Raw genomic sequence first — 288,358 nt, 5'->3', positions numbered from 1 at the left:
ACAACAGCTTGATATTTTGCAGCCCACTCCGAGGAATGTAAAACTACTGAAAATGTTTAAAACTGTACATATTCCCCTGATGCAGGAAGACATCCACAGTAGAACTGTGTAAAGCAGGATGATGTTAATTTATTAGAGCACTAAAAATACTAAAAAGATGATGATCCTTCCTTACAGCTAAAGACTTTTTAAGAAGAGATTTAAACGACACAAGCAATTTGAATTTTTGCATCACATAGCAAGAACCCCATTGGAACCAGAATATTGTAATGCAAGGACATGCATGCATAAGATCAAATCTAAAAAGCAGTCTGTTCCATTTCAGGGGAAATTGTGAAACCTAAGATCATATTCACTTTTTTCTTTAAACAGTCCTGAAAACAGAAGTAAAAATGAGAGAGAAATGTCAGAGCTCCTCACTTACCCAGTCAATCCCTTCTTTATTTAAAAAAAAAAAAAAAAAAAAAAAAAAAAAAAAAAAAAAAAAAAAAAAGCAGTGAGAACATACCCAGAGAAATAAAGAGGGTGTTGTGAATGATGGTGTCCGGTGTTTACATGTTAAGGAGTAGGCAGCTGGCATACAGAACAGCAGAACACTTGGACAAGGATCCTACATACAAGACTGTGGATTTGTTTATGATAGATAGTCTAAGGGGTGATAAACCCAGGAATGTGTAGCCATCTAGCAAAGATAGCTGAGTGTTCATGTTCTAACAGCAGCAGAAAGAAGATGCTTGCAGGAGATAAGAAGAAAGAGAATAAGGGAAGGAAGGCTCTTAATAGCTCTCTAGTTTGTATGACATCTGGAAGAGCATCTGTAGTCCCAGTGAAGAGAATATTTAGAAATAAGTGCAAAGAGGTTAGAAAATCAGAGACCCAAGTGTCAGCACTGAGTTTTGTGATGCCTACTTATGCCTGCTTGGAATGGTGTCAACCAAGTCCTATAATGAACCACACAATTGGCATATCATGATTTTTTCATTCACTGAGTTTGCTAACTGAAAAGCGCTACAAGCCAAAGATGACCTGTGGTTTACCTGGGCGTGGACTTATATGCTTTCTTCAGATAAAAATTGAGTCAATTTAACCGCTTAACAATAGGACTCAATGGAGCAACTAAACTCTCTTTAGGTGATAGACAGATACTGCTATTGGGATTGATAACTGGGCAGGAAAATTCCTTTTAACCACTCAGTGGGAACTCTTTTCTCCAGGGATTCACTATGGAAGAATATCCATCCTGTTATTCTAAAAATATTTGGGTGGGTATTTACTAACCCATCCTGTTATTCAGAAATGTCAAGCGGGGACTGAGACAGTGACTTATCCTTCTCATTTAGGAAGAAAGATAAGGATTAAATAATCCTATCTTAGAAAGTCTAACTAATTTCCTGTGTTTGGCTCTCTTTGTAGAGTGAAGAAGTCCCCTAAGGCAAGTAAGAAATAAAGGAAAATTGTTTGGGTTCGCACTGGAAATGTGAGCGCTTCACAGGCAAAATTCCCCAGACATAGATCAGAAAACGTGGTTTGTTTGTTTTTTTTCCTATCTATATGAAGGAAGTGGGTTTTTATGCCTCAGTGCTTTGTTGTGGGTTGTTATGCTCCTGAGCTGTACTACAGGCACAGCTGTTGCCAGTAAACAGCCTGAGCCTCAGTCTCACAGCTAGATGAGTATCATTAAACTCTTACCTTCCACATAGTTTGCAAACTCCTTGTATTTCATGTTCATGAAAATAACAGGTATTTGTAGGTACCTGGCTCTTCTAAAGGTTCTTTGAATTTAAAATATGTGCTGTCCAATTTACAAAGAGGAGTTAGATGGACAAATATGCTTTCAGTTCTAAAATTTACCTCTGAATATTATCTATATTGGATATATAAAAGATGATAAAGGTTTGTATTTGGCACAAGTAATGCATGGCAGGGTGTGAACTTTAATGGCTTCAAGAGCATGCAGGCCTCAGATGCACCAATGAGTGGAATGCTGCGAGTTCGCTTGCACTGGAGAAGAGAATCTAACTCACTGTCGTGCTTTAACCCCAGGCAGCAGCCAAGCCCCACACAGCCATTTGCTCACTACCCCACCAGCGGGATGAGGGAGAGAATCAGAAGGATAGAAGATAAAAAATTAATGTGTGGCGTTAAAGACAGTTTAATAGGGAAAGCAAAAGCCATGCAGGCAAGCAAATCAAAACAAGGAATGCCTATGGGCAGGCAGGTGTTCAGCCATCTCCAGGGGAGCAGAGCCCCATGACACATAATGGTTACTTGTGAACACTAACACCATCACTCCAAACAACCTTCTACCTCCTCCTTCCCCTAAATTTCTGTACTGAGCATGATGTCATATGGTCTTAATGACCCTTTGGTCAGCTGGGGTCACCTTTCCTGGCTGTGTATCCTCCCAACCCCCCATGCACCCCCTTCTTCCTTGCCAGCATGGCCGTACAAAAAGGCCTTGGCTCTGAGCAAGCCATATTCAGCAGTAGCAAAACCATCCCTGTATTATCAACACTGCGTTCAGCACAAATCCCAAACACAGCCCCATACCAGCCATTGTGAAGGCAATCAACTCTACCCCAGGCCAAATAAGCACATTTATTAGCACCACAGACACATGCACTGTGACTGCTTACAGAGACACACTATTTCCACTGCATTGACCCTTTCAAGAAGCGTAGGCTTAACATCTCATCTGCTGGTTCCTAAAATGTTAAGACCTTGTTGGAAAATATGTCATAGAGAAAATCCATCGATATTGCTTTCCCTGAAAGTATCACTCTGCCTGGAACTAATAGCCACTTTAAACTCAGCAGCTCTGAGCCTGGGAGAGCCTGGCTGAGTCAGCACATGGCCCCAGGGGCCTCAGTAGCACACATTAGGGCAGGGAGCAATCCAGAAGAATAACTTTGAATCACAAGAGGAGCTAACACTGTCTATGCAATATAGTCCTGTCTGCAAGAACCTCAGGGGCCATTGACACCAATTCTGTGGGCTCTGATATTCTTTCACAGACAAGAACAGATGAGCAGCAGCTCACATCACAGTTCCTGAATATAACAGAAAGCAAGCAATACAAGTCTATTATCTTATCCCATTTATAGTGAATCTAGAAGAGGGACATTTTCAGCTTCCTAACAAAGCAAGTGAGTATCTGAACAATATGCAATATTGTTTACTGTAGAAAACATTGTTATGTAATCATCAGTCATGAAGTTTGCAAAACAAATAATTGGTCTGTTGCAATCAACTGCCTACTTCTTTGAGGCCTAGCCCATATTACTGCTAGTGGAAAGTTGAACAAATTAAGCTATTCAGCTGACAACATTGCGCTTGGCCAGGTCATCTCCCGAAAATCTTTGGTACTCAAAGGAGAGACAAACACTTTTCCTAGTAACAAGAGAGTACCAAAATCTCTTTTCTTCACTGAGTTGCCTCTGGGAGACACCCATATTAAATCTAGTTGCTCAAATTTGGTGGCCTTGGTCACTGAATCACAGCATCATTAGAGTTGGAAAAATCTCCAAGGTGATCAACTCTGCACTTTGACCAAATACCATCATGCCCACTAGACCATACCACAGAGTGTCACAACTATTTTTCTAAATTTCATTCACTTCCATGGATGAACATTCACTTCCATGGATGGTGAATCCACCATTTCCCTGGGGACCCCATTCCAATTCTCAACCTCTCTTTCAGTAATTAAATTTATCTGACAATGGTGCAATTTGAGTCCATTTACCCTTGTCCTATTGCTAGTTGCCTGGGAAAATAGGCTGACCCTTTATGACCTCTTATTTCCGTATATTACATTACACTTAAAATTGGACATATCTCAGTGACTGCCCCCTGGTATGTTTGTCACATGTTTTAGATTAACTCCCTTCCGAAAGAGTGGGATCAATGATGTGCACTGAGTTAGGGCCTGATGCTAGAATCCTGGCCGTCGATTCCATGTTCACAAAAATGGGGAGAATGGAATTCCATGATTGCAGTCTAAGCAAGGAAGTCTTTTCAGCAGTCCCCAGCTGTCAGAATGCCAGTCACCAAAGGAATACAGTAGGACATGCTGAAATTATGTCCCCTAAACTGGTGGATACTCACTTCAAATTTGAACATATTCTACTGTCAATCACACTATTTAATTTATTTTTTTTAATCATAGTGCTACTAACTCACCTTTACTGCAAGGTCACTTTCTATAAATTGTTAAATATTTCAAGAATGCTACATTTTAGATTGAGGAAAAAAAAGTAAATGTTTACCATTTGTTTTGTGTGGAACACAGAAATACTGCTTGATTCAAAGTCTTAGCTGGATTTAAACTCATGAGTCACACATGTCAAGGCTTTGCTAAATTTCTCCAGGGGCTGACTAGGAGTTTTTCTGAGCTGCAGATATTCTGGACCATGAGTAGAAATAGCTAGGGACCGATGAGAACTACTAAGCTTGAAGACTGCAGACAGAGGGCAAGTCAGCACAGAATTACTGTTTCTTTTGTATAGGGTTTGAAATAGTCTGCTTTATCCCCAGTGCCTCTAGTCCCTGGCTATACATGTAGCCTGTGTACAGGGCTGAAGCTAACAAAGCATTTAAGCATGCTGTCAGAGGAGGTTGAGATTGCACATAATTCACAGCTGATGACAGCATAAAACAGAAGTTACTTGCAGACTCAACCTGCAATGCTGACAGTCTGAGCCAAGAGGGTCAGAGAGGGGATTACTTTAATCAGACTCAAGTTATTCACCTTTTCTCCTCTGCTGTTACTAAGCAGTGAAGTTGGTAGTCAGATGAATTTCAAGGAATATAAATGAGTCAGCAGTTCCATGTTAGGACTGCATTCAAATGAATCTTCTTTCTTACTAGCCTTACCATTTTCCCAGACCTTTCTGTGGGATGTTATTGCAATTTATAAAATACTCCAGGGAAGGGAAGGGGAAGGGGAAGGGGAAGGGGAAGGGGAAGGGGAAGGGGAAGGGGAAGGGGAAGGGGAAGGGGAAGGGGAAGGGGAAGGGGAAGGGGAAGGGGAAGGGGAAGGGGAAGGGGAAGGGGAAGGGGAAGGGGAAGGGGAAGGGGAAGGGGAAGGGGAAGGGGAAGGGGAAGGGGAAGGGGAAGGGGAAGGGGAAGGGGAAGGGGAGGGGAGAAGAGAAGAGAAGAGAAGAGAAGAGAAGAGAAGAGAAGAGAAGAGAAGAGAAGAGAAGAGAAGAGAAGAGAAGAGAAGAGAAGAGAAGAGAAGAGAAGAGAAGAGAAGAGAAGAGAAGAGAAGAGAGAGAAGAGAAGAGAAGAAGAGAAGAGAAGAGAAGAGAAGAGAAGAGAAGAGAAGAGAAGAGAAGAGAAGAGAAGAGAAGAGAAGAGAAGAGAAGAGAAGAGAAGAGAAGAGAAGAGAAGAGAAGAGAAGAGAAGAGAAGAGAAGAGAAGAGAAGAGAAGAGAAGAGAAGAGAAGAGAAGAGAAGAGAAGAGAAGAGAAGAGAAACTAAGGGCTGTTTGCTCTGTCACAGATGAGGTGAATGGAGGAAAGTATCCCACACTAAGAGGCTGTGCTTGTTGTCCAGCTGCAAGGAGGAAAAAAAAAAAAAACAACAAAAAAAACCCAAAGTTCCCCTCCAAACAATAAAAATTAAGATTGAAAATATCCCAACAGTACTATATTTATATCCCCTGCTCTATCCAGATTTTCAAACTAATCTCAGCAAGTCACTGAGCCTAGATACTTTAAAGTGTTCATAGCTTTCCAATTCCTACAAGTTTCAGCAGGAGTAGTCTTTCACTGCTTTGCAGTTCTGGGGTTTAGCTTCTCTATACCTCATATCTTCATTTGTGAAATGGAATAAAGAGAATTGAGTAGCCATCTTTTCCTAGAATGGCATTATGAGGCAGAACAGTGCAGAACTGGTTAGCTGCTCCACTGCAGCAGAGAAAACGTCCTGGCCTAAATCCCATCCCTGCCTATCCTACCCTTCCATCAAAACATTTTAAGAACATCTCCAAGTGCTTTTCTAAATCATAGCCTCTGATAGAAATTAGGAGGAGCAGCTGTCATTACCTTCTTCAGACGTCTGAAAAAAATGAGAGGCAATAAGAGATGAAGTGATTCAAATGAGGAGATAAGTAATCAATACCACACAGTCCCAGACTCCTCCCATCTGGAATTAATACTCATGGCAATCATTTGAAAGCAGAAAAGCTGGAGGTTGAAGCAGTGGAGGAGAAGGAGGAGACAGTATACTTCTATCTTTGAGATCATGGAATGCAGCAACACAGAAGATGCAGAAGCTTAAATTGCAAACAAAAAATAATGATGTGTCTGCAAGTAAACTGCACATTTATCAGCACTGTGCTGCTCTGTAGCAGAACTTTGTGACTTTATTCCCTGAAATTTTTTCCTACATTTGACAATGATATACAACTACTGGGTAAAACCCTTAAGTACTGTTTTCTAAATCTATATTTATATTGGAAGAGATAATTTATCTTTTTGACAATATTAATCACCCAAAATATAATCTGTAAATTAAAAATTGTATAATATTGTTACCCAGAAATACTCCATCCAGCTGAGACCATTTTTCTGTGTTGCTTTCCTAATACAAAAAAAGTTATTATCTTAATCACTTAATTTGTATTAATTATGTCATAATTTTGCTGTAGTTTTCTCAGGCTTCTGTAAATTAAATGAAAGAGTTGACTTCTCAAGAACCTCTTCAGATTCTGTGTTGTGATGAGTAATGTATATTCCAAAGTGTTAGAATATACAGATATTTTAAAGTTTAAAAGTCTTTACTAAGCTGAACAAGACAATCTAATATAAAGAACGTAGCTTAAAACTTCTGAGTAGTTCTGCTAATTTACATTGTCTTGGGCCACTTGCACACCAAGGGCCTAGTATAAACTGTTTCAATAATGCATCATAGATGTTGTTATTTTGCACATATTCTCCATTTTCTCCATTTCTGCAACCAAATAAAATAATCTGTAGTTGGATCCACTGAAATGACCACCTGTTGCCCTAGAGCACTCAGACACTGCAGGCTCCTTCCTAGGCTTCTGTAGTTCAACTGCATCAAAACCCATGAAAATATAAATAGGAAAGGAAAAGAAATATTTAAATTTTCAAGCTCCTATCTTTTCTCCAGGATCACCTGCTAGAAACCTTGAAAGATTTTCCTTTAAGGCTTAAAAAAAATTAAAAATACAAGAGACAAAAAGAAAACACACCCCCTAAAAACTCCACTGTATTAACACTCTCCAAATCCATTAGAATTTTATATCTAGCTGCATTGTATAATTTGAACACTTTGTAAACCTAATTGCAAATTAGATTACAGAGAGAAAGTATGATTCATTGTAATCCTCAGGCCTATTGAACTAGATAAATCCTGATTACTTTAAATTATATTATTTTTTTTTCATTTTAATAGGGGTTTTTTTTTTTTTTTTTTGGTTGACAGATACCAAAGCCCCCTGAAAATTTTGCAAAATATTATTTATTTCTAGGCAAGTATAATATGATATGCCTATAGGCCAGAAATTGTTATCAAGTGCCGTAGAAGGTGACACATTATATTTTTTTGTACTTTTAAAGTACCAGCCTCCCTTTTCAGATAATTTACTATCAATATGGCCATATTCATTCTCTAGCATAAGGAAATGGTTAGCACTGAAAAATATTTTTCACTAAGTCAGTTCTGCTCAATTTTTAACTCATTAGGGCCATCATTTGTAGTGCTGCTGTACAATAAAATAGCTTCTTTGCCTTTCAGTTCCAGTTCAAAGACCAAGTAGGGAGCAAATCAATAGAAGCCAGGTTTCATTTGTTTTTCTACTGAGAAAGTGAGGTGGTGCTTTTCAGATATATTTACATATATCACATATGTTCACATGTATATACATCATATATATATATAAAATCTCATATATATATATATATATATATTACATCTCTATAACACATAGATGTAGTCACACATTCAGCTCCATCTGAAGCTTTTTCAAAGTTCAGTAACTGATTTTAAAAGGTATTTTGGCTTTGTTCCTGGTGTTTTGGAACAACTGATAAATGCATGATCTTCATCTTCTGCAAGTTTTCCCTACGTTCATAGAAGTTAATGGAATTTTTTCAGCCATTAAGGCTGTGTCAGATTTCAGAGTTTGGTAAAATAACTTCTCTAAAAGACTTAGCTCTCTTTTTCTATTCAGGGTTTTGTCCTTCTGTAAAAGAAGGTCCTGCTGCAAAAGAAAATATTTTCCATTGAAGGCCTAAATAGACCAATATTTAAATCCTTAGCAGGCCATAAAACATGAAAGTGCTAATACTGTTCCATCACTACCTTTGTGCATTTTTGGCAGAGCCTGCTGAATGAAGGCCCTCTACCCACTTATCCCAATGCAATATTTTCATAGTATGCTCTGCTGACAAGAAATTAAGCTCAGTAGTCTCTCTGAAGTTCACAGGATGTGTTTCAAAGAACTGAAAGCATATCTCAACCAGGTTGTTGAGAAACAATTTCAAAGCTACCCGTAGCTGTGAACTTTTTCCCCTTTTAAAATCACTTCTTTTTTCATTTTGTATGACAGACAAATAGTAAATGTCTATTTCATTAATTACCTACCTTAGGCTTGATGAAATTAGTAATCATTTTACTCTGGTTCTTCTGCCTCCTTTGGTTTGTCTTTGTCCAACCTAAATTTCATTTCTTTCTCACTGTACCTCTTTGGTCTGTACTCAAGAATTTTATTTTGATGTGTGAATCCAGGTGATTCAATTATATCAAATCATTATTTTATTATATTTGCTCTCAATGAGAGACTGCAATATTACTTACATGACTAGTTCTGCAATCAGTAGTTCTCAAAACTTAAGACCTTGTGAGATCTGAAGTACTTTATATATATTTCATTTTATAAAGTACAGTCACGAACTCTTTTTGTTACACTAGGCTAGTTTTTAGCATGTATGTGTGAGACAATTGAGTTTTGAACAGGGGTCAATCAAAAGTCTTCCCCAAAAATCTCCCAGTAAATTCAATATCAGTCTTACATAGAGACATCATACTTACATAGAACACAAAACAATCTAAACAACATTATAAGATGTGACTTCATCATTTTTCCTAAGATGTTAAAGAATTCCTATATAACTTGTACCAATAGAAAAAGAAATCTAACCACTGTGATAAAAATCAGTACCTGCACATGTATTTGTACCCATATTTTGTTAATATTTATAAGTGAGAAAGATTTTTGCATATATACATATATATATGTACACATTTAAAAATGAGATGTCTAGTACACTGTGTTTCATTCCACAGCTCTGCTAAACTGCAGTAAAGAAAATTTCCTCCTTCAAGTACTTAGTCAGTGTGAAAAGCTTTTAGTTACCCTTGTAGTTACAGAAGATTGTACTAGAAGAGGTTCTTCTTGAATGCTCCAAAGACATGTGTCCATAATTCAATATATTCACAGAACTGTGAAATTATTGTGTAGGGAACATTCATATAGAGGCAATCTATGGCAAATTTAGTCAAAACTGCCTTAAACGTGAAATGTCAGGAAATATCAGGAAAAAGAGACAGAATAAGCACTTGTGCTCTTCAAAATCTCACGTCTGTATTTTCAGAAAACTGTGTTTCATTTGGTTTGTTATTGTCAGAGTACGGTGTCAATAGTCACAGTCATGAGAAAAATACAGTTTTACAGAACCTTTCAAAATCAGAACTTATTGGAAAGAATTTTCCTTTTTTCCAAGATTTTAATGTAGAGAAGGATAATAGCAAAGCACAGAAAAAGGAAATCTGTCTGCAGCTATCAGTTGGCAGCTCAACATAGTTTTGTGAAAGAAGGGCATAGACCTGCATTGGCCTTTGTGGATATAAAAGGGAGTAAAGGTCCACTAAAAGACAGCTATATGGAATAAAATTCCAACAACAGTCCTTACTTCCTACTGACTCTTTGTGTGGTAGGGAGTAAGACACTTTGGGAAAAGAAGATTGTATGAAATCACCAGTTCTCCCTGTAAATCAAGAGTCAGGGAGAATGAGTAAACATGTTCTCTAGTCTGCTGCTTCAGATGGATTTCAAAGTCTTACAACAGACCTTAAAGCTTGAATAAATGTGACAAGGTAGCCCCACCTGAGGGCAGGAATGTCTTAAAAAAATGTGAGGTAAATACAGTGGTTATTTGGATTCTGAGAAGCTCGTGTTTCTTAATTGGACACTTGGGAACTCATCCACAGACTGTTCAGCCACCTAACATAAAGAAATTAAGCTCCTAAGTATCTTTGCTGCTGTATTCACAGAGCAGGTATTAATAAATCAGTGGCATATTAATAAATGCAGTGTCACTGCTTACAAGGAGTGGCTCCTGTTTAAATTAAATGGGATGTGCTTGATCAGAGGGAAGTAAATGAAAGAGCAAGGTCTAGGGCACATGAAAATTAGTTAGAGAGATGAGAAGGGGACATGAATCTGAGATAACTATGTCTCCTTGATTACATGGAATATGGATCAGAGAAAAGAACAGACAATTAGATAGATTTGCTAATTTGGGATTGATTTTAATAATGTGCAAGCTTACTCTTTCGTGTGAAGTTTCTGACCTGTGTAGGGTGTGTAAAAAATTGTTATTTGTTAACTGTATATTGTATAGAAAGATGTATTTAAGATAAATAAAACATTTGTAACTTTTGATATAGTGAAGCAGTGGACTAGATTTTCCTGAGCTTCATAGTTAAACTTGCTCTTAAATTCCCAGCTGCCAGCAAAAGCTTGTAGCCTAGCTATTATGAAAAGTCTGGAGAAAAAGGCAGGTGTTTGCTCTGAGTTGAATTCCACTCTGAATTATAGATTTTTTTAATGCCAGCTGATTAAATTGGACTGATTTCCACTGCTGGGGTCTGCATAATACTACCAATTTACCTTTCCAATGAAGCCACACTTTTTTTTTTTTTTTGTTGGACTGAACTAAACATTCTGAAGACCTGTCAAAATAATCAGTGTCATCAGCAGATGGCAGAAAATTAGTCCAGGCTTTTCTTTATGCTGGTCATCTGGAGACCAAGTGACACCTCTGACAATTTACATAGATTTACACTGTGGAGGAAGCATTTAATCCACTATATTTGTTTTTGTGGATACTACTTAAAAACTGTACAGTTTGGCAGGTACACCTTTCTTTTACCCTTTCCTTCTGTTGGACCTAACTTAGGACAACAAATTTTATCAAGGTATCAGTTGATAGCAGACCTGATTTTTACCCCTGTAAATATTTTAGTCACCAAAATTCCATTTTGATTCCAAGCTCTTCCATTCACACATTTGATAGAACATAATTTGAAATCCGATTGGACAAAGTGAGGACGAAAACCTCTTTATTCCAATTGTTTCAAGTCAAAAGCCTAAATTATGGGAGACACTGCAATGCTGGGGAAATCCCTTCCTGTACTGAAAATCTCTTGAAACCCAGGTCTGGTTTCAGCTACAGAGCTGAGCAGGTAATAAGACATCATGGGAAATATCTAACACAAATGGAAATATGTCAAACGCCTCTACCTCCTAATAAATCCTTTGCTCTTTGAATTGTCTTTTCTCATGAGAGTCATTTTTCCAGTATGCTGAGTTGACTAGTAGGGCAGGAGGTCAGAGATATACTCTGTGTTGTTTTGCTGATGCTGTCTTATATTTCAAATATATTAAAAAAATAAATATTTGCTCAAGGTGATAGTCAGTGAAGTCAGGCTAAGGAGAGAAATCTTTCTTAATTCACTCTGTTCTCACAGATTTTCCTTTGCTATATTTCTTGCTTTGTAATGTTAACCAAGTTTTAAAAATATGTTTAATTTATTTGGTATTTTAATACCTAATATTTTAAATTAATTGTATAATAACAAAGGTATTTTTTCCATAGAGATTTTGTCAAAAGTAACTCAAATTGGCATGAAAAATGTGTTGAAAGGCATACCAAAGTTTCTCAGTGCTGAACCAGTGTTCAGCTTCTCAGAGTCTGAGAAGCATAATACAAAACACAAGATATCCACAACAGTCACATTTTGTTATATTTAATTATATGGTCTGGTCACACACTGAGGAGCAAGGATGTATAGTACTGGTAGGCAAGTACAAGACAGTGCACAGATATCCCAGCTCCTGGACAGAAATATAGGAAAGGAATTTTTCTTATGTGATAGGAGAACACAAATGTCAGTCATGTAACCACAGACCCATTTGCCAAATCCACAAGAGCCGACAGATCTGCACTCATCTCCTTGTCACTGCTTTAAAATCATGGGGTTTTTCAGCTGCAGCATGAGTGTGTGATTTGTCAAGGTGTATTTTTAAAGCATGTCTGAAGGTCAGTCTCCACAAATCCATTATCACATCAAAATGACTGGTTGCTGTCAAGTTGGCTTGATTCAAGAGTCAGCAATGAGCTACATTTATCATGACAAGGTGTGTGTGTGTGTAAGATGTGAGGCACCAATAACATGGAATGTAAACTCAAAAATGTGTATGGACTTCAAACTGTTGACAAACCTTTTTTTTGCCAGTTGAGAAAATACACTTACCTCTCTACAGGCTAATGATTTGATAATTCAATCAATCATGGAGACATTCAAAAGGGTCTTTAGTAATTGCAGAAAGAGATAATCTATCATAGCCAGAAAACAGGAATATCCAATTACTTTCTGCATCTCTTGAGGAGCAAGCCCTCTTAAGAAAAGGGAGGAGAGACCTGCTGGTTTAGATCTTGACACAACTAGATGTAATACCCCTCCTCTGTATGTTCCATCTAAGAATTTTGTAACTATAATGTCCATATTTGGAACTTTTATTGTCTACTAACCTTAATCCAACTTGTGCTGCAAATGATTCAAGGTCCCAGCAACATGCCAGTGCCCATTTTTGGCAGGTCACTGATCCTAGTATCAGGACACTGGACAGGATGGCAGTGCTGTAGAGCACTCCAACAGACCCAACAGGCAGCTCCTCCATGTCCCTGGTGGATCAGGGAGATAGTAAACATGGAGTTATATGTGGTAGAGGTGACCTGTGGCACTTCTGGAGTCAGCCTGGTGAACGTAGAATTAGCAACAGGACAGTAGTCCAAGTGTCCTTGAATCGCAGCTACCCTAATGAGTTTATTTCACTAGGAAAGTATGTGAAACAGCTGCTTTATAAATTAAAGCAGCAGAAGGTTTTTTAAAGTTATAATAATTCTAACTTCTACCATTTTAGAGTTAGATGTCCTTTCAGGAAGTGTTTTAAGAGTATGCTGGACAATTTCTCCTTGAACTCCTCTCCTTTGAGATTAATATTAATCCAGGTACTTTAAAACAATACACCCATTATTACCCATCACTTATGAAAGTCCAAAATACAGAGATGAATCTTCAGCAACTGCCTATAAGCAAATGGATTAAGATAGAGGTTGGTAGGTAAGGATTGTGCTGCATACAAAGGGGCTGAAATACCAGTTAAGAACTGCTATGAGACACAGCATAATCACACAACTGATCCCTTTGCTGCAGAAAGACATGTGATGTAATAAATCCTTGAGACCCACCCATACTTTTAAATACAGATTGAAAGTATGTTTTTTTATTTTCTTATTTTGAACCTCCCATCGTCTTAGTTGCTTCACACACAACAACTTCAGAGATTATAACCTAGGAATTGTCATAGGAAAAAAAAAGTCATGCAGCAGACAAGTTGTGTGCTTGTATTACAAACCTGATTCTCATCAATTACTATTTATATATGTATGCATATGTGCATATGTATGTGTATGTAAAGGACAAGGGGTATTAAAATTATATATGTACTATAGTTTTAAGTACCATACTTTAAAATCCCATCCTTTAAAATACTTAACATAATATAATACAGAAGTATGCATATATATGTTTTATTCTGTTCCTCTGGTTAGTATTATTGAATTATGCAATCTGAAATTAAAGGGTTGAGTCTTTTGAGAGATCAGAGGGTGAAAACATAGTTGCTTATTTACTGTCTACATCAAATAGAGATTTGTTTTTCTAAAAACAAGCTACAGGAATTTCAGTTATTTATTCTCCCTGTGAAAGCTGCTAACCACTTCTTTTTCTGCTTAAGCAGGAACTGCTTACCATTTTCATTTACTCTCATCAGTAATGATAGCAAACTCTCTATTCAGTACAATAGCCTCATTTCATTAGCCTGCCTTCTATTTCATATGGTTCTGCTCTTTCTAGTATTTGTGTATTAAAAGGAATTTTCTTTTCACCTGAACTTCCTACAAATGCCATTTTTTGTTTGTGGTATCATAACTATCCTCACAAGGAGAAAGTTTTCACAAAGGGTTAAGGTCTTCACAGTAAAAAAACCTAGATTTAGGTACACACAAGGAAAGAGCACCCATTTTCAATCACTCATCTTCACTAATTAGCCACTTAAAGACCCTTAAATAAATTATGGATCCAAATGTTTCTGATTCTTGAATGAGCCCACAAATTTACTTCTAAAATATTAATCCTGATGTTAAAATGGTAATGATACCAAGAAATTGTTTTCAGTATCTATACCACAGATATTGTATTTTCTTTCTTTCTTTCTTTCTTTCTTTCTTTCTTTCTTTCTTTCTTTCTTTCTTTCTTTCTTTCTTTCTTTCTTTCTTTCTTTCTTTCTTTCTTTCTTTCTTTCTTTCTTTTCTTTTTCAAGAATAGGCAGAGAATTTGAATTTTGGATGGTTACAGATCATTAGCAGGACAACACCTGCATTCAGAAGATTACATAAGTGAAGTTATTTTATTATGCAAATAAATGTAGGGATAGGACTTTTATTAAGTTCCTGTGACAAAAGTTGTAGCAATAAAGATTGATTGAAGACACTGATGATATTGGAACAGGACTTCAGATAGAATACATCAAAGCAGCTGAACTGAGCATCTAATCCATTATTTCAAAAAGCCTTTGTTCATTTTCTGTACCTTTGGTCTATTGCCAAATGCACTTAAGATTGCACAGATAACTATTTCAGTTCAGCTGAACAGCAACACAATACCAAAGCACAACAGGTGATATAGAAGAGGCAAACAAAAATATCATGTCTGGGTGTCTGCCAAGTATGAATTTACCTATAAAATATCAGGTGTAGTTGCTATCAGGATGTTGCAAGTAAGCATGTGATGATGTGTGTTCTCAATCACAGTGTGTAGAAACATGGAAGAAGCAGTTTTCTTAAAACACACCTCCAGTTGCTTTAATAAGGAGGAGCTTACAGAATTACCAGTGAGGAATGTGAACAACAGTATATAATACGTTGCATTGTAGATGTGGTGTTATGGATGCTTTGTTTCCCCTTTGGTCTGTGCACATCCTTATCTGGCAACCACAACATATTGATGATAACACAAACATTTTACATGCAGTGATGTTGTAAATAGAAGTCATTGTTTTGCTAAGTTGAAAATGCTTAGAAACCATAGAGAGTCTACAAATTGAAGAGAGTTTCATATCACTGAAATGAATAGAGCCTGCATAGCCAAAGTTTTTCTAAAAGCTTCAGCCTTTTTTCAAATAAGTGTGTACAACCTATACATTTACTAGGCCTAATATTTATTCTTTAAGTATTAATGCAAGTGTTAATATATATTATTCTTTGATTATTACATTTTCATATATAGAGGCTAACAAATAATAATAAATTCTCTGGAAAATATAGCTCAGATATTCTACACATATTCATGATATTACATTGAATTGATTGAATATTTTTGGCTCAAAAAAGATATTTCATCATAGAAAATGGGCTGAGAAGGAAATGCGTGAAAACTTCAGAAAGTCCTGGTGATTGTGTTCAGTGGGGGACAAACAGAGAGGGATGCAGACATAATTGAATGCCAGAATTTGGCAGGCTCAGTTCAGACTTATTCTATGAAGCTTGCTACGTTTTTCCAACAAGGCCATAAAATACATCACAGAAGCATGTGATTAGTATAAGCAATTAAACCTTATTATAAGAGCAAGCATTTCTGAGTACCCAGAGAGAAGTGTGCTCCAGTGCACATTTAAATGCTGCTATTAAGCTCTGCAACATCAAGACAGGGAAAGAGAATGCAGGGGGTTCAGCAGAACAAAATGCTGCAATGGTTTTTTCTTGTTCCCCATGCTCCAGTGTATGTGTGCCAAGACTACTTCTCTGTTCACTTTTCCTTCCTTGTTGCCTCCAACAAGAAAATATTTGAGAATACTTGTTTTACCAACTGGTTAAGAAGAGCAGATTGGCTGTCCTTTATAAACTGCCTTGAAGATCAATCAATAATACATGCAGTCAGCATCCCAGTAACTAAAAGGGAGTAATCATCTTTGCTTCAGTGACAATTAGAGGCAAAAGCACCATATCTGCAGCAATGAAATATTTATTAGTAAGTAACCATGCTCATATAAGTCCATTTTTCAGATTAAATACTTGTTCATTGTGCATACATACAGACATCAATACATACAATGTAGGATGAAATAACTGCCCTAAATCCTGTCGGTGTTCTTATAGCAGCACATGACATATTTATGAAGCAATTTCAGCAAGTGTAAACTACAGAATGACCACTCCAACTATTATTTTATTATGATTACAAAGTCATTATTGCAAACAATGGGCCCAACCCTTCTGTTACACCAAGACTATCAAACATTTCCATGATAGCTGCTCCAGGCTAACAGTGATGTACCTGTCAGACAAATGAGAGCCTCTTTTTCTCTGACAAGTTCCTGTACTACACCAAGGTATGCCAAAGCCCAGTAACTGCTATGAGCTCAGAGCAGCAGCAGCAGTGATGCAAACTGGGAGGTGCACAGCTCTGCAGCCTCTGATGTATGACAGCTTAAAATCATATTGACTGCTCTAGGGTAGTAGAATTTGAAAGCATAGCTCTATTCCCCTCTACCCCTCTTGCTGTATATCTTTCCCTGGATTTTAAAAGCTAAAACTGGCTCTTTATAAGACCTGATTCTTATTGAGGCATTGAATTCAACTGGAATATAAATATCTAGTAAAAGTAATTTAAAAACCTCTTTGAGAAGAACTTACAGTAGGTACAAAACACATTTAACTAAATCCTTCATATAATTCTCTAGTCAGTGAAGAATTTTACTGGCACTCAAATTAAAGTCTTATGAAGAGACATAGTTCAGCTTCGTCTTGGCCTTTCATACCTGTGAGATTTCAAGCAAACTGCAGACTATCAGCAGCAGAATCATGAAGCTCGTTAATCAAGGTATTAGCATATTCCAACAGATTGTTAACAAAGCAGAGACTGAAATATGCAAACCGTCACTAGAAAGGAGAGGTTCCAGCATACTTATGTTCTGCAAATGCTAAATAGCACTCAGAAAGTAATTGCAGATCTCTGACATAATCCACACATCTTGTTGTAGTATTAGAAGTAAATCGTGGTAGTCTTCATCTCAGGAACAGGCTGATTAGGATTTTCTTGCTAGAAATCATCACCTGTTGCAGTTGTCTTATGCTTATTTGGCAGCTGCTAATCCTTTATATAAATTTCAAGTGAAAGGAATTTAGCAGCCAGACAGAGTCTGTGCAGCTGAGCCTGGTGGAAATGTTTGTTAAAGACACTCCAGAAGGTTTCCAGCTGTTTCTTCCACCTGCTTTTTCTAAAGCCTGGTGCAGAAAAATGGAAACAGCTGAGTCCAGATGCCCATTCTGGAATTCATTTCACTGTGGATCAGCACAAAAGCTTCTTGGACACAGGAAAACTATGTGCCCATTGTAAGGTGGCTGCCAGTAACTCATTTGTGTCCCTCAGATGGCACGTTCTGATGTTCATGCAGGGACGAGTGAACGGAAATCTTAGCTGCTGGTACCAAAATCTTTACTACATTGGCCAACTTCAACATGGTCTCGGTATTGCAGATTAATATCCTGCCTGGAGGGTAAATTTTGTTTCCCAATGTGATGAGAACAAGAATGTCAATGGCATATAATCTTTTAAAGGACATAAGCAAATAAATGCTCCTAATGAATACACAACCTGCAGAATAGAGAAAGGGCCAAAGAGTGTATGCAGCTCCTTAGAGTTCGTTACAAAGCCATGAGTTCAGAATGAGGTTCTTGCTAACAAAAACTGTTGAGAGTAGCCAAATTTAAAGGGCTTTCCTGGGTACAGAGATCTTTTGGAACTAAACTACCTGAAAGTGACTCCCATTCATTATAAGGAAAAGTGGCAGCATCCTTAGTTCAGCAGTCTAGATTGTATGACTCCTCTCTCTACAAAATCAAGTCAATTAGTGAAACTTTTAATTAGAATGGCTATTGGTATGGGCTAGATCATAATGAAGTTGCCACAGAAAGCAATCACAATTGCTTAATCTAAGTGGAATTATTAAATAGAAGTGTAATATCATGAGCTTCTTGGAAGGAAAATATTAACCTAAAATACAGGAGATTAGAAATTTCGAAAAGAGAGTGAAACAAAGGTTATCACCTGATAGAAATTACTTTTTTGTCATTTGTCATGAGTTTTTCATTACTTCATCACAGGCATATATCATATTAAGGAAAAAAAGGAAAAAACAATCTTTGCACTCATGTTATGGCTTAACCCCAGCTGCCAACTACCATGCAGTCACTCTCATTTCCCCACCAGCAGCCTAACCAGCCTAAATCACAACAACTTATCTTTCCTATCAGCAGGAAAGATACCTCACTGCTACCACCAGTAGAGCATGGCAAAAGTTGTCTTTTTCCCTGGGAATGGAGAGACTCCCTCAGATCTACTCTCTCCTGCTTGACAATTTCTTTCTCTGGGTTTGCTATTTTCCTTCTAACTTTGCTTTTCACTCTCCATTATTAGCTGTTTGCTGAAGTTTCCTTTTTCTATCATCAGTCTTCTGTTTCACTGCCCATTATTTTCACACTCTCCTGTTGACTCAGCATCTTTCTCTTTGATCTTACAGTTTTATTTATTTTTTCTCATCTCAGTCTTCTCTCTGGTGCAAAGTAATCCTTTCTGTACATAATGAAAGAGGGCTTTAAACTAAAATTGCTGGAGGGGCATCTCATTCTATCCCACTTTTACCAGTTTGATGCCATTGTCAGAAAGGGATGCCCAGAGTATGGAGAGGGATCACATGTCGGGGGAGAGCACCTGAGGAGCAACAGAAAGGAATTCCAGCTCCTAGGTCAGCCTCCTGGGAGGTCCAACTCAAATACCTTTATGCAAACTCATGCAGAATGGGGAGCAAACAAGCAGTTTAGGGGCATGCACACACCTGCAGGGCTATCATCTCATTGACATTGGGAAGATGTGGTGGGAGGGCTCCTATGACTTGAGTGTTGGAATGGAAGGATGCAGGCTCTTTAGGAAGGACAGGCTGGGCAGACAAGGAAAGGACATCAATGATCAAGTGGAGTGCATAGGGATGGATGAGGAGCTGATTGAGAACTTAGGTGTCAGGGACAGGTGATGTTATACTGGGAGTCTGCTACAGGTCATCCAAACAGGAAAACTGAGCAGATGACGGATATAGACAGGAGAAGCTTCACATTCACAAGTCCTGATTCTCATGGGGGACTTCAAGCACCCCAAAAGCTGTTGAAAGAACAATCTAGGAGGTTCCTGGAATTTCCTGGTGTTAACTTTCTTCTGCAAGTGAGAGGAGTCAATGAGAAGAGGTGCTGTGCTGGGCCGCCTTCTCACCAACAGGGAGGGTCTGGTGAAAAATGCGAAGCTCAAGGGCAGCCTGGAATGCAGTGGTCATGACATGATGGAGTTCAAGATCCTAAGAGCAGCAAGGATGGCACTCAGCAAGCTCCCTGTCCTGGACTTCAGAGGAGCAGACTCTTCAGAGATCTGCCTGGTGGACTACCTAGGAATATAGCCTCCATTCCTATGGAGGAAAGAGAAGTCCAAGAAAACAGGTTAATATTCAAGGATCATCTCCAAGTTCAGAAGCAATGATAACAAAGAGGAAGTCAGGCAAAAATGCCAGAAGGCCTGTGTGAATGAACAAGGAGGTCCTGGACAAACTCAAACATGAAAAAGAATCCTACAGAGGGCAGAAGCGAGGACAGCTAAGAACACAGATAAATTGTCCAAGAAGTCAGTGATGAGGTTAGGAAAGCTAAAGCCCAGATAGAATTGAGTACAGCCAGGCATGCCAAGGGCAACAAGAAAAGATTCTATAGATACATTGCTGATAAAAGAAAGGCTGGAAAAAATGTGGGTCCCCTCTGGAAGGGAGCAGGAGACCTGGTAACCCAGAATATAGAGAAGGCTGAGGTACTCAATGACATTTTTGTCTGTCTTTGGGAAGTGTTCCAGTCACACCATCAAACATGCAGAAGGCAAAGGCAGGGACTGGAAGAATGAAGAACTGCCTGCTGTAAGAAAAGATCAGTTCCAAGTCTATTTAGGGAACCTGAAGGTGCACAGGTCCATGGGATCTGATGAGATGCATCTGTGAGTCCTGAGGGAAATGGTGGATGAAGTGGCAAAACCACTGTCCATTACATTTGAGAAGTTGTGGCAATCTGGTGAAGTTCCCAATGATTGGAAAAAGGGAAAAACAACTCCCATTTTTTAAGAAGGGGGGAAAAAAGAGAAAAAAACTAGGAAACTATAAGCTGGTTCATCTCACCTCAGTGCCCATCCAGGTCATGAAGCAGATGCTACTCTAAACTACTTTAAGGGGTATGGAAAATAAGGAGATTTGTGACAGCCAAGAGTGGTTTCATTAGGTTCCAATAAAGACAGGCTGAGAGTTGGGACTGTTCAGCCTGGAAAAGGGCAGGCTCTGGGGAGTCCTTATTGCAGCCTTACAGTAACTCTAAAGGGGGCCTACATGAGGGCTGGAGAGGACTGCAAAGGCCTGTAGTGATAGGACAGGGAAGAATGGCTTTTAACTGCAAGAGGATGGGTTCAGATTAGGTATTAGAAAGACATTCTTTACTGTAAGGGTGATGAGACACTGGAACAGGTTGTCCAGGGAAGTTGTGGATGCCCCATTTCTGGGGGTGTTCAAGGCCAGATTGGATGAGTCCCTGGTCTAGTGGAAGGTATCCCTACCCTGGAGAAGAAGATGAGCTGTAAGGTCTCTTCCAACCCAAATCATTCTGTGAGTCTATGACAACTACTCCCCAGCTTATACATCTTGTTTCCTATTCCCCCTCATTTCCTTCTGTCTCATAAATTATTTTTAATGTTTTCTTCTCATTGTAAAATACTCTTTCCCTATCGTCCTCCACACTACTCAGAGCTCTTTCTATCTAGGGCATTTACTTTAACCTTAGCAGGGAAAAAGGTTGTCCAAAACTTACTAATTTTTACTTGCAAGTAAAACTTTGTTAATAGCTTGTTTTATTTAAGAACAAGGTGCAACAAGACTGCAGATGTAAAGAAAATGCAGATATTATAGTAAGCATAGCAATTTTATTAAATAATATGCTGTCTTGCCATGCCTTTAAATATTTAAAATAATTTTGCAACTCTTTCCACATAGTACACAAGCAGAAAGCAATTGGGCAAAAATAGCAGTCATTAACTTTGTAGATGCACTAAGCACAGCAGGTAGCATATAGGATTCAAATTCAAACCACCACTTTTCAGAAGCAAAGTCTGGAGGGGTTCTTTCTGCAGTAGACAGAGGGAGTATCATCTGAATGCTCATTAAAATAAAACATAAGGATGGATCCTTATATCTTTATTGCTATGAGTAGACAACATTTATTTGGAACTCAGGATAATTATGCATAATAAGAGAAAAATCCTTAAACAAAACCTATGAAAACAATTCTAGATTAATGAAACAAACAAAATATTACTTAATTGTATTACAGACTCTAGAGGATGGAAACCTGACTTTTGCAAATGTGTGATTATGGTAGGTAGAAGTCCATAAAAGTTATCTGGTACTTTTCAGTATGCAGAAGTGCAGTATGTAGTAATCCAATATTGCCTTTAACATGTTGATATCTCTTGGGGAAAAGGTACATAGGTCATATTTGTAACAGAACATAAAGAAAAGTATGCTATCGATTGGTCTAACTGGCTGTGTACTCTGCTTTTGCTATGATAATTACAACCACCTTCCTTTTCCACCTTCTCCTTGAAGATCAAAAGTTAAATTCCTGTCCAACAGTTGCAAACTGCAAATAGACCCCACTGGCAACCAAGAAATAATTTTCTGCGAAGGCTAAGTTCAAGACCCTTGTACCAGCAGGTGTGACCACAGTGCAGATCATCCAAGCTGCTCCCAGAAACCACAGTATTTTTGGCAGGAATAGAGTGACTCCACATAGTTGCAGATTCAGTGGGGCCATTCTTAACCTCTCTGCGACATCCAGGACACAGAACCTCCCAAGTTTTCCAGGTTTGTTTTTTTTACAGAATGAGAAAACCAAGCAGGTTTTACTCCATTTCATATCCCTTAATCTCATGTAATTTCTATATTAGTAATTTTAAAAGCAACCACAACTGAAAATTTGCATCCACTGCGAAAGTAATCATGGCAACATTAATGAGACAGTACAGACTTGTCCACAGACACAGGTTGATGCTTTACAGAAGTGTACATGCCATTCAGAAGAGATTTTCGCAAAGCATTTAGAGACATCTCCTTTGGGTCTGTGAGTCCCTCCTGTCCCCAGACACAGGAAGAATGCTGTTTTTTGCAGTGCTACTTCAACTGGTCAAAAGATAATCTATTACCCTGGACTGAAATAGATTGTGAGAAAGGGCACGTTATCTTAAAGCTGTCTTGCTATCCAAGGAGTTAAAAAATTGTGTTGACTATCAACCTTTGGAAACCTTCCTGCTAATAAGCCCTTTGTAGTATCCTCTGTTATATAGGAAGAGTTGCTGATTTCAATCTCCAGCTTTGTAGACAGCTTTCACAAGGAAAAAACAACACAAAACTACTTCACTTGGTTGCAGCCTCAATAAAAGGGCAAGGATTAAAGATGGAAAAACCAGAACTAACCTTCTTGTTGCAAAGATGCCATGGCTACATATGGGCAAAAAGATGGTAGAGAGGCAGTGGGAGAAAGTTCACTCATCCTTATCCCATATCTGCAGAAATAACCATCTCAAGGAAACGGCTGAAGGACTTCCATGTGCAAGGACTTCAAGCATTCCCCTTTCATGAGCACTTCATTTTCCTTAGTGAGTTTTATAATTAAGTAGCAACATGCCATTAGCTATGGCATCATACGTGGCCTTCAACAAGGCAGTTCTTTCCATCTATATCAAGCAGGATAATATATTTCAAAGTCAAAAGGAAAAATGCATTATGTAAAATGATGGCAAGAGTAACCCTTCTGGATATATTGCAGCATAAATACTAGGAACCACTACAGTAGAGCTTTTATCAAATCCTGGACCTGAACGTAAGAGACTGAGGCTTCCTCAAATCAGAAAAATGATAAAACAGATCAATCTTCCTGATGTCATATTATTGCAAGCTGCCATCCCTAAAGGACACAAAATAGTCAGTAGTTGGTGTGACAAATGGACCGGTCACTGCTGCAGCTTTGAGACATACAGTCATCTCAGGTTAATCAATGTAAAGGGAATAAAATACCCAATTCTTTGATCCTGTTATTCAAAGCTTCTGTTTGGCAGAGTACTAAAATATATATGGCTATTTTGGAATTCAGATTGGCTTCACCAGCAGCCCTTCTATGCTTAAAAGTAGGCATGTATTTAAATGCCTTACAGAAATGGAACTTAAAAGGGGAAATGGGCTAATAAAGGTTTAGGAATCTGAGCTGAAAACCCAGCCAATTTTAAGTTCACTCAGGGATGGTGCTTTTCAAGTTATAAGAAGGAAAACACCTGTTTCTGTTTGCCACTTTGTAAACAATCATACTTGCTCTGTTGGCACTGGCATCCCATAATTATTTCCCTTATCTAATTAATGCTGCAGCTGAAATTCCCCTCATAAATCTTTCTTCCCCAAACAATTCAATTCGTTTTACTTACCTCCACTACGATTAGCTGAGTGTGCATTTTCAAATCCTGTTTCTTCCCCCCATCTAAATGTGGAGTCATGTGCTGACTTCAAAATTTATTTTCAAGGAAAATGTTCTTTACTGGGCACCTCAGCTTCCATCAACAGGTGGGACAGGATATGAACCTGTGTGGCAAAGGCTGTAACCAAGGACACAGAATGGTAGTGATATGACTAAAAGAAGCAAAAGGGAGAGCTAACGACTCCTCCTATATGAGAATTCTGTGGCTATAACTGGCTACCTCCTCCATGACCAGAGAAGAAGTTACTATCAAAGAAGGCTTAGAAATGGGTGTTGTATCACATGTATGTTGCTTGAAACAGAATTGCCTCTGCATATGTGCAGGCTATGAAAAATAAATAAATAAAATTTTGGCCTAGAAGCTGAGAACCATCATCTTCATCTAACCATATCTAAATTCACAGCAGCTGTTGTACCACATCAGACCTACCACTCTTCAAATTGCTGGCATAATACCAAAATGTGGTCCAAAGCACACTGAACCTTTTGCCAGCAAAACTGGGAAAAAACTACAACTTTTTCATAAACATCACTTAGCATAAATTCCAAAGACAATGCATTTGGGAATGTGAAGTGAAGTTTTGTTTAACATAAAGCAAAATTTGAAATTGCAGGAATATATGGAAAAGTAAAAACCATTCTGTTTTAGACAGATAGAACTGGGAGGGAGGAAGAAATAACATTTGTAATTTTATATGTAGAACAAAGCTGCTTTTATAGAGTAAAAAATATGCATGAGGTAAGATGGTATTGATTTAAGTGCTTTTTAAAGCCGACCCCAGCTCAAGGGACAGATTAGGTAAAGGGATATGTGCTGCAGCACCAAAATTTTATACGTGTTGTTCTACCAAGTGTAGTATCACTGGCTGATTTTTCTGAATTTAATAATAAAGTAAGAACATGGCTGCTTGAAAGAGTCTCAGCTCAGCAAGGAAAATGAAGGGGTGCTGAGACAAAACACCAAATTCTGTGTTTCACTGACAGCTCCTCCTGGTTTCAGGCACCACCACAGCTGTGCTGATACTAACCCTTACACATTGGAAGACTTTGATTTTTTTCAACCTGTTTCAAGTAGGGAAAGTTAGATAGACAAGGGAGGGTCTTATCACAACTTAAAAAATTAAAGAGAGGGATATATTTCAACTTAATTTCAAAACATGAGGCAAACTAAAGAGTTTTTTAAAAGAACAGTACTAATTCTAAAAAAAAGCTTTCCAAAATATGTTCTTTTTCAAATCACAGCTGGAAAAATAGCTGTTGCTAGCAGTAATTCCCACTTCATTATGTTACCACTGATGTTGAGTCATCTTTACCTGGAGTGAGGTAATGCTCTCATTGAAGAATCAGGAAGGATTGATTAGAGAGTAGTGTGCTTTGTGTTGGGCTACAGCATACCTTCTGATCTTCAATTCTTTCAGCATTTTGCTCCAATGGCTATACTTTCTTGCTCTTTATGTGTGCTTCATTCCTATTTTCAATTGGCCAGTCTTTAGCTTACTTTTTTCCATTTATTCATTCATTAAAAAGAAAAAACTAGGTCAAATGGTTCTGTCTTTGAAAAGTTCGTGTTTTGTGAACCTGTTGTTCTTCAATTAATTGTTTTATTGATAAGGGGTGCCATGCTGTTTGAATAGTTCAAGCAATTACATAAATTTTGTAAACATAGGCATTTATTTGTATTTTAATCATTGACCACTCTTTTTTAAAATTACTTTAAAAGCTAGTTACTTATTTTATGGTGTAATGCCAAAGTATTTTTCCTCTGACAAAAGCAATTTTGTCAACATTGAGATGCCTAGGGACTTTTCAAATCTGATGCAACCAAGCCTTTACGTATTCATTGAGGTGAATGTTCTAATAGAGAAAAGAAGTGAATGTATTCCTTGAAAGATCACAGAAGCACAGAACAGGAGAGTAAAAGGTTACACTAGCAAGTATAAAAGATTTCATTGTGGCTGTGGCAGAGATCTTGTATCTGGTTTTGGAGTCCACAGCTCAAGAAAGAATTTTAAGGAAAAAGAAATAAACAAACATAACATGAAAATATTGTATGAGTTGGTAAATTGATTCATAATAATGGTCAAATATCAGATGCATGTTGGAAAGCTTAGGTAGTGAAACAAGCAGAGTCCAAAAAGGGAACATAAAAGTGGTAGCTCAAGGGGTTCTTTTTACAAATTTAACAATATATAGAAGCAAGACTCAATAAACATACAGGTTATAATAATTAATCTTAAATAAAATATTAATGAGATTGTAGTGAATCCTTTGATTGGCAGGTTTTTCCACCAAGACTGTAAGTGCTTGCTATAACTTCTTTTCTGCTTCATGCAGTGTCCTCTGGCTCTTTGTCATATCTGTTGTTTCAAATAGTGTTCCTTAAACACATGTTAATGTCAAAAAGGCTGAACTGGAAGCATTTAAGGTGAATTGGTTTTTAGTAATTTTTTTTCAAGAAATCTCTGTGTTCTTGACTTGAGTTCTTTGTATTTACAAAGAAAAATTGCTGAAAATTTTAAACTTCCTGTGAAAATAGTGTTGGTTTCCCTGGTTTTGATAAGGCCTTTGAAGGAAATATCCATTAAAAGCTGTATACTGAAGACATTTTCAAATGCAGATTTTTAGAACTAACGTGAAGCAGTCATCCATTACATATTCAAATAATGTATCCTCTCTGCACTTGTATTTATTGGTGCTCTAACACTTGCAAGAGTAATTTCAAGTATGTTTGCACTATACCTACAGCTTTATGATGCTGGATCTGTTGGTCTTAAAAGCTATTCTTCTAATTTATTTGTGATATAACCTCTTCCATATTTATTATACTTGCAAGGATTAATAGAGGGAAGCCTATTTGAAGGATTAGGATTTTCAGTCCCCAAAACATTCAAATATTTTCCTGCTGAATACATAGTCTCAGCCTATAATTATTGTGAGGAATTTCCTTTCTTGGGGGTTCTCTCTTACTTCACCATAGAAATCTTGGCACTTTCCCTTTTGCTTATTTTAGAAATTTCTATCATGTCATCAGATTCTGTGATTTTTCAAAAAAAATTAGTTGATCATATGCTTTCTGTTAACCTTATCCCTTTATTTGCTCCCTAGTTTCTGTACTGGAGTTCAAAGGCTTACTCCATACTTGTTGTCTATCCAACCACTACATCCTACCAGTCTGTGCTGTTTCTTGTTGAAATAGTTTTTCTTTTCCACAGCAAAGTAAACACCCACAGTAACACCAGCCCAGATTCAGCTGAATTCTTGATTTTCATCAGATTCCCAGATGCAGATGCTCTTTGGAGAAAATTTAGGTTAGGTTCTGCTCAGTTGAGCTTGGCTATATTTAGGTTTCAAGTTCAATTTATAAAAGCAATTTATATTCCAAATAGTATTTGAGTCTTGTTATATTTACACTGATTTTCCTGCTACTTCCTTTCCAGTCATTCAGGTGCAAATATCTGTGGGTTTAGGGCAGAATCTAACAGAAGGGGCACAACAGCTGTTCCCTGTCAATTACTTGCTATCCAAGTGGAAGCTTATTCCTCTTCTGTTTGAAAGTCTTTGAATGAGCTTCTAGAGAAGCCTTCTGGAAAAGAGATCTGCACCTTCTCTGAGATGTACAGAAATACTCTCTTAGCTTTATGTGAGTTTTGATTTAAGCACTCACAGCTATGGAGGTTCCTGGGGCTTTGTGAGTGAGCTAGGGGCTGCAACTTTCTCAGCAAAGCAGCAGTGCTGAATATCGAAATACGTGTACAAGAGGAAAATGGAATTAAATGAAAGGGGCTCAGAGAAACCTTAGCTGATTTTTCTGGAGCAATTGGTCCTACTGTTATAATATGGAGTAATATGCTGTCTTTAACTTTGGATCAGGACATTATGCAACATAAAACAGGACACAAAAAGGGCAGAAAACTCATCACTCAGTTTTAAAAAAATGGCAGAAAACTCATTTCCCAGTTTTAAAGATGAGCAACAATGCCACACTGTGATGTTCCAGTAACTGAATAGGCTTCTTTGCCATCGATGCAGACCATCAAGGCAAGAACTGGATCTGGTTACAATACTGCTAGCTCCAAACCTTCAGTAATGAGACACAGGCTGTTGTTTGTGTATTGACTGGAATTCTAGAAAAACTATAAATATGAGAAGAGATTCCTTACTTTTGAGTAGGATTTTAAAGTTATGAAATTAATTTCAATCCAATTAAATTTTAAATTCTGAAATGCAGAAAAAAAAATTAAAAAGAAAGGTATACAACAATGAGAAATTGGGAGGGGGGCTGCTTTTTCCTTAATTATACCTTTGGCATCATCAGGGACTTTAAATACACCAAGATAATTAAGCAGTGCTGTTGTAATGCATTGATGGACAGCACTTTAATTTGACAATTAATATTTTTCTTAGTATGTCTTTTCTGTGATGTATATTATGTGCAGTAAGTCCATTGAGTGGGTGAAACTATAGCTACAGTCTGGCTTGGTTCAAACTACCACTGTAATTACAGATTTTGCTTTCAGGTTGCAGGATCAGCCCCCATTCTCTGGCAAGTGTTCAAATTATGCCTTTAAAAGATCAGAGTCTGTAAATGGAAACAACAATACCACATATCTTTAGGACTTTTCCTTTTTCATTTAGTTTTGTTCAGAATTTCTATTCTTTTTTCAAAATATTTATGCCCTAGTAAGCTGATAATCTGAAGAGGGTTAAAAACATCAAGAAAGGGCAAATTATTTCAGTAAATATAAACATCTTTTTTTTTCCTCCTGCCTCAGTGTCATTGTATTCAGAAATTCTCCTGATGATTTATTACAAAATAACATTTGATATTCTATAAGCTGCCAGAAAAAATAAGCCAGTCTAAACAAATTAGATATTTCAAAGATATCATTTTGCAAGCAAAGTAGAAAGGTTTTCCTGGAACTTGTGATACTAACAACAAATGCAGTTTCTTGAACAGCAATTAAGTATTTTCCCAGTGAATTAATGCAACTACTCAGAGCTGTTGCAGATTATTTTTAGTTTTCTCAGACCTCTGTAGATATTTCTAACACCAAAAGGCAGTCAAGCAGTGACACCCAGTGGTTCCAGAATTCTGTTTTTAATCTCTATTGCAAAGAAATAGTTTGTTTGTCTCTTGTTTTCAAATCCAGTGTTACTCAAAATGGGCAAATAATTTCCTGTTAAATAGGTAGTCAGAATCCAGTAGAGATCCATGGTAATCCAGACTTCTCCACCTCACTAGGCAACTCTAGATCAATTTAACTACCACCAGTATGGATATAAATCCGGTCTGTGTATTTAATGAGTAACTCAAGAAAAGCATAGAAATAATCTCCGAAAATAAGCAATTAAGTTAGCCTTTGAACAATCAAGGGTGAAAAATTCTATGCTTAAAATCCTTTAACTGTCAGAAAGAAAGAGCATTTTTAACCATTTTTAAAGCCTTTGAAATTAATGAATGGAAAACTATGTTGTATTGAAAAATTCTATTAATATTTATGATATTAGGAAAAATAAATAAGAGCTGTTGTTAGTACTGGATTTGGCATGACAGCTTGATATTCTCAAAGTTGCCTGGAATTTAAACTGCAAAGTAAATCAAAATTCTGCCAAAACAAGTTTTCCTATCAAACATGACTGAACTACAATTTCCTCAGAGGCATATCTTGAAAAGAAATCGTCTGCCCAACATGAGTGAATGCAAGCAGTCTAATTTTCTAACTGCTGTCTCAGAGATAAACAAATATGACATTTTTTGAGTTTTAAATCAATAACTTTGCTTTATCAAAACATCTTAGTCACAGAGTAGTGATGACCATAAAAATAAATCAAATCACCCAGCCTTTTAAAATGTTTCAACAACTGTTCTCAGGGTATGTCTCTGCCTATCTTGCAGATGCTGCAGAAGAAGAACCCTAGAAGAATTCCTTGTTTTACTTCTCTACCATTTCAGTGTAACCAGTTTGGTGTATGGGAATAAAGAGAGCATAGAAATGCATTATAGCTATTTCAGCATAAAGGCTCTATGATTTAGCACAAGTTTTATTAACTGACCTCAGGAAGAAGATATGGAAGTCCATGTCCATCACTCTCATACATCTCAGCATTCCCTCAGCTTGTGGTTGACTGGCCACTGCAGAAGATGATGCAAGACAGGCATGAATCACATCACTCCTGAAAACAGCGATACATGTCTATTTCAGTGGAAATTTTGTAAGCAGCAGTTATGATCAATAGTCTGTGCTCCCACAGAAATGGGAGGGTGTGGTGGCATCTACCTCAAAATTCATAACAACTCCCAAGCCAAGGTGTCACTGAAGAAACAGCCAGACCCTACATGGTAGTTCATGAGAAAAAACAACAGATGAAGGAAGGAAGTCAGAGAGAGCTGTTCCTCTGGAAAAGGAGGAGACTGCAGTTCTGACAAGAAGAGCTGACCTTCAGCACCAAGGTCCCCCCCTGTAACTGCTTCATTTGGAGTTCTTTTCAAAATTGGGCAGTAAACACTCTTAAGTACAATAAAACAAGGAAAGACAGCAGTAGCGCTCAGGGGCTTGTTAGATAACAGCCCCAAAGTCAGAGATGTTTCAGGCTAAAGAAACCATTTGCTGACTGCGCTCTTCTTCTTTCTCCTTTTCTCTTCTCATAGCTAAAGGCCAAGGGAGCTGGGCCTGTTTAGCATGGAGAAGACTGAGGGAGGACCTTATCAATGTATCTAAGTATCTGAAGGGAGGGAGTCTGGAGGATGGAGCCAGGCTCTGCTCAGTGGTGACAAGCTGTAAGATGAAAATCAATGGACAGAAACTGATGGATAGGAGATTCCACCTGAATATGAGGGAGAACTTCTTTACTGTACAGGTAACCGAGCAATGGAGCAGATTGCCAAGGAAGGTTGTGGAGTTGCTATCTCTGGAGATGTTTCAAAAAGCTTTTTGGACACAATCCTGCATAATGAGCTCTAAGATACCCTGCTTGACCAGGTGTGTTACATAGTTGATCTTCAGTGGTCCCTTCCAATCTTACCCATTTTTTGATTCTGTGAAATGGCAGAGGAGACTGAATTGTGTTTCTGTAGCAAGATTTTGGTACCTGGGGAGCTGCAGGTGAGAATACACCTAAAGCTTGTCCCCATGTTGGACAGACCCAGGACCAACTGGCTCCAAGACAGATCCACCACTGGCCAAAGCTGAGTCCAGAAACAACTTTGGTGGCACCTGGATAGCAATGGGAGGGAGTAATTACATCTACTCATAAATTCGCAACAAGTCCCAAGATGGAGGTCTGAATAAAAGAGACATTGTTGAGGTTTTTCCCAGGATATTTCACCCTTTTCTAATTTTTCTTCTTTAAAATATACAGTGAAGTATTTCCTTTGGACAACAGATGCTGCTATGGCTTGTTTTATACTGAGGTGACAGCTGTCCCTTATGTTCCAAAACTAATGCCAAACCTTCTGGCACAGGACTTACTATACTGTCTTTTATACAATGTTAAGTTGTTCCAAATGGGCAATTCTTTCTGTTAAAGTTTTCCCTCTTCTTAATAGATCCTAGTTTTAATGCTGGAGGTTGCTGCTGTTATCATTAGCTGTAGTGACTGGATATTTGGAGTAATAAGCCATATGGGAGAACTACAAATGATGACCAAACAGAGCATGGAGCAAAGAGGGAAGTAGGTATTTCCATAATTGTAGCTATATTTACAACTGTATTAATTCTACAGAGGTGGGGATGTTGTGCAAACAGTGCTTTTAGGGAAAATATGTTTGGCTTAGTGGAAGTGAAAGCTTTTCCCCTTGTTCAGGAGTGCTCTTCCACCTGAGTAGTAAGACAGAACTTATGACCTTGTAAGCAAAGCATCAGTGCCTTCTGCCTAAATCTTCATGAACAAGCATCTTGGAGAAAAGCTTCACAGAGACATATGATTGTTCCCATCTATCACTGCTAACCCACCCCTGCCCCAATATCATTTATCCAACACAACCATTTGTGTGAGCTCAGTTATCTATCAGCAAGAGCTTGGGGTCCTTCACAATATCTATACTAGCACGATCCACAGCAAGTGACAAGTACCTGGAACTCTCAAATGGTTATTCACAGTCCGGTCACTCCATGAGTATGTATCTCAAAAGCCAGGTTCTTATCTAGAGGTAGGTAAAAATTTATTTCAGCAAAACACAGTCCAGCAAATATATGATCCTGATCTGCACAGCTCTCTAATGGAAATTACTTGGAAATAGTGCTGTGAAAAAGACTATAAATAGTTAGCAAAGTGTAAAACCAGCTATAATCAACAGAATTTCTCCTGCTCAAGCCCAGGCTGCACTTTACCAATTTCATTTGATGCTGTCACTGAAAAGCCTCAACTAGCTAAAGATACAGTTAAGATTGTTTATCTGAGTTTTCATGAGAAACCTTAGATATGACCTAATTGCAGCCTTCCAGTACCTGAAGGGAGCCTACAGAAAAGACAGAAAGGGACTTTTTACAAGAGCATGTAGGGACAGGACAAGGGGGAATAGATTCAAACTGAGAGTAGGTTTAGATAAGTTATATGGAAGAAATTCTTCACTGTGAGGGTGGTGAGATACTGGAACAGGCTTCCCAGAGAAACCTGCCCTACCCCTGGAAATATTCAAAGCCAGGTTAGATGGAGCTCTGAGCAACCTGGTCTAGTGGAAGGTGTCCCTGTTCAGAGGGAGGGGGTTGGAATGAGATGATTTTTAAGGTTCCTTACAGACTATTCATGATTCACAACCAATAAAATATTCTCCATATTTTCTTCAATATAATTTCTCCTTTCTTTAAATGTGAATATTTGAAAACTGCCATATCATTTTAGAATATAACACATATATAATTAGGATGATCACTAGCAGTATCTGCTTTCAAGTTACTATTCATTATTCATACACTTTAGTTCTGTGAGACAACTGCACTGACATTCAATTCTTACCTTATTGTATGCTTGCAAGAAAATTGATCAAAACAGAATACAAGTGCATGTTCTGGAAAGAGATCAACCCCGTTATTGTCAGGCAATTCACCATCACTTTTTTACAACTTCACCTACTTTCCAGTGCTATTGTAAATTTTACAAACCCCACATTTCTCTGGACAGCAAAAGACTTCAGGAGTTTTAGGGTCTGTATACAAACACACACCAATCCTTACCCGAACAATCTCTTCTAGCAACACAGTATATATATAACAAAAACCATCAGCTTTAACATATAAATAGAAATACCTTACATGTGACTTTTTATTTACAATATATTAACAACATAGCATTTGGTGACGGGGAAAATATTTTTAAGGCCATGTTCCCTCCTCAAACAGTAAGGTTTTGTGTCTCCTGCAAAATGGGAAAGCAGCACAGTAGTATATGGTTTACTGAGTGGCATCTACAACATGAATAAGGGAATTTTTGCAGTTAAAATGATATTGCTTCAAATCTGTTGGTGTTCTCCGATGGCTGGAGCAGGCAGCAATCAATCTTTGTTTAAACACACCCCTAAAGTTAATGCTATTAATTAGGACAATTGGCTCTGGCTGAGATGACCAAGATCCTAAGCTCTTTTTGAGCAGCAAACACCAGTCAATATGAATTATGAATCACTGAAGCAAGTTTATTTGCTGGTAGATTGTTTAACAAATGAGTCAATAGCTCATGCATTTAAAATCATGTTTTCTTTGTCATAATAAGTCACAGCCTCAAATACAGTGCACCGCAGCAGCATAAGCTGAAAGCGCATAAATGTGGCCAAGTGTCAGAAAAGAAAATGGTACAATGGAGAAGAGAAAGTTTCACTGGACATTCAGGGTGTCCACAATTGTCTTTACAAATTCTAGTAGAAGGATTCTACACTGGTAGGAAAATAAAGAGGTAGGTAAATGAAATTATGCATGAAATCTTTTCCAGTTTCTCCAGGCAAATGGTACCGTTGCCTCTGACAAAGCAAGTTATGTTTTCTTAATATAATGTAAGCTCCACCTTCAAGTCTAAAGTGGAATTTCTATGTTTAAGTCATGTTCGTGTATCGCTTGTGTGTCCTAAGAACAACGCTGCTGAATGTTTTCAGCTGTGTATTGTGCACAAACTTATTAAATTAATTAGTGGCTTTAATTCATCCAGTTTCTTCCAAAATTTTATAAAAATGCTTACAGGAACCCTGTAAATGCTGGAATCCTGTTGCCTCTAGTTATAAGGAGCTTTCAGATGAAAACCCTAATTCTTGGTGTGACAAGTCTCTCAAACATGTCTGTAATCCACTGTGCTGGATGTGAGTCAAAGAGGAACTTTGTTATCATGGAGCTTCTAATACCAAATGCAGAGTTTGGAAAAAGACCATGCAAATGCAAGTAGATTACAAAGGAAAATACAGAGTCATATAAGATGCTCAGCACCTGATAATGAGACCTTTTCATCTCAGTATACGGGTTTCTGGAGTTTATACATCACAGCACACAGTGGAAGCTCCACTAATTATCTGGAAAATTATGAGCTGCATTTGAAAAATGTCTTAGCAATCGGATATTCTAGAGAAACTTTTTTTTTCTTTATCACAGTGATTTAAAAGGCCATCATCATTCAGAGATAAGAAAATCTCAATCTTTTATGTAAAAAAAAAAGAATATTACTTAAAAGATAAGATGTTCTCTTCTTTTTTTTTTTTTTTTTTTTAATTTTATTTTGGTTAAAAAATATATCAAATAGAAGACCTCCTTGTTCCATCTGAATAGAAAAGAGGAAAAAAGTCTAATTGGAAAAAAAAAAGAGAAAAGGGTATTTCAGGGAAACCAGTTTAGAGGAAGTGCTGAATCCTTGTTCTCAAGTACTTTGTAGGCCAGAATATCAGGTGCCTGTTTCCTAATATTAGCTAGAAAATATTATATAATAAAACCTAACAACAGTGCCATTTACTTGCATGGTCTCCCTTGTGGGTAGCATATAGACTTCTTTTTATCTCTCCATTTTTGCTTAGTCAAACCCTAAAATCTCTTAGATTAAGTACATCACACAGACAGTGATTGTTTATAGTATTGCTATTGCTATTTTTTAAATTGCCTTTGCTCTCTATAGTGAAAAAATGGTCATGTTTATCTGAGCTCACTTACTTACCTCTTCATTCTTTTCACTTCTAGCACTTCTAATTGTTCTTGAAATTTCTAATGTTGATTATTCTGAAGCATAACCTCCTGTACCTATTTAAAAACAACAGTTTCTGATGCCTTGTGTTCTTTTATTGACTGTGTTATGAAATCGTGGGGATTAAAAAAAAAAAAGATAAAAATCAGTTTATATAAACAGCTTGATATTTTTAGATCATGGGGTCAAGCAGATCAGCTTTTAATTAGAAACAGATTAAACTTTGATCACTCCTGCAGGGCTCTTCAGCATTGACTGAAGGTAATCCCCACAAGCTTTGGAGTGAGTGTAGTTGAGATATCTTGCCAGTGACTTTGCATTTAAAAACTGAAGGTCAGAAAGTCAAAGGAGCATGCTAAAGCTGGGAAGATTCTAAATCCTACTGGAGCAGTGACACAAGTGATGTGCTGCTGGGGAACGCAAAAGGAGAGCAGTGCAAACTACAAATCAAGTGCTAAAGTACTCCTAAGTTCTCAAGTTCGTTGATTTATGGTAATGTATGAACATCTCTTTTTCAGCAAAACTTTTATAAAAATAGATAGTATTGTAGCTCATATCTGAGAAAGAGAAATAATAGTTTTTGTTTCTGAAGCTTTTGGCCACAGAAGCTAATGGTAGCTTCAAAATGCAATGGAAAGGCTCATGGGATTTGAGTAACAGTGTATAACCATGGAGCTGTTTATGTCATTTCTATTATGACGAACTTATTTAGATTGCTACATCCCAAATGTTTAAACATTCTCTGTGCTAATGTAGATATGCATCTCTTAATATTGTTGACTAGTGTGAAATCTCACCAAATTTCTCTTCAAAGCAGTGCAGCCTCACAAGCAAGTCAGCAGACATAGATTCTCTATCCAGCTCTGGCAAACTCATTTGAAAACTCTTTTTGTCTCATTTTACTCACACTTTTAGAGGAGTATTTGCCCTGTAAGAGTACCATAGGTATTTATCTTATTGGAATAATCTTATTCCTTGCCTGTATATGTTACAGGGCCTTATTTGGCTCTAAATTTGATTGGACATAATGATTGGACAGATCAAATGGGCAGAGGCACTGGTGGCTGCTGAAACTCTCTGGACATCTGCAGGAGAGGCAGTCAGAAACACAGTCAGGGAAGCTCTAACTTTATGGGAAGCTTTTCATTTACCTCTTCAGACTGCCCTGCATTCAAGTATTTGAGATTAAAAGAAATTACTTTTGGAAGCAGCCTCCTTTTATTAACTGAAGGTGTGTATTGGCCAGGTACCATGAGATTCAGTAAGGGTGCCTGACAAACTCTTCGTGTGTGCTACAAGAACATCCTAAGAAGTCTAATTTGGTTTTCAAGTTTTTTCAATTTAGTGTTGATCTTTTATGTATAATTTTTTCCATGCTAAATTGGAGTAAATTTATTTTTTTTTTTTTAATTGTGGGGTTGTTTTCCTATTTTGTTTTGTTTTTTCCTCTCAGGGTATCAATCTGGGAATGCATAATATATGAGTTAGTGTATTTCTGTGGGGAAGGCTTTTCTGTGAAAAATGTGAAAATGAAGACATATTGATTTCTATGAAATTTTTTTTCTGGAGGAACGAATAAATATAAGTTTTATAGTTTAAATTTTAAGCATAATGTTTATATTTTCCTAAGTGATTTGATTGAATGCAGTGAAAATTCATATTGAACCGAATTGAAACTAAAAAATCTTGGACTTCAAGAAAGCCAGATGACCTTATTAATGAGAATTTTATTTTCTAGGATTCCTTAAACCTAATTTTTCAGGAAAAGTTGAGGAAGCCGAAGCAGAGTAAATGCACTGTGTTCCACTTTAGTTTTTCAGTACACGTTATACAAAAACTTTGGATGGGTAGACGGATGAGCTGGATTTGTTTCACTGTTTTGCAGCTCTCGTTTGTCTCTGGTCTCTTGCTGAAGCTGGTGTGCAATGACTGGCTCTTTGTGCTTCACTTTTAACAGGCTTTCCTGGCCCTAAGGCTTTGCCCCACGGCAGCACCAAGCCTTGAGCAAGCCAAGTGTGGCGGCAGGTGACTGTCACTAGAGGGCGATGCACAGCCAGAGTTGTAGGAATTTTTGTCCCTCCGAAGGAGCCGACACGTAGCACTGCCGGTTGCGGTCGGTCCAACACAACTTGCTGCTGTTGTAGCTCTGAACTTTCTGATTAGTTGTTAGATATGTATGATAACACTGATAAGAAAATATAAGAATTTGGGAAATGGCTAGAAGATCTCTGCCTGGAGTTTTACTGAAGATGCTGTGTCATTTTTATGAGTGCTTTTCTTGTTGAGCTTTGCTTAAATATTTCTTTTCCTGTGGCACCTCCCGGCTTTTTGTTGGTGGTGGTGTTTTTTTTCCCTCAAGGAGTGCATGGTTCTTTTATTTTTTAAGTACTTTTACTTTAAGTTATTGAAACATAGATGGGTTGATATTTTTAATTACTTAAGTTCATACTTTCTTCCTGTGAACTCAGTAAAAAACTTTTGCACATGTCTGACCCAGCTGGTAATGTGCAGTGGGTGGGCAAGGCAACAGTTCATGCTAATTGTAGCCATCTGTACACGTAACTATTGTTTCTTAATTGCTATGAAGACCTACTGGCACTTTACAGCAAGAGTTGTTGTATCAGAATAACCTGAAGTACAGTGCTGTGAAACAAAACAAGCACACTCTTAGAAAACCAGTCCTTTTATGTCACCATTTGAAGTGAATATTAACTCTTTCAAGCAGACCCCAGCAGCAGCATGAACATGCCCTGTGCAGCCCCATGTTACAAGAACACACAAGCCAACTGTGAAAGGAGCTGGGCTGGACAAGATAGGAGCTCCTGACAAGCCATTTTTGGAAAATTTAATGTAATTTCCTATGACTGGAATGAACTTGGCTTCTAGTAAGGTTTGTCACCAGTCTAGAATTGGTTTCATTTTGAGAAAAAAATTGTCATACTGGAAAGGTAGAAATGTTGGTACTCAGATTTCCACAGCAGCAGTCTTTTTTTTTCATTTTTAGGTTAAACTCCTTGGAAGTTAGGGAGGTATCTGGGTTGGAAATGGTACCCAACTATCTCAGAGCTTTTGTCACCATTTGAGAATTAAGAGTATGCTGTTATCACAGGATCCATCAGGAAGTCAGTCAATGGTTTTATTTCTTGTGTTGCCCATTATCCTAACCTAGGAACTGAAGGGATAGGCCTGCCCAATGCTCACTTGAGAAGATATACCTTTTCTACCCTCCAGTTCCCCTAAATGGAATGGAGAATCTGTTCCTTTCTAATCTTTAGGGCTTTTCAAGAAATTTTGTTTTGATGTCAATATTAAGAGTCATTGTTGAAACCTTCTAAATCAGAAAAATAGCAGTGACAAGTTCACAGTTGTTAGCTAAGAAAGATGAGGTTGGTTATGTGGGTTTGCTGGGATTTTCTCCCTAAGATACCATACTGCATCACTAGCCGAGAGACTTGGTTACTTTGTGCTGACTGGTGCAGTGGGATTCCCAAAGCTCAGATCTTGGTATTCCGCCTGACACTGGTGCACCAGGCTGCACCAGCACTGTGGGGTGTTAGAGAGAAAATACTGGGTTTTTCTCTACCGTTTTTCTTTTAGAATATGTTATTTTATAAAAAGTCAGCTTGGCTAGAGAGACATGTTTGGGAAAAGACTACTTCCAGTATAGTCAGAAGAGATATTTTTCCTTTCGGTATATACATGAAATGGGCATTTATCCAGTGAACTTCATGCACAATTATTTCATTGGCAAGGCACAACCATGTAAGATGCATCACGGGTTTGTGTCCCTGCTCATCAGTTACTTCTTCCTGGTTCCCCCAACAGGAGTGTTTGAAATGAGAGAAAGTTCCCCTGGAAAAATGCTTTTAAGTTAATTAGCTCTAATACAAAATGAACAGCACTTCTTTTTGGTAGGGCCCAGATTCTTCCTCCTTCCGAGTGCTTAACATTTTGCATGTCTGTTGTGCACCCACACACAAGCTGTGAGATGTCAGGCCTCTTCCTTTCCACATAAATAATGATAAAAGCCAGAAGATGTTTGCTTTCTTTCTTTTCTTCAACCCTCTCAATAGGGAGTCCCTGCTTTCCAGCAATTGTTGCATCCCGTTTCCATGAAGTCTGTGGTACAGAAAGCAGTCAGGTAATGACCTTGAATCAGAGCAGATGTCATAGCACCATGTATTTGTTTCCAGTGCTATTTAACATTTGCTGTTTGCCCTAAGATAGCAAGCTGGCTTTTCTTATGGTAGTTTTCTTTTATAAGCTGGTCTGTAAGAAGTTCCAATTTAAACCTGATCTGATGCAAAGAAGTAAGCTAAACCACAGAGAGATTGCAGATGAAGTGAATTAATTTTTGGTGCCAAGAGGAGCTTTGATAAGATGCACATACCAAATCTTGTTGTACCCTCATGCCTTGAAGGGAGGGAAAATAGGTTTTTGGTGTTTGACTAAGATTTGTCTTTGAAGAACCACCTCAGAGAACAGAGTCACCTTGATTTGCTCTTGCAATGTGAATTCTGAGGAGATTATCATCTAATGGTGTAGTCTCTGAACACCTGGGCAAAACTCAATCAAGGAGGAGAAAAAGTAGGAACTACTCATGGTGTGCACTGTTTTGGTTCTTGGCTTTGAGCATCCTGTTCTGGGCTAAAGTTCAAGACCTGAATTCTCAGATGTGTTTTTTCCCCCTGTCAGGAGTGCATGCATGACATAGCTAATTACATTTTCTCCTGAACCTGGATTTAGGATGGAAAGGTATATGCTGACTATTTCCACAGCTTGTGGTGATATTCATATTGGCAACAGAGAAATAAACTGAGGCTGGAAAAAATAACTATTGAGGCAAATCTCTGATTTGTACAGCTGAAACTGTGGCAGAAAGTCTTGCTTAAGGTTAGGGATTTTGAAAATTATTGATCCTCACTCCTTAAATTTTTCCTCAAATGCTTGAGGATCTTGGTGATTCTGTCAATTAAGTTTTAGCTGTCTTGGTTATTAGTTGATTTTTGTTACCCTCAGCATAACAATCTTTGTCTATTTAAGATCCTCTCAAACAGAGGCTTTTAAGTCCTAGTTCTCAGATCTTATTCAACTGTATTTGACTTGAACTGATTTCCTATCAAGTCCTCTTCTGCTAAGAAAATAAAATTCTGAGAAAGTGACTTTCCTCAATACCCTCTATAATGTTACAATTGTCATTAGTCTGTAAACATCATAACAAACCCACATCACTGTGGCTAAAACATTACAACTGAAACAGTGGCATGTCTTGATTAGAAACATGAGCTCCTACAGTGTAGGGCAGGTCAGTCTGCTCTTCAGTTTCAGTTTCCTTACCCAAAAATAGTTAATTCTTCTGGTCATGAGGGTACTTGCAGAAATGCAGAAGGAATGGTTATAAATTCCTCTACAATGGACATAGTTAAGTGTCAAACCTATCTTTGCATTTCCCAGACAGGTATCTTTGGGGCTTTGAATTGAAACCTACTAAGAAAGAGTGTCACATTCATGTCTAGAATTACAAATCCTTACCAAAAAAATTCTTCATAAAGAAACATTTAATTATCTGACATAAGGGAAAAAAAGAAATTGACCAAATGTTCTTGGGAGTACTGTAAGCTGAAGCACCTATTTTCTTCCACAAGTTTCAATGCATTTAAACAATCCCTATCCATTTTTCTTACTGCTCTGGTACATGAACAAAAAACAATTTTTGGGAAGTATTTATTGGTGTCTTTGTCAGGAATTCAGATTAGAGGTACATGTTTCAAGAGCTACCTTTATTTCTTGAGTTCTTTGAGTAGTTGGCATTTTCACAATGCCTTATGACAGCGTATTACCTTACTGACCTCTTTTGGCACCACACACTGCCATTCCTTAATTACTTTTAATCTCTTTTTAATGTCATTAGTGCAACTAGCACATTTTCTACTGCCAGTGGAAATGACTAGTGATAATCTTAAAATAGGGTGGCCTGACTGTGCCTGCTGCTTTCTTTTATCATCCATTCTTTTTTTTGTGGAGCTCTAAAAATTGGGGCAGGTAAGTGTCACAAGACCTGTCTGTCAGCTGGCGACTCTGAGAAGAATTGAGTTGCTCATCACAACTACAAAGAGTGAAATTAGCCATGCCTTGAGAAATGTCACCTGCTCTGTATGTGGTTCATTTTGTAGCTGCACTCTCCAGAGACAGGGAGTAGTCTAATGTGCACAAGGCAGATGAAGATTTTTTTGTTTCACTGTATAAGTGCTTTAATTTCTTTTAATTTAAAGTTAAGACATAATAAGTTTTGCCAATGTCTAGGGGAAATAAAAAAGCAGTTGGTACTTTTCTGTCATTCAAACTTGCCACTTCAGATATTTATTATGTATGAGAGCAGGCTCATTTTGACAAAACCCATATAATTTCTTTTAAAGAATATTCTTGTACACCTCAGTGAAAGGTCCTTTCTTGTATTTTTTTTTTTTTTTTTTTAATAGCAGCAGCTGCTTTCTTTTGGTTTTGGGTTGGCATATGTTTTGTTTCTCTCTTTAAACTGCATCTTTACAAGAGTGACAGAACGGAGACAGTTTGGAGCACCACCAAATCACATCATCAGAAAACCTCAGGATCAATGTTCTAATTATCACCTCTCAAGAGGAGGTGGCCAAAACACACTCTGCTATCACCTTTATTGGTCTGGTGATTGAAGATTGATGATACAGCAATTTTGCATCATTAGATCAAAAATAACAAAGGGAAACAATCATCTCAGAGCAATTTACTTTTGAACAGAAAGACCTCTATCTCTTCTGAGATGCCTCCTGCATCTCTAAACTTTAAGATACTTCTATTTCTTTCCTCATGGTAAGATTGCCTTATAGGGAGGGACTGGGTCAAATTAGACTCTGCTGTATCCATGTGTCTCCGTCTTTTTCAGTGTGATAGGCTTTGATTCAAAGTGATCCTAAATAAAGGGTAACATAAACTGAAGAAGAGAAAATGTGGAAATGTCTCAGCAGGAGACCTTGTACTGGGGAAGGACTTGCTTTGCCTGCTTCAGTTCTGTGGACTTCTCTGAAAGGGAAGAATCAAAAATCTGCTGTTCCAGCTTTGGTATCTGAAGCACTGGCAAGGATATCGCCCCGCCTCTTCCCTCTGCTACCCCCCTTACCCCAGTTTACATGAGCATTCATTTATGACGGCACATAACAGCAAGAAAGAAAGCTGTGAAAATGAGATCCTTTTATAAAAGGAAACTTGTAAATTCATCTCCTCTAGAAATCCAAAGCATGATGTAATGCTGATCACTTTGTTGTCCTGTGAAAAGATGTCTTTGTTCTTCATAGCACTCTGGAAGCCAAAGGTTAAAGGCTGAATTCTTGGTATTTTTCTTCTCAGGCTGAATCTTTCCCAAGAGATAAACTAGATCCAGGCGTTGTGTCAGAAGCCCTTGCAATACAGGACGAGCTCAACTTGGGAATATGTGAGAAGCCATGAGCTAAATGATTTGTAGGAGAAGTATGAGAGAGAAAGTTTTTTTTTAGCATCTATTATATGTTGTCCCACTTCTTGCCAAATGTGCCCAGTGTACAATATAAGTCCTGCATCTTTGATGTTCTTTGTGCATTACCTTTTTTGTTAGACCAAGCAGCCTTTTTTTTTGTTTGGTTTTTGGTTTTTAGTTTTTGGTTTTGTTTTGTTTGTTTGTTGTTTTTTGTTGTTGTTGTTGTTGCTGTTTCTGACAGGAATGGCACCTGTGCCACTGAAATATGTTAGAAATTGCTGCTTTACTATTCACTGACCTGTGCCACTGAAATATGTTAGAAATTGCTGCTTTACTATTCACTGAAAGGAAGATATCATGATGGAAGTTAGTCACCATCACTTGATTTCTGCTATCTTTGGGCTTCACTGTCACACTCAGCCTTTCTAGAAGACACTGTATTTGTGCCTAGGTAAATGATCTGCAAGTAATTAGAAATCCAAGATTTAAATTTAGAACTCAGCTCATATTTTAATTTCGATAATCTGCCTGTACTATGTATGTCTTCAAAAACAATCTTTATTTCAGGTAATAGCAAGTGAAATTTGAATGTGAAACTTTGCATCATAGCATTTATTAGTATTTGTTCTTGTATTAAGTGCATCTTTATTTGTATTGTTGTAGAGTCTCAGCCTTGGACCAAAATAATAAATCTGCCCCATCCTTTGAAAACATTTTAGTGTATTTGATTAGATGATGTTTAAAGCCCTTTCCAACCCTAATTGTTCTGCTATTTCTGGAAGTGGTCCTTGGGGTAACCCTGTAATGAAGGCACTCTAATTTTCTGCCCATATGGCTTTCTGTCGTGAAATAAAAATAAAAGCTCTTCTAGAATGTTCAAAATGCATTTAGGGAAAGGCCTTTCACTATCACAGAAATAGGACATTTGCCAACTGCATCCACCAGAAGCTGCTCTGAACTTTTTATACAGCATTTTCTGAAAATGGTTATGTATTAGGTTATGTAGGACTATGCATTCTTATCTAAATTCTGATTTTCAGAGCCAAAGTAAATGGTGAGATTCAGAGTACTATTAGCAAATAGAGTAGTATTCCATTAGCTAGTTATGCAGCCCCTTTGTATTAAGCCTAGAGCTGGAATCCAATGAAGAATTGTAATTAAAAGGACAGTTTGGAAGAGGTAATGGTTTTATATTTGAAGATTTTCCTTTGGCTTATGAAACTGTACATTATGAGCAGCTTACCTGCATTGAAGCAGCTGCCCATATTGGAAAAAAACTGTGAAATGGTGTTTCTTGCTGGAGTCGGGCTCTTTCCAGGGAAAAGTGAGTTTGTGCATTTATTTTAAAGAAATGTTTGTACATTATATTTATAAGCTTCAGCTTCCATTTCACTCCCAAATGTCTAATTGTGAAAAGTTTAGCTGAATTGAATCTGTCTGGAAATTCATTGTTCAGCAAGTCCAGGTGCTATTGTCATCTGTACCTGAATCAAATGCTTAGATGCTTGAACCTCATGAGTTTTTGAAAACTGAATCTCTAGCAAAGTTCATAGTCTCACTTTCTCTTAATGAGAGCAAGAGAATACAAAGCACTCTGAGAACCAAAGGCATTCAGTGCATTTTCTGGAGTGTTCAAATAACAGATAATTTTTCATGGCAGTGGTAAGGCAAGGGCTTTTAGTTAGCACTTAGAACAGAACTGTACAATGGTTTGAGTAGGAAGAGACTCTACAGATCATCTCCTAACACCCCCATGTCATGGGCAGGGACACCTCCCATTAGAAAAGGTTGCTCAAAGGCCAACTTAACCATGAATATTTGCAGGGATTGGGTAGCCATAATTTTTCTGGGAAACATTTTCCAGTGCCTCACTACCCTCACAGTACTCGCGTTAAAGAACTGCTTACTATTATATAATCTAAATCTGCCCTCTTTCCATTTAAAGCCTTCTCCCCTTGTCCTACCACTACATGCCTTTGTGAAGTCCCTTTCCAGCTTTCTTGTCCTCCCTTTAAGTACTAGAAGGTGCTCTGATAAGATCTTCCTGGACCCTTCTTTTTTCTAGGCTGAACAGCCTATCTACATATGTCAGAGGTTCTCCAGCCCTCTGACCATTTTTGTGGCCCTCCTCTGGACTAGCTCCAGCAGATCCATGTCCTTCTTAAGTTGGTATAAATAATAAGGATGATCACAACACAAGTAAAGGCACTTTGTGTGCTTCCCTCCAACATTTAAGCTCATTGGTTCAAATCTATTAAAAAGATATGGCTTCATTTTCTTTCTTTTGAAGTCTTTTGGCAGGAAATACATTTGATAAGTGTGATAATCTTAAAAGCCTCTGTAGTAGCAAGACATGATTATTGAAGTCAGGGAAATAGAAACAGAAACTACACTAAGTCTTAGGAGAAGTCAAAATAGCCTTTGTGTGAGTTTTAGGGTAGAATGGCTTATGATATTAAGCTTCTCAGGCTTGACTTGTTGGGGTGAACTTTCCATCAGAGTCTTGTGCTGTGTATAGAGCACAGTAAACAAGGTAGCTTGAGGCCTGATAGCAGCCTGATGTTTCATCTTGGCTGACTAGATCTGCAACTCTTATAGCGCTTCTAATGCTGTGAGCACAGTGTCATGGCTTCTGGTACCTATATGCCTGTGCTAGTTTAGGAATTAAGCTATTTCACCATTTCTATACACATAACTGTACAGAAGACACAGCATGAAAGACATTCTGAGAGTATCTCTGGTTTTTTATTACTTCTTTTCTATGAAACAGCTCTTTTACATAGATAGCCTCTCAGGCTATCAAATGGACCTAGTTTTGAATTACTGTTTCTTAATATTTTCTGGGTTTTTTTTTAATCTAATGGATTAAATATGTAATGGAAAATCAAGCAGAGTTTTCTTCCTTAATCCAGAAAAACATTGTAAGGTTACAAGAGTGCTGGCTAGGCAATTGATAAATAATATATTGGGCAGGTGTTTGTCAACAAAATTTATTAGCAGTCATGAGTTTCCTCGTAAGTCGTAAGTTGCTCTGGTTCTGTAATTTGTTGCTGTTGTATCTTTGTAAGCCTTGTGGCAATGTATTGTGTCTAGAACAAATACTGCTTTATGCCCTTGCTGATGTCTGTCATTTGATCATCTTACAGTGCTTAATCAATCTTGGCTTGAAGGACAGGTTCTGGTCAGGTGATGTGTTCAAACACACAGGCAGAGAGTCCCCTGGAAAGAAGGAGGAAGAGAATTCCAGGCTCTTCATTGTATCTCTCCTACCAACAGATAGAGGAAAAATACAGAGAAAAAAACACATGTGAAAGTCATGAGCTTGTTCTCTGTCACCATTGCTCCACAGATGTTTAAACAAGTCCTTTACTCCCTAAGCATTTCTGCTAGATGCTTTCTTTCCTTTGAAAGCAGGACTTCAGTTATCTTCCATCCTCAGAAGAGACCAGAGATTTGTTTTCAATATCTTTGCCAAAGCATGCTGGCTGCCAGTTAGTCTTCAGGTACCTCATATAAGCAGAAAAGACAAAAGATTATGTGAGCTCATACACTACTTCATGTTGGCTGCAAAGTGTAAAAGGAACCAGGGAAAAGATTCAGAAACAAGTTGTGGAAAAATGTATTCAAGTAAAACAGCAAATATACCTGTAATAGACAAATATTCTTTAAAAACAAGCAAACAACAACAAAAAAATGCTGCTTTGGGGAATCACTATGGTCTAGTTATCTTGATATATGTTTCAGAACTTCAGAGCTGTGATAAAAATGGACTCCTCACTTTTTCAGTCAGGAGCTGAGAGCACCTGCAAAGGGGGGTGTCCCCCTTGGGTCGCTGCCTGCTCCTGTATCCTGCCAGCAGTGCTGAACAGCAGTGTTGGCAGACTGGTACTCATCTGCCAGGGGCCAACACTGAGAAAGTGAATTAACAGTTCTTGTCAACAAATTAGATAATATCGCCATTGAAATTTAGGAAAGACCACCACACACCTGCACGGGCTGTCAAAAAGTTTCGTGTTGAGAGCTCCAGAGTCTTGAAGCAATGACACCAAGAGTAAATGCTCTGGGCAAACTCCCAGTTTTCTGCCTAAAGGGACTTTCATCTTTTACTCTGGTGTCCCTTATTTTTCCCTCACTATTTAACCAATTTCTGTACTGACAATGCTTAAATAATCAACTATTGAATAATAAGTACAGACTGTCATTTTAACAAGTCTTGTTACTTAGAACAGCTATGTCTAGAGCCTAAAGGTAAGCGCCCACTGAAATAGTAAGGTAATATCATATTTCATTAAAATGTACACATTTAAAAGAAAATCAACAAAACCTTTCTTTGAGGTTGTACTAGTATGGGTAACTTCTATGAAGGTGACTTCTAAGAAGTGGAAGCTGACAAATGAAATGGAAAAAGCTGTCAAAATTTAAAAGGGTAACCTTCTATTTGAAGAACCTTGGTTTTGATCCCTGACTGAGACAGTCTTAGGAAAATTGTACTATGAGGAATTTAAACTGTCTGCATCCAAATGTTTAAAGGAATATGAAAATTCAACAAATCACTAGTTCTTGAAATATCTATGCATGTAGTGCATGGACAGGATTTGGAATAAACTGGAGAGTTGGTTGTTTGCACAGTAGTAGGGAAGAAGTGATCCAGATCAGAATAAAAGCAAAACTGAGACATGCATGAAATTTTTAGACACGACAAGATCAAAATACTATGCAAATTAAACAAAATATCTTGTTTACTTATAGCTCAGAGTTATGCAGATGCTAAATTAGTTGGACTAATTTATGCAAGGTTAGTTGGTTCATTTATGCAAGATACCACCAAATAACCCATCTTTGGTGGTGCTATTGTACCTGTGAGGGATTGTCAAACCTTGTCTTCATGGGACATGTGAAAATCACAGTACATTTCTATGGATACCAGTCAGTATTTCTGAAGGGAGATAAGAGGTCGTTCAATATAGTAGGAATTTTTATTTCACAAATATTGATTTTATTTTTTTAAGTTTGTGGGGTTTTTTTAAACTTCTGGTTTATTGTGTGCTTTTGTATAAACCAGTAGTCATCCATATGGAATCAGGGAAATGGGGACATATGCTTCTCTGTGGAAGAACCCTCTTCCCCATAAACTCTCTTGCCCTGAATTTGTTTGTTTTTTTCTTGGCACAAAATCTTCAGAAGAAATATAATAATGTACATAGGTGAGGCACTAACAGTAACAAGCTTGCCTCTTGGATTTAAAATGCACAATCTCTTTGACAGCTCTCCAAGGCTTACGCTATCAGCCAAATTAGTAATGTTCTGATTAAATCCTCTTCAGGAAGAATTTCTTCACTGAGAGTGTGGCCAGGCATTGGAATGCATTGCCCAGGGAGATGATGCAGTTGCCATCCCTGGAACTGTTCAAAAAGCCAAGAAGATGTGTCACTCTGGGATATGGTCTAGTGAGAGAGATGGTGTTTAGTCAAAGGTTGGACTCAATGACCTTGGAGGTCTTTTCCAACCCTAATGATTCTATGAAAGCAAAAAGCTACATAGCCTAGCACATTTCACATTTTTGAGACCCTACCCCACTACTTAAAAGTTTCCCCACAGCTTCCAGTGCTCTGTGGCCTGAACATGTCAGTATGCTGCAGACAATGAGGGGAAATGGAGACGCCTCCATCCCTTGACACTGACCCTGTTTTCCCTGTCCAAAAAATTGACCTTCCCCCCTAGGGCCAAGAAAAGTTCTCTAGTTCAGGGCTTCTGGGGGTGTTTTCTTCTGGACTTTTTGTGCTTTGGGATTCTTTCTTTCTTTCTTTCTTTCTTTCTTTCTTTCTTTCTTTCTTTCTTTCTTTCTTTCTTTCTTTCTTTCTTTCTTTCTTTCTTTCTTTCTTTCTTTCTTTCTTTCTTTCTTTCTTTCTTTCTTTCTTTCTTTCTTTCTTTCTTTCTTTCTTTCTTTCTTTCTTCCTTTCTTTCTTCCTTTCTTTCTTCCTTTCTTTCTTCCTTTCTTTCTTCCTTTCTTTCTTCCTTTCTTTCTTTCTTCCTTTCTTTCTTTCTTTCTTTCTTTCTTTCTTTCTTTCTTTCTTTCTTTCTTTCTTTCTTTCTTTCTTTCTTTCTTTCTTTCTTTCTTTCTTTCTTTCTTTCTTTCTTTCTTTCTTTCTTTCTTTCTTTCTTTCTTTCTTTCTTTCTTTCTTTCTTTCTTTCTTTCTTTCTTTCTTTCTTTCTTTCTTTCTTTCTTTCTTTCTTTCTTTCTTCCTTTCTTTCTTCCTTTCTTCCTTTCTTCTTTTCTTCCTTTCTTCCTTTCTTCCTTTCTTTCTTCCTTTCTTTCTTGCTTTCTTTCTTCCTTCCTTTCTTTCCTTCCTTTCTTTCCTTCCTTTCTTTCCTTTCTTTCCTTTCTTTCCTTTCTTTCCTTTCTTTCCTTTCTTTCCTTTCTTTCATTCTTCTCTTCCAGCAGAGATGATGCCCTGTAATTTCTGCAGTTTAACATTTGAAGGCAGGGACACAGTTCTGAATGTCCAGGCAGAAGGGAAGTGCTGCCTTTGGACACCTGAACTTCACTGTGTTGATGCAGAAGCACATCTTCCTTAAGCCTTATGATGTGACTTACTGTTCTTGATTGTAGGTCACACAGCATGAAACAAAACTTTCCACAAACACTCTTCTAAATGCCTATGGGCTTTGTGCTTGAGTTCTGTTTGTCTTTCCTTACAGCAAGCACTCAAGCTAGCAGTATTACTTGGAAGACTTAATTTTAAAGCAGTGATTGGAAAGAGTTTGAAGAAAGCAAGACTTGAGCTCAGAAATTTAGCATTTATAAAGTTTAAAAAAAAAAATTAATCAACTTGTGCTTGTGTGCATTTTCAAAATACTTGGTATTTTATGTATGGTTCCTGAAATAATGGCTGGACAATTATTATACATTATTTTAGTTTTAAAATTACTTAACATGTAAAAAACCTACAAAGAAGAAATTGACAAGAAAATATTGTTCTTAAATTATCCTTATAGTTATGAAATCCACAGTTTAATAAGTGGATATCTTGAAATATCAATGCCATTTTCCCCATGTGAGAAAAGCTACCTCTGCATATGCTAAATACCTGTTCTCAGACATTAGTAGCAGTTTTATATATCTGTAATTATCATTCCAATATGTCAGTTATACAAAAGCCATGAGAGGGCAACACTTTTGCATAGCTTGTACATGGAGCTGGGCTTTGGATGATTCCTTGCTCAGTATCCATTCCAAAAACTACAGGGCAGTGCATGTTTCTTCAGGATGAGAAGAAACACTAGCAATGCACCTAAAAAGAGTATTTTTTCAGTCTGCCCACCTACACTTCAGAACCATTTACAGTTCCAGTAGCAACCACTGAAACTACTGACAAAAGTGTGTAATTGCAGAAATATTCAATTATGCTTTAATTTTCAAGTGGAAAATTAGTAAAATGAGTTCAAATGAACAGTGTATTCTATTCACACTCCCAGCATGGGAGCAGCCTTGGCACAAAAATGAGCACATAATTAAAGGTGGGTTCACCCTCTAGATTGGTCCAGATTTCAGTTAATTTTCTTCCTTAAACCCTGCTTTAGATCTCTTACTTTTTTATCTTTTCTTAAGTATGTGGATTCCAAATCACTGTATTTGCTGAAAGGATGTATTCTTTTCAAAGATTTCAGAAGCTAGTCTTATTTTCTGTCTGCATATAAATTTGTTGAATTATTTTGAACTGAAACTGTCAGAAAGTACCCTCAGATCTCAAAAGAATTTTTGAACTTCCATGTATATCACAGGTTTTAATAATTTTTTACTTTTTCTGTAAATCTGTAGATGAGGATCCTGGTTCCCAGAAAGAATCTAGCTAAGCTTTCTCTTAATGAAAACAATTCAGTTGATTTTTTTTTTTATTAGATTTGATTTTTCCTACTCTAGTCATAAGGCTTTTTAAAAAATAGCAGTTAAAACTATAGGCCTTCCCATGTTGAGAAGCATTTTTTTTTCTGAGTTCTTTGCATTAAAAAAAAAAAAAGTGTAGATTAATTGAAACTTATCTCTGGAATATTTTGTAGGGAGGGGAGGAAACAGTGATAGCTTTTTTTTTTTGTTCTTGGGAAGAAGAGGCTGGGATTTTTCACCGGAATCTCTATCATGTTGGTCAATGTGATGGGGGATACAGTGGTGTAACAAATGTTGATCTTTGTGAAATTGTATCAATTTAGAAATCCTAGTAATGGAATTAATTAAATGCAGCAAAAGAAGTAATTGCTAACTGTAAGAAGTAAAATGGGGTGGGGGAGGATTGGGGGGGAGCAATAGAAAACAAAGACTCTTTGTGGGATCTACAAGAGCCAAACACAGTTTCTTTAAACCAGTTGGGCAGGTTAAATGTAGAGATGTCTTGTTTTTCAAAAAGAAATCCCCTGGAATTGTCAATTACTCTTCAACCTAGACAGTGTTTCATTGTCCATTGAATAAACAAAGTAAAAAAGCAGTTGTGAACATCATGATAAAAACACCTTTGAGAAAGGTCCAGAGCCTTGAGGGCTGAGATCTCAGTGACAAATTGTGATCCACCTCCAGCCTTAGCTTTAGAGTAGCTCCCAGTTTGTTCCCAAAAGGGTGCAGGAGTCCTCTTCACTAAGGACCATATTTTAACATTGACTAGCACTGAGTCAATATGCCTTAGGGGAAAAAAAAGTGACTGGGGAGAATACTTTTTAAATTGAATTGAAGGCTTTACAATTATTCCAGCTCTCTGTTCACTAGCTAGGTTCCTGATGTTGACTCAGTGAAAACAACGTGTATTGTATATTAACACAATGGTTCTGGGTGGAAAAAAAAAACATCTCCAAATGAAATTTCCATCTCAAAGTAGCCTACTCTTATCTGAACTTAGCTGTTTCCTATCAGTTGATTAGTATTTAAATCTGGTGATAAAAATGAGATTGAAAGAATGTGCTGAGCCTTATAGCTCCTGTTAGGTGTTCTAACTGGATGAACACAGAGTACATTAACAAATCACCTTAAAACTTCTGCCACCTCTCAGATAGAGACCATTTCTTGGCAAAAGGAAAAAATGTTCTTACTCTGGGGCTGGGTTTATTAAGGGCACTTAATAGATTAGAAATATAAAGGTTATTTGTAGTCCAAATTACACCATCTCTTTGTAATCTATACTGATGTATCTAAAAGAAATGAAAGCATCTTTCAAAAGAGCTGTTATACTGGAAAAATAGTAATATGTACATATATTTCCCTGTAAACTTTTCAAAGAGTTCTTTTTATTACTTCAATAGAGAGAGTAAAAAAAACACCAAAGCAAAAAAAAAAAAAAAATCCAATAATCAAAAAACCTTCTTACTGGACCTGATGCCAGCACAGCCTGTGAATTCACCCCTACCTTGAGAAGAAATAGTCTTCTAGTACATAGAGCTCCTGCCAGTGTTTGAAGGCATCTGTTGAAAACAAATGCTGCAGTAATCCAGTGGACAGGCTCTGTGCACATAGTCTGACCAAATTCTCTAACAGACACCTTCTAGGCAGGACCCATTATCAATGAGGTGATCTTATTCTCGCAAAACTATCAGATGTTGAAAATTGTGACAGGACTGGCAAAGATCAAATTGTCTCCTCTTATGACAACAGTAAATTATAATGTGCATGGGAGCGCAAATATTGTTGACCAAAATTTCTTAACAAAAAGAATGGTGAAAAAATAATGAAGCTGGTAAAATAAGGGAAAATAAGAATTGATTAAATACTCCAAAGTTGTGTTGGGAAATATGACTATTATCTCTTAATTTCTGATTCATCAGTCACCTTGAGATGAAGAGCTCAGAAACATTTGACCTGTATATTTATTTTTACTTTAACATTTATAATAAATCCAACCCTGAAGAGAAAGTTGGAGCAGAAGTTTGGGCAACTTCTATAGTGAGATTTTGCTCAAAGTATTTGATTGGGTTAATAGAACACTACTTCAATAAATCCTGCCAATGAATAACAGAATAATGGCAATAAAAACTCAGTATGAAAAGTTGCTTGAGCCTCCAGACATGACAGTGTTTTGATGAAATAAACTCCTTCTCTCCCCTACCCAAATTGTATAGTGCTATTAATAATTTATCTCTTGTTATGACTAGGCTTTAAATTATAAAGAGAAGGCTGGAAGGTACTATACACAGACTGAAGTGACTGTTTCAGTGTATTGTTTGGGCACTGCTTACCAGCTGATTTACTTACGCCTTGTGCCAAATTATGTAAGAGTATGTTGAAGAGACAAGAATGTTTTTTTCTTGGCACTTGTGACTGGTTACAAATACACTCAAAAACGTTTCTTAAGACCCAAAACTGTATTAGTTTCTCTTTGGTATTTCTTCTTTGCAGCTGAGGTCAAGAGCTTCTATTTTTAAGGGTGAAATAGCAACAGTAAACTGTTTGAGGGGATGCAACTTTTTGTTTGGTGGATGCAAAACACACTTAATGCTTTTAGTAGTTTTCTCCTTGCTTACAGAGTAGCTAACAGAAGCCCATACAATACTGATCTTTTTAAAAATCATCACATTCAGTAGGTGATATTTTCTTCATCCTTGAAAAAAAAAAAATTAATATGTGCATACCGGAGGGGGCCCCCCCTTACCCCACAAAAACCCAAAACCTGAAACAAAATCCCAAACTAAAACCACAAAAAACCTTTCTGAATTTTTTTTTCCAACTCGCATGAGAACCTCAGTTCTCCTCTGCTGGTAGCGTTGGTAACTATAGCAATTAAAGCAGTACAAAAAAGTAAGTTACTGTTTTCAGATGCTGATGCTGGGTAAGACCACAGAACACTCAATCAGATGTTTCCAGGGGCAAGTCTTTCAGATCAATACTTGAAAGCTTACAAGCCTCCCAGGGGTTTAGATGCCAGACTCAGTTAAACCCTAATTTAATATCATTTGCCTTCATTGGAGCCTGCTGGCTCAGAAAATCCTAACCAGAGACTGCTTTTCAGAGGTAGTTAAGTAAGGAGGTTGTATGCAGTCAGCACTGGTTCAGTGCAAGCCATCTCTGGGCAATACATAGGAGAAGCATAACTGGAGTCACAAGATTGATTACTAAAAGGGCAGAACAGCGGCATGTTTGGGTTTTTTCCTCCTGTCTTTGTGTTGCTTGAAGTCCATACACTCTTTCCATAGTTTTATTTCAATTACAAGAAACAAGATATTTACTCCTAGTACCACACTCCTTAAATTGCAATTTTTTCCATTCTTCTGCCAGTTCTGTTTGGGAAAGGTACTAATTGCCTGTCCTAAGAGAAACAGCTAAGAACTCATGTTGCTTGATCCCATTTTTAACTGGTATTTCTTGTGGCCTGGGGTGATTAAACTATTTCTGCTGGGTCCCTCTCCACTTCTGTAAAATGGGCATAATTCTCAATACCTGCATTATTCCATAAGGATGTTCTAAAACTTAGGTAAAGGGTTAATTGAGGTGACTTGTAAAGCATATTTAAAGATTTACCAGTGAGAAGAGCTATATTAATGCTAACATTTTGAGGACTACCTGTGCTTATTAAGCCAGTGAATTGAAGATTAAAAACTAGGAACAGAGTTCCCACTGACATGTGTTTTTCTATAAATGAGTAGGAAAGAACAGAACAACTAAAGAAAACAGACAAAATGGGATTTATCATTCCCTACTGTTTCATTAGATATCAACATCTACTTACAGCTTCTATTAGGGTAACTTTTCAGCAAAAATTGTAACATTTTCAAAATTTGTAGGAAGAATTAAGTTGCCATGAGATGAGATGGATCTTTGCCTCTAAAACTGTATTTCTGTGTGGGTGAATAGTAGTTCCCTTCTTGCTGCTTTACCAGGAAATAAGTGCTTGCATTTCTGGCAGCTTTAAACTGTTTCTGTTTGTGACCCAAGTTTCCATCCAAAACTTTATCTGAGTGTTATTATCCCAATACAGAACTGCAAGTTAACGTTTTTTCCAGAGTCTTCTACAGTATTTTATTTTTGCTCTCTTTTTTGTCACCACTTAAAATCCAATAGCTGGTTCAAAACAGTCACTCTTCCAGCTGAACAGATGTGACCATTGCATGAAAGCTATGAGGAATGTTCCATGGCAGCATCTGCTGCTTCACTTTAAAGTTTATTTTTAACATGAAATAGTTGTGAGGGTTCATTTGTAGCTGAAATGCTGTCTTCTCAGAGCAATGCAATTAGGTCTGACCCTTCAGCAGAAGGGGAAAAAGGTATGATGACATGCTAAGGTAGAGCTGCTGCAGGCAAGCCAGTGACTTTGCTTTGTTATTCATCACATTTGTGCAGATCTATGTATTCTATATGCTAAAATTTCCTTTGAAGTCAGGTTGTGTCATGGGAACTGCATCTTCAGAACCAAATCTTACAAAAAGCTTTGGCAAACTGTTCTTGGCGGTTTTGAAAGTGTTTCTTATTCTAGTTTACAGTCTCCTTATTGAAGAATTTTTTTTTTGTTTTAATATGAAATTTTCTCCTTAATTTCATGTAGCATCACAGTTTCATTTGAATAATTTCTGTTATTTCTGTGCCTAAGACTGGTGTCACAATGGTAGGTATGATGGCATAAGGTGAGTTTTGAGCTTCTGGGAGGCAGAGGGAGGTAATAGCAAAGGCTTTGCAGTAGTTTATGGCCCCTGGGGAGTCAGCATGGCTGGAGCACTGGGGTAATGAACTCCTGAGGCTGCCAGGGTAGCACAGAGATGCTCCCTGCCATGCTCACTCAGGATTGTTAGAGAGAGAGGGTCACTTTACTGCCCGGAGCCAAGTGGCAGATCACATAACTGAAAGGGGAATCCCAGATTCTGGCTTACAGCAGTTTTCCACTCATTTGTTGCCAGGACTGGTGGAGTAGGAGAGAATCTCTAGTCCATTATTTCCAGCCATGCAAAAGGACTGGCAGGAAACATATTGAAGCAGATGTCTTGTGTTTGAACAGAATTTCAGTGAGTCATCTGCATGCCCTTAGGTATTCAATGCACCAGACAGCTTTATAATGGCTGTGGCATCTTGCTCACAATCTAATATTATGCACATGTTCCACATAATAAAATCCCACGTCCTCAGTTAGGGAAGGTCCATGATACTTTGCTAACTGTGGTAAATTTGCTGTGCAGTTGAGGACCTGGCACAGGAATGCAATGCCCAACACAACCTTAATCTGATTTGGTGTTAAGAGCCGGAACCTGACCCTGACCCTAGCCTGAAGTGGCATTGCTGTAGCAATCTTTTGGGACACAAGCATTTGTCATCTCCAGACAGCCCATGCTGACAAAAGGGGTTTTGTGAGTTGGCTGGCAGCCTGTGAGGTAAGTACAGAGCTGTGTGCTACCTTAATTTTCCCCTTCTTTGTCCCAACATGCCTCTCAGGGACTGACTCAAAGTGAATTAAAAGAAAATAAAGATATTTCAGCTTGTAACAGCAGCAAGCTCTTTTCCTTCTATGAGTGTAAAAATTAATGTCTTATACCAGGTAAATCATGATCTTGTCACACGTGACAATATGACATAGCAGCTACTAAGGGCAGCAGGGAAGTTTCTCTTTTCCATCTATCCTTTTGATACTCACCTGCATGTTCCTTCTCCCCCTAGCAAAAGAAACAAAGCCCCATGTGCTGTAATCCTCAATTAATACTATCTTATTGATCCATTTCATTGTTGGATTGAAGCAGCAGAGGAGGACATGCATCCAGGTAATGATTTACTTACTGCAAGGTCAAGGAAAATACTTGTGCACAACCATGGCCTACACAGCTGATAATGAACAGCCCTGTCTACTTGGTCCCACACTTCTGGCCTGCTACTAAGCCTGGATGTGAAGCAGTGATTTTTGATATCAGCAATAGCAAAGCAGAGCCTTATCTTCATCACTTTCTTGGATGATTGCAAAATATTTGCACATATGCTATGTGTTAACATATACCTGATTACTTGATGTCATGAATTGACATGAAACCATCCCTGGGAACAAGACCTAGGTAAATCAAAATATGTTGCAGAACTACAAAGAAATTACTTAACTCTGACAACTAGTTTGGGAAATAAAGAAAATTATGGCAATATGAAAACTAAACTGAATCTTACACTGTTGCAAAGCTGACCTTGGATTAGTATAATTTGGAGTTTCTTACAAGGTTGGTTTTTCTGTTTCACACAAACAATACAATCATTTTTTTTTTTTTTTTTAAGAAAAAACCTGATTTTTTTTTCCACTCAGTCTCTTCACTTTTTCTGTAAAAATAGTTCTCATAAAATGTTATTTTTACTTATGATTATCATACCAGGTTGTCTAAAGACACTGTTAAGTATGCTGTGCTGGAGGGGGAGGGATAACTTTAGAGACTGCTTTGTAAGTACTGCTGTTTGATTTTGCTCCTTATGCGATCTCAAACAATGTATATTGCCTTTCTGAATAAGGTGCATCCTTTTTATCAGCGTACTCTATGTACCATGTATATAGTTGGTTCAGCAGCCCCAAATCTGGGAGTTATTTCAGGTGAATCAAACAGCAGAAGTGTTTCTTCTCCTGAGGAAAAAAGGACTTTTAGTTTTACTGTTTGATTAAATTCAGACTAATTTTAGTAGATCTTGAGCTTTGAATATACTCATCTTTGAACTGTGTGAAAACACTGCACTGACTTAGGGTTGCTGAATTTCTGGCATTTGATTTCTCATATTCTCTAATGTCCTGCAGAGAATTCACATTGAATCCTAAATTGATTAAGAAGTGATCTCACTTTCACCTATGGTGGTATCAGACCTTTTCTCTTTGAAGTCTCAACCTACTGCAGCCTGTTCTGAATGGCTTTGACTTGCAAATTCTGTTCCTGTATTGCAAACTGAAATCTTCCCATGCAAGAGGATGGCTTGTCCTGCTATGCATACTTTAACTAGCATTGATATCATGGAGAGGCTGAAAAGCACAAAATCAGTGTAAAGAACCTGGCTTCTGGAAATCTAGTTTATTGCTGTTTAATGAAACTGAAGAGAAATCATGTCATGCACACCTGATTTTGCAAAGTTTAATACAACATAACATCTGAGGTTACCTGTAAGAATGCCTCATGCCAGTGTCCTGTACCAACAGTAATGGGAAATTAATTAGTGTGACTCTATTAATAACAACATTGTTAGAAAATGAAGCCTTCATTGCTGTTGAATTGATTTGCTATGGAAGTGGGAACAACATTCTTTCCTGCCTCTTGTTTGTGAGTTGTTTTCTGGCTATGAGAAAGAGCATGTGTTCATGTTGTAATTAGTAAATAGTGAAACTTCTGTGCAATGTATTCCTTCAGCTTTCTTCTTTGGTATGAAACCAAAGGAAATACCGAAGTTCCTATAGAGTGCAGTAAGCAAATGTAACAGACACAGTGATGTACCTGATTATTCAAAAGATGAACCTGAATGCACTGGAATGTGACATTCTTCATTGTAGCTGATCAAAAGCTTCGTTGCGTCCTATGCCAGAATTTTAGATACCTTAGCTTACCATAGGCATTTACAGCAATCCATATAAAATTTTTATTCTAACTCTGAAGATAATCAGGAAACTTGTTTTTGCAGGTTTTTGGCTAGGACTTACCTTCTGTTCATTCAAGACATAAATTGCATTTTCTCTGAATAGAAGCCTGCTCAGTGAGGTTCTTGAGGACACCGTAGTTATTCATCGAGTAGGGTGACACTTGAAATCTTTTTCACATCAAATGTGGGTAAAGAGAGTTTGGCATCTAGCCTGCTAACATCCTTAACCACTGAGCTCCTGCTAAAGAAAACTACAGCTGATGGAAACAGGGTCTTTGTTTTGAAAAGAGAACAAAGTGGCCACACAACCACACATGCAAACAAATGCTGGACTAGTTCAGCATGTAAAATATGTATTTGAAACCTGAGGTATCAACAAAAGGGATATGAATGAGGAGAAACTTCCTAAGGCATCTGTAAACTCCTTCTTGCTTAGCAGTATATATAAAGTTCACACAAATAACATAGCAGTAAGTACCTCTACCATTTAGGGGACATTCCTCAAAGAAAACTCTTTAAGTAAGTGGCATGAAAAGATCAATAGGAAAACTGGTGTGCTTTAGGAATGCAAAGAGAACAATGGAAATAGTGCCAAGTTTCAGGAAAATATGGATTACATAAAGACATTAGTAAATTATGTCCTGTGTTTGGGTTCAAATGTTTTGTGTTCACACGTTTAGTGGAAAATAACTAATACAAGATGCACCATACTGATTTTATCTATTACATAAATTACATTACCTATGGAATCTGTTAACAGCATTGCTATTGTTACACATAGCATATGTGCAACTAACAGTGAAGAGTGATATTATCCAGAACATTTTTTCTTGAACTGTTAGGAAATTAGCTACTGCTGGAAAATGTTGACTAGGAAAGAAATTTTGTACTGGTTTTGATATTTGATGCATGAGAATGAAATAGCATCGTGATTGTAGAATGAACTATATAAACTAAACTTACCATGAAAGGCTGAAGAAACCAATGCCAGACAGAATGTAAAAAAAAAAAACAAAACCCAAATTTAGTTATTTGGGAGAGAACAAGTAGATTTGATTTGAGTAGATTTGAGCTTACAGTCAAGGTTTCCTACCTTACTGTGCTGCCTTAAGTAATAAGCTGGTTAATTGTATGGTGTAATATGTTCCTCTGTGAAGTTTTTCCTCCAAAGTTGGAAAGGATTAAGTTCCTAAGTAATGTACAACATGAACACCTTTGATACATGAATATGAATAAGATAGAAATATCTAATGTCCAACACTGCATTGAGGACCAAAGACTTGTGTGCTAAGCTCTTGCAAATGTCCAAACAATCTGAAGCTTTGTGCATTGAAACTAAGTCTAATTTGATTCTAGCAGGACTTGAGTGATATTTCTGCACAAATATCATCAGCTTTTAAATACTCTTTAGCTTTTGATCTGAAATGTCACAGTTTAGCAGAAAGACATGCAACTGGGAGCATCCATATCATCTAATACACACAGCAGTAAAATTTGAATGGCATTACCATGTAGCATACACATTACATGTCCCTAGAACCAAAGATACCAGATATATTAGACAGATGTCTATCTCCTATATAATGTGTTATCACAGCAGGCTGGAAATTAATCTACTTCCATTGTGTAAGTAATAATAACACCTATGTATGTATTTAATACACAAACTTTGTAAAGATTGGTTTGAGAATAGTGGAAAGTTTTGGGGGTTGAACTCATTTCCTGAAATATGTATCTGGGATATATAGTGAACATAGTGAATATTAGCAAAGTCCAAGTGCCATGTCCTACACTTCTGCCACAACAACCCCATGCAGGCCTACAGGCTGGGGGCAAAGTGGCTGGAAAGCTGCCCATCAAAAAAGGATCTGGGGGTGCTGTGATATCCAGCTGAACGTGAGCCAGCATGTGCTCAGGTGGCCAAGAAGTCCAATGGCACTGTGGCTTGTATCAGAAATAGTGTGGCCAGGGAAGTGATTGTTCCACTGTCCTCAACATGGGTGCGGCCACACTTCAAATCCTGTGTTCAGTTTTGGACCCCTCACTACAAGAAGGGCATTGAGGTGCCAGAGCATGTCCAGAGAAGGGCAACAGAGCTGGTGAAGGGTCCAAAGGATAAGTCCTATGACGAGCAGCTGAGGAAGCTGGAGTTGTTTCACCTGGAGAAAAGGAGGCCCAGAGGAGACCTCATTGCTCTCTACAACTCCCTAAAACCTCTATCAAAGTACAGGTTGGTCTCTTCCAGGAAAATAGTGACAGAACAAGAGGAAATGGCCTCCAGTTGTACCAGGGGAGGTTCAGACTGGACATCAGGAGGAATTCCTTCACTGAATGACTGTTAAACATTAGAATGCACTGTCCAAGAAGGTGCTGGAGTCACCATCCTTGGAGGTGTTCAAGAAACAACTGGATGTGGCACACAGTGCCATGGTCTAGTTGACAAGGTGGTGGACAGTCAAAGGTTGGACTTGATCTCAGGGATCTTTTCCAATCTAAATAATTCTTTGATTCTGGGACAAGGTGTCTAGATACCCTGCCTGTGTGAATTAGTATTAGAAAACTCTCTTTTGTTTCTCTTTTTTTTTTCCTGCTTGTGTATGTTCAACAACTGCTGTACAGACATATTTCTTCTTTTGTATCGTTTGAACAGGTACCCAATGGGATAGGGCTGATGTTCTGCAGATCCTAAAACTCAAGAATAACCAGTTAACTTTGTGGAGAGGCAGAAATATATATTTTGGTATTCCCTGTTTTTACAGCAGAACTTCTGATGGTCATCCTTGAATTAGCACTTGTTGGATTCATTAGGGAACATTGACATTTCCTAAACAGCAGATTTGGTTAATAATTCCATTTTTTCAAGTGTTTTAAAATATGATTCTCACATTTATAAGTGTGATTAATTTGCAAATCAAGCCAACTGATGAAGAGTGTCTTTTGTCTAAAAAACCCACAATCAAAAAACAGCAAGGAATGGAATTAGTTGAAAGATGAGAAATTGAGGTAAAAGACTGCAACATTCCGGTTATAGACTTGAAGGAACTTGCATCTCTTTGTAATGGCCTAAAAATTTTTTTTTCTCTTCATTTATCTTGCATTATTTGGATTATCTTCCTTTCCATTTGATATGACTGCAATTCCAAGGACATTCGAAACTGCTGCATTTTTGCAAGTGACTTGCCAAGAACTTTTCTCTGCTCTTCACACTCCATATCACTATTATGTAGACTAAATTTTATTCGTCAACTACAAAGAGGTCTTGGTGGTCAGGTTTTCACCTTGTCTGACTTTCTCAGCTATCAGAATAATATTTCCCTTTATACTTAAAGGAGAAGGAAAGAGGGATTCATATTTCTCTACAAATCAAGAAACTGGAGTGCTCTGAACTCAGCTCTCCTGGAGGCAATGTCTAAAGTAAGAGCAGATGAACTTAAATGTTAAGTTCAAGTTAAATGCCTGAAGGTAACAATCCCAGTTGAGAGTGTTAATTAGCACCAAAGAAGCATTCAGGTTTTGAGAGCTCCATCTGCTATTGCATAACCAAGATAACTAGCAACTAACTACCCTACAGCAAACAAAGCAAACAGGACTCACTTTCAGAGCACTTGTGCTTTACAGATATGTTCTTTTCCTGTGGGAAGCACAACTTATTTCATAAGAACAGCATGAGCTAGATTTATTGCAAAGGCCAAGGCAACCAAGTATCAGCTCTGCAGTCACTGTCAAGCCACCAGTACTGTTAGAGGGCAAGGTAACCGAGGGCATTGCTTCTCTCTGGTTTTCCTTCTCTCTCATGCAGTAACTGTGGAAAGATTTCTTGCAAGGAGGTTATACAGCCTATTGAATTTTTAATGGGGTACAGACCAGACTTCACTGTTTAAAGCTGTTCTTAATGTCCACCATAAATTTTACTTTACACATCACTTTCTACAGGATTTTTTTCTGTTCATAGGAGGAACAGGAGTAAAATGGGATTATATGCAAAGCTGAGCCTTGCAGACTGCCTGAAAGAGTAGCAGCAAGCAAAGGAAAATGAAAAACAGTATTTTATAGCTGTTATAAAAATTATTCCTGTGAGCAAAACATTTTCTTTAAAAAAATAAATAGGTCTTTGAAAGAGGTCTTCCCTGAAAGTGACATATTGGGCTTCATTCTGTTATTGGATACTTATTAAAAATCCTTATCTGGTATTGCTTTTTTGGGTTATGGGGTTTAGGTTACAAGAGAGATGAAGAGGGACTTTTCACAATAGCATGTAGTGATGGGACAAGGAGGAATGGCTTCAAACTGAGAGTAAGTTTAGAATTGCTATAGGAAGAAATTATTTACTGTGAGGGTGATAAGGCACTGGAATAGGTTGCTCAGAGAATTTGTGGATATCCCATTCCTGAAAGTGTGCAAAGCAGGCTGGATGGGACTTTCAGTAACCTGGTCTAATGGAAAGTGCCCCTGCCCGTGGCAGAGGGGTTGGATTATAGACGATCTTTTAGGCCCTTTCCAACCCAAATCATTCTGTGAATCTATAATTAATCATTGATAACGAGGTTCATGGTGATAATGCAAATGATCCCATGCTAGTGTCTGAGAGCTGATCAACAGTTTACCTGTACATTTGACTTCTACATTCAGTAAGTGGTCATATGCCTAGAGGCACACAAGTGATCATTGTTTCTGTGAGCGTGTTACAGAGAGATTACTGGATTTTTTTATGTTATTTGACTGGTTTCCCAAGTATGGGTTTCCCCAATGGAAGAAAAAAGACAACTGTCTTATTATCTATGAGCACAGGAAGCTGGTTCTCCTTGACAGGCAGCAGCTGCCTGCACAGAGATGGCAGTGCTGGGTTTGAGTTGTAGAGCTCAAAGTAATTCTGTCCTGACAGTGTGGGCAGCCTCCCTGCTCAGCAGGGCAGTGCCCTACTGATGTTCTTGAGTTCAGACTTAAGGGTTTGCCTGTGCAGAGAAGAAGTGAAGGAGAAAAGGCAGAGACAAGAGAGCGTAACTCTTGGACTCAGCTAACATGCCTGGGAACCCAAGGATGAATAATTTCAGGAACAATATGAGTACTTCAGAGCTAAACACACAGACATGAGCAGAGTGTGATGTGACGTGATGTCTGCACATGATCTTATCTCAATGCTCTTGGAAAGAAAGGGGGATTTTTTTCAGTTGATGGGAATTTGATACCCAAGTCTCGTGATATTTGTTGGAAATCTTACTGTGAGGCTTATCTGTTTAGGCAAGCATTCTGCAAAATTATTTTTGTTTGGGGGGTTTTGGGATGGATATTATCTGAATAAGGATAGGAGAGGGCTAGGTTCCAAGTTTTAAATAGATTTTTTTTAATGTTTTAACAGATTCATTCTACTTACTAGAAAATGTAAAAAAATGCATTTTAATGTACTTTAAATTAACAGCTGCCTCTCTGAAGAATTCTGATGCCAATTATAAAAGAAAGTTACTTATCTCTTCAACCTAAGACATGGGGAAATCCTGTGTCATGGCCATAGCACCTTTTATTTTCTCATAACAGACAATGGTTTATTTTGCCAGGGCGCAAAACATATAACCTGTTTGCATAAGTCAAACAATGGAAATGAAAGTATATCCACTGGACATATAAAATATATACACTCTGTCAAATATACAGGCCATATTCAAGTAACAAAACAATAGAGATTGGTACTAAATATTTTGTATTATCTTTGCTTTTTCCCCCTTTTTGCTTCTGGTCCTCTCTTTCTTGTTCAAAGCATAACTCACTGAAGTGAGTGTATGTCTTTTTCTACTATGTAGAGAATGAAGAGGTAAAGACCCTTGATCCCTATCCAGCAAATAGCTTTAAGATCCTGAAACTGAAATAAGGAATTTTTTCTAGCCATCTCAGCAGCTTTTGAATGAGGCAAAAGGACTAAAAAGTGCATAGTAAAAGGCAAGCATCTCACTCTTTCAGGTGCATTGGTTGCCCAGACACCAGACAAGACTGGTGTATGCGAGACTATTATGACAAGGCTCCAGTTTAAATTTTGTGTGAGTTTTTTTCAGAATATTCCTGGTGATTGACAGGACATTTTTCCTCAAAATTTAAATCTCCTAGCTAAATGGGTCCCATTTATCTTTAAATGCCATGAAACATATGCTGAGAATGTTATCAGTCACAGGAGATTATATTTTTAATTGAATTTAATATTTTCAGGATGCTTGAGTATTCTGTGATGCTCTCAAGCGCTAATGTTTGTGTAAAGATACCATATTAACACATATGCAATGCTCTCCAACCCATCCATCATACCATCAAGGCATCCATCTGCCTGGTAACCCTTCTCAAAGGGGGCAGCTGAGCAGCATCTAAATTGAGATCTCATTTCTGCCTGAAAACACACAAGTACAAGATGGTCATGTGCAGGGGTTTTAAAAACAAAATCCCCTTTGGATCAGATTTGCCACCTTTGTGGAGATTTACCTCCTTGCAGAAAATAGTGAGCAGCAGCATGAACTCTTGTCTGCAAAATGGAAATATCAAGCTGATCAACATTTCCGCATTGCTTGCAAGATAATCCTTCATTTGAGCTGCTTATCTGAAATCTGTCTCATGAATCTGATGGGAGGATTTGCCCTAAGTAGTTAATTATGGTACTGCTAAATTTTCTCCTCTCTACTTATTCCTTCACTTTAAGAAAAATCATGCAGCTATAAAGACTGTAAACTTCAATTAAAAACAAATGAAACATTATCTAGCTGAAAACATATTAAGGCACCTGAAATTATCTTTTTACCTTTCATTCTGATCTTACTTTTCCAGATTCTCACTATAGGTAGATTTTTAGTTGGAGCTAATCCGGCTGTTCTGACAAAATTGTTTGGGGTTTGTTTGGTTCATTGGTTGTTTTTTAGTATGTTTGAAGGTTTTTTTGTTTGCTTGGACCTTTAGGTTGTTGTTGTTCTGACTTAGAGCATTTAAATGGAGAATTCTTCTATGTCAGGCTAAGCTCTGTCTGTTGTCCCGGTCTGAACCTGGTTGTGAAGGAATTGCAAAGACAGAATGAAGACATTGCCAGATTAATTATTTCTAGGGCATGTGAGATTCCTACAGTCTTCTAGACTAACTTATACTGCAGAGAGGAACCATGGTTTTAGTTTTTAAAGTATTTTGTACCTAACTGAGATTTATGAGAAAGATGTAATATGTTTTGCAATTTAAGTGCCGCTTCTGACCCCTGATGTGAGGGTGATAAGGGATTGTAAAAACATTTTAATATGGATGATGAAAAATTACCATGGTAATATGGGAAATTGTTGGGTCATGTCCCAAACACACAATACATTTTATCTAGGAGGAATCATTTTGTTGGTTATTCAGATTTCTCAACCAAACTCTTTAGGAAGGTCCTATTCAGGTTCTGTTTGCACACAAACTTTCTTTTCCCTCTGGACGAGGCCAGTATATTTTTCCTGGTGCAGACACTGAATGGACCTGGATGTTCCCTGCACAAGTAGGTCTGCCTTAGGGTGAGATTTCTTATGTGGTTCAGTAAAACATGTATCTTGTGAGACATGTGAGAAAAGGACCTGAATTCAAGTAATAAAAGGTATATTCCTATCAGAGATACCTGTAAGAGTTAAATTTTACTCAAAAAGTTATAAAAGTTCTCATTCTCCTTTTACTGAGTTGCTAAACAGGACAGCCCTGGATTTCACGTGGTGCCGCCTCATGGGAAGCTGCTGGGCACAGCCTTTGTCCTGGAGAGCTCTCCCGCCCAGGGCTGGGTGTGTTGCTTTCTGCAACAACCCAGTCCCTAGAGAAAATGGAGCAAAATGTACTTAATTGTTCTTGCCATGAAAAATGGCCATCTTGGAGGGAGAAATGGCTCCCATCCAACCTCTTTTATGAGTTCCTAAAAGAAGCTAAACTTTCTCCCTGGAAGGTTTAAGATTTTGGGGATGTTGTCAGATTGCCTTTCATTAGATTTCCATTGCTTAATTCTGGATGTATCTCAGAAGTTCCCACTTAATCCTCAGGAAGTTTTGGTCTCTAGTATTTCAACAGCAGAGGCATAAGTGTCTTATGAAGATACCTGCTTAAGCATTTATATTCCCTTCACACACTGACCAGAACAGGTGTTACCTTTTTCTCATGTTTGTGGCTGTTGAAAAAAATTTTGGAGCCTTTTGGCATGTGGTATATAAAAGCTTGCCAAATGTGAACTTATTTGAACAAATAAATGCTTTCTGATAATTACTCTAACCAGGAATTCTCCAGGACATGCTGAAGTGTTACAAGACTTGTGCTTAAACCATGGTCATAAGCTCTTTTCTTCTCCTACATGGATTTTAGTTTTTTTTCTTGCACAGCATGCAAAGTAACTGTGTGCGGGTCCTGCCCATTTATATCATTATGTACACATGACCAAGTACTCAATTATGACAGATTTAGTATGAGACACAGCTTCAAATTTTGTTTTGCACTTAGTTTCTGCTGAGACCTCTGTTCAGAGGCTCTACCAGCCCTGAGGCAGCAGGATTCTCTACATGTGCCCAGTATTTTGATGCCTGAAGAAACTCATTGGCTGATGGAAGCCTGTGTAGGAATTGCTTGAAGATCCAGTTTTGGGGTTCTTTTTTTTTACTTCTTTAGGCCCTTGCTACACAGGGTTGATTTTTATTATTAAATTTCATAGGAATTCCATACCTTGAGCAACAGTGCTTGCAAAAAGAATGTGAGGAAATAAAATTACTTTTCTCCTGCTTTCTTGTATTAAGAAGCTATTTCCTAAGGCTATCTACTTAACTGCAGCTGCTGTCTGTGCCTGGAGATATTAGAAAAAATGGCATTATAGCTCAGAACAGTTCTGATTTCTCCTGTGTTTACTTACAGACTCATTGGGACCCTTACACTACCGAGATTGAGTAGATTGTTAAAACCCAGGTGGTGGATGGCTTGTTTCCCCTTAACTGTTTTCATGGTTGGTGGCAGGAAAGTTTCTTGCCACTCCCTTATCTGAGGTTTATGTAATGAATTGATCATAGGCAGCGCTCGCTTTGAACTTGTTCCAGTTTGGCAGAGCTCGGCTGTTCCTGAGTCACTGTGACTCTCAAAGGAATTCTTCCTGACTTTGGATGTAGGTAGGTGATTTATCCCTACCATGGGCATTTTGAAAAATGTCACAATGAGAAATCAGGCTCTTAATTGGATACTGAAATGGCACCATTGTATAGGCACACTCTGATTTAAAGTCTAAAAATACAGATCAGCTCTGACTCCAGGACACATGCTGAATTCCCTGTTCTCTGTGCTGTCCTTCACTGAATGAGATACTCCAAGTGCATATTCTAGATACTTCTGCCTACTAGGGTCAGTTTGAATCTCCTTACATGAGAGCTTTAACATGTGTTGTCATTGCTGCACTCTGTGTGTATGTGTGCTTTCTCATGGTCACTGACTTGTTTTCCCACAGACAAGATCTGAGTGTATCCCCATTTTCCCAGGAAATTAAAAATTAGACCTTTCACCAAGAGGTAATGATACCAGGTGTAATGCTTCCTAACAGATAACTACTTTCGCTGAAAGCCTCTAGATAGGGAAAAGAGCAACCCAGGATTACACTGACAAACAGCCAAAGACAGCAAATTAGAAGTTTTTCTTACTGGTTACAACATCAGTTAAGCAAAGAGCAGAACATACCATAAAATAGCAAGCAGTAAGTTATTGCAGCTGCTAGAGGATGTTGTACTCTATTGACAGGCTGATGGGCTCACTTCACAACTAATGGGTTTTATAATGGCAGCAGTGAAACCCTGGAACAGGATGCCCATCCCTGGAAATATTCAAGGCCAGGCTGGATGGGGCTCTGTGCAACCTGGTCTAGTTAAAGTGTCCCTGCTTATTGTAGGTAGGTTGGAACAGACAAACTTTAAAGGTTACTTTCAACCCAAACTACTTTATGATTCTATGAAAACACTGTAAAGTAACATCATTTGATTAAACTGCAAAATGACCCCCACCCCAAAAAAGACTCCATCCAAAATCTCTGTGTATAGTGTGTACAGCGAGGTGCATTTGTTCAGCCATCTCTCCCAAGCTGTCACTGTAGGCCAGGCAGAATTGCCTGCTGACAAGCAGGTAAATCCTCTTTTTTTTTTTTTTTTCTTCTTGAGTCCCTTTTGGAGTTTCTGATTCACTTCCTTATCCTCTAAGACACAGGGAAAACCCTGTGAAACTGTGACTATTGCTGCAGACTCCCTGGCAAACAGGGGTTTTGTGTTCTCTCTGTTCTCTTTGCAGAATTTTTCTTTTTCTTCTCCACCAACAGGTGGAGCAGAGACGTCTCACCGTTGCCATTATCCACAGGAACCTTTCAGTAAAAATAGTGCACTTACTTGTTTGTCTCCCCAAAAATTATTCCAAATCTTGACATTTTTTCCCCAGCCTTTTTTGCCAACTCACTTTTACCACTTGTGTGCCTGTTCTCTTCCACTCTCAGAATGCAAATATACCAGGTGGGACCAACTGTCAAGGTCTTTTTTGCTCTCCTTTCAAATATTCACTGTAAAACAAACCTCAGGGCTCTTTTACTAAATAAATAAAAACCCAGTAAAAATTACTTACTCATTAAGGTATTTATTCCTATGTTTTGTGTAGGAAACTCTCCCAAACCTATGCTTTGCTCCTAAATTACTGAAAGTTGGCCTTTCAAATTGCTAACAGAGTCAAATAGCATGTGTAAATGTTGCACAACATACACATAAGAATTAATGTTTAACAATACAGTGCCGCTGCTGAGAAGGTATCTCTAAACAGTGCTTGTTTATATGAGAACCCTTGGCATATCTGCCAGTGAAGAGCAGATCTCAAAAACATTTGCACCCGAGTGATTGACTCACAGTCGTTCAACTCCTCTAATGAAGGAAAAAGCCAGCTTCCTGCAAAATGAGCACATGACCTCAGAAATTATCCCACAGAACCTTTTGTTCACTGCTCCCCTATTTGCATTTGAGTTGTATTTTGTCTTGTGCAATTACCTTTAAACAAGCGTAGCTGTTCAGCCGTGGCATTGAGGTAGCACTTCAGGAAAACTAGAATCAGGTGTACACATGCAAGCACATACTGTGGCTACATTTGCTACATTCAGCTTGGGCTCCCTGACATAGGATTAACTCCAAAGCATTAATTGATGCAAACATCTCATTATAGTATTCAAAGACAAGTAGGTAGAGAAGGGTGTTGATATCTTAACAGGACAAATAATTTTAAAAAAATATGGAAAAGGAGCCTTTCTTTCCTCCGTGGCTAGAATAAACAGTGTTTTACTTGCCTATATTTACTTGGACAAGTCACCAGTGTATCAGGGCTGATGGGCTGTGACCTCTAGAAGTTAATATGTTACACAGCAATAATATAAAACAGTTTTAAAGTAGCAAGTTCAGGAATTAGTTAGTGCCTGCTCCAGGAATTTCAAGTCCACATATCTTGACTATTGCCCTGTTTCACAGTACTCGAGGTATGTCACTGTACTGTCATCGCAGCTTGAAACATCACTGCACCACCCTCCCACCCTACCCCAAACCAGGAAACCTATCTGGCTTAGCAAAACTTTCCCTGTCATTCATGGAGTATTTCCCACTTGTAGTCAGGATGGCTGTAACTTGGACGGGGGAATGGGAAGGCTCAAAGTGTGTTTGGGAGCAGCAGGGCTGTCCCTCTGGGCAAGCTGCTTGCCCCACTCCATGCCACACAGAGACAAATGAAGCTGCTCTGTGTGTGAAGGGGTAAAAAGAGGGAATAGCTTTGCCAGAGACAGACAGGCAGGCGAGATTCCTCCTTTCATAATCTGTGCCAATTTAGATTAGCTTGAAGTGACTGTGAAACTGCAGTCTAAATTAAGTTTCATCCCAAGTACCCAGCTTTATTCATAATTGCTCAGAGACAAGGAGTCTGTTGAGTCTGGGGTGGTATGTAGTTATTTTAATATACTGTCCTTTTTTCTTGCTAGAATCTCTTTGTTCACTTCATTTCCAAACTAATGAAATAGACTACACTGCCTTAGTATATCCTCAGACTTCACATCCTCCATCCTACATACCGGTGGTAGCAGGGATCCTCTGGAAAAAGAAAAGTTTAGTCATTTCATTGAAACACTGCTGCTGTTGTTCCAAAGTAACCCTCCTGCCAGGATGTGACTGGCAGCAAAAAGGTCTGGGTTCAAATGGAAGGGAGTTGCTCCAAATGTGGTGACTTGAGGCCGCACCTGGACAACTGGAAAAATTATACTGAACTCTACTATTTCAAAAGTAGAGGCATAAGTTAGAGACAAACATGAATCAAGCAGTTCAAGAAGATGTCTTTGGTTTTTTTTTTGTTTGTTTGTTTTTTTGTGGTTTTTTTTGTTTGTTTGTTTTTTGTTGTTGGTTTTTTTGTTGTTGTTGTTTTGTTTTGTTTTGTTTTTGTTTTGGGTTTTGTTTTGTTTTTTTTTTTTTTGATAAAAGAGAACAAAAATCTGACCAGGTAGATAAACAGTGATAGTAACTGACTATTACAGTTATTCTTTAACTATAACAGTTCACAGTCTTTTTTTCTTCAAGGAAATAATTTCCAGGGTAGAATTTTTCCCATCATCTCAGTGTAAGTAAGTGAAAGATAAGATTTTTGGGCAATAAACTGCCGTGTGAAGCAATGCTCTGGTAGCTGCTTGGCTCCCTGATGGTTGGGCCTCTGGCTGCTCCGTTTTCATTCATGGGCCTTGGCAGCTCTGCTGAGAGCCCTTTGCTCTTGGCTGGCTGGTCCCAACCTGGCACAGCCACCTGTGTGACTTCTGCAGCTGCTGGACTTCAGTGCTTTAATGCTCAGAGCTACCCACAGACAGCTGGCTGAACTGAACTGAATGAGGAGCTGGACACAGATCTTCAAGGAGGCAAGGAAATATGGTTTTTTCCTCCCTCATATGCATATACAGTCTGCAGCATGAAATCTTGTGAACACCCTGCCCAGCTGTCTAAGCATGACCACTAACCTTCCACTCAAAGCACAATATAAGCTGTTGCCTTAGGCTGGGACAGCCATTTGCCCAGATGCATTTCACAAAGCTTCAAATAAATTTGAAGACTATAAATATTGTTGTTATAGCTGCAAACCTTTCCCCAGTTTTTAAACTCCATTTCTCAGCAATACCTCTCAAGAGCAGTAACACAATGTACAAAAGTAATGTTTAGGGCACATCTATTTGAGTGTTCTGCTTACCTCCCTCTCACCTCTCTGGAGGGAAAAAGAATATACCCTGGTGGGGTCCGGAGGTGTCTAGGGGGAAGGTTGTTCTTAAGTTTTTGGGGCAAGTCATCAGGTTTTAGGACTCAAAGAGACTGAGTTAAAGATCATTCTGCTGCCTAAGTGTCTTTCCTTTTTTTTTTTCTTTTTTTTTTCTTTTTCTTTTTTTTTTTTTTTTTTTTTATCATAGAATACCTGGGAATACAAGAGACAAAAATACAAGTCTTTCACAAGTGGCTGAAATCATTGTCCCACTGATGGTAGGTTCAATCTGACTTCTTCAGCTCTTCAGAGCAGCCATGAGATCAGAAACTCAAAATCCTTTGTCTTATTTTTGTACGTCTCTCTCATCAAAACTAGAAGATCTGATAACAAATCTACCCAGGGTGTCCTTTCAGGTTCCTACTGCAGCTTTGCTTTTATGATGATGTTAGCACGATATTTCATCATCCACATGCTAAGAGCACCCCCTTCATGCCCACGCATTTCATTCCCATTTTAAGAAAAAAGTAAAAGCTGTTTGGCTTTGCTTAGAGCATAGAGGGATTACAAAAGCAGATTTCACTATTAAAATAAAGCTATACTGTTCTCTTTTCCAGGAGGTAGTAACACCCTATTTCATCATTTTAGGAAAGGAGTTGACCCCTCCTCCCAGAGATGCATATTGGGACTCTCAATCTCAAGTCCCCAGAGGGAAGTGACAGATGCCTCCCAGTAGAGACGTGCTGGATACAAACATTTAAAAGCCTAATTTGGCAATAAGACCTTGGGGAATTTTTGTTGGTTTGTTTTGGGTTTGTTTTCCTGCTGATTGCTCTCTCCCCTTTCTTAATCATTAGTCTTTTCCAAGTTTTAATCCAATAATTGAAATGTTATTAAGACTTTCATTGGTCATTTTATTGTAACAGATTGTCACAAGACTGTTGAAGAAATCATGCTCATTAAAATTTCCTGCCCCAAGCTTTCCACAGCATGTTTTCTGATCATACTGTTGGACCACTATGGAACCACTGATTTAATTTTGAGCTTCTACAGTAAAAATTAAACTAGGAATTAGTTCTGTCTGTTTTGTTGGCTTAGCTGCTGGATTCTGTTTCCCTTCAAAAAACACTCCATGTAGGGTTCTGAATCCTGGAGAGAATGAATTCTCAGTTGACCTCAAATATCCTTATCTTGCCAGTGATGAATTCTATACTGTCACTTGAGTCCACTAACACAGGTCCTTGAATCCTCACTTGGGCACTCAAGAATCAAAGAGTAGTTTGGGTTAGGAAGGGCCTTTAAAGATCATCTATAGTCCGACCCCCACAGCATTGGCAAGGACATCTTTAACTAAACCAGATTACTCTTCCCCCCATCCAATCTAACCTTGAACATTCCTGCGGCATCTACCTGCCACAACCTCAAGCAGTCGAGATGTGCCGGCTAGCACTGCCCATGTGAGGCCGGGTGGCCGCCACGTGAGAGGACACCCCAGGGGAGCGGTGTCTGCCAGCCTGGTAGTGCTGAGTGCTGCGGCGTGGGTAACGCAGCTTTGGTAGCTTCACACGCTGAGAGGAGGTGAAGGGACGAGAGAAGGACACTTGTTTGCTGGCCCAAAGAATTTTATTCCCTCAGGCGTGGTCGGAACAAAATGCTCTTTGAGCAGAATGCAGTGACAAAATGCTGGAGATCAAAGAACGGCAACAGGTTAAGTAGGGGGTGGGCGGACAGGGGTGGAAACCTGGCTCACCCAATGGGGACAAACAATGCAGAAATTACATCAATCATAACAACCAATGGTAGCATAACAGAGGTGCAGCGTTCTGGGACAAATAGAAAGGCTAAGGTGGGGTGATTGATACAGAACTTTCTTGAAGAAGCTGGGGGTGGTTTCAAGATTGACACTTGACAGGGAGTGAACAAACCTTGACTGATGGAACTAAATAAGGAGAAAACAAGGAGAGGTGAAAAGATTGACAGGTAACTGTGGATCCGAGCAGCAGGAACTTTCTGGGTAAACAACTTGGAACAAACCATTGTGAGGGGAAAAATAGGGGATACAAGGAACAAACCTAACTAACATTGATAAAACATCTGACTAAATAAAACCAACCCACAACACATTCCCAGTGATGAAGCATCCACTATTCCTCTGGGCAACCTGTTCCAGCCTCTCACCACTGTCATTGTAAAGAGCTTTTTCCTTACGTCCGATCTAAATCTAAACCAATCTAAACCTGTAGTTAAAACTGCTACCCCTTTCTTTTATCACTACATTGCCTGGTAAAAAGTCCATCCACATATTTTGTATATGCCCCTTTTAAGTATTGAAAGACTGCAGAAACTTTCACTTCTCCAGGCTGAACAACACAAATTCCCTCACCCTTTCTTCATAAGGGAGGTTTTGCAGCCCTCTGATGATTTTTTGTGGCTCTCCCCTGGAACCATCCCAACAGTTCCATGGCTTTCTTCTAGTGAGGGCCCCAGAGTTGGATACCATTCTTCAGGTGGGGTCTCAGAGGAAGCCACAGGCATCTGGAGCTTCCAAGGAAGTCAGTATGCAGAAATAAAACCCCAAAACATAAAACCCTACCACAAAGGAAACAAAACTCTAGAATCATACAATCATATATCTGTGGATAAATATATGTATTTTACAGTCTATGTTACATCGATCTGAAAATTCCAGGTTTAGCCATTCTTAATGCTCATCCATCAGGATGATGGATGTTACCCAATCCAGTAGGGTAACACATGTAATTATCAAGATCTCTATTAGACAGCAGTTTGGAAATGCAATTGTTATGTGTAAATGAACCATATTTTGTAATTGTGTAGGAAATCACCTTAAAAATTAAGACATGGTAGCAAAGTACTGTTGATTTTCAGTGTCACTCTTGCCCACACCACGCTTTTCCAAAGGGTTAAAAATGCCACCCCTCAAGCTGCATATTCTCTTATGTTATGACATGGAAATCTCTGTGAAGGGGAAGGCTATACCAGCACAGGAGTGACGGTGCAGGGGAGCTGCACCTGTTGTTTAAAATGTGCAGTGAGCTTGGTAATAGTTCAGCTGGGACTGGGCAACCTGACAGAGGTGGTTTCAGTAGCCATGAGCCCAGGCTGTGTGGGGGAGGGCATGGAAACTTCTGTCTGTGGCGTGCCCAAGTGTCTGCAGGTGGGAGCCAGTTCCCACACTGGAGTAGGACAAAAAGGTATCTCCTTTACATGCAAGGACAAGAATAAGCAGGGGCAGCTCACACCAAGCACCCTGAGAAGCCTTCATGTAAGCAATGATTTAGGCTGCAGAGGTTGCTGAAAGACTCCCAGCTGGTTACTCTTGTGTGCACACACAGTCTGACTCAAGCACACACTTCCTTCAAGTTAAAGTGTTTGGACAATGCTCTCAGACACATGATGTGATTGTGCATGTTCAGAGCCAGGAGTTTGACTTGATGGTCATTGTGGGTCCCTTCCAATTCAGTGTATTCTGTGATTCTATGAACCACTGGGGTGATTTGTCACATCAAATACAAAGTATACATGAACAATTAAAATGTCACTCTCGGTCTTTTAGTTTCGCCATGTAAGCTGTACACAGGTTTCAAAATTCATTATTAGTGAAAGTTTGCAAATATTTCCGTGTGCATTTTGGTTCAGTACTGATCAAAAAAGTTAATGTGGCTTTTGTGACAGACTTAAAACACAGGCCAGTGCTGTGAAAGCACCTCCACAGTTATCACAGGTGTTAGTCTAATGCATTTTAAGAGCATTTAAACCTTCATTTGTCACCTTCTAGTAAAAGAAAAAATTGCAGGTAAATCTGTGGCTTCCTTTGATATTGCATCAGATTATGAACAAGTATAAAATCAATCTATACCTTCAAATCTCTATAGACACTTGCCTATTTACTGAAGAGTTTGTGGTCTTTATCCTAGACCCTTCATGGCCACTAAGGTCTTTCTGTGATAGAGAAAAGATGACTCTCTGTGGGATTATTGTTTTCCTCCTTTGTCATCCACCTCTGCTGAGAGAGTAGAAGGTGGAGAAAAGGTGGGGCTCTGGCTTGCCGCCCACTCTGCTGGAAAGGTAAACTGTGCCAACAGGCTGGGCAGAAAGCAAGTGCTGATCCAGACACCAGCTGCTGCCAGCAGAGTTCTTGCCATGCGAGCAGAGGAGGAACCAAGCACAGATCTTGTCATCACAGTTTGTTTTCTGGGTGGTCCCTGAAGCCACACAACTCTGTAGTAGCACAACTCTGAGTAGCAAAATTCACAGGAAGTCTTGAAATTTTCCTAGTTTGCAACTGTGAACATCAAGAAAGTATTCTCTCTATTTTTAAGTTAGAGGTGCTCCATATTTATTTTTCCTAAAGACATTTAATGAGCTACTTTTGTATTCTTAATGCCTTGAATCCGAGGTAATTCTCATGCTGTACGTTTTCTGGATACCTGCAGATGACTCACCTGAAAAAATGGAGTGTCGGTTCATTTTAATGATGTAATCATTTATACCACACCCCTAGACTGAGACTGCAGTGTAAGGAGAGCTGCCAAGCCAAGAGAAGACAGAGACATAAAAAGGTTCCAAAGGTTCATCAACCACACCATGTCAGGTATAGGGTGTTTAAAGGGTGTTTTAAGAACGTGGCAGACTTTTTACCTTCATGTTGTCTTTTAGGGGACAGTAAACAGCAGACTCTTGGGAAGATTCACAAACCATTAGTACAACTGGCCACAGGTAGAATTACAACATGATTAACTTCCCATTCAAAAGAAAGAGGGAAACAAATGAGAGAAGAAAAGTTCTGTAGAACAGACAGTCATTACTGCCTGTGTTTGCAAGTGATATGAAAGATTTGGTAAATGCAGTTGGAATCAGTAGAAAACATCTTAATGTCAGTCGGCTTTGGATCATTATGGTGATGTTGTCCGGATAATCCATACTTCCTCCACCCCTCTTTGACTCTCCAATCCCTTCCTTGATAATTCAAGGACAGTTTTTCTGGTTTCTAATTCTGCGTATTGCTCACAGGAGCAGGGTGAGGAAGGTGACCGCAGCCCTTCATAAAAAGAGAAGCTCTACCCTGTCTTGTCACTGCGTAACCACATCAGTTCAGTGATACTGTGGTGAAACAACTGTGTACTTCATCTCAGACCAAGATCTCCTGGATTTGTACCACCAGATGTCTTTGGAAGACACCCCTTCCTCTTCTTTAGCCATATCTAGCTAACCCAAATCTTCTGGAAAAAGACATAAGCAGCAGGATTGGTCTCAAGGTATGTTAGCAAAAAGAAAAGTATTGTTGCTTTGTCACATATTGATATTAAGGTGTAAAGTTTATTGAATCTACAATGGGAGAATTAAGAAGCCTTTGCTGGTCTCAGAGGGTCAGGTGATGGAAAATGCCCCATAGCACCACTGATCATAACATGACATGATGGTGACTAGAAAAATTGTATTGTACGTGATGCCAATCTAAATAAGCTCACAGTGAGTTCCTTAAGATAAGGAGGTAAGCTACTTTTTTCATTTACCCCCTTGTACTTGTAACCTGAGTCTGAATAAAGCTTTATATATGTCAGAGTTCATCTGCCTTCTTCAGATGCTTTCCTGACAATAGCATCTGTTAAGGTCCATCATTCTTTCAGGGCTATGAGTCTCATATTAATGCAATTTAGTGATTTCAGAAGGTTCATGAGGTTTGTATTTGGTAGGAATGAGTAAAAGGTAGGCCTTTGGGAGTGCATGTAGTAATTTAACAGGATGCAGCTATTCAAGCTCTGTTCAATTTATGAAGAATTGTAGAGATTATATGATACAACAAAGGTCTTTTTTTCCTAAAGAATTAAGGAATATGGTGATATGTTGTAGATGTTGTAGATATAATATTGGTGAGCTTTCTTTTTAAATCTTTGTATGCTTTGAATTGTTGAACTAAGGCAATCACAAATTAGGTAACTCATTAGAAACAGCAGTTTCTAACAGTAGCACCAAGGCTGCTTCTTTTGTGTCTTTGCATGAGTATGTATGTATTTGTCTTTATCTGTAGTGTATTAGTTGTGACTTAAACACAGAACCAAAACCTGTTTTCATTTATGTTGCTATCAGGATTAACTGAAAGGTGCATCAGAGGATGCAGGTGTGAAATGAGAATTATGTATGTAACTATGATATTCTATAATCTATGTTGTAATTTATCCATTCTGAAACTTGAAAATGAAATCTTGAGATACCATTACCCCCTAACCATGGAAAATTTCTAAATTTCAGTGAATTACTTTCCTGCAAAAAAAAATTAAATGCAGTAGAAGTTTAACCCAGTCTGTGAGCTAAAAGATAGTTGTAGACAATGTTAATAAAGCTTCTCCCATACAGTGTTAAATATTTATATAGAGGACTGTGAGTGTATATAAATCTTCTGATTATAGCATTACTATATTTTTTTATATCAAAATGGTTATGGCCTTCTTGAACTAGAAATCCTGGTACTGAGTATTCACTACAGACATGGTTCATGAGAATTGTCTTCTAAGGGCATTTGGGACTCCAGGAGTTAGTAGCTGAAGCCTCAGCTGACAGTCAGGGTTTCAAAGGCAGCAGGTGCTCCTCACTGCCATCACTCCCAGCTCCAACTGTGCTGCGGGCTGGAGAGCTGGGTGTGATGCATGGGAGGGGTGCAGGCTGCTTGCAGTGGAGAACACGTGATGTTGTGTATGCAGTGTTCTGCACAGGAAACACTAGGAATGTGCCACATCCACAGCTTACACAGAGGAGTTTTCTGTTTTATTGTGTCACTAGACCATGCACAGAGTCTGCAGTCTTCTTCTCAATCCTGCCCGACTCCACAAAAGCTTGGCCTGTCTGTACCCCACTAACTGGAAAAGCATCAGTCAAGTGATGTGCTACAACTTCACACCACTTCCAAATGAACTGTTTCAGATCAGTTATTTATGCAGGAGGCCTTTCTGATAGTTCTGCTCAGCTGGGTGGCGCAAGACCTTTACTTCTGTTTCACAAAATTTCTGAAAGAAGGTAATTCTAAGAGTGCAAATTACTTGCATGACAGGAAGAGGAGAAGATGAAGTGAATTTTAGTGGCACGAGCATCTGTGAGGCAGTGAGTCACATCTCTGAAATGCTACTTTCATAACTTCAGACTCTCTCTGGCATGGCAAACAAAGAGCAAAAAACCTCCCAGACAGGAATGGCTGTAGGTGGGTCACTCTGACCAGCAAGACAAGCAGGATTACCCAGCTCAGTACAATGAAGATAATTTTACATAAATTAGCTAGTGTTTTGATTCAAATTTGCTTTATTAGGTAGCCAAGATTTCACAAAGGCTTTTTTCAATCATACAATATAACACGGTGTTGAAAATTGATTTTGGATTTTCTCTAGATAGTACTATTGCCTTCTCTGACACTGTTTGAAGAAGTATGTTCTCACTGCACACATGAGTATGGGTCATGCAACTATTAATTTTAGGAAGCCTCTTATATTATCGTGTTGCCTAGGAAGGTTCTCACCCCAGCTGGGCCCAAGAACATGAGCTTTGGCCCACTGAGACTGTCCCAGTAAATATATTTTCATTAATGTCAGTTCATTTGTAGACTAGGCCTTGGGTTTCAAATCTTGAAAAAAGTTCATGTAAGAGGAATAGTAGAAAAGAGAGGAAATGGAAGGCTACTTGCCCAAAACATATAGAATAAAATGGTAGGGAAAACAAATGTTGGGGGAAAAAAAGAATACATGGAAGAATGAGCGTTAAATCAATACCAGATCTTTAAAACAAAATCCCCAAAGTTCTATGGTTCTTATACTCAAGACTATGTCAGTGTCTTATAGTGAACAGCTTCAGTCCAGGTTATGTGGTTGTCTGGTTGTCTGCTGTGTCCACTTTTAGCCACATTTAAAATAACCCAGTTTTTATGTCCTGATGGCTGTTTAATGTCCTTTAATGCATTGTTCACAGAAATTTCACTTGCTCTATTCACATCATGGGTTTAAACCGGTTCCCCATCTCTTTTAACGTACATCACGTTCCCACCCTGCATATGTGTTCTGAAATACTCTCTTAGAGAAAAGGACCCTCCCTTTCCAGAGTATTTTTACATGGCATGATGGTGCTCAATCTGCCCTGTGGCTCCTGATTGTTGGTGCTGGGCCAGGACTGCATCACGCACCCTCTCGTCTCCATGGGTGCTACTTCATGCCTCTCTCCACCACTTTCCAGATCCCACCACAGTTTTAAGGCACAAGTGAATGGTCAAACAGGCCATTCTTCAGCAGCCTTCTCCATGGAGGGGGTGGGCAAGAGCCTCTAATTTTCTTCATCACACTCACAATACTTTTTTCTAGGTCTTAATGCCAAAAACCCACTAAACTCTTCACTGACAGTAAGTTTTGGGAGGTAAAAGGAAAAAAAAATCTCTGAAGGGATCTGTCTTTCAAAACAGAATGGGCTGAGAGATGGCAAGACAAAGGACAAGCTTCAGTATTTCTACCAGCACAGAAGACAATTACCCAATAATTCAGAAATAGCATAAACTACCTCAGCAAAAGCTACAAAAACCCTTATCTGTATCTATATCCATGTGCTCTTTCAGATGGCTTGTCATGTTTTCGTATGATTAGTATCTTTTTCAGTTCTTTTTTTGAGATCCTCAATTGACATCACAGACATTTTATACATAAGTTTCTAAAAGATGAAGAAAACAAAAATCACTGTTCCAAAATCCCCAGGTTGTCCAGGGCAGGAACTGTCTTTGCTCTCTTGCAGATGCCATGCAAGTGCAGTTTGGCACTGAGTCTCAAAAGAGGCTTCTCAGCACCACACAAGACAAGTAAGAAAAGCAAAAGATGAAGCAGAAACTTGTTGGCAATTTGCTGTGTGACTAAGGGCAGATCTAAGCACACTTGTTTCTTGTTTCCCCTTGAGTACCCCACTCATGGTGCCTTTCTGAAGCAAATTCAGCCTCTTCAGGGGTATTTGATAATGTGTTAGGCTGTTATGGATCAATGATACGATATTTGGTCAAAACTAGTAAATGTTTTTATTTGTTATTTTGACTCATTCCTCAAAAATGCATATCATTTGCTCTCAGCTATTTCAGGTTCCTAACAAAAACAACAGGACATGTAGGACAAACTCCTAAAACAAATTTCTGAAGAATGGGTGCTCTGGGACTTTAGGAAAAGGCCTAGCAAGCCCTGAAAATTTAAATTCCTGTATCTTTTTTTCCTTTTCACTATGGATAGCAAAATAAAAGTTTTGTGAGCTTGATGCTACGCAACTCCAATTGCTATAATTACATAGCCAGGAATTTTACAATTGTACAGTAAGTCAACTCTCTTACAGGGGCTAATGCTTAAATTGCAACTTCTAGATTGCTTAAAATGGGAAAAAGACTTATGTGGTTTAAAAAGTTTGCTATTAACTGAACCTAACCACAATAACTAACTTCTAATCACAATTTCTTCCTGCTATAAATTTGGGATTGTTATTTTTTGCTTTGGTTTTTAGGCTCAAACCTGGTTTCTGATTCTATGATGGTACTCAAACAGCTGAATCATAAAAAGAGATTATGTGTTGGACTAGAGAAAAGGCTTGGTTAACTGCTGCATACTAGGTAATGTTGATCTAATTTTAAGCTCTTTTTGCTATATAAACAAATTCTCTGGTATTAGACTTGTCTTACTAGATTCCTTACGTGTTCAGTTACGTTTATACTACAAACTCAAATTCCTGAAATATTGCAGGCTAGTTTTAGTAGAAGAAAAATGTAGCCTTAAAGGGTTGATTCAGTAATACTACTAGCAGTGAAGGTAGAGAAAAATAGGAATAAGATTTTGAAAACTCTAAAAAGGCATAAATGTGAAATTGCACTGGTGAGTAATTGATTTTTATTTTTTATTTGTAAAGGCCTAAACTATTTTACTACAAGGATTTTGTCATCCAAGTGAATTGATTTGCTAAGGAAATATATTGAAGAGGCCCATTGAAACAGAGATGAAGCTCTACAAACAGGAAAGGGTTAAAAAAACTGGGAGCACTGAACATGCCAATGTCACAATTTTATGACATTGGCAAATATTCATATAGCCCCTCTCCAAACTAATGCCCTTTGCCTAAACAAAGGAGCACAGCACCCCAATTGTGGGGATTACAATGCACACTAGAAATAGCCCCTTTGCCCTTTTTAAGAGGGACACACAGTGCCAAGCAGTCTAGAGAAAAACAGATTCCCATGTTGCATCACACAGTGTACTCCTCATATTTCACTCAGCTTTTCCATCAGATATATGTGACTAAAGAATGGGGGATATGGACACTTGGCCCCACTGGTGCTCTGGAGACACAAGATCATGAGTTTGGTAATTAATAGGCTCTCTTTTGATATGCTGTACAAAAAGAAGGGAACATAGAAAGCAAGTACTAGTTTGAGTGTTTTGTACTTTACACCTCTGCTCAGGTATGTAAGGTTAGAAGTTACAGCTGAGGCAAGGGAAGTTCTTTTGGTGTAGTTTGCTAATGATGGGGAAACCATCTGCAGAGGTTTTTGTGCCTGTGCAGCTTTGGCAACTGTTCTAGAATAGGGAAAAGTTCATTAAGATTTAGGAGTAAAAACAGGAGATGAAAAATGACTGAACAGATGATGAACAGAGCTGTGAAATCAAGCTCCCGTGATTTAATAGATGACCATTCGTTCCTGGAGCTATGGAAACTGACAGCGTGCAGCGGCTGAACCAATCCATATGCAAAATAAAGTATGTAGCCTAGCCTATTTATTTTCATAAAGGTGCAAATTAAGATCATGCATGTGGCTCATTACTGCAGCATGTGGCTCAGATGACTGGGGTAATTACTGAACTGTGGTGACTCAGTCAACTTCTACCCATGGTAACAGGGAAATTAGAGATCAATGTTTTGCTTCTGCAAATTTGTGGTTTTGTTTCTTTACATACAGCTAGGACAGGCTGCTGCCTCCCACAGGTACCTGCACATGTGGGCTTGGAGAGAAGGGAATGGAAGCCAGCACTCTTAAATATCTGCTGAGGAGATGGGAATTAAGGGGAGACTTGAGGTTGTCAAAGTGAGAGAAGATAAAGTTAAGGATGACTTTAGCACGAGAAGTGTTATGTTATACACTGGGGCAAATACATAAAAACTGGTATTTTGGTCATAATGCAAAAGCCTTGGTAGACAAAGGTGGGCATTTACAGTGATCTTCCAGTCATGTAGTACAGAAAAGATGAACATGTCTTTCACTCCTCTGTTACTTGCAAATTAATCCAATATCTGAATGTTTCAAAGCATTTTCAATCTGCCTGGGATGGGGTTTTCTTGCATATGGCAATGCCATCAGCCACATGCACCCGTATTTGCCAAGTCCTGCTTGCTGAGGAAGCAACTCTCACTTTTGGAGCCAGAGAAGCTGCTTGCGTCTACCCTGTGTGGTTACTGAGCTGGTCAAGACACTTTCTGATGAACACAGTAGGCAGAAATATGAGCTCAAGACTGAAGGGATGGAAGGGTTGGGGAAAGGGGTGACCATTAAGCAGAACCTGTGTGACTATCACTAAGGCAGCCAGGTGAAAAGCCAGGTAAGGCAGCAGCTCAGATCCTCATTCGGGTTTCTTAGTAATTTCACTCAGCCTGCTTGCTCCTGTCTCCTAGTCCCGGTGTTGGCTGCTGGTCTGACCTGCCTCTGCCATCCTCCCACCATGGCCGGGAAAGCAAGATGACACAAATGGAGAGGAGCAGAGAAACTCCTGAATTGCCTGGAGAAGCCAGGCTGCCCAACGCCGGGCGCGCTGGGCTGAGGACACGCACACACAACAGTAGTGTCAGCCAGACTTCCCGCCTCCAGTCTGGTTTTGCTTTTGCACACAGGTGTAGCAGTCGATATTCTGGGAAAATGGCGTAAGGGGGGATATTCCTGAAACAACATACACAGATTTTAACGCGATGCCCACGTTTCCACGAACTGTGCCATTGTGCGCACCGCACCGCACGGGAAGCGGGGCTGTCTTTCCCGTGCTGGGCTCGTTCCGCAGGAGGAAAAGCCGGAGAGAAGCCTGCCTTGCCGTGCCGCGGCCCTCCAGCCCCTCTCCCTGACTACAGATGCCGCTAATTTTAAAAGTTGTTTGTGCCGCCTCCGAGAGAAGAAAAACATGTGTCTGTATGAACAGAGGTGACGAGAAACAGGCCTTAGGTGGCAGAGCCAGGACTGGGCAGGGTGTGAGGCTCAGGAAAAGCCTCCGCTCCCGGCAAGACTCAGTCTCGGACACACTCGCCTGACAAGCACTGGGTTTGCCGAGTTCGTGGCAAAAGAGACGGAGGACGGTCCTGGGAGCTAGCGCTGGCGGGGGGTTTGTCGGTTTGTCGCTCCTCTCCCCCTCCTGTTACCCCATACTCTCCTCTCCCACGCCGTGCCGTGGGCGGCGTGGGCGGCCGCCCTGGCAGTGCCCGCGGGGGCGACCGCCGTGTTTGCGTTTGTGCCGGGCAGTCTCATGGAAACCGGCTCGCAGCGCCCCCGCACTCCCGCGCTGCCCGGGCAGCGGCCGGCCGAGCCCCGCCGCGCCGGGAGCTCCGCCGCCTGACTCCCGCCCCGCCGTGCCCTGCTGCGGTCTGCCCGGGCAGCCCGGGTGTCAGGGCCCGCGGCGCGGCGTGGCTTCCCTGCCGGCCGGGTAAGGCGGGCAGGGGCCGCCCCGGCAGCGCATCCCCGCCCGCAGCCCGCGGCCGGGCTGGGCAGCCGTGGGCGGCGGCGGCCCGGGCAGTGCCGCCTGGCAGCGGGGCGGGGAGCGGGGGAGGTGGGGGCGAGGGAGGGGGCGAGGGCGGCTCTCACTTCTGTACTCTCTTCTCTTCCCTCCCTCTCGATACCCCCGCCTCCGACCTTCGCCGCTGCCGGGATCGCGGCTTGCACCGGCCCGTCCTCTGAGAAGTGGAGAGGGGGGCCCGGCCATGGAGACCCTCGTGCGCCCCGGGGCCAGCAAACCCCCCACCGGGTAAGCTCCCTCCGGGACCCGCGCCGGACCGGCCACCGCTCCTCTCCACGGGCGGGAGTGGCTCCGGACGGCGACAGCGGCCGTGCTGGCCGGCGGGCCGCGGTGCCTTCCCTCCGTCCCGCCTGTCTCTCTCCCCTGTGGGCGCCGAGCTCGGAGCGGCGCGCAGGTGTCGGCGTCCGGCCCGCTCGGAGCACAGCCCTGGGACGGAGGGGGCAGGGCGGGGAGCAGGGGGTGGCAGGGCGGTGAGCTCGGGTGCAAAAAGGTCAGGAGCAGGAGAAAGTGCCTGTTTCGCCTTTGCCCTGCGGGAGGGGCGCCCCGGCCCGGCTGCCGGCGCTGCCCCTCTGGCTGCGAGACCGGAGAGCCGGTTCGATTCGGGGCTTGTCCCCTTGAGGAGGTGGTTCGGGGCGGCGCTGCGGGACGAAGGGCAGCCAGCCGCTGCTTATAGCTCCCGACCCGGGCCACCGGGGCTGGAAGGGACACCGGCAGGGAGGGAGCCGGGGCCGCGGCGGGGCTCGGGGCAGACCGGTCCGGCGGAGGGTCCGGGGAGCCCCCGCGGCTGCAGAAGTTCTCACCCATACGCCCGTCTGGCCCAGCGCTAGGACGCTGCCAAAAGCCTTTGAAAGGTTTATTCAGCCGTCCCAGACATGGGTCTCAGCCCCACCGCACGGCCGCGGCAGAGGACGGAAGAACACTGCCAACCGCGAATTAAAAGTGCCCAAAATTGTCCGAGGTTGGTGGGAGACGGCGGTGACTACTCCGAGTGCCTCCTACCTTGGGTGACAGGCACCGCTCTCTCAGTACTATTGCTAAGTAGCGGTCAGCCCGAGTGCAAGCCGCGGGAGGGTTAGGGGTTTTTCAAGAGAACAGACAAGTAGAAGATATGCCAGCAGTGGAATTTATTAGTCCGTTAATTAAACGACGAGAGCAGCAGCACGATGAGGTCCTAAGCGATCTCTTTTGTCAGAGCAAAAGCTGGGCAAGTTTTAAGAGCTGTGCTGTCTGCTCGCTGCAATTTACTGCTCTACTTCACACTGCACAGACTGAAAAAGACTGAGAGTGCTTCAGCAGCGTTTTTTATTTTTAGTTCTAATGTTTATATAATAAATTTATTTTCAACAAAGTAGGAAATAGCTCTAAAGTACGTGCTAGTGGGCTACAGTAGTTTTGTTCAGTTTCATTTCCTTAGTTTGTGTTTAATAGGGAACCTTGCAGTGTACACAGAAAGTAGTATAGGGAGCAATTAGTAAAGAAAAGATGCCATTGCTAATGCTGTGGTAATGAAACAGTGTGTGCCATGTTTCTTTGACGTGTAGAGTATGACATAGCTTTCTGCTCTTTTTGTAAATAAAATGCTTAATTCCATCTGAAATTGAGCCTGTTTGATCATGACCTTTTAGGCTAATCTTCCAGGAAGAGTGGTAGATGTGCTTCCCCTCTCTGTATTTAGTTGATGTAACAGTATAGCTGCTTTCTAAAATCCTGATGAAGAGGAGATCTATGGTGCCAATTTACATGTGTGCTTTGAAGCGTAATTCAGATGCAGTGCTGACTAAAAATTTGTCTTGATTGCTAGGTATCCAAAGACTCATTAAAAAAAATTAATTTGCAATGGGAATGCATGCCATTGATGCATCTCAGAGAGGACCACTGGGGCCTGCAGGCATATCTGAATAAAACTCCAGAATCATTTTGTAACCAGTTTCATCTGTGTAAACTTGTCCACAGCCAGACTCAGAAATCACATGCATGAACAGAAGTTACAGTAACTTCATTAACTTCAGTCATATTGCTCCTGACATGGCTCAAGAAGATGAATCCAATGGTAGGGTGCAGATGCACTTGTGATATTGTATAACAAAGTGTGTGGGTGCTAATCTGCTCATGTGGAAGCTGATGGCAACACTGTCATGTGCACCAAGAGGTGACTGCCTGTTTTATCTGAGCTCATTTCAGCCTTGAATTACTTTGTGTTGCCTTTTCTTGCAAGTCAGACCTTCCCAGCCTGGATGTGTCTGTGCTGTTAACAGGGGACTTTGCTGAATGGTTCATAATTCCCTCAGTTGCTATCATCTGTATTGGACACTGGTGGATGTTTGATCCCTAATCAGATTTTACTCACACATTGATGAAATCTCTTAGGGTCACGAAAGTGCAGCAAGAGCACAGCTTTGTCCTTTTTGGTTTCCATATGAATCCAGACATGAACTGCATCTGTGGAGTGTGGCTGAGGACCTCTGGCTGTGAAGGCCGTTGTGACAGAAATACCTTCCTTTCATGGCTGAAGACATGCTATACATGTTTCCAGCTTATTGATTGGCTTAGCTTGCAGTTATGAAAGGAAGGTTAAAATAGCTTCAAATTTTTTTACAAAATTTAGACAGAGCTGTTTTGTCCCTATGTAATCATTAACAGCAACATTGTGACCCTCCCTTGTTAAACAGTGAACGAATTTAATGTATCATTTTGTGCAGGGTAGAGCAGCTCTGCTGTGTGCTTACACAGATAAATTGATTATGTGTGTTCCACGGCACAGTTCCTTGAGAGGTGCACATTTAAATGAAGGATACTGCTGGGTTTTTGTTTTTTGGGTTTTGTTTTTTGATTTTTTTTTGTTTGTTTGATTTTAAATGGCAAAGGAAAAAATGCAATTTGTGCTGGTGTTGCAGGGATTTTCCAAATTTTCAATTTCAAAAAATTTTGCAGATTTCAGAACCAATAATTTTATTATTACTGATTTCTAGGCATAAGTTTTTTAGAAGCTTTAGCAAGTTCACAATGTTTTATTTAATGAACATTTATTTTGGTTTACAGAAGTGAATTTAAGACAATCAGTAGCAACAGTAGAAATGAAGATTTACTCTGTGATTATGCAATGGATATTAAAAGACAAATACACTTCTTTAGTATCTTTCTGTTAGTATCTGCCCTTGTTTCATTAGGGAGAGCAGAGAGAATCTTCTCTGGGTGTTTCAGTTGGTTTCTTGTTTGACCATAATTTGGCGTAACAGACATACACTGGTCATAAATGGCACTGCAAACTCAAAGATCAGTTCTGTTCTGCTCTGTTAGGAGCCCTGCAAAAAGCAGAGCATCTTCCCTGGCCACTGAAGGCATCTCCATCTCCCACAGAAGCCAGCAGTTTATGGATCTATCTTCTTGCCTGTGTCTGAGCACAGAAAAGCTTCCTCTGGAGTCTGGCAAATGTGGGGAAAGCCTCTGTATATTAAACTGGAAGTATGAGTGCTTTTTTTAAGTAGGACCTTTATTTTCCATGCTTCAACTTCCTTCCCTATCTCACAGGGCCTTATGGTACTAGCAAATACAGGTACATCTTAGTACATCCACTTTAGAGTGACTTCCCTGCTGGATTAAAGTGTTCCTGGAAGTCAGATATGGATGTGAAGCATCAGCAATGTTTACATGCAGAACCGGGGAAAGCAAACCCCCAGCTACAGAGCGAGTTGCACATCTCAGCTTGTTGAAACCTTTTCTTACTATTTTACAACTACTACAAATAGTTAAGTGGGCTACATTGTGAAACTGCACAACCAGCTTTAAAAAAATATTAATATTGTATTTATGGTTTTATTTTCTTGTCTAAGAAAGCCTGGAGAGCATGGTTTTGCACAGAACATCTCTTAGTCTGTGTAACACTAGTTATATCATACTCTAGCTCACCTCCAGGTGTTGCACAATTTAGGGTAAAAAGAAATAACATTTAATTAGTTTTTAATTGGAAAGCTGAGCAATTTGTATATGTTTTCTATGTTTTGTATTTATATGAAATTTCTGTGTAATGTGTAAAGTGGTGGATGGCAAAGGGCAATGATTGCAACCAGACATGTAGAGTAGCAGTGTGGTAAAATCGCAGAGTGGTTTGGGTTGAAAGGGACCATAAAGATCATCTCATTCCACTCTCCTGCCATAGGCAGGGACACCTTCTATTAGACCAAGTTGCTCAAAGTCCCATCCAGTTTGGCCTTGAGCACTGACAGGGATGGGATATAGACAGCTTCTTTGGGCAACCTGTTCCATTGTCTCACCACATGGTAAAAAATTTCTTCCTAATACTTCATTTAAACCTCCTCACCTTTAGCTCAAAGCCATTCCCCCTTCTTCTATCCTGGATGGTAGCAACTTTCAAGATTGCTGCCTTGACCAGTTGCAAAACTGACACTTGTGCTTTTGGCATTAGCTTTCACATTGTTTCATTATTTGTATCTGTATCACTCCTGCAGAATTCAGTCGATTCACTTCAATGCACTTCTTATGTGTCCCCCTGAGACAGGGAGCTTCCCTGTGATGCATTTTCCTGGCAGCACAGTCACCATTAACCCTGTCTTCCTCTCAGTCTGGGCCCAAAGTATTTCTTTCTGTGTCAGTGGAGATACATCACGTTAAATAAAACTCTGGTACTAATGACATAAAAATTGTGCTTGCTATTGCATAGAATGAAACAGGGTAATTTTTTCTGTGTTTGGCACTTCCATATGAATGTAACTCTTGAGCTAATATACTGTAACAGATTTGTATTTTCAGTCATGACTAATATCTCAGGATCGCTGAAGATAAAGATACTAATTGCAAGAGTAAGTCAAATGGCAAGATAAATGCAACACAATCCAGTCCTGACAGCTGTTTTTTCTGAAGTCCAAATTCCTATTTCTCATATGTTATTTTTCCTTTTTTTCCCCTTTTCCTTACTTTCAGAATCTGCCAGAGTAGAGAATGAAGGCGTTATAAAATCTCTTTCATTTCTGTACTGTCTAGAATAGTCAGGATTTGTTTTGATTTTCCCCATCTCCCAGCTGTCTCTCAATATTTTGTTCCTATGGAATCTTTTATATTTTTTCATCTTGTTATTTTATGCTGCTCCTGCCACTGTTAGATGAAACTGAACCTTCTCTTTCTTACTGTCACCTGTCTTATTTGGTGTTCATGTTCTTTCCCTTGTAATTTCATATTCATTTTTCTTCAGGTTTTGCTCCTGTAAATTACATCTTGGTCAAATTGCTAGTCTTTGTGGAATAATTACAGTGCTCTGCAGGAACATTTTGATAGGACAGATTTTACTTACCACCCCATCTGGGCTGGCTGCACCAGTAATAATCAGTTTCAGGAGGCTGCACTGGAGAAGGGGGCGTTAATGACAGTTCAAGAGCTCTCATGGGTACACTTAACGAGGATGCTGACCCTTAAACAAAAACAACTTCCTAAATATTTATATTGAAATCAGTTCAATAAATACATGGCTTCTCTGTGTGTAGTTAATCTTGCTGGAGAAGTAGTATATTTCTTTTTGCCAAGTAATTCAGATCCCAATGCATGCTTATGGCCAGAATGAAAGAAATTTTTTTTTCTCTTTAAAGGAATGAGAGCTCTCTTGACTATGTGTATTTATTCTTAATCATGTGTCCTCATATAGACTTCTGTTGTCACAGACTTGAATTATCTCACAAGCATTTCTGAAGACTTCCTAACAATATTCATTTGACTTAAAGAAATACATGTAGAAGACTCCATATTATTTATATAGGCAGAAGTGTGAACACATTTACATGACCAGCTCCAAAAGCAGCCAGGAGGCCTGTGACAGAGTTAGGGAAGTACCTCACTTCTCCTGAATTGCAATTCAGTGCCTTAACAAGTGTTCCCCTGTGTCTGGGTTTTAGCTACTCTGTTAGCATCAGCAAACACTTGATTTTCTGGCAACAACTGTGTTCTGTATACTGCAGCTTTTTGTGTTGCTCTGGCATTGTGATTTCCATGAAAATTGTCAGTGTTCACACTTTAATGCTGCTTCTAAGAGAATGACAGGCCTTTAGAAATTGTTTTTTTCCATAGTGGGTTAAGCCAGTTTATGCATGAGAAACTGGGAATTGGAAAAAACTTACAATCCATGTTTCCAGCTAAAATTATGATTTAAGGATCATTTAGAAATGGTTGTATTTCCAGGTCATGGAAATTACAACCCTTTTTAAGGTATGAATCCACTTAATATAGTGAGTGTTTCCAGAGCTGTTAGTTGCCCAGTGAGCCAGGCTGCTTATCATTAAATAACTGATGCTGGGAATAGTGTATTGTTGTCATAGTTTCAGCATGAGAGTGTCAGCGATCAGGCAGGGACTGGACCCATGCTAAGGAGCAAGTGGCAAAGCTGTGTGGCATGGCTGTGCTCTGAGGGCACTGATGCACAGCATCTCATACCCACTTTAGTCTCCTCATACCAGAAACCATGTCTTTTCAGTTTTATTAATCCCTCAGCTAATAAGCTTGCCTCAGGTGCTGTGCATTTGTGCAGAAGAGTTGTAATAACCAGAGAAAGGGGAAAAATGGATTTGGGATGGTTTTTCTATTTTCTTTTGTTCTTACTATAGCTTCCAGATTCAGAGTGTCTATGGGAATATAAAATTAATTTCTTATTCCTGTAAATTCAACATGATATTTGTATGTTAAGCTGTGTTTTGTGTGTTCCTTAGCATGTGTTGTATGGAAGAGAGTTGTCAGTCTCCTTTACAGTTTCAGTGATGAAACGTGAGTTACTGCTAGCTTTCTCTAGCAGTCAAAAAATGATGCAACCTGGGTGCACTATTTTTTGGACATGCTGAGCATCACTGAAGCCAGTAGAAAAGGTGGAAATGAAGTGGTGCAGTCTGGCCTGAGGTACTTGCAGATGTGCAGTAGACAGACTGCATTTTCGGCTTTGGTTCTGTGTTCTCTATTGTCTTGTTTTTATTAAATGTGGTTGACCTGTGCATAAGTATTTAAAGCTGGTCTGTGAGCTCCTCTGCCTCTTTCTCTCTCAATGTTGGTGTGATGTATAAAAAGTGGAACAGCTCAGTAAAGTGTGATGGAGAATCCCTCACCTAAGTAATCATCAACCAGGTAGTTAGGGAACCCTCTTACAGAAAACCCACGTTCAAGGATCTACTTGACAAAGTAGAGCTGTAGAATTAAACTTGCAGTAGCTTTTACTACACCAAATTGCTAGGACCACTCTGCAGCCTGGAGTCCTTCTTTTTCCTTTGAGTGAGAAGCCAGACAGATGTGAGCCTCAGTACTCCTGAAGCCATTGTGGAGTAGCTGGTGTTTGTGTAGCAAGCTCTTACTAGTGACTCAAAGGCTACAGAAAATATGGTCTTCCTCAGCTGCACTGGTGTTGTGGTGCTAGCAGTGAAAACTTCCTTTGTTCAAAAAAATAAACAGGTAACATGTAAAATCATCCTTCTGACATGGAACTTGAGCAAGAAAATTACATTTTATATTATCAGTGTTCTAAATATAGCCATACTGCAAAGTTCCAACAGCAAGTACCAATCCAAAAGTACTTAATCAGATAAGTGCTACTTTACGTTTTCACCAAGAGTGACTAACAATCAGTGTGATTCTCTGTTTGCCATGCCTACTTTCCTTTCCTGTGTGTTAGGCTCTATTTAAATAAATGCATGCTGATCTCATTGACTGTTACTGGGGAGTTATTGTGAAGTGGAGCAAAAACTGTTCGTTTTCAGTAATCAGGGGTTAATGACATTGGTGTTTTTGAAGACCACACAAACAGAGATTTAAAATGGGTAACATTAATGGTTATGAGATGTCTTCTGAACTTTCAAATGTTGTTTCAATAAACATTCTTGTTACCATTCATAATAAGATGATATAAAACCTCTTTATATTACTGCTTTTTGGTAATATTTCAGTGTCTTGGTTAGACTAAAGAACAGAAAAATTCAAGGGCCTGACTACAAACGCAAAACTGACAATCAGTTGTTGCCATCTCCAAAGTCTGACGGTCATTCCTGTTAGTCTGATGGTCCCTTTTTCTCTGAAAAGGCATGGCCCTTGTTTTTTTTTTTTTTTTTTTTTTTGGTGGGAAGGGGGAAATGTTTCTCCCTTTCTATTTGTGTTATGTGATGCTAGGAGATGGTGTGGTGGTGGCTTGAGCAGAAGTTTGTCCTCTGAGGTTGTGTGGCGGTCCCCATGCTGTAGTATATGTAAATCCACCAGTTACAGAATCATCTCAGTCAAGGCCAACATCTCCAGGGACACAAGAGAAATGCTCTGTTTTAGATTATCTAGATGACTTGTTTTAAAAGCTCATTTCTTCCTTCTTGCCCCCTGCATCCCACAGCGGGCATTCTTCAGTGCTCACCCTGGAGATTTGTTGGGTGCTTACATCTTCTGATGTAAGAAAAAATTAACTGGTAAATTCTGCTCAAACCCTTTAAAACATTCATCTTTTGTTGTGTAGAGTTATTTTGTTTATGATAACAACTTTTTCCCTGCATTAGTAGGTTCCAAAAGATAAATAAAACTCCAGGTTACTTTACAAAAAAAACCATATTATTTCTTTTTTTTTTTTTCTTACTTCTGTGCTTAGATTATTTTCTTTTCTGTACTTTTTATGTTTGAGGTCATTATCTTGCATAGGCAGCAAAAATACCTCCTAGATAAATACATCAAGCCTGGCATGTCTGCTCTTACTGTGCACAGAATGTGTATTTTCCCCCCTGTTTTTGTCTGAGTTTGCCAGGAGGGGAGTCTCCAAAATCAATAAACAGTTTCAGACAAATGGGAAGAAAAAACATTTTCTGTGCTTTCCTTCAATATCTGCTCCCATGGCAGTGCTTTATTTCTCAACATCTCAGCAGTGGTTCAAGGTGTTGAGGAGGCAATATCTTGGTATAAATCCAGATTCCTTCTGTTTTTTTGTGGTATTGAGTTTGGTTTACTTTTTCTTTTTTTTTTTTTTTTTTTTTTTTCCTTTTGAATAACTTTTCATGGTACTTTTGGAACCAAGCCTACTCTTTTTATGGATAATAAATAAATTACTGCTGGTTTCCCTGGGGGAACAGCTCACGTTTCAGTGTCAACACAGCTTCCTCTGCTCTAAGGGGACTGGTCGTGTTGCTTGTGGTTGTTCTGAGGAACGCTTACTGCTAGGACAGGGCTTTCTTCTTGGGAAGGAGGCCAGCTTTTGCCTTCAGCTGTGATTAAAATCTTGGTACTGTGACACCTTCAGGTGCTCCTAAGACTGACTCTCCCAATTCATTAAATACAGCTACAATTAGGTCAGATCACATTGCTAAACTGATGGTGTTGTAATTAACACAGTTATTTATTTTTGTTGCTTTTAATTACCTGTTTCTTTTCCTCTGCTGAGCTGGAGAGTCACTTGGTCATGTCACAGCAACACAGAGCAACACCATATGCTAAAATAATGTTACATTGCCAGATGTGCATAACCTTGTGCTTTCTGAGACATGCAGTCTTTTTGCTGTCTTATTTTATGGTTTAAGGTCTGTTGTGCAGCTTCATTCCCTGCGTAGTGACTTGTTCTGAGGGGGATAAACTGGGACCATTGTCCACTTAGTGAGTCCTCAGCCCTTCATTTATCCAGGGGAGATGCAAATTGTCCGACACTGGGCTGTGTATGGAGGCAGACTTGCCTGAGCCCAGACTGACATAGGGATGATAGGGAGCAACCAGAGTGTGGCAGGAAATTGTTCTCCAACTCCATCATGTCTTTTGTAAACCAGAAGATATTTTTATTCCTGCTCTTACACTAGCAAGTCAATGATTGCTATCTTCTGATCAAGTCTGTTGTTCCTAAATATAATGCATTAGTGAAGAATTGCTTCTTATTATTAAACCTACCTTTTCTGTTCTGAGACAAACACAAACATGATTAACAGCGGGTCCAGGATCAAACTTAAAATTGAAAGAAATAACCTTTTACATGAGTCATTACCTAACAGAATTGTGTCTTAAGTTCAGAGATTTGTGGATTTTCCAAATTACTTGTGTAGGGAGGAGAAGGATAAAAATTCACACTGCAGTTTTAAATAAACATTTAATTTGCTGTTTTTTTCCCTTCACCTCAAGTCCTATAGATTGTACCAACTTTGGAAAACAGTTCAGAAAAAACTACCTAAGCACAGCCCTGTTGGTGATTAAACAATGTCATGATGGCAGTAAAGTTGCTTTTCTTCCTAACTTCCTAACAAATACTTGAATTCCTCTTCCAACTTTTACATGGATTTGTAAGAAACAAGAGAATACCTTCCTGAAAGAGCAATTAGTTATTCTGCAACAAATATTTACTCAGTTTTCAACTTCGCAGGTATCAGGAAACATTATTCTCCTAGAGAACATTGATTATAGTTGTGGTGTAGAATTCTTTCTGAAGAAGACAAATCATGAATTTTGAACTATTTGCTATCAGTGGGTGCAAGCTGTTCTTTGATTTCTTTGCTTTTAGTAGTTCTATTTCACAAATAATAATGTCTCAGGTGATTTTAGCATTTGATACCAGGATCAAAATACAGGGCCTTCCCTCTCCTGGCTCAGATGTAGTATTTCTTTCTATTTTTTGTAACATTTACTATCTTCCAGCCCCATATAAGACAAACCAGGAATGCAATTTTTTCCTAGAAGCACTTTTGTTTTTTCATTTTTCCCACTTAAATTTTTGTTAAGGATGTTAGCGTACTATTGTACAAAGTGGCTACTAAGGACTGAGCAGACTCAGAGTCTGTCTGTCCCCACGGTCTACTGTTCTCTGCTGGGACAGACGGAGAGTCTGCTTGTACTTGCCAGAGAATGAAGAGCAGCAAAAGCACTGGCTAATTGTTTAATGCAAAATTGGAAATGGCACTTCGATCAGCTGCTCTGAAGCAGCAGGAATTTATTTGATCTGTTCAGCATGGAGGAGACTGGGCATGGCTATGCTCCCATTGCCTTAATATTCATGTTTTGAGCCAAAGAGCCCTTTGGGTTTGGTCTTGCTTTGCTTCATTTGCCAGGCTGAGATGTGCAAATCCCAAGCAGCTTATCTGAAATGTCTGGGTCTGCTCCTGCATCAGACAGGTATGAGAGGGACCAACATGGTCTTCAGTTGGGCAGATGAGGGAAATACTTGTAGGTGCACACTGATCTTAGTGCTTTACAGGGGTTCAGGTTTATGTTTTATATTACAAAATTTGGTATCTTATTATAAAAGGAGGAGGTTGTTTAGCTAAAGATGGGTGAGTGCAGTCTGAACATTCCTCTGTGTGTTCCTTCTGTAGTTGATTTTCTTTGCATGATGGTAAACTTCAAACTGCCATCTTTTCACCAGTATGCTACAGCTAAAGCCCATGGACACTAAGTTGTTCAGTATATTGTTCATACTGGTTAAGGATACAGAGGCCACTTGTTTCTGTTCTCACTTGTTCTTTTTGCAAGACCAGCTATTGCTTATATTTTTAAATAAAGCCTACAGATTGTCTTGCCATTGCACCAGTCTTATTTACGAGTTCTACTCAAGTATATAGTTTGTTGTTTATTATTGAGTATTCTCAAATTAGCTATAGTTATTTTGGAATGAAATCTCTTTGCACTCAAGTGGTTAAATACCACACTTTCTCCTATTAAAAATGAGATCCAGGTCTACTGAAAAATATTTTACACATATAAAACTGCCTGAAGTATAAAACCTGTTTATACAGATACCATGGATTTCTTGCCATAAAAAGCACCGTAAATTCCCCGTGCTGCTTAATTTTCATAAGGAGTTACTTGAAAAGAAATATTGCTTGCGGTGAGTTGCCAATTATTTATATACTAATTTGCTACCTAAGAATAATTTCATCTTTTTTAAATTCAGTTTGGTATTGAAGTGATAGAGAGAAAAAAATGTCTGAAACTACTTCATGCTTTACAGTTTAGCTTAAATTTACTTGGAAAGAAACTGACTATTGATTTATTATTTTTAAATTTTTATTTAATTTCTTTTTTAAGGGCATGAGTTTATCTTTTAATTAAAGTGGTGTATCTGTGAAGAGTTTTGAGTCTTTTTTTTTTAATGTAAATTACCACTCACCTGTATTGTACAGGACAAACAACTCAGTGCTGTATATAGAATATTAAGCTGTTGTCATGTAAGCAGTATCTGTGTGCAAAACTTTGGTGGCAGATTTGAATAGGAGGCTACATACAATGGCTGGGAGCAGAGAGCTCTGTTCTGCCATCATTTGAGAGGACATGCACGTCAGCCTGCAGTAGAGATCAACCCTTCAAGAAAATGATCCAGACAGTTGATGAGGGGGAAATATATTCCCTTGCTTCTCTTTTAAAGGATACCATTGCTATGTATAGGAAAAAAAAAAAATTCTGTGGCATTTGGCTGTACTATAGGGATGCAGTTAAGAGACTAAAAATAGTATTGCTTTATCTTCCAGCAATGAGATAATTTTTCTTACAAAATTTGGGGAACTAAGTGAATTGCAGACTTCATGTTACTTTCGTGCCTGCTGAGGTCCTGTGATTTATTCCATAATGCTTATCAGAAAAGACCTCAATTTTTCAGAATTAAATTGTGTGGGTGTAGAGAGGTCCACAAGGAAGCTGTTTGGGAGGCTTCTTTGTGTGACGTTTGTGAATAGTACCTGTAGAACTGCTTGGGAGCGATGTGAGGAAGGATTAGGCTGCAGATGCTCCTGCACAGCTCTAGTCTTGCACACATGCAGGTGGTCTGGGCAGCAAGCCTTCTTATCGATCCGTAGCACAAGGGACAGCAAGCACGTGCCTTACTGCTTGTAGAAAGAAACAGATTTTTCTTTTATCCTGCTGGTTTGGTAGGCTCTCTTGGCATTTAAAAGGAAATGTGTGATTATTTTAGGAATCTTTGAAAATGGCAGCGTATCTCTGAATTAATATGTTCATATTTCTCACTGAGTTGCAGATGAGAAACTGTGATTTGGGCAACATATGTTGATTAATACTGGAAATAAATGCTACCCTGTGGGACCTTGCTTCTGGAGACACGATGTCCACTGAGTCGTACAGCTGTGCCGGTCTTTCCAGAATTGTTCTGCAATCTATTTACTTCAAACAAATGTTGCAGTCATGGATGGATTTATGAGGATAATGATCTGACAGACCATGCAAGCTTAGAGATTATAAAATTTTCCGTACACAGGAAACCACGTGTTCACCAATTAAACTCTCCTTATATAGAGAGGAGTGGTACTGCTGTGTTCCTCAAAATACATATGGAAGATAAGAGGTGAGGAAAATCATTTTTATTGCTGCACAGTAGGGTGCAGGCGTGTTGGCACCTGATGCAGATTCAAAATTGCCCAAAATTCTCTATTGGCTTGTATAGCACAGTCAGCGTGTTTCAGTGGTTTGGCAGTGTTGCCCACAGATTTCACAAGTGGTGGAGTTCGATCTTCATGGGATTTTTTTTTTTTTTTTAATTGTCAGAAAGTACATGTATGTTCCTTGGAGTTCAGGGAAAACACTTGGAAAAAATGAAACTGTCCCTTGTTAGTGAAATCTATTCTTCCTGGCCTTTTTTATTAATTCTTTCTAGCAAGTTCCTAATTTTGTGGCATGACAGAAAAGGAGAACTGTGTCCTTGAATTTGTATCTGTGATAAGGTTATCATTGCTTGGGGGCTGCATTATACAAGTATTAGAAGGAGTTTTCTTTGCCATGGCTTGTCATCTGACAGCCACATTCTGCTTGGTCTTGTGCTCCTTGGTCCTTTCAGGTCTCATCTGCAAGCCTGTATTTCTCAGCAAAGCTCTGATTCCCCACACTTGAAGCAGCACTTTGGTCTTCTAAAATTGTCCTTACAATAACAGTGGGTCAGAAAGTCACAAACTGAGCAGACCCAGGGCACAGCAGGGCGTATATAAAGGAAATTTTTTGAAGGAAGTTTTCAAAGTCCACAGCTACATAAATTGCTTTCCTTAAGCTGCTGTTTTTTTTTTTTTTTTTTTCCCTGACAGCTTTCAGTTCTCTCTGTTGTCTTCTTTCACCAAGCATTACTGTCCTGCAGAAGAAAAAAGGGGAAAAAATGTTATTCATGAAATAGCAAGTTAAATTGTGTAGACATAGTAATAATCATAAAGTTTTACATGTTTAGATATAAATTTTACAACCAGTATGTTATAAGAAACAGCTACACCCTATTGATTTATGCTTATACGTAGGATATAGGCAGGAATAGAATTAGTATTTCTTCTCACTTAATCTAATTCCAGTTATTTTCAAGCTCAGACAATACCAGTGTATTTTCTACTGCATAGCTTTGTAATTACATAAAACTGATAACAAGCCATATGATCTCTGCAAACATATCTAAATATTACCATCAATTCATTTATTATGTCTGAATATGTCTCTGTGCTTAGATCAGTCTGTAATTCATAATGTGCCAACTTTATTACTTTTACATAAAGAAATGTATTGTAATAGAATAGTACATCAATGAACACTTAAATGAGAGAACTTAGTATGTGATAATGTACTTATTTTTTACAGTGAAAATGTTTTCCCTTCTTAATAGCATTTAATACTTCATTCCATTATTTTTTTCTATCCCAAAGTGAAATTTGCATGTATATTGTCAAAATGTGACAAAATATGTATGTACAGATTGAATAGACAGAGTTTTATTGCTTTAGTACTTCAGCATATTACCTTTTTCAGCCCATCTCAAGACTTCCTAATAATGAAAACAAGTGAATGTTGTGTAACTTTATGATATGGTTATATAAGTCAGGAAGTTCAGTTTGAATAATGAAATTAAATGTAATATGCAAACAGCAGGGACCTTTTTATCTACAAAACCAACTTAGTCTCGAGTGGAAGTTCAGAACTTTACTGCTGGTAGTTTGCTTTCAGCTTTGCTGGAAAATTAATGTTTTAATGACTGAATCCAGTTTTGAAAAAAGTACCCTTGTGAAAATATGAGATTTTTCATTTTATACCACAAAAATACCTGTCATATCTATAAAGTTTTTGCTTCTTAGTGAAAAAATTCTAGTTTAAATAAACTGGGCAAGTTGTCTTTTAGGGAAGGGAGAGGATAATTTATCTTTTTTCTTCTTACAGATAAAGGTTAATAGCTTTTTTCCCTCTTTCAGATTTTCCCTGAAATGACCAAATCAAAAAGACTTTTGTTTTATGAAACCTGCTGTTGATTAAGTTGATTGGGTTTTATTTACCTACTTAATCTGAACCATGCTTCTTCCTTATCGTGTAAAGTCGCTTACTGTTGCTAAATATACCCGTGTATTTTAAAGAAGCAAAGCTGTGCGTGAGTATGACCCATTCAGAGCGGGGTTGTAGGGTAGGGAGGGACCTGCTGGTAACCCGAGAGCAAGAGCAGATGCTAAATTAGCAGCTGGATCGTTAGTAATGAGTCCACAAGTGTCTGCTGGGAAATGATCTTCTTTGGGCGCATGTAGCGTGGGTGTGTGGGGCTATTCAGAGTTTCTAGCATCTAGTTGCTCTTTACCCGTGACTCAAAGGAAAGTCATGGAGCCAGAGGATTTTTATTTTTGAAGTGACTGGCAACTTGTTTTTATTGAAAGTACAGGCTGCATCTATAAATTGTCATTATTGTGCACCGTTTTCTACTAGGACATGCAATTTGAAAATGATTGGAAGGGCAAGGGGATCGCTGGCAGTATTTAGTTACAAAGTGAAAGCCACAAAAGATCTGTGGAAAAGCAAATAACATTATAAGGGCATCATTAATAAACCCAGGGTCACATTCATTTTCACCTTTAATATAAACAGGTATCAACCATTGACTGTAGTCAGAAGTAGTTGAGATTACAACTGGATGAGATTCTAGAATGTGACCAAGGACTACCAGATGATGTGATTTAAATGGTAGCCAAGCAGGAAAATCCAAATAAAAGATCATGAGGTAAAAAGAGCTGTAAGAAAAGTGCTGAGGAATCTAGCTTTACTTCATATTGAAAATCAATTAATTTCTTTATATCTTAAGCTAATGATAATGTAAATATGTGCTTTGCAGGTCACTGTTTCTCCATATTGAAGAGGAGGTTTAGGTTAGGTTTTTTTAAGCTTATCATTTTGGTGAGGATGATTCAATTTTGTAGTATAAACAGATACAAAAATGATACAGATATGTAGAAACATGATATATGCATATCATGGTCCTAATGTCACCAAAAGGTTTTGTGATATTTTTTTTTGCTGTTGTTGATCGGAGGGCAAAAGCCTTATTATGGAAGGGAAAGAAGCCTTCCAAATGAGAAGTGTGATTCTGCTTACTAGTGACAGCCTTATCATAGGCACAAAGTGAGTTTGTGGTGTTTTGAGGCAGTGACTATGATCTAATCCTCCAATAAAAACCAAACAAAAAATCCTCAGATGGACCCCTTCCAGACTCATGTCTGGACACCCACGCAGCAGTGATTTAACGTATGAAGGTGCTGTATCCTACTCAGTTATCCTTCTCTGGTAATTCCATTCCAGTATCAGGTCTAACTGAAGGTCAGTCAAAAGTTAAGGCTTTGGGGCTGGTAATGAGGTTTTCAGTTAGGTGTTAGGAAGGGTCAGTAAGACGAGTCTAATAGAAGGCCCTCTCTAAACACAAAATTCTTGGCTATTTTGGTGTGGGATGCACAGGACAGGACTACAGGTCTGACTTTCTTTTTCTGGGAAAAGATGAAGAAGAAATATTCAAACAGTTGTTTTCATTTAAAAATCATTTTCTGCTTAACAGCTCAGCAACTAGACTACATTTTTCCTCCTTTTTCTTCTGAAGAGTTAAGCATCTGTGTGAAAGACAGGGAACAAGTAACAGTCAGTACAGTTTTGTGTGAGTACAGAAATGCCCTCCCCCAATCCCCAAAATGCACAGCCAGTTTTGGATTGTGTTGTGGCTGTCTATATTAGCCTAAATATGGAAAAATGTTGCATTCATGTAACTTGTCAGAAAAAGACAGATACATTGCTTATATTTGCATGTGTATATGTATACAGACATTACATTATCAAGTTGTAGTTGACATGTTAATGCCTTGGTAGAATAGTGCATATGTGTGAAGACCATATAATGTTACCCAGTTCCAAGTACAAGCATGGGGGTGGGTTTATTTTGGGAAAAGGAAAAACAGAGGTTACCCTCTGGTAGCTTTTTTTCAGGGAAATTAAGGAGTGTGATTCTTTAGTTGCCTTTTGGCAAGGAATTGCTCTTCCATCTTTGTACAAAACTGTAATTTAGCATTAATGGAAAAACAGAGTAGTTTGGTGTAAATCCTCCAGACAGTACATCCCATTCTAGTAGGGATTTAAAAATGTTCTGCTGCATAGCTGATGTATTGGTTTAGACTGCTGTTGCGTAGCAGCTGGGATGGAAAAGGAAGAGAGTTAGACAGTTCTTTGTGATCACCAGGCAAAGAGCAGCTACAGGTTTGGTGTTTGGAATATTTTTTAATTTTTAAAAAATCTGTTACGTAACATAACACATTCTTAAAAGAAATTAGTGTCCCAGTACAGCAGTTTACTGTGAGCCTTTGTCACTAGCAAAGTCACTAACTTGTCTAACAATTATGTTCTCTTTATAAACAGGACTTAGATATTCAGGACCTGTTTGGTCTAGTTCTCCTCAACGGTGTGCCTCATTTTCTAGTGCTTCCTGATAGCCTGGGTGATGTGTGGTAATGACAACATGAATGATCTGCAAAGCTTCAGATAACTCTCTGTAATTTTGTGGCAGAATCCTGCCCATAAGCATGTACAGGGAAGAAATCAACCATAAGCTTCACTCTTTGCTAATTTATGTAATTGTAAATCAGGGGTGTTTCAGTCTAAACTGGTGATTTTCAAGACAAGTAGCCCCCTTTTTTTTTTTTTTTTGTGAGGTGTAAACCTTTAATAAATAAATTTTAACATAAATTGTATAGTAATTTTAAAAAAGGCCTATTAACATAGAGAAAATATTTATAATTTATGATAACTTAGTATCTGTGGGAATTGTGGGAACTAGTCTGGAAGGGATAACCTGTCTGAGGCTTTGGTCTCCAACCCTGAGCTGGCGTTGTGTACAAGAGCCAGTGAGGACAGTTAAGGAGTCTGCAGAACAAACTTTTTTAACATCATGACCTAAGGCATGACCTTAAACAGCATTTGGGATTAAATTGTTTACTTAGGAGTATGCATATTCTGTCAAATTTTATGTCCTTTGAAACTGTGGTTAAAACATACTCCACCTCTAAAGTGAGTGATTGAAGTAAAGTGTCTCCTTCAATTTCTAATTAAAGACCTGGAGGCTGCTTCAGTGCAGCATCTTCTGTGAGAGAGACAGCCCAGAAATCATTGCAAATGTGTGGTTTGATGTCTCCTATGTCCTTAAGACTAAGTTCTAGTTCCTTTGCCACTGCAGAATCTAAAATACCTCAGGTACAAGTTAGAGGAGCCCCTTGAAAAGCTTTATTTGTACATCCAAACTCTCTATATATATCAATCTTCTTTTTTTATTTTTTTCAGCAAACCATTTGTCTTGGATTTGCAGTGAGAATTATCTTCCCTTAGTGTATGGCCTAACATATCTTTATAAAACTTCCTTGCAGATCAGAATTACAAGATTCAGAAGTGCAGACAGTTCATGTTCCTGTAACAGGTAAATTCTGCAAATGAAGGTGTAACTGCAGGTGTCCCAGCTGTGTGAAGTCAGGTGCTGTACAGAGAATACCTTCCTGTGTCTGTGTTGCATCTTGCTGGTTGTGGACAGGGCATGAGTGATGCAGTCACTCAGTTCTGTGACTGCAACGCTAAATTAAAATACAACAGTACCAAGCAAAATTCAGTCCAGTCCAGCCCTCCCACAAAAAAAAGGAGAAACAGTCTCTCACTGCATGTCTTCTGGTTTATATATCCCTTTTATTATGGTATTGTCCTGGACCCTGACCACACAGTAGGCACTGGTAACAGATGAGCAAAGTTGATGTTTTTTGACATTGACAGCAGATTTTTCCAACAGATCCAGCTGTTGGGAAATATGGTTTAAGCATTCAGACAAAATCCTTTTGTTTTTTTAACTCATGTGAACGGAGGTATTGACAACTGAAGTAAAAAAACTGGAGGGTTTATGCTATCTCTGAGTTCAAGTTCTGTTTGGGCTTTCATGGCATAGGACAAAAAGCCTTGGTGAGGAGAAAGGATATAAAGAAATGTTTGTTAAAAGGTGTTGTATTCTTTCAATCTGTAAGGGAGGCCCTGCAGATAGCCCCTCCTTAATGGTGGTCCACTGCATGTTTTAACACAGGTCATATAGCCTTTCTCCTTCTTGCCTGCTCCTGTCAATATGTGTCATACCCTGTCAAGTCTGCTTTCCACTGTGTTTCTCCTGCTGCCTACACCTACCTGTCACAGCCTCTGTCCTGCTTGTGCCAAGTTCTGTCTGTCAGGCTGCACCCTGCCAAGTCACTGCTTTGACTCGGCTGCCCTATAGGAAAGCCCATTGCTGCTGGCTCCTGACCACTCGGCCAGGTTACACGAGTGTCTGTGCTGAGCAGGCAGGTGTAAAAAGAGTCTGATTCTGCGTGCTGGATTATTCTTGGCCGAAGTGTTTCAAAGATAACACAGGTGTTCCCACTTATAAACCCACTTCAGAGGGGAGGGCGTGAGCAGTTTTAAAAGAAACAGGGCATAAGCAAGGCAAATCCTGTGCATTTCTGTGGCATTGGGATCCCATGAAACCTGACCAAAAGAGATGCATTGATTCATGTTATGTAAGCTGAGGTTTGGCTCTGAGAGAGAATTCCTTTTTCCTTTTTTACTTTTTTTTTTTTCTGGGGGTGAGGGAAGGTAGCAGTGGGGGCATTTTCCTTTCATATCCTTGCTGACTTAATACAGAGGAGCTGTTGTAATTTAGCTGCCAGGACTCACTGATGATCAGCTGCAAATATAAATCCAAGATCAAGAAAAGCAAAACAGGGGCTCTGGTCCCTCTACGGAAATAGTTTCTCCTTCATTGCCCTGGGAGGATAAATGAAGGAGGCGAGACACTTAGCAGTTTGAATTAAGCTACTGTTTAGAGTGATTTTACACAAAAGTCTCCCTAGGCAGATCACATGTTGTGCTATATCTATCTGAAAATGAAAATACTATTACAGAGTGAATGTCATAAATATACAACTTCATATAGGTTGTTTTAGAAAAAAAAGTGGCACACATGTCTGGGTTTTATATTTGAAGAAACATGTAGTGATACGCCCAAGGTAACATGAGAAGAAAATCTGTCTTTCTACTTTTTCACTCACAGTTCAGTTGTGATTTTCAGCTTTCAGATTCCTACTGCTTTTTGTGCTAGTTTCTGTGGCAGATAGGTGGGTACAGATGCTGACTTGCAGGTTTGTGTTGAAATAAAGTGGTGAAGGCATGAAGGGAGGGGTTCTAAAGCAGGCTGCTGCTTGTAACAACGCATGTGCCTTGAACACCTTAGATCCTCGAAGTATGTGGAGTTTTGATTTGATCCTCTGACTGGGAAGGATAGTTAAAAGCAGAGATTTTACAGCTGGTGTCACTTGACAGTTTTGATTTGATGGGATGTGAAAGGAGATGGATAGTTAGCACTAGAGACCATATGCTACCACGAAACAGAGAGGTAATTTTTGCCCAGTGTCTCTTGGTGACACTGCTATGAAAAGCTAGGAATATTATTTTTTGGTGTTGAATCTTTTTATGAGGAAATACAAATACCTTTTCTTTATTTTTTTTAGATATTAATTGTTTTCACTTTGAAAAAAACAAAGTAAATGTTCTGTGTGTTTAGTAATGTATGATATTGAGTTGACTGTCCTTAATGCCAAATTTTCATCATGAAATACCAAAGTACAGATTATCTTTGAGATTGTGACAGCTGGGGACCATAAACTTTATATAGAAACACAAATTTTGGGAGCATTTCTAAAGTGGCAGTTTTCTCTATTTAGTCTTGAGGCCAAACTGATAATGGGATGGAATGTGGAGCTCATTTCCAAGGATTAAATCAGACTAATAGGAGCAAGGTTACTTTGCCCATAGCAGAGTATCAGTGTCTATTCTGTTGCAAATTTATAATGATATAACGTATATTAAAAACATACTTCAGTGGGATTCCTTTTTGGCTCTCAGCAATAGCTCATTCGTTACCTCATTATGATCTGGGAATCCTCCTTTTAGCATATGGTGTCCTTAGGTGCTTGCATGTGATTCACATGCTATGTGTTTTCTTGGTGAATTCACAATCCAACAGCTGTTACTGTGAGAAAACAATTACTGCCTTTTATTTTTAATGAATACTGCAACACGCCAACAAGGTTCTTGAGTTTTCAAGAACATTGTCTCATGCTGGACAGATGTCAGACTCCTTCCATTAGCCAATATTTCAGCCCCTCTGCTAGTGTAATGCCTAATGTTTCTTAAATGCAAGATATAGCAATAGAATAGGAAAGAGAAATTTGTTTGAGGATATTCCTGAGTGCAGAAAGTGTTAATGTGCGTGCTTTTTCCCCCTTCTTTGAAGCTCCTATTCAAACTTGAGTATTCACTTAGTTTTTTGTCATTGTAGTTGGCATCAGATAGAAAGATTGTGAGAAATCATGGAATATGATACTGATTGACTTCAGGTCAACCACTGGCAATGCCAGGATGTTCTGCTCATCTAGAACAGAACAGAAAAGGAGTTCAGGATATCTAGTCAAGAATTAAACAGAGATGAGTAAATTGATATGACAAAAAAAAATTCTTTTCTAAAACAACCTATACGAAGTTGTATATTTATGACATTTATCCCATAAAAGTATTTTTATTTTCAGATAGATATAGCATACCATGTGATCTACCTAGGGAAGGGTTTTTGTGAAATAACTCCAAACTGCAGCTTAATTCAAATTGATGTGAGAAAAACTGGTGTGAGGAGAACAGCCACTGCTCTGGGATCTCTTGATCAAACTGTAGAATGACTGATGTAATAGTAAGCATTTTTCTGTCAGGAAGTTGAATATGCCTAAGGCATCTGGTTTTATTCCATCAGTTTATTATTTTCTGCAACATGATGCATAATCCCTCTATAGTGACTGTAAAAACCCTGCTTCCACTTTTCTTTCTTGCTCCAAAATGGGATACTGTGGAATATTTATGGTATATGCAACAGGAGTAGACACAGTGGTCTTTTTTTTTTTTTTCTTTGCAGACAATGCCTTACTTGTGATACTGAAGATTAGCTTTCAATGAAGATTAGCTTTCAACAGATTACTGAAAAAAAGAACAGATACACTGTGTATCTGGCAGTACTTGATTTCCCTGCAGACCCTTTTCAGCTGGAAAGCATGGCCCTTTAGACAGCCTTTGGATAAGTCTGGATAGAGTGTTAATGCCATTCTTAAAAAATAATTAAAAACATTAGTGAGTTGTTTTAAACTGAAGGCTGAGTTGCAGAATGACAAATTTCTCAGTATTAATTAATGAAGATATCTGTAGGTTGGGTTCAGAAAACCCCAACTCTGAATCCCTCTGCATGCACTGAGCAGCAAATATAGTAGTTCATACTTCTAATTCTTCCAGCAACTCTGCTGTTGCTTTTTGGAGAGAGTAGGCATTTGCTCCCCGCTCTTCTCAGGTTCTAAATTCTCAATTTCAACTTCCTTAGGTGTTGTTAATGGTCATGAATTTTGCTGAAAATGTAAAATGTGACTCCTTATTATGACACAGGTAATTAATAGAAGTAAAATGTGATGAGAGTAGTTCAGGAGCAATGGATAGTGTAAAATAATGCCTTTTTCAGAAGAAGGGGAGTATATCCTCTTTCTTGCTTCCCAACTGGATTTAGGCTTTTTCATCCTTTTATTACTGTTTTAGCTGTATAGTACTCCAGCTTTTAAGCATACCTTCTTACCAACAGTTGCCAAGATAGGTTCAATCTGGCAGGCCATGTCTTTCTCCTTTTGTTTATGTCTTTATTTTATTTTTATTTTCTTTGTTTCTGCAAGTTAATTTTTTTCTCTTTTTTATTTTTTTCCCAGTTTGTACAAATATGGCTTTCACATTATTTTTTTTTTCTCCTGATGCCTTCCACCCTGAAGATGTGATTAATGCGCTACTATTCTGTCCCAGGCTAGATTTTACAAGAGTAACACTACTGCTGTTGTTTCTTGGATTTACTGTAAAATCAGGAAATGATCATGAGAAATCATCTACTTCTTTCCATTTTCTAAGTTAAAATAAAACACTATAAATACTTGTAAAACATATTTGCTTACATTTTTAAATTACAGACGCTTTTAGCTCTATTGGTGTAATGGTAAGTGGAAACAGTTCAAAATCTCCATGCCTTGTCCATGGTTTTCTTTCATAAATTTTGTGTGCATGTTTTTTTTTTTTTAATAGAAAAATACAAAACTTCTCAGTTTCACTAGCAGTTTGCCAAACAGACGTTGCTCAGAAATAAACTTTGGTAACAGGATATGTATGTTAAAGACATACATATGGAAGCAGGTTGTTTCACTGGTTAAGGAAGGGTTATCCCCTTAATGTAATGGACAACGCTGATTTGCACACTGAGGGAATCAAACATTTATCAGTATTATTTCTCTAAGGATTGTTACAAAATCAGCCAGACAGTTGTTCCCCCAGGCTCACAGCCCAGACGCCTTTTGTGATTCGATTAAGTTTATTCTCTAATGATGGCGTAATTAGCGCAGTTTTGCCAGAGGAAAGGGGATTTCTCTTTTGGCTCCTGTATTTGTTTTCCACCGTGAACAATAAGAAGGCAAGAGCTAAAAATAGTGTTTAAAAGCACTACTTTAAAAAGGTAGTGGGAGCGTCCCCTCTGACACGCCGGAATAGCGCGGGGCGCAGGCAGCTGCGGCCGGGCTGGGCTCAGATTGAGGGAAGGGAGGAGGAGGAGGAGGAGGAGGAGGAGGAGGAGGGAGGCTCCGGCAGCCGCGGGCAGCGCAGCTCCCCCAGGCGGCGTCTGGGCCTCTCCGCCCCGCTCTGCTCGCTCGCTGAGCGCTGCGGGCAAACGCCCGACCTTGCTCATTCCTTAAAAATACCGGCATCAGCAAACAGACGTTTGGTATCGAGATGAAAAAGGACCTTTTTTTTTTTCCCTCCCAAGAGAAACATAACAGGTTTTAAAGATTCGAAAACAGAAGCGATGGTGTAAAGTGAGCATTAAAGTCTGGAGCGCCTCCCCTGGGAAGATCGGGCAGAGACGAGTTAGGGTTGTTTAGCCTAGGGAAGAGATGGCTCCAGGGAGACCTTATAGCACCTTCAGTACCTAAAGAGGGTTTACAGGACATCTGGAGAAGGACTTTTTACAAGGTCATGTAGTCATAGTACAAGGAGGAATAGATTCAAACTGAAAAAGAGTAGGTTTAGATTGGATATTAGGAAAAATTCTTTGCTGTGGGGGTGGTGAAGCACTGGAACAGGTTGCCCAAAGAAGTTACGAATGCCCCATCCCAGAAAGTGTTCAAGGCAAGGCTGGATAGAGCTCTGAGCAACATGGTTTAGTGGAAGGTGTCCTTGCCCATAGCAGGAGCATTGGAAGAATCATAGAATCATCAGGTTTGGAAGAGACCTTCAAGCTCAGTCAATCCAGCTGTCCACCCAGTCCTGTCACTGTACCCCTAAACCACATCACCCAGCACCAGGTCCAGACACCTCTTGAAGATCTGCAGGGATGAGGATTCCACCACCTCCCTGGGCAACCTATTCCAATGCCTGACCACCCTAACAGTGAATCTTTAATTTTAATCTCTCCTGTCTCATTTTAAGGCCATTTCCTCTTTTCATTTTTCTGTAGTCATGGTAGAAGACATGAAGACTATCTTTAAGGTCCCTTCCAACTCTAAATCATTCTATGTTTCTACATGTGAATAATTTAAATAGATACATATTTCTTGATGATATTTTACATGCCCATTTTACCAACAGGTGGCCACAGCAAATGACCAGGAAGCTCTTGAACTCAAAGTTGTGTTCACACCACTGTAGTTCTCAAAAAAGGGTGTCAAGGTGTGAGCAGAAGTCTTCAACTGTTCAGATGCCTTACTAACAGTGACAGGTATCTCTATGACATGAGTTGCTTTTTTTGCTTTTTTTGAAAGTGTTATGTTTTTGAAAATCCTATATTTACTAGGACTATTAGAATTTGGCTAATTTGTCTCTTTGTTTTTAAGACCATTGCTGCTAATGTAATCTGTGTGAAAAGTTAGTATTTTAATGATTGCAATCCTTGGCTTACTGGCATGTATTGAGTAACAAGGCGATTGAAAACCTGAAGTAAAAATGCAGGGATGGGGTTTTGTGTTTCAGACAGTACACAAAGCTTGTCTGCTACCATCCATATGTGTTGCTGCATCCCTGTGTGGTGATACTGTAAAAGGAAGCTGCAGTTGCTTTGTTTCAGCACTTGACATTGAAGGAGCATTCCCTGAGCGGATTTAAGAAACTACTGTTTATTTCTTTAAATATTTTATTTTATGGGGTGCTCGTGTGGTTTATTTTATCTTTGTATTTAATGGAATTTTTGTGAGTTCATTTTAATTAAAGAGGTCTAGCTGGTTAAATGGTAGACTTTCAAAGTGTGATTGAAGTTTCTTCTGGTGTACTGCCAGCCAAAGCTGCAGGACAAAGGTAAGACTGAAGCCCTCTTGCCAAAACCTGAGGCAGCACATGATCTCGTGTTGCTGGCCTTACGACAAGGAATTCTGCTGTCTCTGTGTTGCAGGTGAACTTTCTCATTGGCCTTCATAGTTTTCTTGTGTAGTTTCATAAGGCACATGCTGTGTTTGACATAGGTTGAAGGTGGCCTGGGTGGCTCAGGGTGGGGAGAGGTGAATTGGCCTGAGAATTTTGCATCGTTTTTACTGCGTAGCCTTTCTGGGTCTGGCACAAACCTGGAGTTTAGTGGGATCTGCCAGTGCTGGTTTCCACACGCTGTTGGTTGGTGTTCTTCTGTAGTAGAGTCTATATTTTCTCACATAAGACTTCTTGCACTCAGCCTGATGATTAAGACACTTTTGGACCTTGGACAGACCCAGGTCAATGGACATGTTGTCAGGACATTTCTCCTCTTCCATGGTGTCTGAGCACTTTGCTGTAGTATGCATGTTTCCAGAGAAGGACAAACTGGATGAGCTTGAAGAGGTAGAGGGATCTGTCTGGGTTGTAGAGAGATCTGCCTGCAGCAGAGGAATGAATGGAATCTTCCTGTCCAGCAGCCTCTGCTTGTGCCTCAGCTGTGGATTCCCAGGCAGTGTTCCTGAACTGGAGAAGTCAAACGTGAAGTTACATTTCTTCTCAGCATCTTCACTTCTGCTGGTGTTATTGATTTTTAACTGTATTGTGCATCACTGTCAGGGTGGTAAGGCAGCCCCAGTGAGGAGTGACACAGCCTTTCCAGTTGGCTCCACAGCAGGGAATGACAGCCCCTGTGCAGGACCGGGATGAACCCAGCTGGCAGCTGCCAGTTGGGCACTGGGAGGAACATCCACCTTTCTTGTTAGATGTTCTGCAAACCTGTATACCTGTCCTTTAAACAGTCTTTCTCTTGCCTCATCCCCCTCTCCCCTTCCCCAGTTTATATCAAGAGACTGTCTAGGAAAATACTTGGAGGTACATAGCTGTGTTTGAGCTCTGTATGTCTGTGTCTTTTCTTCAATCTACCTGAAGAAGAGACTGCAAGGTGATAAAAATAATCATTTGTAAAAGTTTCTTGTTAATACAAATGAAATCAGAATAAGACTTCTTTGAATATCACTAGTTTCTTCTTTAACAATGAAGATGTTTAGGGATTGACAGAAATTTGCTTTTGTATATACACATAATGAAATGCAACAAACCACACTGCTTGTCTACTTGACAGCAGTTCTTTGTGGGTATAAGTTTGCTGATTCAACGGAGAATCTGCTTAGTGAGGTTAGGGTTAGGCTATTTAATTTTTATTATGTGTTTTTTCTATTCATGCTACCACTAAGTCTTCAATATTAATATCATATGTAGAGGGTTTTCTATCCTAAGGCTGTTTCATCCTACTCTACAGCAGAAATGAAAAACAATGTTAAGCTACATTCTATTTTCTCATTAGTATCACTAGTATAGAAAGTTTTTCCTTTTTTTCTTTGACTTTTTTTTCCTTTCAAATTTCTTCTGAATCTTCAGATTTCTTTTCATCATTTCATGCCACCTTCTTCTATCAGCTATGCAGACTGAGTGCACGAAAAAAAGGGTGTGTGGAATTCATAAGCCCAACCCAGATATTTTCAATTGTTCAGACTCTTCCAAGTTTAAAAATAAGCAGTTAAACTTGTTATGTGACACCATTCATATATGTTTAATTTAGCTGTCATTTGCCAAGACTATCAACATGCCAGGTATTCATTCAGTCAGAGATTAAACTTTTAAGTCATTATTTGCTTTGAGAGAAGAAGCAGTAGTGAAATGAAATTCTTACTCTTCCTGCGCTATCTGCACTTAATCGTATGGTCAAGGACATGTATGATAAAGCATAGCTTTCTTTTAACAACAGCATGGTCAGGATAATTTGAATAAGGTTGATGCATTAATAAGTCTTTAGATATTAACAGGGAAGTGCGGCTGGGTGCAAATAATACTTTGGCTAATGCCTGTATACATGGCTTGAGTACATGGAAGTGTTTGATTCACTCAAGGTGGACGTTTTGCTGCTGATGTTAAGCATTTGTCAGGAGGCATCTGCTTCTGGGCATTCATTTGCTGCTTCATAGTAAGCACAAAGGATATGTGATTTTTGATATCAGTGAGCATGGTTTTTGACACTTGCATGCCAGGCAAAACCTTCAGTGTACTCTGTTACTGTGCTTCTGGATTTAACAGACCAACTGCTCTGTCAAATCTAGTGCATCCTCTTGTTAGGATGTAATATTTACATTATAGCCAACAAACGACAGCATCAGAATGACAGAATGAGCTAGGCTGGAAAAGACTGTAGAGATCATCAAGTCCAACCTAAGGCCTGATACCACCTTATCAACTAAACCATGAGTGCCACATCCAGTCTTTTTTTTAAATACCTCCAGGGATGATGACTCCACCACCTCCTTGGGCAGCCCATTCCAATGCTCAGCCATTGGAATGGGCTTCTCATTCTGTGAAGAATTTTTTTCTAATGTGTAGCCTGAACTTCCCCTGGTGCAGCTTAAGATCATGGTGCACAAATGCCTCCATGTCTGTTTCTCTGGCTCTGAACATGGGTAGTGACGATTTACAAGTGGTTACAATCTCTCATGTCTTCTATTATTGCATGCTAATATTTCTGTCATATAATTTTGTCACCCCCTACTCAGGGTGGGGAAAAAAACGTTTGGTCAAGCAGTTTCCTAAACACATTCATCTTTTGCTGGCTGATCTGTTCCCAGGTGCTGTGAGATTGAATTTAGCTTGCTAGGAGGCCTGGGGCAACTGCAATCTGAGTTGGAAATGTACTTGCTTTGAAGTCAGCATTTGGTGGCATCCTTTTGTAGAGCAACAAGGAGTGATCAACAGGATCTGATTGTGCCTGTGTTAGTAGATGTCCATAATAATTTCTTTATTCATATTGTTGTAGAAGAAGTTGATAGAAGATAAAGCAATGCTGTACAGAAGCAGCTAAATCTAAACAGTGAATATAATTTGTACATTGTTTAGTCCTTCTTTTCATATATTACTGACTCAGAAGCAGAAATGATGGCATATAGCCTGATAGCATTCTCTCTACATCAGCTATATATGGATGATAATGCATATATATACATTCTGTATGTCATGTGAAGGTGTGAAGCAGGCCTGTGCTTTTGTCAATTATGATGTGCAGCAGCTGTGGCTGTGGAAATGCTTTTGTATTCCTGGCAGCAGAGTGCACCCTTCCTTTCCACACCGTTTTGAGTAGCCCATGCTAATTCAGCAGCATTTATCCTGAAGTACAGGGTCAGTTGAGCTTGCAGGAATAACTTGGATTGCACCACTGTTGTTTCTTCAGGGCTAGAAATAGAACACAAGGGAGACAAGCCCCTTCACTTTTGTTTTGGTAGATGTAACTCTGGGTTTCTCCTGTCTCGTTGCTTTGCTTGTTGCTTTGCAGTTTATGTTGGGCTCAGAAGAGATTTATTTGGAGGAACATGGCTCTGTAAGCTGCATTCAGGATTTTCCTGTCTGGGAAGTCAAACAAGCAAGAGAGGGAGTGCTAGGTCTCCTTGCTAGCAGTTGAGTGTTCTCATCTCTCTTTGGGAAGCAGAGTGCCAGCATGTGTCAAGTGAGGAACTGTTAGGTGCTGGCTCAGGGAGTGCTCTCTCTATGCTGGTAATTTCACCAATTATCACTATGCCACTGGCCTTCCTATTTCAGAGGAGGTGGCCAGAGAAATTGTGGTGTGGCAGGTCTGACTTTATCTGGTGTCCTCAGATTTCCTTGACCTCTCTGACTCATTTTAGAATCGGAAATGGTAAAAAGTCAGGGTGGCAACACATGAAGATAGCCTTGCTTGCTTTTTTAATGGATTTTCTTTCCTCTCTCCCCTTTTATTTTTTTAACGCCCTAGTTGTATTCTTCTGGTTTTCTGTACAATGTAGTAAGAGCATCTAAGAGAACTGTGCCTTTGCATAGCTAAAAGGCAGCTGGTTGGATGCCCAGGGCAGTACCATGTAGTTGCTCTCCACTTCCCACAGCTTCTCTAGGTGCCATGCTGCTGATGCTCCATGTTCTCCTGGTACCTGGAAGTTGCATTCTCACTGGGGGAGCCAGCAAGTGGGGCTGTCAGCACAGAGGTGAAACTGAGCTCTGCTGAGGTTTTGCCAGAATGCAAACTTGGCTTTCTGCTACATCAGTGGCAAAAGTCCTACTGACTTAACTGAGTCCAGGATATCTTTGTTCTGGTTTTTATCAGTTGTGAGGAGGAAACTCTGTAGTCAAACACTTCCAAACTCGTATTTTCATTCACTGTTTCCAGGTAGGGACTTTCAGATGAGACAGACACCCTTATTTCAGCAAAGTCTGCCAACAGCTTGTGTGGCCATGCAGTGGTAAATATAAGATGAACTTTATTTCAGGATGCTTTTTGCCTATATTTTTTTTTAATAATTGTTTTTTTTTCACTGGTTAGTTTGATTTCAGTTTAATTGACAAGAGATAAAGAAAAGCTAATGTACTAGCTTTTCGTAAGTGTCTGGAAAGTTGGTGGCTGGTAGAGAGAAGAGACCTTGTAACCAGTGAGGTGACAGCTTCAGGATAAGGTCCAGAGTTGAAGACAGTCATTAAGTGCTCCAGCAGTGAAAAGAGCTTGTGAGACTTGTCACCCTTTTTGATATGAAAAGCAGTTCAGACAAGATAAGGAACCTGGAGGAAATTGGATGTCATTAATGCTGCTGTTTCTTTGGTTTTGACAAGGAAATGGAAGTCTCTTGGTTAAAAGTCCAGCTCTAAATCACCATTTCTTGTTGCTTGCATTTGAAATATTTGTGCTTCTTGCCACTTCTAGTATAACTGTGGCAGTTCATGTTATAAGGTAGTCTAATATATCCTGTTTCTTCCTGTGTGGGTGTTGTAGGCTCTGCTGAGTATGCAGCTGGCTCAGACATGTCTACAAAATCTTGCAATCACTGCTGTGATGCCCCATCAGTAGTTAGGGAGCAGCCTCAAGCATGTTTGCATTGAGTTATCTCTTGAGCAGCATTTAAAGCTCCTCAGCAGCAGATGCCTTCAGTTTCTTGGTGATGTTTTCTCATGGATAACATGTAATGCCATTCCTGTGGATTCCAGTCTGCTGACAGGAAAGTCTTGGTTTTACTCTGTAAAGTCCATAATGGTCCTGACTCCTGCCTGTTTCCTGTGTCCGGAGCCAGTGCCACACATCAGTAAAATGCCCACAATAATCATCCCTGATTTGAATGTGTGTGATAAAGAGGGAGGGTACTTGGCTCCTTCCTCTCTCATTTGATACTGTCTGGGTGTGTTAACATGCCTGATTTATCAAGATTTTCTTCATAATGTGTTCCAGTTTGCACTGCATGAGGCCTATATAATTTTTTGTTTTGAGAGATTTAAAATCCATTAAGTAATGCGTATGCCTACAGGATACATTAAACAGAATTTTAAATGGAAATTAACTAAAAAAATGAGTTTACTGGCATATAAAAATCATTAAAACACTTATTTTCTTACTTAATAAATTAGGATCACACTTCAGAGTTCTCCTGTTTGGTGTTGTAAGTGTGCTAACATCTGCAGTATTCTTTTTGGTCAGACTTTCTGGTTTCTATATTAATGTAGGTCTCTCCCCTGCATAGTAGAATTGGAGTGGGGTTTCTTACTTAAATTTATTATTTGCTCTAAATAAACCAAAATACTTGAATTTTAGTTTAAACCTGGAATTCCTTGATTCCTGTGTCATTTTGAAAGAAGAGAATATCATAAAAATGAAACTAAAATACTTGTGGTTCTAATAAGAAATTTAATTAAGCAAATCAGCACCAGAAAAGTACACAGAAAGTCAGCTGAAGCTGTGAGATTTCCTGATAAAAGCACATGTGGCATCTGAGAAGTACAGGGCCTGACAGCAGTTTAGACTGTTGTGTCAAAGTTGGATATTTCTTTATCTCATTGACACTGCATTTTTGTTTCATTAACCTTCATGTCATGTACTGCTGCATGTGATTCCTTGCTGTGTGATGGAGCATGTATTAAGACCAAATTATAAATGCTAATTAAGATGATTAGGGAGGGTAAGGAATGTCCTGGCACCTCTGATTCTTTTTCTCTGTGAGTGAATGTAAACTATATCTCACAAAAAAAACACATTGTTAGGTCTTTTAGGGGATTTTTTTTCTAGCTCCAAAGAGAAGCTTATCAGCCCTGTAGTTCAGGTGCTGGCTTCTTGTATGTCATATAGTTTTCGACAGTTAGAATTTACAGAATAACTGTAGATGAAAAACAAAATGGGGTAGATCAATGCCTTTTGTCTTCTAGATCAGGAAATCCAAAGTAAGTTGTCGTCTTGCTTATCTTCCAATATGTCAGCAGATGTGGACTTTCAAATATATGGGAACAGTGGGCACTGGACTTGAGTACAGCTTTCCCTTCTCTGCCCCAGGAGATTTGATGTAAGCCAAGAACATCACAAGTGCTTCTCCAAGGACAAGTGAACTTGAGAGGAAGCACAGAGGCGCTTCCCCTTTTAGGAGAGTGCAGTGCAGCTGGAAAGTAAATGGCTTTTGTAGTCCTGCCTGCTGTGTTTTGTGTATCTCTTGCCTGGATCCTTATAGCTGAAGAAACTTACCAGGTTTCAGAAGCAGAGATACCTTCTAGACTGCAGCCTGTAAAGACATTGGGGTAGTTGCTCTTTATTAATTTAATTCCTGCCTAGAAGTATATGTTTCTAATGTTATGAGAAGCCTTTTGGGTCCAAGGGGTGCTTTGGAACTGTGTCAGGATGTTCTTTACTCTGGTCAGAGCCTTTAACTTTTGTCTGTGTCCTTTTCTTTGGTATGTCAAGGTTTTCTGAAGTATCTGTGATCTTGTCATCATTTGCAGACAGCTGAGTGGAGGTAGGTGGAATAACATAGGTGTAATTCTGAAAAGTCTCCCTTAATGACCATTACCTGCCTGTTTTGTGGGATCTGTTTGTGTCAGGGTGAATAGATGAGCTTCAGTGGTGTATTCCTAGAGCGTTGTTGCTGAATGAGGAATGATGATCTGTCAGCTCACAGTAACAGGTGGTAGCGTTCACCAGCATGTACCTATTTAAGCAGGTAATCATACTGAACAATTCTTCCCCACCTGCACCTCAGAGGGACACTGTTTTAAGGCTGTTTCTAGTTGAAACAGGTATTGGTAGGAATAATATTTTGTAGTGGTTTTCCACTGAATTGCTCACTGGCTTCTAAGCATATTATAAAACTTAAGAATTAGCCAGCACAGTAAATCGCATCAGAATTTCATTAACAATATATATTGTTTTTCCTTGATTCTTTCAAAACTATTCCATCTTCTGTGGGAATAAGGCAAGCACCTTACTGCAAGGAGCACTAATCTGTGGTCTTCAGGCCTCTAGAGAGCAATTCTCAGTAAGTGGTAGTGAGGTTAAAAGTCTGTGGGTACAAAAATAGAGCACAATCTGGGATACCTTTGCTCAACAATGCAGTGTAAATGCACCTTGAATTTACAAGTTAGTTGACAGTGCAAGTCACTACAGGAGAGTTTATAAATCAGTGTTGCTAAGCAATAAACTTTTATTGAAGGTGATTGTTGATAAGAGATTAAGAAAGGACAGCCACACTGAAATCTGAACAGCACCTATCATTTCAGGGATAACATGCAGTACAAGTGTTTCTGAGATAGCCTCAGGTTTGAGAAACCATACATTTAGTCATTGACCCCCTCTAGAAACAAATCATCTGTTCATTGCTGACATGATTCACTGTCAATAAACATGATAAAGATTATTGTGTGTTAGTAAAGCCTATTAGAACTGGCAAGGTACCTTTCTAAACCTAGAGAGCTCATCATGGGGTTGTGGCATCCTCACAAAACCACAGGTGACAGGTAGCAGAGTGGGTGCATCTGAAGGATGCTCATTTGCCCACAACATGCAGAAGGTCAGCAGAGCTTCCAGCCTGCTTGGAAATACTCTTGTTTTCCACAGGTGAGCATGGTTAATAAGAGTCCAGTTAACCAAAATGAACCTGACTATAACCTCATGAATAATGCTGAGAAATCTCCTTAGTTGTCTTGACAGAGATTTTAACCTTGTGTTTTTTGCACTTCAGCCATAGTATTTGGCCTCTGCAGAGAATTCAGTGTGTAAGTGGTTTGTCTGCACGGTTGTAGCCTGCTATCTGCTTAACTGTGCATCTTTAACAGCTCAGTGATGATTTGAGAGCACAGAGAATAGAACGGAGTGCCCTGGTAACAGGGCTTGGGCATTTTACAGTGTAAGCATCAGTATTCTGATTTTCTCTCTTAAGTACATTTGGGATGTTAGCATGGGATGGCTTTGGCATTTTGTTTGTTTGGTTTTTTAACTAAACAATGCCATTATGCTTATGTATCAATAACATAAAAATAGTAGACTCCTCATTTCCCATTGAAGCATACCATGCAAAACAGTCTGATTTAGTCACAGATGAAGGAACTGGATGATATTTCAGCTGAGCACAATCAATGTGATGTTTTCCTTAAGTGTTTTCTTTATTTTGATATTATTGTTACTTGGAATGAGAATGAGACTAATTGATCAATACTTGATAAATGGGGAAAAAACATTATGAGTTTGTGGATAATGAAGGAAGAAGTAAATACTGATAGGGATACTGTTCACTGAATGTTTTGCACTACTGCACTACTGTTTTCTCTGAAAGTCAGTTTAACAGCAATCTTTTGATTTTGGTCAGTGGCAGAGAGTTTTAGCTGAAGTGGTGATGGTTAAACGTATTTGAGTCCTAAAGCCTAAATGTTTATTGCCTGTATTCATGTTTTGGTTCATCTGCAGCTTCTCTTCTGGCAAATGTCATTGTGAAAGGAGCGAGGCTTCACCATCCCTATCTAGAGTGTCATTTTTCTACTTTGCTTTTGACCACATTCTTTTGAAGGTGAAGCTTCTTATCCATCCTCCAGCATGAACTGTTGGTGGCATTTTGTTTGGATCACATCTCCCAAGCTAAAGAGTTAAAATTATTTGTGTATCTCTGACTGAGAGATGTGATATCACTGCATTTTAGATTGCAGAATTTTACCTTTCCAAAATAGAACTTAGCTTTCTTGCCTTTAACCACCAGAGACTTCTGTTTTTCTTCAGCATGTGATTCAGCAGATTAGGTAAATAATTAAATAATGTTAACTGCTCTCCCATTTCATTCCTCTTTACTGATGTGCAACCCAGTGGAGTTATACAGAATGGCACCAGCTTGTAGTGTGGTCTTTGCCACACACTGAACGTGTGGGTGTTATCTTAAAAGTCCTATGATACAGCTACTAGTGATACAGACCTTACAGTGCTTATCCAGGCAGTATTTTCATTACTGCAATGGGCATGTACCCAAATCTGGGGATTTGGCTGCTTTTTAAAATATTTTCTTTAGGGCTTGTCTTCTACTTTGTTTTGGGAACTGATACAGGTAGATCTATTAGGCTCCCTGGCGTGGCTGTGGTTGCTAAGTGTAAAAGCATTGGTAGGCTCCAGTGTTATGCTTAGATCAGTTAAAGCTCACCCCATGTACAGGTCCCTTCCTGCTTTCACTCTGAAAAGGTCTTTCTGAAGTAGTAGTGGGGAGCACTGCATGGCCCATGCACTACAGGAGGTCAGGTTAGAGTGCTTCTGGCTTCTTCTGGCCCTAAAAATGAATCTGTTGTGAAATTGGTATGTCAGGTGCTCTGTCCCAGATCTTGAGGGAATGCCTTAGTGACTGGAAGGAGAATTAGGCTTCTGTTGGAAGATAGTACACTATGATTCTTAAGCAAAAGTGTGGGTGATATATAAAAACATTATTATTTGAGGACACCAGCCACAGGCTAACAGATCATTTAGCCTTCCTGTCAGAGAGTGAGCCCTCAGTAGTTCAGCTACTTTGTGTCAGTGCAGGAGTCTGAGTTCTGGCTGGGCAGAAGCCTGTTTCCACCTCTTTGGCAGCTCTGCAATGTTTCACAAGGACCAGAGTGTCTAGGTCTCTGCTGTGTGTTGGGACAGATTTCAGCCTCTCAGGAAATGGGTCATATATGGGGAGATGCCTCTGGTAGCAAATTTTATAACAGTTATTCACTAGCACATCCAAGACCGAGATACTGCAGCCCAACGTTTTAAATTATTGATTGATTAAATTGGTGAAAAGTTTGAAATTAGAGAGATAGTATTAGGAACTACTTCCATTAAACTGTATCATCTCACCTTGACTTCTGTTTATTTTGCTTTAACTTCACCCTTGGGCAACCATGATTGTATACTTCCATCCCTGCTTCCTCTTCTACAGATGTGCTCATTCTATTTGCTTCTGGTCTTTATTTCTTTTTCTTTTCTTCTGGCATAGAAACTTTATTTTTAAAATACATAAAGCTGTAGGGTTTCTCATCAGTAGAATCAAATGGAAGATCAAAAATATAATTAAATTACTTTCATTTCTTTGCCAGAAACAAATTATTTTTTCTTGTCTATTTTGGGTGACTTTATCATGCCCACAAGGAAATAATTTTCATTGTGCCTGTCAGTGTGATCCTACTTTAAAAATGGAATGGTCTTTTACAAGTAATATGAAATTCCAATAAATGTTTGAAAAGAGAAAAGCATGAAATAATTACATACTATATTAGCCATGGAATTCAGACTAAAAACTGCTAAAACAAAGCAGCAACTTATTTTAAAAAATTAAGTAGAGAGTCCCAATTGTTGCCTGAGCCATATCCACTAGTAATCTAATTCATTCCATCTTAGAGTCTGCTGAAGATTTCAGCTCTTTAGAAAGTGTAATATAATTAATTTTATCAAAATATTTTAAAACAATATTAGAAACAAGTTACTTTCAATAGTAAGACATTATAGACCTGTAACCTGTATGAGACATTTAAATGTTTAAATTATCTGTGTTGCACATAATTGTAATGAATTGATATATTTAGCCTGTGATAGACAAAATAAACTTGAGAAGGTTCTTTGGGTTTTTTTGGGTTTTTTTTGTTTGTTTGTTTTTAATTTAATTTGTTAATTTAAATGTTATAGATGGCAAAGTGGAATGGAGTTCTACATTACGCTGTAAGGGTGTCTAGATGAATTTGTGCCTCTTTAGTAGTTACAGACATTATCATGCTCTCCTGGTGTCTGTTCTCAATCTCTCTGAGATTTGTTTGACTTTTGGTTTCCATTTTCAGAATTCTTGAGGTGTCTATCTTGCTGCTGATCTGTTTGTATTTCCTTTACATTTGTGTTGTGTACGTTACAATTTTTCTGAGCTGCTGCATCAGAAGCTGAAATAATTTTACTTACAAAGAGGAAACTTAGCTTGCTGTTTATTCTGATAAAGTGGTTGTCCCTTTCCTAGCCAGTGATCTGTGTTTTCTTTGCTTTGCCATAAGCAACAAACAAAGAATGAAAAAATAATGTTCTCTGAAAGATATCTCCTTCACAAGTTAGATCACTGAGCATGAATGACTTCTACCTGCTGCATCTTGGTGGAGTATGAGGTGTGTGCCTCAGGGCCAGGCTTCTGACTTTTCTGTGCAAGTTGCCAGGGGAAAGGGAGCAAGTGAACGTACTCATCTGTATTTTTTTCTTGCCTATGTACACAGATTTCCCCTCAAAAGACTGTAGGAGTCCAATCACTTGAAAATCAAGAACATTTATTCCCATGTTTCCTGGTTTTCACCCAAGAGATGCTGTGTCTGTATTTTCTCATCACTGAGCACTTCCATGCTGAGTTTGTTTCTCCTGATTATGAGATGAGGTATACATAACTGTCACATAAAAACCCTTTGCACCTGTTTGAGCCTTTTGACAGACTGCAAATTGACTTGACCAGACTGTGCTAGTTGGTCATGACATAAAAAATGAATGTTTCCCATAGTTCTGCTATGATAAGGTTTTGTTTTGTTTTGGGAATGGTAGAAATGGGTAGCATTTCACTGTTTCACTTTCAGGTTTTTTGGGTTTTTTTTGGGGGGGGTTTTTTGTGTGTGTGTTTTTGTTTTGTTTTGTTTTTGGTTTTTTTTGGGTTTTTTTTTGGTTTTTTTTTGGTTGGTTGGTTGGTTGGTTGTTGTTTTTTTTTTTTTTTGTGTGTGTGTGTGTGTTAGACCTTATCTGAAGAAAGGCAATCTCTGCATAGCTTTGCCCTGGGCGTGGAAGTCCCAGGACCACTGCTGCTCAAAAGATAGATCACATTTTTCTGGGATAGGATTGTAAAGTCAAGGTTACATCCTGTTACTTGGTAGTTATATATTAATAAGTTGTAGGTCCAAAGGGCTTGTGTTACCTTGTCTTGAAGTTCATAATCTGATGAAACTTCTTTTCATTTCTCTTGCGTTTCTTCTGTGCTGAACTACAGAAACATTGATCTTATTAGTCAGTAGTAGCTGCGACCATAACAGGTCAGTTTCCTTGTTTTTCCTTTTCCATCTTGAGAAACCTGGTGCTTTTACTGAGAACAGTGCTGGTAGTTGATTTATATATTCTGTCCAGTTATTTCATGATTATATGTATTTTTTTCCATTTACAGTTAAGTAAGAATAAATAGTCCAAGCCTCAGTAAAAGCCACTGTACATTTGTGTATTAGAATCAGCTGCTTGTTTTCACTGTCTCTGTCTCAAGGACTGGATGGAAGCATTTGTGTAACCATGAATTAAACCTGATCATAGATCTGAAGTGTTCCCACTTGTAACTTCTCCTGCAGACTAGGACCTGGTACAGGGTCTTAACAGGTATCTCAGTAGTGAGTACAGTGAAAGATGTTTGTGGACAGAAGATAGCTGTTGAACTAAATTTAGGCTGAATTTATCTCACACTGAAGAATGGTATGCAACTTTTTTATAGTATGTTGTGGTTATAGCATGGAAAGTACCCTTGCTTCCCATGCTTTTAAATCACTCACTTTCTTTGTGCTTTATTTTAGTGGGGTAACAATAAGGCTTTTATTGCAGAGTGATTTGTATTGTCCTCTATAACCATTGTTGCTCTGACAAAGAAAGATTAATTCTTTTTCTCACTCACATTCAGTAGTATTAACAGGCTACTAGGCACCTTCTGACTGCAGTTGCTGGAGCCTGTCAGAAAAAGCAGCTGCTCATGTCAGATCTAAGGTAGAGCTAAATCTGTGGCTTTCAGTCTGCGATTCATAGAGCTACATTCTACTACAGAGATGTTTCAGAAAGTTGGCTATAAAACGCAAATCTGTGTGACATATCACTCCACAAATGTGAACTGCAGAGGGATCTGCTTTTACTGAAATAGTTTGAGATCTGTCATTTGGAAAATGTTGAAAAACAGGAATTTCAAGTAGTCACAGTGAAAATATGTATAAGTCACTATTGTGGAAAAGTTCATATGAGGTCACCTGAACTGTTGCTAGGTTAGAGAGACTGCAGTGGGAATGTTTTCCCTTTTCCTTTCTCTGATGTCTCTGAAGGAAACAGACCTGCCCTGTCCTTTCTGCACAAAAGAAAAGGAGGATTGTAGTATCTAAAAGGCCCTGTCTGCATAATGTCAAAAAGAATACTCATTGTTAGATGTTATATGGAGTTAAAGTGAACATCACTGGTCAATGTATGGCTGATGCTTTTGTTTATGTGATGCCCGATTTGCTGACACACTGTGCACACTGCCCCCCTCTCACCCCTGGCCTCAAGGAGTTTTATACAAGGTCTGCAACTGCAGAATTGGCTGACAAGTACTTAAAAAGTTTTTTAAAATGTATTAAAAAGATAAAAATCATACTCTCATTAAGGTGTCTGACCTTGTTTGTCTGTTCCCATGGAAAACCTCAGGCAGGTTTATGTTATCACCAGGGAACAGACAGACACCTTGTGTAGTATAGTCCCAATTTAATTCCAGCTCCTTCACTAACTTCAAAACTCTTTCTTCATTTCTTCCCTGAAGTTTCAAGTGTCTATGGCTTCAGCTATTTCAGTTTCATGGTTATTTTATTACCATTGCTTTATTTCTTCTACCTTTTTTCATTGTGAGATCTGTAATTTATAAGCTAAAGCATAATTGCAACTAGTTCTGCCAGGCTCAGAACACTTGCCTGCTTCTTTTCTTTCTACCCTCTTTGGTACTTTGTCAGATGCAATGTGTTGGAATGAGCTCCCACATTATAGAACAAGCTGCAGAAACAAAAAATAAAAGCTTCTTTTAATAAACAACTTATCATTTATAGTAGCTCTATAGATACTTCTGTTGATGTAGTTGATATTATGAAGGGCAAGAATTACATGATTTGTAAATTGATGTGAAGTTCTTAAACTGCATGATTGTAAGGCTGTGTTGCCATGAATCTGAATGTATGTAAAATTCCCATGTCTCTCACCACCTGCTTATGAATAACAACTGTAGCTAAATACAAAGCGATCTGAGAAGATGAATCCAAATTTCTTTTTTTTTCTGCAATAGACAAATAAATTAAGAGTTTAGTTCATGGAGAGTCAAGGTAGTTACTTACTTGTTAATGCTCTGAACTTATCATCACCTCGTTGTGGAGGAGCATAGGAGCTGCCAGTTAGTGACTGATGACTTCATACCTCACTCAGTGTATATAGGATAAAAACTGAATGTTCAAGGAAATTTCTGATAAAAGAGAAATTTCTCTATACTAGTAAATAAGGCAATACCTGGCCCTGCATATCTGTAGAGAATGCTATTTGTTATACACACAGGGAAGGAAAGGCATTATCTTCATCACTGCTAATTTAACACCGCCTTGCTAAGGTCTCACTGAAATGAGCATTTTCAAGGAAGTGTAAAGAATTTTTGCAAGTTGAGACATGTGACAGAGATTATTGGTCAAATGCAAATACTGATTACAAAGTATGGAGGGTTTGAATTGCCTCTGAACACTTTTTTTTTTTTTTGTTGTTGAGTTGGTTTGGTTTGGATATTTTTGTTAATGTGATAAAGCTATTACTTTTTTCTTCTGCCAGGAGCTTACAGTGATAATCCAAACTCTGTTTAGCCTTTTTATCTGTGAGAATAGAGGTTATCTCTTATTAAAGAAGAGTTTGATTTGGTATTTCAGTTCAGGGTTTTTTTTTTTCCTCCTAAACACAGTTTTGTCCTTGGCTGATTTGACCACTAAGCTTTTCCGGCTTTTAAGGGTTAGAGTGCTTTTTCTGTACTCTTCCTTTCTGGACCTCAGTTCATGTTGTTTGCAAGGCGAAAATTGTGTGAAGAATCATAATCTCTTCCTGCACTCTGAAAACAGGCAGATTAAGAAAATACAGGCTGTAGGCCTCTACGGTAATTTCTGAATAAATATTTTACTGCTTTTTCCATCTGTTACACTAAAATCTGACTTAAACTAAGCTTAAATCTAGTCAGAAGAGGTCACTGGAGTATTAATCATCCGAGTTAATCCTCTTAGACATGTGTTTGGTATGAGGCCAGCTATTCAGAAGTTTAACAGCACACATATGTTGCTTATCTGTCTGGCAGCTTGCCAGTGGTGGGTTTATATCTCTGTGAAGTATGCTTCTTGTTTGGTGCAAGCTGATGCAGCTTTTCTGTATATCACACATGGTGCATAGCCTGCTACTGAAGAATGAGTTCCTTTCAGGGTGCTTTTCAAAGAGCTGTAGTGTTGGTGTTGCATGGTAAGAAATGATATCATTCACAGTTGACCTTTTCATGGTGCTTCCCTATGAAGTACCATGAGCCAGATTTATTACTACTAACTTAGAGCAGAGGAAGAGACAATGTTTCAAGTAGAGTAATACTGAGGAACCCAAATATAGCTGAATGAAACCTCACCCTGCTTCCACTGCTGCCATTCTGACTTGGAGGAAACATTCATGTACGTAAATACAACTCTTTCTTGAGTCAGGTCTGGACTGGACCCAGCATTTCTGTTTCTCACTTCATAGGAGTATGCTTCATACTCGACAGAAAAACGATTATATCATATCCTAATTATGGAACTGATTCATCCCCTGGGGCATGGAAAGCAAACAGTAGGAGTGAGTGCACCATTAAAAAATTAGCGTATTTTTAGAGAGGAGGTAAAAATAAAAGTGCGACTCCATTGAAAAGGTTAATGATGAAGAAAAAAATAACTTTTGTTAAAGGAACTTCTTTAAAACAGTCTGAGATTATAGCCAAAATAACATATTTCTTAGTAACGTGTTTGGATTTTCTTGGAAGAAATTATTAATTTTCTTCTTGCCTTTCTTTCTCAAGGAAAAGAATGAAAGCTCGTGCTCCCCCTCCACCAAATCAACCTTCTGCAGCAAGTAGACTTCACAGTGAGGCCAAGTCACCTTCAGAGACAGCTGTAATTTCTGATCAGAACCTTGTGAGCATGAAGGAGAACATGATAAACAGACTGGTGGACTTCACAGTCATTTTACCCAGTGGGGTAGAGCAGAAGTGCACAGTGCAAGGAAGGTAAGGCTTTGATTAGCTCCCACTTTTTGAAACCTTTTTTTCCCCATGGGATGCTTGGTGATGCTGTCATTCTGAGTTTATGGGGCTTCTCTGTCTGCATTTTAAGCAGCTTTTGCACCAGAGTCCTGAGAGCCAAGTATAAAGGACCCTTTCTTCTGGGTCAAGAAGGATATAGCAGCTCTTGTGTCACTGTTTTCCCCATGGATCAGCACATGTATGGATCTATCCCTTTCATGTAGTGTCACTGCGCTTAGGTTATATCACATCTTATAATCCAGAGTGGGCTCGCTGCAGTGGAAGTAGGTGCTGCTGGCAAACAGTCCTGACAGTATGAGTGCCTGGAGGCATGCCAGGAAGCAGGCTTAGAAGATGGATGATTCATCACATTCAGAGATCCCGCCTTCACAATTAGAGTGCAGTTGTGTAGACAGCAAAGCCTCTGCTCATATTTAGGAAACCCTTTATATATAAAAGCGTATTTTTTTTTCCCCATGGAAAGAGACAGGGATTTTCCATGTTACTTTACTGGGTACAATCAAGAGCAAATTGTATTGGAAAGGTAATTTTGAGATAATTCTCTTCACTGTGGTAGCTCTTCTTTATCCTCATTCTTTCTGTGTAAATTGTTTTGAAAGAGGGAGACATTACTTTAGGAAATAATACAGAAAAGTTTCAAAAATATAAACAATACTATGATGAAACCATAGCAAACAGCATTGAGGTCAGGAGTAGTCAAGAAACTGTAGAAAGTGTAACACCATATTCAAAAGGCACATAGGTGTAGGCACACCGTTTGGGGTAACTGGGAGTGGGACTGCGGGGGTGCCTCATCCCCAGTGGGCTACAGCTGTGCAGGACAGGTGACCAGCATTGAAGGCGGTGAGATATGGAGTGCTGAATGCTGACCAATCACCAAAGGGAGCAGAGGGTGTAAGACATGTAAGAGGAAGGGTATAAAAGGTTGGACTGAAGAGCAATAAGGGGCAGCTGCTTGAAGCTTTCTGAAGGGATGTTGCTCTGTATGGGCTGATGCTTTCTAATATTGGGTGGTGATACTCTATGTATTGCAGCTGTCTCAACTGTGACGTGTAGGTGCCTGTTGATAAATCAGATTCTGTGTTTATTTTACAATTATTTTTTTCAGTAGTTAGTCTGCATTCTAGCAGAACTCCTTTCTGGTCTTGTATATTAGTCTGTGTTGACTGTTTCCCTCATAGCCCATTTTGATGGCTGAGGAGGCTGTGTAAACTGGTGTTTGGTGTCTGGGACTTCTTTCTTCCCCCTACTTTTCTCATGGAAACTAACATTCACTTATCCACTCTTGGGAGACAAGTGCATCTTGTGGGTGTCCACCTCAAAGCCAGAGTGATGTGAAAGGTTTGAAAGGAAAGCAGTACTTATTAGAGCTCTCAGATAAGATGTGTAGTGATAGAATTTTTATAGGGAGATTTGGACTTAATCAGAGAAAGCAGAGAGCAGGTCTGGTAAGTGGAACAGAACATGAAACTCGCTGGCCATTGGATCCCAAAGAAGGGTGGCATTTCATTGGCAAATGCAAGCCACCTGGGAGGTTAATATTCATGCAGCATTTAGTCTTGAGACAGATACTTGCCATAAGGTTAGAAAATTTTTTTTCCCGCCAAAGCAAGCAGTCCAAGAGCACTATAAGAGTGGTATTTTAATGTGACTTTTTGAAGAACGTAAAAGCTACAGGAGCAAAGAACAAGTAGAAAGTCCCTGTATAGTAAATATTCTGTGTCTCAGACAGGTGTTTATCATTATGTATCCCATACACTGAGGCTGAATGTTTTGTGTCTTAGAGTCTTTAGACAAAAACCTGAAAAAAATGGCAAATATGAAACTTCATGCATTTCTGTGAGGTTATTTAGATCATCTTCATTAAGCATTCCAAGCAACCAAAATGTTCTCTTTGTTTTCTGTGAAGGTGCTCATTTCTCTCCAGGATCTGCATGACAGGTGTAGGCCTCTGATTTAGGTGGCAATTAAATTTCTACTTGTGTTAATGTGCTAATCTGCACATCACTGGGGCCTAACCTAGGCAGTGGCTGTTCTCCCCTCAGTGCTGTCTTGAAGACTTGGAGTGGAGAAGTTAGTGACACTGAGAGCCAGCTGTGGGAAGTGGAAGATGATAGAAACTGAGAAAGGGGAACTAATCATCCTAACAATCTATGAAATGAGAAAAGAATATTCTGTAATAAGCACTGTCTTACAGTGCAATCAGTCTGTGAACAGACCTCGTGTGTGCTGCTGTTCTTTCTAATGAGTGGAAGATGCAATTTTCTGTATGTTAGCCCTGGTTTTCCTTTTAGGTATGTGGAATAGTGAAAAATAAAGTCAAGATTATCTGAAACTTTTAGGGGGTGAACTGTCCTAAGTCTCCAGGCTTGTAGGAAAGCCCAGGTTTTTTCAACATTTTGCATTGTTTTGATATTGGGATCTAAACAGCTATGGAATACAATTGTACTCAGGGTAAACATTAAATGATGAAGTTACTGGATTTTTAAAAATGTGGTGGATTTTTGTGGGGGTTTTTTTTTGTGGTTTTTTTTTTTTTTTTTTTTTTTTTGGTTTTTTTTTTTTTTTTTTTAGTTTGAGGCAAGCATAAGAGCCAGTGCAGGTAATGAATTACTTTCCCTGCTCACTCTTTTTATCTGTGATGATATCATGGAAGGTCATTTCAGAAAAATCTGCTGCTGTTTATACTGGTATAAATCTTCATTATTTTTGTTGCCATCATTAAAACTGTATTCTGCAAAATCTCCTTTTGGCTACCCTGGGGAAATAACTTCTCTGTTTCAAAAAAAATTTGCAAATCTTTGCCCTGGGCATATTCATAATGAAAAAATGATTCTGTAATTTCAGGAAAGCAGTTCACAGAACAATGAAGTACACTAGATTATATTTGAAAATATAAATACTGTAGATAATTAGTATCACTTAAGATTATTATAAGTGAACTAAAAGTAAAAATTACATATTTCAATTTGTTCATTGTATGTAGGCAAAGAAACATGTTGTAATTTAACTTTGTTCTCTATGTAAAAAGTTCCTGCAAATATCAGCAAGTGGGCAGAAAGTTCTCATTAAATTTTCTTGAAGACACTTTAAGAAAAAAAAGTTTGTACTGTTTAAAGATATTTTATTGGAATCTGGGACCTTGAAATTGTTTTATTTATAAAAGTTAACTCAAGCTAACAGTTTATTGCCATCTTGTAACACACAATTTGTTTGAGAATTTGAAAATGTGTAGCACAGATTTTAGTACAAAGATGGGTCATTAAGGAGTGTGTACAGTGGTAGAGTAGCATTAACAAAGTTTTCTTTTTGAAAGAATTGATCCCTGGCAACTCTGCTGTAAAACATATAGAAGTATTCATGAAAAACTGTTAGCCTACTTCCCCTTGAAAAGGAGGGAAACTCTATTCTGTGTTTGTACTTGTGTGTGAGCACTAAGTGATGTGCTGAAATGATAGGTTTGGCCACTGAAATGGTAACATTGGCCACTTACACATTTCATGCTTGTAGATCTGTAGCACATCCACACAAACGGTTAATAGGTCTGAGAGAGGTGATGGTGGGTAGACATTTAGATGGAAAACAAATGGAAAAGCTCCCAAGTTATGAGTTTTCTGTTCATGATTCTCAGAGGTAATACTTTCAGTGGGTAACCTGTAAGTAAAGGGATCACGCATCTGTCTCTGTTCACACTTGGTGACGCTGAGGAGGACTTACTGATTAACACAGATACAGACATTAACACAGCAACTTGGAACTCAGTAGTATTTGAATGCACTGTAGAAAAATGGGGATGTTTGAAATTAAGTGAGGTTTGTTTTGGAGCTGTCAACACTTGGATGACCAATATGCAGAAAAGTAAACTGGACCGTTGTTGCTCCTGCTGTTATCTTACATGTTACACAAATACTCTCATACATCTGATGCACATAGAGCAGGACACTAGATGTAGTAATAAACTAGCCAAAGCTGTAGTCTGATTCTGCAAATATTAGAGGACAGAGTTCAGTACAGGGTAATGCCAGAATATTCAGAAAGAATATTTTCACATATTCTCAGTAATATACTCTTTGGTGTGGGCTTATAGCTTAACATACAGAACAGTGTCTCAGGAAAGATTGAAGGTGTGAAATCAGCCCAGGTTGGTAAAATATTAAAGAGGTGTTGTCAGAAGAAGATAAACAGGGCACATGGCTAAAGGATTGAAAATTAGTTTAATTAAATACTGAATAAGAGTCAGGTCAATACTACAGCAGTTCAGTATAGGCTAAGGGGAAAAAAAAAGTTGTACTAGAATTTGTTGGAAGGAACACACAGTCTCTAGGCAAGTTTGAATACCTTCAGGGAAAAGGTTTCTCTGCACCTCTTTTCCAGGGCTGGAACCATCTCTATGGAGATGATATGTTTACTTGTACCTAAATGGAATTTCCTATTCAGCACTTGTCTCTTGCCACTTGTCCTCTTGCTGTTCACTGTCAAGAAGAGTCTGTCTCTGTAACCCTACAGTTCATAATCACAGACAATACCAAGATCTCTCTTCACCCTTCTTGTTCTAAGGCTCAAAAAGCACAGTCCTCTGTCTCATGTGTCATCTTGATGGTCCTTCTGTGGACTTACTCAGTTGTGGAAAATAAGAGCCAAATGTACAGGAGCGAGCTAAGAAAAGAAATAGAAAACATAAGTGTCTTATTTATCACATCTCCTGAACTTTTTTGGATACAGCTTGCTACTTAGTGTGTACATTTTTTTTGTGTAGAAAAAGTTGTAATCTTTTCATGAAGTGCCTGCTGTACTTTGAAGCATGCAAAAATAAAGACTAATGTTATTTTCTAGTTTAAATGCAAATAGTGAAAGAATTAGAGCCTTTGGGTCATCCACCCCTATAGCAATTGACTGGAAAACAAACATAATACTCTAATGTAGATTTTTAATGTTTATTTGACATTGACCTAAATAAAGAAGATTCTGTCTTCCAGTTTAAGATTATTTTTCAATTTGTTCTTTAAGTTATGGAATCACAGAATACTTTGGGTTAGAAAGACTCCCCCTGCCATGCACCAAGGACTTGCTCAGAGCCCCATCCAACCTGGTCTCTCATGCTTCCAGGGATGGGGCATCTGCAGCTTCTCTGGACCAGTTCCTGTGCTTCACCACTCTCACAGTGAAGAATTTCTTCTTAATAGCTAATCTAAGCCTACTCTCAGTTTGGAACTATTACCCCTTGTTCTATCACCACATGCTCTTATGACAAGTCCCTCTCCAGCTTTCTTCTAGGCCTGTTTAGGTACTGGAAGGCATTTGTAGTATGAAAGTAGAAGATTAAAAAAAACTTTGTTTTGTTTGATAGAATACAATTTTTACCGTGCACATTTATTTTTAGAAGTCCTTTAAAATGGATTTTAAAATGGTTTTCTCTGTGTGATCCAAGGCTGTTAAGCAAAACCACACCCAAAACATCTCAGTTGTTTTATACTTCCTAAAAACCATAGGCCCCTGCTGCATTTTACTGGAGAACAGCAGGAAACAAGCAGTCTGGTCAAACTGGATCAGAACTTCAGCCTGATAGGTATTGCAGACAAAGTACTTATTCTTTACTGTCCAGAATTGGCATTAAATGTCAAATGGCTTAGTAATAAAATATCAAAACAGAGCTAAAGTGCTCTCCTTTGCTAAGAATAGTCATATGGACCTTCTTGTCTGAGTCTTAAATTGTCTTCTCTTTCCAATTTTGTTTCTGTGCTCTAGTATTTGCTTGTCAGTCATTAACCTTTGGTGTCTATTATGTAGTGTTTGGTCACTCCACCAAAAATTTCAGCAATATCATACTAAAATGAAAAAGTAAGGTGTTTCTTAATTGAGTAGTTAGAAAGGCAGGACATATTTAACTTCATTTCAGCTTTAGATTTAAGACCTGCTTGAATTTCAAAACAGAGTGTGTTTTCTACCAGATGTCCAAGCAGGTTAATAGACAGTGGAGATCTGTGTGGAACAAGATGGAAGCAAAGGAAGGATTGACACTTTGCGTCTTCCAAGAGCCATATTCAGCCCAAGGTTAGAAATAAAAGTTGGTCTAGATTAGTAGATTACTATTCTCTTGCTGTTTAGCGACTCTCTTCTCTGTGTAGAATATACATGGAGTTACTTGAAATAAAACTGCCATTTAAAATGAAGCTGTACTGTATTATGGTTTGGAAAGAAATTTTTTCAAGTTGGTGCCATGGAAATCTGATATAAGAATAACTTCACTACAAGGGTTTCCCAGCTCTCTTCTATTGATTGAAATACAAGATTTTTTTCGGGTTTTTTGTTTTTTTTTTTTACACTTCAGAAGTTTTGTGAAAATTTTTCCCTGAATTTACATTTTTTTAAAGAGCATACAATTTGCTTTGAAGCTTTTTCAAAAGATTCAGCTGTACTTTCAAATGGTACAGATGAAGGCTGGGGATGCTTTTCATGGAACAATTGTGTATTCTGAGCAGCGTGGCACAGGTTGGGATGTTGCAGGCTTCCTTAAGTGTTATATTTAATGCATGCCTGTTTGTAATCAGCAATAAGGTGAAACCTCGGATTTGGCTGGATTTTTGGATTGTCCATTGTCCAGACAAATTTGTTCAAGTTGTATAATTGTCTGTAACTTATCTCTGATGCCTGGTGTGGATTTTGATTTTGTTATAGTTGTGGTACTGTTGCTCTGACTATATTTTATAATTTCAGTGGTGTATGTGTGGAATCATAAATTGTTATTTTGATGAACTGTCTTCTCTTTACAAATACTTCTTCAAGAGGCAAGATAACTGTCCAAATTTGAATGAATTGTCACAGTATTATGCACTACAGAAATATATTACTGTTCCACTTTAAATATAAATGTCAAGCACATAGGACACCATGTATTATGATTCTGCCAGATTATTTAGTTTTCTCTGAAACAATAGTAAGAATGCTGAGGGATAGCAAACACATGCAAATTTTAGTTTAAAAGAAATATGTTTGTAAACAGACAAGTTGAGATCTGTATCAGAAGAACTGATAAGCACTTCAAAAACGTGTGCACTGCACAGCTTAATGAGTATTCATGTAAATACTGGAGTAGGTGGGAATCTCCTGTAGTTTGGACTTAGTACGTGTAAATGTCTGTTGGTCTGTAGCATATGAATTGAACATGGTTGTGAAACAGATATTTTCAACTTGGAGACAGTGTCAGAATGAGTCATCATGAAATGAGCTGATACAGTTTTGATTTGGATGCTACACATTTGTATTTGTGCTATGTTAGCAGTTGCCACAATGCACTCTGTTCTGAAGTGTTGTATACATATTAATGACATCTGTTTTCCTTATTTGATCTTCAGTCATCATCATCTGAGTTCTTCCTTTTTCAATGAGGTCATGTTATTTAAATTTTCCATGCTTGCCACTTTTCCAGCTCACACTGTGTAACTCAGTTAAATTTGATAAAGGTTACTGTAAAGAAGGTCCTTCCTCTTCTCTTTCATGAGAAGAGCTGTGACCTACCAGGTAATAAGGAATTGGTCTAGTTTTCCATTTTTGTTGTCTTTGCCATTAGCCCACCGGGGTTCTTCACCAACTTCTTGAGCAGCTGTAGGCCAACAACATACCTATAGAAAGAAGATTGTTGGCCCTCCACACAGTAGTTTCCCAGATGCCAACAGCTTGCAGCTTAAGGGTAATTCTTGAGCTACAGATGTAATGGTGATGGCTAATAACCTGTGGAAGATTTTATTTTTTTTTTTTTTGAATTTGCTTGAATTTTGAATTTGTATCAATTTTCCTAATTAAAACATTAAAAGAAGTGCCAGTTCTTTTGGCATATTTGCTGTCTGTGCGTTAATTTTCTTACTTCTGCTAGAAGTTAGATATCCCACTGTACAGTACAGGTTCCAGCTACAGCTGGTAAGTTTTTCTTTAGCTTACGTTGTTTTACTGGTGACAGACTGGTTTATGAAACCAAAACATTTTAGAAAAATTACCCATTTTTATAAACCTGTTTTCTCTGATCCTTTACAGAATTTTTGAGGAGAAGGTGGGAAAATAAAATAATCCTTCATTACCACTGTAGATAATTTCTGGAGTGTGGGGGAGCACAATTCATATCTGCTGTATTAGGCAGTATCAAGCTCCAGTGAATATTGAGTTCTTGACACAGAATGGAGTACTTCTGTGCAGAGGCACGAAAAGAGAGGGACCGTTGCTGTCTCTTTTGAAACCTTATGTTTTAAGAATCATACTGCAGTAAGACTTGCTGATAATGGGGACACTCAAAATGGTTTTGTACAGGGTTAATATCTTCACCAAAATAAATATGGTCAGGATCTCTTGTAATTGCTGGTGTCAAATGGATGTGGAGAGCTCAAAGCTGTAAACTGGAAAAATGAGCCCTATCTACCATTGGTTCCAGATTTAAGTACTCCATTTTAGATTACATGATTGTTCAAATCTAGGTGGAGTTTACCAGACTGTGAGTTCATAATTTACTCATATCTTGTCTTCACATTAATAAACAGAATTTGAACTGGAGCATTTAATGTATCGATTTAGTACATTATGACCACCAGTCAGAGCATGGTGCTAATAACACCAAGGTTGTGGGTTCAGTCCCCATATGGACCATTCACTTAAGCATTGGACTTGTTGGATCCTTGAGAGTCACTTCCAACTCAGAATATTCTGTCATCTGTGGTCTGGAAGTAAATAAGATGCTTTTTCTGCTCTTGGCTGATGTTTGTTAGTGCTATGATTGGCACTGCTGTCTGCTTGATACTGAATAGTTGTGAGCTCATAAACAGACACTGAAGTGTGAATATATTTAATTCCTATCATTTTATCTGATCTGTTTAACATTTCAAAGTACTAGCACTGTTCCCTCCCAAAGATGGTAAACTAGTGGCGCATCCACAGCTTGTGTTGTCTTTTATCCCCCCATCTTAAAACTGAGGTAAATTTTCTAGCAATGTTTTTTCCTCATGCTAACACTGAATTCTTCTTCCTTGTAGTAAAGCTGTGATGGATGTATTGGTTGATTTATGCAGCCAGTATCACTTAAATCCATCTCAACATAGTCTTGAACTGAAGTCTTCAGGAACTCAACAAGTTCTGAGCTACAAGCCAAACACTTTGATAGGAGCACTGGATGTACAGACAGTACTTCTGAAAGAGAAGATTCCAGAAGAGAAGGCAAAGCGCCCTCTGCCAAGGGTCCCTGAGGTCAGTACTCTAGAGGGCTAAAATGATGCCTTGAAACATCATTCCATTCCTATGATTTCAGTTCTTCCAATCTTTCCATCTTTAAACCAGATGGGAAAGACTTGGGATTGATTATAACCTGCTTTACTAGCTTAACTAATAATGTTTTGCACGTAGATTAGTAGAGGCTAGTCTAGACATTTAAACAAAATGGTATGTTGCATGTGGTTGGATAGATGAAAATCTGAAGATTAGGGCAATTGAAAATTGCAGTAATGGCTGAAATGAGAGTGGGGTTTTGTGGAGATAGTATTTTGGTGATATTTTGTGCACCATCTTCATTGAAGATATGGGAGAAGGCTGATCATTAATAAATGTATTTCACAATACAGTGAAGATTAAGAAGTAGTCATTTTCCAAATGTTTGCTAAAATTTTTTATTATTCTAATAACTATATCTAATTATACTCTCTCACATTTCAGAGTGAGACTTGTAAACCTTTACATTATGAATGCCTCTGACTCCTTTTCCTTCTTCGCGTGTTCTTGTGAATGTCTCGTTAGTGGAAAGCGAGGTCTGAGATTTTATTCTTTAAAATATTACTTTTTGCAATGTGGGGTAAGTTTGCCTAGGAATAGTCAAGACAACATGGAAATCCCCAGTGCTTTTCTCATTGTGGGATGGTCTATCCACCACAGAAGGGGGACTGAGAGTTTGTGTTTGCTTCTGCAGAAATCTGTGAGGCTGGTAGTGAACTACCTGAAGACACAGAAGGCTGTGGTTCGAGTTAGTCCAGAGGTGCCTCTCCACAACATCATCCCAGCTATTTGTGAGAAGTGTGAAGTCAGTCAAGAGCACATTGTTCTTCTGCGGGACGGCATAACTGGGGAAGAGCTGGAGCTTACCAAGTCCTTGGAGGAGCTAGGGATAAAGGAGCTGTATGCCTGGGACAGAAAAAAAGGTGAGCCAAGACTGAGCAGTCACTGCAGGGTTGTGATGTGACAACTATATTGTGGGCAATTAAAAGCATTCATGCTGCCATTCTTTTTGGGTCCAGCTGAAACAGCAGAGTGAGATCTCAGACCGGAGAGCAGCACAGGTTTGTTCAGTGTGCTGTGCCCAGAGCAGCAGCCAGGTCAGCAATGTGCCCAGCCGTCCTTGGATGCTCTTGGGCCTTGCGCCAGGCTGGGCTGGACTTTGGCAGGGTGCAGGCTGGCCTAGGGCAGGGCAAAAGGAGGAGCTTTGCTGTGTCCCAGAGCTGCTGTTGGTAGAGGTGCACGTAATACAAGGGGCCTCATCCAGGCAGTCTCTGTCACCTACCTGTGCTGTGGGCTGGAGAGAAGGAAAGAAGAGACATGCCATAGTCATGGCATCTGTGAAAGCTGAGAGGCAGAGGCGACAGACCAGGGCTTATGAGAAACAGACTGGACAGGATCAGAGACACTTTCTCCAAAGAGCACAGTTACTGATGGTTTAGTGAAGAGGAGCTAAGAGGTATTTGTATTTAAAATTTTGTTCTCGTGTTTACCTATCCTCACTTTCTGTTCTCATAGACAAAATTATAATAGTAGCTTCTGGGAGTTGAGTTTTATCAGCCTGACTATGTATTCAAATAACATAATTCTGTGATATACTTTAAAATATACCTGCTTTAAAAATACACATAATAAATAATAAATAAAAAATACACATAATAAATAAAAAAAAAGGAAGCACTACTTCCTTTGAGGTCAGATAGTGATATTCATTAAAATTGTCTCCTGCAGTTTTTCTCAATTGCTACCACTTCCAGCACAGTATATGTCCTTATTTATTGTTTAGATAATGTCATTCTTGTAGGTGCTGAGCTGTAGGCTTATTTTTTATTTATAAAATTATTTATTTATGTTGACATTCTGTCTCTTCTTTCCAACTCTTTGATAAGTGGCAGTTCTACCTCTGTGCAGGTCAAGTTTCAGTGAGTTTAGACTTCTAAGTAAACTAAATATCTCCTTTTCTTTTGAATTGCTGGGATGTTCCCAAAAGAGGCTGACAGCATGTCATAACTCAATTGCATATTTGTTTTTTTCAAGACATGTTTACTGTAATTAAGCTAACTATTTTGGAGCAACATATTGAATGTGGAGTATATTCAACAGGATTCATTCAACATACTTCAGGGACAACTTAGAGAGTAATTATCATAGGCCTTCAGTAAAGTCTTTCCTTTCAAATGAAAATGGTGGTATGTATGCTGGTACAGTATTGGTCCTCAAATTTGGTTGTAGCCTATACAGTCAGAACCAAGACTTTACTACAGGGCTGGGATTATAGTAGCAAATTATCACAGAATCACAGAATATATTGAGTTGAAAGAACCCACAAAGATCTACACATCATAATGTGCTGCTCTCTACATCAGCTTTTCTTTTTTATATTCTATTCTTTTTTAACCTTTCGGTATTCCTCTCCTTTCATTATGATAAAACCCCCCTGATCCTGAGTATAACTCAATCTTTTGTGCTTTCCTCTTACCACCACTTTGTCTGACAAAAACAGTAAATGCATGTAAAATTTACAAGAATTTTTTCTTTATTTCAGCAAATTTCTTCTGCAATGTTCTCATTTGTAATATCCAAGAGGAATAAACCCACTGGTTTCAGTAGCAGTTGGTCTGTGACTTGTGCATTGAGTGGGTATCTAGCCTATTTCCTTAACAGAAAATAGATTTTTAAAACACATTCTCACTAACAAGTTAGGTCTCACAGGTGCTGAAAGCCATAGGCTGTGCTTGTAAGAGCAGATTCTAGAAAAACTCCACACTCTTCCCTTGCCTGAAACAGAAAACACCAAGAGCTGAAGGATTATTAAAAGAAAAGCTCTGCTGCCACCTGCTTACTTAATTCTATTTAGCAGTTGAAGCAGCTTCATGACTGAATCAGGAATTAATACAAATGCAGCTAAACTGCTTCAGTAGCAGCTCTGCATGTGTGTTGTTGGTCAACATTTTTTTTCTGTAATGCTTAGGAAAAGAGGTCCTAGGACTAATTAATGAATATTGTGCTTTACAGGGCAATATTAGAACTTTAATGTGTTTTCTCTTATCCTTTCATTGCCTGACTTTTCCAGTTCCTCCATCAAAAACTCAGTCTGAACCTTCTCTGAACTATAGAGGTACTGTACAATGCTGCTGCGGGGAAGCTTCACTCTGTCTTTAACCCTTTCACTTCAGTCTATGTGTAATGTGGGTTTGGTAGGTAGATCTTTAAGAGTGTTGAGTGAAATGCCATAGAGAAACAAGCTATTTTTATCTGTTTTGTCTTTTCAAAGTGTTGCTTACATGTCTTGTGCTTCTGCTAAGAACAAATACATTCTGTCTCTTCAGCAATAGCCATTAAAACACCAGCAAGTAATAAATTCTGCTCTTTAACTGTTTTGTGGTGTGGTGTATCTCTGTAGAGTCCAAGCCTGTTCAGTTTACCTCAATCAATATTAAGTAAATTTCACAGTTCCTAACATTTCCGAGGTCTCTTGGGTTCAAAATTTATTTTGTAGCAAAGGCAGAAAACTTTGATGTCTGTGAGATCTTCCACTGTTTTCAATATACATGCAGCAAAGCACTTTAATATCAAATGTATACATACACATTGGGTAACTGAACTGATACTGACTTCTGAATTGTTACAGTACTTGGGGTTGGATTAGATTATGTTAGTGCTTCTGCTTCCAGTCAAATAGAAAATGTGTGTATTTAGTATGTCCTTTTCCCTATGGAGTCTGTTTTAATACATTGCTTAAATTAATTATCCTCAAGAAAGGTATGGTCGATTTCTAATGAGCTTTACTTCTTTGCATTACTAGTAGACACAACACAACCAAAGTAAAACTGGATAACTTATTTAAATTTTTATAAAGAAAGTCCACCTACAGTAGGTGGCAGCCATCGAGCAAATCTTAGCTCATGGCCTCTTGGCTTCACTAATGGCAGCACTATTCCCCCAGCCGTTCATTTTTACTTGCTGTGGCTTCGTCTTACGTGGAGATCATTTCATCACTAGATGAAATATATACTTCATATTTATTTAAGGAAAAAGTAACACAGATTAATAAAGACTAATTATTTTGAAATTATATGCATTACTTAAATCCTAGTTTATTGGTGTTACACAATGTTCAATGACAGTGTTGGTGATCAGCTGCTATGTTAGCATTGTTTGTAGTTGAAGACTATGCAAGAAAAGGAATCATAATCCATATCTAGTTGCAGCCCAGCCCCAAGCAAGAGATCAGCGTACGTAGTGCCTAGTATTTAAGAAAAGCATTCATTCACTACTGTATTTCTTTGCAGTGCAGTTGCAGCCTTTCTTAAGGATAGTTTCTCCCTGTTGTCCTTTGTGTTCATTGTATATGTTTAACACCTTCTGACACATGAGATTGTTTATATGCAAAAGTGATCTGTGTGAAAATCACTTTGTATTTTATGCAAATAAGTTTACAAGAGTTCTGGGATGAGGTTTTTGGGGTGAAGTAAAACTTTATTTTGTGTCAACAAGTAAGTAATTTTGAATTTGAGTTTTAATTGTTATTAAGCAAATATTTACAAGAGAAAGTGTTTTTTTCCCCTGTGAATTAAACTTTTTGAATGCTAGTGGAATAATCCAATGTGCTTGGAATCAGGAGGAAATATTTATAACATTATGCAGAGGCCATTTTAAAAAGTGGGAGCGCTTCATTATCTGTGTGTTAAATGGGCAATGTTGTTTCCTGTAATGCATGAGTGTCTCATTTTGTTCATCCAGCTTGTGGATGAGAAACTGAAGGGGGAAACTGTAGGGATACTAAATGGTATGAGAACTCATACAATTTCTTAAGCACATTCAAGAGACACATATGAGTTCTTATAGCCTGAAATACCTATAAACTCCCCTCTTTTCCCACCTGAAGTAAAGGCATCAAGATAAGAAAGATGACCACAACCAGCTAATTCACATTTTAAAGAGTGCCCTGTTTCCAAGAGGAGGGTCTTTTTCCTTCCCCTTGAAAACAGGGGGAAGAGCTTTATCCAAATCACACATTTAGAATCTCTTGTTTAAGTTCACAATATTAGGTCAGACCTATGAATAGTTAAAGATACTCACCAGTATATCTTTTTTAAGGTGTTTGGGGTTTTTTAGTATTATGGTACTCTATGAGATTTAAGGGATGTATCTAACAAGCATTTCTGAAGTCATAAGCAATTTGCTCATATTTTGCCTTTTGATTAGGGTTACTGGATTGTGATTGAAAATCTCGTGCACTATATTAAATTATTCCATTAGATTTTGGAATATACTCAGAACACATGAAAGTTTGATGACAAAGTAAGTGTAGGATCTGGCTGTTACTTAGATAACCCAGTCCATAACATCTTTGATTGATAAAAATCCAGCACTAACCCACTTTAAAGTACTCATCTTGTGAATCTTTATTTCAAAAATGTAACAGCTGTTCCATTAAAATTGTTTCAGAACCAAATCGAAAGGCTTCAGTAAGCAGTGATGCAATAGAGAAAGAAAAGGCAAGACTTTTGGGATTGTTTAATGCTGATAGAAGAAGCAGCAAGGTAAGTGCCCAGCAGTGTACTGCTCACTAAAGAGAATTTATTTCTTTCCAGATCTGCTATGTCTGTGAGTGGTAGCGTTTGTTTGGCCTGCCTTCCTTTTCCTTTCAGAGACCAATCTGTTAACAGGGGCATAAACTATATGCAATCAGTGCAGCCTGATGGAGAGATCACCTGCTTATTGAAGGAGTCAAGCATGTTGACCGTTTACTTTTTTCTTTATTTTTTTTCAATGCTGTGAGTTCAGTAGGTGTTAAAAAAAGGCAGTAGTTTCAAGCAATCTGTGTCTGCTTTTTAGTAGTACTTACATTATAAAATGCATTTATGAAAGGACTGATGTAATACAGAACAATTTAATTACAAAGTAGATGTGTCTTATGACCTCTTCTGTGCATGGGTGATAATCTCTTTTAAAGCATTTTTACCTCTCAGAAGCCCTGTGCAGTCACCCCATTGCCTTCTCCAAGTCTTTAAAGCTGATGAATCAGGTATAGAAGAAATAACACTGAATTGAACGATCAGTGTCTGCTGGGATACGTGTTATCCATTTTTAACTTTGTATTCTTGAACTGAAAAATTTAGGAAAGAAATTTTGTATTAAATAATTCTGTTGAGATGCATTTATGAAGAATATTTTGTTTATCACAGAAGAACTTTCTGACTTAACATAGAAAAAATAGTGGGCTTTTAACTCCATAGTTTTTGTAGTCTTTACTAAAAATATTGGTGTTAAATTATTTTGGATGTAAAGTGTTTAATACTCTAGGATGTCAGAGGAAAAAGGGAGCTTTCTTTTTTCTAGTTTAAACCCTCCAAGGCTTTTGGAGTGCTGCGTATCTGATTAACTGGCAGAAAGAGACATTTGCTTGTTAATGGACTGGTGTTTTTCTTATCCAGTCATCTCAGTCACATTTGCAAAACTGTGAAGGCTTTTCAAAATCTCTCACAATTGTCTGCCTTTTATTCATTATTAAATTTGTAGTGCTTTTGCTAGGGAATAGAATCCTTTATGGACATTTTGAATTACCATGTTGGAAAACCTTATTTCTGTCATAGATACTAAACTATTCTTAATATCTTATAAAGGACACATGAGAACTATTTTATGAGATAAGAAGTCGGTCACTTTCAGAGTGTTTTTCCACTGTAAGAAAATACTTCCTATATAGAAGGGAAAAAATCATAACTGGGGCGATAATACTGTATCTCCTCAGAAGAATCAAGGACAAACAAGGGATGTCAGCCTGAGCCTCTAGAGCATGCTGTGGGGCTGTAATTCCTCTGGAAGAAGCAAACACATTACAGCATCCAATTTCTGCATCATACCTTGTCCTCTCATTCCATTTTACTGAACTTGGGTGTGAAATCTGTGTCCTTGCAGTTCTAACTCCTGAAGCAGATCAGTTTTAACTTTTAAAGTATTAATGCTTACAATCTTAGCAAAAGTTTCTACAAAGCGTCCTAATTCAATGGTTACTGCAGTGGGTTTCTCGCAGCTGAGTTGGAAATGTGTTCAAAGATTTCAAGCTCCTCTCTTTTTTTTTTTTGTTCTCTTTCTCTGCTTATAAAAGCAAAAGATCCTCTGAGTTTTTCAAAATAAAAATTTGAAAAAATGCTAAGGACATTGAGGGTGAATTAAATTCAAAATTGTATTTGACCTAGGAAAAAGTAGGAGCTGTACAAATAAGTATGAGAAACAGCTTCTAAATCTGAGGAAAAGTCTTTCTTGCTGATAGTCCTGACAAGTTAATTGATTTTCCTTGGTCATTCCTTTATTGGGCACTTAATTTCAAATGGCAGTTACTCTGTAGGAAAAACTAAATCAGCCATTTTGTTTAGTCAAGCAAGAGGTCACTGTTGCCTTCACAAACCTCTGGGAATTTAAAACACCATAGGTGGAAGAATTACTTAAAACTGAAGAAGAGCAGAGCACACAGGAGCAAGCAGGTGTTAATTAGGCATAATATATCTGGCTTGCTAATGTGAAAGCTTTCTAACCAAAACAGCAGTGAAACTGCTGAACAGACTTAGCAGGATGGGGGCAAATTAATAAAGTTCTTTTAATGAAAGATTTGGTAGGTTTTTGAAGGGATTAGATGATGGGATGCCTTATGATTTCAGGGACCTGGAATCAAAACCCCAGGGTGCCTAAACTCTGCTCTTTATGGGTTTTTTACATTTTTACTCCCCCGCAAGGCTTAAGTTGGGTCTGTCTATTTTTTGTTTGTTTGTTTGCATTATCATTTGCAGTGGTGAGGAGTGTATGTGGTCATGCACAGTCTCTATATTAGAACTATTTGATAGGAAGAATGTTCAAAGTTCTGCACAGTAGTAGGACTGCAGACTTGCAGGCATTTGCAAGGGGAAGGCAATTTCTTCTGCAAGAGAAGAAGAGTGTTAGCCTGTGTTGCAAATTGTCCTGGATCAGATGTCACTGCACACTACAGGCCTATGCTCAGATTTCCATGCCCATGCACATGCTTTCTTTCTCAGCTGGCTCACTGAGAGCAGTAATTGTGGTAGGACAATACACCAGATCTAACTTTTCTAAAAAAAGCCTTTCCATTATATTGAAAACACTGTGATATAGAATGAAAGAAAAGTCCTACTCCCATGGCTAGTACAAATTTGATAAAAGTATTTCTTTGGTTGACTTTGTACTGGCAGGCTTAATGCCAGATCAGGTATCATCTTGTTCTCTTCCATTCTAATTTTATGCTGGATCAGTTACCCTCTGTTCTCCTGCAGCTGGCATAAAAACACCTAAAGGTGGCATGAATGCCATTTCTTTTCGATGTTAAGTGTAATCATTTGCCTGAGGCTAAGTCCAGATCAAATTGACACTGCTAAACAATCAGTAGAGTAGAGGTGCTATGCAGACAATCATGGGATCTAGGCTTAAGTAAGGTACATGCTAGCACACAGAAACAGTTCCTTCATGGAGAAATGGCAAGGAAGGAGCTCCCTGCTGGTTTCATTGTGTCTGTGGGTATAGCAGAGACTAGCAGTCTGGTCCCTGATATTATAGGAATTAGTTACTCCCTATTTTTATCCTTGCCTAAGAATTTTTTCTTGTATTCTTAAATATTTTTGCTGATGGCTTTCTTAGCTCCTTGCCTACATCAGAGAATTTTGTAGACTACTTCAGAGTTTCTCAGCAATCAGGTCCAGCACTACTGAGACAGTTTGTCTTGGTTCTGTGATGGGGTTTGGTATTTTGCTCTGGCATGTTTTTGCAGTTTGGTTTCCTTTGCTGCTGCTGTGTAGGACACTTGTTTGTGTTGCAGACAGAAGAATGCTTGAGGATGAACAGAGATTGTGGTGAGGAGGATGTTTTTAGTTCTGCATCTACAAGTGAAGGAAGCTTGGATGTAAGTACTAACACAGCTTATAGATGCTATTGCATTCCTATTAGCTCCTGCAGTTTGAATTAACCAGAAACCACTGCTGTTCCTGATGCATAGCCAAGTAGAAGTAGCTTATGCTTTAGCAGGCTTTGTTACATGAGTGCACAGTTTGCATATCTTCATGAAGTTAAAATATAATGCATTGTCTTCAAATAAAACTTTTTAGCTTCACTATGAATAAATTTTCTTTCAGTGTTAAATTCCTAGCAGTTGTGAGAGAGAAGAGCTTGGGTATTGAGACATGGGCAGTGACAGTCCTGCATGATGCAAGACAATGTTTGCCTTACCAAAGCTATTTAAAGGGGGCTTTTCTTATAAAACCACACCTTTCCTTTTCATCCCTGTATCTGACTTCTGCAGCATGGCAGCATTCTATTTGTTTCATAAGGAGCTTGGGGTTGAAGAGTTTACACTGGAAAAAAACAGATAGGATTTTTGTTAAGTATCTCAGTAGGGTTTGGGGTATTAAAATCCTGTAAACCACATTTAGAAACATTAAGTGACAGTCTATCAATTTATGACGATCCAAATAGGAAGGTATCAGATTAGGAAGTGTGAATCCTAAATATTTTCTAAGATGGTTCTGGTGGTATAGTAACTATAATAAATGGCACATCTTTTTATTACTTTTTTAAATAATTTGACTTTTTGTTATCATATTTTCAAAACCTAGAGAAAACTGATGATGTGATAGAAGTTTGAAATGTGAGGTTCAGCTCTGAATCCCCCTTTCATAAACAGAACTTTGTAAAAGGAGTGTGGATCTGCAAAATATAGAACTCACTAGCCACATAGAAGGGTGCCAGGGAACTGTGGAAAAAATGAAGGAATAAGAGAACAAATCCCAGATGAAAAGAGTAATATGAGAGGAATCCAAAAGGAGAAATAGAAAATTGATTGGCTATGGAGTGTAAAACCGCCAAACTCTGCAAATCTGTGAAGACTTCATAATAAAAGATTACTGAAATGGAAAAGTTTCTTGTGATACTAAAAATTTGGGCAACTCCATAAAGTTTAATAGATAAATAGACCTCTCTTACTAAAGGAAAGTTCTAGAAGAGGGTGATCATGTGTAATTGAAATAGACTAAGTAAAAGCATAGAAAAAGCATCACAAGCTCTGCCAAAATAAAATAATTTTGTGGTTTCTATTCACTGCCATTAAAAATTAATCTCAATATCTTGATACGCAAGTACTAGAAAAAAATGAGGAGGAAGAGTAGGAATCACAAGTGACAATATGATGGTAAAGGTGTTTGGTGCTTTCCCCAGAGGAGAGACATCACCTTATATTTCTCGGGATTTTTATAGGGCAAATTGTTAATTTTTTTTTTCCCTCTGACATTGACGAAAAAAGATTTGAAAACCATTTTGACCATGTAAATATCTTCTAAAGGTGCCAGTTTATAGGGAGGAAAGGGTTCTTGACGAGGTAAAAATGTTTTATTTTTATTCAGTTAAATGAGCAAGTTGGAGATTTAACTTTTTCCCACTTTCTTCATAAGAGGAATTAATCTTGAAGAACAATGTAGCCCTTGTTCAGTGTTTGTCTTTCACTTCTGATTTGACACCTGTATTTGTATGAGCACCAATCCCGCTAAAACATGAGCACATGAAGAATGTGTTGACCTTGTGTTGCATTGAATTTGGTAGTATTGTGTTCAAGCTTGTAGAAGGTGTATTAAATAAGTCTAACAGATTCACTCAGCAGCGCAGAAAGTCCATCTCTTCAAGAGGCTAGATGGGCTTCAAGAAAAAGTTCAACAATTGTGATGCCTTAGGAGAAAAATTCAAAAATGTTGCAAACTTGGTACAGATAGTTGACGTAGATAATTTTTTATTAAGATAAATTCAAATGGAAACACCAGCAAAAACACTTCATAATTTTAAAAGCTCAGCAATTCCTCGTGGACTAGATTTGAGACCCTCAATCATTCTGAATAATTTGTTATACTGCTTGTTCAAAAGATACCTCATTTACTTCAGTGGAACTAAGTATTGCTGTTCCAACTAAGTGGTATCTTACATGCCCATATATGTGAATTATGTATTTAGAGATCATCATATAGAAGCTCCATTGCTGAGATAGGATTATTGGCAAAATGTCATCCACTAGAGGCTTCCTCTTTTGTGGTTACCTCAGGTCTGCTCTCTAGTACTGTTTTGGGTCATCTGAAACTGTTTTGGTTTTACTGTGTTGGACCTCAAGGCAGTTTCAGTTTTATTTCTGAAAGAAAAATATCTTGCTTTTGGTACACTACCAGGAGTTACACTGGCTGGATCAAGAAAATCTTTCTTGCCTATAAAGAAATAGTTAACTTGTGAAGTACTTCGAAGGTAAAGGCATGAACTTTCATATGACTAGTTTAAACCCTTTTCTCACTATTATGTGGTGGGGGTGTACACTGAATTGTAGGAAAGAAAATATAATGATTATATTCTGGGTATTGATTTTGACTTTGTTTGTTTCTTTGTTTAAACTGGGCAATATGAAATAATGGAATAAAAGTATAAGAAATAATAGACCCTTAGGTGTTTATTCAAGCACAACTTAAATTAATTTTTAACCACCAAACCATTCTCAGTGGCATATTTATCTAATTAGTATTGGAATTATTAATGCCTCTAAAAATACTTTGAATTGTTGATGAAGAAGCAGATTTTCAAAGTGAAGATGGCAAAGTCAACACTTATGCTTGAGGTGAAGGGACACTTTTTCACAGTATCAGCAAAAATAAAGGTGAAAAGAATTTGTTAGCTTAGGGAGAGGGTGTAACAATGCAGGAAAAGACTTCTCCATGAAAATCCTCAAAGTGCAGCAATTCATTACACCACACACCAGTAAAGGACACAAAATCCAACAGTGTATTGTAAATGAAGCAGAAATCCTTTCCCTTAATCTGAGAACAGTTTTGTGCTGAGCAGATGAGGTTTATATCCAGGTTAACTTTTCACAAAACAAATGCTACTGAAATATAGAACATACAGGTAAAGCAGTTGGAAGTTGCAGCACAGTTAGCTGTATGCAGCTTTTTCTGTGCCAAAGGCAGACTGTCAGAGCTCGAGCTCACAACAGCTGGGAACAAAAAAGGAACTTGAGTTCTCTCTGCCACTTGGTGTCACTGTCCTCATATAAACAGTTGATCAAGATAAAACACGGTACTGGAACACAGTACTAAAATTAGCCGGTTTTATTTTTGGGGCCTTCGTGTTTTCATAAATCAAGAGTGAAAAAACACATCCCAAGTGCTGAAAGATGTGTAGATCTGATGTGGACTTTGTTTATGTAATATATCAGCTTGAGAACAAATATTTAGAAGTACAGCCAGGAACACTTATCTGAGGTTTCGAAACTTCAGCACAAAGTCTTATCATACAGGGTTTCTCTGGTTCAAACAGGGCTGCAGCAGTGCAATGTTGGAGGATCTTCATCAGCACTTCATCAGCACCATTTTAAAAATAACTTGTCTTTAGTGTATGTCAGAATGTAAGTTTTGCCCGTAATAGAATCAATTAATTAAATGAAGCAAATAGTCCAGTAGTTCTCTGCTTAAAGAGTCTGTCATGCTATGGTTATGTATGTTCATATGTAAAACTACAAGAAGAAAAGAAACATGTCATTTAAAATACCAAACAGTTATCAGATACTTTGAGGATATGTGTGGGAGATTTGGGTTTTTTTTTATTTCATAATGCAAACGTACCTGAATAATTGCAAGATTTTTCTCCAGAAGAAAAGTTCTGTTCTCCAGAAGAAAATCATCAAGAATTCTGATGCATTAGTAATCCTGGTGATCGCTTCTTAAGTGATGGCAACTACTCTTTTCAATATAAGGGCTTTAAAAACATATATGATTTACCTTTTAAGAGCCTTGTACTCTAGCTGTAACTTCTCTGCCCTCTTTGATGGCAGGAGTTACACTATTCATAGTATGCTTTGTCAGTTCAGAATGGGTGGAAAGAAGAATCAGGTACAGTTAAGTGAATATTATTTCTCTTCAACCATGTCAGGTCCCAGGTAATCAGGTAATATCCTTTCCTCCCAAGGATTTCATGTCACATAAACAGGTACTGTTCAGGGCAATAGGAATGAGAATTCTGCCCATGTCATCTACATGGAAGTTGAGTTAACAGCCATCCACTTTTAATATTTTCTTGTGTTTGACAATCATGTTTGCTTTAAATTCCTGGTTTCATGTTCTCCCTTCCTGGTCTCCTGACAACACATCAAGTGTTTTTATTTCTTTATTAGCTGGGACAAATCCTGGGGTAGTTATGTTGCACTTTGTAGAGTTAAAGCTATCTATGCACTGTCCAAGATATAGGTTGTGATCTGGCCTTGAAACAATGTTTCCTAGTGTAATTTTGTTTACAAAATATGAAACTCAACAGAGTATGGAAAGTTGTCTAAAGGCTGCAGCAGACAGGGCTGTTCACCCCAGTCTTTCATTAAAGTGTACCTGTAAGCCGGTAGTTAGATGCCAGAAGATGACACTAAGGAAGGTAGATTTTCATTTGTGCAGCTGTTGACATGATTAGAAGAAAAAGAGATCTAATAAATACCATATATCTCAGCATAATGTTCACCATCACAGTAGAGTTAGGTGGTTTTTTTTTGATAGCCTGTGATGCAATGTGGGGGAAAAAAAATGAAAAAAATCATTACTATTAACTTGCCTTGGTAAGACAAAAGATTTGCCCAGGGCTTAAGCTGGCATTGAGAGAATTTCAATAGTAAAGATGCCAATGATCAACTTTATTTCTCCTTATCTACTGAGGGACAGGAAGCAATATGCTTTATATATAGCAATAGAAATTTAACTGGGATACAAGAGGGAGAAAAATTTGACTGAATGGAAATTTCACTGGGGAGCATGCTATTAAATTGACTTGAAATCCTTATAATCCCCTAATCTGCAAATCATCCAAAAATGGCTAGAGGATGAGCTACATGTACTTTATTCTGTCTCAGAGCAGAGTTATAGATTAAGCAGACCATGAAGGTGTTTTTCAGCCAGAATATGGCTGCTGGAGAGCTGTACCCACCTCCTTTTGTGGTGTGCACTTACAAGATATTAACTGTCTTCACTCATGTGAATCATAGATGGTTTTGCATATTATAGTATCCTTAAATTTTTCTTACAGTATGTGATAGCAGAAGGCAAGAGCTTGAAACAGTGGCTGTCTGCCACCACCAGACTGCAAGTTTTTGCTCCACAATGTGGTGTTACTAGACCTCTTCAAAGAAAAGGTCCTTGGAGTTAGTGCAAAAAAAAAAAAAAAAAAAAAAAAAAAAAATCATCTCAGAACCAGCCAAACTACTCTGGCTAAAAAACTTAAAAAAAAAAAAAAATAGCCCAAGGCAGACACCTGGAATGGAAAGTCTCAGCATCCATGGTTAAAGCATGGTGAAGTTACAAGCTATTAAAAACAGTATCTGGTGAAGAGACATGTCAGCTGACCCCTGTTCTGTCTGTGCTGCTTAGCTTGTACTTGCCAGCTTCATGCATTCAAAAATCACTTGTCAGCTCTTGCCCTTACCACACAAAAGTGGCTTAAGGTAATGAGATTTGAAAAGAAATCATTAAGGGTGGACTTCCTTCCATTTGACTTCTGAGTGTTAAGTTTGTAGAAGTTGCATTTAAGCTTCTTTTTAGTGACCATGATGGTTTTTATTTTATAAATAAAGTATTATCAAGTAGTCAGTGGTTACCAGAACCTGTATCTTTATTTAGAACTGCATGGTTCAGAGTTAAATCATCACAGCTCATGGTATTCATGTTGCTGTTTTTAAAAAGATAGGTCATCATCTTCAGGTTCTGTGGTGGTTTTAGCAGGGCATTTTGAAGGAAGTATTGTCAAGAAATGTTCTGAGATGAACACAGAGAAATTGAGTCAAATCAAAAGGGCTTGAGTTGGGTCATATCTACAAAAGGAATTGGGAGCAACTATACCTGGCAGTGCCTGTTTTAAATACCTGACAGTGTGGGTGTCTGGAGTCGGAATATAAGCAGCCGAGAGTCAGATTTCCCAAGTTTTGAATCCACTGAAATCTTCACAGCAGCAGTTGCTTGTTAAACTCTGCCCATCTGTGTCTGTTACCTGCCTCTGCTCAAGATTCAAATCTCAAATCAGCTGTTAGATTCAGGTATTTAAAGCTTTTACTCTAGAGAATTACCACCTACCACTGTTGTCCAAAATGTGAGTGAACTAAGTTCTCTTTTTTGCTTTTAGAGATATCAGCATCAGAGAATTATTTCCTCCTTTGTAAAAAAGAAAACCAAAATATTTACTGGGCTGGAGACTGCCTGGAACAAAGCTGTGAGGTATTCTTGATGTGGGAAGCACCCTTTTGTAAAAATACCAAAATATTCAGTGACTCAGAGAGCAAGAGCAAGCTTAACTATTCAGACCAGTAATGAAGTAACTTAAGTGCGGTGGCAGCTCTGGCTTCCAGTGCCAGAGATGTTTTTCTGTGTTTTATGCTAAGCAGATGTTACATCCAGCAAGTAAGTAGTCACTAAAGTTAGAACTGGAGGAGCCAAATGGCTTCCTGCCCAGATGAATGCCCTAATCTCAGTCTCTTTTTAGCTAAATTCATGGTCATATCCTTGAACAGAGAATAGTCTTGCTCTCCTCACAAGAGGGAAAAGTTTGTTATTTCTCAACTAGACAATGGTTTTGGACCTGGATTTACCATACTCTTACTGAATCATCAAACTTGTAGCAGGGGTTTGGACAGGACAAGAGGCAAATACTATAGCTGCCTTTTCAGGCAGTTGCATTTTTGTGAAGCTTAGTTGTGCTTTAAATATACCTATTGGATCAAGCCCCTTGGCTGACAAAGAAGGAGATTTGCACATTTTATGGATCCTGTCAGAATTTAGGCAGGAGGTTAGAAGCATGGTTTCTCCACACTTCTACGTTCAGCATGCCCAGAAGCAGAATTCAGGCACCAAATGGAAGTGAGCACATCAGAGGGATGGATATGTGTCAGACTTATTGACGGGAAAGCACAAACCATTGTGATTTAGGGAGGCATAACCTAACAGGAGCACGCTAAGTTAGGCTTGTGTGTGGCAATTCCAGACCTGGGCTGTATGGCATCATTCTCTGCACGGTGATGTACCCAGCCAGTCTGGTGTAAGTTGGCTCAGATATCTCCCTCGGATGTTTAATTAAGACCTGGTGACACGCCCTTAACCACCCAAATCCTTTTATGTCTGATTCATCTTTTGTTACTGATTTCACTGAAAAGTTCTGAAGTTAACACACTGAAAAAAAAAATAGAATAAAGAAGCAGCAGCTAATGAGACCAATGGCTTTTAATTTGCATTAATAAAAGCACATTAAAAAATACCCAAAGACAAACTCAAAATTCCATTTGAGTTTTTTCTAGTGACATGTCAACCGCTCAGGCTTTGCTTTCTTGGTAATTAATATTACCAGAACCCCTTAATAGTCTGTAATAGCCTTGTAATTCACATTTGGTCATAACACATTCAGCATATAGTTCTTAGTGGTAAGCATGCAGTGGTCTGGAAAATGCCACCTTTAAACAAAAGTTTATACCAGGATTGGGCCTTTCACAATTGGAATTTCTTGTCAGGCTTTCCAGTGGTAACTGCTGTAGTGAAAGGATTAGATGTATTTATGGCAGTGCCCTTTACTAGATGAAATCAGAATTGAATAATAGTATGTCATTGATTCCCTATTTCTAATATACAATGGAAATTTTTTTAGGCAGTAAAACTTGTTTTGTAGTGGCATAATCTGAATCCCATGTAGCCATAGATTCATTATATTAGTCTAAAATATCCCATTAGCATATGTAGATTTTTAGATACAGCAAAAATTTTCAGCACCAGTTAAGGTATAATTTCTTTTCTTTTGCAAACAATTTCTGAGGCATGAGCGCTAATAGGACCTGGTTTCTTTCCAGCCTCTTCTGTGGACAGTGAAGACTCAATTTCATTAAAAGTAGTGGCATACAATAACATTTCTTTTAATTAGATGATCTCATGATTTCCACACATATTTGTTCTGTGCATTATTGTTAGTTGGCAAAACTGAGCTGCTTGGTAGCGTGTGAAACCATATGTCTCAATAACATCTTATGGCAGGTAAGGGAGGATTTGCAAAACACTTGCTGACAGGACACAATGCATTTTACTTTGATGGGGAAGTTTTCCTAAGTGAACTTCATAGCTTAGTTCTCTCATGCAAAGTCAGACCTACATGAGACTTAATGGCTCTTACAGGTCTTCCTTTAACTCAAAGATTGTCTGCATGAAGCAAAGACTGTGTAGCACTGGATGCACTTCTTAGTGTGTGCTTCTCAGTTCTTCATCACTACAAAAAGAGACCATCTAACACCTGTAGTCTGTGTAGCTATTTTGTGTTCTTTCTTTTTTTTTTTTTTTTCAATAGACAACTGTTGAATTAGGTTTTGTAAGTCTTTTACATGCAGCTGCAATACTGTTCCTCCCCTTGGAGCTTAGCAGAAAGGACTATGAATAATTTCAGCCATTGCTTTTTCTCTTACTCTGTTTCAGGTGTATAATCCTTCATTTGAATTCTAAGAAACATTTTGGGATGCGAACCGAAGCAGAGAGTGTGGCAAATAGTGGTCAGTCTTTTGAAAGGCTTTTCAACAGCATGAAGTAGTCAGTTCCACTTTCTTAAATTATTTTTTTCAATGTCATTTGCACTTTTAAGCAGATTTAAAAACACCCGGGCAAACTAAGGAAAATATTTCTGGTTTTGTAAGTGGTCAGCTGCAAGGGCAGAAGAGAAAGCAGATCAAGGCAAGTAGCAAGATGTAGCCCTACAGAGGTCTTAAATAGGAAAGTAGCCGTAGGCATTGGCCCCACAGACTTTTTCAGTGCCATCCCAAGCACCTGTTTAGGTGTTTTGCTGGGTCAGTACCTCAGTGACCTGCTGTGAGCCAGGTGTGACCAGTGGGTAGGTTATGAATTGTGCAGGCAGTCTCTGAAGTGCACTGACATAGTGAGATGGAGAGATTGCCAGTAGATTTATGTTGTTAGTGTGAAATTCCCCACAATCCCCCCTTCTCTGATGGTAACATTTTCTTCTTTCCATCCCATCAAATGCTCAGGTATGCATCTTGACTTCAGTCTCTCCCAGTTTCAGCACAGAGATGGTGTGATTTCATTGACTCTAAATGGAGCTTGTTCTGATTTACAGTTGTTTGCACAGGACAAAAGTCAGGCCAGTAAAGTGCACTGTGGAGGTTTGCCTTATAAAAACCTAATGGCAATGGATTTGACAGAAGGGGGGAGGGAAGAAGAAACATTTAAAACTATTTATTAATCAAGAATTCCAGCAGGAAGGCTTTTCTTGCCTTGATTCTGGCAAATGTACAGATGAGAGATATTGTGCAGAGACTGTTTCTGCACAAACAGAAAGCCCTTCAGATGTAAACATTTGAGCAGCTGGCATGGGAGATTAGTGCAGCAGCAGTGCGAGGGGGGTAATAGTGGATAGTGGTGCTGTCTAAATTTAACAAATGTTAAACAAGGTCCTTGTTCTAGTTTAAGGGCTACAGGTCAGAAAGACAATATCAACTAAAAATACTGGCAGTTGTACAAGTCAGACAAAGTTATTAACTAGTATTTAATTAAAAGCAACTTGCCTATCCAAAGTTCTGACACTTTTTCCCCCCTCATCCAACAGGGGAAAAAAAGGAAGCTGGGAAAATATATCCTATGTAACTTCTTTGAGTTAGGGAAACAAAAAAAAAAAAAAAAAAAACAAAAAAACACTTTATCCACTTTATCCTTTATCTATGGAAAGGTATGGAAAGGCAATACTTAGGGACTTCTTAATGTTTTTTGTTTTGATTGTGAACTTAGTGTATTGTTCTACTTTTAATTTCCTGTGGCTGAAACTTACATCAATGAAAGAATCATGCTAAGCAGTGGTCTTTTAGCTTTTAATATGTGTTCATATGCTATTTAATATGTGTTTTGGTTTTTTAAACCCTTGCCAATTAGTTAGACAACTAATTATATATCAGTATAGGGTTCTATGCATTGGGTTCTATGGATTTTTGTTTTTAATCTGTTTTGATCATGCTTTTAAAACCTTGCTATTTTTTGGGATCCTTGCTATTTGTTGGGATCCAGTTCACATGTGTTTTGTTAGAGGTCCTTTACTTTCTCATTTCTTTAACAGAAGGGATTGAAGTATGGATATCTAGAACCAAATTTTTTGTTTAAAAAATCAGAGCTATGCTTTCTTAGCTGGCATTGTTATGATTTTCATTGAGCTTGAAAGTATACTGAAGAAAAAGATTTTCTGGAGAAATTACAATGGCAGCATAATTTAGAGTATTGCTTTCTTTCGGCATCATACAGTTAGATTGACCATTGGAGACTCGATGCAGAACTCACTAGAGCCAATGGAAAAATTCCTATTGGTTTTAACTGGCTTTGGACTATGTCCTTTATGAGTTGCTAGCCTTTATCTACATTTTAGAATCATTCCTTCTTGTCCTACTTCAGGTTCTCAAAAGTCTTCTGACACTTTCACTGTAGTCTCTTAAAACGTAAGACCTTCATTCCTTTTTGATGGACAGTTGGCACAGATAAACCCCTTGAAGTTGCTTAATTTATAGAGCATTTTCTCACTGGGGAAGGAGAAAACCCCAAAGTAAACATGTTAAGTCTTGTAGAAGATTAATTGCAAACAGTGGCAAAGGAAGGGAGTGGCTTTCACCAACCAATAATTTGTTGCAAAAGCAGGTTTTTCTTTGTTATCTGAAGCAGTGCATACCCACAAGTGAGCAGAATTCCCAGCACTGGTTGTCCTATTTAGGCTGTAATTGTGCCAGTTGAAGTCCAAGCGTTGGTATATGTTGTATCTATTTCCACAGGTTTTTAACTTCTGTGTCTGTTAAATTTGGGACTGTGCTTGAAGAGTTTCTGCCAAAACTGAGCAGTGGGCAGTTCCCTCCAGTGAACTGAAGTACACCAGTCTTTGGAAATAAATAGCTTGGAGAGATGTGATTTCTTAGTATTTCACACTAAATTCACAAAGAAACAAGGCTATTCACAGTAGGAAAATTAGTTTCCTGGGAATAGTAAATATTGACAAATTAAGCTCTGGTTTCCTAAGGATATATCACTTATTTTTTTGAGAAACCTCACAGGCTACAGTACACTGCAAAGGAAAATAAAATTATGAATTTATATGTATGTATATACAAAGTGGGAAAAGGCTGAAGTAGCCTGGTCTCCAGCATATCTGTACTTCCAGTCCCTTTGTGGTATCCTATATTATCACTTCATGTTTATTTCGAAGATGGTGTGGTCTAGACAAAGTTAGAGTTGAAAGAATAGCAAAAAAATGTTCACAATAGGAGGAGACTTTAATGCCAAGGATATTAAAATAGTGTTCAAACATTATTTCAAAGAAAATTCAAAGAAAGGTTCTGCTTCTTTATTCTTAGCCCGTTCCTCTGAACCCAGTTAATGAACTTGCATGATTTTTGCCATCATGATCAGGGTATTGATTTTTCTCCAAGGAGGATAGTCTTTGGAGTATTCTTCAGGCTGGAGAGGAAGCTTGGATTTGAATTTCATTGTCCTGGAAGATTCAGATCCTGAAATTTATTCACTTGACTTCTTCCAAGTATAAGCATATGTATTTTTCAATCCAAATCAATCACCTCCTTTGATAAGACAAGCTTAATTTCTGGTATCAGTCTGTAGGTGTTATGAAACAGAAGGTGGCTGTGTACCACACCTGGATATGCTCTATCCATTGTCCAGCAAGAGAGTGTTGTTTTTAAACCTTCTCCTCACCCATGTACTCTCACATGATGTCCTCTTGACTCCTTCTCTTCACTTCTGACCACTGATGCTGATCTGGGACTAAATATTCAGCTGATAAAATTCAAAGTGGTTTGTTGGCATCAGTTCCCAATCATCAAGCTTTAAGCATGATGTGAGTTTGTCTTTTGATTTCGTCTTCTGCAGAAAGCTGTCATATCTCGTTAAAGGGTTGGTCTGCTCCAGTGCTGTAGCTTGCAGTCAGAAGTTGGCATGAAACTCCTGAAAGCATGAAAGATGCAGAGAGCTAGGGAGCTTGCTTAGGCCAGCCCTTAGGGCTTCAGACTCAGTAGATTATACTCAGGGTGCAGTAATTGTATGTGCATTGAGGCACAAACATGCGTGCAGATGTCAGGAAGAGCTAACCAAAGAGATAAGCTGTGTGTGCATACATCCTTGTGTTTGCATTAGATCCATGTATGTGTGCACACAGGTTATGTACAGGCACACCTGCACATCCAGACATCTGAAAGAGCTAACTGAAACTGTAAAATTCCTGGCTGCAGACTTCTGATTCATGTTGCTAGAATTGTCTTGGTGACTCTGTAATTAGGATTTGTTTTAAGATTTGCACTAATTTTAGAGTTCAAAAGCTTATTTGTTCTTCTAATTTAAGTTTTAAAGTCTTCAGAGGTTATTTTGTTTTTCAGTAATATCTTTGGCAGTGTTTTATCATTACAAAGTGTAAAGTTTCCTTTTTGAAAATTTGCTTTGACATTTGGATTATTGTATTTGTCTCTCTCTAGCTAACCACCTACAGTCACCACATACTTCAAAGGGAAAAGTTGTTGCAGGAATGCATTCTAAGTTAATAAAGTATTTATGTCAGAATTGGATTATAAGAACTGAAGCTGGAAGCCAGATCCCTGAGCTTGAATAGATCAGAGCAACACCTTTGACTTCAGAGAAGTTTTGCAGATCGTACTGAAAATTTGCCTTTGAATCTCAGTAGATTTTCTTCATTTATCAACAGCTATAATAAGTAGAGATTTTCAGAGGCCAATAGTCATATGTGTCAGAATTTAAGCAGATACAGAAAGTTTTTGAGGATTGATCATTCATATTTTTTGCCTCCAGAAAACTTGCATAAGGACAACACTTATATTAAGATGTGGAGAAAACACTTTCTAATTCAAATGGAATAAACATATTTTCAGTAAAACCCAGAAATTATTTCTCCAAAACCAAACAGATCCACACCCAAAATCCTCATGCCAGGAACTATTCCATTCATAATTCTGGTCACCATAAAATTTGACTATGCAGACATTAAAGCAGATATTTCTAAAATTGTATGTTTTATGTAAAGTTTCCATCTCCTCCTCCAGCATAAATTGGCATATCTACAACGAAAATATATTGAAGATGATCAAGTCCAGTGGTTTAATAGTTTCTATATGTTAAAAGAATTTGCAGATAATAACTTCTGCAATAGTTTTTAAAATATTTTGAATTTCAGGAAGACATATATTGCAGATTTAACAACTCCTATCTTCCATGAACTAAAAACATTGGCTGATTGATTTAAAAGAATTAGTAATTCTAGAGAAAATCAATTCATATTGAAATGATTAATTAATTTTGCTCAAGACTTTTGATTCATTTTTTGGTTATTTATGATTGATAACTACTTAACACCAGTGGAAAAATGTCTCTTTTTTTTCTGTTGTCAGTCTTTGACCTTTTGAACTCCCTGTTTCCTGTAGAGTGTTGCCAGACCATTAGTAAAGGCTCATTTTGATTTTTGGCTTGGTTGTGCCACACTATTGGATTGAGCTAATCTATTTTCATGTAGTGCAAAAGTATACGTGAAAGGAGACACCAACTTTTTCAAGCTTACAAAAATATGGATTTTTCCATCTTCAGTCTTCCAAGATTGCTCTCACTCTATCTGCTAATGCCCTTCCAAGACAAAGTGTAAATAGCCTCTTTTCTAAGACTCTTCCCTTGTTTTGCTTCCAGCTTAATATTTTCCTGTCTTCTTTCTATACTGGGATTGAATTGAAGTTTGGAGTCCATGTGAATTTTCCTCTCTAATTCTTTCTTCAGATTTCTTTTAAAATGTGTTTTTCTATTTCAGTCTGTTGTTGACTTTTGGACCTTTGTTCGTAGGTTTCAAAATGTTTCTTTTTGTTATTTTCTTCCATTCTGCTTCCCTGTCTTACTATGTATTAAATACCTACCATAGAAATATTTATCATACATTCACAAATCTGTATATATCAATCCCTTTCTCCTTCAGTGCTAAATCTTTTCTGGTGTCAGTTTTGTTCATTTGACTTTTCCTGCACTGCCTTCATGACAAGCGAACATGAACATCACCATCTTTCTAGGCCAGTACATGGACAATCATGGAGTTTTCTTACAAAATATGATTTCTGTCCTACACAGCCTCCTTAGTTCGTTGTTCCTTTCCCAGGATGGAAGGAACATCCTTCCTTTTAGCATCACATTCACTGAACTCTTCTGCTTTCTGCAATGCTCCTCTCCTTTTCCAGACTTTCTTCTCTGAATTTCTTCAAGGACTTAGTTTCTTGTCAAATCTCATGAACATGTTCACTTCATTTTTTGCCACAATTATTGTTTTTGTTCCCATCCTCACTTCATGTGTTCTTTTCTACTTTCACGTCTGCTTTTATTCCACTTGGACAAATACCCAAAAAGAGACTTGTAATGTTTTCCACAGTTTTTTCTTATTTCCTTTTATGATTCACCAGTTATTTTATAATTCTGACAAGAAAGATTATTTTTTTGCTAATTCTCTTGGGATACTACATTTTTTAAAAAATATGAGTTTGTTTGAAACACACTGTCACTTACAGAAGAGGTGAGACAGAGGAAAGGCAACAATGTAAATAAAGTTAGCTTGTCTTCCTTTTTTGCATCTATTGCTGCAATGGAAAAAATTATTGCATCCATTTCTCTTGATACTGATTGACTTCAGATTGACATGAATGAATTTGGGTAGCAGTAATACACAAAGGTTTTATTAAGCATGAAGGGTATTCTGACTTGAGAAAATCTGAAAAGTAAAACAGGAAACAGGACAATTTATTTGGAGGAAATACATTGAATTTTAAATCACAAGAAGTGATTTTAAAGCTTCAATTCTCAAAGCATTGAGGAATTCTCAAAGCATTGGTCATAAAATTCAGAAAAAATGTAAATGACTTGACAATCTCTGAGCTGCTTGATTAATACACATTGTTGAATTCCTAGACTTCTATTCCACTGCTTCATAATGTGCCATGGTAGTTCCTTTACTTTTGGGGAACTCAGATTAGATTTGTGATCTTAGACTGGCAGAATACTGAGGGAGGTGGCAGTAGTGGGTGATACTGCATCTGCTTCTTTATACTTGCAAGAGTTTAGAGACGTGTTTACGTTTAGCTGGAATTCATGTATTCCCAATCCATGTTTTCTGACCTCCTAATGATTTTAGTAAAATGTTTATATTTCTCAACTTCAAAATATAATATTTGACAGCTCATTATAAACAGCAAGCAGCTTACATGCGGATTCCTACCTGTGGGCTTTGCCATATTCATTCAGTATCCATGTGATTTTCAAATGGAAACTGAGTTCTGAGTATTGCTTCACTTCTTTTATATATATGAGGCACAAGAAGTATAACAAAATCTAAAGAAGTTTCTTGGAAGCGCTTTCTGGGTGGTCACCCCTGTTGACCTCAGTGTAGTAGAAGGGGCCAAGTTAATACCCTACTGAGAGTTCTCCGTACTGAGAAATTCACAGTGGATCTAAGCCCTTGGTGTGTTTTTGGAAAATGTTTTTCCTGGAGTCTTCCATTTTTCTAGTTCCTTTCATTGGGTGGTGGTTTTTTCATCTTTTCTACTGGAAAACAAGTTGGACACAAAAGGAGTCGTGAACATAAGTCAGTTGGAGCTGGAAACCAAGGTTGTACTCTCCGCTGTGGAGACACTTTCCATCACATGAGCTTACCTAAGTGAAGACAAGAAGTAATCAGATAAGCTTCTAGGAAGGGAAGGTTAAGGTACAAGGAAAACAATAATGATAAAGACAATTAAGAAGAAAAACAGCATAACTGCAGATGCTGTAGACCTGTGTCATAGGAAAATTTCATTAACCTCCACAGTGACATATAGGTAGATTGGTCACTTTAGCACTGGGAGATAAAATGGATGATTTTGTATGGGAGGTGACTGCATTGCACCTGGCACTGCTAGGATTTCTGATCAAAAAACTCTGTATTAAAACAAGAGGAATGTGGTCAGCCACGCTGAGGGAGAGCTGGCAGGGGCACAGGAGACAGAATGTTCTCAGACTTCTCTGGTTCTGATTGTCTAAGTTCTGGTGTCTACCAAATGGGCCCTGACCACAAGATCTGGAACTGCCATCTAGATGCTGTGGTAGACTCATACAAGTGTAAGGTAGCACTAGTTGTACAGACTTCAAAGTATAATCAAAAATTTTATAGTAAGAACTTGAGGGCTTCCTTGCCAGGCATATAAAATCAACACAGTGCAGCCTCTGTAAAAAAACTGTTGTGGGAATGAAATAGTTGCTTCTCTTTTATTATTGTGGTGTGTGACCAGATAATTTCCTACCAATAGCAAAATGCAGTGAGATAATAAAGCAGCATAAAGTAAATTGCATAAAAATGGGTTGTTTTTTTTTTTCAGTTCAGAACAGGAAAAGGTTAACTTTTTTTCCTTCTGATTGCAGACTGTTAGCACAAGTGCTTCAGGGAGCACAAAAAAACAAACTGTATTCAGTGTGCCTGGTTAAAAAGGAAAATCTGAGTAGTCATAATTTTTTTGTTTTGTTTTGTTGGGTTTTTTAAATTGTGTCTCCCGGCAATGTCATGACTACAGCATAATGCTTTAGTTTTGAAGCAGGATCTTGGATTAATTCAGTTTCTGTGTTGTTAATTTTAGTGCAAATTTAGCGTAATATCAGTGTCACGTCAGGGAAAGCAGCTTCTAAGTTCACTTTGTGCAGTAGGTCTGTCTGGCATTTTATATGGCCAGTTGTAATCAGTTGTGGTATCATTCAGCTAATCAATAAAAGTTTGTATTAATAGAGTTTAAATGTCTAACAGGCATAAATATTCTTGCTGTCACTAAATAGATGGATTTGTTTGCCTGCTGTAAATCTTACCTTTCGTATTTACCCATAATATACTTGCAAAAAAAAAAAAAAAAACCAACTATATCCTTTATGATACTTTTATTTTTTGTCTCTATTTTGGAAAAAATAAAACCTTTACTTTTTGCTAATACATCTGGTACTTTGAGTGCATTAAAACAGCTCCATTGATTACTTCTGATTTAAAAACTTCTGAGAAGGAAATTGCATAACAAGCCTGGGAGCTCAAATATGTGAGTTTTGGCGAAGAGCTGCGGAAGAAAGGCTTGTCTGTAACAACCTTGCAAGAAAAGAGCTTGACATTTTGAAAAATTTTTATTGACCGGTGTGAACAGGGAACAGGAAGTCAAATCACTCTCACAGGCAATCTGCAACCTCTTCCTTGCTGACCTTTAAATGCCACTTAGTGTCATCAGAAAGTCAAGGAAATGCTAATAACAGGGCTTTGGGTAAGAAAGTTATATATAAGGAACATATTTTAAAAACAATCATAAGGTGATTTCCATTTTTAAACACATCTGTTTTTGTAAAACTGAATTCTCACAGCAGTACAGTTATATTTTTAATAGATTACTCTTACCTTTATTTATATATGACTTTAAAATTTTCCAAGTATCCATAAGATACCAGAACTTCTGTTTATCTTGAAAAGGAGGTAGTTTGAAAAAGATAGTTTACAATTGCATTCTAGGTTGATGACCTTGGAACAGAGACTGGCCTCAGTTTTATTTAGGCTCTTAATCTATCTTGTGTTGAGTTCAGCAGGTATGGGACTTTAGAAGTCTTGTAGAAAGCTGCCTGCTTGGTATCTTCTGAAAATGAGAGTGGTATGCATACCTCAGCAGGTTACTCTTAGCCTTCATACTTCTATGTTTTTAGCAGTCCTTATTTGCCCTGCAAAAATGTCTTTGATAGCTAAATTTCAATTAGAAGAACTAGTAGGAAAAAAAATTAAAATTAAAATTAAATTGCTGAACCAAAAGAAAACACCTCGTACATTAGGAAAAAAACAGGAAGTTCCTTGGGTTTCAGAAGTTTAATGAGAGGGGAAAAAAACTAGCTGGCAAGTTTAACATAAAATAGTGATGAGATATATTGGCACCATAGGTTGGTACAGCAGTTGTTTTTTGCCTCCTTCTGATATCTACTTCATGGTATTGAAATGGATTCTAATCCACCTATGCTCAGCTAGTGTCTAATCTGACTGCTGACCTATGCTGGTCTATCTGATTTTGTATTGGGTTTGCTTTAATTCAGGGGGAAAAAACAATCCCAAACCAAACTGTTTCTTCTTCTTTCTAGTTCACATTAATTAATTGTTGCTTGAACTGGTAGCAAAGTGCTCCAACACCAGTGGCTTAACAAAGACTGTGATTTTGCAAGTTGAGAGACATTTTTGAAAGCTCTTTATATAATTAGTTTCCATTACTTTTCTTTTATTAATTGATTTTTTTTCTTTTTTTTTTTTTTTTTCCTATGAAGCACATGGATTCTGTGAACTGATTTGGAATCTAAGCAGAGTATTCATGCAAACCTGTTTGTCAAATGAAATGGAGGATAAGGGCTGACTTTTTTTAGCCAGTAACATTGGCTTCAATTCCTGAGCTTGGCTTTCCTCACTTATACTGCTGTAATTTGAGTAATTCAATCGGTTCTTTGATAACAAATTAGAAAAACAAGAAATGAGAGATGGTTAGAGTATTTGGCATGTAGATATCATATCCCTGCAATTTTACTTGATTAATGTTATATGTTCTTAATAGTTGCCTTGCTAAACTGCCTGAAAAACAAACCTCCAAAATCCTGTGATTTGGAAAGAAACTGTATTGCATCTAACCCAACATAAAATATAAAAGCTGAGTTATGTGTTGTCTCTCGGCATTAGTTTCAAAGAAAAAGACAAGTCATGCCATAATCATTTGTGTCAGTGTTTTGTGTCCAGGGTTGGTTTTTTTTTTTTCTCTTAAAGCTAATGAAAATGACTACACACACAAGAGAATTTGAAGATCTGACTCCAGTTAGGCAAAGCTCTTGTTGCTGCATGAGAGGGCTTTCAAAACTAGTTCAAAACTGTCTTCACTCCATTCCCCTGGAAGCTGTAGCAAGTTTTTGTTTTAGGGCAAGTGTATTTACATGAGCATTCTTGAAATGCTCAGTAATGGAATAACGGGCTGGATATGAAGGTTGGACTTGGAAAAGAAAACACAGATGAATTTGCAAGGTTCAGGTTTTTTCCTATCATTCAAGTCTTTTTATTAAAAACTACTTACAGTGTCATGGAAGTATTACCTTTTTATTCCCCCCTGTATCTTCTGTTAGGAAATCCAAGCTTAAAAACAGGATAAAGCAGCTTTAAACTGTTTAATTGTTCATCACCATATCCCTTCCCAATGACCTGTAGCTTGGAAAAGGAGTCTGGTAGCTCTTCAGCCACAAGATCTTGAGATAAAATTGAATATTCATTTTAAACTGGTTATGGCCTATCGTCTTACCAGTACTCTGCATTTGTAGTGCTAGGAGGGGAGTTTTAGGGATTTTTTTATTATTTTCATACAGCTTTGTCTAAAATTTCTCCACCCTTTTATCTAGAAGGCTAAAGAATTAATAGAGTCAAGGCATACCTGCAGAACCCACTTTGAAATTGTTTTGTTCAGTTGTTTTGTAAATGTGTGAAAAGAGGAAACTATATTTCACTCTGTGAACCCATAATTTCTGTAGGAATAAACAAACTTTATTTGATAGGACCTTGTACAGTATGCACTGATAAAGACTTAAAACTTTTAGCTTACAGATGAGATAATTATTTTTTCCACTGCCCAAGATACAGGGCCAAGACAAGACTACTTCTCTGTAAGATTATACCTAATCTTTTAAACAAAGTAAGGTAAGGTAAGATGCTATTAGGGTAATAGAAGGGTAAAGATGCTATTGATGCCATTCAATTCAGAGAAATTGGTGATGAAAAAGATGCAGCAAACACTGATTTCAGTCAGAGAAGACTGGTATCATACTCCACTTGTGCTAAATACATTATTCCAAGATGAAGTGTGCTTTGCAGTGTGCAACATAAAAGTTAACACAGGCATCTAGGTCAGCAATTGCCATCACACACACAGTAAATTCAGGACAAGGCACAAATCTGTTTGCATCTCAGTTGCTTTCACAGGAATCTACAGAACATGGAAATTTCCCAGGCAGTAAAGGAGCCTGTATTATATATGTTTTTGCATTGCTCTTTTTTTTAGCTCTTTATGCTTTATCAGTGCTTCCTCAATGGTCCTAAAACTAAATTAATTGTGTATTTAATCTTGCTGTCCTGTGTTCTTAATTTTTACCTAAGCTTGCACTTGGCACGCATGGAAAGAAATTATCTTTCTTTTTTTGAAAGTAATGGCATTTGGGGTGGCCTTTAAGTTTCCTACCAGTATGTATTCTGTGGTTTTGGACAAAATTCCACCAGAGAGCTGTATGTCCTTGACAGGAGAGTTTTGCAATTGTGGTAGCATATTCTGTTGTGATAAGAACAGCATTATCAACCATGCACATCAGCCTATGTTTCCAGAAAAGCTATTCAGCTCCAGGTCATAGTGAAGTGGTATCAGTGGTGATTCCACAGAAGATATTTCTGGGAAGAAGTTACAGTCAAATAACTTAATTAAAAAGTAAAATCTTCAGTTTAATATGGAAGATTCTCTTAATTAAAAAAAGGAGAAGGTGACTCAGATTTTGAGGGAAGAGTTTTTGCAAGATTTTTATTAGTAGTGTAAAGAAAAGGTATTGAATTTAAGAGTAAAAACTAAAGTTAAAATGCACATTTTCAAGGAATCCTGGTTATAATCTTTTGTATTTGTAATTTGCTATTATGTGAGTGGATATGTTTCTATTTGTACATTAATATAAAAATGTATCAAGATTCTGAAATCCATTAAACTTTTTCCAGTGATTTTATTAAGTTTTCAATGAGAACTAAAGTAATTTTTAACAGTAAGGAATTATTGAAGTAATTTTCTGTTTCTCCTTTCATCCGGGCCTGTTAAAATCCAGAGTGGTGCCTGTCAGTAGGACTTCTTTTTACCAAGTTAAATGGTTGTTTTCAGTAAGTTGTAAGTGATTATGTGTGATTGTGCATGTAAATTGGAAATCGTTTAATGGTAGCAGAATTTCTCTTATGGAAATCTGCAGAGAAGACTCAGGTGAATCAGGCAGATTGATAACAAAATAGACCAGCCTGAGACACTGACAGCATTTTATTAATACAGTGTTCTCATTTAAGAGTAAATCTTGCTTCCAGAAATGTGTAACACTTGTAATTTAAATGCAACTGCAAATGCATTTGGATAACTATAATTATGAGTCTTAATGTGAACTTCATATTTTAAATAGCAAGCAGCAGCAGTGTTCCCATCAATAGTACTATTAAACCACAGTAGGTGCTTATCGTGCCTCCTGTCTTATTAATACTGCCTGTAAGCTTTGTTCCACTTGACCTTTGGAAGTTTCCAAAAGTTAGAGTTTGCAATTCAGCAGGTTTGGCAGAGGAACATACATGATTATTCATATCATTGTTTAAACGGTAACCAGATGTGTCTTGTTTTTCTTCTTTCTTTCCCATTGTTTTCAAAGAGTGATGTTAATCCAAGATGTTAATCCATTTACAGGGTTTTTCCACAGCACCAAATTCCCCTTCGGTGAATTCTCGTTCCAGCAGCCTGGGTTCATCACTGTCCCTTGGTAACATCTCTGGAATGACAGCAAACCCAGAAGTGAAAAAGCGCAGAGCACCTCCTCCACCAGTTGCAACACCAGTATTGCCGAACACGAATGCGGAGGTGAGGGGACAAGAGAGGACAGCAGCACAGGTAACAGTGACACTGCTGAATGGGCCCCTTTGTTTGCTGTGCTGGGTACCATCCATTCATTCAGCAGTCCTAAAGCCATTTACAGGTATTTTAGTTAGCCATTAGCTACAGGTGACCAAAACTCCTATCTTACAAGATAAAATTATCAAAAAATCGTACTGTTTTGTACACATTTACTGAGCTCTCTTGAGACTGTCCTGAGCTTTCTACCCTGTCAAAAATCATTCTAAATCAGAAAGTTTTGTGAAGCAATGCTAAGTAAAGGAGGGTAAAGAAAAAGTAATGCAGAAAAGCTGGAAACTGTATAAGGCGTTCTTACTGACCAGGGCAGTCCTGGAGAACGGGTGAAAGTTCTAATGAGACAAAAACCTTCAGCATACTGTTTTGTCCAGACACTTGTCAAGCTATCACCTGTATCCCTGTTTCCAGTGCTGCCATGGGATACCAGAATATCTACTCTGTTTTCTGAGTGACTAGGTGACCTTTTAAAGCAGTGCTCTGGTTTTGTTTTTATAAAAGGTCACTGTTCCGCAGTACATTATTGAGAATTAAACAGAAATGGGGGGAAACCTTTCTGAGGACCTAAGTCTTTGAAAAGAATAGAGTTAAGGGAAGCAGAAATTGCTCTTGCTTTTATAGTGACACTCAGGCGTGTGTTACTAAACCTGCACAAGCACATTAAGTCTTCTGGTTCCACCAGCAACTAATAGTACTGTAGTCTAAATGCAAACTGTAGAAACCAGCATGTAAAGTTATATATGAATGCCAAAGAAGAGTGCAAGAAATGAATATCACCAAAGCTGTGTAATGTGAACTGACTTAGGGCTTGTCACCTCTACAGCAGACTGATCTTTGGAAAGCAAACTGTCCTAGTGCAAAATGGAGTCAGAAAGGAATCTTTGAGTTCAGGGGAAGAGGAGAGGAGCCTGGTGCTCACTCTCACTCCCTGTCACTCCCTTATTTATCTGCATTAAAACATATGTTAAACATCTTTTCAAGTGAAGCATTCTGTATGAAAAGTTGATGCACACTCTTGGTAAAGGATTGCAGATTTTTATATTCCCATTCTTAGGTTATCTAAGTGTGATTGCTGGAATGCAGTAGTGTTTCATCTTTCAAAACTGGAATAGATGCCTTTGAAATAGAACTCATTTATAGACACAGCTGAGGAGAAATAACAGAATTTTTCTAGCAACACTTGTGCAATTTTTTCCTTGAAATTTCCTTTTGAAATTCCTATGTAAATATTTTTATAAGGTTTCTTGTGTCCCCCAGAGTTGCTGAGATTAAGGTAAATAGATCTTTTCATACAAAAATACTATGGCATTTTGACTCATAAGTTTATACAAGTATGGTAATCACAGACTACATTATTCTGCCATTCTCTTTGGCTGATCTCCCTGCAGTATGGCATTGAGATTCTAAACAATAACACTGCAAATCTAAACTCTCCTTAAACATACTAACATTTCTATTTTCAGTATTGTTGCAAATAGGTTAAAATGCTGGTTTTCTGAAGCCATTGGTAGAAAAGTCTGTATTTTATCTTTTGCAAGTAGTATGCAGTACAGTATCAACTTTGAATTCTCTTAGTCTGAAAGAAAATTATGGTGAAGAAGGGAAGCAGATGAAGATTGTGTCAGAGGATTTTCCATAACAAAGTTCATTTTGGGGAAAAGAAATGTCCTTTGTAGCTGACAAAGTCAGTGAAGACCACAGTAGAGGTGCTAGAATATATTTGGCTGCATTTTTTAAGTAAAGGACATTTTTCTGGAAATAATGGCACAGGTCAAAATGTTAGAAAGTTATGGTGAGTTTTGAAAGCTCCCAAGCTGAAAGTTGCTCAAAGGCTGCCATGTACTTTTAACAGGAATGGAATAGAATTTAAATAAAGCACAAGTTCCATAAAGCAATCAAAAACTGAGGGAAGAAATTCATTATTCAGTATTATGGGGCAAAGTAGCAACGGAGGTATTGTTTATAAGAAAACCCAAATAGTTCCATTTTATCTACGTGCAGACAAGCCAGTTTGCTGTGAAAATAGAGTAAAAAATCTCAGGGTGTAAGTTTATTTCTTTAGTTTATGGGAAAGAATTAGCACTGATCTTTTTTTTCAAGGAAGGACGTCAATTCCTTATTAATGGACTTCCTTCCATAAAAAGATAAGATGTTTGTTTAGAAAACTTTATTTATGTGCAACTGTTACTAACAGGAAGATCCTGCAAAAGGGGAACATGTTTATTTCCAGTGAAGCTAGCACACTAATACAAAATGAAAAGGTGGTATTCTGAACTTTGAGAAGTTTTTTTCTTTTTTATCTGTCTGGTTCCATAAAATTGTGTAGGAAATAAAGTACTGTAGATGTTATGAACACCCAAAAAGCCTGTTTTTTTCCAACCCAAAAAGCCTGTTATTTTTAACTCATTGTTATGTTCCAGGTATAAATGATTCTTTAGGGTTATATATATCTCATCTCCCTGCCTAGTGGTCCCAAACAGAAATTTCCATGTGTATGAAGACTGGGGTGTTTTAGTTTATGATGTACATTTAGATTTTCTCCACTCATTTTTCTGCATAGATGACTTATTGCATTATAATTTTACTGTCTTACAGCTTTTGTTCATGTAGGGCTTCGGATAATTTATCTCCTTGTGGATAAGGCCCCTGCAGTAACTTTATTTACTTTTTAGTGCAACAACATTAGTTTTTTGTATCTATTTAAAGTTAGTGTTCCCTCTGTAATTGTTTTAAATCTACCCTAGAAAATATTCATGTGTATTCAGAGTGTGCTGAACAGTAAGTAGTTTGCAAAGGAATGCAGAGTCAAAGAAAGGAGTCTACAGATTTCTTCCCTGGAGAGTTCACCCGTTTTTCTTAAGCATCTTCCAAATGATTCTATTTAGAATAATGAGAAGTCACACAAAAAAAATAAATCTTCAAAAGGCTAGGGTATATAACAATTCCAGGACAAAATGAGGAGGTTTGATGCTTATGAAGCAAGGAGGTCATCTCCTTTAAGTTGCAACACAGGGCCCACACAATTCGAAGAGTAGAGCAAAACAATGTAGGGGTGAGTTAAAAGTGAACATTCTTTGCAGTCTCTGTTGTCTGTCATAGCACTCCAGAAGATGTGCTAGCAGAATTTCTGGCCCCCCCCACATCCCCGAAAAAGCATGCACCATATTGAGAAAATATAAGAGAAAACCTGTATGAGTATGACATTGTAGACAGAGTACGCAGAGAAAAGCCAGAAGTGAAATCTGACAGAATTACAGGCATCTCCTTGAGGCCTATTCAGTGATCTGTCCCTAAAAGAAATGTGTAAAAGAAGTGTGTTTTTCTTGGAAAAAACACCCTTTTGGAAGAACCTGAAAGAACTGTGAAACTGAGTTATTTGAGTCTCTAGGAAATCAAGAGTATTGTGCACTGGCAAATTAGTTTATGGGAAGAATTACTTTTTTTGGTTTTTAACATATATGGGAAAATAAAAGACTGGAGTGAGGGATATGGTAAAGTTGGCCTTGGGCTTTTCTTCAAGAGCTTCCTCTATAAAATGCAATGGTTTATTCAGAAGAAGTTCATAGGGTTCTTTGGAAACAGCATAGAGTTAGATGAGGACTCTTCAGTGCCTTCGTGAGTATAAAAGCTCTGGTATCAACTTCAAATGTCAGAAATCCAACTTGTAGACTGTGAGCTGTGTGTTATTTCAGCTGCTACCATTTTCAGAACAGAAGAACTGTAAATGTAACAGGAGGCATCAGGGATTTGTTTTACTAGTCAGTCAAATTCCTGTACTAATAGAACAATATACCAGATACAATATTCTACCATTTGTGTCACAGACTTTAGTTGTTATATGGCAAGACAGTACATTTAAATAAAAAAATGTATTGATGTTTTTAGTGCAGGTGAAGAACTGGACTCACACTTTTAGAAGGTTGTATTATAAACCTACAAAACCTTCAGATTTATTTACGTGTTTGTGTCATCTCCTGTATGTTGCTATAGACAAACTAATGTGTATAGCATACTGTGGGTTATTGTCCTGCTTTTTACATTCCTCTCTTCTCCATTTAGATCTCAAAGTTGGGTTGCTGAGGATGGTTGTTGACTCTGAATTATTGGTCAAGACCATATTTTAGAGTAGAATGCTTGCACCCAGTGTTTGATCAAGGCTACTATTTTCTCACCAATTATAACTTACTCATTGAAGAGTTTTATTCACCTGAACAAAATGGCAAGAGAGCCAAAAGAGGATTACTCTAATAATTTCTGGCAGTTTTCTTTCCCATTGTCCATAGTTAAAATAAACCAATTCTATGCCTAGATGAGAAGTTTGGCTTTAAAACAATTATTATAATGTAAAAAAATGTAAATGAGATTTTCATATCTTTCCTGGAGAAAATAAGATACACTAAAATTTTGCCAAATGTCTTGCTTATGTAGAAGATATTTTCAGAAAATGCTATGTTTTTGCCATCTTCATTGATGATCTCTTATACTGACTACCATGTAGGGTCCTCCCCTCCCCTTCCCAAATTCAGTCCCTGAAGTTTCAGTTCTTAAATTTCTCTTTTGTATGTGTGCATGCTACAGGTGTGGACTTGGAAGCTGCTTGGTATGTGACTCATGATCTTCCTTAGAATTAAGATTTATTTTAAAATGGTTGCCAAGATTTTTAGAAATGGTCCATAATTAGGAAGCTGATTGAGCTTGATGTTTTCTGAACTTTTAAGATGTCAGAAGCTACGTCTGGTTGCTCAGCAACTCAGTATCTGGCCACTGTGATTTTAATATCATATTATTTTCCAATGTGCCACCTTCTGTCACCAAAGGAATTTAAATTGAGGTTGTTAATATAAAAATCTGAGCAAAGCAAGAATTTCTTTCACTAATGTCCCCACAGCATGGCAGGGTTTTTTGCACAGTCATCTTTCATGCATTTTTGCATAAAGTGATAATCACTCATCCACCTTAATTCTGTATAATCTAATGCCATGGATTTGTGGTTAGCTGGCTGCGAGGACAATCTTGATTGATATGAAATCACACTGTTACTGTTGTTCTCCTCAGGTTTTCCATATGACATATTTCCCTGTGGCTGCAAATTAAACCTTAAAGCCATGAACACAAAGCATCCTGTAGAGCAGTGTAGAGTAAGTTCTTGCCATGTACATCTGTGTCAGTATGGATGTCACCAGTAGAGCTCTCTGTCTGTGTGCCCTGTGAGTCTTGAACCTGCTTTGTCCCTGCATATTTCTAATAAATCTGATATTTCAAATAATAATACTCCTGCAGTTGGCTTTCCCTCTGAGAAACAGCCAAGTCTTTATGAAGAACCTGTGTTTGTGTGGATGGCAGCTTTTTTTTCTTCACAAATTTTCTTGGACTATGAGACTTGACATTTTTTAAGAGAAGCATGATGCCAGAAGTCACTGCAGTTGTGGGAAATTGAGGGACACAAGAGTCACAGCTGAATGAGAACACCTACCACAGCTTCTTCCAGAACCGAGATATATTATAGCCAGCTGACCAAAACCCATTTAATTAACATCACTTACAGAAGCACAGTACTCATACCAGCTTCTTTCATCTACTTCTTCTTTTGTGCATCTGCTGTAATTTATTGTTGTCTAAATTTTACTCCAGTCAGAGTCCTGTGTCCCAAAAGGAAAAGTTTCAAATTAGTTTAGATTTACCTGGTTGGTAGATCCTATTTTTTATAGAAAGTATTGCAGTCATACTTGGAGGGGTTTGGTTTTTTTTTTACTGCAGCAGGATACATTTACGCTATAGGTATTTTCTTCCCTTCTACCTTGTACTTTATTTCACTTCTTCTGTATAAGGTGCAAGATAATGAACAGTTTGTGGGAGACATGTGACAGATGTATTCTGTTTTAATAAGCCCAGAATCCAACAAAAGGGTGGATGGCTTCAGATTACTTATCTCCCTTTCACAGGTTACACCTAAACCAGAAATGTCTACTAGAAGTCAACAAGATATGAATGCATGCTTTTTTTATCATCTTTTAGAGAGGAAGGGAGGTTTCTCTTGATTCAAAGGTCTTCAGGGTGAGGTCTTCTCAACCTTTTTCTTATGACACATTTCCTTTCTTCCTTAAGTGTACTGTGAATGTATTTTTGTTTGACTTTGTGGGTTTTTTTGGTTGGTTTTTTTTTTTTTTTCTTTTCTGTGGAGCATCCAGAAGTCTCCTTTGAGAATAATAGATACATTTTTTCACATTCTGAGGAAGGATGCAATGAATCAGATTTTGATGTAGGAAAAAGCTGTTTTTCAAAATGTGTATTTTATTTCTACAATCTACTGTATCTTCTAGGTCACTTCTCAGGTTTCTGTAAGTTCCCTGAAAATGTGAAAGTAGGATTTATTCAGAAGGAGGAAGAACACTTGACTGACTTTTTAATTTGTTTAAAATGTTGATTTAAAGTTAATTAATGACTGAGTTTATATGCCTTTTCAGTTGTTCTGATTTAAATTTTCTTTTTGTGCACAGAGGCCTGAAATGCAAATACTGCATGTTATTTTTAGAAGTGTCTTTGCCTTTGTTCGTTAACTGAGGATGTCATGAGTGTTAGCTGTGATCTTCTCCAGTCTTTGTGGCAGACTTGTTAGAATGCTCAGGCAGCGTGTGATATCTCTCAACAGCATTTTTCTGATGAGGGCAGGGAGGATACTGAATCTTTAATAAAGATGTGCTTTCTCTGGAACACTGTTCAAATGCCCAAGTTATGTAAGCCTTAAAGAAAGAAAATAGGTTTTTGTATTAGTGTTTGGATATTGGGTGCTGGAGTGCACTTTTTACTGCTGTATGATGCCAAATTAAGGGGCTGAGGACTTCTTAGATAATTGCCATGGGGCAATATTTTGATAAGGTCAAAGAGTAGCTGTGTCTCTCTGTTGATACAGATAAACAAATAATTATTGATAAACCAATTAAGAATGGAGATAATATTTGTTTCATTTGTTTCTGTGTTTCACATCAAATTCATGTAGCAATTGCTTATTTTGGATATACAAGGCTGTAAATACTGCATGGTAATTACAAAAATTTTACATTAGGCTTTTAGTATCTATTTTTTTTGCACTTTTCTTCCAGTCATTCTGCCTGAAATTTTAATTAGAAGCTAATATTTTTCATTGATGCATTCTATAGATGTTGAGAGTTAATGGGTATCATGGGGTCTTTTTCCTCTGTTCATAGAACCATATGGAAATAATTTATTTTGTCTTATGCTTTGGCTAGAGTCTTTGGCCTGTTAGTCTGGGATAGTAAAACAGTTAAACCTGGCTTGACATTTTTCACAGGTTAAATGGTCTGGCACAGACAGATAATGACCATCAAGCTTGTCCAATAACATAGATAAGGAGTGCACTTCAGATCTTTGTCTAAGCAGCATGTTGTAGTCCTTTGTCTGAGCAGCAGGTGGGTGAGGTATTCTTAAGATAATGCACCAGAGACTGTACTGCTATCTGAAATAGGAAAGATTGTGTAAAATAACTGTGTCTGTAGTAAATCTCTTTCTACTATGACAAGCAAAGAAATAGAGAAAAAAAAATTACTGAATAATACTGCTAAATGCTGCCAATGCCACATTCTGGCATGAAGAAATTTGGAGAAAATAGGTGAAAGATATAGTTGCTGTTTGGAAAGTGTAAGAGAAATAAAAAAGAAACCCAAGCTTCCTTAGGTGGTTTATGTACTGGCAAAACCACTGGAAATATAATAGAGAATTTAACCAGTTGACATCTTTGTAAAGATAGCGAATAGGGTAAATGAAGCTTTTGTAAAAGAGAAACCCTGCTTTACAACTCCCTTACAGTGCTCTTGATGCATTCAGCAAGCAGATGGGTGTGATCTGGTTGATACACTCTGTCTGAGTTTCCACAAAGCTTCCAAGTTCCCTCATCAAGAATTTCATAAGGAAACCAAGTCTCAGTTTCATAATAAATAAGGTCATCTTACTCTTAAATAACAGGCGCAAAAGAAAGGAAAAGAGAGATTGCAGGTTAGAACTAAATGATCAGCTCATCTAGTGATGAAATGTTGCAGAAGCCTTGGAGTATTTGACCATCCATGTTGATCATATTAAGAAATGACCTGAATAAGAAACAGCGAGAAATTTTGTTGCTCCTACTTGAGTTATCTAGATAGCAAGGACTAAGACTCAGTATGAAGAGCAACAGTTAGAAGACCTTATGAGACTGAGTGCTGGGAGCACTTGGAGATGAAAGTAGTTAAATTCAGTGTGGGGAAGGGTGAAGTGATATACATGAGAAAAGGCCACTCTTAATTTTTCCTAAGACCTTGTAAGATACTGATCTCTCTGCTGGCAGTAACTCATTAGGAAAATCTTAGGATCAGAAGACAATTCTATTTGAAAAAATAATCTCCAAGCTCAATAGCAATCAAAAAAGCAAATCCAATTCAGAGCATGTTAAGAGAGGAAAAGTGGGTAAAAAGATAGTTTTACTCACCACTACATTGTGAGCTTTTTTATGCCATCTTAAATACTACAACAGTGTTCTCCTTGCTTCAGGAAGATATTGCAGAATAGGATGAGACTCATGGAAGAACATCAAGGGTGATCAAAGGTGTGGAGTATTTTAGTAGAGGGTCAGTGGTGCAACTTAAGTAAACCATGATTCTTCATTTGAAAATGTTACTAAAGACTATGGATAAGGATTTGACTTTTCAGCCAGCCATTATAAGAGCATTTGGAGCTAATAGGAAACAGGCAAACTCCCAAAGTCAAAGCACATGGGTCTTCATTGACTTGGTCAACCAAGGTTGTTATGGACACTAAAAGTTTACATAGGCTTAAGAGGAGATTGAACAAATGCTGCAAGGATGACAAATCCATTATGAATTTTGAAAGATAAATCACATCAGGAAGTCTCTAAAATGAAGGTAGTTGGTAGCCACAGAAGTATCTGGGAGAAGGTAGTGTTGAACATATCTTTCCTCTTCTTTTGCTGTCCTGTAAGTACCTGCCACAGTCTAATAAAGAAGCCTGAGCAGAACTCTTGATCTAACACATGCAGCTATTTTTGGAGAATACTGAAGAAAGTCATACCCAAATAATTGTCTCATATAATCTGATATCACTCCAGAAAAGTCATTGGCAGCATTCACAATGACTTCACTAGGTCTTCTTATCAGTGGTAATTTGATGACCAGAAAAACATGTTTCTCATTAAAAACAGAAACAGCTGCCTCTGATTGCTGTTCCCAGTCATCAGGCTCTTTGTTTTGTGCTCCTAAGTGCAAAACTGCATTTGCAGAATGAGACTGGAAGTTTTGCCAGTAAATCATAAGGCCAATAAGAATTTTGCAACACTAAAGCAACTTGCCTGGTATGCATTTTATGACTTGGTAGTGTGACTGCAGAATCAAAGAATCCCACAGGACTCTGAGGATCATATTTGCAGGCCCCTTGGGCTGCGCCTCAAAATACTGAGATGTACTTATACAGCTCCTATTACAGGTGGCTGGGAGCTGTATGGGTGATGTCCAGTGGACTCTACAGGACACGTGCTTTTCACTGACAAAATAAAAAGCAACATGAAAGATGTGATCCCTTTGCATTTCAAATCAATATCTGATCCAGGTGCATGCCAGATATATTCTCTAGTTTGCAGGTCCTCTGAGAAAGGAACTGTTGAGACACTTCTGTCTTGTTCAGTGACGGGGCTATTGTTTCACTTAGAAAATGATGATATTTCTACCTTTCAGGAGATAGGAAGTCAATCTCTTTGGGTGTTCCCTCCGCCTATCCACTTTTGGCAAATATATTTTTAAGAGTGTATAAGGGTGGAGCTTTTCTTAATGACTTTCACTTAATGGCCTTGTCAAAAAAGCCATGTACAAACTGTTGCCCTTCACAGACATAAAATTTTGTGATGACACACATTGTTTTATAGAAACAATAGTCTCTGTAAGCAGTCATAAACCTGAAAGGCTTTATGTATTTCATATTTCCACTGGAGCTGAGCCTGTTGGAAAATAAGTTGGCTAGTGCTATCCTATTGTAGAGACCATTATCAAGGTGTACAGATAGAAACAAGAGTGAGTAGTAAAAAAACCTGTGGTCTTTTAAATGCCCTATACCATGGTAAATGACTAAGAAATTAAAACTCAACAATTAATTTCCAGTTTGAAGGTGTTTTGTTCATTTTTAAAGAGCTTTAAACATGACATTCAGTTATCTGAATGAGAAATAGCCAGACTTGTTCATGTCTTACAAAACAATAATCAAATAGCAAACATTAAGCCAGCTGACAGCACATCAGATAATGTTTGCTGTGCAGTTTGGATGCTTAATTTAGCTAACAGCTGCACTTTGGTTTGGATAAATGATGCAGGCCCAAATTAAAAGAAAAGAGTAAAGTGCAATGATGGCTGAAGGCTTATCTTGCTGTCATGTAAAGCATGAAATTTAGGAAGGCTAAAAAAAGCTGCTAGAGAAAGGGAGTAATTTGTATTTCTTTTTATGATAAAAACAGCTCCAAAAATTAATTCTGGTGTATGCGCGCTTAAACACATTAATTTGTTAAAAGTAGTTATTATAAACTACAGCTTAAATGATGCATGCAGTGTAGTGACTACTTTCTCAACATCTCCAAAGAGTATCAGTTAAAGGTATGTTGTATTTTAATAATATATTACAGAATTTTCTGCTAAAGAAATTCCGTTGTTTCGGTCCAAATTGCTACCCATCCTCCTTACTGGTCCTGATGCTCAACTTTGTGTTGCTGTGCATTTATTTACTAACAGCATGTGTCTCATTTAAAAAAAGAGTGGCAGAAAGCGTTTTTATAACTTTAAGAAACTCTTTTTTTTAGGCAGCCAACTTATTTTCCAACAGCTTTTTTGTCCCTCCTTTTCTTTCAACTCTTTTTTTCCTGTAATTTTAAATAGAGTAAGGTATCACAGTGTGATGAATTATTTAAAAGGAGTCTAAGCTTTCTCAGTCAAGAAGCGATTAACTACAATTGGTTATATTTTTTCCTGAAGCTTGGCCAGTAAGAACTAGGCACTAGTTCCAAATTTCAGTAGAGGTTTTTGTGTTAGCAAGAAGGTAGAACCTCTCAGAAGTGCAGTTGGAGATAAGACTCATTTTGCAGCACCCCTTCAAGAAAATCTTTACTCACATACTGTTCACAGTCAATTAACAGGTTTTGCACCAGAAGAATTTAAAATTTTGAGGTCTGCTTTAAAATTATGCCTTTTTACATTGTAAGAGGAATCCACTGTGTGGGTTTTTTGCAGTTTCAGAAATAGGTTTTTTGCAACTTTGTCCAGGAAATAGAAGCAATGTCAGTTCAGCTGTGATTTAAATTGTTTACCTGCTTTAGCTGAAGGCTGGACTTTGTGAAGTGATGAGTGCTTCACAATTTGACTTGGGTAGGCTGTTATTTTAGAGGGGTTGGAGAATGTATTGTAAAATTTTGTAAGATTCCTCCATGGTCTACTTTCCTGTTGTTTTTTGAAAAGTACTACAGTCCTGCACTCTAACCTGTGTAGCTATAACCTCTGAATTGACATCAAAGTTGGAGTTACCTGCATATATATGCAGGAACACAAGCAAGGTAAGCTTACAGTGTCTTTACTTTACAATTTAACGTACATAACTTAATAATCATGCAAAAATGCAAGATTTGTTTGGCAGGAGGACTCACATGTTTTTTTCAAGAAAACATATGTCTTGAGAGTTGAATCCTTGAATTATGTGCAAGAAGAATTCTTGGAATAGTCTTTTTCCAGCATCGATAGCATTCTTGATCTTTTGCAATAATCCAGTTGCTTCTGGCTGTGAGTTCATGGTTCAGTTGCCAACTGTTTCTGAACAGACTATACTACCTGCCTTAGGAATGATACCACAGCTTACCATCTGGTGAGATAATGATAGCATCACTTGACCTCCACATGTGGTCTCTGTCAAGAACTTCATTGAAAACTGGCAAGACATTAGGGCCGGAACATACTGTTCTATGCAGCCCTGAATTTTGGCAAGGTTGCAACGCTCAGTAAGTAAACTTCATCTGGCTTGCAAGTCTCAGACAAATAGAACAGGCTGATGTCATCGTAAGCTTTAGCTCTCATTAAAGAAGAAAGTATGTGTCAAGTAATTATGAGGCTTTGTTGGGCATGGTATTTAGGGGAAGTTAATAGACAAAGATTATTTTGAGCAGCAAGACTTCTGAAGAGCTGGCATTCAATGAGTGATGAAAAATGACCCTAGCACTGTGCTTAATTTAGAAACTGGGTTTGCATCACTTTTCAGACTTTGCTTTTAACTCCACCTTACATAGATCCTAAATTAAAAAGGTAAAAAATTACAGAATAGAAAAATTAACAAAGTAAATGTGTGCTGTACCAATCAGGGTTAATTCTATGGCTTAATAGCATAGTCATTGTTTAGCTATTTAAGAAAATAATGGAAAACATCACAGGTATAATAAAAAAAAAATTGTTCTCTGCTACTTCAAGCTATTTTTCACAGAATCATGGAATTCTTAGGGATGGAAGGGACATCTGGAGATCATCCAGCCCAACCCCCCTGCCAAGGCAGGGTGCCCTAGAGCAGGTTACGCAGGAACACATCCAGAGGGGTTCTGTCCCAGACAGAGTGACTCCACAACCTCCTGGACAACCTGTTTCAACGCTCTGCCACTCTCAAGGTAAAGTAGTTCTTCCTCATGTTGAGGTGCAATTTTGTGTGTTTCAGTTTATGGCCATTGCTCCTCATCCTGTCACAGGGCACCACTGAAAAGAGTCTGGCACATCCTCTTTAAAGTTGCCATAGGTCACTTGGAGAAATAGGGACCTCTTTTTTTTTGCAGCATGCCTCTCTTAATGAGAATATAATTTCTCACCTCCTGAGACCCAGTAGGCAACCCCTGAGTCCTGCTTATCTCTATGTTGCTGACACTTCCAGGTGTGGCTAACAAGCAGTGTGCCATGATGGGTTCCGCAAACAAGTCTTCATAGCAGAATCTATTTGTAATTTTGGATAATAAAATTTGACACTTGTGGGCAGTAGCTTGATGTAGAGCCATGTTATGCTACAGTCCTAGTAATATATCTAATTGACACTGTGGTACCAGTTTGTTCTTCTCCCCTCTTCATGCTTTTAGGTTGTGGAAATTGAGGGGCTTTTGGCTGGCGTTTGTAGGTACTGGAAAGAACTTGACTTGAGTGGGAATTTGAATGGGGCAGTGGGAAGGCATGGCACAAACAAGGTGATTATTAAGGGTCCCTTCTAACCCAAACCATTCTGTGGACCTACCGAATCAGAAAGGAATCAGAAACTATCACTTGACTTACTGCCTAAACCATGTTTCCCAGGCATTCTATGTGTCTGTGGAAGGAGAAGGCTGATAGAAGGGGGTAGAACACTGGAAATAATCAGATATGTTTTTCTCTAAATTGAGAAGACTGCTAAGGTGATTGCCTAGGACTTAGTGCTAAGCACTAGAAATTTAACTTGGCTATCTCTACAGAAGAAAATTTAAAGTCTAGGGAAAAACCTAAAAGATCCGGAGAAGTATGTCACTTATTGGAAGTAGAAAGGATCATGTTCTTCTTGCTCCTTGTCATATGTTTGCGTGAATTCCCTTCCACGTTCTAGCCCTAACACATTTTAGGCTACAACACATCCTATTTGCAAAAAATTGGAAGAAGATGCAAAATAACTTTTGCAAATCTTCATGGTATCTCTGAGATTTTTAAGGACAGACAAGCAGATCATCCAGTCATCCAGCCTATAATCCAGGATGTGAGACTGAGAAAGAAAAGATAATGTATAAAATTCTTAGTCTAATGCATTTCCGAAAGGCAGTCACTTAAGAAGATGACATTGATCATATCAATTTCATTTATGAAGTTGTCAGAAGAAATATGAACTGCACTGCTACTATGCATCTTACACTCTTATTAATGTTCGTTTGTTTTGTTAATAATATAGTTCTAACTAAAAAGATGTGCACAAATATGAGATTAAAATCTGGAGGTTGATTTTGCCTTTTTTTTTAAATTCTGTAGAGGAGAAATTAATATTGGTAGCAAATCAGTTTGTGGTGGCTTTAAAATGTGATTTTGAAGTGTTTGGGGGGTTCTTGTTGTTTTTTTTTCCCCCTAAATGAAGACATAAATGAGGAGAATTACATTGTATTCTGAGAAACAGAGGAAGTTCAATTCTTTGCCAAAGCAAACATCCGCAGACTTGTGTAGTCTACATGTTTCAATGCATGTGAAAATATTTGGTGTTGTAGAGCGATTTCCTTGAGTGGAAATAATACTGCAGCTAGAAATGAGATTTTGCAAAGAAGGAAATCACAGCTATCTTAGTAACTTAACATCTCAGATTTGTTTATGGATAGTTTCCTGTCTGACACATTTAACTGAACACGTTAAAGGGTTTAAAGATTAGAATGGCATTAATTTTTAACTGTCCTTGACGGTGACATTTCACAAAGGGTGTGTTCTATAAAAACAGATGGAAAAATGAGCTTGCCCCTTCACCTCGTACTGGCTTTCTTGTGTTAACTGATTTAACTTTCTGTCACCAATCAGCCAAGTATTCAAGGACATACTTGCCATTTGTCTTCTTCGTTTTGTGAATAAAATAGCACAAGAACATAGAAATTTCTATAAAATCCAGTGTACTAAGATTTTATCTGTTATTAAGACTGAGGCGTTTTTGCAGTCAGAGCTTGATTTTTAATAATCAATATTAAATTCTGTTATAAAATTCTGTTTTACACCAAAGTTATATAATTAAAAAATAATCTGAAATTAAGCATTATAGGCAAAATTATGCAAAATATTGCGATATGCGATTAAAATATTAATGGTAGGGTTATTTTCAGAAGGCAGATGCAGTTTGCACTCTAGTTCTAAGACAGATTTCCCACAGTGCCTGAGTGCTTCCAGCAGCAAAGCAGCTCGGAAGCTGAGGCAGGGAGTACAGCTTCTGGTACAGGAGTACAGCTGGGCTACAGGTGAGACAGACACCTGCAGAGCACAAGGAAGCACAGTTTCAAAGTCAGGAGGAAGCCCCCTAATAGAGAGTGGTGATATCAGGACTGAGACATGGTTGTCCTGCTCCTAGGGTTGCTTGCACTTCTTGTGGACTTAAACTCAAGTTGGCAGTAGCTTCTCCAGAGTCTCCATCTACATCTAGTAGCAGTAGAGTCTCCATCTACATCTGTTACCCAGGAGAGTGATGTATCCAGAGTTACACAAGCTGTTGGTCCAAATATCAGTCTTGCTATCCTGGCATACTTACTCATATGGCTTACTTAAAGCTAAGTGAAACACATGTTTTGATGTGAAACACAGAAACAAATGAAACAAATATTATCTCCATTCTTAATTGGTTTATCAATAATTATTTTTATTCATTTTGTTGCCAGGCTTTGAGATCCAACACATCAACATGAATGGAAATAAAATGACCAATGCAGAGAAACTCTGCTAATTTCTAAAGTGTAGTTATTCCTATGCTTTTTACCAAAATGACAAGTTTTCCAAATGATAGCCTCTTTAAAAGTCTTTCAGTGTGCTAAATTTTTTATTATCTCTGTGTCTGTTGTTTTGGTAATATGTTGTTGTATTGCATGGTATCCTAGTAAGCATTTTAAATAACCCACACAAATGCATTCTGCACAGTAAGGACATGCTTCTGGGAGACATCGGGCTGCTCTCTTTGAATGCAGTTTCTAATATACTTGTATTTTAGTGCACTTGTGTAGTTATGGATTAAACATTCATCTTTTAATCAAATGAAACAGAATACTACCTAATAAGGAAAGAAGGTAGAGAAGTTCAGTGCTGAATAGACAATTTTATTCAATGTAGCTTAAAGTGGTCAGCCTCCTTAGCTCAGTTGCCCAGTTTTGAGAGCTCACGGAATTTTCCTTTGTCAGTGTATGCCAGTGAAAAGACTATTGATGTATGACCTGTCCAAAGAATATTAGGCACATGAATAAATGTTGTATAAGACACATTAATGTTCAATTGGGACTTCTTGTGGTTTCTGGTGTTAGGCAGGTTGAAACATCTGTTGCCGTGTGAAAATGCAGAATCAGCTGGGCAGGATAGCTTTTATATCATCAAGTTTAGTGGAGAGATTAATGTCTCCGTTCTGCAGCTGAAAGATTTATTTGTCTGATTTTCCTAGAACAACTCTTCTTGGATCAAAATATTTTCTTCTTAACTGCTTTAAGTTATGTCATAGTAATATGTCTTTAAATCTAAACCCATAAATCTTACATACCAATGTATCACTTGTCTTTCATAGAATATTATAAAGGATTAGTGTAGTTATATCAAGAGTTTAAAGCCAATTAATGAAACATGTGTCTTTTTTTCTTTTAGAATTCTTGTAAAATGGCCCTTAATTATTTGAAGATTTCTTAAATTTTTTTGCAGGGGAAAGAGGTTTGAGATGGTCATACACACATAGTTTGGCATGATACTGTTGTTAGTTCAGTTACAGGTTAGCTCTGGGGTTTTTGTTCTGTTTGGGTTGCATTTAAACATTTTTGAAATTCAGTAGGCACTCTGACCCCACATGATATCATCACCAGCAGGTGTATCAGAATCTGGCTCACTTAAATCAGAGTGTCAGTGTGGGATGATGGAACCACTTTGTAATGAGGGTGTGCTGGTGTTTGAATCCATGTGTCCTTTTTCCAGTTCTTTTTCTTTACTCCTAAAAATACTTTCTGTAGTCATTCAGTGTTTCCATGAATAAGACAATTTGTATACAAATTAGCCAATTCCTCTATAAGACAATAAAAGGTCCTGATGTGTAACATTGCATAAAAAGGAGAAAGAAGTAAGACAGCATAAGAAATTTCTATATAGCATATATCATATGCTATAAAATTTTTTATTTGCATATGTGCAACAATAATCTGACATCCCTTAAAAACAATCTTTATGCCAGACATTATTCTATTGCTGATACATCTGTATCATCTGTAGCTATGTTGTTTGACCAGGAAGAACATTGTTTTGAGGAAAATTTTGTTAAATATTGAGACTGGAAAATTCTTAGGTTTTCAAGATTTTTCCCTTTCTATGGCAAAATGATAGGAATGATAGTAAAAGAGAAAAATCTGTTGCCATAAGACAAATGTTTCTTGCAATGTTTATAAAAATACTGGAAAGATTGGTTTGGATTTGGAAACACAAACTATGCTAATTAATGATGCAGTTTCTGGCTTACAAAAGGAGACTCAGTTTTAGGAGCCGTAAACCTGCAGTGAATTTGGGCCTAGTTGGGTCTGTGGATTAAAGAAAGTTGGCATTGACCAGATGACTTAGTACTTTTATAAATAAGCATTTCTGTTAGAAAGTTTAAAAGGGAAGGACTGACAAATACAAAACCAGTGTCTGGCCTGTAAATAGAGGACAAGCAAGGCCAAGGAGTGGAGCTCACACTGGAATTCTATCTGAGAACCTCCTTGTCTTTGAATGCTTGATGAATTTTCAGTAGTGGTAACTTTTGTTTCCTTGGGCCTCCTTTAATATTGTTTGTTACTTTATATTCATTGCAATCTGACCCAAAGAAAATACTGGACTTTTACACATAAGGAAACTTAAACTCAGTTTACACATGCAGTCTTACAGTGTCCACAGATTGTTTGCAAGTAGGGTGACTGTGAAATGCTACTGGTGGAAAATTTCAAGCATTGGCCTTGTAGGATTGTTTTCTACACAATTTTGACAAGTAACCTCCCCATGATGTTGTTGTTATGCTCTAAATATATTCTCAAATCTTATCTAGAGCCCTCAAATTTTGTTATGTTGAGCTTTCACAGTAGGAAAACACATTCAGCACATTGCTCAGATATGTTGTCTGCAATATTGGAAGTATTTTTCAAAGAGCATGTGAGCCCTGAATGTGATGGTTTGGTTTTGTTTTGTTTTATTTTAATTATTGTGTGTCTTATCAGTAGGGGAAAAGAACTCGCACTATTTTTCAGATGTGGGTCATTTTGACCTCTTTTATTCTAGCTCACTTCATGGTATTAATTACAGTCAGAACTTAATGAACATCATTTCAAATTATGTATTTGTTGTAACAGGAGCTGATGTAATAATTTCTTGTTCATAAATATAGGTGAAGCACAAGTGCTAAGACTAGGAAATATTCTGTTATACTCAGAGAGGGGCTCCTGTAACAAAGTTTCAATGGGAAATTACTCCAAATAATGTTGTTAAGGCTTGATTTCTTTATAAAAGAAGCAGCCAGCCATAACAAATTATTTTCGAGTTCTATTGGGTTTGTATATACAATTGAAAGAAAGAAACAGAATGTTCTTTGTGTTTTTTTCCATTTACGCTTAGCCTCATCGGTTTACCGAAATTGGAATTAAAGAAAAGATACTTTTAACAATTTTTATGACCTGTTCTTGAACTAGATACTTCTTATGTACTTTGTAGCATGACTGGCTTTAAACAGGCTTTTCATCTTCTTTATGGTGTTTGTGAAGAATACTGCACTTAGCTGACAGTATAATAAAAGCATTTTTGTGTGTGTATTTCACCAAACTTTCATTATTGTAGTCGTGCACTAGCTATTTCCTAGCCTGTTCTTTAACTGCAGCAGTGTGATCATCCATACGTCTATCTAATGTTCCTCAGAAGATTCGACTGAGTAAGAATCCTTAGAGCTGAAAAAGATAATCTGGCTTCTAACAAGGATCCTTTCTTCATAGGAAAGCAGTTATGTGTCTTTGTGGGATTTGAATATACCAAGCTAACATCCTTCACTCATCTGGTACTTGGAGAAGGATGATTAGTGATCTCTAACATTTTAAGTGGGAAGGCACATTTCCTTACTTTGTGCCTTGATTGTCAAGATTTCCTAGCTTTATCATTTAAATCACCAGTCCAACCAATTTTTGTCCTAAAATAAAATGACCTTTCATTCTGGAGAGGGAGAAGTGAAGGTGGAAGCTGCAAAATGCCATTAAACAGCTGCAAAAGTCAAGCTTGTACTTGTGAAGTGTTGTGAAAGTTCAGATGGTGCCTGTCTCCCAGGTGATTTGAGTTCTCCATAGCTACTGAATTTTGCAGTCTTTGTAGTAATCAAAATTACCACTTTAATAATTTTCTTTCTTTTTTTTTTTTCCTGTAAGATAGTATCCTGAAGAATCAAAACACAGCATTAAGTGCCTACATGTTGTTAGTTATTTAAAATGCAGGGTGGAAGAATGTTTTGTTTTTTTCAAATTGTGTATTTGACAATTTCTTCAATGGAGAAGAATGCAACATTAGGTGGCTGTTCTTGGTATAATTCCCCTCAAAACCAAAGCCTGATGAGTCTGTTTCACTAAATGGAGTTTCCCATGTTTAGCTCAATATTGGGCATTCTGTTTCAACTTCAGTTAGTTGTAGTTAGTTCCTAATCACTATAGGCAGTTTCTCTGTCAGTGGAATGTCCCATCTTAATATGGAGAAACACTATAACATTGGGCAAAAGTTTTTCAGTGGAGCTCTAAAATTTTGCTGTATCTGTTTTGAGAATTTGGTGTGATGCTCTTTTCTGGGTATAAGTCCAATGTTTTTTAAATTCTATGAAATTTGGTGACCAAAATTTAGGTCCACAAAATTGCTAATTACTTCTAACATTATTTCTCATTTACTATGCCTACCTTTGTCTAGATTCACTTCACTGGCTTTAGTCCTGAACTGTATCTGGTGGAAATTTAATATAAAATGCTGACATAATCCATGACAGTAGGAACTAGGACCAGGACACCTTTCTTTCCCACCCTTGTTTGGAGTGAAGCTGCAGCTCATCCTGGTTGCTGTGCTCTATGTCCAATGTAGTTACTACCAAGTATCTCCCATGTAGGACAAAGGTTCCCCAAGGGGTGGAAATCGTTCAATTGTCGCGTGGCGTGCTGGCTAAGGCGCAATCCTCAAAGGTGGGAACAAAAGGGCTCTTTTGTAAAAAATAAGATCCTCCTGAATGCTTTTAAAAAGGAAGGCTAAGAGACTCTTTTCATATCCTTATCTTTTAGGATAAAGTAAAATTAATTTATTCTCAGATTTTTGTACTCAACGTAGGAAAGGAAAGCTGTAAATGAGTGCTTTTCCTCTGAAGTCTGGTGGTAGATTTAAGCAGTGTGAAGCTACTATTTGTTTAATAAAATCTCCCTCAACAATTGTATTTTAAGGGTTCATTAATCCTCTGGATTAAAGGAAATATTATTAATATGATTGTTGTTATTTTTATTTTTATTAGTTAGGCCTTTGAAATAGTAGAAAACCACTCGCAGTTCTGCATATTAGGTACAGAAGTATTGGGATAGACAGAGCAGTTAAATCAAAGAACTGAAGACTCCTTTGGAGGAATACCTAGCAGCATGTTATATGTGTGCAGCCACTATTACTTTCTGCCTCAGCAAAGCCTAGTATTGACTAGTGTTGTCAGTACCTTTCAAATATAAAAATTCCACAGATCTTCCTACATGGTTTTATTATTATTATTTTTCCAGAAAAAGGAAGTAGAGCTAAGTTCCAACAAGCTACAGAAAATATTGTGCAACCCAGTGAAACCCAAGTAATTTGTAATAACATTTTTCATATTTTTAAAAGCAGCATAGACAGTAAAGAAGTCTTGGCATAGCAGCCAGCATGTTGCAATTATTGGAAGCCAAAATGTTACAGACCTTCAAAAGCAGGTCTGTGAAGTCCAGTAGGCATGAATAGAGTACAGTGTGATCTCATATCATCATGCAAGCAAACAGTCAATTCTGATTCTTCTCTCAGAAGTCCTTAGACAAGAATTTGAGAGGAAAATAAAAGAAATGAGAAAGAGTTTATTCACTATACATGCCAATTGGAGTATTTAACCATAATTTAATGTTTGAAGAAACCAATGGGAAAAGAAGATCATGTTATGGCTCGAGTTTAACAACACACATAGTGTCATACTCTGCTTTGCTGAGTGTTGGGCTCTCCAGTTCACTTTTTCCAAAACCATCAAATGCCTACCAGACTGGTATTTCTGCTGTGACACTCATCAGCTGTTCTTGTCTCTTTCCTTTTCGGAGTGTAATATTACTGTAATTCTTTAATCTCTGGTTGTCACTATAAATGCTCATTATAAATATACTGTGCTGAGAAATTAGGTATATGGCAAACACTTTTTTTTTTTTGTTATTGAAAATTTACAACATCAACAAAATATATCCTTTACTGTACTTATTTTTAACTTTGTTAGATATCACAAGGAGCATCCCTGAATGATTTAAGGAAAAAGAAGAGGCGTGCCCCTCTTCCACCAGCTGCGTCTGCTCCACCCACTCCTGCCATGCCAAACAGGACAGAAGACAGGGAAGACAAGAGGAAGAGCACAATGGGTGAGAGGCATTCTTTTCTCCTGAATAACCCTATTCATGTGCTTTAAATACTCACTGTTTGAAGTTGCCTTAATTCTGTTATGCTGTGAGTTTGGAAACTTTTGTAACTTGGGGAAAAAACTACGTTTCTCTGCAGAATGAAAGTCTGGAAATAAGTATTTCTATATTACCTCCTTTTTTTTTTTTTTTTTTTTTTTAATGGCACCATTCAGAGTACCACAGGGTAGTAAAATGTAGATAACACTCATCAGATGATTTGAGTATTTGTCACAAATTTTATATTCAAAAGCACTAGCCCTGAGCCTATTCTGCGCCTTGAAGGTCATGATTGGTTTGCTAGTAAATGGAAATACCGAAATAGTAAATGGAAATGCTAATAAATGGAGATAGACCAGGCAATACTGAATGCATCTGAAGCCATGAAGTTCTGCTAGGACCAAAATACAGTCAACTTGGTTCAGTGTTTCCTCATGTTTCTAAAGCCTGAAGACATTTGATTTTCATATAGTCCTTCAACAGTTTGATGTCAACTGCCTATATAAAGAAAAGTTAGGGTTTTTTTTTAATTTCATTCTCACTTTCATTATATATCACTATCTGATGATGCTTCAGCTAATCAGTAGAAGAAAAGAACTGATGCTCTCAAAGGAATGCCATACGTACCTAGACTCAACAAAAGAAACTGTAGCTTCAGTTGCATGTGGCACCACATTTACTCACAGAGGAAAACTGAAAAACATTCTCCCAGGTCTCTGTTCTTATCTGCCTGGTAGCATGTTCAGATTGGTGAGAGCTTTGCTTGAGTGAGGGCACCAGGATTATGCTTCTAGCAAGCAAAGTGATTTTATAATGGGTCAACTTATGAGATAATGACCCTGCATATTGAAACTCATTTTTCAGTACATTAAGAGAATCATTCTTCAAGTGCCGTAATGCACTCAGTGCACTTCAGTTCATGCCTTTGACCTCATGTTTCATAAAATGCCTAAGACATACAGATATGACATTCTGTCATACATAAATGCTTACATTACAAATGCCTCACAGTTTAGTAAGAAACCTCTTGGCTTTGTTCCAACATTTATTTTCAGTAAATGCTTCGCATTTAATGCCTCAGCATTTATGTAGCAGCAGGAATCCATTATCATGTGACATATTCAACTCCATTGACAGCTCTTATTTAAACTGTCTAAGGGCAGTGTTATTGCTGAGCCAAATAACACAGGAGTTTTCAGTAAATTGGCTTACTTTTAATCACTACAGAGGTCACACTCTACTGCTTCTCATGCTTTGCCCTACTACTGGTCACTTTTTGATGACATTTGTTGCTTTAACTTTTTATAAGTGTTCTTTTTCTTTTGTATTGGTGCTCAAATGTTGCAGATGAGATATAGCAGAGCTACTTCTACTCTGTTCAGTACTGTGTACATAAGTGCTTGTTGGAGTGCTCTGCTTATGTAGGGTTCTGTAGTATCATTTGCTTTAATGGAGCCTTATTATTTTACACTGACAAAGAACTCGTCCCACAGTAGCCCTGTCTTCAGTGTGTTTTGTTTTCTGCTACTTTCTTGAATGAATGTGTTCATTAACAAGAAAAAATGTTACAGCCAGAGAGGGTTGGTAAAACAGCCTCTCTTCAGGGTCCTTACAAGAAAACAATGAGAAAGCACAGATGGCTCTGAAAGCATGAGAGAAAAGCTGTGAAAAAAGCAAGACTCTACTGAGGGGAAAAAACATGCTGCAAGAAATAGTCAGTCACATGATGGAAAAAAAGTATTAAAGATACCTGTGTAGCTTTCAATTAGCCATGTGAGTCAAAGCAAAAGATCCTATCAAAAATATTCTCAAACTGGCAAATTCCCTGTAGTATTCAATACTGAATCAGTTATTGTGACACCGAAATATTGTGCCAAATTTCCTCAAACCAGTAAAAAAAGGGCTTGCACATTTGCCAGCATTAAATTGTGTCTCTGGAAGATACTCCTGTGGAAGCTAGTGACTCCTAAGTGAAAAATCATAATGGTTTAATCTTTTTTCTTCCCCCTTGGTGCTGCTTCCCTTCTCAGCCCCAGAGCACAAGCCAGAGAGTGTAGAACGGATCAAACCAAACATCTGTCTCTGCCAGCATCCATCTTCAACAATGACCACAGCACATGCTTGAGGCAGGATATGAAAGCAGAACAAGCAGGTAGTCATGGTTCCTCAGTGCACCTTCAACCTCTAAGGACTTTCCAAGTAACAGCAGCTCAAGTTCTATACACTACCAGCTGGCAGTGGCTTTTTTACATTGAAAGTTGTTCACAGAGTGCAGCGCAAAGACGCATGTATTTCTTTAGTTATTACACATAGTGTTGAAATAATCCCCCCCCCCCAAAGTTATGAGCATTTACTTTGATAGCTTCAAACACTATTTTGCAAAAAAAATAATTTAATCATCTGTTTCTCTACAATGTCAAAATAATGAAAACTGACTCAAAAAGAAGAGCAGAAAAGCCTGTAAGATACCTACTTCAAAACAGCGACCTAAGACTTCTTCCTCTTTCTCTCAGAAAGAGTCAGGAAAATAGTCACATAAAGTATGTGAGGTCAACAAATTCAGGAAGTTTGACACTTCAGAAGATAAAACACATTTTTCACATTTTCTTACACAGCTTTTTTCAATTTTTTTTAGTTTGCTTAACTATTTTTCTCTGTCCTTATGCCTGCCAAAACCAGAGATTTTAACTGGTAGTTGTAATGTACATGTATGTGCTGGGCTCAATTCTGGTCCCACTGCTGTTGGTTTAAGACAGACCTTTTCTTTCTCCCTTGATTATTTGGATGTAAATAAGAGCAGAACTAGATCCAGAGAGATTTGGATGTGGGTAAGGGAAAATCAGTGTGTTTTTAAAAAATAAAAATGAACAGAGTGATCATTATCTTGCAATGAAGTAACAAGTCAATTGATCCCCCTGTAGGTGATGGACGGCAGGTGCCACAAAAGCCTCCTAGGGGCACCACTCGTGGTCCCCCCCAGTTAGTGATCCCCCCACCCCCACCTTACCCTCCTCCTGGCAGTGACATTGTGGATCCAACAGTGTGTTACAGAGAAGCAGATGTTACAGCACCAACAGAGCTGGTACCTAAACGTATGTTTGAAAATATATGTATTCGCATTTCCATTCTTTTGATGATTACTCTCAGGGGTAGATTTTCCAGACTTTCCTCTCTGCTCTTTAGACATCCGTGTCTGTTTTTCCTCCTTTTTCCAGCCTGTTGTCTTTCAAAATGCCCAATGCAGTGTAACTAATTAATATAAAGTAAGCAAAACACTTGCTTGGAGAGAGTTTTGCACGCAATACCTGGTCATTGTACATTTTAAAATAACCATCAAGCTTTGTTGCTTTGTTCAACTGAAAAAAAAAAAAATCTTTTGTCTTTTATTACTTCCCCATGTTTGCTTTTCTGTACTAACAATTTTTTTGTCTCCCCAAAGATGAGTTCCTTTGAGTCAATGGGTCTATCAGTCTAGGTTGAAAACTACAGTGTCTTCCTTAAGAAAAATCAAACCATTTACAGGCACTGTATATTGTTAGAAGCCTTCCTGTCCTAATGGGTACATCTTTCTTGGCATCTCTGAGTAGTCTTTTGTGTGCTCTTCACCTTGGGGCATAATAGTTATCAGACAAAGCAGTACAATATTTTTCACATGCCCATGTACTTGTGAAAAGCATGTTTTCATGCTGCTTTTTCGTGCTTATCCATTGACTGCCTTTAAATCTTTGTACACAATCCAAGTCTTTGATCATGTATTATGTTCCCTGTGGGCTTGCCCTGCACACCCATGTAGAGCTGGTAAAAGCAGCAAAGCTCTGCACATTATGACATCTCATGGATGCACTTCCTTTGAAGACTAGGAGGCTGTCTCCTAACCATGGGATAGAGAAATGTCTCCATTAACTACTAATTTGACAGATGATCTCTTTCCAGGACCTTTTGTTTACCAAAAGTACTCTGCAGGTTGCAGTTACTCTAATACATTAGTGTGGGTGTGTTTGCTGTTGATTACCAGCTAAGTCTAAAGTACTATTTGTCAAATCTGTGCTGAGGAGATACAAATTGTTAAGTTTTATTGGAGCTAACAATGGAAATTAAGGCAATTATACTTACAGAAAACCTGAATTTTATTGAGGATTAACCGTAAGACATCTTTACCAGCTTATGCACAGAAATCATATCATACTTAAAATCTTCTTTTTGTTCTAGATACCATCAGCTTTCCTACAATGTTTTCTTTATTAAAAATCCATTGTGGTCTTCTTTGCATTAATATTTCTGCTTCATTTGAGTTTCTATCACTGTTATTTTGCAATGCTTTCCTGATCTACCTTGCTGATCAAATACCCTTTAATCAATGCAGCCCTGATGTAATCAGTGTGATCATTTGCTCTTAAACAAACACAGTATCTCAGCCAAAAGGATTTGATTAAGCTTATACATAGAAACATAACGTGAGTTTTATTGTCCTCAGTTTACTGAGAGCAAGAGCTTAGTGGGTACTTATTTTAGACATAAAGCATCAGTGTTGGAGAGGGACGAGTTTTAGCTCTGTAATTATGCTTTGTCCTACCTAGATAAAGATAAGTGTGTAGATTTACACAAGAGAAATGTGTATAGATGTACCCATGAGAGACAGCAGCACGTAGGACAGATGCTAATTACATTGCCTAATGCCATTCTGAAAGGTGCTTAGATACCCTAGGGATTGAGCCGTGTAAGAACAATGTTTTGCAACGATGTGTTTTATTGCCTGAGAACGCCTCAAGCAGTGCAAATAAGATTTGGGCGGTAGATTCAAAGAACAACAAAATTTTCAATCTTCCTAACTCTAACCTCAGTAAATGTGTTTTCTCATAGAATGAGGTGGGGAGGATGAGAAACTGCTGATATCAGGTGTTGTTAAAAGATATGGTTTTTTTCTGAAATCACTCTCAAAACAGCTTTCTCTGATAATAATTGTGGTCTTCCTTTGCTGGGTGGGTGACTGTCAACAGCAATGTGTGTTCCATGAGAAAAAATTCCCATTTATAAGTTAAAATTCTGTGATCATGTGGAGTTTAAATTCTCACTCCTTATGATCTGCCACTGTCTGTGAAGGACTGTCCTGCCTACCTGCCTTCCTGCCTGCCTCCCTCCCTCCATCCCTCCCAGCAAACACACAGTTGTCTCTTTGTGCTTTGGGAGACACAGGTTGAGGGATTTTCATTTCATAGAGAGTGGTGGCAATCATTGTTCATTGAGTTTTCCAGATTTATGTGGAGTGTAAGTAATTAATGAGTATGGCCTTTAGTAACATACTTGAGCTTTTCTGTATTAAATGGTAAGAATCTCTTCCACAAACAAGGATACAAAAGTTCCTCACAGTTTTTGCTCTTAAATATTTTTATTCTAATTACCCAACCTTTTCTCTAACATTTGGTCTGGTAGAACCTTAGCTGCATGTTGTGTGCACATTTAAATTGATGTGTTTATGGGATCCTTTCTCCTTCCTTATCTTACTAATCAGATTGTTCACGGCCTGATTCTAAGATTGACTGTACTTTGGGAATGCAGAGATGGAGATTGTTGCATGGTGTTTGGTTATGTCACATTGCTTGTGAAGTTCCAAATGTGTGAGTTGATCATAAGCTCTGTGCTACTTACCTGAGGTAAAGAATGCACATAGTGAAAGACTGCTGCCTTGAACTGTCAGCCAGCTCCTTAGAGTAAATTCAGTATTCCTATGAAACTCCACATTAGCCCTTTATTTGGCTAGTCATGAACTATCATTAATATATGCAGTAAGAAATTAAAAGCTCTATGGGAAAGAATATACTATATACTCTACCTTCCTGTAGAAGGAGATCCTGAAGTTAAGTTTTTCACTCTGGCTCTGGATAAAGTACTATGAACTCAGGGCTTACACTGGGTAAAGACTTGACAACTGATTAATTTGTAAATTTCAGAAAGTGCGCTGTCTTTGAAGAAATGAAATAATGATTTGAACCTACCCTTGCTTTTAACTGTAGATCAAAATAGTCAAATATCCCTTAATTAGAAGGTCTTTAAGGGGTGAAGGAGTGGGTACACTATTTTCTGTAGATGACATGTGTATTACTGGTTGATGAATAAAACCAGGTCAATTTTAAGGTACTACGAGAACAGAAATGAGCCTTGTCTATATATCTAATTTTTAATTTTTTTTCATTTATATCACTGATATATGAACAGGTAATACAAGCCAGTTGGCAAAGGCTATGACAGTTTCACAAACAGTTCAGTCATATTTCTTCAGTCACGTTAGATATATATGTAAATATATATCTATATCTATATCTATATATATATATAGATATAGATATAGATATATATAGTCTTTCACAGGACTAGATGCTAAGAGTTGGGTTTTGTTAGCTTGAAGCAAAAATGGGTAGAAACACAGAGGAAACTTCACTCTTTTACACGTGGCTTTACATCAGCTGAGAACTGAAGGCTGCTGTGCAGGGAGTTTTGCTGGGCTTGTCATGCTACACTGCTTCATAAGGCATGTGTCAAGTGACCCAGCCTTCTCTTTCTCAGAGGTGGTCTTTAAAGTAAGTATGCCTGAGGGTGTGGCTTAGGAGGCCTTTATTGCCATCACTATTCTTACTCATTCAGGCAATCTGAGGCTAAAGAATGAAGTTGAATCTCCAATATCATCTATCTTGCTCCTTCTGGAGAACTAAAATTCAAGCCAAGTAGAGCAGAATTCACAGACATATTGTGTATCAGTAAGTATTGTGTTTTTAGGATTGAGTTAACTTATACATGAACCCAGGCAGTTAGAGCAACTGTGGAATTCCAAATTTTAGCACGTGCCCATGCACCTACACCTCTTTTGGGCATCTGATTCTTTAATGTTACTAAGCATGCTAGCCATTCTGCTGACTGACCTACACAATACTTATAATTTTATCCTTTTTACTCTTTTCCCCCAACAGTTTACTGTTGTGCATCATTCCCTTCATACTCCAAGCGTGTCTGACAGACCTTGCCTCTTCCTATGACCTTCATACTTCTGAACTTCCTGTTGCCTCTGCTACCCTGATTCTTCTGTTGCCTTCCTTCCTCCTCTGCTGGGAAAAAAACCCTTCTTTTTTTTTTTTTTTTTTTTTTTTTTTTGATTGAGATTTTAGCTTTTCTTTTTAAACTTGCACATTCTCTTTAATTACTATTCATTATTTTTGGCTGTGGTTCATACTCATTTGTGAGATGTATGCTCCAGATCTGAATGGTGTGTTATATAAATCTATATATCAGCCTCAGAATGATTATCTGTCTTTCTTTTCTGAAAGATTCTCTTTATTTTGAGCTATGGTTTGCTTTGATTTGGTGTTGCAAAAGTGTGTGTTCTTGGGACAGGATGTCTTACTTTCCATATTTTTTAAAGTTTTAATGAAAAGTTTCTAAGAACTTTTTTTTGTTTTTTCTTTCTGTTACCCTAGGTATAAAGTTTTGTATTCCCTATTTGCTCTATTTTCCTTTCATTGCATTTATTTTGTTCCTTTGGAACAAAACTAGTACTGGGCATAGCCTAGTCAAGTTGAAGTGCAAGATTCTTTCTGTATCTTGGCTATCAATCAAGCTGTCAAGGCAAAAGAAACAGGAAGATCTGTTGCATCTATAAGGGGCTGAAAAGGAATACGGAGAACCAATACCAAATGCACTGATTCATATTCTTTACTTATGCTTTCATCCTGATGCATAATATGAGTAATTCTATCTTGATGCTGGAGACATGCTGTGGAAATCGAGGTGTGTGTTCTATTTCTGTAACAAAAGACACAAACGCTGTTTGCTCAAGATACATCTAGTTCTACAAGTCTCCTTTTTGCTCTTGTCCTAGGAATAGTCAGTGAGTTCTAATTAAAATATCATCTATAGGTCCGTACTTAGCAAAAACTTCTTTGTGCTAAAGGAAGTTCTTCATGAGAATGGTCCATAAGACATGTATTTTTAATAATCCTGAGCTACAAACATAGGCTTTATGAGTTGTAATGTAATGGTGCACACACCCAGGACTATTCTGACCTCACATGTACTTTGAATGTACTGTGCTTTAAGACATTCATGTTATTTAAATGAGTGACTTGCAATACATAACTCTAATTTAAATGATGAAAAATTATTGTTTTACCCTCAAGCAAATAATCATGTTAATCTTGACTCCTTTCCAGGTAGGCAAAATGGAGAATAAGAAAGCAAAGCATTCCTACAGATAATATGAAATATGACTAAAATGGGGTTTGACCGTTTTTAATACAAATATAACATGTAGTTAGTACATTTTAAATTATTCTTTAGAAAGTATACTTAGTACCCTAAGGGTCCTCTAATAAAAGTCAAGTGGATTTGAACTCTCTAAGCTGCCAGGTACTTTGTAATACCTTCTTAAGACAAGACAATGGTTTAATTGTAAGTCTTCTCTCAAAAAGAACCAAGAAAAACAAGTATGTGTTCACAATGTGACGATTAAGAACCTAATTTACCCATTCTCATTACTCTATTTGCATCCTATTTGTAACTCCACAGTTACATGGCTCACGGAGTTCAAACTAGTGTAAAAATAATGAAGTGGTGAAACAGTGTTTTATATTGAGTACAAAGTACTGTGTATCGTCAAAGCAGTTCTTTCCGTTTACACCATTTTCACTGAAAGGTGGCACAAGTTTTCAACAAAATCACATTTTTAATGAAAAATCTCCTTGCTTTGAAAGGATACAGTTGTGGCCCCTCTCTACATAGCTGGCATGTTTCCTACAAATAGCAGTCTCTTTCTAGGTAGCCTCCTCAGGCTCTTAAAAGTTGTAGGTGAAATCTCAAAAACTTCATTATTTACACTTAATTTACTTTTTCTTTAATTAAAATGCAAATTTTACCTCTAAAATATGTTCAGGAGAATTAACAGTTTTTGTAAAGTTCCTAGGTTCAACATTTTAAAGACCAGCTTAAGCTAATAAGCTCTGCTTTTCAGGATTTAAGAAGGATCATTGCTTATGTTCACTCATATTTACTTATTACGATTTCATAAGTTACAGATACATAGATATACTATTAAACAGAATTTGCAAAAAAAAATATAGAAGAAAGATTTCTGTGTCTTTACAAGAAATCATCCTAGTTACAAGAAATTATACTATGACATTAGCATAGTTTGAAACCCCCCAGTACTGTACACGGTGTCAGAAAAAACTTTCAGTGATACTCATGAAATCCAAATCTGTTGAGTGAAGTTGCAGAGATACTCTGTCTCAGAACTGTTAATGCATAATACCATGTGTGCCTGGAGGGGTTTAAGCAAAGCATGATTACAGGACCAGGAGCTCACTGGAAGTTTGGTTCCTGAGCACCAGCTCAGCCCTGAGGTATTGTTGGGGAATCCCTCTTTGTTCCAAGCTTCAGCTCAGGATCTGTAAGAGCTCCTCAACTCAGCTTCTGAAAGAGAATGGGTTTTTCTGTCATTTTCAGTAACAGGAAGGACTATCAGTTTAGGTCTCTTTGATGGAGTCATAGGTCAGCAGTGATATGAAAGGACATTGGCTTGGTTTTGCTCCTTTTATTTTAACCTTAGAGACATTGGAAGTGTAGTGAGAATGACATGGAAAAGTTAATAACAAATTCACCACTATAATAAATTTTTCACCAAAATGCTGTTACCAGAGTTAGTAAGAAACACATTTAATAGACTCAGGATTTATCTGCACTACCAAACAACCTTGTTGAAATACTGTCCTTCATGTTAAAATATCTGGGGTGAAAATCAAATAAGCAATCAAAAAAAAAAAGGGAAAATATCATTGAGCCCTTTCTGGAGAACAAATAAATGCCTAGATAACTTATAAATCAAAACAAATTCCTGTCTTACAACTCCAATGTCAGTGATATTCAGTGCTCTTAGGGAATAAGGACAGATGTATAATTCATGATTAAACCTATTCTGATGAATGTTCTCAACTCATACGAAATCCAGTGAATTAGAAACAGATTAAGCTTCGTGGCGCCCAAGATTTTAACTGAATTCCTTTTGTACGTTGGCCACCAGAGGGAGCCGGTGTTGTCTCAGATTCAAAGTAGGAGAGCAAGAAAAAACACTAAAAGTGAATTTTAACCTGATAGATTCCAGACTTACACAAAGTTTTTAAGTTTTTCCTTTTTGGAGTAGTTTGTTGGAGTTTTTTTTTCTGCAACTAAAAAAAAAATTGTTTCTAGATTATTTTTAAATCATTTTCATCACAAATAAAAAATGAAGATAAAATTATATTTTCAGGTGATGCCACTGTGATGGTGTCTTGGAGATGCAAGCTCAAATTTCTGTTTTAAGCTTTCTCAAAGTATGGTGGCATATTTGGTTGGCTGTTATATTGCATAGATATTGCCTCTGTATCTATAACAGCTGTGTCCAAAGTGTGATAATTAGTGCATATGGTTGGTATATGTGCTTAAAACATGCCTAAGTGCATAGGAGTCGGTCAGGTTTAGTGCCAGTACAGATAGACTGTTCTGCCAGGGGGATCTTATCAGCTTCAGTCTTAGAATTTTAAAGTCATGACCAGATCAGTTTAGTATCCATCTTCTTTCACAGACAAATTACTTAATTACCAGCAATTCAGTCACTTAGAGACTAAAATCTCTGATTTTCAAAACATCCTTAAATATCTTTTTGACATGTAATACTTTCAGGTATTTTCCTGACAGTTGGAATCTTTGAGGATCAAAATGAATGTTGTCTTTCACACTGGGGAGATGGATTTTTTTTTTCCTCTTCTATTGAGAAGGTTGTAGAATAATACGAAACTTTGAACTCATTCCATTTTTATCTTCAGAAAATGTGCAGGTAATATATGGAGAAAAATATTCTAAATATATTAATGGAAAAAGGAAATATTTTTCTTCTTGTTGTTTTTTGAACTGGAATTATTTAAACCTGTCTGTGGTATCTAGAGTGCTCCAGTAAGTGCCAAGGGGAAATGATTGGCAGAGAAATCATCCGGTTCCAACTGTATGATGAGTTGCAAAGATTTATGATGCATTTGTTTATTAAACATATGACCGTCCAATCTATCATATGCCCATCATCTGTCCCTTTGTTCTGCTTTTTTAAAGTAAACTCTGTGGTCATGATTCTCATACACTCATCATTTATGTGTACAGCCAGTTTAAACCCTCTTTATTATTCTGTCACAGTATAAAAGTGCCTCTTTTTGAAAGCTGGGCTCTGTGTGTGTATGTATGACAGCAGTTCTGTCTTCTGAGCTTGGCTCCAAGTCACTACCATGACTCTCAGTATATATTTAGTACATGAAGTAGGCACCATTTAGCGTTCCATACAAAAATACATGTTATTTTAGAAGACAGAATGGAACTTATTCCATCCCTCGAAAATTACAGCCATGTTGTTTTCTGATGTCATTGTAAAACTATGGACTCCCCCCTCAAGGACAGTGAAACAAAATTTGTCTCTGTTTTCACTTCTTGTTCATAGGTTTCTGCTATAGCAGCTCTGTGGCTAGAGAAGTCCACTGTTAAAATTCATAAGAAGTTGACAAAACAAAAAGTGACATAATTAATTCTTTGTTTATCTAGAAGAGCTTACAGGTAATAAATGCTGATTTTTGCTGAGGTGGCTATGTGGAGAGGTGATCTTGTATATTTCCCTGCAAGAATCCTCTGCTTTATTCCTTTTTATTGCATATTCTTTTGTAGTGCTCTGGCACCATTTTGTAGTGGTAAATGACTGTTGAAAGCATCAAGTCCAAAGAAAGAAAGAATGACTGTAGAAGCTGGCAACATACTGAACAGGTATCAGCTACTGAGTCCTTTATATTCCTTGAACGTACCTTGAACATGAAAGATTTTATTTTTTTTTTTCTGTTCACTTCTAATAAGAAAATAATACATTTGGGTCACCAGATCTTCTTCATTTTCTCATGCCTTGAGAAAATTCTAAGGAAGGAGACTGAGTCTTGGGTCCAAACACTGGTTGGAAAGTGGGGCTAATTTCATATTCCCTTACGTTTCCCTACACTGTGCTGCCTGCCTGTATTGGAAATAAGAGTTGTGATTTTGCAGACTTTGAGCCAGAAGTCACTCTGACTGTTAAGGGAGCACAATCACTTTGAATCAAAGAAAATATTTTCTGGTTACATTAGTATGGGACTGGACCCCCGTGCATCAAATAGTCTTTCTAGACATATTTCCTGGTATTTAGATTTTTAACTGGCTACTTACCTATTTCATGTAGTGTGGAATAAACCTGAGCTTCCCTTCTCCCATCCTGTCAAGACATTTCTCTTGTTAATTCCCTTGCAGACCAGCTTTGCAGTCCAAGTGGTCTGTGGATAAACTGTGAATGTTTCTTCCAAGTGAAACCAAATTCCCTGTTGTCCTCTTCCTTCATCAAAAGAAGAGCAGTTTTAACTACAGGAGCTCTACCTTTAATAACTGAGGGGCATCTTAGGCATACTCTGCTGCCCTAGAATGGTGGAATGTGAGGAAGTTGTCACAGCCATACACACAGAACAATTTTCACTTCATCAGTAACAAGTGGGGCTAAACATCTGTGTTCAACCAACTACGTGCATGTGGTGCAAGTGTGTGTGTGAGAACTTTGATCCTGGGTGTGAATTTGAAGTAATGCCAGGTTTACACATAGGCTATGGGCCAAATAAAACTGGAAGGGTGGTGCTTTAAGTGGCATATATAGTGCAAGTTCCTACTGATTCAAATGCAGGCAATGCTCATGGAGCTGCAGTAAACAAACTGTTGAAATTTTTTCTCTGTTCCAGGTAGGTGATGATTCTAATACCAAAGTGCTTATCCATCCTCAGAGATGCTCATACTCAGCTTTTCCTATTACCACTTCTAAGTCAGAAAACACTGACTAAAATGCCTGCCTACTTTCTTCTAAGAAATTGAGAATTCTGGCCATGCACATTTACTTCTGGGTTTTCAGGCATGAGGGAGTAAAGGCTGAGAGCAGAGACAGCTTCTCTTTTGTCAGCTCCTTTTGTGGATTCCATAATTGTGGTTCCTGGCATGGATAAAATAATTACTTTCTACTTTCTAACCTACTACTATAAGCAAAGGCTGGGTGTAATGGAGGACAAAGACATAAAACAAAAGAAGATGGAAAGACCACGAAAGGAGGACTATGATGGACAAATACAATTTTTTCTTTTAAGACTATAGTGATTAACAGGTGAAAATAAAATTGCTAAATATATGGTGCCCTCCCATAAATAGCAAAAGACTGGTAGGGGATTATCTGCTTACTTATTAGAGCAAACAAAAAAACTAATTTTTCTACTTTTCAAGCATCTAATACAAATCATTATTGTTTTCTGATTTTTGAAACATGTAGGTAAGTATTTTTCTCTTCCATGTTTTTTTTTTTTCCTCAATTTTTTCATTTGACAAGAGGTACAGTTTGTAAAAGCATAAAACTTAATGAGGAAATAGTTTCAACGTTTTTTTCTAAACTATGTGGAAACATGCAAGAGATCTATTTTTAAGGTGTATCTGTGGATGAAACAGTCAAGATTTGAATGAATATACTTCTTAAAGCATAAGAAGTATGACAAATTATATGAGAATTATAAAGACTGTAAGAAAAAATAATTAGTGGCTTTAAGTTCAAGATAAGAGCCTTGTTTACTTAACTTTTACTTGTAAGAGATGGACCATTTTGGAAGGTAAACAAACTCTTACAGCCTTGTTCTCCAGAAAGCCTTACAGTGGACTGCCAAGGACTGTAGAAGGGCCACCCTATAGAACTTCCTGGTGGTGTTGGAAGTAGATGACACTTTGGGGACTACTGGGTGAATGCATTGGTATCTTGGTTTTGTTCTGAAACCCTTTTTGGGTACTCCCAGCCTCAGACGTGCTAAATCAATGCTTAGGAGTGACACAATTATTTTTATGCTACAGTTCTCCCCAAAAATAAGAAACTTTTTTTTTTCTTCCCAGAAGAGATCATATTTCAATTAAATACAATGTGTGTGAATATTTTATTGATTACTTACAGTTTAAAACTGTATTTTTTACTTCTAAAACCCTTCTCTGCTTGCCTTCAGAGAATTAGAACAATATGCTGATTAACTGTCCAGTCAGTTACAGAAACTTAGAAGTTTAAGTGTCCAAATTTTCCAAATGAAAACATTTAGGTAAAAAAAAAAGGCATGCATATATTGTAATTTGCTTGTTTGCTCCACTCCCTTGTGGACATGCCCAGCTTCCTCTGTACCTGGCAGCTTTCCTGTTCTGTATTCATCATGCTAATCAATGGGATTCAGATGTTCCCAAAATAAAATAATTTGTCTTCAGTCTGCTCTTACAAAGGACACAGACTGTACTAGAAAGTCTTTTCTTCACTTCCAGAGTACATTAGATACATACCACTGTTCATAATACAAGGCTTTGGCAATGTATCGTTTGCTTTCTTTTACACAAAAAATCCTTGCACGGGGAAACTCTTTGTGTTTTTTTCCACAGACTTAAATTAGTGTCTGTGAGAAAATTAGCAGGATGATAGTAATTGAGACAGAAGTCTTTAAATTTTCATGCTGTAATGAGAAGAATAATAACAAACCACCAGCTTGATTCTGTGCTGGTTTGAGAGGGGCTGCTCCAAGGTGAGTGGAAAGATTTATAATACCATGCTGAAATTATGACCAACCAGGAGAATTAATGTAATGTTGGAGCATTACTGTACAAACTGTACTGTACAAAGTGCAACAGTGGCCACCTGCTAAAAAAAGTTTCAAACACACTTCTTGGGTAATGGCTTTAGGAAAAAAATTACCTGGTTCTATGGAGTTTAAAAGAGAAGGTGCCTTTTTTTTTTTAATAGTCTTTGATTTTTTTTTTTTTAAATTAGGGATAAGAACAGGAAAGAGAAAAGATAAAAATGAATAAAAAGGAGAAAAATAGATGGATTTTAAAATCCCAGGACCCTGAGGGTCTTGATTTTCAAATCCAAAAAGATTTGAGAATTTCTCCTTTCTTTTTTTCTTCTTTGTTTTCTTATTTTCTTCCCCCAGACAACATCAAGTAATTCCTTAAGCATTTCTTTTGAACTTCTGTATTAATGACTGAGTTCTCTGATATCTGAACCCCATCACACTTCAGGCTGAATTTTTGCTATTGTTCACAGCATCCTTCTCTCAGTATCTCTGGTAGATAATAGAAAATAAGCTTTTACGCATATATGAGGAAAGTTTCTGCGCTCTGTCCTTCTACCTCTTTATTAAACTTTTGTAACCAAACTTCAGGTTCTTATCCTTCCTGACTCATTCAGGAGAAGCTGGTAGCCAGTTTAAAAGTTACTGGAGGGTTTCATAGACAAGCTTAAAACCTAGAATTGCGTGACCTTCTCAGCCTAATTTGAGGATGAACTGACACTGAAAAGAAACAAACTCAAAGGCATTTCCAAATTTCCCCCTTTTATGCTGATCCTATTTAAGCCCATTAAGTCAGGTGAGAAATTCCCCAAACTAGCTTGCCTATTTTGAGCATATGATCATTGCAAACCTTCAAATTCTAGAAATGGCCCTGCTCCAGCAAAGCACTTAAGCATGCTTAATCAGGTACCCCATTATACAGCATGCACATTATTATTGAATGAACTGTGTAAATGAAAGCCTTAAAATGCTTCACATGAATAAAAATGCAGACAAATTTTCCCTGTGGGGATTCATCCCATGCAGGAGATACCTGCAGCTTTGCATTTTAATCAGTGAACGGTCTGATCCTGCTGCTGTTGAAGTCAGGGGCAGAACCTAACTTCTGCAGTGGAAGCAGGATTTGATACTAACAGCAGGTAATATGAAAGGGGAATTTTTTTTCCAAGTGGGTGTTCAGATGATGACCCATTTCTTGCATCAGGCTGTTGTTCACCAGAGATGGCACTGACATTAACATTTTACTATCCACAAATCAGTACAAAGCGTAACATCGTGTTACTGCTCTTGCATGTTTGCATTTCTTCAAGTTAATAGGGAAAGAGAGCCCCAGGGCAAAGCATGATTGATGAGATAATTGACTTCACACAAGGACTATGGAAGAGCAGGCCCAATTCAGCTCTGACTTAAGTATTTCTATCTCTGCTTATGTCTGAAATAATCTGATGTAGTCCCTCTGCTGCCAAAGAGGAATGGTGGCATGAGAGCACTGCTCTTCTGTGAGCACTTTGTTCTTTACTTGTCCAGTATTCCCCTTCTTACTAGGATCCCAGGGAGAGCTTCAGTGTGCACTGCTGGAAAAGATAACTTCATGGATAGTGTATGGAGGTCATTGTATCAAGAACCATAAAGTGGCTTGGATTGGAAGGGACCTTAAAGATCATCTATAGTCTGGCACTCCTGCATGGACAGAGGTGTTAAATGGAATGGAATGTATTCCATTAGACCAGGTTGCTCAAAGCCTCATCAAACCTGACATTGAATGCTTCCAGGAATGGGGCATCCATAACTTCTCTGGACAACCTGTTGCAACATCAAAATGAAGAGTTTCTTTGCAATGTCTAATGTAAACCTACCCTCTTCCAGTTTAAAGTCATTTCCTCTTGTCCTATCACTACATGCCCTTGTGAAAAATCTCTCTCCAGCTCTCTTGAAAGGCCCCTCTTCAAGGAGCTGAAACATGCTATGAGGTCTCCCCAGAGCCTTCTCTGCACCAGGCTGAACAAACCCAGCTCTTTCAGCCTGTCTCCACTGGAGAGGTGCTCCAGCCCTCTGATCATCTTCATGGCCCTCCCCTGGACTCACAATACTCTCCCTGCATTTGATTCTTGTTGTATGCTGTGATTGCTTGGCTATGTCTGTGTCACTGAAAAAGAAGTCTGTCTCTTGCTATAATTCCACAGAACCAATTGCCCAGGTGATCCTCAGCAGCATGTGTGTGCCTGTTTCCTGCTAGTTTAGATCCAGGGGTGCCTGGAAGTGTTTTAGGTGGAGAGTGTGATTGGCATGCACTGTCCTGGCCTCACTGCTCTTGGTTTGCCCTCATCCCAGCACAGGAGTCTGGTCTTCAAAGGGCCTAGGAAACGTCCTTTGAAAATGGTACAATGCCCTTTCGCAGGGCATCACACAAGAATTTCAGGGAGATATTATGTGTACTCCAACCCTTGGTTTTCTTCCCTGCAAGAATAATTTTTTCTTTACTGGGCAGTTCCAGAAGGCAAACTGTTTTAGTGATAAGAAGTGTTCACGTACTCAAAGTAGTGTCTCACTAGGTTTATGCTTTTACTGACATAATTAGATGTCTTACAGAAGTACGATAGCAGAGTAATCCAGTATGTATGTGCAGTAAAATGTGTTATAACTAAGAAAAGAAACATGCTCTTCTAGGTTAAAATATTTCTGGAAATAGAATTGCTGAAGTAAACCACCAGCCCAAGTTTACTGAAAAGCCTCTTGGAGGCAGAAGCACGTATTACACTGTGCAGGAGGTGCAAGGTCAGTTAATGTACATCAAAAGAGGTCAGAGTAGAGTTTTGTGTCTTTATACTATGGAGGTATATGAAAATGTTTTCATATCTAAATTTGGAGCTAGCTGTTGAAAATCTGTGTAGGTATTTACATTGTTGGCAGTTTGGCTGAAGTATGTTTTGGCCAATTAAATGGAGTAGTTTTATGCCATTTTAATTGTAAAATTTAATGGTGGTTTGTTCACAAAATTTTCTCAGGGCTCTGTCTGACTTCAGATTATAATAAAGTACTAGCCTATAAAAAGAGAAAGAGATGCAAGGGAAAATAATGGATGCACTGATGGGGGAACTGGAGGGTTCTGCAAGTGAAAAAATCCCATTTTGTTAATCATCACTCCAGCCTGTAGTTCACTATTAGCTTTTAGTATTAAGCAAAACTAGTATTTGTTGCCATTACTGCCAGTAAGTCTGTGTTGATAGGAAGGTTTTCTCTCAGCTGTGCAGCAGTTCCCAGTAGGAGTGCTTTTGTGCCCAAGACAATTATACTTTGTCCTAAAAATTAGAAGGCATCTGTTCAAAAATTTTTATTTGTATGTGTGTAATACCTAATGGTTTCAGTAATGGATTATTACAGATTGACCTGATTCTTTTTCACCCTTCCTAACTTTTAATCACTTTTAATTAGAAATAAATACACAACTGGGAGAAGAGTTCTGGAAAGAGCTCTTAAATCCCGCAAGGGTGCCTGTACATATGTGTATGTGTGCTTGGTTTAGGGTTGGGTTTTTGTGTCTCTTCTTTGCTGAAGAAGAGACTGGCAGCCAGTTGCTGGGGAAGGAAAGGATAATTACAATGTGAAAGTGTTTTATGTTTTTCTCCTGTGGATGATGCTATAAATATAAAATTGCAGCAGAGATTTTATGGAATTGTTAACAAACTAAGGAAGATAATTAATTGATGCAGAGTACACAAGGGCAAAAAGCGAAGTTTAAAAAGAAAAGTTGGGCAAATGGCCTTTTTTCTGTGGTCTTAAAAATCACCTAATAAAACGTTGTTTTATTGCATAGGTACACTAATCATTTCTGGTTTTAATCATTACACTGCATATGCTTTTCAAGCAATTTTATAGAGTGTGTTCTCTAAGGTGGCTCATGAAAATCACCTTCACAGTCCATTTGTTTAGATGCTGCAGTGTGCTTGAGTGAAAGCTGACCACCTCTGAAAAGGATGCAGATTGCCCAGATTTATCACTTAAGACTAATAATTCCCTGCAAAATGGGGAGAGTAGGTTATTTCTTCACCAGGCTCATTACACTGGGTAGTCTCTGGTTTTAGATCTAGATTTTCCTGTCCTGCAAACACCCCCAAAGAGCCCTGTTATTTAACACAGCATGTCGCCAGTGTTACACATGGTGATTTATGAAAGTGCAAGTTCAAAGTTATCTATAATTGCTCTTAAATATACTTCTGTGTTATCTTCCTCCTCTAACCTACATTGTCTGCTTGTTTGTAGTCTTTTTGAACTGCACAGATTAGGCACTCTACCCCTCTCCTCGCCTGAAGTAAGGGACCATCCAGAGCCCTGAAATCACCTTGTGAATCATTCTAGCTTGCTGTTAACCTCAAAAAATGAACACCAGGAACTGTTGTGAAACTCTCCCCATCTTACTTCATTATGTATAAAAGGAAATTAACAACTCAATCTACTGCTTCATTTTCTAAAATCTGTCCTTCCCAAAGCCAAGTGACAATGTTCTCTGGTTAATCAAGGAAAGATCTACTTTGACACACGATCCTTTTTCTGTCAAAGAGCATTTTACTCTTTGTGTTGCTTTTATGACATCTGATCCCTTTGAATAAGGAAGGCTAGTTACTGGCTATGATGTAGAGTTGTCAGAGAGTCCAAACAAGGCTTTTATAAAAGCAAGGAGCTAGTGGGTTCAAGAGGGTGCAAAAATGGAGAGGATGAAAAGCAGTTCAGCAACTGCGCCAGCATTCTAGGTCAAATGGGCTTTGCAGGGGTCAGAGAGTCTTTTTCAGTCACCGAAGAAAGGACTGTGGGAAAGAAATAGGAATAATAAAGTCCAATATGTTGATTTTCCCCTGTCTGAAAATCTGTGCTGCATTAGTTCAGAAATTTTTCTTTGCCTGTTTGGCAGGTGGTAAAAATAAGGGTCTGAAATGGGAGAGGGTAGCAGACATTTACTTGCAGAGGTAGCTTCCTCTGAGACTTTCAAGAGCCAGCAGACATTTTAGGTATTGTTGTTTTGAGAGAAAGACTTCAGGATCATTTTCAGTATATGTTTGAAAGGAAAAGCAAATATTAGTGCACAGCTCTTCACAGCTGCTTGGAAAAACAATGGAAGGACTGGAACACTCTTCACTTCTCATTCCCTGGCTTGATCCTATCTTGTATTGCCTTTGGTGTAGGAAACTCCATTGCCAAAAAAGCTTTTGTGAAAGTTACACTACTTTTCTGTTGTGTTATCAACTAACAACAGACAGTTAGACAAGTTTAACCCCAAGGGAAGTGCTTCACTACCTAAAATTCATAAGGCAGGTTAAATGAGTCCACATTGCATTTATTTTTCAACCATAGGAGAGTAGGCCTAGGTAGCTAAGTTAACTGTCATTAGTTTGGGATTGACTATGGAAATGCTGAAGATTCACAGGGTGTAACTAATGACACTCCATTTGTACCTTTCTGATGATATGTCTGGTGAGACATGTCCTTTGTGTCTTTTAATTTTTGTTATTGGCTAGCATATAAAGAATGGATTTATTTTTGTTTGCAGGGTTTGCAGTGAGAATGACTTCAATTAAAGAGCCTATTGGAAAACATGAGTATGGGGCATAAGACTAGGAAGGAGACTGAAAATATCTCATTATGTGAGACTGGAAGTCGCATGCAGGGCTGTGTGAGTCAGCAATGTGCCCTTGCAGTGATGAAGCACTAACCACAGGCTGGGTTGCACTAGCAAGAGCACAGCCAGCAGATCACAGGAAATGATTATTCCCCTTTACTTGGCTACCATGAAGCCACATGTGAGTCCATTGTCCAAAAGTGAGTCCAGTTTTGAGTTCTGTGTAACAAGATACTGACACACCAGAGTGTGTCACAAAGCATCAAGGATGCACATTAAGGTGCTGAGGCAAGAGGGCTTGTTCAGCCCTCCCCTGCAGAAGGGAAGGGTAAGGAGATTTTGAATGCTGTCTTGCATCTAAAGGAAGAGGAAAGACTGAGACAGACTCTCCTCTGAGATTCACTGCAAAGAGATAAGACCACAACAGTGACAAGTTGCAGCTAGAATTTTTTTAGGTTGACATTAAAATAATGTTCTTAAGTGGGAGAAGCATTAGATGCTGCCCAGGGAATGATTCATGATTTTTTCCAGAGAGGCTGTGGGTCTTCATGCTTGGAGATTTTCAAAGCTAAGCTGTTCAAGGCCCTGAGCTACTTTGTCAAAGCTGGAAGATAGCCTTGCTTTGAGAAGGACATTGAACTAGGTGACCTCCAGAGGTTCTTTCCAAATTAAACTGTTCTGTGATTCTGTGACCTAAATAAACTAAGCCGACATTAAGCTGCTCTACATCCTCATTTTGGAGGAGGGCTGGAGCTGCAGAGCATGGTACCTCAGCTCAATATTTCCTGGCCTCTTTTTGAGTTTCTGCAAGGCAGTTCCAGAAGCTGGGAGAGGAGTGCTTTGGAATTGATCCATTCCCACAATCCCCTAATACTATTGTTAAAGTACAACAGTGGTCATTTATTTTCTCTTTGTTTCTTTGAATCTTTTTAAAAAAGAAGAAAGTATGCATGCAGGCTCAAATATGCTAAAATTAAAATTTTAATTATGATAGAGAGAAGACCACCCATTCTGTCTACTGCTTTATCTGCTCATTGGGAGATCTTTAGCATCTATCTCTACATGCAGGTTTTTGATCCATGAAAAAAATGAGTAAAATGTAACAAGATCACATTGTACCTGTGTGAAAACCCTTAAGCTAATCCTGTGTTCTTCATTTTCATAATCTCTATAAATAATTGCCATAACAACTGTTATCTTTTCCTCTTTCTTCCATCAGCCTACTTCCAAGCATATGAAAAAAAATGCACAGTACTTTAATACTGGTCTTTTGTGATCGTCTCAACTTTTTTACTGCCAGGACAAATAATTAGAGCAGTGTCTCTTTCTCCTGATAGAAGTTTTAAGTACTGTCAGTGAAAAAATTATGTTATAATTTGGTGATCATTATAAGAATTAATATTCTTTAACATCATGAACTTTGTGGTAATTTTTTTAGAACTTCATTATAATAGACCACTTGGACTACAGCAAAGCAATTTTAGTCCATAAAAAGAAAGTTCTGTGGCAGTGGAACATATGATGAAAGAAATTGTAAAACAATTACCAACATGTTAGCAAGAGTTAGGTAAGTTAGAGAAACTCTGCATCTCTAAAATGCTTGTGAAGTTCAGGTGACTCATCATGTAAGGGTTGAATCAACTGTTACATTTTATGTGTGTCCTTATTGAATGTAATAACAAAACATCAGCAGTGCTGTAAAACCAGGTCACAGCACTTCCTGAATAGTTAGGATTTACTCTCTGTGCCCATTGGACTCAGAAGGACTGATGACTTGGGCTTTGATGACTGATTTTGTAAGTCCAGATGGGATAGGCATCTTTTGAACACTTATGTCCAATTCTAATCTAATTCAATTTTGATGGTGGTTATTTTCATAGTAGTAATCAAAGTGAGTATTTTACCCATGGAAGTCTTCATATATTGAATGAAATCTTCATTTCTGGAAGTGCTGATTCGCATTTAAACCAGGTGAGGTTTATCTGTCTCCCCATCATTGGCATTCTGGATGAGTAATGTGTATATATATGCAATATCAAACTGCACGAGTGCAGATATGACTCCTCTAAACTCAAAGTTCAGTGTTTTCCTAATTACTTACAGGCTATTGAGATTAAGGCAACAAGATCTCTTTTGTGTTAAACAAGAAGCTCACATTCCTTACTCATGAGCTACTCGCCTCTTTCCCTCTTGGTGATCACGGGCAACATTTTTGCAAACAGACGTCCCAGTCCGTCCTCCTCTGCCAGAAAGCCTTTGTAACTTGTGGCTGACCTAATTGTGCAGCGGCAGCACTGCTGCTGCGAATCTGGGGAGATCCCTGGTACAGCACTCATGTTAGCTTAGCAGTGTCTGCAGCCTGAACCAGGATATAGGTAAGCAGCAATGCAAGGCTTTGAAGGACTCTCTCCAGTTTCGTGTGGGGGTGAGATGTCCCACAGAGATTTTAGAATAGCTTGGAGACCATGAACTGACTTCTACATGCTTCTCAGTACCACACCCCACCTGATGCCAGTGAATGAGGTTACTTTACTGAAAATTGTTATACATTTGAAAACTCAGCCTTCTGTATATAAATCTTTCAGTACTATGTTATCTGTGGCAGTTGTTATTTGTGCTTTCATTTCAGAAGTACTTGCTGAATACTGTTTCTTAACCTGCATATGTCTGCATGAGGTCCTGAGGATCAAAGCCTGAATTTGTCTTAATGTTATGCAAGAGGAAAGAGAAGAAAATGTTGGGAATTTTTTCTTTATTTGACCAACAGAAAACCTCGGTAGTGCCATCCACACTGTATGAGTGTGGGGTAGAGAAAAGAAATGCAAAAATTGCAAGGCAGAATCACATCTAGTACTAAATGTTACGTTGTTCTCCTTGTAGAATTAGAAAGTTTTAAAAAGTATTTTCTGTCTCCTGAAGACAAGACCTCTCAGTAATGTTGAGGTAGGCTTTCTTCATGTCATGTGTCATTACCCAGTAATGCCCATCCCATCTTCAGTTTGCACCAGTGAAGACTTAATCAAGCATGTAGGACGAAGAATAGTTCTTACTTAATCCATCCAAGAATGGCTCAAATTTGAAACAGGGGTGTTTTAGTGCTGAAACAAGGTTGTTAACATGACACAGAACCATCACAGTCGTGTTTTATGTGTGTGCTTTCGTGTTCAGACAAGTAGTAGTGGCAATCAAAATGGTTTGTCTCAGCCAATAACTCTGTTCAGTGCCATGCATTAACTGTGTTAAAAATTTATGAATCTTCTTGGTGAAGATAAAAAATAGGGAAGCACTTTGTCAAACTGATAGGTTTGAAGAAAGGGGAACATTTTAGTTCTGCTTGAGCTTTGGGAATTTAATCATTGAGTAGAAAGATGTCTATTTGTATTTCTATGCTTCAGGATAAAATTGCTGTTGAATGAGGAGGTTCTTATTCTGGCCTGGGTGATTCAGCTGCTAAGATCCAGACGTAACAGGGATCAATTTGCCCGTGAACTCTGATAATAAGAGATTAGTTTTCCTTCTATTTGTCAATATGTGGGGACAGTGAGCTGGAGGTGGGGATCCTGCAGCAGGGCAGAGAGAGACTTGAGTGTTGTTACTACTGCAGTAGGCAAGTAGGGCTTTGTGACCAAAAGGATCTAAATCCTTGAGCAGAAAGATGCAGGAAATAGTTGCAGGCGGGCAAGACGAGGATGACGAAATGCAAGAGACAGCAAGTGAGGAAAAGGCTGTCCCCCTCATGTCAGGATATGGGAGTAGGTACTTAGCTATAAATTGCTATGCCAGCTATAGGGTGGAGGTCATTTATGGCATCCATGTGACAATAGATTTGTCATGTATTACAGAGAGGTCTCTTTTCATCAAGGTGTATATACTGCATTGTGCATTACTTCAAAATCTTCCTGTGTGCTTTCATTCTTCAACCTCCACTCTATAAATTGATTTCTTTGTTATCCTACTTTGTCCTGGTTTTAACATAGTATAACTTTTATTAATGTTTGTTACCGGGCTTTTTTTTTTCTTTGTCTAAAAGCCAAGAAGCCATATACTCATACCTGTTTGTTCACAGTGAGTTTTTGTGGGGTTTTATTATTTGATGCTCAATGTCAAACTATTCTTATTTATCCTTCCTGTTGGTGTTTTGCTAACTGTAGTTCTATGGTTAGCATACTCAAATCCATTCAGTGGCACATACTTTGTTCCTGTAATTACCATTTTAAAATGGAATAATCTCGGAGACTATATCCAGAATCTAGAACTAATGTTACAGAAAATAAGGTCAAAGAAATCAAATAACATTGCTTCCAAAGTTGCAATAGTGTCTTTGGATCATCTTCCATCATTAATATCAATGCTTGACAGCACTTAAAAGTTTAATCATGATTTGTAACCCTCTGAATTTTATTGCTTCTACTGTCAAATCAATTTCGGTACTTAATGGCATCTTGTAACCTCAGTCAAGGAGAATGTTGGCTTGATTTTTATTCTGGTTTTACTCAAAGTTTCACTGCTAAGCTATAGTCTGACAAAATTATTTCTGTGACATTATTTGACGAAGTTGTTTTCAGTTCTCTGATTTGAACAAAACACTTTTGTGTATACAACAGAATTCAGAAGTATTTTTCTCAGTTGATCATTTTTATTGAGCTATAGCTTCATGTATTCCCCAAAAAGTTGTTAATTCCAAGCCTAAAATGCAGTGAAGTATATGTTTAATCTTCGTCACACTTGCAGACCTGGGACTTCTCATGTAATTAACTTCCACCACAAGTGTCTGGAAGATCAGACCATAAACTGTTGTTTAATCTTCCTGTTGCTTACTGAGGCTCAAGAAGAGAATGGAGCACACTTGTAATTCCAAATTAAACATTTAGATTAGTCTTTATTGATTCCTTTTGATCAGGAGAAGTGTGTTTGAGCTTGATTCTCTTTCGTCACTCAGTAATTTCAGTCATGGAAATTATTGACCTGGTTGGGAGCTCTCCTTTAGTGGCATAATAGCAGGATGAAATTGAGTACATTTCTTAAGAGAAATTCGAATTGTGTTTTTTACCAGAAAACACAAAAATGGGTAGCTCACAGGAACCAAACTAAAACAGGGTACACGAAATTATACCGTGTCGAATCTCCTCTCAAAATCTGTAGCTTTTATTAGAATCAAACATGCAAAGGGCATATCCCTTGATCTCCTTTATAAATAACTAAACATTGGAAAAGTTTCTATTTTAATTATGGTACTGTCTACTTTTCTGTACACTTATCAGGAGATTTTGTATGCTTTGAAAAATAGAAAAATTGAATGGTGATAAAATCAGTGAAACCCACTGGGTCAGCAGTAGATCTAGTTTATCAATTAAGAGTCCTGACTGGGAAATGCTGCCCATTTTTACCTGTACATAGACTTCTTATTGGGAATGTTATCTGTTTGACATAGAATAGAAGAGAAATAATGAGATTATGTTGCCATAAGGAGTAACAGGAGTGATGTCTTGAAACATGCAATTTAAACTTCAGTGTAATTCCTCAAGAAACTGTCCCTGGAAAAATTGCGTCTTCAGAGAATTAAGGAAAATGATTTGCTTTGGAAGTTATAAGTCTCAAACCCCAGAGGACCAGCATAGCAAACCACATCTCTAAAGGCAAAGGACATAATTTTTGTCACTTTTCAAATCATCTTTATCTTATCTACAAATACTGAGCACCCTCCCTCACATTTCTAATGCATTTCATGTGGGTTTTTTCAATTATAAAGGGACAGCTCTCTGATTTATGTACTGATGACTTCCAGCTAACTTTCCTTGCTGTATTTCATTTAGAGAGCCTGCTGTCTACACATGATAATGTTTATGTAGTGGATGACACAGTTCTGGAGCTATCGGAGGTGGAAGAAACGGCATCAGAAAGCAGCTGCTTTGCATCAGAGGACACCACTGAGGACTCGGGTGTTGTGAGCTCCCCGTCGGACATTGTATCTCTGGATTCACAAAATGACAGTATGAAGTTGAGAGACATCAAGGTGTTCAATGGCTACATGGACCCAGCTGAGGCAGGTGCAATGTGTGGCACAGAGACGGGCCCCGTGCAGAACGCTTACTGCAGCAGCGTGGGACCTGACAGTGCTCCACTGAGGTAAACATTTACTTGCCACCAGTGCTTGTCCTCCTGGTAGGGACTCATTTAAGAAAACCAACTTATACTTTCTTCTGCTCTTTCATAAACCAGTACCAATGCCAAGTGACTCCTCCCAGTGAAAAGCTCACTGCCAAATCCCCTGGAGCAACATACTTGTAGCAACAGGCAAAGGTCACTTTTTTGTTTGAACTTGTAGTTACATTTCTTGCGAAAGACCGCTGCCCTCCAGAGTTGATTTCTTCAAGGAATATGAAATAATTATGTTACAGTTTGGTTTATTTTGTACTTCTGATAGCACCTGAAGTTTTTAAAAAATGTTACCACATATTGATCCAGAAAAATGGCATGCAGGTCATATAATGGAAAATTCAAACCACTGGAAGCCAGGTGGAAAAGGACTGTATGCAGTAAACCTCGGACATTGGTTTTGAAATGTTTGAATATATTTTTATATATATATTTATATATATATATACATATACACATATATATATTTATATGTATATATATATTTATATGTATGTATGTATATATATATATATATATGTATGTATGTATATGTATATATATATATATATGCACCTAATGCTAACCTCCACTGGTGTTATACTTTAGGGTGGGGGTCTTTTCAGCATATTTCCTTTTCTTTTCCCTTTTTTTCTTTTACCATAAACAAACATTTTTCTGCAGTTTTTGCAAGAAAATACGAGAACCTGGAGTTTAACTAGAAACTGCCTTCAAGCACAAATGACTCTGACACTGTTTGTTTGCCAAAACTCACATAGTTGGTGGCAGGGCTGCAAAGGGAGCCCAAAATTTATAGGACTTTGCAAATACAAGCTGGCCAAATAGGAAGCTGTGTCTCCAGCAAGGAGGGTGGCCTGGTAATACTGACAGGGATCCGCTCTGTGTGATGCTGCAGAGTCATGGGACAGGGGCCAGAAATTCCTCTGAATTCTCAGTTGACACAAAGTCTGTGCTTTCTGGTCGCTCTCCATTCAGCTGCTAATCTGTACCCTCTTCATAAAAGCATGTATCATGACCTAGTTATTTCCATCCACACATTTCTGAGTGAGAACTTCATCTTGGAACATGCAGTAGGTGATAACTTAGGGATAAATTAGACCAAAGTCAGTATTTAACCTACTGGAACGATCTTGGTGTTCTTCTTTATCCATCAGTATCAATGGGGACAAGGTCAAGCCTCACTTAGATACTTGCTCCAGAATACATTTTTCTTGTGATTTTTCCTTTTGCAGTGTCTTAGGTCCTGTTCAGTTTCTATTGGAAGGATTAGATAGGCTGGTATAGTAACTGCAATTAACATTCCAGACCTGATCCAAAAAAGCAACCCATTAATTTCAGTAGGCTTAGATTGGTCCTTTTGAGGTAAATAGGCTATCCCAACTTTCTTCAAAATGCATGATCTAAAGTGGTTTGAAAAACACACATGCATGTTCAGTGGGGGAGGAGGAAGTTAGCATTTTGTTGACCAAAGACATCAAAGCAAAGCTCTGTAATAACAATACTAATCAGCTACAATTTGGGGGGAACTTTTTCTGTTTTTTAATCAAATAAAGGATTAACCACAGGCCATTGTGACATGCTCTCTCTTGAAAGTCAGTAATCCCTCCATCTTTCACCTCAGCTAAAGATACGTATTCTGTCCATGACATTTAGATTTGCCCTTGCCCCACAAGCCCACATAATTTTTAATATTTGGAAAGAGTGCAGAGAGAAACTGTCCATCAGGACTTGGGTCCAGGAGTCTTGCTGAGCCAATGGAGTGGAAGCTGGAAGGATAGTGTGATGCACTGCCCATTGCAGTCAGGAAGGTGCTGAGAGGCCAGTGCTGCAGTGTCCTGTCTTGGCTCCCAGTTCAAGAGAGAGACTGGAAAACTGAAGAGGGTCCAGTGGAAAGCCACTGAGGGGGCTGAGGCACTGGAGCACACCGGGTATGAGGGGAATGGTTGTTCACAGTGGGAAAGCAATGTTGGTAAGGAGGGACCTGGTCACAGACTTCCCCTAACAAAAGGGGGACTATCAGGGTTCTCAGGCATACAGTGTGGAAGAACAAGAAGCGACTGTCACCAGCTGCTCTAAATGAAATAAAAATTAAATATGAGGGAATTCCCCAAAAGGGGAATGGTTAAGCAGTGGAAGAGGTTCCCCAGAGAAGCTGAGGAATCTCTATGTCTGGAGATTCTCAGAACTCAGGGGAAGCCTTAGGCAGCCTGTTCTGGCTTTGAAGTTAGCCCTGCTTGGAGCAGGAGATTGGGCTAGGCTCCCAGTTTTCTCTTTTTTATCATGATTTTATAATGCTAAATGTTCTGTATTTATCTAATATATCTGTAATTTAAAAACAGTTGTTTGGGACTGAAATAGCAGACAGTTGTTGTTTGGGGCATGCAGTTATTTTTCATAAATACTTTTTATTTTTTCACTTCTGGGACAGCAAAATTGCTCCAGATCCACTTAGGGATATAGCAAAAACTTAAAATTTGTGATGTGTTTTAATCTTATGTCAGCAACCACTCAGACTGAAACAACAGTGATGCTGAGAGTAATATCTTTTAAAATGTTATGCTCAGAATGTGCCAGTAATATTTGAAGGTAAATCAAATTCCACTCATAACCTATCTTTGTAAACAAAGCAGCTTTGAAAATTGTGCTCCTCTAAATCCTTTTGAGGTCAAGCTGCTAAGTTTTTAAAAGCCACTTCCTAAGTGTAGAGGAAAGGGAAAAAAGTATTTTTTAAAACTATTTGCATGAAAATCTTGTTCTAATCAGATATAAATCAATTCTTAGTACAATTTTGAGTACAGACAAATTTGGAGAATATCAATTTCCATTTTCACTGTCAGAACAACTAGTAAAATGTGTTGGGAACTCAGAAATTCTACATAGCTCTTTGATGAATGGGCTACTTTCAAGACCAAACCAGCCTCTTGAATCCCCAGACAAGTCAAAATGCACTTTGTGTGAACAACCAATACCAAGCTGTACAGAATTTTAAGTACATTTCATAAGCTACAAAATATAAAGGAAAATTTTACACGGAGTTTACTCATTCCTTTCTATCTTCTACTTTGTACGCTAGTGATATAAACTCAATTCTAAAAGGAAGATAAGAACAAAGAAATTGGAAGAATGTGTTGCTACTGTAATGTAGTAGGGGTTAGCAGCAGTGAGACTGAGTTCTCTTTGAGTCTGAGCTCTACTGAAGCCAGAAATTTATGACTAACTTGGCTAAGACTTGGGGAAAAAAGGTTAATAAGAATAATGGAAACATTTAGTTTGCCATTTTAAATTGTAAAGCTGACTAAAAATTGGGCTTTTCACCCAGTGAAATAAATTCCTAAGAATTAATAGTGCTATGTACTAAAATAGTTTTGTACTCTGTAGATTGTGAAAAGTACCCTTAAAGTGGAAGCAAATTATATTTGGAGTGTGAAGGGCTGTAAAAAAAGTCCAGACAGTATTTTGCCCATCCATTGTGAAGAGCTGCAGTGAAGAGTAGAATCAAGTTCACAGCTCTTATAAAGGTTTGCTCCAAAGAGTTAACCTGTGCTCTAGGAGATCAAGAATATTTTGCTATGTTGCTTCCTTTAATTAGTTGTATGTTTTGCTTTAAATTAATTTTTCTTAGGGTTTCTGGAGTTGTTTACTGGATGTTCTAGGTGGTCTCTGTGTGGCTGTAATGCCTGATAGCCTTAGAATATCACAGCAGGGTCTTCATCTGCTGCTGAAGTTGAGGAAACTTGTGAGCATTTAAAGGTACAGTGTCTAACATAGAATATGTTTGCACATAGCAGGGTAAGATTGTGGCCAGGTCAGAAATTACACTGACCACGGGCTTTGCACAAACAAATATGATAGCACAGCAAAGCTCTAATCTACTTCAGTTCCCAGAGCACAGAAATTTCTAAAAGAAGGTACATGGATTCCAGGGTTTCCAAGCTGGGGTCTTTCCTCTATGGTTTTAATTTTCTGCTCATGGTAGCAACTTGCAAATGCACTCTTTTCTGTTTGGTTTGCTTTGGGGATTCTTGTTCAAGCAACCGTAATCTAAATACACATACTAGCAATTAGAATATCAAAACAAATGTCAAAACACTCTAGTCCTAGTCTTAGCTCTGCCTCTAACCTGTTAAACCATCTTGGTCTCTCTGCCTGTGAGATCCCCTTCTGACACTGACTGTTTTTTTACAGCAAAAACCATAACACAGCTATCATATCTCACGATACATTTTACAGTGGCTGGTGGAGCAGATTCCAGACCTCAGCTGGAGGTGCCAAGGGCTAAACCCATATAAATAATTGACTACATGCAACGTTTGCCTGTGAATGTTTTAATATTAACTGCTGAGTCTGAACATTGTACTACATAGTTCTCTTTATTCATATCCTTTCTTACGGTTGATGTCTTTGTGTTATGTATCTGTTCACCAAATTTTAATATATAGTGTTAAATGAGTAACAAGAAAACCACAGAGAAGCTGAAATGTTGCTTATGTAGCAGTAAGTGCATCTCATGATCTCACAGTGTTGCAACCCTGTCCTCCCATACCCCCTCTTTTCCCATCCCATGTGTGGTGTCATCACGCAAGCTCCTAGGGGCAGGGATCAGACAATTTTACACGCCTATAAAGCATCATACACACCTACTGTCTGGAGCTTTATAAATAATTATACATTAAAAATTTTGTTAAAATATTATTAGGAATGCTAGGTCATGTGCTCAAAGTTAGGTAACTTCAATATTAAGGCTCTGTGTGTAATCTTAGATTCCCCCCTTTTAACGTCAATTCCCCCCCTTTTGTACAGTATGATAACATCTCTGGTTACAGGGATGGGACTCGATTTTATTTTCTTTCTAATTTTCAGTACTCAATTAAAAAGACAGATATAACACTGTTCACTCAGTTCAAATTCTCTTCTGGAATTAATTAATTACTACTTAATTTCCTTTGGTTCTTTTTATGTTACTCATTGCACTGGTATTCAATGCTATGCAGACTTTAATTAATTTCTCTGCACAGTGCTCATGTGATATGAAGAGGTGGCATTTTCCTGTTTTAGGGAAGGAGAGCTGATGGGCAGAGAGTCAAGGCAGAGTAGTGAACAGATAGCCCATGCCAGGACCACAGTTTTTTTCAGAAGGCTGAGTATTAAATAGAATTTCATGTATCAGAATGTAGCTCTCCTTTTCCTCCAAGCTCTGTTTTTGGAAGACATTTAAATATTTTGGTTGAAATAAGATAATAGTATGATTATGGGCATTATATAAATTGTCATGTGGACTCTCATCTCACAGAGGTATGTAGTTTCTCAACTTTATAAGCAACTGAAATCAGTGTTTTAAAGAGGGTCACTCCTAAGAGTGGTTCCGCTGTCCTGTCTCACAGAAGGAAAAACACTTTAAAATACCAGACTTTTTTTTTTTTAATTCTGAAAATATTTTAAATGTATTGAAATGTTTAAGAAATAAAAGTATTTTAAAATATGAAGGGAACTTTGTAGTTATAAAGATATAAATAAATACAGGCTTCTGTGTGACAAAAAGACAAAATACCTTCTAAAAGTCTGAAAGGGATTTTCCCCTCACTTGAGTGTCTGCTTCAGTAGCCATGAGAGGGGAATATTTTTTCACGTACAGCTAGTAGAGGACATAGGGTGGGGGTGGGGAAACCCTCCAGAGATCAGTTTGTGCTGTGGGTCTGGACAGAGATAATCCCATTTCCTCCCTTTCTCTTGGAAGAATTTGTTACCTTTGGCTCTGGTCAGAGTAGCTGAAGCTGCTGGGAGGACAGTCCTCTTAGTTACCAACCTGAGAAGTACTTGCTGTTTGCTACTGAACTGTTTGGGTTTTGAAGAGTTAGTTTAAAACAAAAGCTTGAAACAATAGAGGTGGGTGAACCTGTTCTGCTTAATTTTCAGTCCATTCACATTCAAATGTTACAGGGTTTTGTATTCCACTTGGGAAGGACAGGACAGAAGGAGAAGTCAGTAGCTGGACAGAATTCAGCGTGGAAGCTGGTCAGAAGAAATAAAAATAGTGAGTGGCAGAAGGCAGGAAGGAAAGAGAAAAACGGCAGTGAAAAATAACAGTGTATGTATGTATTATATATACCTCTGTGCACAAACACATTCTGTATAATTACTTGTCACTTGTAACTATCTCTGAGAAACAGGAGAAAGTTTAGTTCTGTTATTTCTCTATAGGATAGGTTTTTATTATAACTGGGTAGGCCTGTTTTACTTTTTTGAAAATAGTTTCAAGGGGTAGGAAAGTAGAGAAAGGGTTAAAGTAACAGGGAGAACCTCAGGGAAGAAAAAATATTTAATTAAGACCCAGATGTCTGACAGATTTGCACGCCTCTGCTTCTTACATAGTTTTCTTTCCTTATCTCTGGCTTTCCCTTTCCCCTTGTTCCAGAAAACTCTTCAAATTTGGAAACATTTGTGCACTTTTTTGCTGGCAGATCTTCATAGAGGAAAGATATGATGGATATTATGGTTAAGTAATAGATACTCACAGTCATTCTAGGGCAAGAATACTGATTAGCCTTTCTGTTAAACTCGTCCACTGGAAAAATACTGTATGCTTTGGAGCTGTAGAATATTTTAAATATTATAGAGCAGCTTGGGTTGCTAAAGGCCTGATGTTGGCTTACAGGAGAGGAAGACTCTGGTCCTTTTCTGTTTCTATTTTTCTGTGTAAATCAAGAGAAGTTATTTGACTGTACCATCTTTTAACTTTCAATATTGCATTACACAGGTGATGTGACTGTATTAAGATCTAAATCATGCTAGTCCCCTTTCCTGACTTTTTCTGGCAATTCTGTCTGCCTATGGGCTTTCCTGTGGAGAAGCTGTTGCCAGAGGAGGGGGAGTGGGGACGCATCCAGCATTATAGCAACCACAAGCTGCTGCTTATGCAGCAGGACCCTGGAACAGACATATGTCGGGTACTCTGGAAGCTTAAATCACCCTGGTATGTAACAAGCTTAGAGATTTCTAGCATTAGAACAGAAAATGATACTATGCAAAAGCATATTCATTTGCTTTCTATTTAAATTCTTGACCAGTAACCATGGAGGAAAATTGTAAAAGGACCATAAATCCAACTGCTGTTGAAAAATTGCTTCGTTTTCCTCCTTGCCTTTATTATCAGGTTCTTATTGTTAATTGGGTGGCAGCATATCTGAAAACATTACTAGACCTGTGTATTACAGGACTGAAAACCAGTTAAATTCAATCTCTGATAACTTCTATTCAACACAGAAATAAATGCAGTGTAAAGAGTTTTGTTTGATGTAGTCCCACAGAGCTAGAAACAGAACACAAACTAAAAATGGAAAGGAAGTGATGCCTGTACCTTGCTCTCAAAAATTTGTGCAGCCTTTTTTTTAATTGCCTATCTAAGAACATAAAAAAGAAGGTTATCTGGTATTCAACAGAATATGACCATGTGTTTTTTCCCTTTCCTAGTTGCCTGCCAATTTCAGAAATCTTACATCAAACACAAGTGATGACTTTGCTATCTAACCAGTCCTGAATTGTTCAGTCTACAACTTTTGAATTTTAACAGGCTTTGGTTAGAAATTAATTCTCAAGTTCACAAGAGGCAGTAGAAATGGAAAATATCACTGGTCAGGTCATGGCTTAGATGACTAGAAAGTCCAGCACTTATTCTGGCTGCTCTCCTGCTGCAGTTATATTACTTTCTTGAATAGAAATGAAAAAAAAAAAGTTACCTAGCCTTAGAAATGCGAAGAATGCAAAAATGGTCTCTAAGATTGTGGAAACCATTGGTTTATTCAGAAAACAGTTACCTCCACTTTTGAAGAGTACTTTGCTGCATCACTCACAAAAATGAATATATAAAAACCCTGAGTTTACTTAATGCTGTCTTTCTGGCCTGATTGAATAGCAAGTTGTTTTCAAAAAGCTTCAGCCATACTTCCTACAACTTGAAATCCTTCAGCATCAGTCTCTTCTTTAACACCCACCTTGATATATACACAAAGTAGAAGCATTTCTCTTTGCAGCATTTGTGTAAGAGGTGAATATAATGGATTCATTTTAAAGAGGACAAATTGGGATACATAAAGATGGGTTAAAGTAATTCCCCAGTACCAGACTGGGACGGCTGTCTGAGCTGGGAGGGGAGGCTGAATGTTCCAAAGCCCAGTGTTTGGAACTGGAGTAAGCATATTGGTTTTCATGTAGGTCAGTCCCTCTTAGCTGCCCAAGGCTCATGTGAGAAGCTGAATGCACTCAGTGTGCCTCACAGTTGTCACTACATCCCTGCATGTGCTACTGCACAGTATGCCTGTATGGATTTGATTCATTTGCAATGGCTCTGTCCTCCCACCCCACCTCGTAACAGGTTCACGGGAGCCGTGTTCTCAAGTCTTTCAGGATAGCAAATACTGTGCAAAATGAGTGAGATTGCTAATCACGTTCAGTTAACCTGAGAAATGTCTTCTACTAGGCTTCTTCCTACCTGCTGCCATTCAGGTAGGATGCAAGTTTCCCTGTCTTCCACATTAAGTCTAAGAGCCTCAGACAGATGTCTTGAATATCCTACAGCATTTAAAATGGCACCAAGTATCTGCATTTAGATAATTGAATGCCTTCCTCCCTCCCTTCTCTGCAGTTTACATAGCTCTGTGCTGTCTTTAAGCAGTTATGGTGGGAAGTGTGGTCTCTACTTCCGATGCCGTACATGAGGCTCACCAGAACTCCCAAGAAGTCATCAGGGAAATTTGGGTCAGATTTATCATTTATGGACCCACAGGTAAACCTGCTTTGACTATAACAAAATGGCAGACTTTCTCATTGCAAATGCCTTGTCTTACCGCCAGTCTGGGTTTGTTTTTATGCAGCATTTCCAGCTAGTTTTATCAGAGAAATTTCTCTCTTTCTTAGAATGTTAACCTTCTCATAAATTTATATCTCTCATGGCACTAATTTGGTAAAATGCTGCTGTAAGTTTCATTTTGTCTCCAACTGCGCAAATGACTGCCAAGGAGTAATTAGGCGTTGTAGCCTGAGCTCAGTGGAACATTAAATGCTGTAGTTTAGTAGTCACTTTGCTTCGTTCTGTGCTCTTGCACAAATCTCTGCTAATCTACATAAGTAATATGTGCACAGGCTTCCAGGAATCGTGCACATTTGCCATTTCGAGCATGGGCTAAATGCTCACCAGTGCTGTATTTTTAGCACCTCATGTTTTAACCAGGAAGGCAGTGTAAAGGTTATCAAGTTCTTCCCTAAGTCAAAAAAAAAAAAAAAAAAAAAAAAAAAAAAAAAAAAAGCATGTATGAGAAAATACCACTGGTAATGTTTATACAGAATGTAAAACATGGTATCGAAATAAGTCATCTTTTTCTTGGCTTCTGGCCATCTGGCCAGAACAGCTGTTAACAAAAGAAAAGTGTAGAAGGGAAGAAGGCTATGGAAAAAAAAAAAAAAAAAAATTGAGGCCTTTTGTTTTCCTTTCCCTGTGAGAAAGAATCTTCTTAGGCATATTTGTAAGTCATGTGAGCTACTGGAAACTACCAGACTTTCACCTCACAAAACACATAGCCCATTCTAAATTCCCAGTGGTAAGAACTTTAAGAAAAGCCCTTGTGATTAATGTTTACCTTCTGGCTTGCTTTGTAGGTGAGTTTGGAAATGTATCAAACAGTAGCTCTTCTAGAGATTTAGAAATACAGAAGAAAAGATCTGCTTTTTCTGAAGCTCCCTCTATAGCAGCAAATAAGAATCCTTTCATTTTCAATGCATTGTTCTCTTTCCTTCAGAAAAAATGCTTTGAATTGGATATTATCCCTATTGACTAAGTAAAGAGATTGAAGCAGAGATTGAGAGGCAAATTATGTATAGTCACTGCATAAGTGCACAGAGGATAATGAGAAAAGACCACTGCTGACTGTTGTGCCCAGCAAGGAGAGGATCATTTTGCTATGAGGAGTCATTGAAAGATTCCCACTGATAGACATGAGAAAAGAACTGGTCAGTGAAGTGCAATGGACCTATGCTCCACGTTTGAAGCCCAGAAATGCTTGTTCCCATCCCAAATATCTTTTTCTAGACAAATTCCCCATAAAATTCTCAACCCTATTTTTTCCTGTAGAAATTCCAGCATGGACAACCTTAGTAATACAGATTTTGGCTGCATTGTAGAGGATTCAGGCGACAGGAAAATATAATTAGGTACCAAAAGGGTGGTGAGCTGGAATTAGCCTTCATGAAATTAGGTCTCGTGAGTTTACAGATTTTTCTTCCAAGGTTTTGGAAACAACTTCTCCACAGTAGGTCAGAGAATGAGTCTCAGTGTGTGTCACTTACTTGCCTCCAGCTGTGTGCAACTATTCTGCAAGACCAGCTTTGTAAAGAAGAAACTGGTATTTGCTTTCCATAATGGATAGACTTGTTGCTTAGCTGGTGCACAGTTTGAATGGTTCTCCCATTGTAAATGCTGTCTCTGAGTTTGCAAATAAATTGTTTTAAAATGCACTCAGAGTAGAATATTTTTTATTAATTTTGTGAAACTTTCCACTGCAAGAACAATACGAAATTAAGTTAGTTCCTTCTTTCTGCCATCTTCATATTGAGAGTTTTGTTTGCCAGTCTTTTCTCCCAATTCAAATGCTGCAATAAGTGTAAATCTTTTTGTCAGATAGCTCAGATGAATAATCTCATTGATTTATGGAAGCTTATGTGAGTGTGTGTGCGCCTCAGGGTACAGAGGGACTGCAATCCTACAGTGCCAGGTGCCTGCACTGGAGACTTTACCTGATTTGCTCCACTATCCTCGTAATCTGTCAGGGGCAAAACTTGGTTCACCATGAATCTTGCAGTGTAGATGTTGAGCCTGAGCATCATTAGATCACACTGGCTTGTGGGGATGTTCAGGGCTTGTCAAAGCTCAGGTCAGTGGCAGATGCTGGAAGAAATTTTATTCCAGTCGCAGAGCACTCTGTCTCTTGTGTATTTAAAAAAACTAATACTGATTTCTGTCTTAGATTCCAGTTTAGGAAACCTCTTAGTCATATATCAAGCCTTGTTGTCTTGAATTAATCCCATCTGTGTATTCAGATACACAACAATGTGTGTATGACAGTTTTGGAAGGCTTCCTTGGAGGTGTATGTTGTTGTTTTCATTGATATTGCATACATGAAGTCAGCTTTGTAAGTGCAAGGCAGTTCAGGTAAAAGTAGAAGGATTAGGCTGTAGGACTACTACAAAAGATGTAAAGGAGAGGTGAATGCTAAATAAATAATTAAGTAAAATAAAATCAAATACCTGATGTTTCAACATGTCCTTTCAGTTATTCCTGGTATGAACAAGGGAAAAATCAAACAACAAAGTAGCAAAAAATGATGCTACATTGTTGGACAAAATTTACATCATATCAGGAAACACCTTTGCATTTTTATTCAGATTACTATCTTAAAGGGAAGAAGAAAAATGGCATTTTTCAGGTAGTGTTTGGTAAACTAACCAAAAAATCTGTCATGTTTTAGTGTATCTCTGCAATTAAGGGTTTGATCTTGAAAAGGGCAAATCTGCTTCTCCCAGCTAGAGTTAGTTTAAGTGTGGCTGGAATGGAAAGCGACTTTTTCAATAGATTAATCACAAGGGCAAAACTTAGATACAGTGTCACAGACTACAACATCTTAAATTTGGGTGAGGTAACTGAAAGAAATAAATTGTCCAATGTGAAATTCTAGTTTCAATGATTTGGATAAAAACGTTCTGCTGATCAAGATTCTCCTCTAATAAAAAGGAGAACTGTTGTGTACCAGGTTGCCATACAGGCGGCTTTTTGTTGTTGGTTTGTTGTTGTTTGATTTTTCTTTTTTTTTTAATTTTGGGGGGGGGGGGGGGTAGGATTTTTTTGTTTCGTTGTCTTTTTCTTCACTTCTTTTAATAAGCCAAATCAACACTTGGCACTCATTCTGATTTCAGACTTGTCTTAGGTCATTGTACAGCTTCATCAGTTTTCTGGCAAAATCAGGTCCCTTGATGTTTCATTAGAAACTGCTTTCACTCCCTCCCACATCTCAAGATGCAGAGTAATTGTCTAACAGTACTTTGAGTGTACTTATTTTTCATTACCATGCAATTTTTATTTAATTAAGGTGCACATATATTGTTACAGCGGGTGCACAGGATTGTTAGTGGTCTGCTTTAAAACTGTATGGATGTGCAAAACTTTTGTCCTGGCATATGCTGTGTTTTTGCAGTCCAGCTGAAATGCGTACTTCACTCTGAAGCCAGACCATCTATTTGCAGGCTTTATTAATTGTAATCTTTTGATTACCAGCACACTGGGTTTGCCCAAGCCCCATTGAGATCTTTCCTAGATGTGGATGTGTCAGTACGGTAGTTTGTATGTAAGGCTACACATTTTTCATACTTTGGGGAATGAGTCTGAGAACCCCAGTGGGAGCAAAGGGGCTGAAATTATAGTGTGTCTCAGAGCAACAGTGCAAAGTGAAAGAAAGGGAAGAGACTCAATGATTTTCTTCTCCTTCCTTTAGAAGGCAAGATGAAGCAACAGCTTTGGCTAAGCATGTGAATGAAGATACAATCATTGCAGCACAGCTCCAGCAGACTTTGGCTGACCTGGATGAAGATTTAGAAGGTAGGAAAGTGTGCGTTACCTCTGAAGTGCAAAAGACAGAGACGCAGCCAGTGGATGCAGAATCAAGCTGTACTGTTGACGTCCTGTATGTTTCTCACTGAGGTCACAGAGAACAGCTCATGAGCGTGAGGTAGAATGTGGTCCTCCCAAAGTGGCTCCTTTGCTTTAGGAGCAGACACCCTTTATAGGCTCCCACTGAATATTTTTCAAACTGCATGTCAGATTGTTGTTGTGTTTCAGTGTCTTCTACCAAAAAGAGATGAACAGCAGTCAATGGACACATTTTATAGACCAAATTGAGTATAATTTCTCTGACTTCAGTGAAGCTACATCAGTTGTGAATTTAGCTCTGTGTTTAATGAAGAATCCCTCTGTCTTTATTTTATCATTATGAAGTGGAAAAGGATGGAATATTTTTGTACCCAGTGTCTCCTCTGTGTTAACAGGCACATTTAAAAGTTAAATATGGAAAAACACAAAACAGTGGGAGGAGATAAAATGTCATATTGAGCTCCATTTTTTCCTACTGTGAAAAAAACCAACTTCTTTATTATTGTCAACAAATGACATTGTTTGTTTTTTTTTTTTAACTTCCCATCTTCATTTTACTACTTCTGCAATGGAATTGAGTCTGATTTGATTTCTTGTGCGTTCTCAGACACAGCCATTCCTTAGCTTGTGTTGTAACCTTTGATTTATACCAGAAAATTTGAGAGGATATATAGACCTCTTGCACAATGAGGCTTCTGGAGTCACTGGTAATAAAGGGTGAGAAGAATGGAGAAAAAATAAAAGTATTGGTTTTTTGTTTGCTTGTTCAAGGAAATCCTTCAGCTGGACTGTTATTACTAACCAGGTCTGGGAAATATAATTTGGAGTTGCTTGCTGTTTCTTAGAAATATTTCTCCTTTGGAGTCATGTGGCGAAATGTTTATCACTTAGATAAGTTAGTCAAAGATAAGGTATGAACAATAGATGAAATTCTGCTTTCAGCTGCATTTGTGTGTTTCCCACTGGCTGAAGCAGGAGAACTGAAGGAATATTTTGCTGATTCTAATCAGCAACCAGACAATAAGAAGGACCTGGATGTCTCCTTTTTTTGTAACACAGGCATAAAAAAAAGCCTATTACTTAGTGTGTAACTAAAATACATGGTTTGCTTAAACTTGTACCGGCTGTTTGTGTAATTTATAGTCATATTGCCTAAATGCTACCTATATGTAACATTATATGTGTATTTTGCTGCAGTGGATGGTGTCAGTAACTCTGACTCTGACTACACCAGTGAAGCCTTCAACCCACATATAAGAAAAGTTGAAGCCGCCCAAGATGTTTCGATTTCTGTTCCAGTAACAATCATAGATGATGCTCCAGAAGTTAGCACCTCTAACGCATATGAAAACCAAGAGATGAGGATTAAGGTTTCACAGAATATCTCAGCTGACTTTGTTAATGCAAGAAACTTCACAAATAAAAACAATAATGCAGGTTCCTTTGATAAGGGACACACAGATGGTGGAGCTGTATGCAAGGACCTAATATATCAGCAACAATCTGAAAATGAATTCATTACCTTGCCTGTGGAACAGAGGAGAGATATGTTTGAATCTCTCACATCTTCCTTTGAAAAAAGGAATGAAAAGAACTTAAGACTGGATCCCTCTCCTAAAAATGGTGTGAAGTCTGAGGAATGTAAATCCAAGCTGAGTCCATCTCGCTCCAAAGCCACGGCTGAAATCAGTACAGCAAAAGAGAAGCTAAATCCAGTTAATGAATGTAGTAGCAGGGAGAGATCTCTGAAAAAAAGTAAATCAGAGTTAGAAATCAAATGGCCACCAGCAAAAAAAACGGAAGTAGAAGTCACATCAACACCCACATGGTGTCATCGTGCCCAGAATTCAGGATCAACCTATGAACCTAAAATGGGTTTGACAACATTTAAAGTTGTCCCTCCCAAACCTGAAGTAAGACATTTTGATAGAGGAGTTTCAGTCTCCACTGGTGCCATTAGGATAGATGAACTGGGTAATCTTATAGGCCCAAACACCAGTGTTAGTAAGCATGTACAAGGTTTTTCTTCTGATGAAAGTGAGGAAATTCATATTGGGAGAGTGAAGGCATTCTGGAGGTCAAGTTCTATGGAAAAGCAAAGTGATGACTCTGCTGAGCATTTTCCTAAAAAGTCAGCAGTCACCACAAACTCGAAGCCCTTTAATATAAAACATGAACACAAACCTGTCTGTCTTTCAGCTCCAAAACCTGCAGCACCACAAACTGTTACTACCCAGGTAGCTGAAAGACAATCTGAGAATGAAAGGACCAAACCAGCTCTTTCAGTTACACAGTCCCAGGTAACACCATTAGCAGCCCCAGCCGTTTGTAAGGACAAGCTGGAACTCCCGTTCGTAAAGCCACAAAGGAGAACTTCAAGTCAGTATGTTGCCTCTGCTATTGCAAGACACATCAGTGCAACTACCTTTAAAGCTGACCCTATGGAATATAACGAGAAAGATGAAAACAAGCAAGGGACAGGAGAGGTTAAGAATGAAGCAGAAGTTTCACCAAAAAGATGTATTATTGTGGCCAAATATAGCCCTGTGGAAACAGAATCAGCAGAAACAAGAGAAAACCTTTCAAGTATTTTTGCTTGCAGTCAGAAAGCATCCCACAGGTTTACACCTGGTGATAATTCTGGCATGGAAAACAAAGTAGTTAATATCAGGGCATCAAATCAAGCAACTTCTGTGAGTTTCTATAAAAAGAATGCCAGTGTCCCACTTACTAAATCCTCTTCAAAGGGTAACAACAGTGCAGAAGATGATCATGGTTTAAACAGCAAACAAAGTGTAGCAGAGAAAAAGACTGTGTTTGACCAGAAGTGTGAGACTTTGACCCACACTAACTCAGCCTCATCCCTCAAGTCTCCTGATCTCCAAGGAGTCCCATCCTCTTTCAGCTCGCCTTTACGAGTCACTAAATGGTGTCCTGCTAATGGTGTACAAGTTAGTTCACTTAAAGCTTCTCCTGAGCTAAATGGTGCAGCAGCAAATGCAGAGTCAGAACAGGAGGAGAAACCTGATGATTCAGATGTTAATACTGTTGGAGACCTGGATGTTAATGTGCAGACCAATATTTTTGGACCAAAGAAGAAGTTCAAACCTGTCATCCAAAAGCCAGTTCCAAAAGACACATCATTGCACAGTGCCCTAATGGAAGCCATTCAAACAGGAGGGGGAAAGGAGAAACTAAGAAAGGTAAAGTGGAAAGCTTTTTTAATGTGATCAGACTGCAGAGCTCTATATTCACTCTCTCAGACACCAGAGGTTTGGTAACGTGTACAGTTGCTGGTGCGCTGGCAAACGCAAGGCATTTGAAAAATTTATAATGGCAAAATGCAGACCAAGCTGCTGCTTATTCTGCACATCCTGTATATTATGCAACATCATGGCTGCTGCACTAGCTAGAGGAGGCAGAGGGGGCATCAATACAGATAAACGAGAGGTAATTGAGGTTAGTCTAAGAGCCAAACCCTCATTTCAGTGTGTTATGTAAAAACAGGAACACACAGCATGGAGAAAACTTGTAAATACCTGCAATGAAAGAAAATTGCATTTTGTTTTACTAGGGGATAATAGTATGCCACTGACTTCATGCTAAGGGGTTATGGACTGGAGCTCTAAGTACAGCATTACTATCTACACATACCCTTACTGTTCAGTGTGAATAAGGTTTTACAAACAGGCCCAAAAAAAGACAAACTGATTAGTCTTCATAGTTTGCACTCTGGTACAAGTGCCAAAAGGTGTTTCCAAGCTATATCTAAGTAAATACCTAATAACAATGTGAGTTTTATTCCCTTCATATTCTAGGTTTCAAACGGTGCACTAAATGGCAATCACAGGAAACCTTCATACACTGAGCCAGAGAATGAGCGTTCAGCCCTACTAGCGGCAATTAGGGGCCACAGTGGCACCTCAAAGCTAAAAAAGGTAAGGACTCAAGAGGGTAAGTGATCTTTGAAGTGCAGTCTATTCCTTCTAAGTGTTTTGAACAAACCCAAATATCCCACAAATGAAACACTGTGCTGCAAAGAGAGAAGTTGAGGGGGTAACCATATGACAGAAGACCAGATCTGACTTAGGCAGACAGCACAGCAGGTTCAACCCTATTCTCTGCTATAAAACTTAAAAGTCTTTCAAATAGTCTGCTTTTAGCTTAGAAAGAAGCATGTAGAAATCCAAAAAAATTACAGGGAGTGTACATAGAAGACATCAAATGTTCATCATTTTCACATTTAGATTTTTAGAATGGTTTTGGTTGGAAAGGTCTTAAGCATTATCTAGTTCCAACCCCTCTGCCTTGGGCAGGGGCCTCTCCCATTAGACCAGGATGCTCAAGGCCCCATCCAACCAGCCCTCGAATACCAACAGGGATGGGACATCCACAGCTTCTCTGCACAGAGAAGCTGTAGTTTAGGAGTTTGCAGTTGGACTAATATATTTGCATTACCTACCACATATATCCAATCCCAGCTTCCTGAACACACTAGGACTTCTTCATACATGCTGTGTATCTATCTGCTAACATGGTGCAAATTGTATGCAAGTGATTGATATTGATGCTTCATCAACATTCACCACGGCAGGATGATTCCTTCTCTCTGAAAGATTTACCTAACCATTAAAGCATCTCTTATTCCTAATAGCCAAAACCTGCATTGTTCTAGCCTTAGTTTTCTCTCAGTTGACTAATCCGGCCAAAGATGTGTCCTTGGCAAGGAGGTTCCCATTTCCCTCATGCAATGACTCAGTTCATTAGCACATATCCAGATAGCTGGCATGAGATAGAAAAATTCTCTTGCCTGTGTTAGGGAATTACTTCACCCCTCAAATATCCTACTGCCCTTGCTGCAGGTAGGGCACAGCTTCCTCTGAGCCTGTGAGCAGGATGTGCTAAGCAGCAGCAATCTTCACACATACTTAACTGCATTTTGCATTCATTAGAAATAAATAGCAATTTGTGAAAGAGGCTCTGACAATGAAGTCATCACAGAGACTTTTTAGAATACTTTCCTCTGGCAGAGAAGTTTTTGCCATGATTTTAAAGGAAGTTGCCTGGAAACCATATTCTTTTTCACACCATATCACCTGTGCTAGTTAAATCAGTGTGTTTGTGTGTGTACAGGGCGCTATACAGATGTGGTGTCCGTTTCATGTTGTCTCAAATGTTTGCCTTTTATCTAATATGACATGATGCTCATATATATATATTGTGTGTATAGGGAAGGAATGTAATACAGGCGCTCTCTGGATTATTTTAGGGGAGATGAATCCTTTAATTTTTCACCACAAGTTGTGTTTCAGTTTGTCTGAGAAATGAATTATAATGGACCTATTTGGCCCATAGTTCTGAATTTCCTAATAAATGCTGAATCATTGTAATTACTAACAATACATCATGATTGTTACTAGTAATGGTATTAATGGAAAAAAGTATCTCTTGACACAGTTGATGAAAAAGCTGGCTTAGTCTGAAAGACTGTCTTTTGTGCCTGTATGCATTTAAAGTAGGATGAGTTTCCAAGCTGGTAATTTGTGCAAAAATTTTAGTTTCTGAAATTCCACAGAAACACAGTTGGAAGAATTATCAATTGATTTTGTCCTCAGTGCTTTCACGTAGCTGTCTTTGGTATGTTTTGTTTTGTTTTGTTTTGTTTTGGTTTGGGTTTTTTTGTTTGTTTTTAAGTATGGCTGGAAACTTTAGGTTTAATGGCTTTTTTTTTCAGTGAAGCTATGTCTGAGAGCTCAGATCTGGAAGAGCTTCCCTGTCATCTGAGATTATTTCTGTGCAGCCCAGACTGCAAAAAGTAATCATATTCCTGGGTGGCTACTGCAGCCTTAATATATCTTCCTGATTCCAAAACCCTTGTGGTTGTTTCCAAATTAATACCAAGTCCAACTTTCTCTCTTACCTTACATGCCAAGAAGAGTTACAGGATGCTGAAGCTCACAGTAAATAAAGATTGAGTTTCTGAGACAGACTCAATGCCAATTCCTCAATGCTGGTAATCAGCCCAGCTGAGTGATGTGACTGAGTAGTAACAGATGTTCAACCCCATGAGCAAACAAAAGTTCTGTGGGTTCTACATCATCCAAGAAAAGTGAAATTGGGGTACTGAAAGTGAATCAAATGTCAAATAATTACAGTTTAGCCATGCTTGATATTAACCACCTTCTTTCAACTGCATGATGAGCAGATCTCCTCATTGGCCTCCCAAGAGCTGCAGCGTTTTAGGGACGCAGAACGGTCCTTGCAGAAGGCAGAAGACCTTCAGGAAGAGCAGCTGTGTATTCCACCTGCCCCTGCCCAGCCACCACCACCACCTCCCATTCAGCTGTCAGCAGCAGCTCCTAAATCCTCTGCCACAGCCTCAGGTAATCCAATGGAGGCAAGGCAAGCCCTATTGGAGGCCATTCGCTCTGGTGCCGGAGCAGCAAAGTTAAGAAAGGTAAATGTACTTTCATATTATACTGTGGTTGAAACAACCTATGCTTGCTGTGTTTTCAGAACCATTTTTAAGCTCTTCTAGGCAAACATTTCTTTCTTCCATCAGAAGATACATGCACTGTTTCCTCTAACTGAATCAAAAATCAGGCATGTATTTGAAACCTTTGAACAGCTAATGAAACACACCCATGCATATAGGTAACCATGTGAACAGACAATGTAATTTATTAAAGAGATCATCAAGAGCATGACTATAATTTCAGAAAGCATTTTCATGACCATTTCATTCTGTATTATCTGAGATAATACTGGATGTCCTTTAGACAAGATGAGCCTAAGAAAGATCAGATATGAGGCCCTGAAGCAAATTTATAAATAAACATTCTCTCCTAACTTCCATAGTGTGTCCTAGACCTTGATTCCCAATACTTAAACCTTGTTCACATGTGCTGAGAGCTGTCAGTGAAACTGTGAGGTCAATTTAATGTCTGCCTGAACTTTATTAATTGAATTATCTGTGTTTCACTTTTGTGGTTAGATGTGAATCGGTCAACTCCCAGATGGCTAAATGCTCAGTTGCCTGTGTGTGATTTTTGGAGTAACTTTACTTATCTCTTTGATCAAAGTTTGTTCTTCCCAATCTCAAATTACACTGTGTTTCTAGGTAAAGAGAAGCAGATTAATTGTCCTGAGTGGAGGCATCCCAATATTGTACTGCAGTATCCAAGAATAGACTTTGATCCAAGGACTTAAGAGAATGTAGAAAAGCAGATGTAGCTTTCCCAACATATGAGTTAGCTGATGCCAACCATAAACGTGTAAATAGACTTTAATCTTGCTCACTTGTCCTCTTTTAAATAATTTAAAAACACATTTAAATTTTAACATTCAAAAGTTGTCAAAAAAATCTGGTTTCTGATCAACCAGAAATTCCACAAAATCGGACAAATGGCACAAAAAAATCAGTGTTTCAGGGAAATTTACATCAGCATGGTCTGATTACATCAGAAACCTGGATGTGCAGTTAATTTTTCATGTGAAAAATTACATCTATGTTATGCATATAATTATGAGGAGCAGCTGAGTTCACACTTGGTTTGTTCAACTTGGAGATGGCTGAGGAGCAACCTCATTGCAGTCAGTGCTTTCCTTGAGGAGGGCAGCTGAGCTGAGGGCACGATCTCCTCTCTCTGGTGGCCAGCAGTAGATTCCAAGGGAATGAAATGTAGCTGTGTCAGGGGAAGTTCATACAACAGTAGGAAAAGGTTCTTCCCCCAGAGAGTGGTTGGGCACTGGAACAGGCTCCCCAGGGACCTGGTCACAGCACCAGCCTGACAGAGTTCAAGGAGCAGCTGGACAATGCTCCTAGTCATATGGTTTAGTTTTAGGCATTCCTGGGAGGAGCAGGGAGTTGGACTCAATGATCCTTATGGGTCCCTTCCAATTTGAGAAATTCTGTGATTCTAAGGCTACAAATGATGAAGAAGTCAGTCCTTTATTTCCCCACTTCACCAACTGACAGAAAAAAATGGGACTTGAACATTCAAGGGTACTTCATGCAGTTGTTTTCTAGATAGTTCTTCCAACTGCATTGCTCTTGCAGAAGTCTCTGAGGGGGATCCATAGCTCTACTCATGAAAACAAGTCTTTATCATATCTTTGGGGATTTATTTCAAAACACTTGGATAACCAGTGCAGGTCATGAAAGTGCCCCAGATAGACTGATGTATTCTGCTAAATACTGTGCCTGTCTTGTCTCATTTCCAAGACAGAATAATTTTTGCTACTTTTGACATTGAAACAACAGAAGAGTACATCTCTTTATATAGGTCTCTTATGAAAATAAAAGAGAGCAGTGTTTTGTCCAAGACAGAGTATGATTTTCTTATTACTGTGCTGTCCTTCCAGATATTGGATATGCAAGCTAGTCTTATGTATGCCAAAGTCATCATGACACTTTGACATCTGAGATCTCATGCCCTTGATAACTGATTAAAGTAAAAATGTTTTCAGATTTCTGAAAAGGCTTTCTATCCAGTGTGTTTTAATATCTCTTCTAGTTTTATGCATTATATTGAGAGCCAAATTCTGATCCTTCCCTGCAGTTGGAAAACTTGTGAGAGCAAAAGTTGAATCCATAGAAGAAAGAGAATACATAATAGCTGGATATCAAGGTTTTCTTCCTTTATCCATGCCTAAGGAACACTGAGTTTTTTGTAGGCAGTGGCTGACAGTTTGCTTTGTGCCAGGGCTGAAGCAAATTTTTTCTTTGTTTTGCCTCCTCTGTCAAAGTTCTGTGATGTGATTTGGAGATCTGAGCACAGCACTGTTTTTGGCTTTGCTTTCTGGAAGATTTTGGTTGCAGCAACTAGACAGCAGAGTAGGTAGTTCAGTTCAGTAATGGCATCTGTTTCTCTTCCATTGTCTTCTCAAAGTCTTCTGGGACAAAGGCTTCTGACAGCAAAGTCATTTATTTAGCTAATATTGTGGAGAACTGGGAAAAAATCTGCGTTGCTGACAGCAAAGTCATTTATTTAGCTAATATTGTAGAGAATTTGGAAGAATCTGTGTTGCATAATTATGCGTGACTCGGTGCTTATTTATGTGGGGTTAGTTGCAATGGAAGTAGATCAAACATAGCTGTCATGGGAAGCAAATGTAAAAAGCAACCAATTACCTAGATAAGGAGCATCCCAACAAACATTTGAGCTCAAGTATTGTCTGTGAAAAGGCAGCTCCTCCACTCCTCCCCTGATTACACAGCTGTTTGCTAAAGTCATGAACTTTAAGGTTAAAAAATTTGCTGTGCAGGAAATGAGGAGAGAAGTTGCTGCAGGCTGACCTTGCTTTGCTGAGAGTCAGGGTCTGCACAGCACAGTCTCTAATTGGGTCAGCCAAAAGAAACCAGAGCAGAAATAGATGCTTGAGGGAAATGCCAAGTAGAGGTAAGATAGTATTTGTATAGCTCTCCTCTCTTGTCCTTAATCCATTTTTTGAAGTACTGTGCCTGTTTGGGCAAATAAATCACTCTTTGTTTTGAAGAAATAGCTTCTGTTTTATTGCACTGTTGCTGTCCACAGACTCCTGAAGGAAAATTTTTGCAGGTGCCAAGCCCAGTTGAACCTGCTCAGTCAAATGGTTCATCTCTAATGCAGAGCATTTCAGAGACCTGCCAGAAAGTGGTTACACTACAGATCCTACCCAAAAGAAAGGGAGACACAGATGTGTTACAGGAATGGCATGAATTTACCAACCTGGAAGAGATCTGACAATGTACAAGGAAGTAACCCTTTCTTCCAATTTTTAGAAATGGTCTGTCAAGGAACCTGATAGGTGTTCGACACATCCAAAGTGTAACAGCAAGTCAGGGGGGTGGCATCAAGTGAAGCCACCAGCCATGATGGGTTCCCTGGTGCTTTTGGTGGTTACTTACAAGGAATGAACATGTCTCACTAGCAAGAAGGTTGTCCCAGCCATGGGGTCTGCCACACGAGCAAAGGAGAATCAGTTGATCTAGGAAGTAAACAGCTCCTCTGAGACCAAATTTTGGCTAATTCTGGTGGACAGAACTCAGGTCATAGAGCTGTACCATTTAATGTTCTGATTTTAAAAGTGAACTAGTGTTTTCCTTAAATTGTGCCAAACACTATCATGTAGTTAAGATCTCTATGTGCAGTTTTTAACTTCCTATTTGCCGTCTCATAAAATGCAAGATAATGTAGCTAGATGTCTGAAATTCTCTATATCAATGGATGTGTATTTTTTGTGCTTATGTAACTTGCCTTGGGATTTACCATGACTATTTGTGGAAAAAAAAAAAACATAACTACACATGCAAATAACCCATTAGATGTCTAGCTGTAGGTATAGTTGCAGCACAAGTCCATGCAGGATTAAAAATCTTACTCAACAAAGGGAAGCTATAAAAGTTGCTTTAGTTTATATGCCATATACTCATTTTAGGTAGAGTTGTACCCAGGGATTTGGTAGAAATATTGCAGGGGAATTTGTCTGCACATGATGGGGAAAGCAAGTCTGAAGAATAGGCTATTGCTCTTGGTAAAGTGATTGCTTCAGACCACTTTTTAATGGTATGTGCAAGGGAGATTCTGCAGATTCCATGTATTTTCCAATAAAGATTGGAATTGCACCAAAGTAGTTTTTTCTGTTTGTTCACTGAGATTTTTAAAAATTAATTTGGCTCCATCACAGTTCTCACAAGCATTCGTGGTGATGTTTGGCATCAGCATTAGGTCACGTCAGCTCTTGATACGTGCAGTGTATCATTCTGTTGGCAATCAAAGGAGCCAGGTAAGATAATTACTACACCAATTGCAAGGAGTCCCTGTGTTCTCTGGGATAATTTGGAGCTGGTTGTCAACAAGTAATGTGTCGATCGGAATTATGTCATGTTGAGTATCTTCTAGGAAGCATGGCCTAGTTCCATACCTTTATGTGAAGCAGTGGACTATTCTTCTTGCATAAGCAGAGAAGTATAGTTGTGAATGAACAAATACTGCTTCTTATTATCAGTCTCTGTGGGTGCAATGAAAGAAATTACAGACTCAAAGCCACAGTCGATCTAGGCTTTGGTGTGCTGGAAATGAGGCAGGAGGCCCAACGATAAGGTTGGCCAAGCTTGATATACAGGTAGTCAAATGAGCTTATGAAGTGATTCTAGTTCCCATGCACAGTGAGAGGCAGGCATTTGCATGCTGTTACTCTGTTTGAAAAAGGAAGATAAAACATAATTTGAACTCTTCACCTTGCTAATAATTTATACCATGACCTATTTTTTTCCTCAAGAGTAAGGGTCAAAATGGAAAATTTAGACTTGATCAAATGCATTATTCCTGTTTAGCTTTTGTGGTGACCTTAATGTATATCTCTCTGATAGAATCAAAGCTCAGTAACTTTGAATTTGGAAGAGCACCTTAGCATATGTATTTAAAATTAAGCATATGCTTAGATGACCTGAGGACTGGGAAAGGAAGATAAGCATTTGTGTAAGTGTTTTCCTGAATCAAAGCCACTGGGAGTTTCCTTTATTCAATCAGAAAGCAAAGTACTCATCAATTCATTTTTATGGCCAGTGACAGCTAACCAATAACAGAACAGATTTTGGCTGAAAGATGTTGCATACTTGCAGCCTGGGCTTCATTCCACAAATGAAGGAATTTCACAGAAAAATGCATCACCTATGCTCCAGAAATAACACAATTGCAAACATAATACCTAAGGATGTCTGAGGTGTGGGTTTTTTAGGGAAGGATAGCACTTTTCATTAGACCAAGTGATATATCTAGAAAAAAAAAAAAAAAAAACAGATAAGCTTAAGTAGTCTCAAGGAGCAGATGAAGAAACCAAGCTTGAAAACAGCCCCACGGGAGAATGTTTGGTTAACAATGTCAACAGTTGGAGGTTTAAAAATATCTTGAATGATCATGTGCTTTTCTTTGTTACAGGTCCCTCTGCTCGTTTGAATCATGTAAAAAGAATAGGTAACTGGAAAATCTAACCCTGTATGCACCCATAATCATCATTCAAAGTCTGAAGTGGCAAAAAAACATCAAGAAGTTTAGTTTATTCTCTTGACTACAAGCCAAAATAAGTTGTAGTTAATTTTCTGTGTGTTCCTGCATAATGGTTCTAAGGGGAAAATATGTTGCTCTTCTGTAAAGCTTCTGTGCCAAGGAATTGTGTTTTGCCTCTGAATATTTAAGGTTGCCAATAAACTATTCTTGTTGGCAGGTTAATAAGAATATAAACACTGTGCAGTCCCGTGTTAATACTTAATTGTGTTTATGGGCAAAACTAAAAACTTTGCTAGCTATCTGAAAAGTAATTCTCATTTCCAGCTGTTAAAAATATGTAAGTGTTTCAAACTATTCACTTGCTTCTTTTTTGATTTCAAGAAGGGCTGTAAACAATTAGGGTGAAAACCAGAGTAAAGATCTATAAAAAACAATCACAAGAAAAAAGTTAGGATACCTAAATTGTCATGTGCTGGGGTCACTGGTTTTTAAAATTAAATTAACTTTGTATCTCTGCTGGAGCTCTGAGAAAGCAGGCAATCAATAATGAATGTGAGACAGTGTCTGTTGAAAAGTTACTTATGGGGTATGACGTATAGAATGCTAATGTGCAGAGATATGCTGAACCCTGGTAACAAACATGGAACTTTAAAAATATTGAGCCACCTTAAAGGATCTCTATTTGCAACAGACTGTGAAGGTTATAAATATGATTCAGAGTATAGAGGTCCAAGATGTAGAATTCATTCTGCACTGTAAAATGAAGTGGAGCTGGTTTATGTCAGTAACCAGGACTTTTGTGGTCTATTGTTCAGGGCATGCATAAGTTGGCCCTTGGTTTCTAATGTGTATGGCTGTTGTATGTTGTCTCACAAGTATTTATAGCAGCATTTTTTTCAAATGTTAACTACTTTGGTAGTTGTTGTTGTACATATTTTGAAAATATTTCGTTAAATTGATTAACTTAAAAAGGACAAATGAAAATGCTTTTTCACATTTCCTATATTGTAATGAAACTGAAGAAGAAGAACTTTGTACATTTACATTTTTATAATCACAGACTACAATGGTGGCAGATTTTTTCTTTAAGCTGGAATTTAAAATGTATAGCTATGGACTGTTGAAAGCACGAGAATATTTAGCCATCTGCATTTAATGTGACTATATATTATATATTATAAAATATTGATGTCTGTTAGTGCCACGAATAAAAACAAAATCAAAATCTGACATGACTTCAAAGGCTCTTTTTTTGTCAAATATTTTCCATTTACTGAAAGAAATTAGAACTAGAAACGGACTTCAGCAAACCAGTGTGCTGTGTTCACTGTCTCATGTCTAACATAAAATATCTCAAGCCAGGAAAGTACTGAGAACTAACAGTTTAGAAGTGCAGTAGAAATCACCAGCTTGGATCAATATGTGAGTTATATACATTTCAGCAATGATGGAGTACTGGTAATGTTCCATTTCCTCATTAGGAAGCTTATATATTCAAAATTAAGGTGCTCTGTTGCACCCTATGATAAATAAGAGCACCTCTGTTGATTGTGATTATCCTTCATTTGCCTTTAAAGTTTTTTCGGTGTGCTAGAGACAGAAGCAGTACCGTGTTGAAAATGCTATCACAGGAAAGGATTCAGTCACTCATAAGTTTAATGCTGTAGATATTCCCCAGAGCAGCAAATACTCCTTTCTTGGCTGGCTGCTGCAAGCAAATTTCAGTCCATCTCTCCTTCTGCTTGTTCTTCGTGTTGCCTGAAGGCCCTGGGTGCATAGCCCTTCTTCCTAACACCCTTTTATTGTAATAAGTTCTATGAGTACTTACTTTTCAATGGTAGGGATTCAAAACTGGATTTTTGGACAATAACATTCTCTAGGTCTCACAATGAAAAGGTTCTGGTTCTGGATGCTGGCACTATATAGAACTAAAGTTTCTAAGTTTTATTCATAGATAAACTTCTGGGTAAAAGCTATAAAAACAGCTACAAGATAAGATGTCATCTTCACTTTGACAGAAAAAAAAATTACAAAGACCCTGATGGCTCAGTCACAACTCAAACTAAAAATGGAGGGGAAGTTCAGCTACCTATAGTAGGAAGCCTAGGCTGATATTCATTCCCTTCTCATGTTAATGAGAATTGTGTCCACTCTTAAACTGTTATACAGGTGCTGTTGAACTCTTGGTAGTAGCTCAATTTAACCCCAGGTGAATTTAGATTAGATATTAGTAGATTTTACTGTAAACCCATTTATTTATAATGAAGTCTAGTTACCAGTATGACCCTTCCATATAGTAACTTTCTGTTCATGCTTTTAGTAGTAAATCATGGTTAGCTCATCCTGTAAAAGAAAAACCCTGAAATGTGTCTGGTAAAGACATGCCCTTTTCAGCACCAAGTTTTTTCATCTATATGGCTGCTCTTACTCTCCCACACTGTGTGCTAGTGCAGACACAGCCTGTGTCTAGAGATGTATGTGCTGCCCAGGTTACACCCTGACATGTCCTGTCATGGCACAGTCTGCAAGCTCCTTTCTTTTTTGAAGGACTTCAAGAAGGACAGGGAGCTCCCCTTTTCCTTAGTGTCTCTCCACCTAGATTGTCCCCACATGCTCTTGCCTCAGTTCAACCACAGGAAAGGCTTAGATATATGCCTGATTCATCCAGCCCTTTATATATTTTTTTTGGTAAGAGATTGAAATTAAGTGAAAAAATGGTATCACCACGGAAACTGAATGGATAATTTGGGTTTGATATCTTTATTTATTGTATAGGTGTAATTCAATGTTCAGAGCTTAAAGATATCCAATCTCATGTCTCAAAAATTTCTACTTCTTCCTTCCCTTTTTTTACATGTTTTTATTAATTTTTTTGAACTTGAGTTTAGAGTAATTGTCAACCATTAAGTCAGCTCTCATTAGATCTCTCTGATTAGATAATTAATTTTAAATAATACTGGTTATCTGCACAAGCTATTTGATTTAGAGGAGTTCATTACAGATTTTTTTTTTTAAAGACAGCCTGTTAACATTAGTCATGCAAAGTATTGGACCAAAGGACCTCTTGACATGCACATCAATCTACAGAGTTTCAAACATGGCAGGGTTCTACTTCCCCAGCTCATACAAGTGATTTGTACTATTTATGCTACATTTGCCACAGCCAAAAATTGGGACTTCATCAGTGTGTAGGAGAAAGAAAGAGAACAAGAGATGCATTTATGAAACAATGGAAAAAATTACCCTGAGATAGTTTTCCCTCTAACTTCTTCAGAAAAGAAAGAAGCAGTTCTATTGTTGAGTGCTGCTTAGCATTAAGCACAGGGTTTAATTTTAATCCAAAGATTTGCACAAATCTTGATTTGAATTAGTTTGTCTGAATGAAATGTTTATAAATCGGTTCTTTGTTGGTACAATATGAAAAATAGTTGTCTTCTGCAACCGTTAATTAGCAACTTTTACATATGTAAAGTATTTATTTGTGTGTATTGTTTCTCATCTCTAATCCTCTGTTGGGTTACATATGCATTATGTGTACCAACGTGCTTTGCCTGTGAGACTTCTGTTAAGATTTATTAGACTATTCCCATTGTTACTCCATTTGTTGCTGCTGAGCACACACAATAAAATACTCCATGCCCCTGCTATATAGCTTTAGCTGCCATAATGGTTGCGTTTCCCCACTTGCAGAAAACGACCTTTGCAATGATAAAGTTCTTTTTTAAACACAAAATGAAATGAATTCCTGATTTTTCAGTAATGTTTACCTGGATTTTGTGCATCACTGTTTTGATCTGCTTTACTTTTTTGTTGCTGAGTATGGTGTGGAGTTTGATTCATAGCTGATGGCTTCCTTTGCTGGAGAAAGTTTCCGTGTAGTTGCATTCTCAGGGTTGTTCATCAAAGTATGGTAAGATGGATGACCCTTTCTAAGAGCAAAAAGGTACCTTTTTGTTGTTGTTATCAAATATAATTATTTTTTAAATAAATATAATTTGCTTAAATACTAGCAGTTTACATGATGCTGCACCAGATACCAAAATCCCACTATCCTCTGTTTGTCTACCAACTTTTTTGTTCTTGTTTAAACAGCTTCTGATTTATTGCAGTATTGAAGACTTCAAAAAGAGAGAGAAAATAGAACTACTTAACAGGAATATTGTGTTTTTCACACTTAAGGAGTTTAGAAACAAGCTCTCTTCCATAGTCTGTTCCCTCCCATCACTCATTCCATATGTACAGGAGCACACGCGCACAGAGTCTCCTTCGTCATTTCAGAAGGTCAGGAATAGTTAAAAAAGCATCTTTACCACGGGATCCTTTTCCATTTTTAACAGTAGCTTTTTTTGTCCCGTAAAATAGGAACTTCCAGAAAGTCAGGGACTAAGTTTTGGCGCAGTCACAGCAGCTATACACAGTCACTGCTGGAAGTAATGTCAAATCCAGTTCCATATAATGCTATCTTCAGCCAATTTCTTTTCCTTTGGTTTGTTTTTTTCTTTTTCTTCTTTCCTTTTTTGTCTGTGAACTGATAAAAGCATGTACGTGGCATGTCTCTTTTCTGAGGTCATTGTTGTGCTTGAAGCCCTAAAAGGTTTTCCCCTGAACAAAGCATAGTGGTGTTGCATTTGGACACCGGACTGAAAGAGGACATTTATTCACACACAAACACCACTGTCCAGTTTTCAAGTCAGGAGCTTGAAAAGGAAACCTTATTGAAAGAACAAGACTGTGGAACATTATTGTCTTCTACATCAGAACCTGTGTTTACTGTAACAGGAACAAAGCAAACATAGTGCAAATAGGCGTGGGCTTCCTTTGTCTTGTTCCATGCATTCAACAGAGGCGTTTCTGTCAGAAGCACTGGCATCTGTCCACAGTAGTGCTTGGCACGGGTGAGTGGGTCACAACTTGAGGGTACTGATTTCGGTGGCACCACTGATGGATTGTGTCACTGGTTTGGGCTTTTTATGCCTTGTGATAAGCCAAAATGTGGTTGGATTTAGCCAGTACTTGAGACTGCAAACCAAGTGCCTGTGCTGCAGCAATGAGCAAAAGCTCCACACATGGACTGCAGTTGAGGTGGAGAGTGATCCATGATCCATTGTGTGCCAGCTACAGCACCCAGATGCCAGTAGCCAGTGCAATCTCATCTTCTTAAGCCAGAGGTAATGATAATGGTGAAGGAAGAGGGAAAAAGATGCATCTGCCTTCTGACAGAACCTAGGAATAAGCCACATGTAATTCAAAGAGCTGCAGCCCTCCCTGCCCCAGCAACATCTAACAGTGCAAAGGACATGCAGGAGGTGACTCAGTAAGCAGCAGGTCCATCAAAACTACTGATAGGTCTGAATTATACCGACATGATCCTGGAACTGCACCTATCTCTGCTGATACAGCTACCTGGTGGGTTAGCATGCTCAAGACCAGACTAAAACTCTCCCCAGTATAGACCCTTTGCTGATAAAATCCAGCTCTCACTCCTTCAGTCAGCTCAGGAGGTGGGTGTACTTGGCATGTTCCCAACCAGCAGCACCAAACACAGAGCAGTGGTTTGGCTGCCTGCACAGTGCATGCTTCCTCATTCATTAGCCTCGCTGCTAATGTTCCAAACTTCCCAACTTATGGAAGGAACTGTCAGAGGCAATTTGCAGGCAGCCAGTGCTGCAGAACTGCAAAGAGTTATATTTTTATGTGTTGATGAATAATTTAGCAACAATTCTGTGTTATGTAAAATTACTGCTTTGCTGCCACTGGGGCCAATGTTCGTACAAAGTGTTCTAAGCTCAGTTATACAAGTTAAAGCTTGCTAGTTTTATGCATCTGTCATTAGAGATAATTTTTCCAGGTTCAAACTGGGAAGCAGAGCAGGTCTTTCATTCCAGGAGAGGGAAGTTCCACATCCTCATTCTCCTTTATAGTCCTGATCATCCTATTTCCAAATGGTCAGTTTTGCACTAGGTTGTGCAGTAGTGCTGGTTTTCCCTACAGAGGAGGAGGCTATATAATACATTTCCATATAAATGCTATGGAAATCATCAGTTCTCCAGACCTTTGCTTTATACTACAGAGCAACCTAAGACATATTTTCATTCATTAAATGTGGGCAGGGAACACAGAATATGGGCAGATGTAGATATATCTGGTTATGGTTTCAGATTGGAAGTTGTTCCTTTGAGATTCCACCTATTCTATACTCAGAGCAGGATCAAAAGATTAGGGAAAGAAAGGAGTATTATTGCCATCCAAAAGCACGCTTGTAAGCATGCTTGTAAAGTGAGATTGAAAACCTACGGTAACTCAATATGGTCCACATCCAGAAATGGAGAAACTCAGAGACTTCCTTAGGACTCTGCATCTCAGGGACTGCTTCTGCCGTATTCGACAAGTGTTGCCAAGGGATGCTTAGTTGCAAATGCAAATATGTTCAAGGCTGAAGGATCAAAGAGCAATTAAATTAAAAACTGCTGACAGGTCAATCTTAATAGTCATTTCCATGCTGAAATAAGTCAATAAATCTTAGCATGCAATAAATCTTACCACATAAAGGTGGGCTTGCATAACAGGAAAATGTAGTAAAATATAGCAATATATTTTATGCAAATGCTTTTTAAAAGTAATGAGTAGCATGTTTTATTCATCTTGTCCTGGCATCAAAGCGGTCAAGAAGACATTGGACTTCTGGAATGGGTTAATCCTCTCCAGCAGCAGTGTGCTGAGCAGGCAGAATGCCTTCTATTTATATTACTATTTACTTATATTTGTAAATACAAGCCTTAATTGAGCTCCTGAGTCCTGCTGTGTTTGGTACTGTGCAATCACCACATAAGTGACTGTCCCTGCCCCAAAGACCTTTACAAACTAGAAAAGTCAGAAGAGGAGGATGGGAGCAAAGCAGTCGTGTGACTTGCCTGAGGTCACCCAAGTTGTTAGTGGCAGAGACAGAACTGGAGCCTGGGCTTCCTCTACCATTCTTTGGTCCTGTTTTCCAAGTCATACAGCTTCCTGGCCTATATAATAAATACAGCAAGTATGGATCATATAAGAAAAAACTCAACCTCTCTTGGTATCAACCTCTCTTAGTAACTCAACATGCCCTTGTGTTTTTATCTGTTCTCTCAAATGCATTAAGTATGAAATATTAGATAATGCTCCTAGGCAGTTGTGTCTATAATGAGACACTTCTCCAACAAACACATAATACAAGAGGGATTTGGCATCCAGCTGCTAAATCTAAAACAGATTTTCTGTGTGGTAGAAGTTCCCTGATAGTTAAATAGCCAATATGTCCATCACAGCTTCCTGCCCACCTGTAGCTGTACTGCCCGCTATCCCCAAGGGAAGATCCAAGAGGAGAAGGTTCCTGATACTGCTGCTTCAGCAGTGCCTGAGTGCCTTAACAAGGATCTTTCTATTAGCCCCAGTGTAAACACAGGATGGCAGCCCAGGCAGGCAACACCAGGTGGAGGGAGCACAGATCATTTTAAATCATTTGCACGTTCTAAATCACCGGGCATGATCTGCAAAGAGTGGATCTTGTGTTACACACTGCACTTGGGAGGCAATGGAGACTATTTTCAGCTAATAAAATTTACAACAAATGACCCTGCACAGGAGAAGTCCTGTTCTCAAGGAAAAGCCTTACACCAGCACAGGCTCACAATTTGCAGTTCTTCTCGCAGCGGAAAGACTGAAGAATTTAATCCCCATTCAAAACAAGTCAAAACGTGGTGAGTACAGTAATTGCACAGACAAAAATAAAGGGGTTGGGGACAACCTGTACTTCCCTTCATCCCCCCCCGTTTTTTTGCCTTGGTTCAGAAGAGCTGCTCTTAGGCTTATGGGGCAAGATGCAGTACCTCATTTCCAGAGTGTTTTTCCTGGCGCTAACGGACAGCATAGAGCCCAACCCAGGGAAGTAACGTGCTGCATGTTCCCAAAACTGTGAACAAAAGGTGAGGATTTCTTGTTTTCCTTGGAATGAAGGTCTCATGTTACATGTCTACAGATGCAATGTGAATGAGATTTCAAAACTAATTTCAAATAGTTCCCTTTGTATACCTTTAACCAGAAGAAAGTTTGCCACTGTTACCAACAATGGTAAATATGCCCTTTTGCTTCATATGCCCAGGACAGTAAATTGTCACCAATAATCAAAGGTAGCATTAGAAAAAATGGGTTTAACTTGCAAAGGGAGATTTTTCCCAAGAGCAGGTAACATTATTCTCCACAGCAACAAACCAGTCCAGCACTGAAGTCTGCCAGTGAAATGCCAAATGGAAGATGTAAACCTGGTTTAAAAAAAAATAGACCCCAGCTCTACCTGACCTGTGCCTAGGAGCAGATTTAATTTTTCAGTGTGTGAGGCAGAATTTTCAGAGATGAAGAATGATGAGTCAGACCCACAAAATCATGAGACCAGTATCCAGTATGATGAGGGTTGCATTTTTCTGTTTTTAAGGGAACAGGTTCTGCCATGTGGTTTGGTCTGCCTGATTTCTGAAACTCCTTTGTCTGTCTGTGGGGTGTGGGTAGAGCTGTCAGCACCGTCCTCTCCTACTTTGTCCCCCCAGCTGTGCTGTGGGATCAGGCAGGGAAACCCAAAGTGGCCCAAAGGCAATGAGCAATTCCAGGAGAAGGGATGTTGAGTCAGCACAGTGCTCAGGCAGCCCTAGTGAGCACAGCTTCTCACTCAGCCCCTGTCCACACCAGTATGTCTGCACAGGACATTAATTGCTACCTAAAAAGAATGAGAATAAGAAGGATTAAAGTACAATATTCCCTGCAAGCACTGTCATTCACACTGTCAGGCTACTGAATATTTGACCCATGTTTGCCAATGAGTACTGAAAGGTAGTTCAAGCTAGTGTTCAAAAAATATCTGGCCAGATTACTAATAATTTTTATAGTATTGAGGGGGGAAAAAAGACTGTCTTGAAAGTTTTTGTTTAGGCCTGTTGGACTCAGGTTTTGTACTGGTACAGCTATTCCCATTCAAGGTGTGATATTTTTTACTGAAACAGATAAACCAAGAGAACCACTAGCTGGGGACATTTGTACTGGCACAACGGTGCTTTATACTAGTACAGCTTATTCGCCTGCTTGTATGGAAATAGAAATTTAAGCATAAATAAGCTTCTTTATACTGGTATAACTGTTTTCACCCTAGGGAAATTAAGCCATTTTTACTATACTAGTGTAGTTACAATTTTGTGTGTAGCCAAGCCTTTGCAGTAGTACAGCTTCTGTGTAGAAAAGCCCTCATGATGGCCAGTGCCTCTCTGTGCCAAAAAGCTGAAGAAAATCAATGAGATCATTCAGATATTAGTTATTTCACTGGATGAGGCTATCAAAATCTGGTGGTGGAGGAGGAGGAGTGTTTTCATTTACTTTAGTTGTCTGCTAAAATAGTCCATGTATCTGGCATGGTTTTGTGGATATCTAGATGCAGCAGACAACAGATATAAGAGTCAATTTTTTGTAATGCATTGCAACAGGAAGAGGTACTTTTACAATGTCTTCGTAAGTTCATTTTACATGAGAGGAATAAAGCTTTGATAGCAGAAGCCTGTCACTGGGAATCTCTCTGCTTTGGAAATGAACATCCTTCCCTTGCTCACACCTGGGTATCTCCAATTTAACTCAGCACGATGTAGAAGCAGAAAGCCATTATCCTGTAAGATAATAGCCTATTCAGTTGTCATCGCTTACAGACAGTGTATGTTAAGCAAAAAAAAAAAAAAAAAAAAAAAAAAAAAAAAAAAAAAAAAGAAGAAATACAACTTTTAAGGGTAGTCAGCAATTATGTGAAGCTTTTCACCTTAGAATGCCTTGCAAACTCTAGTTATATTTAAACTCATATCGCTGGAGTATGTCTATCTGTGTGGTGCTCTGTCCTTTTTTATATTCTCTATGTAAACATACTAGGAGGATAGGCAACACTCACAGGTCACTGTATGTCACAGGAAATGCTTGAGCTGTGCATAGCAGTGGTTGGGAAATGGTCAAGATCCTGCTGTTGGGACTCCTGTGGGAAGGGAAGGGAAGGGAAGGGAAGGGAAGGGAAGGGAAGGGAAGGGAAGGGAAGGGAAGGGAAGGGAAGGGAAGGGAAGGGAAGGGAAGGGAAGGGAAGGGAAGGGAAGGGAAGGGAAGGGAAGGGAAGGGAAGGGAAGGGAAGGGAAGGGAAGGGAAGGGAAGGGAAGGGAAGGGAAGGGAAGGGAAGGGAAGGGAAGGGAAGGGAAGGGAAGGGAAGGGAAGGGAAGGGAAGGGAAGGGAAGGGAAGGGAAGGGAAGGGAAGGGAAGGGAAGGGAAGGGAAGGGAAGGGAAGGGAAGGGAAGGGAAGGGAAGGGAAGGGAAGGGAAGGGAAGGGAAGGGAAGGGAAGGGAAGGGAAGGGAAGGGAAGGGAAGGGAAGGGAAGGGAAGGGAAGGGAAGGGAAGGGAAGGGAAGGGAAGGGAAGGACTTTGTTTCTCACAGCCCCTAGTTGTGCTTAGAAATGGAGTCGGCCTCTCCATTTAGGTGATAAGAAAAGTAACTTAAAGAATGGGTTGGAAATGATTTTTAAATACCTGCTGACAGCATGATTTCTTACTGCATTATAGATGGAGTATGCAAGTTGGTGACCCAAGTCTTTTCCCTCTAAATGTGAATTCTCAGTCTTCCTCTCTTTGTCTGTAATAATTTAGAGGTCGCTTTGGCAGTGTGGAAAATGGATTAATTCACCTGCTATCCTGATGGCCATTATGAGAAAATCACAAAGTCAAGGAAGTGCCTTGATTTTTACGACTGAAGTCTTCTGCAGACATGAGTCTATTATTCAGCTGCAGAGCTCTGTGGCCCTTGAAGCTGAGTTGCAAGGGTGAAGGTCACTGCTCTGCCAGTAATCACATTGCCATTACATGAAGTTTTAATCAGCACATACTGAGCAGACACAGCTCTGGTACCATACTGTTAAATACAATGGAATTTGCCCCACAGATGACTGTAGGTCCTTGGTGTTAAATCAACTCTGCCTGTTTACCTTTCAGCTGCAGATCAAACATATGAAATGTGCCATAATCCAGCTTTCCCCCCATCAGAGGCTTGAAGAAACCACTTTCCTGTAGCATTGCATATAAAGAGGTAACATTTCTTCATTTGCCTCGCATATCAAGATTCAAGGTAATCAGTCATTCATTCTACATCATAAATAATACATGTACCCAACCAAACACAAAAGGCTGTACTTCTGTCTGTTTTCCCTCCACACTTTAATAAGATCGTCTGAATTTCAAGATGAAATGTGCAGTCTCATATTTAAATCATTAGGTCCCTGTGTGGTATTTTGTCTCATTTTTGCAAGGTCAGGGTGCCCATTGTGGTCAAAGAAAGAAAGAAAGATAATGACTTTATCAGCAGAACAAAAAACTGATTCAGGGTGAAGAGGAAATAAGAGACCCATAGAGGGTAAAGGCTTGCTGGGGACTTGCAAGGGAGCTGTAAATCAGTGGTTTCAGACTACGGTGTGATGCACCTTCCCTGTGGTACAGTGTCCTGCCGTAATGAACCCTCAGCTCCTCTGTTGGCCCTTTCCCAGGCTTGGATGTGTTTTGCTGAAAAGGTAGCAGTCCAGCTTCCAAAATACTTGTGGCAATTTTAGGGAAACTAGAACAGTCATGCAAACAAAACAGAATTTCACAATATCGATATGTGTCCAGTAGCTAAAATTTCCTGGTTTGTGTGCAGTTTCTGGCCATGATTCCCTGTTTGGAACAGAGGATGGTCCTGAGACCTAGTAAACCTGGATTGCATTTTTGCCTCCTCACAGACTTCCTCCGTGACCCTGGGCAAATCACTCCATTCTTGCATGTCCCAGTTTCCAGGCCTGTGTTCATAAAAGATATCCTCTCTGCTGGCCTCCCCTGTCCTGTCTGCCTCAAAGGAAATCTGCCAGAGGATGAAGAGGGGGCTGAATTGTTGGGCATTTGTTAAGCATTGAGGGGGTCCAAATCTTAGGCAGCAGTTGTGGTCCCCCTAACATATGACTATCATAATAATGTGATTATTTAACCCATCTAGCTTCCCTGGCTGTTGAACTATAGGTATTTATGGTGGGTGGCCCCCTCAGAAAGGTGGTGTAGGTAATGTTTGTGAGGCACTAAGCAGTGCCTCAAGTTGTCTTTACTGCCAGGTCCCAGGCAGTGCTCATATGAATGCACTGGGCACAGAAGTATCAAAACAAATGCTACAATTCTTATTAGCTTTAGCACAAGCAGAAGCAGGACCTCAAACACAATCCAAGAAAGAGTGAGACAAAAATTTGGCAGGCCAAGTACACTGTATTCTCATGTCATCTTTAAATAACCATTTAACTAAAAGAAAGGTCACTTATAAATCCAGATAGAGACAGATAATTGAACTCCAAAGCTAATTTATAAAAAAGTTTCCAAAGCCCACATGCTTATATGTTATCTTGGACCACAATAACCTGGGTAATACCGGGAACGCTCTCAGCAGAGACAATTTAGGCACAAAATAGCTACAGAAGTCCATGATTAAATGCAGAGTGTTGGATGAGTACCACTTGCAGAAGTGTCATGTCTTGCCCCTAGTTATACCCATGGTAAATTTTGTCCAGATAATTAAGTCTTCTGTGATGCTCAAAGCTGCTCCCCCTCTTCTGTGATGCCCCTTACAGGACCTTTCAGTAAGAAGTGAGGCAATCACAAAGACCTTTACAGATAATTAACTAAGCTGTGGGGGCGGTCCAGCAAGTGCAACCACACAACTTTAACACAAGTAATCTCATTCAGTCATTGTCCAGTTTGGGCTAATTGTACTCTTCTGGCAGGTTGCTTCTCCCACCAGGACAGCTGTCCCAGGCACCCACTGCAGCACTGAGCTCTGGCATAACAAGCTTTGCTCCCACCCAGGCCCAATTTCCAGCTGTGGTGCTGGGGGCAAGAACAGACCTTGGCAGCTGGTATGGAGCTCATGGCATCACTGCTTGGCAAAGAGGTCAGAGATTTTCAAAATCCAGAGTCTCCTCACAGCCAGCACAGCCAGACCATAGAGGTCAACAAATCGCTGACCACAGAGCAGTCATAGACCCAAGCTGAAGATTATTCATGAGAGGAATAGATTGTTTCCCCCTTCAATTATCTTTTTACTGCTGAAAGAGAAAAAAAAAATCCTTTAATTACATGGGGTTTCTTTTCAAGTCCAAGGGTTCAGGATAAACTAGCATGCTTAAGAAAGAAAATATCTATACAGAAAATGATGAAGAATTCTGACTATTGAAAACACATATTCTTTCCTAATGATTTTCCTCTCTTTTCTAAGATGCTGAAAGAAGATGTGCTGATAGACATGTTCCTGAGCAACCCTTTGTACATGACGTATCTAGAAATTGAAATATATACAATGAGTTATATTGACTGCCTTGTACTAAAATTAATCACAACCCAGATGGAATGTGAAAGATTTTACACACACACATACACACACATATACACACATATACACACATATGCACACAAGCAGGCGTCTTACCTCCTGAGGGGGTTAAAAAGGAAACATGTAAAGTGATGGATGAAAAAATAAAGAGTCCTCCCTATGTTTGTTTAAATATGCATCCTCTACAGTGCTTATCTAAACCCAGAGCTCTTAGAGATGCTGATAAGCATGACAGACCTATTACAGCTTCATTTGAAGATCTCCAGAACATGCACCCAGCCCCATGTTGACTGAAAGCCTGATGTCCCCAAAGCCCCCAGGCTCATGCAGAAACATTAGTTAAAAAACAAGGTGTGTTGCATCTCTGTGCCTCATCACTTCCAAGCATCACTGGTACGAGTCCACAGCTCCCCTCTCTCTTCTGTAAAAGCTGCTCAAGCATCAAGAATTATTTTGTTTTCAGGTCCTGACTCACAGCCCAACTTCATCCCTGGGTTCTGTGCCACACAATTTAAGCCAAAGACTGAGATTTTCCTTAAAAATGCCCTTCCTAGCTTCCCTTGCTCCTCCTGGCAAGCAACCAGCTCAACTGCTAGGATAACCCTAGCTCCTCCAAAAAAACAACTGAATGAGCTTGGCTTCCTTCCTCCCGGAGGGCGCAGGTCTTTCCAGCTGACAGCTCAGGCTACCTGGAGGGATTTTTCTGATGCACAAGCAAATCTTATGGAGGGAAGAAGAAGTCACAAAGAGGGCAGGGGCAGGGAGCCACCTTTCAAAAGCAGCCTGGTGCAGTGTGCCTCCCAGAGTGTGGCAGGGCCTCAGCAAATGAATTCAGTGGTGATGGCCTTAAGCCCTTTTAACACATGCAGTCCTAGACATGGGATCTGGGCCAGTTTCTGGAGTAATTATGGTCCTGTGGGGTCCTTTGACTGAAGACAGTCAAAGGTTCACCCGCTCATACTTGGTTTCATTTAAGCACAGTCCCAGCAGATGGGCATTAATGAAGGAATGACTGTAAGTGCTCTCCATGTCTTGGGGCTTCCCTTTTCCTACTCCACCACAGGCTATTGAGTTAAAACTTCACCATGACTGGTTTGTCTCACAAATCAGCTCCCCCAAGAGTGTAAATCTTGCCCTCAGATCATGAACAAAAATTTGTCACTGACACACCTCAAATTTTTCTCCATCTCTATGGCTGGTTTATGACCTGTCCCTCCCTTTTGCCAGGTCTTGTCTATGTGATTGTCATTAGCGTGTGAATTTCCTAAAGCAAATTTCCCATGGGGATATAGAGCTGAAGTGGTCTTTTTGCTCTGCTGCTGCAAGCCACACTTATCCCCTTTACAGATCATCACTTTTAGTGTTTGGAGCCTTAATAGCAGCTGAAAGGCAGTTGCAGTCCTTCTGTCCCTTATTTAAGCCTAGTCAACATGTGTTCCTGGGCAGTTTATAGTTCTTCTTCCCCTGGAAATGTTGGAGAAATGCTGTAAAACTTGTGAGTTGAAAAAAGGGGCAAAACATTGACTTTCATTGGCCTTATGTTCAACCACAGTGAGCTTTTAGGTATAGCCCTGCCTTTACTCTGCAAGTTCAAATCACATCCCCATGTCAGGCAGCTGCTGTAGAGGGATCAAAAGGGTATTTTCTCCCTTCTGCTGAGATAGGAGCTTGTTTGCAGCCATGTAGCTGAAGAGTGTATTTGCACAGCAGAATAGCTGGTACCTATTGTGGTAGAAATGGGCTCTGTAGCCTGCTCAGCCTTACAGGTAAGTACCTGCCTGCTTAACAAGCTGTTGTTTTGGGGCAGTTTTTAGGATCATGTATTACAATAGCCCAAGCTTAAAAGCTTTGATGTCTCTGTGATAGAAACTTCTGGTTTTTTCCTCTGTTATTAATTTAAAAGTGCAGGAAGTCCTAAAGTGTTTGTTTAATTTTTTTTTTACTTGTAAGGTTGCTTTCTGATAGCCTTGTTCCTGCCCATCGAGAGGACTAATGAAGTGGATTGTGAGATTTCTCTACCATTTGCTGAAGAGACAAGGTTATATGATTTTTGAGAAACTGTCTCTCTCTACTGCTGGGAGTTCAATGTGTAGAAGCAAAGAGCTGAGCACATTTGGGTTCACCTGCATGGTTGCTTTGCTAGTGGTAGTGGTACTCCACAGGCTCTCCTGCTACAAGGCACAGGTGGACGGCTTTCTCCAACTCCTCAGGCTCACATCAAGTATGACAGCAAAAGGCATGCCTAAAAGTCTGAGCTGGAAGAAGAAAAAGAGAGAGAGAAAGAGAGAGAGAGAGAACCTGAATTTCTGAGCTAAAGTTTAAAGAAAATACATAAACAGCTTTCCTATCTTTTGTGAGATGAGAGAAGCGGTCAGGCAGGTAGACGGGACTTTTTGTTATGGTTCTCTTTAAGGCCTTAAAGGAGTTGAATAAAAGGCACCATTTCATATCTTCCTTAGAAAAGGAAGGATACTGAATATAATATGTGGTTTTATCTGATTAGAGAAGCAAAATCCTGACAGAAGGGGAAAAGATGTATCATTTTCTGAGGGAATGCTTCCTGCTGGTTTTTGTAGCCCCTGGGCCAGGCTGTAAGCCTTTAGACATGATAAACTCTGTGACCTCCTCATTGGAATGAAAGGTGGTTTGATTCTTTTGCCACTTTCTTTTTTTTTTTTTTTCCCTTATTGCTCCAAGTAATATCAAGTAATATGCAGCTTGGCTGGAGACATTAAAGGACATTAAATTACTTGGTTTCCAGAGCTTACTTCCCTTCTTAGAAGGACCACTTGTCTTTTTTTTTTTTTTTTTTTTCTTTTGACTTGATAATTTGATGCTGCTGTCTGGATAAAGGTCAGGCTTGCTGTCATTGTACAGCATTTGTGGGTATTTTCTTAGATGGGAAAAGACTGGATGCTGTCACCCTCCATGCTCTACAGGTCCTGTCTTGCACTGAATATTGCAAAAACATCTCACAATTTCATTAATAGAACTGAGGTGCATTTTTAGTGAAATATTACTCTGTAGAGCATTTGCAAGGGTTATTTCTGTATCAAATAGAGGTGACATCTTAATTGCTGGTTGTGGACAAATCCTCTCTGTCTAGAGTAAAGGTAGCTCCTGCTGAGTCAGTGCTCATAGCTCTCCTGTCCTAAGACTGAACACAATAGTCTGAGCTTCTCTTTCTGATATACTCCTCAATTATACATGTGACACCAGCTAAGCTAAAGTAAGAGCTCCTTCTAGGTGCAGGGACTGGTGGGGTCCTTTACTTCCAACACTGAACAAGGAATTGTATCAGGAGAAGGAAAACTGTGACATCCTCAAACTCACTGTTTCCCTGCAGCACTCTAGGACCTGAGCTTTCCTGGATTTTCCCTGGGTATCCTTTACACTACTTTATAACTCATATCTCCAAGACAGGCCTTTTAACATATATTCAGCATGCCCCCCATCCATGGCCATGCTGGTTACAGGAAAGGACTTCTTGGAGTTTGATGGGTTTTATCCACAAGTTCTTGGGTCACCCCAGCAAAGCCCTGGCATCTCTCTCTCTCTCTCACCCAACCGGTCCATGGGGTGCAGCACTGCCCATTGCTCCATGAAGCAGCACTGCAAACAGATCTCGGCCTCCTGCAAAGCCCCAGTGTCCTCAGCCTCCTTGCTGGACCCTCTTACAGGGATATGTTGTTGGAAGCACAGCTAGCTGTGGTTTACAAAGGTGGAGAGAGAGGCTGTTTCTCAAGAGAGCTTGAGGAAGAGGCAGAAACTAGAGCCAGGTGCTCCAGTGCCCATCTCCACAGAAGTTTAGATGCACCTCAAGAGACTGTCAGGTGTTTGTTCAAGGGAGCTATAAGATGTCTGAAGGCCAGCAGATGCTGCTGACAGGCCCGAGCTGGGCAGGCCTGTCAGGATTGCTATGGTTTCTGTGCCCTTTCCTGCCTGAGCCAGCACCATGGGATGACCTATCAGTGCCACGGCTCTGGGGAGATCACCCAGTCCAATCAGGCGTTTGCCCAATGCAACACAAATTTTCAGCTTAGGAGCTGTGGCTCAGTGAGGGAAGAACTGCACAGCTCTGTGTCTTGTCTTGTCCTTGCAAACTGCCTTCAGATGCCACATCACTTCTTACAGTCATGTCACTCTTTTGTCTAGGGTATATTGACTCTTTCAGCCACTTCATTCAGACAGTGTCCCCCACTCTCCCATCCCTCCCACCTCAGCAACCTGTGTCTGCTGTTCTGTAAAACCCTGCACTGGTCCTCCCCCACCAGCCAAACCAGCAGGGATGCCTGCCCCATGTAGTAATGAAACCTCCATGTTTAGAGAAGTATATCAAAACCTTCTGGCTTTTTCCTGGAGTCTCTGTCAGTTATCTGCCATAAAAGGGGCTTTTGCCATTTTTCCTTCCTGACATACTCAAGGAAAAGTTCTTCCCCCTGTGTTTCCTCTTGCACTCAGGGGCATGTTCCCTTGTAAGGTCACAGCTCCTGCCACACACACATGCACGGGAACGTGCAGACACACATCGTGCGCGTGCACAGCCACCCTCTGCTCACTGTCCTTCCCTTTTCATATGAGTTCCAGGACCTGTCACAGAGGTCTGCCCTTGAGTCCACCCACATCTCCTGCCTGTGGCTGCCCTGGTGGCTGGGACATCTCTCATATCACCAATGTGCCTTGCCTCCTACTATCCCACTTTCACCAGGACTGCTGGAACAGGGTTTCCAGTAATGTTGGATGAATACTCATATTTCTTGCATAATTCAGTCACATCAGAAAAATACCTGAACTTCTGAAATGAGATTGAGAGGTACACATCATCTCACCAGTCCACATAAGTAAAAAGCACTTTTGGATTTTTTTCTATCAAATTAATAAGGTTAATTTAAACCCCTGTAAAATATGGACTCTAGATTCTCTGTTTCTTTTCTGGGTTTTAAAGTCCTTTCAGTGCAATTGGGAAGACTCAGAACTACTATTTCAAAAATTACTATCCGCCTTCAAATGATCCAGGCAACAGGCTGAGAACAGAAAAAAAAAAAAAAAAAAAAAAAAAAAAAAAAAAAAAAAAAAAAAACTAACATAATGCAAAACTTGTGATGAGATCCCTAGCTGTCAACACAAATTCTTCAAGATAATTAGAAGACCAGACACGACTTGCCCAAATGGATATTTGATTTACTGCATGTCCCCACAAATATATACTCATGGGTCATCTAATCCCTGCTTCTGAAGCAAGGTTGAGACACTAGCAACTGCAGGCAGAGATACTGTTGTGTTGGGGAAGGGAATGGGGTTGGGAATTCCCTCCCTTTGTTGACTTCCAAGAGAGAAACAAGCAGGGAGCACAATGCAAGTCAGGAAATCTTGTTCCCATCATCTTTCACTGGCACTTCTCAAATCTTTGGTAACCAGATAACCAAGTTTTGCAGCTAAAGAAGTTTGGGTGCATGTTAGTGTTGTTGCCTGTGCATTGGGACAAGAAATAGTGATTGCTCTGGAGTTCTGTTACATGGAGCATCTGCCCAGAGTTACTCCTCATGGCAGGACCATAAGGTTTAAAAGCAGCAATGGAAAAAGTCACCACTCAAGAAACACACTGCTCTGCGGCATCCCAGCTCTGTTCTACTGCCCCTTCTTCAAGACCACAAAAGAAGGGAGATGCTCTGGGGTAGGTGAGGCATTTCTGCATCAGGAGGAGGCAGGAGGCATAGGAGGGGCTGGGCATGCAGTGTGTGAGAGGGCTTGGGGTCAGGCACAGGGGTTAAATGAAGTAGGAAGAAAGTTTTCCACCTCCTAGGACAGTTAAAACTCCCATGTGAGATGAGGAAGAGCAGAGTGATTCTGGGATAGGGCAAGACTATGAAGTCACTGCTTGTGCCTCAGCCCTGAGTGATTCCCCACTTTCTCCCCTGGGGAAATGCAGGGAGAAGGGAGGAAATGCATTGTCAGTTTTGGCACTGGGTCTCTGTGACACCAGCCCTCTGTCCCTGACAATTGTGCCTTAGGGGGAAGCAGACAGGAGCCCTGGCCCAAGGGGGCTGCGGGACAGCCAGAGGAGGCAGTGGGAGGAGAGAGACTCCAGAAAGGGCCATGGAAGGAGGCAAGCCCCAGCAAAGCACTAATTTCAGTCCATACTGTCAAGCAGGATTTTTTCAGGGACAATATATTTCCCCATTGTGACAGCTCTGGCAGACGGTGCAAGCATTGATAGTCCGCAGCTCTGCTCAAGGGCTCACTTCCTAAACAGGAAGAGAATTTGGGAAGAGTTCCTGAATTTTTGCCGTTATTTACCAACATCCTGGTGGTCACCTTGCTCGAGCAAAGCAATTCTGCAGCCTGGAGATATTTGCTAAAACCTGCCAGAGGACAGTTGATGGAGAAAATCTTCATGGTACAAATGGTCACACAAAGGTTCTGTCTGCACAGAAAGAGATGCACAGGCTTGGAGCTGACAAAGAAGACAAATGACCAATGATTTTTGAGGATGTATTTAAAGCAGAATAATGAACCTTATAGAGCAAGTTTTCATAGTCAGAGTGCAGGAACAGGAGAGGATCAAGCAAATTAAGAGGCAAATGTAAGTAAAATACAATTCTTTTAAGGAAGGGCCTTTATACACAAGCAATAATTAACTTGTGAAACTTACTGCCCCAGCTGCTATTATTGAGGTCAGCAAAGAAATAAGATTTAAAGAGGCCCATGAATAATAAAAAACACCAAGCATTGCACTCAGTAGAATAACAAATTACAAGGGTTATAAATCACCATGCTTTAGATCTTAAATAATAATAAATTGCCCAGTGATTAGAAGGCAACTTTTGCTAGGGGCAGGTTCCTTCGTAATTGCTCATTTTAGCACTTCTTGCCCTTTTTTTTTCCTGAACGTGTAGTGCTGGCCACTGCCTCAACAAGAGAAATGAGTTTTGATGGCAAGCAGGCATTTTCTCTGCCTAGTGTATTATGGTGAAGAATTTCAGGTTCTTCTCTTAAACAAGAATTACTTAAAAGGGAATTTCCCTTATATAAACATCACAATAGCAGCAGAAAATCTGCAGTATGCCATTGTATTCTGCAGTGTTGGGAAAAAAGCTTACAACAAATAAATTATTTTAGTATTTTTAGCTTTCCCAGACTAGTTCTTAGTCATAGTTTTATTGTCTTATTTTTTTGGGCTTTTTTACAGAGGTCATAAAAAAATTCAAGATAAACATTTTGCTTAGACTATTGTATTTTTGTGGCACCTACTTTCGGTTGGTCTGCCAGACAAACTGATTTATAGATTGGATAAATGCATGTTGCTTCAGTTGACACACCAGAAAACCTAGGTTCGAGCTATTTAGACTCCAGCTCCTTCCTAATAGAGACTAATATAGTTCTCTGAGTTAACATTTAATTTCTGGGCTGCCAAAAAGAAAGTAATTTGAAGCAGCTAAGAGACAGTTGTGGAGCTGAGCTGGATACAAATTGAATCAAGGCTTTCAGAGCTCCTCACAGAGGCAATGCTCCTTGGCTTGCTTCCTAGCAGGATGCAGGGCAGTGTTACTGGCACAGGCGTTCTACAAAGCCATTTTGTGCTGCTTCCCCATCCTGAGGTTTTCCATATGTTTTCTCCTTACTCAGTAATTAAGCAGGGCTCAGATGGCACCACCTCACTGCCCTTGGGATAAGGAACATGTGCTTGGGTAAGAGGTTTTGTAGCTTAGGTCTGTCTGTACAGACCAGTGATTATTCTGGTACCACTCAGTGTGGCGTTGTGTTCTCCTCCCCGGTCCCGGGCAGCTCTGGGGAACCTGGCTAGGCTCTGCCCCTTCGGCCAGGCCAGGGCTGCCGCTGGTTCCGAGGCTCTAGTGCGAGCCTCTGCGTGGGCTGCCACGTTCTGTAACTGGTGCTGGGAGGAGATAAAGGGGCGAAGGAATGGCACACCTTGCCCTGTGTGGCTGGAGAGTTTGTTGCCGCGTGGTGGCCATGGTGGAGGGCGGCGTCTGTCCCCCAGCGCCCTCGTGGACAAGCGGGCAACGAGACAAAGGAAGCATGGGGTTTTATAGGGAGCAGGCGGACAGGGGCGGAAGCCCCCTCGCCCAATGGGGACAGGCAATGGGGGAGTGGCATGGACCACGGCAACCAAGGGGAACACAACAGGGGTGGGTACAGGGTTCCGGGACGAATAGGAATGCAGGGATGGGGTGACTGACACAGAAATCTCAGGAATGAACAGGGGGTGGCAACAAGACTGACATGGGAATACTCCAATGGTAAATGACCCGGAGCGAACCATCGCAGGGGGGGAAATGGAGGTACATAGAACCAGCTAACTAACATTATTAAAACCCTTAACTGAATCAACCAGGCATGCAACAACTCAGCTCTGCTGGGCATCTCTGTGGGCTTTCAACAGGCATAGTCCTTTATAATAATAGATTTTTTCCCTGTGACAATTCAGGAAAATTGAATCACCTTCATTTTTGAAGAAAAGGCAAATGCATTACTTTTTTGTTTCCTCTCACCACAGCACCCCCTGAAATGCAACACCTCACCCTTCTGAGTATCCCTAGCCCTTTTCTCAAGCTTAGTTTGCCACCACAGCAGGATACAGGCAGCTGAAACCAAGTTTGGTCATCTCCCCTTCTCTGGGCAGTCACACTGCTGGTAGAGTAAAACCAAACTCCTGGATGACACCAAAGCTGCTCCTAACCCATATCTGCCCCTTCTCTCCATGGGAAAGCATGATTAGTCCTGCCCCAGAGAGAGAGAGAGAGATAGACTAATAATACAGTCTCCACTGTTTTGGACCAGCTGCTTCCCTAAAATTAAATGCATTGGAGTGCCTGGCGTTTCTGCTGAGGAAGTGTTTATAAATGTTAGGCAAGGACTTTACACCACTGGTTATCACTTTGCAGGATGTGCTAATAAGGCAATGCTCGATGGAGCACAGACATCATCCATACTGTACAAGCAAAGTGGTGACAACATTCATCTCCTCAGAGGGAAACAAGGGAACAACCTGCTGGGTTTAGATTCAGAGGGCAAAGGAACTAGAAAAGATGTATTTGCACGAAAGGAAGCCTATATCTTAAGTCTGTACTGAGGACATGATTTTCAAGTTTTCCATAGGATTTTTCATACCTGCCATATTTTACATACACAAATGCACACACACACATGCACACACATATTAACTGTTTGGGAAAATGGGATAGGCACAATTCTTTAACAGCTTTTTGTGGTTCAGGCCAGTGTGGGATGGTATTCCCCTAGCATAGCCCTGGCCAAGGTCAGCAGCTGGTCCCTGTGGTCTCAGTAGGAAGGGGATACCAAGGGGAATGGCCACACTCAGCACAGTGACCTCCTGGTGCCACCTTATGAATGGACAGCCTGTGGCCACACAATATTTACCTGTGAACACAAATGTTTAGCAAGAGCCTTTGGTTTGTTTTGCGTCATATTTCTGTCTCACCATGGGGAAATTATCATCATTTACCTGATTATTTAGTGTCAAATGGTTCTGCTAACTTTATTCAGCTGGGTTCTTCTCAGGGAAGGACGGCTGTTCCCATTCACTGAGTCCTTGATGGAGCAGTTAAGTCAGCATAGTCCAGCCTATTTTCTGGGCCTCCAGACAGAGAGAAAGTAGATGAAAAATCACGGAGCCTTGAGACCAAAGGGACAAGGCAATTATTGAGGTTAATGATGTCTTGGATTGAATCGACACAATTTTGGCTGATCTTAGAAGGAATTTATGGTTGTCAGACATGAGACTCTGCACCCACATAGACAACTGGGCATTCCTCCCACAACTGTATTATCTGGCCTGCTGTGTGTTGCACATAAATCTGCTGCTGGTATTCTGTGCAAGGAATCCCAGGACCAAAACTCACAGGTCCAAAAGAGCTTGTGGTGGTCATTTTCCTGGTCAGCACCTCCTCCTCTGAGGTGCTCAGCTTTTGGTGGCATCGGTAAGGCACTTAGCACCATGGTGTGCACACAGGCCTGTGTGTGCTGGCACGCATGGGCACATGGGAGAAGGAGTGCATAGGGAGGTTCTGTCCCAATTGCTTCCTGGAGACTCTTCCCTCCTCTGCCACTGCATTTCACTTCAGCTCATGGAAATCAGCACTGTTGGCTGAATGTTATTAAGAATAATAGCATTGGCAGTTACTGTGAAAAGGAACCTTTCCTCTATGGCTCTGCAAACTAACTTAGAGAACATATAGATACAAAAAACAAATCAAGTAAAGGAGATGTTTCAGAATAATACAGTTAAGTACTTTTTTTCACCATTTTGAAATCAGTTTTTCTTCATGACAGAATTCTGCTGGAAAAAATATTCTCTTCAGCTATTGATTGCAAACAATTACCCAAAAATGCTCACTTGTTTGTTTGCTTGCAGACAGAACCTCATTTTTCACCCTAGAGAACAGGTAAAATAGCAAACTGCTCACCATGACTATAGGCTCATCCTCATTTAAGGCCTGTAATTGATACACTAAATTATGTGATATGTTTCTATTCCCTTGGTGCTGTGATTAGATGAGTGGATATCTTAAACAGAAGAATAGTGAAATAATGACTAATGAATAATAGATTTTTGTTTGCATGCTAATACTCCGTGGTATATCAGGTGTGGTAAAAAAAAGTGGCTATTCCCCAAATAATTTGCTCAAACAAAACCCTTGTTCTGAATTCAAAGACTGTTTCTGCCATATCCAGTCATCTGTAGCCAGAGGCTTTGCAGAGAAAGTGTTTCAAGGAATGATTTAAATGAAAATGGGCGGCTGCTTGGATCATAAAAGAGGGAAAGAGTTCCAAGAGTGAGAGACTGCAGAAAAAGGGCCAAAATCATAAAATGTAAATTTGTGCTTTAAGGAATTGTTCACTACTTTTCAGACAAAGGGAAATGCTTACCCTCTGCTCACTGAGAAGCTTGTCCCCAGCTCTGGGAGAGTTTATGAGTTTGATGGGAAGACGATGGATAGCGTAAAGAAGCAGCTCCAACCCCAGCATGTGCTGCCTTGTCATTGCTGAACTCCAGCTGTGCCTGAGGCCCCATGCTGCTGACGGGCCTAGGATAGGCTCCAGTGCAAGGCCAAGGACCTTTGCTTCTCGAGAAGAAGGGCAGGAATTCTGCACCAGCATGGCCTACAAGGATTTCACTGTTGGTATTATCATGGGGAACAAGGAAGAGCATGGCTTTTAAACAACATTACAGAATATGTACACATGCACAAGCACCGTGCATACAGGTGGCAGATATGATGGAATGCCCATGGAATGTGGGTGCGTGTGTGTGCACACGGGTGCATAAAGCATCAGATTGACAATTGAAGTTGGTTTCTAAGAAACAGTTTGTTTCTAACACAGTTTGGGGATGTGATAAGCCTGAGCGCTTACTGAGGCTGAAGAGTTAAAATTGTTGCATGCTGTGCAAAGGATTTTTATATTGTTATATTAATCTTAAATTAATTTTAATAGTTTTATTAGATTTACTTAGGTATCTGCTTTGTTTGCTTCATTGGATTACCCATTATGAGGGCTAGATTTCCCTCAAACGTGGCTATATGCACGTTGCTATAGCTACCCCAGTTCTGGCTATTTTTTCCATAAAGCCAGAGTTCTGAACAGCCTTCCTGTTCTAGCATCTGAAACAGTTCATCCATAGTTTTTGTATTAATGTGTATCTTGCATTCAAGATCACAGAAGCTTCTCTATCATTCTCCTCTTGTGAAACAGTAAGGACCTTTATCTGAGGACAATTAAGCTTCACTTAGGTTCGGGAGGGAAAAAATGTCTTTGAAGAACACCTTTGAAATTAAGAATTTACAAAAGGCACAGCAAGGAAAGCTTGGAGAAGGAGAGATAAAAGCCCTCCTCTGCAAGAATTAACTAGCAGGAAACTAAACAGGAAAGGCCAAAAAACTAAAATGCATCCTAGAGATGGAGAAACTTGCACAGCTTTCTTGTGTGTTCTCTTCTGCTGATGGAGGACATCACTGGAACTTACTTGCTACCAGGGCCAGGGGAGAAATCTGGCCTGAGACTCATTTTCTCCATGCAAAGTTTCACAGGAAAGAGTACTCCTGAGAACAAATACCAGCCATGTAGAGTGGTCTAGGGGCACAGTGCAGTCCACATTCACAAACAACACTCTGACATTTGTGTTCAGGTGAGAGTCAAAGGAAGAATGGAGGGACATCCAGGCAGGTGGGTGAATTCAGATGTGAGACAGATGTTTTGTTGTGCAGACAGAATAGATGCCTTGGCAACTACCATATATCCTATCTGACAAAAATTACATCTAAGCAATCCTTCTTACATGGCTCTTGAGGTTGCTTCATGTAAAAGCAAACCCAATTTATAGCTCAGAGTTTCTTATGCAATGTTCATACCAACAGGCTGACTGAAAAATAGTGTAGAGTTGGTGGCACGAATGCAGAGCATGGGGTCAGGAGGTGCACAGGAGTTTCCCTATTTGTGTTTGACAAGCTGTGTAGACATAGCCTAGAATTATCACCATCCTCTACTCCATCGACATCTCTGGTATTTCCTCCAGGCCCTGCAACTGGCAGCACTGGATTCTTATTTTACCTGGCATCTGTTGTTTCCTTCAGACCAAATGGTAGCCAGTGTGTCTCATACACTTTAATATCATATTAGCAAAGTCCCAAAATATGTTTGAACACTGGGAATGTGATTTCCTAAGATTACACATTGTCAACTATTTAAAAGTGCAATTCAAGGTTTTTGAATGGGGTAAACAAAATAGGGGAGAGAAGCTTCTACCCATGTAGGGGTTTTTAGCTTTCAGTTTGTCTGAAAATCCTCGAAATTGGTTCAAAAAATAGGGAAGAAATAGTTGGTTCTGTGAGGCATCCCTATGTCCTTGCAGTGACTGATTGCCTCACCTCAACCAGCCACAAGTGCTTGGACTGAAGAACTGGCATTTAACCCCAGTTTCACATTTCATTGAATGCCAAGTCCAAAGGCTTTTATTATTCAATAGTTCATCGAAGCAGAAGGGCGTGACTCTTTGCAGAAACTGAGATTTCAGACTTGATGAGTACCAAGCTACACCCTTATCACATATTGAATTACTTTATGATTTCTAACAGTGCAAGATAGACTGTCCAGGATGTATAGTGAAATCTTGCCATTCATCAGCAAATACTGTAAATGTGACCTTATGTTCCTCGAATGAGCTGTAGATGCAGTTCACATTTCCCTGACCCCAGCTGTCACCTGTCTCACCTCTCCTGAGACCTCTCCCAGCTCCCTAAGGGCACCCTTCCCAAGAAGTAGTCAGGGCCCTTCACTTCTTTCTTGATGTAATGAACTAATGTCTCCTTACTTCAGTCTGCAGGCTATACCTTCACAACAGCAGAGCACAATGCCCTTCACATGCTGTGGGACCTCCGTCTGAAATTAAATTTGTGCTTTGGGGGTGCATAATTCAACTGGTGAACTGAGCCCTGGTTACACTTTGGGCTCAGCTCCTCTGCATGCCAGTTTTTGCAAGTGAGAATTTCCTCTTTCATATTCCAGAAATCAGGCCCTGAGCAGATTGCTGTCTTTCAATTGCTCTCCTCTAAACTTTGGCAAACAACCCTGTTGCTGGGCTGAGGAGCACAGACTGAGGAGTCACCTTGAGACTGTAAATGTGTTTAAGGGGATGCTGCTTAATTAGGGCACTGTTTTGATCTTTCCTGCACCTTTTTTTAGCCACCACTTATGATCGAATGTTAATCACTTAGATAAGGATAGTCTGCAACACAGACTCACTGAGGTTATATGATATGCAGCTAATACATATTAAAACTCAAACTTTGTGTTAAGAAACTAATGATCAAGTTATCTATGTCAAGGACACCTTGACCTGGTAACCTGAACAGAGACAGCTTCCCTTTTACTGTGGGCAGATGCAGACAGCTCTGCTTATGTGATGGTGACTAATAACATTAAAGCAGTGTTTTTCTCAGAGATTTCTATTTTTCCTTCACCTCCTGTAGCACAATCTTGGTCATCACCCACCGCTGTATTAGTCAAATGCCTTCTGGGTATCAAGATTCAAAGTATACAGAATGTGCATAAAAAGTCAGTGTCCTGACAAAATGTAGCAGAGACTAACCTCTATAATCTCTTCTATACAGAGGCATCAACATGTTTGAAAATCAAAGATAAGAAGGAAGTAGTGCCTTTCCAACCACTGATGGCCATTTGTCATGAGAGCCTTCCCTTCTTTACCCATGATAATTTCATGTTCACTGTTCTCCCACTTTCATCCCACTTTCATTCTCACTGACATAATTTTCTTTGAAACTAGTTGAGCTTGCTGTTACCCTCCTTTTCTTTTGGGGGGGGGGGGGTTGGTTTGTTTTTGTTGGTTTGTTTTTGTTGGGTTTTTTTGTACACACAGTCTTCTAGTCCAGAGAAACGTACCTCTCTTTTATTATCAGGAGAGAATACTTGACTAAGAAAGGATTAAAAAGCTTGACCTTCCATTTCTCTAGCTCCATGGATTTTTATCTGTTTATACTCATAGTGTGTCCAGCACAAAATATCTGCTATCTGCTGACTTTGCTCATCTAGGTCTCTGCTTATAATCTGTATTTTGAGAACTAGCATTTTGCCATTATCAAGAAACTATGCTTAAGCAGTGACTTATGACTTATTTGGAACTTCAACAGAATGAGATATTCATCACTAAACCACGTAGGAGTAAATTTGTTTACCTTAAGTGTTAGAAACAAAGAAAGATATTCTTCATATTTTCTTGAAGTAGCCCATTCTGCAATTCAATTAACTGCACCAAAATAGAAGAGTAATAACATTAAATTACACTGGGATATCCTAAACTCCCAGCACATTTGTTTAATCAAAAGTAAACGTTGTATCTACAGAAAATTTTTAACAATGTGTTATGACTACAGCATGTCTCATAATATGTTATTAAACACAATAAAGAAAGTAATATAAAAATATCTGTTTGGAGTAATAAAGGTATTTTAATGCAAATATCTGTCTATATTACCAGGCTGCTACAGATAATAAAAATGATACTAAATATGACTGAATTATCTAATGTTTTATCTCCTTATTTTCAAGTTTGGCTTGGGCATCTTTCAGTTTTCAACTACTGACTGCTCAGCATGGTATTTAAGTTACCCGAAGACATATTATATAATTTATTTATATAATTGGTTCCAGCAATATGCTGAGTGTTGTTTGAAGCACAGTGATAAAAAGAGCTCTCACTGCAAATTATTTACAGTCTAGAGAGGGAAGCATGGTCCAATTCCCTCACAGTTTAAATGCTCAGGACACAAACATCCTTTTAAAATGTTAAGGATCGCAATAGTTTCCAGAAATCTCTCAACAGTAGCAAGCTGACTGTGCACCTTTTGCTCAAAGTGCTCTCTGTTGTGGTTAGCAGTGTTACATGGGGTTACCCACCACTCCATCTGGAATCTTCAGGCACCCTCAGCCTGCTGCTGATGGGCTCCAGATCTGGACAAAAGTGATTTTGGTTGTGACTTGCCTTGTCTCCAGTTCTCACATATTGGAGTGCTGCAGTTTGCCAGCTCAGGAACGAGACAAGGGGCTTTCTCTGCTCCTTACAGCAGTGAGGAAAGACCTGTTAAATCATAAAGGGAAGGGATGGTCCCTGCCTCGGAAAAGGAATTCTCTGTTAAGCACTGTGAATCATATTAAATGCAGTAACATGATGGTTGTTAATTAAACCATCATATAAAAAGGGGCTGCTTTAGCAATTTACTTGCATCAGGCATTTCTAAAATATATGCTGTCCCACCCAGATTTTTCATGAGCTGCGATCTGAGGACATGGCTCCATTCCCAGCTGTGCAGGGGAGATAGCATTTGTCATGCAGCAAATCAGGGCCAGATGAGACTGAGCTGATTCCTGCAAGGCAGCTTAAACAGGTTACAGCACCTCGCTGCACTGCAAGCAAGCCTAACCACAAGAAAAGCTTTGCACAAAGCAAAGCTTCAGGATTGCTGCTGCTTTATTATTACATGAACTAGGTATCAGACAGCACTCACCAATTCTCTCTCTCTCTCCAAACCGTGTTTAATTTATTGAATCCTTTCATTTATCAAGACCATTCAAGCTTTAAAGCTTGAAATGTATTGTATCACTAAGAAATGCATGCTCAGAGAGGGTGAACTGTCCTGCTGTCATTACTATGGTCATTAAATAGAAGTTGTTAAGAGTTGTAATTGTTCTCCTAATCATTGCATCCTATCTTGTTTGTGTTAGGGCAAAATGTTTTACAGGCTGGTCACAGTGCCAAAAAGTGACAGAAATTAATCACCTGCTGTCTCACTGTGGTCTGGGGATCCTGACTCAAAGCGAAAAAAAAAGCCCAAATCACTTCTCCATCAACACACTTGGCTGCTGAGCAGTGCAGCTCTGATCTCCCATGTGCTGGTAGGAGAGGCGGGCTAGGCACCTCAGCACTCCTAAGACATAGACAAAAGATTAAACACACAATCCCAGCAAATGCCCATTGTCCTCTGCCCACCAGGGAGTGGGGGTGCAGCAGAAAGAGGAACCAAAGAGAATCTGGTTTTCTTGAGGGCACTGCCCTAGAGCTGAAGATGAGACCGTATCCTTTTTAGATGGTAGCTTTCCAGAGGGAGCCAACATGGGTTTTATCTGGCCAACTGCCTCAAAATGAGTTGCTCTAAATCAGTCTCCTGGAATCCAGGCAATGTAAACCTTTCCTGTCCCCAGCACATGCCAACATTCACAGCTGCTGGGATGTGGGCATATTCCTGCATCCCAAAAATAAATCATGACCATAGCCGATATACCCAGCCCTGCGCCCAAGGCTGCAACTGTCTTAGAGGCCAGCTGTGGAAAATGCAAGGCTCTTGGATGCTTAGGAAGTGCTGGCTATAGAAGGGAAGAGAACACAGCAAAACACTTTTCATAACTTGTAAGAACCCAGAAAGACAATTGAAAAGCTAAGCCAGGGCAAGGTCTGAGGTGGATAGAATGAAATGGTTTTGGAGGGCAGAAAGCACTGCTGCATTGATTTATGTCCAAGCCATTGCCCATGTCTTCTCTGAGTGGCTTTGACAGGACTGTGCTGAAGTACACCACCCAGAGGCTCTGACCCATGGGGTCAGATGGACTGAGAATTTTTGTGTGATAATTTCTTAGTCCTTATGCAAACCAAGAGAAGAATGGGAGAGTGGCAATCTGGCAAAGTGCCAGATAATGTAAAATGCCTACTGGAGGTCCCATCACCTCTAATATGGTGGACTTTGATTGTTAAGTCACTGGATCTTAGGAAAACCTAAGAACAGATGAATAGCAATTTCACATTGACATCACTCAAACTATGAACTGCTTCATAACTTGACAAATACTTCAACTGCAGGAAAAAGAAATCATGCCCAAAGCTCAGTATTCAGCCTTTCCTGTCCTTTGATCCCAGGAGATGAGATGACTGCCAGACTCCCACTTTATACTGGTAAGGGCTGAGGATGCTCAGCACCTTGCAGAGGCAGATCCTGGAGCTATTTATAAGGAACATTTGCATGCTGTGATGATTTTAACCATTAGCTGAAAGAACATTGCAGTCTGCCAAAGTCCCAAATGCATCAGCTAAAAGTGGTATTAGAAGGATATTATTTGCTGCTATTGACTGTGTTTAAATACTCGGCTCTCCAACAGAAAAGAAATCTGGGGAAAAAAAAGCTTATAAAAAATACTATATCCTACTAGAATAGCCTAGACACCTTTTGTGAAAGACAAATGGTTTAATTATAAGCTGATGCTGCTCAGAGTTCATTCTTCTATCATTGCCACTGTGATTTTTGGAGCTGCAGTTTGTGGTTATTCTTCCTAATTTTCATTTTGGGTGGAAGACAGCTCTGTTATGAGAGGAAACAGGAAAGGAATGAAGCCAGGAAATTTAAAAGAAGACATCATACAGCAACTTCACAGCAACTCTTCCTATCAGTCATGAAATAATTAAGTAATAACTCCACAACACCCAGCATTCACCTTTCAGAGCTGGGAGAGTTACACAGACAAGACCACAGGAAACTCCATCTCTCAATAAAGTAAAGAAAATGACAGACAGACTTCAAAATGCTGACACAGGCAGTAACTTGCTGCTCATAAAAAAAAAAGACATGGTCAAAATGTGTTGGATAGAGAACAGTGATGAGGTAATTTGTCAGATTATGAACTGCCTGAAATCTAAAGGCAGTGTCTGATTATGTGTCCCCTTTCACATGTCCTTTTGACTGACTTCTCCTAGGCCCATTATCTAACCACATATAGTATGTGTTTATTTTTTTTTCTCCCCACACCTAGCCTGAATAATGGGCAATCAGTAAAAACTTCCTGAGAAGATAACCCAAAACTTCATTTTCAAGTGGCATAAAAACAATTAAGCATAACTGAGGATCCTGAGAGAAGAATTTAATTTCACTGCATATATTTGATCCCACAGTCAGTTTAAAACGTGACATTTAACTGCAGAAGTAAAGTTTAAATTATTTTTAAGTGGGAAGCCACACATCCGAGTATTCTATGTACCAAAGGCCTGTGTCACTTAGGATGTGATGCTCAGAGTTACTTATGTATTTGGAAATCAAATTTAGATGAGGAAAACCGAAGCAATTCAAAATAACAGTAGCAGGTGCTGAGACCTGTCGGCCTTCTCCACTGATGCAACCATCCTCAAGGATTCCTCAACATCATAAGAAAATTACCCTGAGAAGGAAAATTCTGGCAGAGCCATTGCCATTTTTCTATGCCCTGATAAAGGGACTGTTTGGTGCTCAGCCATGTTGCCTGTACCAGTGTGACTAAGTCAGTCTCCACATTCCTAGTTTGTCTCTTTCTTCAGGCCCCATTTCGGATAGAACCAGGTGAACTTGCTGAAGTCTGCCTATTCATTGGGATTTTTGTTGGAATGTTAAGAGTCTTGAACTTGTCACAACCATCATCATAACAGGAAGATAGGAACCAACTTGGTGAAAGAAAAGCTGACCGTGAAAAAAGGCTGGCCTCTTGCACCCGTGGGTTTGCTTGGAGCATGCACAGCTTCTCCAGGCTCCTGCTGACCTGACAAAGAGGGCTTGTAATGACATTCCTCCACGAGGGACTCATTCTCTGAAAGATCTTAGTACCTGAGGGAAACAAGTCAGGCTGACCAGCTCGGTCTGACACGGAGAGAGAAACAAGAGGGTCCCATCGCACGGGCATGACGTACTGTCTGGGCTGAAATGCACACAGCAGGAGGGCGTGCTCTGAGTCTTATGTTCACATGTGACATGGGATTATATCACCATAAAATATGATGGCTTTGTTTTTTTATAGTTCTGACAGATATAGATAGGAGTACTCAGGACAACAAGGGTCATTGAGTTTCTCTGCATTTGTATGTTGTAGGTATTCTGCTCCAAAATGTCCAAAGATTATTCATTTTCTGTTAGACCATCTGCAAAATCCTAGAACAAATGCAAAAGCCTTTGGGTTAAAACCTAAAATGAAAGCTCATATTCTGCAAGAGGCAGAACAAAGAAGACCCTGATCATGGGGTTGAATTTCTAGCACAGATGCTCATTTTGGCTTCATTTCAGGAGGCTTTGCGTGCACCATGCAATTAAGCAAACTCTTACCCAACATATCCCAGCGCTAGAGCTCTACTGACTTGTGTCAGATGCAGATGATGCTCTGACTCTTCAGTGCAGCAGCCTCCTTCACACTGAACAAAACCACACACAACTGTTTTGTTCTCCTTACTGTAGTTTTAGAAAAGATAAATTTTGATGTGGGAAAGACTAAATAACACTATTTCATTCTCAATCTAGATCTGGTAGTCACTTTTTGCTTATTTGCTAAGCAGCTGAAGTCCCATAGGATGGTTTTTGAGACGTGTAAGATGGTAGCTGGTCGCAGCCAACTGGATTGGCAGGCAGCCTGGGGGATGTTGTTGTCTTTTCCTAAACTGAGACAACACTGGAGTATAGGAGAATACAGTAGACATCCTATTTCCCTTAGCAATAATCTCCATCCCATGTAGGGCAAAACTATTCAGTCCTTCAGCATGCATAGTTTATCCAGTCAGGAAACATATTATTGCCTCATAAAATGGGGCACCTGTCTCATTTTCCATTACATATTAATGGCAGCACCATAGAAATGAACTGTAGTAGTGTTATTATAGTAATGTTCTGGGTAAATCTTATTAAAGTGTACTGTGGATGTCAACAAACAGAAAGAAAGTAGGAAAACATGAAATACATGAAAAATTGCAGACTGATGTGGTTTAGACATCACAGCATCCTTTTTGCACAGGTAACGAGTACTTCTTCATCATTCAGTGCTGCGCTATGGTACTGGTAACGCTTATTGCTTCTGAAGTATCTTTGTTATCAGTAGATAGCAAAGCCTTTGCTTAGGACTGCAAAGGGCCTTTGCAGTGTGCTTGTAGCAGAGTTTGAAAGCCAGGTACAACCACCTGAAGCCAGCTGCATGAGCTGCAAGAAAAGCACTGCAGAAATAGGGCCGCCGCTCCCTGGCACCCTCTCTTATCCACTTAGCAGCGCTTGCTATATAAGGGACAGTCTGCCACGTCTACCAGCGACTTATATCCCACACAATCTCCTTAGCTCTGCTGCCTGGTCCTGACCTTTGTGGGCAGAGTACACCGAGCTGGGGCTCTGAGTACCTTGCTTAAAACAGTCACGTACTTCACTTTTCCCTGCTTCAGGCCAGGCAGGAAGCGGCAGTACAGAAATACCACAGTGAAGGCTGTTCCTGCTGCTTTCCAAGCTTGACCTTCCCGTTCCTGTTCCCTATGGACAAGTCTCCTGAAGCCTCTGGGTTGTGCTGGGTGTCTCCAGGCTTTCTCAGGGGCTCTCCAGTTCGTCCTGTGTTTAGCTGAGCTGGGAAATCTGCAAGAATAGCTTTTGTCCTGCCGCTGCGGTATTCCTGTTTCCCAGCCTTGCTGAAACAAAAGCGACACAGGGAACATTTTTGGTGTTGCAGATGAATAAGATTTTCCTGGAATGAATAAAAAGGTCAAATTTGATTCCCATCACAACTCCTGCGCATTTCTAGTTTGTGGGCCCTCTCTGAGACTTGGCCACTTTTATGCTCAAAAGCCATCCACAGCCTTTTGCCCAGATTTAGTCCCTTGTACAGCAATTTATTTAAAACACTCAAGCAAATAAATGGTTTATCCTACTTTTGTGGACCCAAATTGGTAACTAATGCTGTAGATATGAAAGACAGAAAACCAATGAAGACTCAGTTTTGATGTTTCTTTGTGTTTTTCAAAATTCCCAAAAGCAGAGCTTTTCAGATTAAATCATCCTTAATGTGCTCTGTTCTCACCAGTGGCATCCAAATGGTGTGGCCTGAAACACAGTAAAGATGGAGCTGTGAAACTGAGACTTCAATTGAAATTCATAAGGTCATAAGCCAGAAAATAATTACAAATTAGCCCAATAATAAGCAATAGAATCTTAGCTATACAGTACCTTCATACATTCTCTGTGGGTTATTTCCTTAAAAAAAAAAAAAAAAAAAAAAAGGTGCTACTTTTAGAAATAATTCAGAAATGTCTATTTTATATAAAGTCTATTTGCCATGTGAATCAGTCTGTGATAAATTGAGAATCAGTCTGTGATAGATTTGTCATACTATGCATCTACCATACACACCTTGAGGGGGCAAAGAAAAATTGTGGTGGGTAAGTTCTGAATACACAAAAGCTGCAGTAGGTTTTCCATACATTCTAACAATCATTCTACATTCTAAAGGGAAGGAATATAAGAAAGAATATGTACTTGTCTAGTCTCTAATCTGTGTCTTGATAGAGTTTGTATCTGGGTATAGCCCCAGACTTAAGCAGTTTGTGGGAATAGAAGGGAAATAGGGACTTCCATTGTTGGAAAAACAAGTTTTGTAGAGATTTGGCAGGGGAAGTTAAGAAAACTTGATGTTTGAAGCTGATCAGGGCTTGTTTGGCTCAGTTCCAGGACAGACTCTCAGGGATTTTTACAATTAGAGACCTGATAAACACTGTTTTGGACTATCCCAGGAGTAAGCTGAATGATGAGAAGGAGATTTACAAATGTGTGTGTGAATAAATGATCTTACAGCTGCTTGTAGGGCAGCGGCTTTTGTTATTTGAGCTGTTTGTAGCATCACAGTATTTGTCCCCTTATAATATTTATCTGATCTGAATTTACAAGAGGTGGTTGGGTTGCTGGCTTTTGTTTCCTTTTCTTTTTTTTTTTTTTCCTAATTGCTCTTCAACGTTATCCTGTTAAACACTCAGCCATCTAGTCCAGGTGTTGCAACTATGCAGTATAGCACACCCTGATAAAAAAACAGAGCAAACAACAGAATAACTACAGAATAACTGTAGATAGGCATAACTACAGGTTATAATAATTACAGGTAGGCATACCACTTACCCAAACCAACCAGCACCTTTTTTCAACAAATTATATTTACAGGCAAAAGTAGGAAAGATTTTATGACTAGCGAGTAGTCCAGAGAATGTCGCACAAAATGATCTTCAATGATACTTTTCTTCCAATAAATGTTATTTATACACTATTTATTGAACTTGACCTTAAAGTAGAACAAGAACTCTTCAAGTACATTCTTTGCCTTATAGAATTTATATTCTGTCACTGAAAAATAATATTAATGGATACAGCAGTGTTTTAGATCATAAAGTTCAATTCTGGATTAATGAGGAGCATGTATCTATATTATTTTATACTTGAATAGACAAATTTAAAAGGATTTTCTTGCCACACAAGACCAGTGTTACATTTAATGCCACGAAGACCTCATACACTTGTCAAAACTGAAGTTTGATTTCTGAAAATACTATTGCTTAGAAAATTATTTATGCGTAGTTAGAAAGACAAAAAAAGGGAGGCTATGGAGCTGATTTCTGTGTAACGGCTCTGAGACTGAAAAATGTAAACAAATAAAAAATAGAAGCAATAATACAGTTCAGTTGTGTCTAATGGCAGATAATGTTGGTGATAAGTACTGTAATATGTTCTGCCTTCTTATCTGGAAAGACCACAAATAATGACTAACTACTGATAAAAATAACAATTCCCTTTGCAGACTCGCTTTTTCCCTTCCAACTCTATGTGGACTCTGTGAACAAGAGCCCTGTGATGATGATGACTTCTGAGTAACTTATGTGTTGTCTTGGAATAAATTTTTAATTTATGACTGTGTTGATTATCCTGGCTGAAGGGGGAAAAGCTTGAAGCTCCCAAACCCCCACCTCCTCTGCTTTTTCATCCTCCGATGTTTTATTTTCCCAGCAGTCCAGCTGTACTCTTCTCATACTGTGTGTATTGTTGGGATTATCTTCAGCCATGTGAACTATAAACATGGCTCACTGCAGCCCAGCTAACAGAGTGGCAAAGGGCCAAGAAGGAAAATCATCTTCTTCATCTGAGAGGCATCTGGAAAATGGACCCAGAAAGGGTCTTTCCCTCGGTCTATTGGAAGTTCTCTGACACCACAATGACAAAACAACAGAGCTGTTGTTTCTAGGTGATGGAATACTCCCAGGTAATCATCATGACAACAAGAATTTTGATTCTAGTGGTTTTTTTGTTTTTTTTCTTTAAGTTATGAGGGAAAGAAAGAGTTGTTCCCATTTCCCACCAGGGGCAGGGATGTTGTCCAACAACACATTTTCTGAGACGAAAAAGCAGAACTTGAGGCGCATATTTTCCAATCGTTCTGAATTTGGGGAACACAATTCCTCTGTCTCTAAGCTCCATCACATGTAAACATGGAAAGTAAATCTGCACACTGATTTGTAATGTGTTCTTGTAGCTATAATGTCCAGTGTTGAGATTACTGCTATAGAGAAGCACTTTATTTTACTGAAGTCTACCTGGAATAAGGATAACAACAGCAAAGGTTTGAAATCACTTAACACCCCTAGTGGAAAATTAATTCTCTTTAAAATTATTGTGTAGTAGAGGACAAAGTGGAAATTAAGAACATAGAGAGCTCTCTGTATCTGTGTCTGTGGTGATACAGATATAACAAGGCATACCAGGGCTAGTTCCTCATTAAAAGAGAATAGTTGTCTGATTAATGGGCAGCACCAGATGGCATCAAAGGAGTTGCCTTTTTTAGCTTTACTTAGCCATTCTTCAAAAATGCTTATTTCAGGCTGTGATTAATTTCTTTTTCCATAGGGTATCACCTATAAATTTATGTTCCCTCCGCAAATTCCTCAAGTGCCTGGGAAACAGCATCCAGAATAAAGCAGCTTATCAACCTTACTGGGAGCTGTTGTCAATGCTCAAGCCATATTTTCACTTCCTTACATCACATGCACTTTCCATTTTGGTGAAGAAGAAACGAGGACTTCATCTCCAGCCTTGGCTACTGATGTGCTGTGCAGCCACGCTGATGCTGGAGTCAGCAGTGTCGGGGCATGTGTGGAAGCCCTGTCTCCAGCAACCCTCAGCACGTATCTAAACTTTAGATTAAAGGTCAAACTTTGCTTCTGCCTTTTTCTTGACTCAGAAAGCCAATGTCCTCAGGCAGGCAAGCGATTTTGTTGTATTTCATCAGTTGGTGGAAAGCAGCTGTACTGCTTAGCATAATTAACGAGGAGGTCAGACAGTAATGCTTTGTATACAGTAATGTTACATGCAGCACTAAGGCAAGTAATTACCCATAAAAACAGTTTCTTGTAAAAGAGTGGGGAAAATCCCCCTCCCCTGAAAAAAAAAAAAAATAGGAGCGCAGTACTTCCTTTTAGACATCACTAAAAACATTTCCCCTTCCGGTTCTTCAAGGCCAGAAAATCATTAAATCATTTACCAAAATATTCAGGAAGTAATCCACAGCAATACTCATTACTGTTTATTGAAAATTTGCAACTGACTGTTACAAATATACATGAAAAATATCCATGTAAAAGGAAGGCAGTTGCACACCATGCTGTATTTACCACCCCTCCTGGTGTATCCAAAGGCTGTTTTAAAGGTATTACAAGAGGAAATATCCCAGTAGTTTTCTGTAAGTTTCTTTGCAGATAACTTTTGTTCAGGACTACAAAATAATATATTTCTACAGCCAGGTGGGAAAAAAGCCACTAGTATGTACTCATTCATGATAAAATATTTCCTTCCCAACCAAGGCTCAAGCAGGAGGCACATTTTCAGAAGTACTGAACAGGCTGACTAATTCTTCAGGAAACAGAGAGTTCTGTATGAAATGGCAGGGTGAATGCAATCCCTCCTAAGCTAAGATTTTACTGTTTAAAATAGAATATAACAGATTATTTAGAAAGGGATCTACACCACCCATTCAGTCAGGGCTGAAGAAGTTAAATCTCTTTGTTAAGGGCACTATCCAAATTATTCTAAAACACTGACAGGTTTTGGGCATTAACTACCTCTCTAGGAAGCTTATTCCAATATATGGCCACTCTCTCAGTTTCCTGATGTACCAGACTGAATATCCCCTGGTGCACCTTTGTGATGTTGTCTAATTTGGGATTGCTCTTTTTTGATAGAAATGCAGACTGGCTTCTGAAGAACCCAAAGGTGGTAAAACTGAGCATTCATGAGCAGCCATCTGACTCATTCCATTGAAGGGATGACATTCAGGCCCAATGAAAGGCCTCTGGCTCTGCCCTGAGCATCTTCTCCTTTTACAACTTTTTGCAACAGATGATTACATAAAGTGTTTCTCACATGTTCCTTTACCTAAGAAAGCTCTTTCAGTCTCTGCTGTAATCATGACATCTGGAGTGTGTGCTTACAGACTCTCATGCTGACCAGTAACCTCCTTCTGCACAAAAGTATTCAACAGAACTGGAGGATGCCAGATCACAACATATATTACATAAGTTATAGCATGTATTCAGACCCTCAGTATGGGGCCTTACTCTGTGCCAACACTGTGGACCACTGCCAGGCAGCACCTTACTTCATTTACAAGTATCACTAATTTTGGTGAGGATGTCCCCAGTGCAATATGGATCAGTGCAGCTGATCTGAAAAGATCTGTACAAAAATTTTAGAGCCCTATGTGAAAAGATATATTAACATATGAATTCTTCTGTAATCTTCTATCTTATACATTTTATTTGAGCTTATCAGATGGTACTGCTTGAACATTTACCATGCTGTCTAAAACTAAGGAATCTAGTCCTGTCTAGTCTGTTGGGGAAGTCACCCATGCTCATTGACTATATATAGAGGCAATTCAGGCAATAATTTTGAATTAGACATCTAACATTTGGAATGCCAAACCTGGAAAATGTGTGTGTGTGCGTGTGTGTGTATGTTTCATATTATATATGTATTAACAAATTTGTATTATATAAATCTTATACACAGGTTTCAGCATTTACTGAAACCCACATAACAAGCCATTTTCCCTGTAGCATATTACTGCAATATACCTGGCAAAACTTGTAAGACACATTTAATGGTGTTTCACTTTTTTTTTCCCTGACTCTTCTTTTGATCTGCAGAAAGTTACCTGGTAACTATAATTAAAAGAATAAATAAGATAAAGGTTAACTAGTGCTAACTGGCTTTACAAAGGGCTGCACAGGTGTTAAGCATGTTTTCCGGGCAGGGCAGGCACTGTCTACCACTCCCCAGTGTGGAGAAGGTGGCACTTTGTCTTTCACATCTATTACACAGACTCCTGCTGACCATGGCTGGGACATCAGCTCAAATGGAAAGAGCATCTGGGAGTAAACACGCTTGTTGTGGTGTACTCTGTGAATACTTTACCTCAGAAACACTTTCACATCATGGCAGTTTTGGCATGTCTTGGGGGCTGTAGAATCAAGATGGAGTTTGGGTTGTGGGGTATTTTTGCTGCTGGAGCCTGGAATATTAGGCAAGTTCCTCAGGAGTGTTTTTCAGTGCACTGGAGAGGCATGTTAATATTTCAACCTAAGGCACAAAGTTAATAATATCCTAATGGCTGGCTCTTGGACTCCCTCCTCACAGAGACAAATGCTACCCACACATTCCTTTGCCCGATACACAGACAGTCATAACTTGGCGATTAGCGTGGTTCCAAGGTCTGCTGAGATAAATCACAGAAAAGCATTGCATTGCTTTATATAGACTAATAACTTGAACCAAGTTAAGAATGTTAAAGAAAGCTGTAGGAAGGGATGTTTCTAATGAAAAGCTCTCTGTCAAAGATAACAGCAAGGAGCATGAGTGATGGATAGCACCAGCAAAATATGCAACATAGGAGAGCCAGGGAGGAATCTGAAGCCCAAACAGTCAAAGATATAAAGGCAGTTTATAAATTCTCAGCTGATTCTGCCATCTCTGAGACATGACTAATATGGAGACAATGACAGTATGTGGATGTCTCAGGGAGAAATAAAATGGTGCTGGGAAGGGAAGCAGTGTTTGTAATTTCTAAACTGAAAAACAGTAGTGTCTGTTTCTTTCTTTTTCTTTTTTTTTTTTTTTAATTATCATTATCATAGGGATATTGTGGATTTTAGAAGTAAATACTTTCCTAGGTATGGTAAAAGTTGGTGTTAAATGTGAGCAGCATCCCAACAAAAAAGCACAATTGCCACATAGGAGAAAAGGAAAAATTGAGGCATTTATTTGTCCCCTGCAAGATATATGAATTCATTAAAAGGACAGTTAACTGTCCTGAAGTGTAGAATAAAACAGGGTTGTATTTTGGCTTGTCTGCAATAATGCAAGGGTAACAAAAAAAGGGAAATAAAAATGTTCATTTCATACAGACATTGTGTATTTTGCATGCATCCATACTGATTCGAGGTGTTTTCTACTAGATTTTCCCTTCTCAGAAACAAGGACATATAAAAAATATTGCCTGTAGATTTATTCTGGTTGCTGCTTCTTTGATTGTAAAGCTGAAATAATGTACCCTCCAAACCCACTAATATTTCTATTGTGACCAGACTTGTCCAGAGTTTTACAATCCTAATTAGTTTCACAGTTGTCTTGTTGTTTTCCTGTACTCCCCCTCTGTCTGCTCATCACCATCTGCTGTTGTCCACGGTGAGATCTTAAAGGAAGTACCATCTCTTTGTTCTGCCTCTATACAGCACTTAATAGAAATAGCTCATTATGGGAATCCAGGGCTGAAATTCCTAAACACCATGGCAATAAATGTAGTGGACAGAAAGAATAATGAGTCTCAGAAACAGTAGAGAAATACCCAACTCCTGGCTTTTGGGTAGTATCTCCTGCTTTTTGACTCTTATCTTTTGTCCCTGTGCCATTTTTGCTCAGCCTATTACAAGAATTGCTGGAAGGAGTCAGATGAGCACACAGAGTTTGGTCACAATGCAGCTGTCATTTGGGAAAAAAAGGCAGTGATGGATGTGGGAAAGGGAAAAGTGAACATCAGAACAAGTCCTCTTTCAAACTCACACAAGTGCAAGTAGGGAAATATTATCTTTGTACTGTACTGTACTGTACTGTACCTTAGTACCTGTACTTCAGACTATCTGCTTGAGGCTTTTGTTCTGTTTTTATCAAGTTAGAAACATTTAAATGAAGTGTCCCAATAGGGAATGGGTGTGGGTGTGGTCAGTGACAGTGTACTAAAACGCAGCATTAGCTCAGTGTTCAGCAGCTCTTACACTCTCCAAGAGCAGTCAGTAGCTGGGCATAATACTCAGTGGATGCTTCCTACTTATTTCACTTCTGTGCCCTATTTCTCACAAGTTCTTTATGTTTGTTATTTGTACGTACTAAGAACATAAGATCTGGTTAATTCAGTAACTGAAAGAACTGATGACATAGGAACAACAAAACATAAGTATCATTTCATCTGGTAAGTTATGGGTGGCCAGAATTGGGACCTCTGCAAATGAATTTTATTATAAATTCTTGAGGTTTAGGGGTCAGGGGGTTGTTTAGATTTGTGATGAAGGATATAGAAAATCTGAAAGAAACTGATAATTTTCACTATTACTTTACAGAAAAGGGTAACATTCCCGAGGGAGGTTAGTTCAAAGGCTTTCCTTGGATTGAATGTGAAATGTGATCAAATTGCCTCCAAAAATCTGAGGTTTGTGGCTATTAGAAATACAGCCGTTTGGGAGGCAGTGTATTGAACCTCAATGACTGGCTTTTGGCATTTGAACAAGTCAACATAAAATGATGAAACTAAATATTCAGGAGGACTGGTCTTTCAGAATTCCTGAAGAGACATTCATTTTCATAACTGTTAATCTTACATTGTGGTCTGTGGTATTCAGTTGCTCATAAAAATCTTTTAAGTAGAATTGCATTTTCAAATAATGCTGAACTTGTTGTTTATGGAGGTTTATTAATACTTAATCAATTGTTACAAAGTTCATTTCAGTATGTTGCTTATTCCCACAGTTCATGCCCAGTTTCAGCATTCTCTTGTAAAGTACTTATACAACAAAGAATATTCATTTATAGGACCATCATATCAAGCCTGTAACATTCTTTCAACAATAAAAAAAATGTATAAATGCATCATTACTAAAAAATATAACCTTGCTGGATATTTATTTTTAATGTTTAGCACATACATTTCTTAAATGAACGTCCAAATCTGTGCTATTGTTTTAAAATTGTATGACCAATTGCATAAGCTACAGCCCTGTTCTAAAGAAGTAGATATCTCTGCAGCACATGCAGTCTGTCTCAGTGTAGGAAATTGCTGGGTGATGAGCAAATGCTAAGGTCATACTAGTTAGTTAGTTAAGGTGACTTTGAAAGACCAAAATGACTACTCAAAAGATGACAGTGTTCCCAGGGAAGCCCCTAGCAGGGGTAACACAGCAACCCATTGTGCAGGGCAGCAATTAGGAGTGCCAGTGCTGACTGGAATCCTGGGATTCATTGTTCTATCTGATTTTCAGGTCATTCCACCCAATGGACAGATGCTGGGGAAGTCATAATAGAGATTACCAGTTTGGGGATGCCACTTCAACAGAGGACCGTGGGCTGGTGTGGGATTTTCACTTGTCTGGACTCTGCTAGAGGAAATAACTTCTTTTGAGAGGAAAAACTAACTACAATGAACACAAGTATTTGGTGTTGTGTTTGGGGACATAATTGCCAGTGTGCCTCTGGCACCTTTGGGGAGCCATCCGGGCTCACATTCCTTTCCCTCCTAACACCCTGTGATCTCTGGGGTAAAGACCATCATTACCTGTTCCCTGCAGAAGTGTTCCCAGCATGTACTAGCAGTTGCACCTAAAGCATGTGGACACTTGAAAAACTTCAGAGCAGCAGTAAATGGTCCAGAAAATGCTTGCAAGTAGTTTGGCAAGCCAGCTTCAGGCACATTCCTGGGAGCTGAACACTTTTGGTACCCCCCTGTCTGTGCTGGCCATTTTCAAAGGTCAGTATGGGGCTCTCAGCAGGGTGTGAGAAAGGAGGAATTGGAAGTGAAAGGCCTCCAAGTTCTGCCACTGAGAGACCGGTTGGTAAAGATGATCTTACTCATGAAGTAGGGCCCCAGTGCGAGGGAGGTCAGCACACCCTATTGACAAGCTCCTCAGGGAGCTGGTTTTGTTGAGCAGTATCAGCATGTTCAGACCATCTTTCTCCACCTGGGATGTTTCACTCTTCCCCTTCCTTCTGTCTTGGACCAGACCAAATTAGGGGTACCTGTGTGTTCTCCTTTCCTTCCTTTGTCTTATTTTTTTGGCTCGTTTGGGCTGCCCTAAGGGTTTCCTGGCAGCAGCACAATGACCATTCCCAATGGGGCGAGTGCAAGGTGCATTTATGCAGGGGAACACACTGGGGACTGCCTTAGCTTTAGCTTTGACCCTGCATCAGGCTCCTCACTGGGTAAGGCAGCCTGGAGTGCAGTGTCTGCCCCCACTGCTGAGGGATTACTCCTGTAGATCATGGGAATAAAGCAGGCAGATGGCATGGAGGCAGTGTTCCAGAGCATAGTGACTTGAGTGAAACCCAGGAGCAGTGGCACACAGCTGACCTGACTGGGTCTCCAAGTGTGGAGAAGGGACGTGAGAGTCCTTAAGGGGATGAACAAGCTGAGGAGCACTGAGAAGGGAGATTCCTGAGGCAATACAAAGACTGCAGCTGAAAGACGGAGGATTTACACTAAACAAAGGGCACCAAAAAGCTGGAAAAGGCCAAAAAAGGGCAACAAGAAAGGCTGGGAAGGTTTTGCCTTATAGTAAATTACATAAGGATGCTGATCTAACAACTTAAGAGTGAACATGAGCAATTGTTAGCACAATTTCCTGAAGAACATGGTCAAATCCAAATCACCTGAAGACTTTAAATCAAACTAGCTATGAAAAAATGCAAGACAGCTGAAAAAAGACTTGAAACCACAAAACAACAAAATGATGTCCCATGCCCTGAGTGTTGGGTAATCCAAAGATGTTTTCTCAGAGCCCAAATACGCTCTTCATCTTCATTATGAGCAACATATCATTCTTAGCTAAACTAGTACCTGCGAGTTGAGCAAATTCCTTATGCTTGTAAGAAAATATCTCTAATTTCAAGCCAAAACTTATTTTTTGTGTCTGTGTTTTGCAAAATTTTTCACTTTCTGTACAATAGGTCATGAGGAGGCAGGAAAATTTGTGATCATGATCTTATATGGGCGTATAACTGTGCAGTGGTAAAGTATTTACTTGTAGCAGATGGAATGAATATGGGAGAACATCTAATGTGGTAATTGACGCTGAAACCTAAGGCATTAATTAAATGTGTGTTCTACTTAAGGAGCCGAATAAATGATGAGTGACAATTAAAAATGATGTCTTTATAATTATTCCAATTCCTATTTATGAAAGTGGAGTGTGACTGCATATTAAAATATGATTGAAGGTTTGATGACTCCCTATTCTTTCACAGTTAAAACATTTGCAATTATTTCTCCCTCAGATTAGAGCAATGCATAGTGATGTAAAGTAAAACAGCGTAGGCTTGATTCTTCAGTCTCTTAACACAGGTTTTATATTGGCATATGGTGACTCCCTTAAGCAGAGCACTCCTCAGTTAGGGTGATTTGAATGGACAATTAAGCTCAGCATGATAAATACTGCAAATTCAATATGAACATCTGGGGATGCATTTAAGGATCAGTGATTCATTTTTTAAAATAATATTTGGTTAGGCTTGGAAAATCTGGTGCCACTGTAAGAGTGGTGATTTCTCCTTCCTGATGAAGCAGTGGGAAAAATCCCTTTTCTTCACAGGGCACAAGATTAACCTATTCATAGAAGCCAGGGTCCTTTCCCTCAATCTGCATGTGTCTAACGTATCTCTTTGAAAATGCTTAATTAGTATAGCAGATTCAAACTTTGCCAAAGGGCTGCATACCACTGTCTTCGGATTATGTTAACTAGAAGTCATAATTGGTTGCAGTACCAAGAGATGTTCTGAACACAATTCTCCTACACTTCCACAATGACTCTCTAAGGTTTCAGATAGTGGAAAATTCCCTTCTCTCAACAAGTTTTGAAGACTTCTCACAGTCGCAGCCAGAGTTGTTTGGGATTTTTTTTTTCCATTATGTAACCATTAATAGCCCCCATTTCCATTTATTCTTCAGAAATTGTGCAGCAAATCTTTTATTCAGGAACAGAAGTTTGATTTCATATTACACGCAAGAATTACAAGGTAGAGAAGATGAGTCTTTCCTTTATTTGGATTTTGTTTGTATTTATTTTTGCTGTGCATATTCTTTTGCCTTTCTTTCACCTTTCTTTCACCCTCTGTAGTTGTTGTGGATATGCTGTGGAACCAGCAGTTCACATCTTTGGGAAGGCAGTAAGCTCAAGGCTACCTGGCAATGCTGTTGATTATTTTTACTACAACTCTGAAAAGAAAGAAAACAAAAAGTGTGTGTATGTGTATATATATCTAACGGTTTATTTACACACACACTAAAGAGAAATATTCACTGAAGCTATAAACCCAATGCCAAGCTGGAGAAGCTGGTTTTTGCACTGAAGTCTTTCCTAGAACCCAAGGCAAAGGACTCTACCCTTGTCTGCAGAGCAGCAGCATCCTTTCAGCCTCTGACTTGCTTCTCTCAGGGGTGGAGAGGGGGGTGGCCAAAAGCCTGCTTCACCTGTCTGCTTTGCATCCTCTGGTACTATTACCAAGCCTCTCTTTTCAGCCTCCATGGCTCACTTCTCCTATTTATATTTCCTCTGCATTTTGCAACAAAAATGCTACTATCTCCCAGCTTGAGCCTTTTTGTTGCCCACTCTGATAGGCACCACTGTCTGCTCCTGAGTGCTGCTGCAAAACACCCTCCCTGCCTGCCGCAAGTCTTACACCCTGCACAGCTCTCCTTACTCTTTCCAGCTGCTATACAAGAATTTCTACATTTTGTGTTTCTGTCTGAAAAACATCTTCTCTCTTCCAGTCCATTAGCAGGTCTCAGACATCTCTCTTTTGTGTTGATTCCCCCAGTCGCCTGGCGCATTGCGATACATTAGCTTCTCTGTTTACCTTGTTCAATTAGCTTTTATTCTGCTCTGAATTGGATTTTAGCCACCCATAATTTTTGAGTATTTAGAATTAGATATATTTTGTAAGCCATTTGAAAAACAAGGATATCAAGCTTCCAGATGGCATAAAATACTGGTTTCTGGATTTAGTACTTCTCAAGATAGAACCTGTTAAAACCATGCCTGACTGGAAGGGTGGAAAAAAAGCAAGAGGGCAGTCCAAGTAGTGTGCTTCTGGGTTTTGTTTTTCCTCTTTTTGTTTTCCTTCCAAGAGGGCCTGTTACAGGTGACAATTACATGGAAATAGGCAGATAAGAGACGGGAAGTCAGTTCCAGTATGCATAAGATGCATCTAAGAGATGGTCAGGATGTGCACAAAAAACTAACCAGGGGCTCAGAGGCTTCTTTCTCCTCTTTGTGTTAAACACAATTAAACAAGATGGTGGAAGTGCTGACATTGTAATTAGCCATACTAGTTTTATTCATGTCATAAAAAAATTCACCATTATAATCTAATTAAAAATAAACAGCTGTATAATTTAGGATTTTTTTTTTTTTTGTACAATGAATGTTAATGCTCTGAATTATGCCCAAGTCACAAAATAAGGTGTTTTTTAAGATCAGCTCTCCACAGCTCACTTGACCCTTAAAAAAAGCACTTTACTTTTTACTAGTGCCACTACAATTTTGATCTTCTTTCACTTTAGATTCCTTCTTACTTTACAAAGCTACTGGTCATTACTTTGTCTCCCTTGCAAAGTTCCCCAGATCTTTAATTTGTTTAGTCCACTTGTCACGGACTTTCTCCTTTTTTAATAAGTGGAATTCAAATATTCTCACTGGCAGTCTTTCTTTCTCTGGAAATATTAGACCCCCATCACAGCTTTCTCCTGATATGGAGGATTTCCAAGTGCTGCTCCCTAAAACGTCTTTGACCCAAAGCAAAGGCCTTGGTATTGTGCCTGGCCTTCCTTCAGCAGAACAACAATGAAACAACACGTGAAAGAGAAATCTAATTTGGAAGTTCCTACCTAGGGAGGGGCAAATACTTCTATCACAGGCATCCAGAGGAAGTCAAGGCATGCTAAGAATCATAGAGAGTAGCGCTGCAGGATTTTGGACACCACAGAGAGTAAACACCAGAAGACCATCCCTTGTCTGACCACAGTGTGACTGTGCCTGAAGGAGGGAAAGTCACTGACTGGCAATACTATTGAGCAGATGTCCTACAAGAGAAAGTCTTTTATCTCATCACCTGCTGTGTCAAAACCTCCTCTGACGGCTCAACATTGAATAACCACAGGAAGAATCTCAATTACATTGTTGTCCGTGTTTCCTCCACGGTTATGCCTGCCCAGGAGCTGTGATATACCACACTACATGTCAGTCACTTCCCAAAAGCCCCATAATATTGTACATGAGCCATCCAACCCCAGACGCGCGTGCTGCAGCGCAGCTGGCAAAACAAGGCGCACACATGGCGGTCTTTCATTCAGTGATCCTATTTTACAATGTTGACAGAAGAATCTCTCCATGTTCATTTGCCAGTAGCTGTCAGTATTGTGGTATTTATATTACAGATGCATTTACATAATATTTATGTATTGGTACTACTTTCACTAACTGGCTTTCCCACCCAGTTGGCAGTGAGGCTGGCACCCGGCAACTGCAGATTTAAATGATACTGTTGTGCTCTTTGAGGCAACAGGTAGACACAGTTTTGGTGGATGTAGAGGCCAGGTAGTAAGGTAGGCATGTGGTAGTTATGCCTATTTATCTATGCAGACATACTAGGCTAAGGGAATCTTAAGAAGTTTAAAAATGCATAAAGCCTGGTGGCAAGTCAGAGGATCGCTAACATTGAGTAGAGAATTAACCCTTCCAAAAGTTAGACATGCTGAAAAATTACTGCTCTAAACTAATAGCAGCCTTGAAGACCTCTCTGCTAACACTATCAGATAAATACATCTACAATCTCTGCTTCCCACATTTGACACTTCTTAAGGGCTTGCCTACACAATGAAGTTGTTCTTATGTTGATTTTTAAAAATGTTATTTGGTTTATAAGTGATTTAGTTTAACACCATTTAAATAAATTATTTTCAAAAACATGTGTTTATATAAAACATTGGATGCATGAGAGAATAAAAGCTCTACAGAAACCAACACCATCCAGGTTCTGACTTGGACAGAAATTGGATTGTTGTACGATTTCCAGTCTTGGACTCAGATGAAGGTCTCTACTTTGTTTTGTTTTGTTTTTTTAATTAATGAAAGTGTCTCTAGGCATTTTAAATTAATGTTAAATTTTTAAAAATTACTATATATGTGTATATATATTTATATAGGTTTATATAAACACATATATATAGACATATTTTACTTCTGTTGACATAGCTAATGCTTTTATTAGATGTCTTTATCTGCTTAGAGA

The 288,358-nt window shown here is 38.8% G+C and overlaps 1 protein-coding gene across 2 annotated transcripts; it reads left to right on the top strand.

The window, feature by feature from the left end:
- Window positions 1–84,303: 84,303 nt before the first annotated feature.
- On the top strand, window positions 84,304–240,217 carry COBL (cordon-bleu WH2 repeat protein). 2 transcript variants are annotated; one of them, XM_053991363.1, is made up of 15 exons: window positions 84,304–84,455; window positions 126,125–126,331; window positions 135,382–135,592; window positions 136,305–136,533; window positions 138,681–138,725; window positions 141,059–141,153; window positions 166,197–166,397; window positions 187,668–187,806; window positions 190,764–190,934; window positions 213,966–214,278; window positions 226,843–226,946; window positions 228,195–230,200; window positions 230,816–230,935; window positions 233,203–233,454; window positions 238,919–240,217. In XM_053991363.1, exons 1-15 carry the CDS (start codon window positions 84,412–84,414, stop codon window positions 238,934–238,936), a joined length of 4,155 nt encoding a protein of 1,384 aa, XP_053847338.1. In that variant the 5' UTR covers window positions 84,304–84,411; the 3' UTR covers window positions 238,937–240,217. The 2 variants fall into 2 exon arrangements, with proteins under 2 accessions (XP_053847338.1, XP_053847347.1); XM_053991372.1 differs by lacking the exon at window positions 138,681–138,725.
- Window positions 240,218–288,358: the final 48,141 nt, after the last annotated feature.

Source organism: Vidua macroura, chromosome 1 (genome assembly GCF_024509145.1).
Source record: "Vidua macroura isolate BioBank_ID:100142 chromosome 1, ASM2450914v1, whole genome shotgun sequence".
Lineage (NCBI taxonomy): Eukaryota > Metazoa > Chordata > Aves > Passeriformes > Viduidae > Vidua > Vidua macroura.
The sequence above is the reverse complement of the archived record's forward strand: the minus strand, read 5'-3'. Positions and strand labels throughout refer to the sequence as shown.

Bases quoted from the DNA above. Each gene is read 5' to 3' on its own strand.
- COBL (XM_053991363.1), top strand. From the start codon at position 84,412: ATGGAGACCCTCGTGCGCCCCGGGGCCAGCAAACCCCCCACCGG. The intron at 84,456-126,124 runs GTAAGCTCCCTC...TTCTTTCTCAAG, and splicing joins GCCAGCAAACCCCCCACCGG to GAAAAGAATGAAAGCTCGTG. The intron at 141,154-166,196 runs GTAAGTGCCCAG...ATCCATTTACAG, and splicing joins CTGATAGAAGAAGCAGCAAG to GGTTTTTCCACAGCACCAAA.